The sequence below is a fragment of the Molothrus aeneus genome, chromosome 3, assembly GCF_037042795.1.
Source record: "Molothrus aeneus isolate 106 chromosome 3, BPBGC_Maene_1.0, whole genome shotgun sequence".
NCBI classification, from domain to species: domain Eukaryota; kingdom Metazoa; phylum Chordata; class Aves; order Passeriformes; family Icteridae; genus Molothrus; species Molothrus aeneus.
The window spans coordinates 18,598,944-18,887,301 of record NC_089648.1 but is presented as its reverse complement, the minus strand read 5'-3'; the positions used below and the strand labels follow the sequence as shown (position 1 = coordinate 18,887,301).

The following is a 288,358-nucleotide window of genomic DNA, read 5'->3' as shown; positions in this document are numbered from 1 at the left end:
GCACGTGAATTCTGGACAGCTGGTGAGGTGTTTTCATGGAGAAATAACAAATCAGGACAAATACTTTTGAAACTTCAGCTCAGTCTAGAAGCTATCACAACCTTTGCACAAATCTAAGGGTCTATATTCTATCTAATCTACAGATGAATCAGTGGCTCAGCAGCTTGCTGCTGTCTACTTATTTTACCTGTATGTGGGTTTACAGACAGGTGAGATTGTCACAGCTACTAGGTTGATGTACCCTGGATTCTTGGTCCCAACAACAGACTGGTTTGCACATACAATCCTCCCCCAACACACACTTTTTTCTTTTAGACAATATCCCTCATGACATTTGAGCATCTACTTTTGCAAATTTTGTCTGAATTCCTTTCTGCTGGAAGAAAAATTTTCATGACCATAGGAAGAACTCGGCAAAATAAAGTTTCTGGTCTTCCATGAAAAGATACTTTCTTCCAACATTTCATTTTCCCACCAAAATGTAAATGAGGTTCTTCCACCAGAATATTTCTAGCACTTACAAGAAATTACAAAGTAGTAATTTCTTGATATGATCAAGAGTTTGAACACATGCCTGTCGCCCTGTTTTTTTTCCCATAATATGAATGTTTCCTGCTCTCTGAGATCTTTGTTTTAAGCAGTTTTTCAACTGTATTTTTTGTCTGTTTTACACTCCAGCATACAAATACTGAGCAGAACACAATAAATATTCACAAAAGGGTAGAAAAGTAATCCAGGCTCTGAGTCTCAACTTGTATGGCACTGGATGCACTTGGTAGAGAGGTTGTTATGCTCAGAAAGCTCCTCAGACACCACTTCTAACCCGACAGAGTCTGTGAATCAGAGACCCCAGCCACAGCAGTTCACAGCCAGGGATATCCATGTAAACTGAAATCAATAATGATTTAAACCATGGTACCAGGCCCTCAGCTCTGGCCATGCCACAGAGTCAGTTGCCAGGACAGAGGAGGGATGAATTACTGGGACAGGAACATCTGACCCCACCTCTCCATGAATCATCAGATCTCTGGAGCCTGCAGCCCTTGGACATCTGGTTCCTCCTGAGCTGCTCCAGTGTAAACATTTTTAAATAAAACCTGAAAGAACCTGCACCATACCCAAGTCACAAGTCTGCATCTTTTTAAAAGCAAAAGCTAAACGAACAAAAAAACCCAACCCCAAATTTCTACATATGAAGCTGTAGTTCTAAAGGGACTGCTTCTGTGTACCCAACACTTAGGATTAGGAAGTGTGACTCAAAGTTCTGAAAACACTGTCCTGGAAATACATTAAAAATTCATTCCTCCAACCTATTTTCATGTTTGGAAAATTGTTCCAAATATTTTTTAAAAGGCTCACTTCTACTAAAATGCATCATAATACTATAATTACTCCACATACAAAGTTTAGCAAGAGACCAAAGATAGCAGCATGGAAATCTTGGTGTGTTCATGCTTGTTTCCATTCTCATCCCTGTCAGAAGAATACTTTGCACGCACATATGTGTAAGACCTAGTGCCTCCTGCTAACTTGTCATTGTTAGCAATTACCTTTCTCATTTTGTAGTTGTGAAGGCAGTTGAAAAGCATGTTATTGTTCTAGAAACATTTTTCTCAGAGTTGTAGACCCTAGCCCCCGGGCAAAAATAAAGAAATGTATGATTTGATGAAACCAACCATCTGCAACAGCCCCTGAGCTAAGAAATCCAGAGTGAGATAAAGTGGAAGTTCTAACTTCTATCTGGTTTTGGAAGACAAAATAATTATCTTAGACAAAATGTCAAATTAATCTTTTACTCATGTGTTTGTCAAAGCTCTAATCAGTAGCAACAAAGTCAGATTTAACTTCTCTTTAAGTTTTATTACATTTACCATGGTGTTACTTTCAACACAAATATTTCTGCACAACCCAAAGCTCATAGTAACTATTCCAGACCTGATTCTGAGGTCAGATGGAGGCAATTAATCATTTATTTCACTGGACTTGTTGGAATTACAGCGAGACAAATGGGTTCATCAGAATTACAGCCCCTTAGCTGCAATAAATAAAAGATATATTCAAATCTGTGAGCAATTTTCTATTACTTAATCTTTCATTTTCATTTCCCCACAAACTTTACCCAAATAGAAATTAAAGCACTGTGGCTGAAACTGAGAGCTTCATGAGCCCATAAAAGGCACAAGACTAATGTTCTCTACGTGATGGCAAATTACACTTTTTTGTGTGCATTACAATACTTTTACAAGAGTTGCTACGTAAAAAGAAAATACTGATGATCATTTAACACAGTAAGAATTCACTTAAATGAACTGCCAGAAGAACAGAACTCTTAAAATAATTGATTTTTCCCCACATCAGATGAAAAATGCATAACACTGTACAATGAAGTCCGTTTGAGCAAAAGTCATTTTCTGTCCATTAAAAGAAACATAAAATACATTGGGGTACTTAATTAAAAGTCTTACAACCGATTTGCACATCATAAATTTACCAAACACACACAAATTTAAGAAAAATACCTTAATTAATGATTTTACTAAACCTGTGGGTCCTCCCAAATATTTTATAAGTGTAGAAAATTTACACTCACTACAGTTCGAAGAATAGCACCGTCGCTAAGAAATAAATTCATAACAGTTGCTGCCTCAGTGTTTCTGCCAGCATGCTGATGCCTTACATTTATGGAATGTATGGAGTGATTTGGAAATGACAGCTATCTCATGACAGGCACTACCAGCAGACAGCCTTTGAAAAAAATCTATACTGACCTCACCTCCATCCAACACCTATTGACAGTTGTCACTCAAACTGTGATATCACATAAACACTTTCCGATCTGAGGCTTAAGTTTCCATAGTAGGGCAAAATCCTGTTAACTTCTGACCCACCTCTCAGACACCCTTTCTGTTGTATTCATGTTTGCAAACCGCTGACAGGTTTTTCAAGGCAGAGCATGTATGGCTGGTGCAACACTGCACTCCCTGCCCTCTAAGTTTCTTCCCTTAAAACCCAGTCAGAAACTTGTTGCTAATCAAAGGCAAAGAAATCTGCATCTGAAAAAGACACAGAGCAATCCAGAGGAAGAAATAGAATATTGTTTGAATGTATTCTCTAAAAGACCTGCAGCACTTTTTCTATGTGGTTCCTTCCACCTTCTGTTATAGGTGGATCAGTTTTCCCTGTTACCTATTCCTTTTTATTTCAAAACTTTGGGTAGCTCCAAAATGCTGTGATAAAATAATGACTAACCACAAAACCACACTGTAGATATCACCCAGATTATAGAGAACAGGAAACAAAATCCTCTTCAATTAGAAAACTTGGGACCTCCATAAGAAGGCAGCAGGGAATGAAGTGTTCTCAGTGTTATAAAAAGAATGATTTATAGCTGCAGGAAAGAAATTAATGTCCATCAATCACAGCTGTTGATACAATATTGTAATGAGAGGTTTAGAAACATGGAGCATAGATGAGTGTTTATAACCACATCTATCTGCCCTCTGCAAAATTTCTGGTCATTTACAACAAACCAAGGGATGCTCCAAACTAAGGGATGCTCCAAACACTGTCAAGCAATTAAAGAAAAGAGGATCAGTTTCTCTCCCTCTTCAGCACTTCAGTAAAGTGCTAAAGCACTCCGCAACTGTTAAAGGCTCGATATTCCAGTAAGTCTGGTAATAACACAGCAAGTTTATACTGAAATATTATAATGCCTCAATCTAACCTTTCTTGTACATCTTCTCCACCTTAAAAAAGGACATCTTACTTGAACAAAACACATGGATCTCTTGGGCTACATACAAAACATATCTCTAGATGGGTATTTTCTTTGCCTTTTGCTCTCTGACAAAAATGATGGATATATTTCCAAGTTACATTTTGCATTCTGAAATGAAATACAAAATACAGAGGAATGGCTAGGAACTTCAGCCAGGTTTTTGAAGTAAACAGAAACTTAGTTTTGTAACTGAACTTTTGTAATGCTTGTAATTCACAGGAACTGAGAAATAAGATCTAGTCTTTGTGAAACTGCACTAGATATGGATCTAGAATGAAAGGCTGTCCCAGAAAATTAGAGAGAGTTTGGAGATATGGATTTATTCTTAAGGATATATTCCTTCCTGGATGTCAGGTGCCATTTGTCACACCCTGGATTTTGCTGTCCATCAGGATATAGGTGAAAAAAAAAAAATTAAGCTGCTTCATAGCTCAAGGAATTTAGTCAAGAGACATTTTTATACAATAGAGAAAGAAGTCACTATCCATTAACAAAGAATAAAAGATCCAGGCAAATCTATATTAGTGTGCATGTGGACAGTGGCAGGATGCACAACACCACATTTCTGAAGAAGTACAGTTGCAGAGTATGCTGCAGCCCCGCTAAAAATATCACATCATTTTGGTCTGACTAGTTTGATGCAAGGGTGCAAAAATGCTTTTTGACCGAGGGCTAGAGAGACACACAGCAACTTCTGAATCCCCAGGTACCTTTAGCTGATTAATTCATTTACTCTGCTTTACTTGCAGATTTGAAATTGCATTAAAGATGTAAAAAAATCTCTTTCCAGGCTCTGGTCCTGAAATTATATACTCCATGGCCTGGCTGCTTTGTCCACACTGAGCCCCATGGACTTCTCCATGGCTCCAGGCAGAGCATCATCAGTTTGCCTACACACTGTTGGCTGCAAGAGAAGATCTCACAATCACTGATACTTCCAAGAGGTGCCGCTAAATAACATGCACCTTAAAAAAAAAAAAAAAGCAAGCCTTTTCCCCCTTTTCTCTTTGTATAGATTAGAAAGAGGGAGAGCAGCTGCACAAGAAGACTGTCATAACATCCACCATCCCATTGCTGAGGATCACTCCTGACCTTGGGCCACCACCCACTGCTGGGCCCAGACAGAAATTTCTCTCTTCTCCCTTCACCCTGTGGGCCTCCCACAGCTGGAAGTGAGGAGCTGGTGCCAGTGCACTGCTGTTTTATTGGATACGTTCATGTACAATGGAGGACCAAGGTCATCCAAACTCATTTCACTGGGGAGCTTTTGCATTCACTGTGTCAGACTGGTTTGCACTCCCCTGAATCCAACTGGTCTGAGATGCAAGTACCTGTGTGACTGAAAACACCAACCCATGGAAGTGCAGTGGCCCTTAAAGTTCAGCAAGAAAGATAAGCTTGACATTTTTTCCATTTTCAGGATACTCTGGAGCTCTGTGCTGGTTCATTCGTGCAACCTTCTGGAAATTGAGCCATAAAAAAAATGAAAAAGTATGGCTGTAATGACAATTGTCCTCTGTATGATGTCTGTTGGTCCAACAGGAGCACTTGTGGATTCTCTGGGATGATGTCACTACCACATGGCATGTGCCAAAAATTTACAGGGAAAACAGGGATAGAACTGAGGTTGTCTAGTGCTGTTCAGTCTCTGTGACAGAAAATCATCTAATTCTCATTCATCTACTATGAACTACATGTGGTAAGGTACTGATGCCAGCAAAATAACTTCTAATTCCCTCTATACATATACACACATCTCTTTTATATATATAAAATAAGAAAAATACACACACATATGTAAATAGATATAAAAACTACATAAAATATGGGATGGTCTCCAGAAGTGTCACCACAATCTGAGTGATTAATTACAAGAAAGTAGAAGCCAACTGAAAAGAGACATAGAACATATCCTATTCCTATTTTCCCTTCCCACACAGTCTGGTGCTGTTAATTTAATTTTCTTAATTTAGCGACAATTACAGATGCAAATCTGACAGTGTGTAAAAACCAAAATTAGGAAGCAAATAGTAATGGTTGTGTTGGTACCAACATCAAATGGTGCCTTTAGCATCACATCTGGTTTGTGATCTGAGAGGACTACCTCTGCAGGGAGAGGCATTCACCATCACCTTTGAAAGTAGGATGAAGATTCTCATTATCAGGGAATTTATCTGCTAGCAGTAAATGATGAGCTGAAGGAACGCCTTCCTCAGTACTACAGGAGCCAGACATGAAAGTAGAAGGATGTGGTGATGTTAGGCCAGGTGCTGCATGACTCCACAAACTTCTTACTCAGTTTTATACAGCAGGGACACTTTGTGGGAATTAAAGGTCTTGGTATGTCTATTAGAAAAAGAGAGCAAGGGTGGGAATAAATGATATTTCCTAACATGTCATTTTAGTAGACACCAGGGAGACAAAAGAGTTGCTTAAGCTGGAGGACAGTGTTCATATATTAAGAAATGGGTGATGGGCCAAATAACTTTACTCTGCAAACTGGAGCTAAGTTTCTGAGACTCCGAAATCGAGGAATCCTGAGCTGTCTCCCAGTAAGGGGGCAAACAACCCAATTTTCATTCCACCTTATAATGCAGTTTTATAATATTTTTAAACAGAACAACATGAAATAGATACCTATGATAGTATAGACTGTTTCAAAAGCCAAGAGCTTTCTTCTAGCCCTGTATCCCTACACAGGGGGAAGGAGAAAGAGTGTAAAATAGTGCATGGGTACAATTTACCCTGAGAAAACATGATTCTTGTTAAACAGCCTGACAGGTGTATTGTGGTTTGGGAGACAGAAGGGCAGCAAGGGGCAGGGTTCTTGAGGGTCACATTGCTTTGCAGCCCCGGGCACGTGGTGGCCACAAGCTTTATGAACACTCACTACTCCGGGGTCTATTATCTGCCAGGCGCCACTGATGCCTGAATTATTGTATTTCAATAAAAATTGCAGCTTTGGTACTTAACCCAATAACTAGATTGGAGCATTCCCTTCCCACACTGAATTGGCATCAGCAAAGAAGTGGAAAGCAGGCTAGCTGCCCCCGTGCTCCCCCCTCAGCAGACACACACATGTGGCAGCTCTGGGCTCACACAGGCCAGGGACAGAGGGAGTTCTCTTGGTGACGGACCCTAAGAATGCTCCACCACAAAGCACAGACACATCCCTGCCAGGAACAAAGTATAAAATATAGCCTGACTGGGGGCAGAGTGGAGACATTGTATCACAGGAAAGCAGAGATAAGCTAATGAACACCCAGAAATTTAAAAAAAAACCAAAAAAATATATTTAAAAAAATTCTCTGTAACAGTTTGCTGTAAAAACCCAGAAGAAAAAAAAAGCCACCAAATCATGCAGCTTACAAATGCCACTATGGATGTAAACTCATTACTCATTTATATATGAAGTGAAAAGTATTAAGATAAATGATGCTATTTGCTGCCATGATGCACCTAACATCAAAACAGATGTGTATTTTCAATGTTGGGTGCATTAAACACATTATCCAACTTTCAAAATAGAATAAGTGATTTATGCTAGAGGTTTAATATGCCCAAGCAGCAACTAAATATAATAGAAAAAAACCCCAAACAACCCAGAGCAGATCAGCACAACTAAAACACAAAGTCAGGCAGAAAGCTCAGATTAACCACAAAATTGGAAGGTAAAAATTAAATAAATCCTTGCTTTTGGGTATCTTGGGCAAAATAATTTTTTTTTCTTCTAATAGTTCACAATGTTTTCCAGGATTTAATCCATGGTCCTGCTACTTAGGACAAATACACAAACATGTTTGCCAGTCAAGAAAAAACATTTACATTATTTGTATTTCATCAGAGAATCCAGCACAAAAGTATATTTTCTGATAAAATCATAAGCTAAAACTTCTGGAGTCAAGCATAATGTTTTCCAACCTTGGATTTTCCATATTAAAACCACAGCAAAATATCCATCCCCTCACAACATCTCCCAAAGGGGACACGCATTTCTCCCTTAACAGGGGAAGCAAAGAAAACAACCAAGATTTTTAAATAGGCATCCCAAAATCTGACTACAAAATAAAGAAAAAGAAAAATTTCCAGCCATTCTGCTTACCTTAATAACCTCGTCAAAATACAAACTTGTAACAACTCAGTTAACCAGCCTGAGCACAAGGGGTTGTCTTTGGTGTGGTGGCTTGCTCTGAGGAAGCTGGAAGAACATTTTCAGGAGAGACTTTACCTGCTGGCAGCAGGGGAGTTCCACCCTGGATGGCTCAGCTTAATCAGAAGGGCTTTCCTTTTTCTCGTTAAACAGCACCTGATCAGGATGGAGAAAAGCAGGCTGAAGCTTACATACATTTGCCTCCCAATCAGTGTTGAAACATCTGAAATCATTTTAGCCCTGATTTGCAGCCACTTCTCAGCCAGAGCAGTTAGCTGGTGCTGAGGCTGTATGTAAAAAGTAAAAATGGCCAGAGCAGGCATTTCATATGTGGGCAGCAAGCACCCTCCAGGCTGAGCTCCCTCAGGAGGAGCAGTGGCTCTGCCATGGGGGTTCGCTGGTTGGTGTGGGGACAATGGCTGCAGGGTGGGAGGTCTTCAGGTCTGTTTTTTGAAAACTGGCAAAGAATTACCTTGGAAAGGGCTTAGCCACTGTTTAGATACTTTGTTAAGGGCATTGAGACAAAAAGAAGGGGCTTTAAAGCAAACTAGGGAACTCCAGTATATTGTGGGGATTTGAGAAAAAAATCATTGTGTCATACAGTAGTAGCATGACCATCTTTGACATGCAAGAGTTGTCCTGAGTTTGCAAACTGTGCTCAGTGATATTAAAAATCTGGGTTTGTTTTTAAGTTGCAAAAGAACAAGGCTGCCAATATTCAGGAAATAGTTCCAAGAACAATTTGCTTCATTAGCCACGGGTCTGAGGCCCCCTCTGAGAACATGTCATCGCCTCGGGGGTAAGGCGAGGCCGATGGGGTGAAAGCCCGGGAATGCTCCCCAGCTGGACCACCAAAACGGGCAGCAGGTGGCCAGGAAGCAGCTTGCTGAAGGTGCAGCTGCTTGGCTCTGCCTAACAGGAAGAGCTGTCCTGGGAAGGCACGCTGGAAAAGAGCTCCTGAAGCAGGGAAGTGCTGTGGGAGAGAGTTTAGGGGGACTGGCCAGGCCTGGGCGGTGAGGACAGCTTGTCTGAGCCTTCCCAGAGCCACTGAAGGGCTGTGCAGTCACCCAGGAGGGCACTGCCCACCAGGCAGATGTAGTCCAAGAAAAGCTGCCTGGTCCTGCTTCCAGTAACAAATTACTTTAGAAGGGGCTCCCTATGCAGGAATGTCCTTCCTGCTGAGAGCCCAAGCGCCAGCACCCAGTGGGAGGCAGGGTGTGAGCTAACTCCCCTCACACTCTCGATTTGCCTCACTGGCTCCTGAAGTGTCACAGTCCCCCCGTGCTGCATTACATTGCTGCACTCTCTGGTGCCAGAGGCTGTAGGACATGTATGTTTGTTGGATAGGGCATGAGACGTTTGTTTGCAGTACTGTTTCACTGTTGCTATCCCTGGTCTGGTTTTGAAACTGCATTTATATTTTGCTGATACAGCATAAGAGCTATGATAAACTAGTGCTCAGAAATTCAAATTATCCAGTAGGACCTACTGGCATAGAAAGTCTTGCTTTGTAAAAGTTTTCAAAGTAAGGAAGTTGATGAAAGAAAAACCTGGAAAACCCGAAGATCCAAGTGACCTCTCTCTGGCGTGGTTCAGATACTCACAAGCATTTGCTTCTTGGAAGCAGAAATTCCTCTTCTCCTCATGGTATACCTAATGCTGCAGCACAGAGACCTTTGTTGTCTCACAGAACAAGAAATGGATTCAGTTTTATTTTTTCTTCAGGGAACAAATAAAATCTACATGTAAGCTGGAGAGATCTGCAGCTCCTGAGACTGCTCTTGGCTTAAAGAAAGAGTCTCAGCTGCTGTTTTCATAAACCTGCTGACCAGTTTAGGACCCAGAATCAGAGCTGGACTGGTGAAAGACTGATCAGTAGTTTGGGCACAACATTTTTACAATTTAGCAAAAAAGATTTCTGATCACTTCTTCAAGGCTGTGTTTATGCATGCTCCCAGCTGCCCCTTGCAGCTCATTTCTCACACAAAAGCATGAGGAGAAAAAACAAATCAAAATTATTCTAGCTACTCTCCCTTCAGATTTTTAAAGACAGCTTTATGAGTGTCCTTTCTAACTGTAAACACCTGGAGTGCAATCAGATGGGGGAGTATTGGAGACCATGTGAAATATTTGGTGGTTACACAGCACCAAGGAAGTCTGAGATAAACATACAAGAGCCAAGACTAGCTAAAGACTAGCTGGTGTTATTTGTGGATAGAGTCAGTTGAACAGAACCATAGAATCATTTAGGTTGGACAAGACCTGTAAGAGCGTTGTGCCCAACCATTAACCCAGCACTGCCAAGCCCAGCACTAAACCATGTCCCAAAGTGCCACATCTCTGTGTCTTTTAAATACCTCCAGGGCTGGTGATTCAACCACATCCCTGGGCAGCTTTTCCAGTGCTTGACAACTCTTTCAGTTGAGAAGCTTTTCCAGTCGGCATAGAGGAACATACTCCATCTCTATGGCCAGCTCCTAATAGCAGCCATTCACTCTGCTGGGGTCAGTAGAGACAGTGTGCTATCAAAGTATGTTAACAGCCAGCTGAAACTTTTCTGTCCAAATCTGTATAAAGCTCATTTTTCTCATTTTAAACTCACTGTTTTGTCTTTAAGATCAGGCTAAGGGATATACTGCTTTTGTCAGACCTTGGGGTCAGCCAAGGCGTTATTAGCAGGGTATTCTGAAATCCCATCAATGCAGGGGAGAAAAACTGAACAAATGCTTAAAATTAATTGATGGTGTTCAGAAAACAGTATGTGATGCATCTCTATGAGCACAACTTTCAAAACCTGTCTATTATTCCTTGATATTTGGGCTGGGCCTTGCAGAGCGGGTGAAGCCTTGAAGAATTCACTTTCCATGGAGGAAGATTTGTCAGACTTATGAGTCAGGGCCTTTGCATTGAGAAGCACAGTGATGCAGGTCATGCAGAAACCTGCAATGGATGATAGGTGTAATAGAAGTAACATGTGGTCTATAAAATTTGGTGTACAACTGGCTTTTGACTTGTTCTGTGTTAAGTTCCATTCTCCTGCAATTTTGCAACAGACACGAATAAAATTTTAAAATGGGTTCATTCTTTCATTCTTCTCTATACTGTTCACAAATAAGTTTTCCTCTTTTCAGATTTCACCTCTTATTTTACCCTCAGTCCAACAAAAAAGACTGTAGACACAAGCATAATGGAATAAATCCCAACCCTATCGTTACTAACATTTTAACAGCATTATCTGGGTGTGCAAGTTCACACCTCAGTGAGGAATAGGGTGAAACATGGAGAATTGCCATCTTTGCAGCTGCTGCTAGCTGACATGGCAGCAAGGCAGATTGCTGTGAGGACAGTGCTACATCTGCTGCCCTGTTCATGGCAATGAACCAGACTCTCCACAGCCAGCTTCCTTGTGTTGCTCACATAGTGCAAAGGGATGCTAATAAGGCCACAAATAGCTTATAAAGAATTAAGATCTTGAGGAGAAAAAAGGAAATCACACTCACCTAAGTGTGCCAGACTTGAGTTTCTTTCATGTGGGTCCTTCTCTTATTCACCTTGTGTGATGAAGGGTAAATTGTAGGAATGGTGGTGGACTGCTACTGCCATCCACTAATGGTCTATTCTAAAATTACAGTTCAGCACAACTTGGTAATTACTGCTATCCACGGGAGGAAGCAAAATGCCTTTAAAACAGCCCTTAAGAATATATTGAAGGGAGTCCTCACACAGGAAAGAGTTTAACCCCAGAGCTTTGAAAAGGAAAAAAAAAAAGCAAAACCTTTGATCTTGATCATTTGCTATGGCCTGAGTGCACAGCTCAGGGCAGAAGCATTGGCCTCTGCTATCTTCAGAGCCTGGAGTGGCTGCTTGCCAAGCAAGTGCTCTGCAGTCCAAGCAGAAGGACAGCTCTAAATAACACCGGCTACCAACAGCCCAGAGGGCAGCAGTGCAAGAACTGCACGTGAACTGGGGCAGGCAGCACCACTGCCATGCATCCTGTTTTGGCAGCAAAGTGAGGTGTTGATTTTGAGAATGCCATCTCTAAGTTGTCTCTCAAAATAATATAATCCTCTTATTTCCTGCTTCACCAGTTTTAAGGTCGCTTTGGTCTTCTGGGGCAGTGTAAAGCTGTTGTAGCTCCACCGGGGAAATTCTTGGCTATTCCTCCTACAGCAAAGCTTGACTGTCTGAGATGTTGTGGAGAGGAACATGAATCTCAGTAGCCCTCTGAAAGTACAGTATACACAAATAATCTTTGTGCCTGCAATTCTCTCCTGGCCTGGATGCTAAGGCAGTTTTTAATGAGGATTTGGCTCTGAGTGCATGTTTCCATGAAATGCTTACAATCTTCTTTTCCAGCCTCCACAATAATACCTACATGCACAAAAATAATAAAGTCTCATGTAAAAAATATGCAGAACCACATGCCAGTTCTTCAGCTTTCCAGCTCCTCCAAGGACTCCAACAGAGTGGCATTAGAGAGGGGGCAGGAGGACAGCTAAGATGCTGACACCCAGAACAAGAAGCAAAGAACATATTGAAATGCTTTGTCGGGTCAGATCTTTATTCTGGCACTGAAGACAGAGCTATATAGACTGACAGAAAGTGTTTATGACCTGAGCAGAAAGAAGACAACAGTGAAAGGATCAAGGCCTGTTAAACCAGGATACAGCTGTCCCCAGAGAACTTGATCCTGACCAACGGGCTTTGGCAAGGAACAGTTCACATGCAATAGCTGTGTTTTGCTGTGGATGATTGCCTAAATCCCAGCTTAAAGTGGTTAAGAGGTCTACTCCCCCCCACACGATGATCTCTCAATCTGATAAGTCGAGGAGAAAGGGATGCAAAAATAACTAAAAATTAAGTTTTATATATTTTTTGAAACATCTATTTTCATTATGAAAAGAAATATAGAGGGAATAGATTTACATCACCTTTTTGCTTCTGTGAGGGTAAACAAAATTATGGGAGATGGCAGGAAGACAAAAAACATGCTGGGAAGAGAAAAAGAGGAAAACTGCAAAATCTAGTTCATTCATCATAAAATTAAGAAGTCTAATGATGACAAGAGTACCAAGAGATGCAACACAGAGTCACAGAATATGCTGCACTGGAAGAGACCCATCAGAATCATTGAGTCCAACTCCTGGCCCTGCACAAGACATCCCAGGAGTCACACCATGGGCCTCAGAGCACTGTCCAAATGCTTCTTGAATTCTGTTGGGCTGCCTGGTGCTGTGACCACTGCCCTGGGGAGCGGGCTCCAGTGCTCAACCACCTTTTGGGTGAAGAACATTTTCCTGATATGCAACATAAACCTGCACTGATTCAGCTTCATGCCATTAATAAATAATAAATTAACAAATAAATGCTGTTCACTGACTTCTGAAAAATTGTCCTTATCCTTAAGAAATTAGTAATAACAAATCATTAAAGTAATGCTACAAGGTTTTTCTGTACTTTCAAGAAAAATAAAAAGACTGAATGTTTCTATGCAGGAAAAGACAACCTTAAAAAACTAGTATTTTTGTTTCAGGGATATGCAAAACATGAATGAAGAGGACCAGAAAGTAGAAATGTCCACATCGACAAAATGGACTGTCACAGGGGTAGAGCTACCTGGAAGGGTCCAAAAGGTGGCTGTCTGTGCAGCTCAGTCACTTATTGGTGCAAAGTCTTTGTGACCAGAAAACCCTTTGACATTAGCAATTCTACTGGGCAGTGACAGTGACATCAAGTGGATACATTAGTGAATTAAACAACTGAGTTACTCTGATACATGAGAAGCTGTATTTTAGTAATGATTCATCTGAAAAGTGCTTCTACCATATGACAGATTGAGAAGTGATTTGCCCTTTGAGGGACTCTTTGTGTTCATGTGTACATCATCCCCTCCCTGCATCTTCATATGAAGGGTAACTCCCACTTCATTTATTTGAACAGAAGAAATGGGGAAATTTTCCAAAGAGGCTGAGAAAAGGGTAAAAAATTGGAAGCTTCATCCTTCCAGATACAAATAGCAACAGTTCATGAATGCAGAATTAGTTTGGGAAAACTCAGATGCATAAAATAGGGCTGCCCCAGGCTGTTTTAGCTTCTTCACAACAATGCTGTAGTACCTATTTAGTTATCCAGTAATGCCAAGCAACTGCTGATGACTTCATTATCCACAAAGTATGCATGCACGCATCCCAAGTGAGTCCACTGCAAATGTACTCGCATCATTAAATTTAGAGTAAGGTACCAAAGCACTTTTCAAATACATGGGGACTCTTTAATGAAAAGACTTATTTTCCTCTACCTGGGTGAAAATATTCAAATGCAAAACCTTCATAGTAGCCTTATTCTGAGATGAAAACACACCATTTTCACCATGAGAGTGGTGGCAGTGTCTCTTTTATCTTCATCTGCCAACACCCTTGTTTCAACCGTATACTCCCATGTGACCAATACTCCCATTTCAGCCTAAGTGCCTGCCACTCACTGGAACTTTTCTTTATTAGGACATTTTATTAGAGGGTTTGTATTGCTTGCTCAGCACTGCTGGAGTAGTGCCTTGCAAGTGAAATCAACAACAATGCTCAAGTGCGTAGCGGACTTGGTGGAATACCCATGCCGTCTTTTGGTAGTTAAAAACAGGCTTGCATTTTGTCTTGATTTCTGGTAGCATCTGCCTGCTCACTAAAAGGGAAAACTAAGTGTTTTAAACCTAGATTGGCTGGTGACACAACCTTTGGTGGGGACACAACCTTTGATGCCATGGCCCAATAAAACATAGTCCAGATGTCAGCAAAAGTGTTTTGAACACCTTTGTTGCCTCCAGCTTGCACCACACAGGCAGTGTGTGAATATCTCTTTGATTTATGTGGATGGAAGTCTACAGAAATGCAAACTCTTGCATTAGAGCAAAGCATCCTCATGTTTCTCTCATGGAAGGTGTGGCAATGAGGATCTGCACTGCCGGCCACCAGCATCCTCCAGGTTTTAAGCAAACGTCTCCAGACTTGTCTTGCCCAGGTTGCACAGAGGTGCCAGGGTGATTTCCCACTATCTCCTAGGAGAAGGTTAATTCTATTGCCTGTGAGAAGTTTGGATCTTTTCCATTATGATGAATCTTTCTCCCTGGTCTTCTCCAAGGTACCAGTCTAGGTCCCCTGGGAGACTCACAGGACAAGAGACTTTCTTCACTCTAGGTTGCCCTGTGCAGCTAGGATGGCTCCCAACCTTGCTCCCTTTTGGGATGAGTACACACAAAAGCAGAGGAGAATGCCAACAAAGGTCAGATTTTATGTTTTGACTGGTGCCATGATGGCTCTTTTAGTCAGCTTTTATCCTTAGAAACAGCATTGCCTTAAGACTGCACATCTGCTGCAAAAGAACAAATATCTGTCTTTGCCCACTTCTGTACATACATCCTCTGTCTCCTCAGAGGCTTCTGCTCCTCACCACAGAGGTGCCCAACCTTTGCTGAAGCAAAGTAACTAAACTGAAAATCAATAGTAGAGCTAAGCACACTTATACCCTCTGTGTGCTTCAGTTTCCAAGACCAATCATCTGCTCTTGAGGAAATGCTGAGAGGAAATTAGAAATATTTAAAAAAACCCCACACCTTTATAAATTATTGTGACTGTATCACTGCTGCAGATGTATGAGTGAAAGTAGGAGTTAATATTCTTTGTCACTTCAGAAAAAGCTTTAGACAAGTGCACTGTACGTCTTACATTAGTGTTGGTGAGTACCTTGTAAAGGATTTATTTATGAAAGGGTATGGAGAAAAATAGAATGCAAATCCTGCAGTAAGTAAACCTCAGATTACTTCCTTTATGAACAATTTAGATTTCTGGGGAAAAAAAAATTTAAGAGGAGAAACAATTTTCTATTGTAGAACTGCAAAGCTTTTGCATGAATGCTTTCAAGACCAGTGCTAGCATTCCCTATTCAAACCTGAATGAACAGACTTTCTTCCCTACAAAACCATTGTCATGTGCCTAGGCCAGGAAAACACTGAGAAGCCAAAACATTTGTGTAAGTTTGGTGTAACTGAAGAATAATTAGTACATAGATAAATAATAGAGTGTGCTAATGCAATGTAAACCTGCACGAGATCTGTGTTCTGTGGTACAGATTTCATGTCAATGTCAAAGAAAGAATAATGCCTAACAATTAGAGTTTGTGATGCTGTCACTGGAGGAAAGAATTTCATTGCATGTCTAGAGGGATTGTCTTATCAGGCCATTTGGATGCAAGATCGTGATGGCAAAACTATTCCACTGTATGCCTAGCCCCTCTGACTATTGCATTACAATGCTGTCAGGGTGCTGGGGCATAAAGATTTTACTGCAATCATTCTGAAGCTAATACGTCCAGATACGATGATCTCGGTGTAGCTTGTTTTCCCAATAAATTTAAAAGAAAAAACAGATAAAAAGAACTGAAAAATCCAAAAACAATACTGAAGGTTGTTAAGGTTTGGGAAAGGCAGTCTAATTTAGTGAGGCACATAAGCTCAGAATCTTCCGTATTATTATAGCACCAGTTGGGTCATGAGACTCTGGGATATGATGCATGCAGTTGGAATGGAGAACTCTAATTTATCAGATTAGGGTTTTTGAGATACTGTGGCATTTGAACATAGGTAGCTCTAGTATTCCTAGAGGTCCTGAAGGGAACACCATACATAGTCCTGAAATCTTCCTCAGATGTCAAATGTTTAATTGTTTCTATTAGCCGCTTTAATGCTCTACTCAAACACGGTTAAAGTTGACCGATGGGGTTGCATACCCTTTCGGAATCACCAATACATCTGTATCCCCATTTTTAAAGATAAAAAATGTGAATTTAAAGTATGTACCATTCCTGCCTGAAAGCCTTAGCTCTGCCCCCAGACTCAAGAGCAGTGCAGCTCAGGGGGGTGCATACGCTTGCTGCAGCCACGGCACGTGTCTGACACACCATCCCCTTGGCAACCCCTTGTCTCATTTATCTTCCTGAATGCTCGGCTAACCTTCTCTATCTTATAGGCAGCTGCTCTGATTGGCACAGATGTTAATTAAACTAGGTAGTAACAGAGCACACGCTGGAAAGGCGGCCCTTGGAGCTGAAAGGGATCCTCGTCTGCACCACTGCCCCACTGCCATTCTCAGTTATGTGCAGTGAGGAAGAAGGGAAGAAAAAATACCCTTATCCATGTTCCTGAGGTCTGTAACAGTCTCATGATGGCAGAAGAAGGGACAGGGCAAGCACCAGCTGGTGGCAACAGGCAGCAAATGGTGGTTACTGGTGAGCCGGAGACGTGGACAAAACACTGCTAATCAGCAACACTGACCTAAGTTAAATTTCTGTTTTCTCTGCCCATGGGTAGCAATTTTCTTTTTCTGCATTTGAGCACTGTGATCTTCCATGTTGCCCAGAGTATTCTTTCAGGCTGAAATGTGCCATGAGGATACGAAACAGAGTTAAAATTATAAGAAACAGGCTAATGCATCCTTCAACCCTATTTGCTTTTCTTAAATTTTTCATCCAATATTCTGGAAATTTTCCCCCTAGAAATTTTCACAGTGACTTTCCTAGTTATTATAGAAAATCACACTTATAAGGTGGTCCTAACTGTGAGGAAGACAAATCAGGAAGTTTCCTCTGAAAATCCCCTGAAAAACCACTCTACTGTAACACCCATTCACAGAACACTGCAAAGGGCAAGGTGAACTCCCAGGACATGCTGATACATCAATTTTGTTGGACATAGTACATTTTAAGACCCTATGCTTACTCCAACTTCAATAAATCCCTATCCAATTCTCTGATCTGTAGCAGAGCACTGGTCTTCCTGCACCTGTTTATTTTGCATCACGCTGTGCTGCAGAAACAACCAAAACTTTAAATTTTGAAAGTTTTGACTGCTGCAAAAAGTTGATGAAAATTAGATACTGAATAAGAGTGATTGAAACCAGGTATGTCACACACTCAGCTTGGATCTATCACTGAACATTCATGCAAAGTAAAAAAAATACTTCTTGAATGCCACCTGTTTCTTTGAGGTGTCATGAGAATTCCTCCCTCAAATGGTTGAGTTTTTACTTCAGATCTGAATAATCACAGAGATTTTTCGGAACTGAGAAAATCTGTGGAATGTGCATTTAAATAGAAATGGTTTGCTATGAGAAAGGAAATGTATTTGATACAATTTTTACTAAGTGCTTTAGATTCACTTAGGTTCCAGATAAGATTAAAAGACCAGAAACTAGCCTGTTTAAACAGATACTGCAAGTTTGAGAGTGTCTGGACCCTCTGCAATCAAAGCTGCGAGCAATGAGCAGAGATTCTCTGTACGCCCAGGTAAGAAACTACCTGCTGACAACTCTGCAGCCACTGGTCAGTCCTCCCTCTCATCAGTCCTCCCGCTCCATCCTGTGGGGCACTGCAGCTCCAGAAGTGCTCTCTTTCCCATGGTGTGTAACCTGAATGCTTAAGGCTGTAAAAGGTCTCGGAGGATGTAACCAGGCTCAAGTCATTACCCCTCTCCCCAGCCCATGCTGCTTAAGGACTTTATGCTCTGTTTGCCTTAATCCTCGCCGGTGCTGTTTGATGTGCTGTGCCTCCCCTTGCCTTCTCCTACCAGTTGTGATTTAAAATACACCAGAATATGACCCAGTTTTATAGTCACGGCGGGCTGTTTGCAGCACACAGAGCAGGTAGGAAGCTTCTCTGAGCTCCTTATCTTTCTGAATCAAAAAATCATATGGTTGGTCTCACACATCCTGTGCCAAGCTCATATGAACTGAACTTCAGACAAAGCAGAGAAACACTGCTACCATTACTGTATTAAGAGTACAGTCCTGGCTCTGTGTGCCTGCACTTGAAGTGCAAACATTATATAGGTAGCACTGAATATCAGTTTATTCTATTTCCAAAATTTAATTAAATTAAAAAAAAATTCCCTCTATCTACTTAAACCACTGCTTTTCCAAGACATTCCTAATTAATAGCCATGTTCCTATACTATTCCCCTGTTTGGTGCCATCATCATACAGTTCTTGTAGCTGGTGAAACTGTTCAGTTTAATTCCATGGTTTCATATTTTTCAAGCAGAATGCAGAAGAAAAAAGGAAGACACTACCTAGGACCTGAAACAACACTAATGCCCAGTCAGTATATATCAGAACTTTGTAATTAATAGATTTCAGCTCTCTTGTAAAGGGCTTAAATAATTTATTCTTATATCATTGCCAGAAAAATCTCAATGTTCTTGTATTAAATATAATATATATTCATATATATTTTTTCCTGAGTGTGTTCCAAAAACAGCCCATCAGCTTTAAGAAGCACTTGTTAATGCCTCCACCATATGACAGCATTTGTTTGAAATATTTGCATGCCATATAGTTCAGAGTACCTTCTTTTTTCCAGGCAACAGCTAAAAATTTTACTACAGCATTAAGAAATTTTAATGACTGTTAAAAGGTTCCCTAATGACTATAATAAAGGACAATATTTTATTGATGTCAGCAACTAGCAGTTGACTTATGCAGTACTACTTTTTAATCTTCTGGTTTGCTGTGTTCTTATATATATCTCTGTTCCAATTCTTAGAGCAAAACCTGATGCATCTCAGCTGTGATTTAATGAATTTACTCATAGAGCTAAAGAAGTCAATGCTGAAGTTACTTAATGAAATAAGTGCTGTCTCTCCAGTGCATATTCAATTTTTCATGCTCTTTTCATGCTCATCGTCATTTTCATTTGGACAGTTGTCTGTGAACCTGTACAATGCCTCCCCTAGGCTGGAAATCCAAAGCCTCATTGTTTATACCACAGTTAGTTTGCCAAGACATGAGCAGAAGGTCCAAAATCTAATTCCTGGGTAAAGAAGACATCCAAGACTTGGGTGCCCAGTCCATTTGGTTGCCATCTACTTTGGTAACAGAAATTCAAGCACGAGTGTGTTACCACCTGATGCTCTTTCCTTAGTCTATGGAAGTGCCCGTGTTGGTCTATCAGGACATCCTGGAAACCTACAAAGAGAAAGGTAGAAAGCCTTTGAAAGACTGCAAAAGATCATGGAATCAAGTCAGCTATTTTCTCCTGAACATACCCACACCGTAAGGAAATGAGATGTGGCTGAAGTTATGATATATTTACACTTCTGATTTACTGTATGACCTTGGGCAAGTCACTCATCCCTTTTCTGCCTTTGTTTCTCTATCTGCATTACAGAAATAGTAATTACATTTTCTGCTTCACACGGTTCTTCTGAGGCTTATTTAGTGTTATCAATACACAATGCTTGACAAAATAGAGGAATGATTTTAAGAAATATGTCAATCTGGAATGACTATTGAGAGCAACAAATTCAGAACCAGTTCTCACAGCAGTTCTTAGATCTGCCCTCACGATCCCAGGCATCTATCTGAGGAAAAAAGCTCTTTAAGAGTTGTATTATCAATGAAAGGCAGTAGTATCAAGGCCCCAGGGTTGCTCTGGCCTCTAAATGCTAGTGCAAGAATATAAAGGTAACACAGATGTGTGGCTGGAGCAACCCCTATTAACAGAGTGAGAGGGAGCTAGCAGGAGAAAAGCCTAACATGCTGACTGGCTCCGAGCCCTGGCTGGGCTGGTGGGGGCACAGCAGAGCACAGCCCTCTCTTGTTAATCCTTGCAGAATACTGAAACCATGCTACTTCTGATCACTTCGTTCATTTGATTACTCCAACTGGTCAAAACAGGGTTTGGACATACCTTGCACACAGAAGATGAAGGATGGAAAGGGTGTAGGCACGAAGGTTTCCTGCATAGACGTCTGGCAGTTCCTTACAACTTATCAGCGGACCTCCCTGGTCCTCACAGAGACTAGGAGAGTGCAAATTAACAGAAGAAATTAATTACTCACATGTAAGCTGCTGGACTCAATCCGGGGGAATGGGGAGGACGACAATCCATGAGGTCAGAATGGAGCCTTAATGAGCCCTTCTGGCCCTGGACCCTGCGACTATTCAATTAGGCACGAGACCTAGCTGTGTGCCAAAGGCCTTTCGCCCCAGCCTCCGGAGTGGCAGCACCTCGTGCCAAGCCACAGACCTTGCCCTGGAAGTCTGGGCCAGCGTTAAACGCCGGGTAGTTGGGCTGCTCTGGATCTCAGCCCTGAAACGAGGGCAAGCGAGTGACAGCCCAGCACAACTGCAGCTGCTCTTCACTTCAGCCTTGCCTTTAAGCACATTGTGTTTTGTCGTCTTAAATTACAGTAAAATTGCAGTCAGCTGGGTGAACCCAAAGGCCCATGTTTTTCTTTGCTGGGTTCTGCTGTTCGCAGAGTTTTCTCTCATGCACACCTATAGCTACTCAAACAGTACAATGTCCGTCTGAAGGCAGGGAATTTTCTGTTTAAATAAAAACCCAGCTGATTTTTTAATATCCATTTTATCTTTCACCCACCTCACAAGTCTCCTTCAAAATGATCCCTCTCTAAGTGATTAATTTTCCATGAGAAGATGCTAACACCAGGACAGTGCAAAAATAAATATCAGAAAAGAGCAAGCAAAAGGGAATGTGTCACATACTGACTACGGGGAAACAGTGCAAAACATCTAATCACAGCAGTGCCAGGAAACTTGAACCTGTCCAAAAGGATCCAGTGCTCTCAATGTTTAATTGCTGTTGATGGCTGCTGGTCAGTCATGCATGACAATGTGTGTGTCACGCTGCTTCCTGCCTATGTTCATTCCTGTCAGCCTTCACTCCAGGTGACGAGTACAGCTTCTCTGACCAGGGGAGAGAGAGAGAGAGAGAGAGGGGGAGAGGAAAAAAAGAGCCCTCAGAGACACAAAGCAACATGTACCCAAATAACCCAAGCCACAGAAACAGAGTGCCAAAAATGGACAGCAAAGGCTAGCTTTTATCAACTTCTCTACCCCTCATGCTTAGAACAAGCAAAACAAAGCCAAAACCAACCAACCAAACAACAACAACAACAAAACCCAACAAAAAACAAAAACAACAAAAAAAAGTGTGGCATCTGTGACTGACTATTCCAACTGGCAAGTCTCAGGTCTCCTGTTTGCTTGATTATATGTTTGAACCCATGCTTGGGGCTGCATGAAGCAATTTGAATTACAATTGGGTAGCAATGAACATTATCATTTTTGGGGAACTGGAGCTTTATAAACCTCTTCCTTGAGCTAATAAGAGAAACGTAGGGGGAAATATAGGAGAAGTAACTTAAAAGGTCTAGAAATTGTATAACAGCTTTCCATTGCTTTCTTAAAGTGATTGTTTAATGGTTTATGTATCTGGGCCCAGATTCAGCAAAGCACTTAAGCATACATTTAACTTTAAGTATGTGAATGATCTCATCCTTATTCAGCAAAACCCTTAAATAAATGCTTAATTTTTAGCCTGTGCTTAGCTGCATTGCTGTAGCAGGGCCTCATCACACACTTCTGCATCCTGCTATGTCTGTCATATAATTAGAAAGAGAGCTGCTCTTTTACCTCACCCATTGTTCTCTTCTTTTCAAAACAACAATCATTATTTTGCCATTATCTTACTTTTGCTTTGTGCAAAACTGATGCCTGGGAGTCAATACATTCCTTAAACATCCAGAACGTATCTGCTCATTTCCATTCCACTTTGGATCCATCTGCAGTGGAGTCAGGCCGAGTCCTGCTGTGGTCTCCAGTGGGAGTTGGGTCAGGACCACGCTCCAGATGTGGTGCAGAAGTACAGGGAGTGAGTTGTCTAAGAATGGGAAAGGCAGTGCAGTAGGAAGGTTCTTCTGCAAGAAAAGCACAGTAACAAGGCTTTAGCTGATTCAAAATTGATTCAACTTCAGCTGCAGTTCGGGATACTTTGAGGAAGGAACTAAAACATCATTTCTGGACTACGACATTTTAAGCTATTATGAGATAGCGTATGACGTTAGTTTTGATGATGTAATTGTTTTACAATCATCTTGTTATTCTCTCTGTGTACTGCTTTCATTCATCTCTCCAGTAAGTGGGAAATGAAGGTAGAATACAAAGCAGGGAGAAGAGTTTGTTTCACATGTTTCTGGCTCATTTGAGGATGTTCCTTATTGCAATTGCCACCCTTTCCATATGCACACCCAACCACCAATGAGAGTTAGGAAGGCTGTTCAATTTCATTTCTGTTAAGGATGATGATGAGAATCATGTTTAAGTGCTAATATGCAGATCCAAATTGAGAAATGCTGTGTGGGGAGGACACTCCACTTTATTTTTCTTGAATTGTCTTTTTTTAGCTTTAATTTGGAACAACTTGACTTCCTCTGGCATCACAGAGGAGAGTCTATGGGTTTTTAAATTACTGTTATTATTACTACTACTATTAAAGAGGTGGTATAGACAAAGAGAGCAAGAGGTGCACATCTACTCAATTTATGTTATTTAATGTATGTGCTCATTCTTTTTTTACCACAGATTGAAAAGTGGTAGCAAAATAACTTGCTAAAGAAGTCCTGGGGTACATTCAAGTGTCACAATTTCTATGTCCAGAAGTGCCATGGAAGGAAAATAAAAACATAAATAAGTAGTTTTGCAAGAGCAGAACTAATGAAGCCCTGTTCCTGCAGCTTTGTGCCTCATAATTAATTGTGAGCTACAGTTGAAGCTTTTCCCAGGGGTGGGGCACATATGGTCCATCTCTCACACTCTCTGAGAAATATATAGATAGATATACTGTGTGTATTCTTTATGGTTAATAATGCATGAACTCACTCTGCAGTCTTGTTGTTAGGCAGGCTCCTTAACTGGTGTCTTTTCTTCACCATCCTCTTCCTTCTATCCTTCCACAACAAGTACAGAATTTTATTTTAGTCTTAAAGATTACCTCTCTGCCAAATTTCTCTGAAATCACCAAAGAGATTAAAACCTGAGTAGGTTAAACTATACACATGCTAAAATGTATGTTAAATACACTACATACACAAACATGCAAACTGTGTGACTGACTGAGCCTTACCCCTTTATGAAAGGCGGCTCCCAATTGCATACGACACCAGTAGATATTTATTTTCATGACATGTAAAAGCAAAGGGAAAATACTATCACTTAATCCTTGCCCTTTTTTGGCATCATCTCTTGTAAAGCAGAAGTCACCAACACTCATGAGAACTGCAACAGAGATAAGCCAAATGAACTCAACAAGAAATGACAAACTCATTGCTAGCCTGGGAACAGGCCATGAAGTCAAGTCTGTGAAGTTCAGGTTTGGAATGCATTATGGATTCTGAAGAAAAGCTCAGACTGCACTGAAGTGCATGTTGGCACTGAAGAACTTTGTCATGTATGGCCCTTTCCTTTCTGTTCTGCAGGAATGTTAATGATTTGAAGCATTAAAACACATCGTTCCTACTTGTGGTGATTTTCAGAAAATGGGAACTCTGAAAACAGGATTATCAAACCATTGGAAACTTAGAACCACTTTTGAAGTTCAGGCCACATAATGGCCGTATGTAGGGGAGGATGCAGCAAATCACTTGGAACTTGGCCTTGAATAAGATAGCCAAAAAAGCTCATGTAAAATTAATAAGCAGCCTTCCTTTTCATTTTAAATGCAACCAAAGCCCAAATGCTGGAATAAATACATTCAGTATACAGACAGAATTTTCATAAATCAGCCATGCTTATCCATATCCTTTGTACTTTGTAACCATTAGCCATACACTCTATTGAACATAATGTTTCCTGAGATCCCTGGTGGCTTCAGTAATAATCTGAATTCTGTGATTCTACTGTCAAGTTTAAATTACAGATCTGACCACAAACTCATTAGAAAATATGCTGCTCTATTCTGTGCTTCTCTTGTCTGATTTAATATTTTTTGAAAAAAAAAAAAAAAGAAAAAGTAAAAAAAGAAAAAAGAAATAAAAAAGGAGAAAAATGCCATTGCTCTTGCAAAAAGACTGATCTCTATGATGTGGCAATGAGCCAAATTTATTTTAGGAAATGTTGAAAAAAGAAAAAGGATTCATCTTCATCTAATCCATAACTAACATAAATAGGATATTTGAAGATAGATATTTATAACAATTACGCAGCACATTTATTTATTTATATTTTATGTAAAGGATGAAAGCTTAATTCTCTTAACTACCAGGGGGCAAGTGTAATCTGTCCAGAGGAAAGCACAGTATGGCCAGATGAAATGATAGCTCTCTCACACTGCTCTGTCATTGCAACTAAGCCCTGACATGAAAGCCTTAAGGGTGTGGTAAAAAGGACTGCCCTCCAGTGTGCTGAAAGGAAACTTCAGCATCCTTGCTCATTCGTTTTTTGTATAAAAACTGACAGATGTGTCAAAGGTGTGATAGTTTTGTGAATAAGTAATAAGTCCTGACAAGTTGGACCTTATCATTCCCTTCAGCCTAAGGTGGGGAAGGAGCCTGGGGTTATAGCAGGGGCAACAGAAAAGCCCTGGATGGGACTTGCGGGATGGCTTGCCTCGCTCGTCTGTGCTCCTGCTGGTACAAAATAGATTTGATGACAAATCTGATCAAATTCATGCCTGGTGTAATTTCAGAGAGGTCAGTGGTGTTATACCAGGGGAAGCATCAGTCCTTGGTGTTTATTTAGGGAAGATGGCAGAGGCTTTGGAATAAGAGCAGCGCATTGAGCTATGAGCTCCCTTCCCCTCAGCAGCGTGGTGTGGATGCTTCACTGGAAGGGCAGCTGGTTATCAGAGTCATGTAGAAGTACTTTGTCAAAACCTGTGTTCCAGCATGGCTCACCGAGAAGGGGCAATTACTGCACTCGGCCAGTGTAATCCTGAGATGCCTTTCCCAACACTGCCAGATCCACCTGAAATCTCTTTCCAAACAAAAGCAAACCAAGATTCTTCTCATTGCAATAGCTAGGTCATATTACAGGAGATTTACATTCAAGTGGAAGAAAAAGAAAGGAGATTGTAATATATTTATTTGTGGAGCAAAAGGCTTGCCTTTCTGCAGGGATAGCAAAACTCATATTTACAATGCATAGACTTGCAAAGATCACTAGTGCAATGAGAAACATACATGAGGTAGTTTGAAAAGCAGGAATTCCAGATGGAAGGCAGCATATCCGAATGAGGATGCAAAAATATTTTTACAAGTAAATACTCATGGTCTCAGTATGTAATTTTCATAAGCTTTCATCAGAAGGAAATAAACCAATATGGAAATGACAGCAGCTGAGATACTTAAGAACATGATTAACTCTCCAGCTTGGAAAAAAAAAGAGTTTGGCAAATTGTAATGCTACTTAGATTTCCTTATCTATGTATTTTTTCACTCAGGTGTGTAATAAACCAGGAAAATCTAGTATGACATTTCAGATGATGGGAAAAAGAAAAAAAAATCAGATCAGGTTAACATATTGCTATATAAATACAACAAATATAGGCCAAATACACAAAGAATGAGAGAACAGGATATGGTGTAAGACTGTGCTGTGCAATGGCATTGACTTTGCAGGTGATGGATGGTAGTAAGACACACAACCTCAGGGATAGAGGAAACTGGGACATGTGGAAAGCAAAAATCCCAGAAGCATGAGAGGGCACTGCAGGAATAGCATGGCAGTGAAGGACATTTGTTGAAGAAGTCGGGAGAAGGTCAGAGCCAAGAGCCAGACATTGTAGGGAAGAACATACAGCACAGTTTCCTGCGTAGCAGTAGTGGATGTAGCAATGTAGCAGGAAACTGGTTCTGGAAAGAGTTTGGGGGCACCAAATATATATGATGGACACAGAGATCTGAAATACTGCACAATGAAGCCAGACAAGTGCTGGGAGATGGGTTTGGACTGGGGGTAAGAGTCTGCTCCACATTTCACAGACTTGTTCTAACTACTACAGCACCCCCCTGCTTCTTTATGTTTAAATTGCTTCATTGCTGTCTTCCCTCATTTTTTTTTTTCTCCTAAGGCCTGAAATGCGATGCCTGCTATGAACACTGTCTTCTTTTGACATTTTCACTCCCAGATAATGCTGCAAGCTAGCCTTGAATTTTAAAAAGTGGCACGCATGCACACACTCAAGCACTCCCACTCTGAGGCTGTCATTCTCATCAAACATCTGGAAATCTGTTTGCCAGAGCGCTACTGCCAAATGCTCCTGCCTCATCCAGGCAGAATTGTGCTTCCCCTACAGGGTAAGCAAGAAGTGCTTGAGAGCAGATTTACAGCTGTTGATGTGGCAGCACTGAAGTCTTGTGCGGCAGCTCAGAGCTCCTTATTTATGGTTTTAAACCTCAGAGGAGTTTGGTTAGAGAGCAGATTGGATGTGGACATCCAAAGCCTTCTTGCAGCCTGAAGATTCCTTCCTTTTCCTTTTATTTCCAGCATCTTTCCCATCCAGCCCTTCATAACTCTGGCCAAACACAGATGGTTGTAATTCCCTCAGATTCTGAGGACAGCATCAGCCTCAGTACTGAGACCTCACTGGGCAAAGTACCACAAGATTTCAACTCTTAGCCCAGGGGAAGAAGGAATGGAGGATCAGACTTCAAGGCATCTAAGTGCCTAAGTCCCATCCCCTTTCTAAAGCAGTCCCTGGGCTGAAGAAAATTCTGTTTCAGGCAGGACACATGAAACTGGTAACAAATACTGCCTTGTCTTAGGTCATAGGAATAAGTCCTCTTATCCTGACCTATCCCTGCCAAAAAAATAATTAGGGAAAAGAGAGGGGGGGAAGGCAGGGAAGTGGCATTAAGGCTGTGAGGTAAAAGAGTTGGAAAGATACACACGGAGAAATGAGAGAAAGGGATTGTATCCAGTCCAAAAAGATCCAATTCTGGATAGTGAGTGGAAAAGCAGAGGAAGAGCAATAGGAAATGAACAGAACCGAGACAAGATGACAACAAGCCACGTGCAGAGACATAGCAGAACAGTAAACAAAAGGAAAAAAGCCTTTCTTGTACTTTCCGTAACATCAGGACTAGCATCCAGGATTCCCAATGCAAAGCCTAGACACAGCTGTTTCCTTACTAGCCTAAATAACTTAACAGAAATTTTACATCTTGGCTAAGACATTCAGCATGCTGGTGTGCAGACCAGAAATACTCAATTTCTAAAGGATTTTCCCCAAAAGGAGCAAAGCTTGCACAACAGGACACAGGGAGGCATTTGATAGCACAGCACGGAAGGAGAAACTGACTATTCCATCCCTATTAGGACAGCTGGAAGTTACAGTAAATGGGCTATTGAGAACAATGGGTTGGAGCCAATGGAAAGGCAACTTCCAAACATTTCAATTTAAAGGTCTCTCAGCTATGGAAAATGATTGCCATGGGGCTTTGTTTCAGGTCGAGGCACCAGGGAAAGTGCATTTAGAAAGCATGACAGTCCATTTAGCAGGCATCCCTCAGCCATAGGCACAGATTCCCTCCACAAACGCTCGGTTGTGGGCGCACCTGATCTTTGTCCAACTTGGAGGAAAAACACTACTAAAAGGCAAGGAGTTTTTATTGAAGTTTCAGTGCTAAAGCTGCACACAGGCATCTCCTTGTTAAAAAAAAAAAAAAAAAAAAAACAAACAAAAAAACAAACCCAAAACCAAACCAAACCAAACAAAAATCCCTGAATATGTAAGAGCTGTTAGTTACTGCTGTGCTGTTTAGTGGCTGTCAGGCCAGCCTCAGGAAACATGACTGAGGACTATTGTGCCTTTGGTCCTGATGATGGAAAGAACAAAACGTGTATTTATTAACAGTGTTATTTTAACTGCTGAACAGCTAGAATAAAATTAAGGCATTTAGACCTTTTTTTCTCTAAGCATTTATAAACTGCTTTAGTGCTCCAGCTATGTGTTTATCTTTCAGAAAGAGCATGAACAAAACCAGCCAGACAAATAACCCTAAAGATGTTGAAAAAGCAAAGCGTCAATAAATTGTTTGAATTTGGACAGTCCACTGGTCTGACTTAGAAATGAACATCAGAACTAAAGGAGGCTAAAGCTATGAATTCTATAAGGCCCAAGGAGAGATGTAGCCCTGTTAAGTGGTCACTATGGCCCACTAGAATGGAGGCACCATGTCCAGGAAGGTTGGATGACTCATTGCAGGCACAGAGAACCACTGACAGAAAGAAAAGTTGCCCCTGTGCTCATGACATACATCATGTTTTTGAAAGGGTCCAAAGTAAAACTCTAGAAAAAGAAGCAAAGGGAAATATTGCCACAATTTGCCTTTTCAACCTTATCTACCATTGCTTACTTGTGCTCTTAGAAAGAGGATGAGTGAGGTTGGAAAATACTCTTTAATGGGCAGATTTAGCCCATTCTTGAGTTTACATTTGTTGTCTGGCATCATCCTGCCTTTTATGTCTCTCTTTCTATGGTCACATATCCCATCATGTATGTCAAGTTTCACATGTGTGTCTGCATCTGGAGTTCCAGGGTAGTGGCCCAAGAGTCAAAATGCCAATTCCCTTTAAGGTCTAGAATGAATCACTTTGGATGCTTGATTACCCAAGAGCAGGGAGACTTATATGGGAATTAGTTGCCATCAGTAGATGATCGGCTTATTCTATAAGTCTTATAATTTTATCTTGCTTGGGAAGAATAGGATTTAGAGGGAATCTGAGTAATTCCAATAGAACAGATAATCGTGCCCATTTTATAATTGTGAGAGTGGGCTTGTTACATTCATTAGCTATCTCAGCTGCCAGGAACACTGTTTACAAAGAAGTTTGAAGACTACCTGAGGCAGCTTAACCCTCTGAACACAAAAGAACTGCTGTTTTGAGGCACTACAGAATTAGTGGCTTATTTCCCACTCTTCTTTCCATGTATCAAACACATCCTATTGTAATGCGTGAATGTACCATGTATGAAGTATAGCACTCCTAAGAAGAGAGGGGATGAAAGATTCACCAACACACAGGTTCAGAGGTACAGCAGTCAGGGATGGAAAAGAAAATTTGGCCAAGTGTAAAAAATCAAATCTGCAAATACAGTAAAGAGTCAACAGAGGTTTTGAGCAAAGTAAGTATCATTTATGTCCTCAAATTAGTCTTTGCAGAGTAAATAAAATAGGATGATGCATGGCTTCACTCACAAATTGAAACAATTATGCATTAACCCATCTTTTAGCTCTTCCTTTTAGGCAGAGATCTAATGGGTACAAAGACATGAGTAGTAGATTAAAAAGATTTTTATTGCATCTTTCAGTGGTTCTATTACAAACTATTCAGTTGTTTCACTGTTACCTGGGGTACATAAAAGTCTCATTCATTCCTTATGAAAAAGATTTCCCACAATCTACAGACAGAGGTGATTCGGGTCTATTACACCTTGCTATGGACACCTACCTGCTCTTGTTTGGGAATCCTCCCACGCAATCATAAAACAATTCATGTGCCAAAACTTGAACTGCATTAGCAAGAGAGTGCAGGTTCACATCTTGCAGGTTAGAATCCTTTGTACCTCTTCTCTTTTACAGGTCTGGGTTTTTTTCCCTGGAATAGCATTTTTAAAAAGACCCCACCATTTCTTATCTCTACTTTTTTTCAATCTATCTAGCTTCATTATTTTTAAGTGCTTATGGACTAAGGTGGTGATAGCTGATCTGGTTTTTATTATACTTGCTTTTTTTCTGTTTCACACCCTATGCCTACTTTAATAGAAATAAGACACCAAGGAACAGAATGATCAAAACAGTGACAAAAAGTAGGAAAAGATTGAATGCAACAAAATTTTACTTTTAATCAGCTTTGTTCTAATTTCAGCTTGCCCAACAGTTTTTAATATGCAAAAGAACTGTCCTTCATACTGATTTAATGAAAATGGTCATTTTGCTGAGGGTGTGCTATGCATCATCCAGTCAAGATGTGAATATGCTCAACTGAGGGTTTTTATTTTTGAGCTCAGTATGCCCTCTGGTTTGTTTCTGGTTTGTTTTCACTTAAAAAAATTATAGCAGCTAAATCTGGCGTTTTTGCCAATTCAAACATTTTTCATTCTTTCTCAAAGCCAAGTCATTTGTTTCAGCTCAAAGTTACTTAATTTAAGGCATCTGTCTGAGGTTACTTCTTTTTCTCTCTCCAGCCTGTCCCCACATCTATTCTTTCCATATATCATACAAACTAGTCTGCTTTGAACCTCCCCTTTTGTCCGCCTCAACGCTGTGGAGGGCGGTGATTTGTAGGCTTGGAGCAGCGAAGACAATGTATGCCTGGGTCAGTAGTAATTAAGGAATGTCAGTGGTCAAGAGGGAGAAAATTCAGCTCAAGCCAAACTGGAGCATTTAGATATTTTACTGCTGCATCCTTTTAGGCCTCTCTCAGCTTATAAATATTAATTTAAAGACTACCAACAAGGACAGTAAACGGATTTAGGCATAAAACTTCCTGTCAGCGGTGATTTGTGCCCAATAAAAGGAGAGCTGGATAGAGAAAGCCTGCTTCACTAAGTTTATGATAGACAGTGAAAGGCTGCCATCAAAATAAAAAGGCTTTCACTCTGTCCTGTGCTGTATTGGCATCTCCTACCCTGACGAGCATCGTGCTGGGGCTGTGTTGCTCCTTTCACATCCAGCTCACTGAGGGAAAGGTCTAGGGCAGGACCAGCACTGGCACTGGGCTCTGCACAGTCAGCAGGAGGAAAAGGCAACTTTTACAGCTGTGGTTCCTTGTAGTGAACACTGAGATGGAAAAAGCTGACAAAAGGCCATTCCTTTCCTACTGTTGTCCAACCTGAGAGTAGGAAAGAAGTCAGCAGGCACTGTGAGAATGTGCCTTTAAAATATGACTATGCTAATTATAATAATATATTAATTATCTGCCCCTGACCTCATTTCTGCACAGGAAACAATCACTCTAAACTATAATCTGGTTTATTTTTTGATAGAAAACAGAATAAATTTTATCCCTTTTCTTTGTTTCTCTGAACAGCCTAATTTCTTTTTCTTTGAGTGGTAAGCCATGCTGTTGCTGAGTAGCATGACCATGAGAACCTGAATATCAGCTAAATATCAACTAAAGATTAATTAAAGAATAACTCTTTAATTAATCTTAACACTTTATCCATACTTAGGTAAGCGAGCCTGGATAGAACAGTTCATGTTTCCACATGTTTAAGTCTCTGTAGCACCCACCTGGCTCATGCTCTCTCTCCAGCTAGATCCACAAGCCAACACACACCTTGTGTCTGACCTGTGTACAATGTTTGGCCAATTTATTTATCTATCTCCACTTGGCCAATTTATTTATCTATCTCCACTCTCCACTTACTGCTTGTACTGCAGGGGATGTTGTTACATGGTTCCACAACCTTTCTAGTTTGCCTTGCTCATCTGAGGCTTGCAACTTTATTATTTTAGGGTGGCAAATAAAAAGGTATCAACTCTGTAACCTCTACAAATATCTAGCAGTCTCAGTAGGTCAGGGTGATTGTTTCCCTGCCTGGAGACTGTCCACAGTCATGCACAGGATGGCTGGCTTCATTTTGGAGAAAAGGTTTGTCTACCTCCCTCCTACAGAAGCTGCTCTCTGTGGCTCTTCAGCTCATTGTGAAGGCTTGGCCCATGGAGGATCACTGGGGAAAAAGGGTTGTTTGGGAAAACCTTCTGAGTGGAGGGTAGTGGGAGGAGGAAAAAGGAACATGCATGTGGGGAAATACCCTTGTGAAAAAAGCTGGGAGACAGAGCTACGCTTTGTTGATGGAATTAACATGAACCAGAGGCTCTTAGAGAAGATCATTCTGAAAAGAAATGAAAAATACATAAAACTTTGTTTAATTTATGGAGTTTATAGGCTGCTGACCAGTAAGTATAAAGTTCTGTTCCCATGGTCCTCACTATCACTCATGTATTACTTGTCAGTAAATGTGGTGCACTCAGAACATAACAGCTACTGCAATATTTCTGTTCCCACTGCAGCTTTACTACACCCATGAAACTCTGTAATCTTTAAATTCCCTCACCGTTAACATCTGCTGAAACATTATTGGTCCCAGCATAGCCAAGCTGCTCTGAAATTACATTTAGCAGAGTAGTTAATGCTATGAGTATAATTCTAGAAGCAACCATGTTTTAAAAAGGCTTTACAACCGGTGTGGTATCTCTGCTTCCCTTTGCTTTCACTCCTTCTCCACTTCCCTGCTTTTTGCAATTATCTCATCTGCAGGCCAGAATTCATGTTTAAACAACATTTTCAGTTTTCTTTTGAATAACATTGCCATTTTGTTTCCCAGCCTTTGACTGCCAAGGCAAACTTCTGAAAACACATTTGTCTCACCTAGTTACAGCATCAAAATTTAAGAGTCCAAGGGGCTGATGGAGGAAATTTCTAAAGCTTTAATAAAAAGAATATCTTTTATCACCAATATAGACTGCTTTTTGTTACCCAATATATAAGCAAAATAAACTGGTTGTCATTATTAATGATGATTGCTCAAAATATTAATTTGCAGCTCATAAAGAGCTCAAGAGTTCAGCCTTGCTTTTATAAGGAAATGTCGGATAGAGGGCATTTAACTAAATCAGGCAGCGTTGCAAACATATAATTACTCTTAAAAAAATAAAATGCAAGCACCCTATAGTATTTGAAATTATGCTATGCATTTTTTTTAGTATTATGTAACATAATATATTTTAAAAACCTATGTATGGCTATATAATGCCTTAAAAAAAGCTTTATTCACAGATACTTGGGAAAATAGCTACATTTCTTAGAAAAAAAAAATTACATGAGTTTTTCTAAAAAAATTAAGCCCAAAATTTTCATTTTTAATGCAGTAAATCAAAACCCTGCCTATTCAGCAGTTCCTCCTTCAGCTAGAAATCCTGATAGCTATCTTTCAAAAAGTAGTCTTGAAACACTCACATTCTAGAGGTGAAAGATTAGTGTTAAATGTTTATGTTATGTTGCTGTTAGATTTTGTATGTTGTGTATTTAGAATATTACTCTAAAAACTATTAAAAACTATGTTAATTAAAAAACCTCCAGATTTTCTGTTCACAAAACAATGAACTGTACAATTTGCGATTTCAAAGAATAATTATTGTATTACCCAGTATTGCACAAGGATAGATGGACTGCTAAATCAGTTAAATTTAACTGGTTCCTGATTCATGAACAGCAGTAAATGACATCTGTGCCAGATGGCAGTCAGCATTTGTGCATTGATACTCTGATTTTCCCTTCTCACCACCCATCTCTTCTCCATTAGTATTTGCTGCTTAAGTGGCAGTGTCCATCATGAGATCATTTAATGCAGGTTAAAGCCATGCCAGTGAAGGAATTTCCCAGGAACACCTTACAGGATTTTAATGCTACCACAGCACTTATCTTGAATGTAGCAGTGCTACATTCAAGATAATTAATTAAATACTCTGCAGTCTAGTTTTATACTTCTGCCCCACATCTGTCTTATAGTGATGCATTTTTAAGATGATTTTTATTGGTTATTATCTTGTTTAAAAAGTGATAACCTGTTTTCAGCAAGTGACTAAATTAGTGATTTCTTCATGAAGTCATTTCTATGAAAGCATATATATCACAGTATGATGCTATTTCAAGTAATGTGGAATGATTTCTTTTGAAACTTTGCATCAGAGTGATGTTCAAGGCAATTCTGTTTGAGGTGTGGATCCCTTCCCTTCAGTCTATCATGTCCATGTCTGAAAGCAGCTGCTACTACTGCTTGCCAGGAGGGACTCCAATCGGTATCAGTGACATCGTTCTCCCAGAAAGAGGCAACCACAGAGCTTTTGAGAGAAAAAGTGAGGAGCTGTTCTATGCATCATTACCATCATACCTCAATCTCTGAGCATGTCACGGGAAAAATTTAATATGGCTTTTTGTAATCAGAACTTGAATGTACTTTCCCCCCATCTTCTCCTATCATGACAGAAACTGACACAAAAGTGGGTAGGAAAAACCATTTCAATGCAACCACTTGGAAATTCCTACCCCCTCATCTGGAAATCTGAAAAAGCTGCAGAATTTCTGAGAAGCACCTATGCTGGCTAATTAACTTCTAGCATTCTTGTTTTGATTAAAGCAGGACTTGGGACAAATGTGCTTTGTCTGGAAAGTTGCTTTTGGAATGTTAAAACTCAATTCTAGCTCAGGGTAGGAATCCAAATTATTTTTCAGAACTGCCTTTATATATTAAAAACCCCAACATTATTTTGAACAGTGCCACATTTTAGATATTCCTACTTTTGTAAAACAGACGTTATTTGAATATTAGCCTCAGTCTCAATGCTGTGGTGCAACGAGTGTGGGACCATTTTGGAGGAAGCCATGTGCCTCATGGGTGAAATGCCATCTGAAGTGGTAGCACAGCATCTATAAGGGCAGCTGTATCTTCTGTGTCATACTATACAAAAGGCTTCTCTTTCCTGACATGCCTAGAAAACCGTACAAAAGTAATCCTCAAACAGCTCTAGAGATAACTGGCACTTGCTGAGGGGTGTGGTACCTGCATCATTTATGATACACTAAACCCAGTACTTACTTATCTGTACAGAGCACTTTCATGAGTCTTGATTTTTTCAAACTGCTGAACAAATATTTGTTTATTCCATTACTTACTGATTATAATAATTATGACCTGACTTTATCATGACCAATAAATGCACAATATTCTTCTCATTTATTTTATGTGTAATTCCAAATATCTTAAAAGCTGACACTTGCACAAGCTGCCTTTCAGGAAGGGAACAGTAGTCTCCGAAAAGTCACATATTGGAAGCAGCATTACTGTGCTAGTTATGGTAAAACCACATTGTACATACTTTTCAGGCTGTAAGGAGTAAATTAAGGTTGTATAAGCTATAAATCACTGATGGATCCTGGAGTCCTGACTATAAATAGTAATGACCCTCTTTTAAGTAATGCATGAGATTAAAATAATAATAGAATATGAAATTATACAATAAATATACAATTCAAGATATAACTATATAAAACATAAAAGATATAAGAATATAAAATAAAAGGTAAAAATCCAGGCCTTTGTGGGCAGAGGAGCAAAGCAGGCAGTAATAGATTCATGCTTCTGCATGTCTTCCCTATGCTTGAAAAGTCTCAGCCTGTTCCCTCTTAGACTCTCCGTTTCCCTATCTTGCTCTTCTCTGTTTAGGTTCCTTTTCTCAGTTCCATTCTCCTCACATAATCAGGTTTAGCATTGCATCCTAGTCCTTCTTTCACACTCATGAAGAGCCCTAAAGCAAATGTGTCATAAATTTAGAGACAGCTCTTTGCTTACTGATTAAATCTACTGGATTTTGCACTCCAGGCTCTCACTTTCTGGATTACAGTTTGAGAGCATATGAGCTAAATTATCGAGGAAGATGAGGTGTTTAGCTGCTGAATTAGATTAAATCCTGGCAGCCACAGCCTTCAAAGTTAAAAACTGCAGTGCCTAACCAGGACTGTCTCTAGTTCCTGGTCCAAATCATAGAACTTGCTCTAATTGGATCAAATAATTTAAAGGCATTTGGAGATGACATGTATATATGATTTCAACCTCAAAGAAAACATGCAATATGGTTCATTTCAGCACTTGTGTAGTTTTGAGGGATTCCTTTACAACTGGAAAATCTAATTACAAGAAAGGCTACAAGCAATATTGGAAAGCAATAGTCAACAACAACACTGCCATGGCTGTTGAGCACCACAAGAAGACACTGACCCTATCAGCTCTGGTAAGAACTAAATCATCATCACTGGGCTATGAACATACAGGGTATGGCCACAGGCAGAGATATCAATAGGAGCTTCCTTTCTTTGTATTTGCAGACACAGGAACTTGGCAGTGCATCCAGTCAAATCCCCCTAATCCCCAAAATCCCCAAAACACAAGTGCCCTCTCATCCCTTCTTCCTCCTTTCAAAAAGAGCTTCTTAAAAAAGTCTTTCTGTCTCCAAAGTTGAAATCAGTGTAGTGGACGAAATAAGGAAGAACAGAGGAAAAGCTCTCAAATCCTACTGGTTGTTATGGTGCTCTAAATTATTAAATGAGTCACATTGAGCAGATCCTCCTGCTCTGAGGCTGACAGAGACCACAGCTCTCCTAGAAAAATAGCAGGAAAAGAAGAGTCCCAGATGACTCCACTGTCCTACCAGCCATGTGTCCTTCCAGACCTTCCACCCATGCGCGGATCAGCAGCCGGGACTTACGGCTGAGCACCTGATGGTCTGAGCTGGTGCTGCTGCACCTACACCTGGCATTATTCTGGTGCTCCTCCTGCAGCACTGCAAACGAGAAGTGCAGCTGAAGCAGTGCTTGTATTTACAAATTGCAGCTCACTGTACCGTCTACACTTCAGAGGAGGAGTAATATGTAATAACAGCGGAATGCTGTTATTATGATAATGATGATTAATACACAGCCCTGAGCGATGCTAGTCTGAATGCTGAGCTTCACTGCCGTGTTTTCTATCAGAAAACTAACTCAGAAAGAGGCAAAGAATTTCCTTGAATGGTTTTTAGAAAGAAAGAGAGAAAAATAAGGCTTTGAAACCTAATTACAATCTCTTTTGAACAATGTGCGGCAGTGTTCCATTTCAGAATGACTGCTGCCTTCAGCTATGTAATGGCACAGAGTAATCAATAGATAAATAAATAAAGTCAAAAACAAAATACAGTTTTTTAATTAACCTGAGACAGCATTTTATTTTGGGGCAGATGGTAAGTTTTTTGAAGTGTGGTTTGGGCCTTCTTTCAAAGTACTATTATTAAAGACATCTTCTCTTGTCAGGCTCGAGTACTTCCAAGCTCTTTATGCTGCTCCTGACTTTTAAATGAGAGGCTGACATAGAAGGATAAGTTTTCTTTTACATCTTGCTCTGTGTGCTCACACAGGGTTTAGTATGAAATCATGGATGATTGTTTGCTGTACTAGCATAGCAAAATCTTTTGTATTATTGGTATACAACTGAAATAAATTACAATACTGAATGATAACATTATTTTACAGAGTTAATTAAATTGAGGGTTAGTGGTGACACTGATGTAGTCAGTTACAAAGTTTTACTAAGGGTATAGAGCATAGGACCACCTGTGACAGACCCAGTTTTTCCTTCCCTAGTTCTAGCCTTCCAGCGCAGAACTTACTTGGCAAACTGCTTGGATTTCTAGTTTTGCTTCTTCAACAAAAGTCCAAAGCTGCTCAAATGTCTTACTCACCTGGAAACCTAGAAATGTCTATTGATATTAGCAACCAAGCTAAGTAGTATGGGGGTGTGATTTACATTTATGGCACTCTAAGACTCCTTTACTCTTCCTAGGCAGTGGAAAGGTAGGTCAGGGAAAAAAAGAGAATCAGGCCTTAGGAGTATGCTATTTATAAAACAATATAAAATCAAAAGAGAATGTATTAAAATGGTGGCAAATAAAAAGCTATTTAAATCCATGTCCTCCCGTATTATGTCACAAAATCTTTTTTTTTCTTTCCTTAATAGATTTCACAGTATAGCAAAAAAGGTATTTTGAAAAGAATTAAAATTTGTAGAGCCATGCTGTAATAGCATTAATACACTCCTGGGCATGTTTTAATGGTCCATTGATACTCCCCTCTGGTGACTGGATGCATGAGGCTGCACATCCACAGTATGTATTAGTGGACCTCTGAAACATGTCCTGTCACCTGTTAATACCATATTACAATGGTGCACTACCTGGGAAGCCTCAGAAATCACTTCCAAAAATTGAGAAGAACGTTTTTGAGCTTTGTAAAATATTATGTTTAATTGCCTGTCTGAGCTTATTTATGCTTCAAATATTCAATAAATAACACAATGGTATTAGAGCAAATAAACTCTATAAAACCCATAGAAAATTATCTGGTTTTAAATATTAAATTGCACCCTGAACAACATGAGCAACCTCTCAAGTACCTGCAGAATGATGAATCCTTGCCTTAAAGAGATAATTGGTAAATAGAGTGTAGCTTGGGAAAGGTTATGAAAGAAGTAGTTCAGTAAGAGATGCCTACACATTTCTGCTCTACTATTTCCCACCTCCATTTTTATCTTTCACTCTAACCTGTGCTTATTTTTTCTACTGCAACTCTTTATTCTTTCATAATAAGGACTTTGAAATACAAGACATGACTCTTGATTACCTAGAGCAGAATGCTATAGATCCTCATTAGAAAGAACTTCAGGTATTTTTAACTCAGAAGGGCCTTTCAAGAAGTCTTATGCATAGATAAGCCCCTTGAGAAAAATACTTGAGCATAAACTAAAATGCACTCCCACTCTGCAAAGCATTACAGTTTCTCCATGTGCTTAAGTCCCACTGAGCTCCAGCAGAAGTTACATGTTCCTAAAGATAAGCACATGTGTGGGCTTCTTGCTGGAAGGAAATGCACCAATGCTGCAAAGCCTGTAAAGTCTGTAAAGCTGCCTTCTACATGATGCCAAGGAATGCTACACATTAAAGAGCTGGGAAAAACAAGTTGTTGGCAAGTAAGAAAGAAGATGTTTCTAAAATACAGTTTGCTTACCTTAATAGAAGCAAAAAATAGGAATATTCCATATGCTGTAAGTTGTTTCTTCACTTGGCATCTCATCTAAAAATATAATTGAGGAGAAAGGGAACTTACTGCACAGCTTATGTTCCTCCTCTCCTGCATTTTGTGACTAGGCTATTTTATATCCCTCAGAGGCCTCCTAGACAACTGGACCAAACAAATTGCTTATTAAGAATAAGTAAAATGCATCTTGTAAGAGACACAAGTAACTACTTACTAGGAAGATTTCTTTCTTAGTCCTTTAATGGCTGATCGTACAATTGCAGCATCATGTTCATCCAAAGGTGGCTGGGTCTTGAAACATTTTGTGTCAAACTTATACATTAAAAAAGACTCTTCCAGTGCTACCTGTAATATAGCTATGTCTGTTGGGGTTTCGGATGCTCTGGGAGAGATGATTTTCCAAACACGATTGCCTGCAAAAAATGCCTTTCATGTAGACTCCAAATGTTAGCAAAAAACAAATAGACAAAATTTTCAGGATCCATATTCCGGCATTTATCATACAATTAATTAGATATACAGATGTCCAGACAGAGTCTGAATTTTTCAAGCACCTGATAAGTCAAAATCTGGACTGCATTTCTCCTCTTGCCATATCTGGAAGATGCAGGTCTATGTTCACAAGGACCATGGCAATAAACCTCTACCTTTCCTGCCAGTGGTTTAATGGAAAGGCTCCAACTGCTGAGCAAATTCCTCAGGCCCACAGATTGGCCCCTAGCTGCTTGCTGTGATCCCAGTTTGTAAGAGGGTGTACACTGAACATCCTCTGCTCAAAGCACAGGAGTGCTGACAGCCCCTCTGATCTCCTGGATGGGTGGGTGCACACGAGGTGTGATGTAACCCTTTCAGAATGGGGCCAGGAAAACTTCTATTGCTCCTTGACTACAAAATCTTCACAATCCCCAGGCAGACCACAGATTTCTGTACCAGAGGCCATCACTCACCTGCTTTCTACTGAAAAACCTCTCCCTTTCATCCTTGACCTCTTAATTTTTTTACAATTTTTAATTTTTCTTTACTTCTACAGTTTTGCTCTCCACTATTTTTTTCTCAGTCTACTTGTAATTTTTCTCTTCGGAAGCCCTTTCCTGATTCCAAAACTCATGTTGGCCCCTTACCAAAAATAGCGGGTGTCAGGGTCTTGTGATTTGGTTACCCATTAAATTAAAAGAACAGTGATAGTGAGCCTGGTGATATGATAAACTCTTCTACTGTAAATGCCAAGCAGACATTAAGAAAACTTTACTGATTCATTAAACTCTAAGCCAAGAATGAAAAATAATTGTGGATATGGAATATTTGTTGCAGGGTAATGAAATGGTGATAGCGAAAACACCAAAACAGCACCAACCAGAAGATTCAAAGAATATATGTAATTATAGGGATATCCCAAGACCAATAAGAAGAAATACAGATAAGAAAATCAAAGTTGCCAAGAAAAACTTCCTGACATTGAAATGCACTAAGCTTTCAGCTCATCTCTCAGGGGAACAGGGAGGCCCATCACTTGAAATGCTTAACACCAGACTGGAGGAATCACTAGAAAAATATACTACAGGGAACAACTTGTTATTGGCAGAAAGATGGACTGAATGCTGTAAAAGGGATTTTCTATCTCTAATGTTTACTTTTTATGATAGTCATTTATGTTTTTCCTTCATTACAGGTAGAGAAAAATCTATACAAGTTATTGGCTCTGGCACAGCATACTTAATTTCTGTAGAGCCACATATCTGGGGCACTCAAGCAAGCTCAACACTACTTCTTGCCTCTCCTTGTGCATTTTTCCACATGCACTGTGAGGTTCTTTTTAGTAAAAATGGTAAAATCTTCACAGCATGTTCCCAACACCAATGCAAAACCTGTCTAAGCTCTCCAAGTCTTGATTTAGTTCAAACTAAAGGTGGACTAAAGTGAAGAAGAAAATCATGTCACAGGGAGAAGTAAACCAGCAGAAGCATAAATGAAACACTCATAACATGAGAAAGAGAAGGAGGGGGGTAGGGGAAAGATTTGGAAAAGTGGGAACTGCACATATCCATGACAGAAGATGGCTTGCAGGATTTTGGAAATCACCTAGAGCTATGAGGGCTGGGAGAAGTTTCTGGGAAATGTTGGGTAAGGTGATTCTCTTCCTCAGCAATTCCAGCTCTTGAAGGACATAATTTTCCTTATCCCTAGGTGATGAGCTACAGGGTGCAAACACCATTATTATTAGTACAGGAGAATCAAAGAGGGAAAAGTAAGGGTGAAACTACATCTGGTGATGGCTTCTGTTTGCCCTAGCATGGTGTAGGTGGTCAGAGTTAAAATTATGGGTGTTAATCAAATGAAAGCAAAAAAATAAAAATCCTTCTATTTTTGTATGCAAAACCCAAGTTCTCTCATTAAACCCAAATCCTTTTCCTCACAGCAACAAAGTCAAAACACCAACTTCAAACTTGAAGCAGCAGAACAACATTGAGTATGCTAAAGGTTATTTCTCCCCATCCCTCCCTGTCCTCTCACAGCCCTCCCTGAAGAGCCCCAGGAGCCTGGGCTGGCTTTAGTGCAGCAGGGCTGAGGGATGCCCTGAGGACAGAGGTGATTCCGTGTTGTCCCTCTGGGGACACTGCAACGGCCTGGCCTGGCCAAAAGGCATCTCTTTTCCTCTGGAGAGAGGTGGGACGAGAAGAGGTTTCCAAAGACACAGGCCTCTTGTTCCTGCTAAGCAGCTGAATGTCCTGTCTGGCTGCTGAGCAAAGGGTGTGATTAATGAAAAGATGTCAGAATGATAATCTTTACTATCCGGAAATAGTGGACAGGATTTTTTTTTTTTCTTCACATATTAGGGGGTGATGGGAAGAGTGAGAACAAAATAAGAAAGCAAAAAGGGAAATAAGGAAAAGGGAGGTGTTTTGAAGAGAGAAAACAGTAATATTATATATATACACATATATATAAAATACAGCTTCCCCTCTGCCCACCTCTTTTAATGTTTCTCTGGTGGAGCAATAAGATACCTTCGGCGTTATAAATAGCAGCACAGATGTTGACAGAAAAATGCTCCCTTAATTACCATACAAACTGCTTTACTTGAGTGAACCGTTTAAAGCGGCCTCCAAAGGAAGTTCACTCAAGCAATTCCACAGATTACAGCTAATGAACAATATTTCCTCGCTCCTATTTAGTGCTCATTAAAATGTAAAAGCCTTTCATTTTCAACAGGCACACAGTAAATAATTCCTCTCTCCCTCTGCCGGGGAGCAGCCAGGATGGGAGCGGAGAGGGAGGAGACCGGCAGAGGGAGGCGGGGGGCTGCAGGAGGCAAATAAGTGGATTGGAGAAAAGCGGCCAATTCATTAAAATCCTTGAAATAGTGGTGACTGCTGCTTGTTGGGAAAGGCCATGTGTGTGTCTGGAGCTCAGCAGGCAGGTTGGGAGCTGAGCAGGCATTTCCCACCCATCCTGGACAAGCAACACACCGCTCTGCTCCCAGGAGGCAGCCCCCACTGCCAGGGCAAGTGGGGGCACAAATTGCCCCTGTACTCTCATAAAAATAATGTGGACACTGGGAGGGGACAAAAGATGAAAATGCTGTTATGAAAACTGACACTCCAGCTCTGGTTGATGCTTGTTTGGACCCAGTTTAAAATTTCTCCCTGGCTTCAACCTTGCAACCCACTGCAGACCATTCCTTTTATGCTTTGTTTGAAGCTTACCAAAGCTGAATTGGATATATGCAACATTGGAAATTGGCTGCATTTTTAGTTCCTGAGATGGAACAGGTACAGGGCTGAACTTCAGGGTACTGGCAGGTTGGAGAGCAGAGGGGTGTGTGTGCATTAGGGCGCTTAGTGAGATGAAGGAGCCCGTGGGAGACTTTATAGCACCTTCCAGTGCCTAAAGAGGCTACAACAAAAGTGGAGAGGGACTTTTTGCAAAGTGATAGGACAAGGGGGAATGGCTTTAAAGTGAAGAATGGTAGGAAGAAATTGTTTACTGTGGGGGTGGTGAGGCCCTGGAACAGATTGCCCAAAGAAACTGTAGATGTCCCATCTCTGGACACGTTCAAGGCCAGGCTGGATGGGGCTCTGAGCAACCTGGTCTAGTGGAAGGTGTCCCAGCCCATACCAAGGGGAGCTGGAACAAGATGATTCTTAAGGTCCCTCCCAATTCAAACCATTCAATGCCTCCATGAGTCTATGATTATCTATTCCCTTACTACCAACCTACTTAGGATTTTATATTAATTTACAAACCAAAAAATTTTAGAAGCCAGTTAAACCATGAACCAAAGCCTTAACAAGCACCAATCTTAACCAACCTATCTGAAATTATTATTTTAAGTAGAATTCCAGTTAAGTGGATGAATGGGAAATGCAGAGGTACCAGCTGAATTGAAGTTAGTGTGCTCACAGATAGATGGCACACAGAAACATTCTCCATTAGTTTACATAAGAATTTTTGAAGAAGAAGATATGAAGCAAAAAGTTAGCAAGCCACTGAGATGCTGTGCAGATAATAATTGGAAGGCCTACTTCACCCTCTTTTAAGATGAATGGGTAAACCAAAACCCTAATGCAATATAACACTGGTGTTAAACTGGGATATGCAGCAGAACTCAGCTGAAAGGATACAGAAACAAAGGTTAACAGGCTGCAATTATAGGTGAAAACATGACAGAAACATGACTCCTGCTTCTCTCATCTGCCAAAAACCTCATACACCCCTCCCACTATTTTGGTTTTCTTAATTTACTTTTAACTTTTTTTTTGTTCCTTCACACTTCTTATTGTCTGAGGGGCTTCACAATCCCTTCCTGCAGCCCAGCTTTTTTTCTACCCCTGTTGCTGGTGCTGTGCTCCCTTCTGTCCCCATGAGCCAAGCCACCCCTGCACAGGGAAGTGAATTAGCAGCAGAGGTAGCTGCTCCATCAAAGGCAATGTATTCCTGGGGGGGTTGTGTATCTCAACCTTGGCAGGGACTGCCAGAACAAAATCCCTCATATTAGCCTCCCTGAACGGAGGCTACAATCTGAGTAGGATAAAAACCATCAGAGCTTTGTCCTGTCTTTAAATTCAAGGCTTAAAAAATTGACAAGTGTATTTCCTGTGGTGATGCTAGTATACCCTATACCTGAGCCATAAATAAGACTGTGGTGGTATTCAATCATCAGAAAAGAAAAAAGAAAGCAGAGAACTAAGATCTTATATTGACCTAAGCCTCAGACTTAGATAAACTTCTCAGCAATATCACTTTGTGGTGACTTTATCTTTGTTAAATTTGTGCATGGGGAAGATGCATTCTCATAGCTTGCAGGAACCACTGTGGCCCCACTTGCTGCATTGCCAGTGTGCCACCCTCAGGCAGCAGAATTGAACCTTGGCCCAAGGATGCAGTGACATTTCTACATTAGGATAACTACTACAACAATATATTTTCTCTGAGAAAAATATTTGCAAATAATAATTGCAAGTGGAGTGCAGAAGAACTGGAAACCAGATCCCCATCCTGGCCATGTCCTTTCAGCAGAGGTGATGCCCATTCTTACTGTGGTCCCAATGACCAAAATGTGTCTGGGTTTGTGCAATCTTGAATGGTGCAATTTATAATCTCACCCTGCCATGCCTCCTGTAAGCAGGCAGCTCTGGTAAAGAGGGAACTTTACCAGCAGTGCAGTATTATTGATGCTTTCAACACTCTGTACTTGGTTTTTAACTAAGGTCATTTGAAATCAGTCTTTAACACCCATCTCATTTGCTTTTTTATACTTGCCAATTTAGTGTTGTATTCACAGTGATTAATTAGTTTGTGGTGAAGGTTTATAAGGTAATCTTTCTGTCAATCAAATATCACAGAGGTTTCTGAGCAAAGAAAAACCAGAGATTTTATAAACACAAGGAACTGGTATTGTTACCTTTGTGTATGAGAAGTAGGAGCTTTGTCTTGACAAGTGGCCATGTACAAAAGACTTTAAAGAGTGCTTTTTATTCATGTTCCGCCACAAAAGCCCCTTGATTCCCTCAGAGTTTATTTTTTTAAACAAGAATCTAGAAATACTTTTGCTTTCTCTGTCTGCTTACTGTCTGATGAATTTGTAGGGCTGCTTTAGAAAACCAATCAGTAGACTTCAACAAATTACAAAATGCTGTAGCTCACCATTTGTGAAATCTGCTATGTAGTTCATTCATCTCAATATGACTGAAAGCAAGACCAAATTTAATGAATTTAAAAGCATCTTCACCTGGAAACTCTTTCCAATGTTCATATTTGGGAACACAACTTGTATACATCTATATATAATATAGATATATTATATATTAAAAATTATATGTTTACATATAGATTTTTATATTTTCATATATATATATATATGACAATTTTAAGAGATTTCAGATTTTACGCCTTTCTGTGTGGAATAATAACTGAGATTCTTTTAAGGAAGAGAAGAAAGATTACATGAAATTAACTAATTCTAAAAATGAAGAATCAACAGCACACCATATAGGAAATACAGATTATTGTCCACCTGCCTTCTTTATGCATGTTCTTACTTACTTTTTATATTGTTCTGAGTATTGTGTGAAAATTTACTGCAATCTGTACTACACCATTTTCTACATACAAGTTTCCTTGTTGACAGCCATACTTCAAAAACAAAAGTGGCAAAAAATTGCAAGATTCTTTCCCTTTTAGACAGATGACTTTACTAATCTTCACAAACTTGGTGTTTTCCAGAAGATCTTGAACCTTGCTGTGAAGTAGACACTGAAGGTAAATGGCTGTCTTGACCAGAAAAGGTATTACACTGAAGAGGTTGGGAAGAGCACTTGGAGAGCTTAGCTGATTAAATGACACACTATGTATATGTATGTCACATTCTGATTTTTACAGCACTGAAGAAATAAGTAAAGAGACATAGATTAATGGTAAGAATTCAACTAAGGACTTTTCAGAGCCATTGCTGTTTTAAATTACATCAGTGCTTGTCTAAAAATGTAAAATTGTCTATACCACTGTGAGAATAAGCAGCAAGTTAACTGGAGTCCTTCCTCTATCACCTCCTAGAGCAAGCTGTGGGTTATTTCTATCACTCAGAGGTGATGAACAGGCAGCAGCAAAATCAGATGACGAATTCAGATGAAACTCTACCGATGTAGCAGTTTTTCCCCCCTAGCTAAATTCAGGAGTTCTTTTTGTGGGCTCTGGGATTACAGGTCTGGAGCTGGAACAGGAGAAGGGCACACAGGGCCACAAAATGACATAAGGGCAGATAATATAAAACTATAATCTGTTGAATATATAATCAGCATATTTAAAAGCAGCTTTTCCAAATTAAAAAAGAAAAAGGCAAGTATAGGTCTGTGATAAAATTATTACAGCACATGTTCTACAGCTTTGATAAACACCCCTTCCTCACACCCACTCCTTCACACAAAGCCAATATAGATTAACTTCAACTGATTAACATGAATTGAGAGACAGAAAACAGACAGGTTTTAGCCCAGAGTTCACCCACAGACTAGGCCTGACTGTGAGAATGAAACAGTTCTGGAGTTTGTATTATTTAAGTCTTACAAATCTAGCAGCTGTATGAAAATATGTTAAATATTAGTCTGGAAGCTAGAACAATGAAATTTCAGTGTATCTTTATTAATCACCATTTTCAGTTTTATTATTTCTGGTTTAGTTAGACTGCATTTTATTAAATTGGCTTTTGAAAAAGCTTTCATGGCTTTATCAAAAGTGGGAAGGCTCCATTCAGAGGTTTCCTTTCATGCCTGAGACATGAAATTGGAGCAACCAACAATTTGCACACATAATTCCAGTATACCAAATGAGGGAACAAAGAGAGAGGCAAAAATTGGATCTGCTGCCTTCCTGGCCTTATTGCAGGAGACCACTGCAAGGGAAAAAAAAAAAGAAAAAAGAAAAATAAAAAGGGGTAATTATGTTTTCTTGAGGTTCCCCAGAAAGCTGAATCACCAGCATTTGGTCTGTGGGTATGCGGGAGATGCCAGCGCGCCTCGCACGCCTGTGGTAGATGGATGATACTGATGGCAATCTAACTGGAACATCCTGCCTGAATATGAACAACAGATTTGTCAGTGTGTGACAGGCTGACAGCCCAGCTCCCAGCTGCTTGTCCACTGTTGTTAAATCAGTACCTTGTCTAAGTGTTCAGCAAAGAGGCAATCTGCTTCCTCCATTCGTACAGGCAGGTTGCCAGTTAAAAAACAAGCACTGGCTTTAGGCTGCAGTGCCATAATGCATTGAAAAGATGCAATCTAAACCTTTGTATGCTCCTAAGGCAACAGAGAACAGGACTTGGAAGTACAGGCTCAGACTTGAGACTATCCTTTTCAAAACCACAAGGATAACTCCACAGGGGAATCATGAAAGAAATGCATGAGGATTTGAAAACTGTGGATGACTTAACAGAACTTATTTAAGGAAGAATATGGCTTATTTTAGTACCAGGGAAGCAAGATCATGCTACTGTACTCAAGAATGTGCTAGAAGTTCTTTGTAATCTATTTTAAAGCAGTTTATAATTCATCAACAGTAACAATTAGCTCTAGGCTGAAATTTCATATGCAAAGATGCAATCCAGAAGCACTACAGGGGGAAAAACATACAAAAAAAAAAAAAAAGGAAAAAATAAAGAGGAAAACAAACAAACAAAAAAAGCAGCTTGTGTACACAGAAACTCTAAATTACAGAACACACCTTACTAGTTTCTGAAGCTTTTCTTTTTCCTGTGACAAAAAAATCTCCAGCTGGTTTCAGTTCTTTAATTTGGTAGCTGCTGGTTGACCATATTAAAAAAGAGGTTTAAAAAGTGTGACAATAATGACATGAACTAAGGAAATCACAAACCCTAGCACTAACACTAATGTTTTCAGCTCTTGGGTGTGGTGTGTGAGGCAGTTTCTGAGGTGATGCTCAGCTATCTGAGAACTATGAATTTTCACCACCAACTGCTACATCACTTTGGAAGCAGTTTTAGTCTGTCAGGTGATTCACAGAGTTTAAGGGTCCCCAATTCCAGATCTATACATCAGATCTCTGCTGGCTCAGAAAGAGCCTTTATAGCCCATGGGATCAATAATCTTTGTAGTCTTGTTCGTGTCCCCCGTGCGAGAGAGGCTCCCCAGCAGTGTCCCTGTGCACCCTTGTCCCAGCTCAGCACCCAGGAGCTCTCACCAAGCCTCATGTTTTATTCCCATTCCAGGCTGCCAGCCTTGCCCAGCCCTTCCCAGCACTGCCCTACCTTGGGCAGAAATTGCACGGGTGGTTTCACGGGCAGCCAGCTCCACCTTCCCAGCATGGCACATTCTGAGGCCCTACCTTGGGCCAAGGATTCGTATCCAAGTCCCAGGAATGCAGGTGCATAAACATGTCAGGTTATGTGCCTCTATCTTCTAAAGCATCTTTTCCACACAGTCCTAGGTCAGGTAAGTATTCCTGCTCAGGACAATGTTAATGGGCACACATTTTAGTTGAAGTCGCTGAGATTTAAATATAGGCTTGTTACCAACTCTCCCAATGACAGCCCATCACAGCTTAAAAATTTCTCTAGAAATCAAGATAAGAAGAATTATATTCATATGCACATTTACATATAGTCTTGAGAATTACCCATTCCAAAGTAATCACAGAGACTTCTAAAATACATTAGTTATCAATTTATCTTCTTGAAAATCCATAATATAGCCTTTAGAAAATAAGGCAAACTGGAGTATGAAGAGACATGTAAAAAAAGCCAATGCAACAGAATAATTTGTTTGCAGAATAATATTTTACAACCCGTGTGGCCTACGTGGAATACATAATGGTTCAGAAAAAAAAGACATAGGTGGCAGGTTTAAGTCTGAATTCTCCTCTTGGTAAGAAAACCATGTGTAATGAATGCTGAAAGAAACTTTAGGTCACATCACACTATCAAGCACGCTGGTACTTAATAAAACAACCACATCTTATGAACAAAATGAGAAAAAAAATTAAGCTAATATTCTATTATTGTGCCCTTCTTGATTCCCTTATAATTACCAAGTATCAAATCAATTTGTATGAAATGTTTCCCCCTTCTCTAGCAGATATGTAAGATCTAGCAGAAGAGAAACTACAAGGTTTAAAGTGAGAGCACAATCTGTTTGTGGCTTCCAAGTGTGCTGTAGCAGGAATTATTTTTGCTGTTTGTCACAATCTAAAGGGAAGGGGGGCAAAATATTTATGTAAGAAATGCCTGCTCTGCAGCTCATGTCACTGTTGTTAGGATGTGTCATAAAATTCAAACATAATTCTGTGACAATTAGCTTCATAATTATATATTCAGAAATACAATGCTGCGTCCTATGCCAGAAACTATTTTCTGCTTCAGTGTTTTATTGTGGCTGTATATTTTAAAGGAGCCAACTATTTTAAACCAAAGCTGCTTTTAAAAATTTTCCCCTATGGAAAAGTACAACATCAATGCACTCAGTTGCTATCCACTAGTGTTTTCCCATTTGGGGAAAAATAGTTGTATTGAAAAAACCAAAAATGCCAAAAGCATTGCCAAAATATTCAGTCTTTTCATACATTTCATGTTGGGACATTTATAAAATACTATACTTGTTTGTTTTACCAGCCTCCTCGATGGTAATCTTGAATTAAATCTGTAATTTAATTATCTTTTTTTCTCATTTTGTCCAGCTTTGTAACCTGACTAGTAGCAGTGAACATCAAGACTGCACCTTTATTTACAGCTACTTTCATGTTTCTTTCTCAAGGATAATGAAATGAAGCGCCTTCAGCAGCTCGGCTTGCACAAGAGTTTTTAAAGACGCTTTGTAAAAATGATAATTAATATGATAATTAATATGGAGGCATTATATTACTTCTTTACCATGATCCTGATGCCAATGAAAAAGTTACTGAGATGTTACTCTCTGGGCCAAAAAATAATAATGACAAAAAGTTGTTGACTGAATATTAACCTGATACATTTACACAAATCAAAGGAAACTGTTTCCTGAATCCTCTGGGCTTTAGCTGTATTTTTAGGCAGCCTGTAAGTTAAGAGGATAAAAAATACTTGCATTATTTCATGCATTGTTTTTCCAATTGCTAATCACACACTAAAGCATTAAATACAACAGCCTGAGACAGGATGCCAGTGGCTCTGACCTGCACCTCCACTAAACCCGTGTCTTTGACCCTGGAGTTTCCTCTCTCTTCACTACATCCACTACCAGGAACAGCAATGTACAACCAGAACAAACACTCTGCCCCTACCTCTCATTTTAAAATTCAGAGGGAAGAGGACTTTATATGCGGATAACTTTTTGCCTTCATAGTTCCCACTTCATGATGATTTTCAGTCAGCATGATATTATGAATCCTATTTAACTATGCTTAAGATCTCTCATTTAGAGTTAAGTGGAAGAAGAAAAGGCAAAATTGTCTTTGCAGATGTTAAGAAGAAATTCATTGCAAGCAATCATCATTTAATATCCAGTGCTGACTTTTTGAACAAATGCTTGCTCTAAATAATAAATCAAGTGAGTTGGCACTAACAATAATACCTTCGAATATGAATGAGGAAAACAAGAATATTAAAACAATAGAAACATTAACATACAAGGCCCTGCTATTTACAGGAGAGAATGGCAGAGGACACTATGAAAAATAGCTGTTGCTTACACTCAGTTTTGTGATCTGTCACTAGCAGAGATGACTGCTATTATGGAAAGAGAACTGGGTTCTTCCAGGCACCAGGTCCCTTAAAAATGAGCCTGCAGCATTTATTCTTTAAATAGTATGTGATGCTGCTGAGCTGTCTCCATCAGTGAGTGCTCACCCAGGTGGCAGGTAGGCTGACAGGAGCCCCCCACTGCCAGCACCCTCTTTCCCTCTGCCACAGGAGTCTCCCCGAGCTCTGCCAGGGCTTACCATGAGGACATGCCCCCCAGCTGCACAGCAGTGGAGATAAAAATCTGCAACTGCAGCAGCTCCACAGACCCCAGGAGTGTTGTTTGTTATTTGTCTCTAAGGCATGCCATTGAGATCACCTGGCAAGTTCTGGGATCTCTGAAGGTTTATTTTATCTTTCCTTCTGAGGCTGAAGGGTATTAGGTCTCACATTCAATAGCAGGTCACACTGTTAACCAAAATATTTCACATAAAGAGCAAGAGTAGCATGCAGGGTAACCAAACTAATGCCAGCTATGGATTTGAAGTCCACACCTTGGGGGAAAATAGCTGTCTGTGTTCAAAGCTGGTGACAGTGCTTTTCAAGGCTCTGGGTATTGGTACAAGGCACACAGGACTTGGGAACCAGGCAGCACAATGATCTACTCTAGGTTAACAGCCCTTCTATTTCTTTGGTGTGTTCTGTATTTCACGTGTATATTATTATATATTACATTGGATTAACCACATAATTTATGAAAATGTCTTTGCATTAAAAACTGCTGTATTGACTAACTGTGTAAGTAAAATATCAGAGGAAATGAAGAGCAATTGGCAGGTTGAAGACACAAGTTCCAAACAAAACAAGCTGTGACTTCAGGACTAGCCATTAACCCCTTACCTGGCAGAAGCATCTGCTATGAACAGTGTAGCCAGTTCCTTTAGACCACCATGCTCCTGACTTTTGCAAAGATACATCTTCTCCTAACATCTTGATGTTGACATATATAAAGGAAAATATTAAGGGGAGAATGGACTTCAGGATTGACCTAAACCCATGGATTGCTCTTGTATTCGGGCTGGATTAAGGTTACACCTTGAAGCTGTCACAGAAAATGAGACACAAATGGCTGCATAGACAAATAACACAGAGGAATAATCTGGGTTTTCTCTGGAAGAATAGTATCAGAGACTAAATGCCTTTGCTAAGGTGCCAGGGAAAGCCTGGTGTGATCTCTAACTAAATCTCAAGAACAGTCCCTTAAACACAATGATAGCCATGCAAAAATGAGGTGGCTTTGAGAACAGGAATGCAAATCCTTATATGCTGTGAGCTTGGCTACTCCTTAGGCATTATATAAACTATTCTGCAGACATGTGCCTTTCACCTGTCCATATAGACATATTCCCAACCTGCTCCAAGCATGCTGATGCAGGAGAAGGGCTGGAGGGCATAGCAGCACCCCTGTCCTGCTGCACAGGTTGAGGAGCAGCAGCAGAATCAATGTTTCCCAGCTTTGAGGACTGTGCCAGCCTTGTATTTCCTTCTGCCTACTCCAGACCTCTCTCTGCAGGACCTGGCAGAGGTTGGAAAGCTGACTACTGTCTGTTCTCCTACTAACATGAAGATGGTATAGTTTTAACTCCTGCTGCTGCATCTCATTTTAGTGACCTTACACCAGTTCCCAGTAAAAGAGCTTATTTTTTTTTTAATCAACAAGTGGTTTGAAGTACCCTTGAGATAACTGCACTTCATCTTAATTATAAATGAAGTACATCCACATCCTTACAGTGCTTTATTGGAATTTGGTGTGGCTTTCTCCTTGACTTCTTGGGGTATCACCTGCACAATCCCACCTATTTTGAATATGCCTAAGATATAAAAATCCAGGGTTTTTGAATAAACTGCAACATCCTACATTTGTTTCACATCAGACAATAAGGGAAGATGCTTTTAGCAGCATATTCCTACAGGCTGATGTTCCAGACACTACGATCAAATGTAAGGCTGCATTTGGAAGCAATTGTTCCAGATGGCTGCATATCATGGAAGGTTCAGGCAGAGTACAGAATTCAAGATTATAATAATAATGAAGAAGGATTTCTTCATATTTTTGCTTATGGAACAACTATAGTCTTTTCACAGGTGATGACCAACCATCCAGGCTTTTTATATATTCCCTCTCCCACTATCAGAAAGTCTGACCCACGCTAAAGTTACCTTTTGAAATCTTCCATTGGAACCAGCCTTGTCAGTAGCTATATATAGATAAGGACTTGCCAAGAAAAAGGAAAAGTTATTACAAATACTGTGTGAGATTGAGGAAGACAAGAATACCAGTCATTTAAGTCACATTTACCTGTGATAACATCAGGCTTATTTCAGTCATAAACTGAACTGTAACAACTGATCCCAAACTAGAAACCTTTAAATGATTACATGTTCAGGCAGATAAATTTTAATCATTTGAGACCAGATCCAGTTGAGGTCTCTTTCCTCAGACTGCTAGAACCTACTTACACTTCTGATGTATTTGAATAAAAAGAGCTGAAAAAATTCTGGCTAGATTTTGCTACATGTAAACATTTAGTAGGCACCTAATTACATTCCTTTTGATTAACCATCTTCATTAACTCTCTGCTGCAGAACATAACCTCTAACATGAAGACTGGCCTGGCACCAAATGGCACTGTACTTAGACATGTCCAAACCTGAAGCTTTCAAATATTTACTCTCTTGGAAGCACTTGCAAGCTGTAGTAGCCATTCCTGCAAGGGAGGTCACTGCAGGTGGTTCAGGAAGCCTGTGCCACATCTGTCAGGATGCCCCGAGTCTGGCTGCCGTTCAGGGACAGAGATGTCTTTCGTGGGCAGAAAGAACCCTGGGACCTGCCATCCCTGCTCTTGAAGCAGTAATAAACCCTCCCTAAAGTTGGGAAAACAAAGTCTCATCTCATGAAGATAATTTGGACACCAATGGTCTATGAAGCAGATAGCCTTACAAAGTAGATTCTTTTCTTTAATGATCAGGAATCAATTGCACAGGTTTCCACTAATCTTCGTATGTATTTTCACACCACTCCCTTCCTTGTGCCTTTCCACTGGGGAAAATGGAGCTTCCTGCACTTTATTTCAAGTGTAAAAGCCACTGCCAAAATTGCAGCTGCCTCATGTTTTGTCAAAACTTGCTTTTTAAAATTCATAATTTGCCTGGAAACTTTCTTTAAAACAATTATGAAGGTCTAACAGTTGCCATTCCCTATAAATGCCCAATACTGACCATCTTTTGCTTTGTTGCACTTGATACCTGAGAAGCAAAGCTGCTTCTATTTGTCATAAATGTACAGCTTGCAACAGGGTACAGCTGTGAGATATCTTTCTCAGTAGTATTGGTGGATTGATGTCTTTTTACAAACAAGTACTTCAGAAAAGACTTAGCTGAATAGTCCTAAATTATTATATTTAAAATATAGAAATTATTGAACTATATACTTCATATATTTTAGTGGAAAACCTGCTTATTTAAATACCCTGCACACACTGAATTTCCTGGTTATGAAAAAAGTGAAGAAAAATACTATTTGCTTTTAGGTAATCAGATTCTGTGAGATCTAATCCTATATCCTATTTATGGCTGTGCTAGCTATTCAAAATTAAAATGAACCTTTCATCCGTGTGTATCATAAATGGGCATTTATCAGGATTATATGATTTTGCAATCCATCTGAATATGTAACCAGAATTTGTTTTCTTTCCGTTTCACTATGTAATTACCATGCAACAATAACAAAAGTGACATGTTTGAAGAACAGATAAAATGCTGTAAATTGGCCAGTAATGGTGATATTTCCTCATCTTCTGAAAAACCCATTTATTCTCTCTCTCAACAAATCAAGGCATTGTCAGCCCATACTCATCTTGTGGCCAGAGGGGCCCTACCAATTTCTGGATGTAAGTGAATACTGGAATGCAGATGAGGGCTACTAACTAAGGCTTTCAACCCAGGCAGCTGGTCTTAGCTTGCCTCAATTTCTAAATCATCCATAATGGGGCCAAGACCTCCGAAGCACTAAAAAGAGCGAGCTGACATGCTGGACAAACTGTTAATTTTTTCCTGAAGAAGCTGCTATATTGCACATCTGTCACTGCTGTGCAGACAATTACTTGTGGAGTAGAAAAAAAAACCTGCTGCTTGTTTCTTTCGTGTAGTTGTTAACGGGCATGATGGAGAAACACAAGCGGCATGAGACCCGCTACAGGAAAACCTCTCAGCCTTCCCCCACCTTTTTTATGGAGGTCTTCCAGAAATTAAAGTGTTCAAAAGCATCCAGGCTCTGTGGTGTGCACTCTGAGCTGTTGCAATTAAGCCCACATGTTCAGACATTTGATATCCTATGTCTGCAATAGAGGTGCAGGCTGCAAAGATTTGTGTACTTCAGCTATGAGCTGCCCTGAAAGCCTTCCTCTCTGAACTGCCTCACTGCTCTGTAACACATGGGGGAAGGCTTTCAGACATCGTCATTGAAAGATGATAAACACAACAAGAGACTGATGAGAATAAAACTGCTGAAAGCATTACTTCTCATACTACATTTCTCAAATATCTATTAAAATACGAAAAAATGTTTAATTGTGAAGTACCCACAAATTTTACACCAAGAGGTGCTCAAACTATCATTAATAACTGTTCTGAGGAAAAATGATTACCAGAGGTGTCCAACAAGTCTGTGCTTGGTGCTGGAGGGAAGAAAAAGCAGGATGTGGGATGGCTCAAAATGGATATGGAAACCACCCAGGAAGGACCTCATAATAACATGAATCAAAGTTGGCCACACACCCTGAAAGTCACACCCTTCAACCACACCAGCTATTAAACACTTAATGTGAACTTGTATAAAATACTGTCCAAAGACAGGCTCAGCTAGGGAATGAATTTAGTATATTAATCATTAAAGCAGCATACAGAATGATGAAAACAGCATTGAGTGCTGTTCCAAACATTTCTGATGGCAGGAAAACCTTGGCACAGTAATCTGCTGCTGGCCTACAAGCATTTCCCCCATTTTAAGAGGTTACATGACTGACATGAGAACCAAAGGATGAACCTGGTTCACAGGTTCAATTTTGTCTACACTAAAGTTTTGGAAGTCTTGACTCAGAACCTGTCTTTCATCAATCAATAATTCCAATTTAAAATAATTAAATAAATTAACAAAATAAAACATTACCTTCACCATTCTTTTCCCTTTCCTCCAGTACAGGAGCACCAGACACAATTGGACCATTTTTTCCAGGTAAAAATTTTGCAGTATAATACACAAACAGAAGTGGTGGCTTTCAGCAATACATTTGGTATTACAGGAAATTTCCAGATTATACAGGGCATGACCACAAGGCCTTATCTGAGGTCTAAACCAACACAAAAATTGAAATCCATTTCTAAGGAAGATGGGCTCATACCAGTTCAACATTAAAAAAGCAGTGGTGGACAGTCCTGAAGAAAAAGTTCACAGTGGGGGAACAACAAACATCTGAGAGCAGGATGACAAAAACCACTCTGTGTTTTGTTGGAAAATTTAAGAACTGTCAAGGAATGCTCTCCTGTGGCAATCTGATTGGTGTCTGGAAGAAGACGACTCTAATGTATAGAGAAAAAGTAAAAAATCGTTAAGAATAGGCCACACCGCTGGCAGCTGGTGATATCATCCTGCTGAAGAGAAATCGGGATTCACTGAAAAACACCAGGTGCATAATGTGTGTGTATTTAATAAGACACAATCAGGATCCTCTGTGATTCACTTGCCAGCTGATTATATATAATCCTGCTAAATAAAATAGTATTTATTGCCAGTTGACTCCAAAAAAATCCTACCACCAAAACCTGAACACTTTCAGGAAAACTTGTGATAAAAAGAAAGTTTTTGTTGCATTAAACTGGCATACCAAAACACAGTAAAGTTTACAAAGTTAGGATAAAAATCAGGGCACAGGAAGAGTATATTTCATTTATCAAGATTAGCAATCACAAGAGTGGCCACTTCTGCCACCACAGAACAGATTTTAATGGTGTCTTGGACTGTGAAAAGTGCCACAGAATGGAACAAAACTTAGTGCCTGCAGTGGCTCCTGCCTGATCAGCAGGCAATGCCTGTGGCACCAGGCTGGGCACCTAAAAGGACACTGACAATTCAATGCTTCCTTTGAAAACTCCTGCTTCAAGTAGCATCCTAAGGGATGAAATTTGGGAAGAACCAACATCTTGATATCTGGGGGACTGTGATCTCACATGCCACATGCTGCCACACAAGGTCAGACTCAGTTTTCTATTTGGTTTCTGCATTCCTTTAACACATATATGACCTAAAAGCAGTTGAGAATTTTGTGTTCACTTCTTACCATCTTGTCTTGTGAAGGATCCAAAAGATCTCAGCCCACTGGGGCCACATTTATGGTATCTACATCAGCCAAAGAGAACAATGACTTATTTGGAGCAGCCAGGAGGGTTTCCCCAACACCCACATAATTTCCTCTTCCACCTGACTTTGGAACTCTTAATTTTTCCTTCACTTCATCAGTGCTTACAGGGAGAAATAGCTGCTGAATGCGGCCCCACATGAACCAATGGAGAGCTCTCATTCATTGTGCGCTTCAGAATATGCCTTTTATCCAGGGAAATTTCTTCAGACTATTTATCTCTAAAGGTATTTTTCAGAAACAATTAAGATCACAAAGGTAGTATATAAAATGTCACAGGATTTTTCTATGGCTTGAAAAATAATTATCAGCTTATTTGCATTGTTAAACGTTAATTAGCTATGAATGGTAATTTTTTTTCAACACTGCAATACTTCAATTTCTCATTACAAAATAATTTCAGCTCTATTAATTAGTTCTAACAGTAACTCATAGTAATGGATGACACCTTAAGTGAGCTATTAAATGCACTTTACCACTGATTAGGAAGAAGACAACTAAAAAACCTGGCTAGGTTTACATAAAGGCAGAATATGAAACAATACATTGCAGATTTATCGACTTTTGTGCAAGCAACACACCCCCACTAAGACAGGCAGGCTCAGCAGAACGAGAGGTTTTGTCACACTTCTGTGAGGTTCACGGGGCGGCCACATGCCAAATGGCTCAGTATTTAACCATGGTTTCCATTATTTTATGTATGACATTGTTCTTTGCAGAGAGCTACACCTCTATGCATACACATGTGTTTGTTCGTGTAAACTCATGCAGGCAAATAATTTTCTCAATTACACAGTAAATTCCATTTTTAGTTTTTTTTTTTTTAATTTTGCTTCTTTTTATTTACCTGGTCCAAACACAGCAAAGGGATGTGGTTCTGGCCAAAAATATTCAAAGATCCACTATCTTGGATGATGACAAAAATAATAACAGAATACTTCTCTTGCCAATACTTCTCTTGGAACCTTTTTGTCATGGGCCAGTATAATTAAGTCATGTAGCGATTTCTTTCTCAAACCACTGCCTAAAAATCTGCATGTATAACCAATCCTGCACTGAAGTGCATGAACCTCTCAGATGGCTGGTAAGATGGCAGCCCATGCCTGGAACAAAATCCCACAGCAGTGGCTGCAAACTACACAATCACCACATTTGACCCTTCCGGGAAGTCCAAACCTGTACTTACATTGATTTACCAGGACATTACTGCTAACTCAGAATGCTCTCAGAAACTGAGATGTGCCAGCCCTTCCTTAAACCTGCAGTGAAATTTGCCTTGGATGTTGTTCTTCATAGGACATTTCAACAATTCCAAAAGATGAGGAGTAAGAATGTGTTGATCAAAGCACACTTTATTGAGCTGGTGCTCCTTGCTGTGTACTTGGAGCCTCTAGACCTGCCCAGTTAGAGCTCCCCCGCAGGAAGCCTGGCCATCCCTGCCTCCCCAGCCTCCCAAAACACATCCTCCTGAGCTGGAAGCATGGAAACTGCTGTAAGGGCAGCCTCCAATGATTGACCCACACTAGAACTACAAAAGTCACAAGGTGATTTCAGGTTTTGCAGCTCTTTGCTCTCTGGTAGGGAGCATTCAAGTTTGGAGAGACATTGGGAGACCTTCTCAGCAGGGCCTGAAGCCCGATGATTTCAGGGGCCTCAAACTGTCAAGGCTTCCAGGCTCTTTCATTTTCCAGAAGGGAGGCTGTACCTGAGCCTATGGAGAAGGACTAGTAACCCAGAACTGAACACTGGGGTAATTCAGTTTCTGACTAACCCATGGAATACATTGTGTCTTGGCTGCAGTTTATTAGAAAATTTCACAAACCACTAGATTTTGCTGAATAAACATTATCTGACACAAAAAAGTTTTACTTTTTTGGTGAATATAGATGTAGATCTCATATGAAAATACCCTTATCCTAAGGAGCAGATCTTTTTCCTCTGAAGTCACAGATTTGGCTGACAATAGTGCAAATTCAGGATTTATTCTATTAAAGGAAAGCCCAAGAGGAAGTCAGCACCTGAGGCACCCCACCCACTGCAAACTGCTTCTACCAGCAGCTCTCCTGGAGTGGGGTCCATTCACAGCCCTGGATGTTCAAGAGGGAACCCAGCTGTGGGAGGAACACTTCTAATGCTAGCAATAACAGTGAAACAGGTATCAAATCCTGGGACTCCAGGTTGCAGGTCTGATTCCTGACACCATTTCTCTGTGAACCTTTACTAAGGAAGATCCAATGGTTACTGGGAAAACTGCAGGTAGGTACAACATAGAGGTTGAAAGGTGATCTTCTCTATTCCAACACTTTTGCCAGTGCTATCATTCCTGTCCATATCTCTGTTCTGTAAAATTCCTGGTTAAAAGCTACTGTTTAGCAGCTGACCTATCTTCATGGCAATGGGTAGAAACTGCCCAAATTCAGTTAGTAAGAACTGTAACTCACATGATCACTGACAAAAGAAGATGAAAAATAAATCAGCTTACACACCACAGTAAGTATAAAGGCAACTAGGTAATTGTGTTACTTATTATTTACATCACATTATGAAAACCCTTAAAATCATTACAGGCTCACTCTCAAAATCTCTTATTTCAGTAATAAGGCATATAAAAAAAAGAAATCTGTAAACTGTTCTTCCAGACAGTGGAACTGTTTGAGTTTAATCCAAATTAACATACTGAGTATCACTAGCATTTTCATTCAAGTTTTTTGCATCTTGTATTTACATATGTATGGTTCAGGTTGCAGATCATATTTGATACTAGAGGAAGAGTGAGCCAGCCACATTTACTGAGAATCTGGCATCTAGAAAATTTTAGATAAACATTCCACTTTCTTCACAATAGGTAGAACATCTGGATAACCTGGAACTTTTGGGGAAAAAAAAGCGCAGAATTCAAACTCAGTTCTGAGGGCTTGAAACCAAAGGCATGAAATTGAAAATCTGCACACTTGCAAATGTAATTAGAAAAATTCTTGTACTCTCCACCACAATATTCTGTAAGCAAACAATCAAGTTTGTAGAAGAGAGAAAGCAATGGTGAATAGCAGTAAGGGTCTTCAACAACATCAAAAAAAAAGTAGAAACATTTTATGGGAGGAAAAACTACAACCCCCCATATGTGCTGATTCTTCAAAGAATCTCCTTGAATTACTCAAATCTACCTTGTAGGATAATAAGTTAAAACAACATTATAGGCAACTTCCAAGGAAGTGGATTAAAAAAATCATACCTCATTAAAAAAGAAAACAAAACTCATGGGAATGGACATGCAGGGAGCAATCTGAGGTCCAGCACAAATAATAAAGCGCTTGAGAAGAAGATGGAGAAAGATTGAGTGTGGACAGGTGTAGAATAAGCTGAATTGCAGAGAAAGTTTGTAGGATTCAAAATAGCAGATGCATGAGAAGTTTAGCTTACCTCAGGCATTAAAACCTCCAGCATTCTTCAGTGGTGGGTCAAAATGTTGAGCCTGTTTTGCCAAACACTAACACCTTGTTTGTAAATTAAAGAAAATATTACTTGGAAATTAATGTTTTCTTTCTCTGTGTATCTGATGCATGACTTCCTTTACTCATCTGCCCCCAAATTTAAGAAATTTCAAACTTCTCACTGTATCACAGCTTCAGAAGTGATTTTTGTTCCCTTCCATTACCTTCAACTCTTACTTTTCTGCTATACTCTTTTTGAATTGACAAGATCCCATCCCACCTACAGAATCACCTCCTGAATAATAAACTGACAGCCCTATATGAGTGGCTTGCTGTGCCTTATTTTGAACTCTGCAAAATTAAGATATTCCAGGCTGACATGGCAGCCTGACTCCTCACAATGCTGGAATGTATTGGTGTGGGTACTGCAAGGATAGACAGACTGACATTACCCACCTGCTAACCTGTACATTACCACAGCCAAAGAGCACTCTTCTCTTTAGAAGATCTCAGTGCTGAAGATGGGCCAGCACAATTCTGCAAACAGGCAGCTGGGACCTGAGGGAACTCTGATGCCATGGAAAATTTAGGACCTGTATCTTTTACAAGGAAGAAAGTCACAGCCTCAGTCTAGAAATTCTTCCATGCTGCTTATTTTTTGACAGTACTTCACATTTGGAAGCCAACGGCAGATACGTGCACAAAGTATTACAAATCTCTCACTGACTCGGGGCCACAGGAAGGACAGGGACCCACACAACAGCCTCATCCAAGACAAAGAAATCCCAAGTTCTCAGTGTCAAAATCTCTTACAACTGATGAAGGCAACAGGTGGCCCTTCAGGAAACTGACTTAGGAAGGGGATGGAAAAGCAACTTCTGTAGAGTAGCACAAATGACAGAAAATCTGAGTGGCATCATCTGCCACATACAAGAGATTATGCTTCAAGACAGAAAGCACTGAGTATTATCACTTAAAAACACACACAGAGCTGCAGTTTTTCAGAAAAACAGACAAATATTAAGAAGAAAAGACAACATTATGGACAAGGCACAACTGAAATGAGCATATCTATGATGAAATATTCTGAATGACATTTTAATAAGCTCGTATATTTACAATAACACATACATAGCTCAGAGGCTAGTGACTTATATTCACAGTTTTGGAAGTCAAACTTCCCAATACTTAAATTCATCATAGCAATGTCATTACCAGGCCAAAATAACAACCTTCTATAGATGGAATACCTCATATTAATTTAAACTACTTTTCATAGCTGTTAAAAACCAGTTCTCATTGGCGAGGGAGATCAAGCTTACATAATATATTATTTAATGATTGAATATTCAAATACAAGCAACATGGTCAAAACAGCTCCAATATCTGTTTTGTTGTAGGACAGAGGAGAATCATGAGAAGCCCAAACAACTTATTGTGATCAGTTGCAAGTAAATGTAAAACCCTTTTGCAGCTACTCCACTGCTCTTGAAAACTCTGCTAGGGATGAAGTGTAATTAGAAAGTTTCTTGATTAAAAGTAAGAGGGGAGGGATTCCCATTTCTGATACGCCTTCACTGAAAGTGCCCTGGGAGCAAGGGAAAGGGAAAATAAAACAAAGGTTGGATAAATTTTCCTTGAAGGAACAATTCTGGAGAACTGTTTGAAGAGAAAGCACAAGGCCCTGTCACGCTTATCAAAGTATACACATAAGTAAGGAGTGAGGGGAACTTGTACTTAAAAGTCTTAGAAGAATATGATAACAAAAGTACTGCAAACATCTTAAATGAGGCATTTCCTGATATTGTGGTGTAACCTCTTCAGCAGGATAATAACCTAGGAAAGAAGTACTAGCAAAAAGTACATAAAAGGCAGTGTAATAGCTTAACATAGTATGCATTTACTTGGTACATGGTATAAGACACTTTAATTATGTATTTCCAGAAAGAGCATGTTTTTGTACTCACCTGTGCAATAACAACACTACTCAAAAGGGTAGTTTAAAGAAAAGAACATACAAAGTTCATGAAGAATTGAGTCTATTTATTTTATTCCATCTTGCATTTGTGTTGTTAAAGCAAAGCATTCTATACATAGCATTTAGGTATTTACTGCTGTTCTACACCCATTATTGACCTAATTGCAGAAAGACAATTGCAGGGACAAACTTGTTAAACAAGCATATTGATAATGCTTCTCTGACTTTGACAAATAGTCATTTAGAAATAAGATACTGCTCATGGGTTTCTTTTATTAACAGTTAATGGCTCAATTCACAGAACTTGGAGACACCATGGAACATGTAGCAAAACGCAGTGCTGATAATAGGCAACATCTCTTCTCTTCACTACACATTCTTCAGAGGAAGAATATTATGGTAACAGCTGAGCTACTGATTCAAATATTTAAATGGAAAGAATCTGGCAAGTGATGGATGACAACTTTTAGATACAAGATGATCCCGTATTTATTTATGTAGGCAAAAAACTTCAGTGTCACAGGCATAAAGAATTATTATCTGAAAAAACTTGTATATGTATTTAAAATAATGTGTTCCAGCTTTATAGCAGGTTTCACAGTATGATTGCAGGTTAGACATAGGAAAGATCTGAAGAAAACAAACAGTAAATCCAAGTATTTTGACCTGTTTCAAAGCCAAATAACATTGCAATGGCTTTAAAAAAAAAAAAATCTGCAATTAATTTTTGTTTTGTTTCTTCATTAGTTTTAACTGCATGAAATCACATTGCTTTAAAACCACTCCTGTGAGATGTGGAAAAATGAAAATGAAATCACAGTGTGAGCCAGAATGGGAATTTTACTGCACAAAAAATATCTCAAAACAGTACATGAAAATATTTTAATAAATCATTTTGTTCTACAGCTTCTAACAGATGAAGTGTACTGTGAGCTGAGGCATCTATTGATAATACCTGGGGAAAACAAAGTGCATCTATCTCTATATCAAAGCCAGTTTAACTAACCTTAATGTCTAATAGATTCTCACTAAAAGGCTGATTTGGAACAAAAAAAATTAAGATTTTCAATCTGATTACATAGTTCATCCATTATGACAGTCTACTAGGCTGGCTGCTTCACTGCATCTGTAGGAATGCATGAAAAAAGAGTTGAATGAGCTAAAGATGTTTTTCCTCAATATGTATGCATTATTTCCCTCTTACCTTTTAAAAACAGGAAACAGTTTCAAGAACTTTTGGGGCTCTACACTTATTTCTTGAGAAACTACTGCTATGGTAAATTGCACAGAAATACTTCAAAGAAGTGTTATAGGTGCCATTCTTCCAGTCCAAGACATGCAGGTGTTGGAACTAAAGCAGAACAGTGGAATTTTAACAGACTGAGTATTCTTTCACAGTTTTATAGATAGAGCTACAACAAACAGATTTTAAAAGATTCACCTTTGCAATTCACACGCTGAAAATGATTTTAAGGGATTTCTGATTGCAGTGTACAAAACAAAGAGGTTGTCAGAGTTCACTTGCTCTCAGGAGCACATGGCACTTTCAGAACAGGTGCAGGCCACAGGAGTGCATTATTTGGAATAACACACAAGTGGGCACCTCTGCCAGCTGCAGAATTCCAGGTTCTTGGCCCTTTGCAACTATGTGGCCTTGAAATTCTTTGGATAGGGAATGTATTTAACCAAGTTCAGTTGTGCAAGAGATATTTGAAGTGGCAAACTCACATTATACTGTGCCCCAAAACCTTACAATAAAAAGTATCTTTTGCTGTATAAATCTCAATTCTGTTTAAAATTTCTTATAATTTTAAAAAGTAAAACCACACAATCATACAAAGTATTTAAACAGCAATAAATAGTCTTCCTGAAACTCAAAGAACATGTGCATTCAACTATCATAAAAACAACATCAGGTAGTAATCTGTAATCTCTACACTATGGTGGTATGCTGAAACAACGTTCCCAAACTGACAGTAATTGCACTGGAAAACATGAACATTTCTTTCAAGCAAGTTTAATGCTATAATGCTGCTGGTTTTCCTCTTCCTGCTACTATTTTCCTGGAAAAATGGGTGAAGCTGAGAGAAAAAGGAAAGTAATAAAAACACGTCTTAAAATTAATCACTATATTTCACAGTTGCATGAGCAAAGCTGCGCTCTTTTTATCCTAAAAAAAATATCTTTGCAAGCATCTGGAACTAAGTATTTTTCTCTCCAGCCTGGGAGCTGAGGAAGGGAGATCCTCTTGAAGAAAAAAAAAGACTGCAGAATCAAATCCTGTTCCCTCTGCAATGAGGGTAAGTGTTGCCAGCTACTAGAGGCATGGGTGGTGAGAGGGGCACGATTTTCTCCTTAGTCCGTCTGAAAAACAGTTTCCTTCAGCCCTATCATTTAATTCTAAAGTGGAATTTGTTTTATCCTGCAGACTAATAAGTACCCTAGGAGCTTGATTGGTTGGTGCTTAATGAAATTGCTTCTGCTGACATTAGATACATTAGGATACTGATTAAAACACTTAATGATCCCTCTTGATTTTAAATTGCTAGCTTAGATTTGTGAGATGCCATCAAAGTATCTTTTTCCTTCCTTTCCTCCATCCTAATCCTGCTTCTCCTTGCCCTTTTTCTGTTCATGATCCTTAAAGGTTGTGGCTCATTGGCAACAGCTCGGTCGCAAACCAAACGTTAACACCATGTTGAATACTGCATTGTTTAAAATGTGCCAAACCCCAGAAAAACACTGAAACACAGTCATCCCTGAAATACAATTTCCTGTTTCAAAGCTCAAACTATTCTTAAATGTGGCAACACTGAGGATTATTAATATGAAGGGAAAGCCAAAGTTAGAGTAAACTTTAACTCCGTAAAATATTTGCTGAGGAAAGATAATTTTGTAAACGTAAAAACAAGTATAAAAGCATTACTTTTCAACTTGAATGTGGAAGACAGTATTACATTCCCAGAAAATGGTGTTGGGATTGGATTCCTATGACAACAAAGCTGTTTTTCATGCTCTTAGACAAAATTGCATACAATATCACCTTCCAGTGGGAAACATGTATGTATTATGGCCATAATGACAACTTATATTCAAATATTGTTAAACACTATAAATATCAGGCTTGGAAATTTTGCCTGAAAAGGGGGAAGCCACAATAGCTGTAAAAAGTTCCATTTTCCTCAACAAATCTTATCAAGGCTCTTGAGATGAAATTATATCTACAAAACAAAATTTACTTATATACTAAAACCTGCTGTGCCAGAAGCTTTTACCAGAAAAAGTGAGTATACTGAATTTTATGCTTAATACAAACCTTAAGACCACAGAAAATAAAAAAGTAGAAGTTTTTGTACATTTTAGCACCATTATGAAGTCAGACTCGAATGCCGGTTCTGTCACTGTGGCTGTACCTTGCAGCTGGTGGGAGTTGTGTGAAGCTCGTTGACTTCAGCCATCTTTGAGAGAAGGAAAACTGCATTTGCTGATCACAACAAATAATATGTTTGCCATTTTTTTTCCTTTTTCTTTTTTTTTTTTTTTTTCTTTTAAAATTAATTTTGAGCTTTATTTTTATCTATGTCAGCTAAATCCAAGTCCAAGTCCTTTGGGTCTCTGCATGGCTCGTATGGGCTCTGCTATCCCTTTGCCGTCTGGTCCGAGACCTGTGCCTGGGGTCCAGCCCATACTCTGAAGCATTCTGTTTCCAATGTTGTTTTCTGGGATTGGTTGGGTGTTTTCACCTACAAACCCTGAGATTAAAGAAATACACAGCATTAATCAGCACTGCCTGCCATGTGGAGAAGAGCAGGATAATCTCCCTTAAAGCTTTAAACCTTCTTATTGTTCTAATTCATCTAACAGGTTTCTAGAACAGTCTGTCTTTGCACATGTTGACCTCTTGACTGCATATGATTCTAAATAATACAGTCTAATGCTTTTATTTTTAATGCTTTTGAGGATTCATTCTGTTTTTACATATTACAAATAGTATCATATTATATTCCAATATGGTGGATTCACATCAGCCTCAAAGAATATAAATCACCTGCAGATGTCTACCAGCACATTGTCAAGATCACATGAATTTCTAGTCCTATGCAGTTACTAAGAAGAGACACATCATAGTAACATGACCATCACTCTGTTCTTAGTAATATTTATCAATGACCTCCCTCAAGAAAACCCAATAAAAACGTTCTGATTAAACAATTATAGCTCTTACAGAACCAGTACAGACAGATGGTCAACCGCTCTGTAATTCAGCTATACCTTTACTCAGTTTCTCTTTTATTGAACATTGTGAATTTTGATATGTCCAAGGTTACTTTTGGTGTTTTCAATTTTACAAAGTGTTGTTTACACTCTCTTCTCCTTTAGCATTGAGATCTTTGAGAAATGTTGCATACATACCACAGAAAAAGAGTACCAACATTGCAAGTGTTATCATTATTATTTGTTACAGTAACAGATTAATTTTTTTATAAGAAAGGGTTTTTTTTTCCCATGAATACATCATTAAAAAAAAAAAGAAAAAGTGAAGTCAAAATAATAAAGCTAGTTTTCCCCCTTCATCAACCAGACTCCCCAAACCAGAGTTTAGAGACAATGCATGGATAAGCCTTCTAAATATAAGTATCTTGCACAAGGGATATTTATTTCAGGAATCTGTGTTAAAATTTATCAACTTCCACCATGCAAACAATTTTAAAAAGGACTGAAGGTTTTGAACACCAGCAGTTGCACGTAGACAGCTGGATTTTGTTTTCAGCATTATTCAACATCACCCTGCCCAACAACAAAATAAAAAAACCCCTTAATGTGCCCAGCTTCAAAACTATCTGTTTGATTTTCTACCTATTTATTCTGCCTGCTACTTTTTGAAAAATACTGTAGTAGAAGCCTGTGATTTTGAGTTCTTGAAGACTATAATATTGACAAGCAGCTGGCTTATCATTATATTAACTTACTAAACGAGAACACATAAAAGTTGAACATGAGCTTCTAAAAGGCCTAATTTATCCCCCACACACAAAAAAAGCAAGGTCCCACAGTGGAAACTGCATATACAGAGAGAAATTCAAAATGAGAGGTGCACATTAAAAACCTCATGATGATTGTGATGATGAATTTATAGTACTCCAGCATTATCCACTATAGATCTGTCATATTCAGTAAAACACTGGCTACATAAAAGGCAGACTGCTTTCTAGTATCTCAGTTCCTGAGTCAAAGAAAAAAAGGAGTGCATTGAGGGAAGGCATCCTTTAATACTGGTTTGAAGCTATGCTTAATGCAAGGCTTAAAATAAAAGCTTTTAAGTCAGCAGCCTTCAGTCCCTGAGAGGGTTCTTCTTGAACTGACCAGCACAGAATTCAATGTCCAAGACTTCCTTTCTTTTCAGGCCCCCACAGGCAGAGGCAATTTTCATACAAATGAGTCCCTGGCACTGCCTGGCATACACAACATGGGCTTTGTAACCTTCCCAGTTATACTTTCTAGCTGAAAAAAAAAAAAAAAAAAGAAAAAAAAGAAAAATAAAAGGGAAAGAAGAAAGGGTACTGTTCAACAAAAATTCTGGTAAGCCTCAGAGGTAAAACCCTGGCACTGTGTTTTGGTCCACTCTTTGTAAAAAGTGATGGCAAAAAATGAAGAATCATTCCAGTAAATGTTTGTGGAGCAATTAAGGGGAAAACTTCAAGGGGAAGAGAGATCCAACAGACCTGCCAAGCAGGAAAGAGCAAGCACAAGAGTGTATTTTATGACACCTAAAAACGGGAAACACGAAACCATTCATAATGCTGCCTAGGCAGAGGCAGCAATGCTGCTGGAACATTATGCAAGGCATAGCCTGAGACAACATAAACAGCTTTTTTTGTTTTATTCTATTCAAGGGAAAAACCCACAGAGCTCTTCCTGTAAAAGATGTACCTTTCTATATGAATTTCAATTCCTGAGACAGCCAGAGGAACCTCACAAAGAAGATATAAGGAAGAACACTCTGTACCTTGACATGTTATTAGTAAACTGGTGCTTCTATTTTTGATGCCTTTTGAAGCAATTCAATGTTGTTTTTCCCTGACAAGATAATTGGAATTATTTGTTTTTAAAGACATAAGTACTGCTAGAATGTGTATATGATACCTATTTTTCCCTCCACTGTACATACTTTTATATCTCGTATTAAAACACCAGCTCTCCCTAAGAGTCCTGTTTTAGTCTTGTATATCATCAGGTTAAAAAAAAAAAGGAGAAAAAAGAAAAAGAAAGAAAAGAGAAGCCACCATAGACTTGATTTCACAACCCACTTTTGGGCAAACAATCAAACAACATACACTGTCCAAAGGATAATGTGTTTGAAGGCTTTGTACTAAAGCAAGAATAAAGCAAAACCAAAACCCCACCTACCTTGCCTATATTACTAATTGACTAATTACTCCTTCTCATAAATGACGTGAATACAGGTTGCTTTTATTTGAATCTTGAAAAATATTTAATATACCCTGGCCATTCCATTGTAGTATAGTTAGTTTTTATATGAATACTATCTAGGTCTGCCTTTAACATTCCTGCAATTTTCACCCATCACTTGAAAAATTTATCTGTAATGCAACATATTTTATTTGAATCCAAAGAATGTGGATAGTGGTATTGCCCTCTTCCTCCATTTCATGTGCAATCAGCAGGTTGGAAAAAATCTCAACATTTGCATTGCTGATAGACTGCATGATGGGAGAGAGCTCTTAAAAATCGTGCTACACTGTGTGCTATTCCCCTGACCCCCATTCCTGTGCTTTGGGCTTTTATTTTCTAATTAAAAGCAGTAATTGTCCTTGCAATATTCATCTTCAAGTTCAGTTTTTAATTCATGCCTATGGCACTTCTTGGACTAGCCAGTAGGGCCTGTTAGAGAGAATGGTCCAAGCACACGGCCTTGAAAAGGGCTGTGCTACCTCTGGGACGTGTTCAGTCTTGACCCACCCAGGAGCAAGAGCAAAACCAACCCATTGTGCTGTCCCACAAAAAAATAACTATGCAGAATCAGATTAAAAAAAAAAAAAAGCGGGGATACATTTTTCTAATTTTAATGCTGTATGAGGTTTCCAGAAGTTACAAGGATGTCTCTGCACTAATAATTTATAGGAATCTCCTGTGCAGTACACCTTTTTTTTTTCTACAGACAGAAAATGTTTTTAGCAAGCCCAACAATTGATTCCTGATCTACCAAATGAGTAGTCTGCATGTAGAAGGGGCTGCCATTATATGAGAGAGGAGAAAACATTAAGCTATAGTAACTTGTGTGAAAAGACAGCTCTGTAAAATACCCTCAGCTTATGATGTTCCTTTTCTCTCTGCAAAACTGCCCGGTGAAAGAAAAAAGGACAATTCTCAAATCTTTGTGTATATGAATAGACACACTTCAAGGTCTACATTTTTTATGCATATGACCTTACATACATGGAATATAGAGTCAGTGAGTAGTAAGTGACAAAACTGGGAAGTGGAAAGCAAAAACTCATCACATTTGTTTAATTTTGGTATGATACTTATGGTGGCATTAAAGGCAGGTTTCAGTGAAAAATAAAGGTATGTAATTTTTTCTTAACAGCTGTTGAGACAGGTATGTCCTGGTTAAATAGTACACTAGCATTCAGTGCCATACCCTTGATTTTACAGTGATTGCCATGAATTAATTTAATTCCATCTGTAAGCTAAAATCAGATCAGAGGTCTAATGCTGCTGCAGGCTTCACATCTGTTTAATCATTTTTGGATACAGCAGCTTGCAAAAGTTCAGCTTTTAAATTTGCTTCATATTTAAGAAACAATGTTACACCAGTGTACAACATTGTCAGCAGGAAACAAATGAGCCTATGAACGGTTTTGATCTGACAGACTCATTTTATTTGCAAAATGCTTCTACAAATTCAAAGCTTAACATTGAAGTTATTGTTTATTACAGAAAAATAAAGGAGCTATGACCTCATAAACTACTATTGTCAGAATATTTATTTATATGGTCCAATTGCTGGATAAGACTAGCATCAAGCATGTTTAGCTTATATTGGGCTGAATAAAACCAGAATACAGCTAGGATCAAGCTCTCAGATAACCTTATTTAAGAAAATGTATGGGTTTTTTGTTGTGTTTCTTTTTTTTTCCTCTCAACCCCCCCAAGCTGTAAGAAACAAATGAAGGCATAGTGAAGTAATTTCATCTCTGGCCACCACACTATTTCTGATGTTAAGAAAACGGGGTTTTAAACAGTTCTGAGAAAATGGCACTGTACATAAATATAGTCTTACCCTTTCATCTTTCTTTTGTATGATTAAGACTTGTGAGCAGAACAGCAATGCCTTCACAGAGTATACCACAACTATTATTTCCTCTTCTATCGCTCCCAGCAGCCTTAAATCCTTTAAATCCTTTCCTAGAAGGATCTCTTTTTGCTTGGGTAATTTTTGCAATACATGGCCTGCTAACCCTTACCCCCTACCCTGGATCTCACTTATGTCTATCACAGCAGAGTCAGTCTTTCTACCTCAAATCTTCCAAGGAGCATTGTGGATGGTAATTCACTTGCGTAATTGGCTCAAGAGATGAAAATCTTGTATCTGCCTCTCTTAGCCACTAATCTATCCAGCTGACTGCAAGCCTAATTGGCAGCTTGTTTAGTAATTTGGCTCCTAAAGTGTTGTATTGATGTTGGATAAACAGCCAATGGAAGCAGAAATGATACATGCTGATTCTCTTTAAAAGCTGGTGCACTTTCCCCCTCATTTTCTGAAAGCATTTAATATTTCATCTATTCTTTTTCTTTTCTGACTCCTCACCAGACAGATGAGCTCAGAGCAGTAGGGACTGATCCTGATACACAAGGAAACCAATCAGAAAAAGACATTGCTGTAGTCTGTCTTTTTATGCCAGCTCTCTCTAACTAGCAAAATGGGAATCAGACTGCCTAGATGTTTATGTTCTTAAAATTGTCTTGGGTAATTGCACAAACACAGCTTCAGAAGCACAGCTACCAGCTGCATGGTGATTTTAAAACTCAGTACCTGCAGTGATTTTCAAAATTCAGTACATATGGCTGTGTATCTACTAAAAAACCCACAAAACACCAAACCAAAACTAAAACAACTCAGCTATGAGAATGCTATGCAAATTGTCTAGTTTAATATTTGAGACTGTTTTATTTCACCAGACTTTAACACATCCCTCACACTGAGCTATCTAAGACTATCTAAAGAATAACTAGAATTATTATGTTCAGGTAAGTCTGCTTGCATTGAATTTTATTCTAACAGAGAGATAAGAATAGCAGAGAGGACATAGCTATGACTTCAGCAGGTGCTGGATGCCTCTGTATTTATCCCGTATCCACAGCAGAGTTTTGCTGATGTCTGCATTGCCGTAGTTCATTCCTACTGCTCCATCTCAAGGGCCTGGGTAAACATACCCTATCTTGAAGCACAGACTCTAGATTTCAATCTATTTTCAACTCTCCTGAATATATAAACATAAATTCACACACCAATGAAGATTGTAACACTGAGTTTTAGGTACCACTGGCTATCCAGAAACACAGATCACTAGGAATTGGATTTGCAGGTGCTCTTCTCCTTCTATTCTTTACTGGGTTACACTGTATGTGGAGTAAAACTTCATGCCCATTCAGTCTTTGCTGCTATACAATTGGTTGGAACAGTTGGTATTTTTAGATTGCCATTTATCCCTCTGTAAGGGGAATCTCTTGAATATCCAAGACTGTCTTTTCACTTCAGTCCAAAGCAGCTCTTTGTTTTATGCCTTGTCTTTGATGACAGAAACACTGTCACTGGATGGCACTTTGGAAGAAGCATCCTCAATGGGGGACATGGCAAAGTTCTGTTTAACTCCTCCAAAATTCAGCAAAATGAATCCCATCTGATAAGCATCCCCTCACTTTTAGAGAAAGACTCGCAGCCTTACAATGAAACCCAGTGGAAATCCAAAGCAAAAATTTTCTTTGTGAAACCCAGAGTATGTACAACAGATTTTACTAGGAACTTTTCCACCAATTGCAAGGCTTTTACAAAAAGACAGAAATCTTGCCTGTACTGGAAACCTGATCAATGAATTTTATTTCCTCACATGGTAAACTCCTCTGAAGTGTCAAAACTTTCTGCATAAATCTATCAGATTTATGCACAGACCTCCTTCCTTATTCAGAAAGTGAATCATATGCTGAAAAACCTTTAAGAAAAGTAGTTTTTGCATAATACCAGGGACTGTTTGCAGCAGTGCTCCCTATTCCCTCAGGATAAAGAAAAAGTAGTCACCAACAACTGAGAGGCAGTTGTGGAGTGCTGGGATAAGAAATAATGCTGACTGAGGGAAAACTACATTTTTAACTGCCAAACTGTCTGTGTTTTAACAAAAATCCTTTGCAATTACCAACCTAAAACTGACAGAAATATCAGGTACTTCTTTTATTGGTTGAAATCTAGGAAAACTACAGGACATCCATTTGCCCATCTGAGGAAGGTGATGGTTCTAACAAACTGCACATAAAAAGGAGGTGGCTCCTCTCTGTGGGGAACCACTTTAATATGATATCTGGCAGAGAACGTGCAGAACTTGCAGAGCACATAACTGCCCTTGAGGATGAGTCTCCCTACTGACACCTCTGTTTCACTCAAAGCCAGTCCTCAAGTGTACAACTGTTTAATGAAACTTGAAAATAATGCCTGGTTTAGCCTTTTCCCCCCCCATATTTCCACTATATTAAGGGTACTTTCTTTGGTTATATTCTCCAGTAAGCAGGTTTATGGTTCTTGAAAGTGAAGCCAAAAAATCCATGGAATCACAGAACATCTCAAGGTGGAAGGGACCCATAAGAACCAGAAAGTTCAGCTCCCAGTAGAGGCAATTTGAACCGTTTCCATAACCAGAAACAGCTACCTTATGAAAGACTCCCAGAGTAATTCAGGGAATCATTCTTGAAGCTTCCACATTTCACAAGATAACAGCCCTTAGAAAGACAGGCACAGTCATCTTCTATCAATCTGAATGTTTCTTCTTGACTTTTTAGTGGCTGTGTGTACAGCCTGTAGAATATTGCTTCTCTCTAGATCACAAGAAACCCATCAGTAATTTTGCAGGATAAGCTTGTCCTGGTTGAATTGCAGGTCTTCTGAAGTTTGTTACTGAACTTTCTGAACTCTGGTGCTTGTATGTAAGACGCCTTGTCTGAACCAGCCACCTCAAGCTCAACACAGAAAGCCTTTTGTTCTGAAGGGACTGCAGCTTCCAATACTGGATGGCACTCTGCAATCTTTTAACTTCTAGTTTGGTGAGACAATATGGTAGAAGAAACAAAGAAACAGAAAGAAGTTCCTAAAATTTAACTTGCTGCCAAGTTAGATACCAACCAAAGAAAAACGAGAGTCCATGGGCTGCACAACCAAGCAGGCTTGAAGTATGCATGCCAGGAAGGACTTTGGCAGACTGAGGGTAAGAAATGGTGCAATGCAATAAGGGATAGGATTCACAACATGCCAACATTGTGAATTGCCCTGTGACAATGGATTTCTGCCTATAGAGTTGTACACTTGGAAGACGGAAAAGCGGTGAATCGAGTTAAAAGAAAATAGGCTTATTGTTTAGAGTTTTGGAAATTTATGGTCAGTTCATCCAAGTACCCCAAAGTTTACCTTCCCCTGAAACTACTGCACTAAGTTGACCTTCACCACAAATTCAGCCTCAGCCACCTCTGTTATCACACTGTAATCACAATCTTTTTCAAATCATGGTTTTGGTTCTGCAGATAGTCAGGTCTGATTTTTAATCACTGACATATTAAGCATCAGCAAAATAGTTTGCTTAGCTGTTCCATTGGCAATTTTTAAAAAGGAATGAAAACATGTACCCTTTTGATTACCTTGTTAAAGTGAGTCATGATGGCATTATAGCAGTGCTCAGTATTTCTGCTGCAATTAAGAAACTGTCATATTTTTCATTAAAATACATTCTTTAAAATGATACTTTTAACTTGGTCATTTCAATCAGGACCAGCCTGAAGTGTAGCATGTGCATGCAACATGCCAACTAGATAAAGAATATGACATCTGAAATTTGTTTTTGAAAAAAGGTAATTATTAAAATGCCCATTACATGCATAGTAATTTATCTATTTTATATAAACATTTTCTACATTTTAAATAAAAAACAGCTTTCTGTTCTTGTAATTGGTTTTTGCAGGTTTTTAACCCTGCTCCAAACTGTAAACCACACTGTGCAACACCAGAGAAAAAAGATTATTTTGAAATAAATGACTATTTACAAGGCATACAAATATGAGATGTGAAGCAGAATTTGATGATTTTTTCCCAACATTTAAGACTTAGAGGTTTGTTATTTAAAAAAAAAAATCTAAAATATCTCAGAGATTTAACAAGAGATGATAAAAATCAAAAATCTTGTACATAAGAGTCAATTAGAAATAAACTGGGATAAATGCATATTCAGTGTATGGTATCTAAAATTATGTAGCATCTATTGGTTTGATATGAGACTCAAACTAGATAATCTAAGACTGAAATTGCTGCAAATATTCCCAGTGCAGGTGTTTCAAGTAGTAACACTACCTTGCGAAGAGTGTTCTTTCTCTAGCAAAATTTTTTTTGCTGTTGTTGTTGCTATTTTATTATCACTTTCATTAAACTGGACCCAGTAGTAGAAGGGCTATTTCCATGACAACGGATTAGTTTGTCTAAGAGGTCCTTTTACAAACTTGAGAGTATTGTATTGCTGCAGTGAAATATGTCAGGGTGTCACATGAAATAGCTCTACCACTCAGGTAGTCATAGGGGAGAGAAGGTCATTGAAAATGACCTGTGCTCACATGAGAACAGAATCACTGGAATAATATTGGTTTCATGGAAGAAGTCATCCAAAAGAGTATTTAAAAGGTACCTCATACTTCAGTTGAGGGAAGTAATCAATTTTTACTAGTATCAGTTTTTTGTTGATTAAGTAACTATCTAGGTTCAACAATGTACATATGGGATATATGAAACATCCACAAAAATGAAAAATTCATCCTGGGAAAAAAGACAGAATATGATACTCCTGTATCAGTACTGTCAGTTCCCACCCACCCATGCCAATATTATCTCCCATTTTCTTCACTGCTATTCAACACATCTTTTCTTCACCTTTACAACTGACATTTTTGAAACTATAAAATGCTCTGTGCTGCTCAAACTTTCTTGCTTCAATGCTGTGCAAGTAAAGCTACATCCTTTGTTACTAATATACACAAACCTATTGGTATGTGACTTTGACTGCAGACTGAGAACGGGCTATAAATTTAGAAATCAATATCTAACTCTATCAATATTCATTTTACTTTTTCAATACAAAATACAAAGGTGAAAGAGCAGTAAATAAGCTCGAGTACTGAAATAAATTGGGTGTTCTTGTCACAATTAATAAATGTTTAACCAATCACACTGCTTGCTGCAGAAGCCTGTGGCTTTGTAAGGTGTCTGAAAGTAGCAGGTGCTATCCTTGTGAGACTCAAACCCAGAGAACGTGTTCCAACACCTCGTTAGGATCGTTCTCATCAGTACTACTGGACCTACGGCATAAATTGCCATTTTCAGCACTGTGCAGATTTTCAGAAGAGTTAATTTACCAAAGTAGTTTTTTCCAAATGCAAATGGGAATTTAGGAAACACTCTTACCAACACATTGACTCAGACCAAACTTTGTCAATTTGCAGTCCATGTAAGAAAACACTTGCAGTAAAGGAGTCATTTACAGACAGCCTTTCAGGTTTCACTATGATATCAAATATAAACAATTATGAGGAGAATGTTTTTTTCATTTCTAACTTCTGCTCATCTAAACAACTTCTGAATTTTTTTCTTTCAAGAAAGCAGCTCACAAATTCTTCCACATAAAATCAAACCCTTCTCTTCCCATATCTTAGCTAACTAAAACTACTGAAAGAAGAATAATCAAATAAGCAATCTCTTATTTTAATCCCAATTTCCAAACGTACATTCATTCTAAAAGAAAACCCCGTTTCTTTCATAAAATCTTATGGAACACAGACAAAAAGCAAGGCCTGTGACAGACAAACAATAATTTCGCCGTAGAAAGGTTAGCCTTTGAGAAAACTACAATAATCTGAAGCATGCTATACATAGTTACAAGCTTATTCAATGTTTACCAAAGGTTCTATTTGCTTAAAAACTTACAAGGATGACGTGCTGAAAAACAACAACTTTTCTAAGACCACAAAAAAAAAATTCTCAATCCTCCTGATCACAAGAAAATTGAAAAGATTACCTTGAACTTGAAAAGAAAAGAAGGCACATCAGTTAAAAATTACCTCATATGATACCTTTATCCACCATTATTCTCTGTTGCTCTTCATATAAAGGCAAACTTTGGGGCAAAACAATTTCTAAAACTGGGAGTTCATGGACACATAACATTGAATGACCACATATTTGCCTTAGTATCAAAATATTGGCTTTGTAAAGTTACGCAGAGGACCCAGCTTGTAAAACAAAATTCTGAACACTGAAAGCCCAAAGTAAAGTGAATAATAAAATTAATTTCACGATACTTGATAACCTCTCAGTACAAAGTGACATCCTCTAGTACTTGAAAGTTGTGAAGTGAAAATCACCTTGTAGAAATAATTACATTATTCCCTCTTCAGCCATTAAGTATTTTTCTTTTTCGGTTCACATATGTTCAGAGTCTTAGAAGCTGACCCATAGATTCTCTTTTTTTCATACTGCTGCCACTAAGGTACTTTTATAACATTGTTAATATTATTCCTGGTCTGTTTCTGCCACTGAGGTTTGAAACAAAGACGTTTAAGGAGGGGGAATTCAGTTAGAACACAAGTATTAAGCATGTCTCTAAAGACATCTACTTGAAATATATTTGAAAATTCTATGTATTGCAAATGTTGCTGCTGTAGTTTATGTATGACTAGGACATGCAGTCCAGATTTCTGTATTAGACATTTATATAAAGGCTCACATGGGCTCACATACAACTGAATCTTTCCAGTATGCACATATGTAATTAATACAGCAAACTGATGAGAGTCCTATAAATCACTGCTAAGTATTGAAAAAGTAATTTCACAGCTGTGACATCAGCAAAATGCATCCAATGGTTGTGACCTCGCATCTGTAAAAATCTTTTAGAAATGTGCTTGCATGGGCTTCCTGTTTAATCTACAGCACTAATTTTAAAGCTGTGTTTCACAGCTTTGTCACCATATTTTCGATTGTTTACCCAAGAATTCACATCCTGACTTTATTGTGCAGGGTATTTAGAGCATTCATATGCAGAAAACAAGATGCCTCAGGTCCCTTCCCTTGAAACGTTTGAAGGGACATAAGCAGTAATCTTTGCTGTCTCAGTATATGAAAAAAGATTTATTGTCTTTAAAGAAGCACTGTGCTACAAAGGACTGGAAATTGGCAATGATTGCAGGAGAGTGGAGGGAGCCTATTTATTTCTTAATCTTTATTAATAAATAAGAATAGAATGTATTTGAAGTTATATGGGAAGTTATTGAATTTATCAAGCTTTTCCCCAGGTCACTGACCTACTGCTTTGTGTTTAGAGATTTAACATCTTGTGGTTTGTGCTCTGTCCCAGGGAAATTGGTTACCTGTGGGTCCTGGCAGGGGAGCAGCTTTCCTTCTCCGCTTGATGTCTCCCATGCACAATGATCCTAAATGTACACTGGTTTGCCTGCAAGTAATTATAGGAGAAAACTATTAACAAAGGAAGAAAACTGCCACATAAATACACAGCTTGTATAATCTGAACCTATATCAAAACATTCTCAACCAAGATGAAGCTGCACAGTCAAGCCACCAATCTTGTTTATATCGAAACATAATTATGTTTGTTGACAAGCGCTCAGTATCTAAATGCAGCATCATAAATTGTTACCGGAATGAATAAATATAAATATAAAGGGAATGCTTTTTAATTTTCAAAACTGGCAATCTGTCTAGCTCAACATAAAACAAAAACACTGTTGCTCCTGACAGGAAAATAGCTAAGATTAATTATCTAAAGAGATCACAATGCTGTTTGTAGGTTATCAATTGGCTGGTAATGCTTTACTGTCAGAGCAGCATTTATTACATGGAAAATATTATCAATTTTTTTAAGGTAAGATGAAGAATGAATGAGAAAACATGAAACAGTAAACTCTTCAAAGATGCATGAAATAAACTTGTAGCATAACAATTTATCCCTCCTAATTCACTGGCAAGTTGTGAGGATACCACGGAAGCACAATATCTGTTAGGCTTCTTGAACAATTATGAGCTTGCACTTGGAGGCTGGAAAATTGATGTAGATGCAGAGGATGGCAAACAAACAAATGCTATTGCATTAAACCCAGCTATTAGAAGTCAGTACCACAGGAAATGGTAAATTTGGAATTTTCAAGTGTTGACTTTTGGAATAGAATCTCAAAGGACAATTATAATTATTATTTTCTTAAAGTAATATAGAATGCCTGCAGAATTGAATATATGTAGCTGACTTTTCTTTTTTAAAGAACCAGAACAGAATGGGGGGGGGGCAGGGAATGCAGTAATTTTAATATGTATCTATAAATGTTACTGAGAAACGTGTTTCTTACCACATAAGTGTAGTGAATTTTGATAAAGTTACAAGCTGAAAATTGCATCTGACAATCTACAGCAGTATAGTAACACTGTCACTCATGGGATCTGGTTTCAGTGTGGATATATGACTTACCCTTTACGGCATTTATAAACATTTTAAAGCTGGGCTACTTCTAAATGAATAACAAATCGTCATATACTGTGGAGAGACCTCAGATCTCCTCAATAATGTAAAAGAATGACAACAATGCCTTGATGAGTAAGATGACAGTGTACAATCCTCCTCATATTTCTTCTAAGAAGATACAGTAGATTAACAAGTAGCACAGTGCTTGTATTTAAATAATAAAATATTCCAAGAAACTTATGTTTCACAGAGAAGTGCACTCTAGCTTCACCTAGTGAACCCTTATTTCAACACTTTTCTCCCTTTGTTTTAAGCCACATTTTCCTTGCAATTCCAACATGAAATTTTATCCTAGTTTAATATCAAGAACTCAACACAGCTGGACTAGTAAACTAACAGTATGATAATTTTCAGTTCTGAATTTAGCAAGAAATCAAGAAGTGTAACCCTTTCATAACTGATTGTATGATAAAGAAAATGAATATTTAAATATAATATGGGGCAACATTAACTAAAGAAAATATATTTGTGATGTTTGATCACCAGTGGATCAGTATTTAACAATGGTATCAAACATGCAGAGTAAGTTGTGTGATAGTCGTAAATTATATATTCTACAGTGTGAAACTCTTGTTTTCTGAATGAAAAAGGAAGAAAGTCTGCAGGAATACAAGTAGGATGAAAGATAAAAATTAATAAAGTCAGGCAATTGAACCTGAAGACCTGAGCCACAGCAGTAACAGTGAGCAGCATTTGAGTTATTTTACCAGAATTGATTATCTGTTACACTACATTGAGATATCTAGATTATTGATCTGTAAGATTATGGTACTGGGGTCTCCCCACTTTTCCTCCAGGCACAGGGAATGGAGTTGCAACAAATAACACTAAGTAAGGACTACTTTGTTATTGTTGTCACCCTTCATGTAGAACACAGCAGTTACTTTTTAATATAAAATCAATGAACATCTGAAAGGCAGCCTTGTTCCTTCAGCATAAATGAATCATTTGCCTTTGCCGATCACAACAACCCCATCACACCAGCCAAGGTGAGAGTGGGTATTTCTTTGTTGTTGTCAAAAATTCCCTACACTACTAATAAATAACAATATGCTGGAGCACCAATTAAGCTTTGTCAAACCCGGTCTGATGGCCACTACCGTCCAATGTTCAGCCAGCTTGTGATTGTAAAGCTGCATTTGGCTTCACCAGGGCTTAACATCTGATATGCTCTGCCAGTGTAAATCACAGCAAAACAAAAAGCTCATATTTATTTATTCATTTATTTATTTAGAGAGGATCAGATAAGAACTATTACTGCTCTGGAACTGGCAGGTTAGACAAAAAGAAGCAGAGCTGTGAAGCTGCACAGTACATTTTGAAATGTCTGTAATGGGGGTATTATAAAGTAGGGAGAACTCTGACCCTCAATCAGGCTAGGTTCAGCATTATGTTTCTTAGCATTAAATCAGAAGAGAGTGGATTACAGAAAGGAAGAAAGCTATTTGCCTGCCTTCTTTCTACTTACCCCTAGCTTGCTTCCAGCTATCATTTATAAATAGTGCTCTGGAGGGAAGCTAGGCATTTTATTAGGAAAAAAATAAAACTTGTTAAGACCACCTTGCCTGAAAACCTGGCTTTTGATGTGCTGGTGACAGGGACTGGAGCAAGCAGTGTCAAATGGAATAATTTTTAAGGAAAGATAACAGGAACTTGTCGCCTCATTGTATGCATTTACAAATAGAGGCTTTTCAGAGTATTAGGCCTAGTTAAAGCTGCCCTCTGGATAAAAAGTGTTCCCAAGCAGCCTCAGACAAGCTTGGGAGACAAACAGATGTGACTATGGTCCCTGGCGTTTGGCAAGAACACTCATTGTCAATAGGAAAAATATGAGCATGGACAGGGCATCAGCTGCACCATGGCCGAGCAGGCCTGCAAGTGTCACAGCAGCGGCAAAGTTGTGGCAGAGGGAAATAAGAGGGCTGCAAAAGCCAGGCTCGTGTGAACTTACGCTAGCATGCCAAGAATTTTTGTTGTTGTTGTTGTGTCATGCCTCAACGTATTAAGCAAAACACTGGAAAAGCTGCTGTCAATTTTTATTCATTTTTCATCTTGCACACAGTGCAAGATTATCCTTTCTACATGGTAAATAAGAGTCTCAAAAATGAAGACAGACTGGGAAGGCAGCAATAACAAAAATAATTGAAAAAAGTTATTAATATAGCAAATAAACCCCACAAAGTTTAGTTATTAAATCCCATAAATAAATCCCACAGATTTGATACAGCAAACACTTTTATAGACACGATGACATGCAAAGAAATTCACAAGCATTTATACATTTTTGTGAAACATTCCCTCTGATGGAAATTTTGCTATTTCCTCTTTAAATAGCAGCAGTCTCTTTATCCTTTCTTTTTCTCAAGGTAATTAAGATTATTTCCCTAACGATGGTAACATGTCTAGAATTGTCTCTTTAAGCTCCCCAAACATATCTGTGCCTATACAACACAATCCCTTTTTCCATAATTTTCATAGCTCCACAGGCAAATATTTTTGGTGAATGCCTTTTCAGCAGTTACACACATTCACCTCTCCAAGGCATTTGTAACAGGTCATGTAGATTTTTGCCTACCCTGACCTCTGCAGTCCATGGACCATGTGGTTACATTCTCCAAAGAAACATCTTGTTCTGTGGGGGAGCCAACAGCTAAGGTGCTTTAAATGCAATAAACCTACTGAGCCATTGAGGACCCAATGGGTTCTTCACTCTTTCACTGCTAGTTTTCACCCTTGCCACTATCAGAGTTAAAAGTTCACCAGTCACTAAGAACAGCACAATAAGATGGCTATAGGACAGCAGATACTCCTGAACACGTGTTCTAGTTCTCTGATTTATTACCTTCTTCTGTACTCACTATCATCTCAGGTGTAAAAAAACCAAAATTTACTAATGAAGGCAGGTGTGGAAGAGTGTTTTTTATCTAACAGTATTTATCAGATTTCTGTACACTAACTTGGAAAATCGGATACAGCACATTATTATGGTGTAATAATGAATAATGTTTTCAAGAAGACTGATTTCTATTCCATAATTAGATGAATTGGTAAAGATCAATACATGCCTATCCATTATAATGCTATTAACATCTCCCACCTGAGGAAGAAACTCACAGTAAACACTGACACCCCGTTCTGCCACAGTATCAGTGCATTCCTGCAGATGGCTGTAGAACTCTGCAAGTTTATCACCACTGGATGCTTCAGCTAATGGAGAGACTTGATCAAAGTTTTTAAGCAAACTTTTTCGCAAGACATCACAAAAAGGAAAAAGTTAACTGGTTTGTATTTTAGAAGGGACTTGAGAGAATTATTTTCAAGGGGAAATCTAACTGAAACTCTCAGTTTTCAGGCTTAAAATATAGATAAAAAATAGATATTCATATGGATATGATTGCAGAGAGAATGCGGTAGGGACAACTTAACTCACTTTAACCTTGAAATTACCTGACAAATTCTTACAAGCTGAAACGGGCAGGGAGAGTGTGAAGCAATGTTCGCAGCACCAGTTAAGGATGGAGAAAACAGAATTCAATTCTGTTTCTGTGGAACCCAGAGAAACAAGCTAATAAAATGATTAAAAAATTGAATGTGTGGAATAGCTCAACTTGATGAAAATCCAAAAACACCCTGAGCAAACCTCCTCTTATATAAGTATCTTTTACACAAAAATATCACATAAATGATTCTCCTTACACAGAAGCCTATCTTGTTTTTACATGGCTTAAAATGCAGACACTGCTGTATCTGGTGGCCAGTGGAACACATCCATTAGTGCTGCTTAAATAAGGGAGTCTGGAGGAACTTTAACTCTTACTGATCATTCTTAAATTACCACAAGTGGCAGACAGATGCCTTCAAGAGCACTGGAGTCAACGAAACAGTTTATGGTAAGTTTAGAGGTAAACACCATTAAAACCCTATTATATACGTCTTTCTAAACATCTCATAACACTAATACCTAATTAAATTAAGATGAACATAAAATTCTACATTTCCCTTTGATTGAGTCTCCAGAATTATGGATTAAATTAAAATGTATCACTCCAAATACACGTACTAAGCAACTGGGGCTGTAAATTTGGGAAGACTATTATGTATTATCTAGGTATAATGAATACTTAATCTTTGCCTCTGGCATGAGTATCAATATAGCCACAGAAAAGATGCATGATGATTTCATAATAGTACACTGAAATATGCAAGGCACATTTGTTTCTAAGGAAAATACATTAAAAACAATGGCTAAGCAAATTTGTAAGGAAAGTTATCCTCTTTCCTTTGTGGTACACAGCTTGTCAAAGTGTGAATGCAGCCCCTAGTGTCTACTTGAACATCCAGAGAAGGGTGGCATGTGCAGTAATGCATGTGTCCCATGGACAGTTAGAGAGGGATGGTTCCTTGTTCACCTGCCTTCTTTTACTCTTTTGCTTTCTTTTCAATTTTCTCAGGTGACAACACTCAGGTGAAATCAGTTCCATGCTTGATTCCTCCTCATCTTTTACAAACAGTAAAGCTTTTCCTCAAACTTATCTAAAGGATAACCTCATCTATACAATAGATTGCTTCACCTACTTCTACAAGAGTGAAAACTATTACATTAACCAGAAGAGCTATGCACTTTATTTCCCTTTTATTACATCTTAAAAAGATGTGATAAGCCCATGCAACTCTATCAAACTCCTTTCATACAACCCCAATCTGTTCACAACATAACTTCAAGCATAAGGGTGACATACCTGTATTATTGAGTGTCCTGGTGCAATCCCATTATGACTAGAATACAACCTGGCCCATGAGATTACCTCATTGCTTAATAAATACCAAATCCTAACACACTCCTTGCTGTTATCTTTAGCAGGACTTTTGTCATTCAGACACAGTAGCTGTCCAAAATTTATCTGAACACTACAAATCGACACATTCAACTCCACACTGGCATAATTTTAGTGCACATGATGGAAAATAAAAACCTGCATGACTCCATATGATTTGACACCCATACTCAAGTCACTTAAGCACTCTATTTGTGAAAAGAGACCCTAAAAAATTAGTTCAGTAGTAGAGGCCTACTGCCCTCAGAAAGGATAATGCATTGTTTTTTCTTGGTTCTAATTAGTAATTTAAGCATATGTTCATCATTTAACTCTAAATGTTTGCCTTTTCCCCAAGCTCAAAGACAGCTGTCCAAGATGTGAATGCCAGAAAACATTTAAATATCAACATCTGTTGAATTATGTTAATTTAGTGTAATATAATTGGGCATGAGTTGGAATTGATCAAAAGTATATGAATTACACAAAGGCAAATCCAAACCAATATCTTGGTGTACAAACAAGTCACCAAGGAACACTGAAGGAATAAACCCAAAAAATACACTTCTGTCAAGAATTAGATAGTAAAAACTTTCCGTTTTCTTCAACAAATGACATGATTTCACATTTTCAATACAGGAAATTAATATTTACATTACCTAAGAATATAAATTTCATATTAATTTAGAATATTTCTAAATATTTTGATGACAAGTTCCATTATTGTTTTGTGTGAAGAAATACATTATAACAATAAAGCTCATATTCATGCAATGGTGAAATTTAGTTTGAAAACAGGTTGCAGTAATAGAACATCAACGTGTTACAGGACATTATTTTTTCACAAATTCTAAAGCAAATATTTTTTGGTCTCTTCTTCACCTTGCAAATTGTTGCTATTTGAGAGATATGGGCCTCAGTCCAGCTCTGAAGTGATGCAGAAAATATCTTTATGACTTGAGCAGTAAACAATGGATCTGAACAGATACTTTAGAGGAAGGACTTGCTAATGTACTCAGCTACACTATTTCTTCCAGATATTTCTGAATACATATTTGTTTACCAAGAATGAAATTCACTAAATAAGCTAAAAATGGAACAAATGTATTTTTCTGGAAAGATTTAAAAATACACATTTTAAAGTTCTGGATTACAGCCATATAGCGTTAGGTTAAATCATTGCAAGCATTAGTGTTGTGTTCAACATCTTTTAAAATAGGTAAAGAATTAGAAGCAACACTAAAAATTCAAGTATGTAATACAGTAGCACAAAAATGGAAGACGAAATTGAATTTTTATGTAATTTGAAGCAAGCTATCTAAATTATCTAAATTTTTTTCTAAACTCTTTCTCTCACCACACAAAATCACAGTCTAAATAGAAGTCAGTGTGCTTATGCCTCAGAATTTTAGTTAACATGCATGAGGGGATACTGATTTACACATATGATATTCAAGGATCCTTTTGAGATTAGTAGGAACCTGATGCAAAAATTGCAGAATTTAATGTGCAATAAAACCAGAAAGAGGGAAACCCACCCTTCCTTCATGCATTGCTATTCATCTTCATCCTTATAATAGGCAGCTTCCATGTGCCTTTGTGGAGAAATGCAGAGAGACAAAACCAAATTTCTTGTGGTGGGGGAGACGATGGGACAAATGAGTGGTGGAAAACCAGAGCGCAAAACAACCTCCTTCACTGCAGAGCTGCTCAACTACAGCTTAAACAGTTTGTGGGATGACAGTGCAAGCCCTTGTGCACAGCTCCTCCTCAGACCTTACAGAGCAGGAAGGGTCTTCAGACATCTGAAGTATAAAATAACTTTGTCCTCATGCCATTAATATTTTAACAGGTAAGATGAGACAAACAAAGTTTGAGCTCTGGAACACAAAGTTGTGCAAAAAGAGAACAAGACACAGCATCTAATGCAGCTGAACATGAGAAACAAGCACACCATGTGCTAAAATTTGGTCACTTCAAAGTGAGAGATTTGCTATCAGTTCATTCAGGTGAAAAATTCAATCCAGATAGTACATCAGAAGGATCCAGAGTTACATAATTTCTAGACGTTATCTGATTTTTCTTTTTGATTTGCATGCTTTTAAAATCAGGAAAACATAACTTCCTGTTAGTTAACATAATCATATACCTGGAACTCCATTTTAAATGACAAATTTTCAGTGCCATTTAGCAGCTTGTTTATGTACTTTATTATAAAGTATATTAGATTTTAGTGCAAGAACAACAAAATTCAGCTGGTAGTTTTATGTTAAAGATGGAAAAAATCTGCTCATATCACACAAAAAAACGTATTTGCAAAACAGAGTACAGTTCAAAATTTCTGCTAGTTTTACAAAAGTTCTCATTATGCAAATTAAAAGGTGACACTTTCAGGACATTAGATGACTAATCAGTATTTATTCAATAGATACTTTAAATCTATCCATGAAGCACTACTGAGGCTCTAAGATTTCCATAAAATTAAAGCATCACACACTGGCTACATTTTGAAACAACAATTAAACTGTCATGGCCCTGTCCTCCTCTCCCATGTGAAAATCTTTTCAGCACCCTAAAAATAAGGCCACGGTAGAGAAAACTCAATCTGGAATTGCCCTCTCCCAAAACAGCATCATCTTTTACCCTTTCCAGGGAAGGAGAATACCAAACTGATGGAATAATGTTGTCCCTGAGGGTGACAGCAAGGGAGTGAAGCAAAGTGTCCTCAAACATTCACATAATTTAATCTGGAACTGCAAATATTATTAAGCAGCAATCATAACAGCACAGTTACTGCTTCATGACACTCCAAAGAGGAGATAAAACTGCTTAGTTGTTAATTTCTAATGATGTAAACACATTTGGATTTTAATGTTGTATCTGAATCTCCTGCATTATTAGCTCTGGGGTTATAAGACATTAACTTACTACCTTTAATAATTTTACACTTGAATTAAAAGGCATGTTTAAATATGACTTTATTTTAAAGTATTTTTGTTGAGAATATGATGGCATAATATTCATGTAATGGCAGAAGCAAATCACCTAATAAAACAGCTATGCATTCCTTTGCTTTTCTGCAGTCTAAGTATGTGCACATCTTGGTGTATAATTTCCAAAACCTGGCTGAATTTACCTCCTCTGGTATTGTAATTTCATTCCACAAAAGCCACATCAAACAATTACAGTTCTTGTAATTAACCAGTAGTCTAATGTACAGTTTTCTTATCCCAATCCATTAACAGCTGCTCAAAAAACGTAGTAATTAATAGTTTCATTTATTTTTGGCAAACCTGCACCTCGACAAATAGTTTTGTATCTGTTGCAAATTAGGACTCTTTCCCAAACAACAGATGACACGATGGGAAAGTGGGAGCAGGCAGAATCCTTGCACATCTTTGTCTCTTTAGAAGATCAAATAAAGAGCAGCTGTAATGTTATTTGTCACATCTGTGTAAAAAAGTACCATGTTCCATATCATCAGATGGAGATGAACAAGTGCTGTACAAATGCACAAACAGGGTTTATCCTTTAAAACCAGGAAAGACAGAAAGTTGCAATTTTAACCAAAACAATGACACACTTTTGAAAAGCTCTCCTCAGGTTTGGTGTAATTCTTTCTCTTACAAGCTTTATTTAAATACTACTTCACGGAGAACACAGTTACAAGAAGTGAAATCACGTGAGAGTCATCCTCTTGTATCAGCACAAGGCACAAATTTAAACTGGACTGAGAACAATTAGGGAAAGAAGGGAAAGTGAGGGTAGAAAAAAACATGAAGAATTTCAGGCTGTGCTGTTCACCATGGCAGGAGAAGACTTCAAAGCCTTCTGGCCAGCTCATGTGATCACTGGAGGATTGGCACACATTAATTAAATTCTTAAAAAAGCCACAGTTAGGTAGGTGAAACCTGGCATGTAAAATTCTACTCCACCTTGAAAACTTTCATGAGTATGACTTAGCCTTCTTTCATGCCAGGACTGAACTGCATAGGAACTAAAAGTAGATTTTTTTTTTCCTTTTTCAGAGGTCTTTGGGGGAACATTGGCACGTGGAAAGCCAATACAGAATTATCAAGATTCAACACCAAAAAATTACTAAGTGGTAAGAATTTGCGTGCTATTTTCCTTTCAGTTTCTCAATTCAAGCATGTTTCAAATTATAGTTACAATACAGTAAGAAAAAATAAATATGTAGATGAACTAACTCATGGTACTTAACAGGAGCACACTACAAAAGAAATATGACACAAGACCTCTATGTAAAGGAAATAATTACACGAGAGTAACTTATTCACAGTCCGTGGGTTTCCCAACCTGCAATTCTCTTGCTTCCAGATTTCAGCATAAATTATCTAGTTATCACAGCAACTGTATGACCAAAGGCAAAAGGTGGTTAAGTATTCTGGTTATTCTGTCAAATGAGGACAAAGGTACTTCCCCTCTTCATAATGGTATTGTGAGGAAAAGTACATTATGTATTTAAAGACAGAGACATAGTTGTGTGATGGAGGTCCACCCCCACAGTAAACAATTAAATTACATGTTCAAAATCATGTTACAGCAGTTCAGCAAAATATCCTTCAACACTGTCACCATTGCCGATCAAAGGAATCTCTTAGCCACCGAAAAATCTCCTTTAGGTAAGTTTTTAGGTAATTTTTTTTTTTGTAAAATTTTAAGGAAGTATCTTAAGAAAACATATTTTACCTTATGAGGGAAGCAGGCAAAGAGCCCATGACCAGCTTTGGCAGTTCAGCTGCCAAGCAGAAACTTGTTAACTCCCTGTAACTCAATCATGTGCAATTGTTTGCCCACTGCCTCGGGCTACAGACAGACATTTGGTCTGCTAACAACTGCGCCAGATGAAGACATTACTATCCCAAGCTATTTGTTATCACACATCTGCTGGAGATTATCATCTCCACAGCTCTGCTGGAGGAAAAAATCATGTGAGCAGGCCTTAATATGGTTTGTACAAAACCAGCCAATTTAATTTAAATAGGTGACTTGAGCTAACCAGGCTGGTTTTGCCCAAAGCATATTAAAAAAATCAGAAAAAACCCCTTCTTTACTGGCAAAAGAATAGGGGGTGAAAAAAAGCAGCCAGAAGAATTATCTATCACCTTTAAGCAGTGTAGCTGCTTTGGGGAGGAGACTCTTCCCATCCTAATGTAGAGAGATAATGTAAACAGAGAACTTTTTCAAGGCTCTACAGGAGAAGGAAATGCAGCTTTTAAAAGAGTATTTTTTGGTACTGTTAATAACTTAAAAAATGAATGGGAAAAGTATGTATTCACAGATTAAATACTATCTGTACATAGTATAGATAGTATTTAGAATAGAATAGACAGATATACTGAATTGTATCATCATGTGTAATATAATCTATTCTGGTTCTAAGTTTTGTGGTGCAGGACTGTCCCCCTCCTTAACATCTGTCCATCGGTAGCCATACAACAGTTCTCTACAAACTGATTATCTTGCCACTAGCAACAGTTTGTACAGGATTAGACAATTATCATTAATGTTGACAGAAGAAACCTAAGACATTAAAGCAAGTGCAGTAAAGCTCATCCCAGACAGTAGGATTCCACCACAACGAGACAGCTGCAGACCACTGCCACGCTTAGAGCTCCACACCTTTCTGATGTATTTACAGAGTAAATTATTCCACAAGTCACTGTTCTAATGTAATGTCTACATGCTTAAACAAGAACTGTGTTCAGCAACCCAAAAGGGGTAAGAAAAGTCAAGGCAAGCATAAAAAATTGTGTATATGTACATATCTCAATACACATATGAAAACCAGAAACAAGCTCTTCCAGAAAGGCAAACGAAGAAGAAATACAGATACCTGAAAACCATACAAAGAAGATCCAGAGAAATTCAGTCTTGCTAAAAAACCAGATTAGACTGTATTCTGGATAAGTAAAATAATTTTATAGAATGTCCAAAACTTTTCCACTACTGCTGTTTCTCACTGCATTTAGCAACAAAGAGTAAGGCAATATAAGGTCACAGCCACTGCTTTTCATACGCATCTTTTTAAGGAGATTACTCATCTGAATTAGTTTGAGGTGTCCATATATTTTTATTATCTATCTTGTAAACAAGACTGCATGCTTTGAGGTTCTAAGACAGCATATGGCCTACTAAAAACAAGATTTTGTAGTTTGAAATATTTTTTTAAAGTCACTTCAAGTTTCCATGGCAGACAGAGAGAATTGTGTTTTTCTGAAAGAGCACAAATAATTATTTTGAAATAACTTGACTCATTTGGATGAATCTTTATTTACATTGTAATATTAGTTTCTTATGTAAGCCCTACTTGAACAATACAGATATTTTTTAGAAAATGCTAATCTTCAGTCTTGAATTTACCACCTATTACTTGTACACAAACCCACCACATATTTATTGGGATAAGCGTCTATTAAGGTACTGTTAACTGGATGTGAAGAGTGGTTAAAGATAACTTCAGGTTTTCAAGGCCATTTTACAAGTCTCTATTCTAACTGCTTGTGCAGGTAAACATCAGTTCCCAAGAGCTTCACTGGTCAGGACAACAAACACCTAAGTTATGATTCTGAATTCCTCAAACTCTGTTTTATTTTGCTACAGCATAAAAAAGATCCTGAGAGACTCAGAATATAATCTGTTTCTTACTGCTCAGTTTAAACCCACATTAAACTCTCAGTTTTGTGTAAGCAGTCCGATAGTAAGACTGCATTTATGGTGAAAATTCTATCTAAAGTTAAGTAATTCTAAAATTCAGAGTAAAAATATAATTTAACAAGTAATCTTGCCAGAAAATCTATGCAGAAATTTTCAGAATTTTAATATAAGAGTTTTGATAGAAAAAGATAATCAAAATTTCTATAGATGAATGACTGACACTTCTGTAACCTATGTTTGAGAGCATGTAACCAGAACTAGTATACAATGAAACAAATTCTTATTTAATACATATATTAAAAAAAAATATTGGTATACTTTTCCAGGTAATCATCAAGGTAAGTACCTAAAAATATTAAAAATTGTGGTCTGGGTGACCACATATATAGTGAAATTCAACTGCCTGACAGGAAATTTTCTCAAGTGGCACCACAGAACTACATACTGATATAAATTTATTACAACTTTTTGATAAAAGTGGTTTGTTAACACATTGTCATCTTTACAGGACAACATAAAAATTCTGTAAGGTGTTGTGCATAGCAAGACAAGCATTTCTGTAGGTTCTGTTTTGAGAAAAACTAGAATTATAATAATTATTTGGTAGAATAGATTCAGCAGGTGACTTGTACATAAAAAAACCCTCTAGAAACAGACTCCTAGACCAGTAAGTTCAGTCTTGAATTTTTTGTCTTTTGAGAGGAAGGAAAGAAGATGGAGAATAGAATTAGATTTGTTTTTATTAAGTCTTCACAATGAAATGTTTATTGTCAAAATACAAGAACAATTTAAGTATTATAGCATTTGAGTTATCTTCTTGATTTCAGATATGCATAATAGAATTTTGTATATTTCCAGTGCTTAACTTACATGCCAGAAGCACAAACCTTACTTTGGCATCCATTTAGTTCTGATGTTCTAAATAGATTAAGTTTGATAAAAGTGCAGTTGCATAGTCAACAAAAGAGGTCTAATACTCATATATAAGGCAAAGATTATGCCATGTAAAAAATTCATGAAAGTAAGTCATAAAAAAAACCCAGAAGACCTTTGAAAATACCCCAAAAGAACAGTGTAAATTTTACATAAAGATTTAAGGAATCAATAAATTCCTAAACTGTACTAAAGGCAAATACCACATTAAGTTACCTGCTGGCTGTTTTTACAGAGCTGTTCTTCTTGTGTCCCCTCTCTGAGCGGTTGTCTCGCAAGAGTTGAAGCTGTTAAAAAAAAAAATAATTCAGAAGACTCTCACAAACAATGCCTTTATTTTCTCTTTAGAATTGCTATCTGGACAATGCAGTTATTTCCTCTCTTGAGTAATCTGTCAATAGCTTTCACCCATGACTTTTGAGATGAATATTAATAGAATTTTACAATAATAGCTAATATGTAAATATATATATAAAATATGTAAATATATATATATCCACTAATTTAAAATGCCTAAATAATTGAAAATATAAGAATCAAAGCATTTTCAAAGCGTAATAGAAAGTTATGCAATTCACAATTTCACAATTAACTTATGTGTAAAATTTTATGATTTTCACAATTTCAATTTAAATTTTTGAGGTTGTATAATTAGAAGTGTTGGAGGACACTTAATTTACAAAAAAACTAATCATGTTAGCACTTGTATCTAAGCAGTTATGAAACAGTTATAAATTCTTCTGAGCCCCAGGAGTTTTAGTAATTTGCAAGCTGCAGAATAAACACAAACACAGTATTAAAGTTTCCTGTAATAGTGAGGAAGTAGGAGTAGTGAAGGACTTATTTAACTGAAATGATGACTCAGCTTCTGAAACAAGCTGTCTTTTATTTTTAGACAAGTAAGAATTTTCATTCAGACTATCTCCAACACTCTAAAGTCTATTTCCAGCATTATGATGTTTGTCAGATGAGTCAGGTGCACTAAGTAAAAAACAACCATCAGAATACTATACTAAAAAAATTAAAACCGGACAGTATAAAACCTCCACAAATGTTTGAAATGTCTCATATATTGAAGAACAAATAGAATGAAAGACTGTTGAGAAACAAAGTAGAGATAAATTGACCTAATATTCACAGGAAGACACTTCAAAATCCCATGGAAGTTAGGAAATGATCAACTTCAAGACTCGGCCAACCACACCTTCATGTCGTAAATGAGCACAGACTCCAAAAACTGCTGCCAGTCTGAAAAACTGAACGTTTTCCCCCCACCTTCTACAGCTTCCTTCCTGTACAAGGAATGCTTCCTGTCATTTCAACTATCTCGTTCTCAGATGCAGTAAAATAGTTTATAACATAAATAAAGTTAGTGAGAATTTCATTGGTTGTCAAAATTACATTACACCACCATTACACCATTTCTTTTCTTCTGTCTTATCAAAAAGCTCAAACTCCTTATGCACCGGTAACATCTATAACTCATAACAAAAGCTTTAGTTCACAAGTCCTTATTAATCTGTAAGTTACAAATTCAGTTAACTTCCAACAACCTCTGACAACACAGCTCTTAGGAAAGATGAAAAAATCCATGTAAAATACAAAATTACCTAAAATTTACTATTATCTGAATAAAATTGATTAATTCATTCTATACCAGCTAAGCAGACATTTCTCATCTTCTAGGCTGAAAATCAATGCTGGCATGTATGATATACATGAGAATGTATATGATATATGATATACATTAAGTTACTTCTCATTTGGGAATTTCCTTATTTTTCAGCTCAGAATTTTTTAAGGAAGTAAACAGTACAACTTCAATTAACCCCGTTACATGAGACGATCAAGATTTAAACAATTACTCAAACTCATAGTAATCTAATTCTTTTTTAGATGTTTCTTCAACTAGGAAAATTATTTCAAAATAATGACCATTAAATATGATTTATATAAAGCTGTCTACTTAGAGCTTAAGTGTCAGACAGCTTATTGTAACATGCTGGAATCTCACAATTTACAGCTAAAACTACTATGTTTTATCTACTCTGGCAGTTTTGGGTAAGCAACATTGCTTGCTCTGGAGTTCAAAAGAAAGGAGAGGGAACAGGAAAGTTTTAAACTATGACTTACTGGAGCTAATTCATGATGGATAATCCTAAAATTAACCTTCTAAGGACTCTTCAGATTTTATTTCCTTTTGAAGTTTCAAATCTATTTACATTTGCAAAAGTACCAGCAAATTGAGACAGATCTAAGGAAATCAACTGTTATATAGATTTTTTCCAACTTAAAGAAATTGAATGTTTGTGTTCAATTTCAATGCATTGATGATATATTCAGCTACTTTTACTGAACAGGTGAAGTTAACTATACATTTATGAAATGAAATCAGATTTATTTTCACATTTTATAGTTTTGGACAGTAAGTTCTGTTTAGATCATTCTACCACTCATAAAGGTATTCCTCCATCTCTGAAGACAAGCTAAAGAACTAAGCGCTATGCTACCAATCAAATAATAAATACAGCTTCACATTCCTGCAACTACATCTCTAGGCTTGGATCTCCCAGGGACTGCACTGTGGGGGCTCAGCAGACAAACTAATAAGGTATTTTCACCAATATTTGTACCACGATGGAGATTTAACAGCTCCTGTTTTTCTACTGTAGTCATTGTAACCAAAGAAATGCAGAAAAATGGAACTGAAGATCTTCCTGTAGAAGCCTCTCCACTTGTGTAACTGGTTCTGTGTTTCTTGATTTTCGCAGCAAACTGTTTTGCTTTCCAGCATTTTGAAAAAGGTAACATTTGGAGATACCACAATTGACAAAATTATTAAAAAACAAAATTCAGAATTTCCACTTGAATGTTAAAACCTCAAGAATATTTAAGTGAAATTAAGTGACTAATTAAAGAGTTTTAATTAAGACAATTTTGGAAATACACTCCTGTATGTTTGCTCCCAAGAAGATATGAAATTATACCTCCTTTGTTGAAATTTCTTAAAATATTTGCCCACTAACTCTGGAGTAGAGGTAGTTAAAGTTCTTTATACATCTCAAGTAAACTGTTCTTGATCAAAGCAGTTCTTACCTGGCTATGTTCCTTCCTAGCCCCAGGGCTAAACCAGTGACTGTGGGAGAAAAAGAAAAGACAGTTTTAACAATATAACTAACAAAGCACATGCTATCATATGACCAGTCTGTGCGTGCTTTTGGGTATTTTATTGCCTGCCAGGAAAATACAGCCTTTGGCAATGGTTTATTTTAATGGGCTATTTTTATTGAACTCCCTAAGTTTGTAACAGTTCTGAAAGAATGCATCACCGAGTTCACTTCTGAGTAGCTGCTGGCTTTGTAGGTAATAATATTTTGTCAAACAAGCTAAAATAATACGTAAATGATGGTATTTTAATATCCTACAATGCACATGCCATAAATTAGAGTAATTCCATATTTAGTACTGAAGTGGTACTTATTAATGATTATAGCTGAAAAGACTTTCAAGTAGTTTGGACTACCTGCTACCTGTTAATGTATTATTTCACAAACTGAGCTCTGAGATTGAATCTAAAGCGAAAAGCCAAGTCTGAAGACCCAGTGGCTTCGTATTTCCATACAACTGCAAAACTGTGACTATTGGCAGCCTTATTTCACAGAGATGGAAATTCGGAGTAAGATTTTGACACACAGGGCTGTCAAAATGTGCCTCTTCCCTCAACAGCAGTAAAAGCATAATACTGATTCACATACACACTGTGGTCACAAAGAACTGAATTACCATCTGAATGGAGCTGTAGCAAGCATCATACAAACCTGCACACTTGCAAAATGAAAAGAAGACAGAAAAAAACCCCTACAACAAGGGGGATCTCAAGTTACATGTAGCATCTACATACTATTTGGGTTAAGCAAGCAATAGGTTTTGGTCAAAGGATAAAATAATTCCATCCATCACAATATTGCACAGAAAAGAACATCCCCACTATCTGCTATTATGTTTGCATGTTCCTCTAGAAGTGTAACCAAAGATTACAGCTTAACCTAGCCATGCTTCTTCTGAAACAGTTCCATTCAATATAATTTAGTCCAATTTTCTCCTCTAAGCAGCCATATAATGACACTTAAATTTTTACTTTAATTAGTATACTGAGAAGATTCCAATTCCATGGAATTGTCTGGTTTAAATCTCTTTTATTTTCAAGTCACAAATCTAAAAATTTTGTGGCTTTTTGTCACTCAGGTCTTCAGAGTTTGATAATGAGCAGTCAACCCTCTCATTTCTTGCATAAAAGACCAGCTGTCACCAGAACACCCATACTGCTTTTTCTACTTTTAAGGTGATTAAGGAAAAGGAGTTGGAAATAAAAAAGGAATTACAGCAATAGTCAAAAGTATACCTTGAGACAAAGTAGACATCTATATATTTTGGACACAAAACATTCATCAACTGCATTCAATAGTTCAAAATCTGGTGAAAACTGGGAGATTCTATAAACACACAACTTTGATGTTGGTAGTGGATGGAAAGTAAAAACATCACATTTGCAAGTGATTCAACAAATATGGTCACAATTGTCCAGGGGCTGATGAAAATCAGAATATAATGGGTTAGATTTAAATTCTACATAGATGTTTGTCTTGTCTCTGACCAGTGTGAACAGCAAATGCTCAAGGAGGAGCAGCAAACTGGGGTATCCTCCACATAAACTCTTGTGGATTGTGCCAAACCAGTTTATTACAGACTAAATGATCAGTAAAAACATATTTCTAGTGAAAAAGTACATCAAAGTAATTGGAATACACCTCATAATTAGATATTAAAAACCCTTCAAAAAGAATAAGACCTTTTTTAATGGGAAAGTGATACATCACACTCATTTTAAACTTTTTGCCCATTCCCTTAATTACAATATTATTTGTCTGCTTATTTCTTTTAAAATAAGCAAAAGTAAAGCCCAGCTGAATTACTACTTCGTAATAATAAGTTATGGTAGAAATAACTTATGAAATCAAAACCTCTTGAATTTGCACACACTTTATCAAGTTATGAGATGAAACAGAGGTGGATCAGTGGTGTAAAAGTTGGTACTGAGGAGCTGAGGTCTGTAGTATCTCTGCTTTGGCAAGTTTTGCTTTAATTTGTGGACGATATATTTAGTAGCAGTTAGAACACATAAATGTATCTCCAAGTATACTATTTCCTCATCATGTATGCCTGTGTTTTAGAGTTTTGATTTGAAAAATAAAGGAAAATGTAATCCTCAAAGTATTCAAAAGATGTAACCAATAAGTAATGCTGTTAAGTGCTGTCAGCTGAAGAGAATAAGAGTTTACAATAATGGCACACTAAAGTAACTAAACAAAATTAATTACACTCTCTATTTACAGGTATTTAAACAATGAATTCAATATCTTTTTGTAAAAATTACTATAAACTTCTTCCTCACATGAAAGACTAGAAGATGTGATGCTTATGTATTTTCATACATCCCATTTTTGCTATCCAGCCTTAAACAAGTTTGTATTTTAGGAACGGGTATTTAGAAAGTTAATAAAAACATATTACAAAGCACTGATTTTCATGTTTCCTTAAGAAACACAAAAAAATTAACTAAAAAGGATTGTAAGTACTCATAATAAATAAAGACCATCACATAACTGAGCTGAGGCTCTCATCACAAGAGATATTTATGCAGTTGTAAAATGTGGCTTTGGGGCAGAGGTACCATTGTAAAGCTAATAATAACAAAAAATTGTAATTCCCATCACTGATACTCACTCATGGTGAAGAGAATCCTGGGACAAGTGAACTGTTTTCCTGCTACCTCCTGGTCCTGGAGTTATCTAATGGAAACATGAAGGATAAAAGAAGTCTTTGAATAATGGGGCAGCATATGCACAAAATGACTGCTTATTAAGAAAATACATCAAAAACATTAAACACAAAATAGAGACAGTATATTAGATATGGTAAATGCAATCATCAATATCTGCAATTTTTCAGTAAAGTCTGAGTGCAGAAAGTGCTATATGAGATTAAGGAAAACCCTTTATGAACAATTTTGATTTGATGTCAGACATAAAGACATTTACAGATTTCAACAACCTAAGCTACTTTTCTGTCAAGTCCATGTTTACCTGCAAAAAAGGAAAATTAGATGTTTTGAAAATCATAGCCAACATGGCTCATACAGCAATACATTTATTAAAAAAACAACCCTCCCAACACAAAGCTTTTGAAATTCAAGTGTACACAGGATAGAAAGCAAAGGTAAATTATTTTACCAAACTGTACTGTAGTCCTTGTCTAGTGTTTTATATATACTGTAACCTGAAATATGTGCTATCCTCAACTGAAGAATGATCTTCAGAATGCACAAAAGCACGTGCAGACTTTTGCAGGTGATGACATGTTGATATTGCTCAAGAAAGGATTCAAACAGCTTTGCTTTTATTTTTGCAAAATGCTTAATTCATGTGCATATGTAGATAAATAAAAGCAGAAGAAGAAGAGACAACTCATGATACACATGCTCAAGGAACTAGAGCAGGAGGCAAACTGTTCCTGATGGAAAGAATGAAGCAGCAAACTTTCCATTCCTTGGAGATAATTTTATAGTCAGGAGATAACCAGAGGAGGGAATAAAGTCAGATGTTCTTGCAGGTTTGACAGGAGACCACAAAAACTCAATGGTAATACATTTATATGGCTCAGGCTTGCCAGAAGTACATAAGCTGGAGATTCATGGATAAAAGCAGCCCACTCATTATTATAGGAACCATGAGCTCAACTCTTTAAGTAAAACCTCCCTATTAATCTGGTGTTGTAATGGAGAAAAGGCAGGGCATTCAGAGCTCCAAGTCTGGAAGACTTTCAAAGAATGCTCACTGAATGATCTGAGAGTTCCACGTGGTTTAAGTATTTGACTAAAATCTGCTTCTTTGACCAGAAGAATGATGTCACTCTGGGCTGAATTGAGAAACAATAAAGTGCTGTCACTTTTCTGGCTGAGGGGGATAAAAAAGCATTGGTAATACCTTATCTCTGAAAAATCTATGCAAACATACAAATCATAGTAGAGGAAATCGTGACAGCTACATAGGAGAACAGCACATACTGCTTTATTCCCTTTTGGAATTTACTGTTTTACTAGATTGATCAAGGCCTTACACAGCCATGGGATAATAATAAAACACTGACCAAAAGCTACTGTTCCAATGTCATAGTTCATCTAATTCTAAAACTGAGAAATGGCCATTCACAAAGACAGACCTGGAAATATAAGCCAGTATTTTAATAGGTAATTTCCAAATTTTAAGATTAATAACTAAACTGTTACTTTAAAACTACAGGTAAGCATGCAGCTCAGCTCTTGAGAGTTATAGCCTACATAATCTCAAAATGAGGTTTTCATGCTATTCCAGTGGGTATCCCTGGAATATAGTAATCCATTTTCTACACTGTGGCTATAAGAAAAGCGGACTGTGCCTATGTCATGCTTTGTTAGAGGTTCATGATCACATTATCTCATGGTGGACCTGACACTTTTATTCAGTTTACAGTATGTTCTGTGTACAGGCAACTTATTTCCTTTGCCAGGGCTGCTGACAACCTTTTCCACACCATATTAATCTTGTTTACAGACTTTATCTTGGTACAAATATCAGAAAACTGAACTTTTTATCTCAGGGAGAAAATAAACAACATGTTGACAGAAGCAAAAGCTATTTTCTGGACTAAAATTGGTTGTTTACCTGCAGCCATACTTATGGAAACAAGTTTATGTTTCCAGCTTACTCAAAATACATAATCTGAAATTTAATAAGCATGGAAATTTCAAGAAAATTCACTTGATAAATTGCCAGTTTAAAAATAATACAGAAACCACAGAAGTAGGTTTTTCCACCAATTTATATGAGAATACAAACTTGCTTGGAATACAGTTACAAGTGATCACCAAGTACAGTGTTCAGGTTTCTCCTGCACACCCCAGATGGCGTCATCTACCACACAGCCACAGAATGTTTGTAAAACTAAACTCACAAGGTACACATATACAGACCTTTGCATAAAATTTGCTGCTAATTACTCTAAGATTCCCAATATGTTAATGCAAATTAATTCCTGTTTGCAAAACATACTGAGGGTATAAAAAGCTAAACCAAACATCATTGCCCACCTCCATCTGCTACCTCACCATTACAAAAATCTTCAATATTAATAAAGTTCAGGGTCATTTTTGAAACCTTTATTCTCTTTTGGCTACAAGTCCTTTCACCACTGCTTGAATAGGATGACAAGGTGATGGCTGCATCCTGTTCACAGAATCCCTGAGACACAGGTAATCCAACTCAGAGACAAAGTACTCCTGATTTGCAAAGATTTCTTTGTCTGAGAAATTATGACCTAAACTAATGGATACAGAAAAAAGAAAAAGTATTCAACACTAAGGGGTTCTGCCTCAGAATACACAACACCATCTACTGCTGCCCAAAATCACAGTTAGAAAAGGCCCCCAGGACCATCAAGTCCAACCTTCAACTGAGTACCACCATGCCCACTAAGCCCTTTCAAGAAGTGACACATTTGTGCATTCTTTGAACACCTCCCAGGATGGCAATTCCACCATTTTCCTGGGCAGCCTGCTCTAATTCTTAACCTCACTATCAGTGAGGAAATTTTTTCTAATATCCAACCTGTAAGATACTACACATGACAAACTTCAGAAGTGACGTAAGGAAAGATGGTGGGAATAAACACAAAAAGGACAAGAAAGTCAGAGGACTTCACTCTGGCTAAAATAATATTAAGCACCTCAACTATAATTTTAAAATACCAATAATAGAGAATAGAGCATTTTGGCTAGAAGGAACCTACAGTGAACCTCTTGACCAATTCTCGGCTGACCAATTTAGAGTGCGTTGTTAAGGGCACAAAGGGGCACATTTTTAATTGTCCAAAACCACCAACTGGTTTGCGGCATCAGCCAAGTCTCTCAGAATCCTGCTTTGGTGCTTGAACACACCCTTGGTAAAGAAATGCTTCCTGATGTCCAGTCTGAACCTCCCCTGGAGCAGCTCTGCACCATTCCCACACATGGTATCACTGGGTCCCAGGGATAAGAGACCAGGCCATCAAATACTTGCCCTCAGGAAGCTGTAAGAGGTCACCCCTCAGTCCTCTTTCCAATGCAGACAAGCCTGGAGCCCTCAGCCACAGCTCACAGGACATGCCTTCCAGTGCTGTCAACAGCCTTGTTCTCTACTCTGGACATGTTCAAGGACCTTCATGTGCTCCTTCAGCTGTGGAGCCCAGAACTACACCCAGCACTGGAGGGGAGGCTGCACCAGCACTGGATCCTGTGAGATCATCCCCCATTCTGAATGGCTCACACCACTGAGGGACAGGGAGCAAAGTGCCCACAGCTCAGTCACAGGGTGCGTGAACACCACTACTTACTTTATATGAACAGGCTAAACGGTGTCAAAGATTAGAGAAATAAAAAATAATCAATTTATGCATCTCCTAATTAAATAAGAAAGTGCTATTTTAATTTACATGTGCTGTAGTTTAAAGAAAAGTTACTACCAGGCACCAAGAAAAATCCACAACACATTAATGCACAACAAAAACGTTACCCTGTCACTTAATAATTCTGCTTACTTTTCATTTGAAGTATATTTTAATGTTCAGTTACTGAATAGCCCATGAAAAGTCATGAATTATTTTTAAAGACATCTATGATACAAAGCTCCCAAGTATGGATGTGTTCAAGACCCAATATTTTCTTAGTATTTTAAATAGTATAAACAACCTTAATATGCATGCTCATCCATTCTTGTCCCTTATTTTTTCCCATGTTGCCACACAATCAAGTGAGCAAATATATCCCTGCTCATAATTCATGTTTATCTTAGTGCATAATATTTTTGAAATAACACAGACTATGTCCTATTCATGATTGTTCCTGAGATATATTTTTCATTACTTAAAAAGTAAGTTTATTACACATTAAGTAGTTTTTAAACACTGAAAGTGGTATTTTTGCCTTTTGAATTAGATTTTATGCCAAGCATGCCATAGCATGGGCAATGAAAAGATACTACTGAGCTCTTTTCTTACAGGATGTTATTTCCTTGCCATGATTTGGTGGACTTGGCAGTGCTGGGTTTATGGCTGGACTTGATCTTTCTTACATGTCCTTTCTAATCTAAATGAGTCTATGATGTGCTTTAAAAAGCCACATAAATAATTATGAAAGTACTTGACTTGAAAGCTTATCTTAGTTGTCACAATATGTCACATTCATAGCAGGTAAAACCAGTAAAATTTCAGTAAAATTTTGCTGGACACTAAGCTAGCTGCTGTCCTAAATGAAAGAACAGGTTGCTTTTTCTGCTCTGTAAATTAACTACTATGATCAACAACAGCTTAAGAAGTTCCATAGCAACCCCAATTTTCTCAGGCAGGATTTCTGCAAAGAAGTTGTTTTCCAAAATGAAATGCAACTAAAATCAAATCCCGGAGAATGGGATTTTGCAGGAAATTACAGCATGACAATGTCAAATTCATAATTCACAGATCTGCAACTGTCACTTTATAGGAAATTAAATCAAACTATATCAAGGGAAAAAATAAAGTAAAACCTATTCTCCCCATTTTATTGCACTGATTAAAAGCAATACCTTACTATTTTCGGCACCTATTTATTACTACTCATTTTTTTACCCCTTCTCCACTAGGAACCTTGGAAAGTACACACACTAAACAAGATTCTGGATTTAAAATACATCTTTAAAAAATATAGATGCACATTTGACTTGGAGCAATATATAAAATGATGAAAACAGAAATAGCTTTCACAGTATACATTACTGAACATTGCTATAATCCTTGCTTGACATTACCATTACACTGTTATTCCCTCTGAAGGCACACTCTTGCTGAAGGGCCCAAACTGACCATTCCAGAGAAGCATCTCTTTAATGTACAGATTACCTTTAAGTGATGCTCAGTCAAACTCTACAAAGTCTCCATGAAGAAATGGCTCACTGGCAGAATATTTCTATACCAGTTTCTTGCTACCCTAGTTATATTTCTTTAAAATTAACATCTTACTAGCACAGTGTTGCAAAAATCAATGGATTGTTGCCATTCTGCTTACAAAATACATGCAAGTGATAGGGAAAGAAAAAAAAAAAGAAAAGAAAAAGAAAAATAGTTCAAAAGACATGGATTTTTATCCTAAAGCAAATAGGCACCTCCCTGTATATGTTTTACTGTTTTCTCTTAAGGCATTTTAAAAAAAGAAAAAAAAAGTAAGAATTAATAAGTTTCTTGGCATGACAGAGTATGTCCCAGCTCCCCAGTCTCTCCAGTGATTTCACACACTGTTAAGAGTTTTCGCTACATTTCTTTTCACACAACTGATCAAACTGTCTCTATCTCTTATATATAAGCTTTCAACTAAATGATTAACAGATGGAAAGGAATAACATAAGAATATTAGAGACTAAAAGCAGAAAACTCTACTATTGAACCTAGCTACTTCAGAGAAAAATGGGAAATTTAAATCCCATGTATAAAAGCAAAGAATAGAATTTCTTTGTAAATTTTTGCTATTTCACAGTTTTTGTCTGCTACTTTTAAGACAAAACCTGAATTTGAAGTTAAATAAATGTAAGTTTAAAACAAAAAGAGTAATTTTTTGAAAATAGACTGGCCTGGGTGTAATGTTTTCTGTTTGTTTTAAATTGTAACATTAGGAGAAAATATCACACACCATGTTTCGTCCTGAATCTTTGTCAAATGGACCAGTTTTTACACACTATAGAATAGGCAGAGTAAGTTTAATGATGCATTGTAATAATATATATTAGTGCATTCCTGCTGTCTTTAGGTGTGTAATACAGTAACACTGGAGGAGCTATTAGAGGAAATAATACTAATATATAATGTAACAGAAAAAACTGGTCTATGGGGCAGGCACTGGTAAACTGAGAATTTTAAGACTCCCATCTGCAAGGAAGTCAGTAGGGGAGTTTCTTCTGAGATTCCTAATATTTAATATGAAATATTACTGTGTGGCACTATGCCTCCAATAATAGCTCACAACACTGCAAAAAATGGACTGACAAGTCTCAAGAAGAAAATATAAACCAGAAATTTGTAGTTTTTATATTCAAATTAACTCAACTCCTAAAAAGGCAAATGTAAGATTCTCCTGACTGCAAAAACACAATAGACAGCACCATTATTTCAATATTTTCTATCAGGAAAGGGGAAATATTCAGGGCAGCTGTGAAACAAAACAATGGCCAGAAGTTTGTTACTTCAGTACTCTAAATAAAAATAAATAGCTAGTATTTAACAAATTTAATCTTAAGTAAACCAGATTTACCTTATTTGGGAAATGGAGCCACTAATTAAATGCTGCAATAATATGCTGCATAAATATAGATATATACATATATATATATGTATATATACATATATATATATATATATTATATATATACATATATACATATATATTATATATACTATATATATAAAATCTTTATGGTGATATTCTAGCTGTCTGTTTAGATATAAAACTTATTCTTAGGTGAAATCTTCACTAAATCAACAGGATTTTGATTTCAGTAGTATTGGGACTGTAGCCTTGTTATTTAAGAATAATCTACAATGTTGAAATAATGTTTTACCTTGTAAAATTATAAATAAGTTACCCAAACAGTAATATAGGGAGGAGGAAGTAGCAGAGCAGCAATAGGCAACTAGCCTTGATCTGGGAGATGCTGGCTACATTTGGAAAAAACACTTAAACAAGATCCTCCTTTCCCTTCCTCCAAAAGGGTTCTGTAACAGTATTTCCTTACTTTGTTAAAGTAATATAATGTAATGACAGTAAAGATTGTACCAACAACAAAGGATGTCATCAAAGAATTTGCTTTGAGTCTGCTTGCAGTACAGAAGGTGATTTTTATTCCTGCTGCCGTGGGACTTATTAGAGAAAACAGAAAAACATCAATATTTAATGCATTTCCGTATCTGAGCAGAATTGCTCCTAGCAGAGCCCTTTGCAGGTACCAGTTGTACAAAGCCAGTTCATGGCAGCCTGAGCTGGCTGGGTGTGGATTCAAATCCCAAGCACACAACAAAATCCCCAGCTCCAAGTGGCTGCCTGGCTTCAGTCGCAAGCTGTGAGTGGCCTCTACTGGCTGACCAAAGGCTACAGGAGTCACCAAGCTTCTGCTCCGAGTTACAGCTGAGGTTATCCTTTAGTGTGGGGAGAAATGGAACAGAAGGAACATGCTCATCACTGCTACATCATTCACTTAGGCTGAGGCTAAAAAAGAACGGCAAACACAAGGTGGGTGATACAACAGGCAGCAGGAAAAATGCCTTTAATACCAGTGCTCCCAAATCTGTCCAATACAGGCTGCAAATAGACACATGCAGTAGTCCAGTTTCCAAGATGACAATGGAATTCAGCAGGATGTACTTTGCTAGCTCTTAAGGTGGACACAAACTTGCAACTCAAGTAGTGTATAATCTGTTCATATAAATTACATATTTTGTATGAAGAGCGGATTACTTCAATTGCAGTATCAACTGTTTGATTTAGATGCACAAATAGAAAGCTTACTGCATCATCTGAGACATATGAAACCAGAGACTACATAACCATTCTCTTCATAGATGTAAAACAGATTTGGCCTTTTCCTTATATATAAAATTAAAATCAGTAAAATACAGAGTACTAAAAAAAAATTAAAAATATGAAGGATGAACGTGTGTCTACTGCCACAAAGATGACCTACAATTTCCTCTAAGTACATAAAAGTTATATTTTGTGAAGAAAAAAAGGAGAATAAACTATAACTTTTTTAAAGACCACAGTAATTGTGAGCAACACAGCTTGGAGAAAAGCAGTCCAAAACATGGCAAATATACTTACAGATTATTGTGCAATGTCTGTATCAAAATTAAAAAAAAAAACAAAAAACTTTGACAAATAAAGATAGAGCCAGTAGCAAGGAAGTGTTTTTTTAACTTCACTTTTCTGTTTCCTAGGAATATGTACCTGATTTGCCATTCTCCCACATTTTAATTGCAGGATATCAAGGATTATTGTCAAACACAAGTGACTCCTGATGCCAAAAGATGATTGCCTTCACAAGCAGCCGCACGGTGCTCACACGCAGCCCTGTATTTCCTGATATTTCCAGCTCCTGTTCTGAATTGTGCCCCATCTCAGAGTTTCACCTCATTTCAGAATTCAGTCCCATTATCTCCACTGCTCCAAATTGTTCACAGGGTTATCTAGCTGACATAGAAGATAACCCTCCATTTCACTAGACACCACTGGGATATGACATGCTGACCCACAGTAAGCCCTGATTATTAGCTTGAAACATACACCATATAAATGGAGCTTTGAGCCAAATAATTTGCTTTAAAGTTTTTCCATTCTACTTACACATTAAAACTCAGTTTAAACATGCTGACATGGGTTCCATTAATCTATACACTCATGAACATATTTAGACATAGATGTATTAATGTTACATTCTACCATCAGAAAACAGATGAAAAATACTGGTGGGAATGCAGCCTGCAAGTAATGCCTTTTTATTTACAAAAAGGACAAAGGATTTTAGCTTATGAATGAAATGAAAATCAAATGGCCAATCACTGCAATTAAACAGAATGCCTCACTACCTGTTTCCCACCGAAGCCCACAGTGTTCCAGAAAAAGGACTTGTAGCAAACAGAATTACAGTGAGATCCCATCTTTTCCATACCACTATACTTCCACTGATTGGGAAACAGTGAGGAATACTGACCCCTAACAGGTGTGCTAGCATAATTCTCCTCTTCCCTCAGCCACCAAATGGTTTCCTGTCATAACACCAACAGTCCTGCATGGGTTTAAAAGTCTTGAACTGTAGAAGTTTCATTTGCATGAAAAACTTACTACCCTTTGTTTTTTGCCACAATGAGCTGTATTACAGCCTGGACAACAAAAACCAGGCAGTACCTGAACTATTATCAGGATAAGAAGACTGAGTGCATGAGAATGCTGATAGCAGTGTGAAAAATTTCCCATATGAAGAAAACAGCTCAGAAGATTGTGGATTAAAAGGTGACACTTTGCCAAGATTTGGAATATAACACCTTTCAAAATACATACAGTTTGATCAATAACAGATGTTGTGAAATTTACACATTTGAATTGCAAAAATAAAAGCATGACCTTTTGCCCTTCAGGTTAGATGATATTTAAATAATTAGTGCCCATAAAACTATTTTTCTTCATTTCAAGTGAAATTCTCACCAGAAGGGCTCGCAACAGTGGTAAAACAACAGGAAAAAGGCTGTAGGGGAGCCTCAGTCACAAACTTGGACAGTTTCACTGTTGTATGTGGATGACATTTCTCATTATTTTGAACTGATCTGTACATAAATGTTTCACACTACAAGCTTACATGAAGAACAGATTTTAGAAATCCTTCTGTATTTGCCACTTTTCTGCCATCTGAGCTTCTAACATATAATTATAACTATCGTTTCAGATTGTAAACATCAGTAGAGATGAACAGGAGAAGCACACAGAAGCTCAGAAATCAACTTTTCATTGGGCATTTTTAAGGTCAAGCTAAATTCAGGCTTAAGATATATTTTAAAATTTTCTCCCCAAGCAAAATGACACAGAAATAAAACATATTTTAAAATATGTTACAATAAATATAATTCTTCTTAGCAAGACATTCTCTAGCTTTTCCATTACCTTGTGTTCAAATATAAATATTCATAACTTCTACTATAGAAGAAATGGAAACAAGGACGTTCAAATAGGAAAAAAAAATCAAAAGTGGGAATTCCACTCATACATTTAAAAATAAACTCTCAAGCTTTTTAGGTTTAATAGCAGTGCCATACTAGGATATCAACACTTGAATAAGGTTGCACGGAATTTCTTAATTTCCAACATAATGCAGATCCTAAAGATCTATCCTACTGATTGCTAAACTTATGAATGGATTGTGCAAAGTCATCATCAACTTTGACTTGAAGACTAAATTGTATTATCTTAGTCTCAAATCCCTCCTTATCAGTAAGAGAGCTCTGAAGTTCTCTTTGCATGGTACCAAGCCCTGTATGATGGAAAACAACACAGTATGTTCTTAAGAGAGCCGAGTAAATCCCTTACAGTAATTTAAACTTGTAATGCATTACAGTGGTAACTATTCCAAAATACTATTCACAAAGGAAGGGAAGTCTGTGTTCCAGGAGCAGAGAGCTGCTTCTTTTTGCTATCCTCTCTTCCAGCAAGATGAAGCAGCATCACTGGTTTTGTGCTATCAAAGAAATGGAGTTCTAGAGTGTTTCTGTCAGAAAGTTGTGTTCAGTATGTGAAAAACTTTTGCTCTCCTAGAAAATTTAAAACAATGTACAGAAAACAGAGTTAAGTAGATGTGTGTCTGTGTGAGTGAGGACAGTGGCTGCCTCTGTTGCAGGACAGAAGTCAGGGCACTGTTCTCATTTACAGGCTCTTCTGTTTCTGGAAATTACATGGGGGAATGACAATTCTCTCTCCCCGATAACTCTGGCAGCACCAATTTTACTTTTCTGGCCAGATCTATTAAAATAGGTTTTGGTAACTCTACAACACATTAGTTGCCTTAGGCTTATGAAATTCCTGACTATGTAAAGGAAATATCTTCCAACCAAAACCATATCTTCTACTTACAAAACATCACTGTAGAAACAAGAAAAAAGGAGTACCTGGCTTGTTGGGTCCTGATCATACAGAGGGACCCAACAAATGATCATAAAGAACATTTTTCTCTCTGTTGCAAGTGTTTAATGTGTTGCAGGGCACAGAGAACACTATTTTTCAGACACAAAGCTGTAAAGCACATTTTGCCAAGTCCTGGAGAGAGCTGCCTTTTCACCCACCTCAGGGCAGACATCATACATCATAGAATTCTGGCCTTTGGTTATCAGCAATTCCTAGCAAAACCTAAATTGCTCTTGAGGAGTTAGAAGATTATATTTTCTATTGTTAAGGGATGAAAAAAAAAATCAGAGAAACCAAAGAGAGAGTCTTTACACAGAGAAGATCTTGAACCAAACTCCAGCATTTCATGTTTTTATGGGCATGTTATTACAGAAACACCTTGAGCTAACTTAGTCCCTAATAAAGACCAATTGTCCTTAAAACTTACAACTTGTAAAACAGTATGACATGACTCACCAAAACAACATCCAAGACAGGGAAGTGGAAGTACATTGTGTTCAGCAGCTATTTATGAGAGACAGCCATGCTGCTTAAAATTTATACATGTCCAGAGGCTTTCATAGACTATTCATGGTATAATCTGATTATCTCCATGATGCAAACTTCACTTTCAGTCAAGGGGAAGTATTTTTACCATCAGTACAAAAAAATATGCATTCTCCTATGGGATGCTGGAATACATATTTGATTTTAGTTTGGGAGGGAAGGAATAGGAAAACTAGCCAGAATGAATTTCGTGTGCAAATATTACTACGAAAAATGACAGTATGTGGAAAAGAACCATCCCCAAGATGGCTGAGTAAATAGCACCAACACAAAGCCTTGCTGAATCCACCACTTGCCATTCAAGTAGGTTGTGGTACAAAATTTTTGACGTGAGTTATTAAGTTTTCATTTCATTTGCTGCCAAAGCATACCTGTGATGTTTGCTTACTAAATGCAACTTTCAGCATCAGTAATTTTAATTTAGCTAATGACGCAATACTATGTTGATAGACTATTCCATTTCTTACAAAACACCTAGAAGTTTAAACAGCAGAATAGAGGCTGAATCAAGGCAACTTGGCACATTATTAAGCCTGGTTTAGTTTACAGGCAGACTTAACGCTAGAAAACATGGTATGCTCCCAACTATTGATATGATGCTCAGATTTCTCCAAATAAAAAAAATCAAAATTGATGGTCAAGATAAAGCTCACCTATTCACTCACTAACTGGACACCAACCATAAATACTGCATTCCACAAAGCTAACTGGAAACTGTAACGTTTACAAAGAGTTAGAAGAACTCCAAGTTTAAGAAGAATTTATAAACAGCTCAATGCAAGGAAAAAAAAAAGCCAGGCACATCCACAACTTTGGCTGAATCTCTTATAAAATTACATTTGATGGTAGCATTCAATAAATTGTATATATTGGCAGAAAACTCTGTTGCATGTATCATATGCCCAATAGCATTAAATTGTGTAGGCTGCCAAGAAGAAAAATTTAGGCAAACAGTAATTTGAAGTTGGCATTATGACCCACAAATATTTAAGCAGCACAAAACAAAAACTTTGACATTTTATAAACTATTTTAAAAATAATAAAAATACAGTGTTATATTAATTAGGCAGAATGCTGTTGGCAAGAAATAGATGTTCACTGAAAAGGTGTCATAAGTGCCATGAAGTATTTGGGAACATTTTCAACTTCTTCCGGCATATAGCCATGTATTCAGGAAAATACTGAATGAAAAAAAAAACTTACAGAAAATTCTGGAAAGTTATCAAAGCCATTCATATTCATAAGGAATCAAACATCTTACTACTAAATTAGAGGTCATCTGCCCATCAAAAGATGGTGCATAGTGAGGGAGTGCCTGTTCCGTGGGGTGGGGGAAATATGGCATTAATTACATGGTTCAAGGCACCTTTCTGGAAAAGCAACATTCACACACAACAATCTTCAGGGAAAAAAAATTAAACCATCTTTCCAATTCTTAAACTGAAGGATGCAGATATACATCATTTGCCTAGCTTATCATCCATAACATCAACTAAATGACGTTCAGACATGATGAAATATCCTGAACCCTGAAATTTCATATTCACCTAACTCGGTACACAAAGAAACCCTCTGTTTTCTTTTTAAAGACACCATGAAAAATATATGCCTCATCTCCTTATACAGCTAAATAGTTTATCTCTGGTACAGGGTAAATTACTTTTACCATTCCAGAAATGTATTTGCCTTCAGTCTACTACAGGAATTCAGAGTTATTTCCTGCTTTTACTTGCAGATCTGAGAGACCACCTCTGGAAGCTTCTGCTCTAACCAAATACCTACTTACTTCTATCGTAAGATATGGGGATTGTCCTACTGTTTTCTTTGATTCAAAGTGAAAGCCTATCAGCTACAGAAGCTTTCATATAAAACTATTCAAGAGATATTTTGTGGCTAAGTTAGCAAGCATATATTTTCCATTTTTATCCTATCTTAAAATCTCTGATATTATTTCCTATAATTTTGTATGATCCACCATTATAGCACCATTTTACTATGATGAAACGTTCCTCTTTCTTATACCGGGCTTCTTCCATGCCCCTGGAATTCTTTGAATAGGCTTCATTCATCTTTAGATAAGATTGTAGTTCACTATGTGAAAAACATATCTACTGACAGGCATAATAAATAAACAACACAGTGCAGTGCTCTGGACTGATTCAATAATTCTGTAGCATTGTGGTTTGTTAAACCTGAATATTTGTGCTGTTTCTGCCATTTAAAAATATTTAGGAAGAATTCTATCTTCAAGGTTTAGTGTTTGAAGTCAAATGGCAAACACAGAAACAAGAGAATAGCAGGAGAAAAAACCCTTGATTACATTAAGACTGACACATGACATCCTTCCAGAACATCCTCAGGCAATTGGAGTATGTTTTCTTTACCATGCCAACAGGCTTACCATTTTACAATTTAAAAGACCAAGCGTCAGGAGGACCAAGGGATTCTACTTTGACTCTATAGGTATATTTGTAGTAACACAGTTTTTCAAACTATGCTTGGAAATCACTGCAGTTTAAATGAAGGAGTCACTTTTAAAAGCCAAACATTTTAGCATTCTCCTTCATCTGACAGAGTCAACCAATGAATGCCTTCATGACAAAAGAATACTCTGCTCTGTATGAACAATATTTTCTCCCGGAAGTGCTTTAGGATTCTGATCAATACAGAAATAAACACCCTTTTTTGCATCCTCTCAAAAGGCTTTGGTTTCTATTAAAAGATACTTATTTTTTAAACTAGGTAAAATACTCTAAGAGATCTATGGCTGAGTTACAAAATTCCTACTGATGAAATCAAGTAAAACATTTCAAATACGGGGCCTCAGTAAAGAAATAGACACTTGGGATAAGTTAGTTTCCCATTGCCTCCCAGGTTAACAATTCTGGAAAAGAAGTTCCTAAAAGTTCAAGTTTGCAGAGTTCTTCAGGAATCCTTATTAAATAAATGTCTATCAGCTTTTGAGCAGAATGAAATCGTACCCCTAATACAATGGAGCACTTTCCTTTCAACTTTGGAATACATTTCCTCACATAGCAAAAATGTAAACCTGCAGACCATGGTGCAAATAACACACAGTGCAGTAGACTAAAAAGACCTAGCAAACCCCAAACAAAAAGCCCACTAATTTCCCCAAGGCTGCAGTCATTTCTTTTAATAGAGCACTCAGGTTTTCACTAGGTATCTAAAAGAGAATAAACACTGGAGATGAGACAATACCCCTCACAAATGTTTTTTTAAAGTTTGCTGACTTCAGAAACCATAAAACTCAAGGCTGGTTAGGACAGGATGTACTTACAGCCCTTTGCATGCATTAAAGCAATCCTCATCTATTATTGGATCATCACTCAAATTCAGCTCTTAGAAGTGAAAATCTGAAGTTCAAAACATAAGGTTTTAAAGATGCTATGCAGCAACAGAATTACAGGGTGGGTAAAATTTAAAGTACTTGAAAGTGGAAAGCCCTCAGAACCCTAAGCAGCAGTGTCACTTTTAGTTAACATATGATATACGTATCTTAAATGCTGGATTGTTCCTAATACATAAAAAATGCAATTCCACTAAGTGTATTTCATTTCTCAGCCATATGACTCAGATCCATAAATAAAAATGCCTCAATTGAACAATAATTTCCTAACACAGACTTTGTTAGGTATCTTAAACAGATTTGGATGTATCATTTTAGGAGGGTAACAAATATTAACTTTACTTTCTCAAACCTACCCTTCCTGCTGGCTGTCTGGAGTGACTTTAGTCTAAAGTGTTGCAGTTCACATATCAAGACAAGCCTCTTTTCGTACCAGAAATGGTATTTCATCTCCACTTGTCTCTTCTTTTAACTGAATAGTTCGAGGAGAAAGGTGGGATATCAACATATTCCTTACATACTGAAGTTTCAACTAAAGCATTTGCTGGTGAAATGATTATAATACATATTTCCCTTAAGATTAAACTAAAAAACCCCCAAATAAAACAGTAATAAACATATTGGCATCATCACTGTGGCATCAATGCTTTTACCAGCTTTTGAGTAAAAATGCAAGCATGCAAACAACAAATGTCTTGTTTTACAGACAACCTCGTGCATCATGGCACCCTGTTTGTACACCTGCTGTCACTACCTGCTGAACAGGTAAGGACTTGTATTTTATCAAAATTTAATTACTTTAAGTTTATATTGAATATAACAAGTTTTTTTCCAAACCAGAGGGGAGATATCTTTAAGTAGTAAATTATGTTTCTCACACATGAATACCTCAGACTGAGTCCACAAAACTGACAACTCCAACATTTTAACGTGTAAGTTGCAGTTCTTTGACAAAATCCCCACATTTAGAAGTTCACTTTAGAAAGTGAACACTACTACAGAGAGTCTGAGTTGATACATGATTTCCAGCTTTGTTAGTTCTAATTTCTTTCACTTATTTACTTTTCTGAAGGGACTGGCCTTTCAGCTGATATAGATATGCACACTAAATGAGCTACAATTAATTAATTGATAAAGCTACCATCCTTCTACTAGCTGAGGAGTCGATTCTAAAATGTACACTCATAAATATTTATATTTCCAGGACAGCAAACTTCAAAAGGACTTGAAAAAGGAAAAGCCAAGATCTAGAATGTCACATCCCCTTCCACATTGCTAGACTGTAGTATTTGTATTTAACAGTTAAATCTTTCATGAGGAGAAAAGGCTTACTGGCTTCCTTTTTTTGAAGCAGTTAAATGCATTTAAACTATAAATATCTGTTTGCTGTTCAGTGAAAACAAACTGCTAGATATTTGAAAAGGGCAGCTGCCACATTGTTCCCTGGGTGCAACACAATGGCAGGTCAAACTTTCGTTCCTCTTGTCCTACAGACAATTTTCAAGCCCATGCTCAATAAATAAATTTGGTCTCAGCACCCCCAATCAGGGCTGCACAATCCCCTCAGTAGCAGACCTATGATAAATGGACTTATTTTCCCAAATCAAACACTTGAATTTAAATTCAGATGAGTTAATGCAAAGGTCAACATTGTAATCAGTTCTTTTGATCTTTATAGAATTTCTAGAGTAATACATAATAAATCTGAAACAAGGCAATTTGCAGCTCTGTATGTGTGGCTGGTAATAAAAATCTTAACGATTAGAGCCTTTATGTACTTAGGGAACGTTTTATAGTAATAGCTATAGTGAGAGCCTCAATGCATGGGGAATGATGGCAATAGATAACACTGAAAGATATGATTGCTTGATTCTTTATATAGTTTATACAGTATGTATAGATTATACATTATAAATTAAAGCACAATGTATCTGAAGAGTCTCCCAATGTTTTTCTAACATTCTATTTCAGAATTTGTATCCTCCATAAAACATGGCCTTGGAAAAACTTGTGAATTTAACAACAATCTTATATATTGAGATTTTTATTGTTTCATATAAAGGATTTTACCTCAGTTAACTGTAAAAAAAAAAAAGAAATTAAGATGTTTGTGCATAAAGTTTGTATATATGTCTTTGTAGATTTTCTCTAAAAAGGAAGATTCCTTTTCTGAAAGTATGTATTTAGATGTAAAGTATGCCATATTTCTTATGAACAAAAGATTATTATTAGACAAAAATATTTCAGTTGAAAACTGGAACATGCAATCATAGAAACAAACTAAAATGTCAGCAGTCACAACAGGAAATACTTAAGAAGAAAAGGTTATTTTTTTTCTCAAATCCTTTAACGTTTTCTTGATAATAATCAGATAACTACCTAAACACTCAAAGCTGTAAAAACATCTTCCTTTACCACAAATTGAGGCATTTAAGAACTAGTGTCAGAGAACACCTTCCGTAAACATACACTAATGTAGCAGAGTGAAAATAGGCTCTAGATTAGGAACTGGAGGAAAAATACATTTTCAGAGAATCTAAGAGTAAGCAGCTCTCAGCAATGACTGTACAGGAAGGACCAAGAATTCATCCATGGAAACAGTGACTAAGGATCTCACTATCAGGACATATCACTCGTCTACATCCATTCAGTGAAACTGAGAGATAAATAAAACTGATCATTTGTTTACTTCCCCTACTCAGAAGTCTCCTATTCTCACAGAACACATACACATCTCTCTGGAAAAAAAAACAAAAACCTCTCCTTTATCTGACTCTGAATTCTCTTAGGTGTTAATTAAACAAATGAAGCAAACACACCATCAGACACAGTGTTACTGAAACTAAATGGTGTTTGTGGAAAAAAAAAAGTGAGGCTTAATGTTTGGTTTTGGAGCAAGACCCCATCTCTTAGGCAACAAACAGAGCTGTGACAGTGATCCTCCTGACATGCTTGGACGAATGTCTTAAGTCTCATCAACTGAGATAACACAACTGTTTTAAGGTGACTACACTTGCTGCATCATATAGAGGTTATGAAGTACAGCTAAGCCTAAAGAATTCTCTAAAGAATCTGACTTGATACTCCATGACAGGTCTATTAAAAGTTATCATTAGTCAAAAATCAATACACCACGTAGTATATATAATGGATTAAAATCACAGCTGATCATCTTCAGAAATAATTACAAATGGGAAATCTTTTTCCAATAGACATATTCCTTGCAGTACTCCACAAAGAGCCTGATTAAGATACTGAAGAGCAAAAAGCTAAGAATGCAAAGCTTCGAAAAAAACCCATTAAGTTACAGCAACTAGCACATAGGCAATCTAACTCTGGCAAGTGCAGACAAATCAAGCTTTCACAGCTCTGAAGCTGTCATTTTGGAAGAGGTTGCTGGGTTTTGCCAACTCTGAATTATTTTGTTAAACTCCCATCTCCCCTCCTGAGAGAATACTGGTTTATCAAAACCCTGTTCAGGGTATGGACTGACATTTGTAAAACTACCCCCATGAGGGCTTTCTCCAGCTTTTCACTGTTGGTTCTTATAAAAAGCAGTGGAAGCTGTGTGCTGTGGAACAACTGATAAATTCACCAAGAGGGCATCATTCTAGGATGACCCTCCTTGAGGTTGGACCAGATGATCCACTGTGGTCCCTTCCAGCCTGACTCATCCTGTGCTCTGGGAGCACACTGACTCAACTGTGGTGAAAGGACTTTGGTTCCTCATATCACAACTTCCTCACACAATTTGGTATTGGTGACTCAGAGTGAAAGAAACAGAGGGCAAGAATGACATATAGGCCTTCAAAGTAAGAAACCATGTAAATTTTAATCTTTGACTAATAATGTAATAAATTCAGGATTGTAAGAAGGTAGATTCAGATACATGAAAAACAACTTTCCTAGGATAAGATCATGGACCATGTGGCAAAATGCATAGGGAGACTGCAATGATGGAGGTTTTTCAGCTTTATAGAAAAACACCCAAGAACTGTTTTATTTTGAAACCAAAGGTAAAGTGCAGTACAAGGAAGTATGACTGATACATCATCATATTGGAGAAACTGGTTTTGCTTTTGCTTTAAGGTGGCAGTTGGACTACATTCATTATTAAGGGTGACTGATGAAATAAAATGCAGGAAAATTAAATTATCATCTTAGTACCTTGAATATTGAGCTACATGGCACAATTGATAAGAAAACAACAAAAAAAACAAACCCCGTACAAAAGCCCTAAAAGCAAGGTATGAATCTTAAACTACAATTTAAATTCAGAAACCTTTCTGTACTAGAGTGTTGCCTGCAACAAACCAACCTGAAAGATCTTATGAAAAAGAAAAGCACCTTAAATTTAGAAAAAAAAATTGGGAAAGGGAAAGCAGTGGAAGGATAATACTGGAAAGACATACCTAAGAAAACCATCTTTGTCACCACATTCTAAATGGATATAAACAGGCAAAAATGATTTTGTCAAGGCTAGACAAGAAACTGTAACAGAAAATACAGAAAGATGGGAGCCTGAGCAAAAGATTAAAATTGTGTAGAAAGACAGAAAAAGAAAGGTTGTTTCTTTAGCAAGACAGCCAAATAACGCGATTTAGAAAGAAAGCTAAGTCAAAGCTGACACTCACTATTGACTGATATGACAAAGGCAGGGAGCATTCTCCACAGTGATTAAATGAGCGAGTGCCATATATATTAAGAAAAAATAAAATAAAATAAAGACAGTCCAGATGGCATACTGAAATACTAGAGGTGAGAGTGAAGGACTGTGTGATGTGGGTATCAACAGTAGTTATAGACAACTTGTAAAAACTGGTTTTCTTTATTCTTTGCTATAATAATTAAACACCAAACCAGCATGCTAAATTCTTTCTATTATTCCATCTGCTGGTATATCCCTATTCTGTCTTCAGCTATAGAACTATGAATACTTCTCTCAGACAACCATTTGTTATTTCTGTTCAACCTGAGGACACCACAATAGTATACAATCTTTTTTCCAACATATATTTAATTTTAACAAAACTTTGCTTGCAGAATACAAGCTACAAACTTGTTTTTAGGTGGCACATTAGTCTCCCCCACATGCAACCATAATTTAGTAATTAAACATTTTGGTAGCATAATTAATGCAAATATATATAACTTGTTAAGTAAGAAATATAATAATTAAGATGTGCAATTATACAATTATCCTGTAATTACACAGTTTCTAACAATTTTCCTCAAAATGATGAATGACCATTTTAAGAGATTCCAGAGCCTTTCAGGATTTATCTTGTGGATTACATCCAAATAATCAGCTCATATCACAGATTTAATTGATGGAATGTTTTTTTCTCAAGAATAAACTGTCTGCAAATGCAAACAGTAGAAATGGCAGAGCAATTATGGAATTAAAAATATCAGCAATAATATCTGATTAAGGAGTCTGAGCTTTATAGTAAAACTAGCTCAGATTTACGAGACAGTTCCCAGTGTAGAGATATTACTCTACCATATTAAATAAAAACTAAGGTGAGCTGCAATACATCTGTACAAATTTGGCCAAATCACAACTCTTTCACACATATTCTTTGTTTAGAATTATTAGCTTTCTAAAGACAAACACTACTGGAATAAAGTAAATAAACAAAGCAAGAGTATATCTGTTTGAAGTTTCTTGGATTGGTTTGATGGTTATCACATTTCAAAACCCTGAATGGTTTTTTTTTTGTTTGTTTGTTTTTTACAGTATGATGATCAAGCAGGGAACAGTTGAAAAAAACGGAGGCAATTGCTACAAGCTTTACAGTATTTAAGTGTTTAAGTGTCTATCTTGTACCACCAAGAACAGACTAAAAAGACTTTTGCTTCTACTGCAACTTTTGCTACACAGTAGGTGTCTATGAAATAATTATGAATTCTTAAGCTTTTCTTGTACTAATTCTCTACACAATAAAAGACCTGCTGTGTAAAAAGCCAGGTAACTGCAGCTGCAGAAGAGAGAAAAAATATTGTTCTAGTACAACAGGTGATAAACACATTGCTATAACCATCAGTATTGGGCTGATCCTGAGAACACTGACACTTTACACACAGGTTCTCAAAACCATCACTGCAGTATCTCAACTCCACTGAGTTAACAAAACAATTTCACTACAAACTAAATACACTCACTGATTCAATTAATAAACAGTACTACAGTTCAGTGCTCTGATGACAAATTAATTACAGTATTTTAGAGGTGCTTTCTCTATAGGCTTTTGGGGCTTTTTTGTTTCATTTTTTTAAATTAGAAAACCTAGCCAGATAACAAAAAAGTGCAGGGTTATCAGAGCACTAGCTATAGGAAAGCCTGCAAGTCCTTTAAGGGTATTAATCCAGACTACTTTTATTTCTCAAATTTGATATAAAGTGTGCTCAAAGTCTGGTTGGAAAAGAACTTGGGAATTTCTTCCTATCACAAATTTTCATGCCTTCATTGATCATAAGCCACATCTTTTGCAGCTACACAGACCCTTTCCAGTTCTTGAATTAGTGTGCAAAACTGCAATATTTATACAAACATATTTCTTTCACCAAAGGATAAATTCAATACAAATTTATGTATATAACTGTACAAACAGTCCATGCACATTACAATAAAGAGTGATTGGAAATAAACCCTGAAGTATTCAAAGAAAGGAAATCTAAGAGTTTAAAGTTTACATCCTCCCTTGCTTTGGTTCTTGCTCACAGGTCCTACTTTCCATTCTGCTCAGTGACACATTAACAGCAAGAGAGAGAACTTGCCTACAATCCTGAAATGTCTAAGCTCAGTACAAAAAATTTGGTTTCAGTTATATTTGTAAATTTGGTAATTCTGTATATTTATGTATGTAACTTCTTTTTGACCTATCATTGAAATGCTCAATGACCAACACACACACTGAATATGGCACTAGAAAACAGAAAAAAATTATTTAATAGAAAACAACATCAGTTTTCCTGTGGCAAGCAAAAGCCAGCTAAGTTTTCACTGAAGTGTGAACACTTATAGGTGTTAACATCTTTGGCTTGATATCTGCTGGTAAACGAGTCTGTCTTTGGTTAAAAGAAAAATAAACTCATCTTGTTGAGACACACTGTTGATAAAAACCACCCTTCATCTTCTTCATCTTCTAATTAGCACCATTAAGATTTACTAGATATGGGAAACAAAGACACCAAGAAAAAAAAATTGAATTAAGAGAACTACCCTTCTGTAAATATAAGTTATCTTTAACCTCAGTTCGTCTGTTTGGCTGGACACAGACTTTAAGAAGCACAAGTGTATGGAGAAAGATTTTTAGAAAATTTTAAAAAGACAACTATTAGACAACAATAGTAAGTATTACTTTATTAGTAGTATTTTTATCACTTTACAGTTCCCAGTTTCTGTCAAGTCTCAGTATCAGCCGTATCGGTTCCTACATGCAAGAATAACAAAAGCACTTAAAACCTTCCCTTCTGTCTTTCAATTTATTTGTATTCTGTGACCTGTCTCTAAATTCTTGCCATTCTATTTTACTGTCCTTCCTTTGTTTTCCAATACCAGTCCCTTAGTGTCTTTCCTCTTCCTCTAATTTATGCTCTCCCATCCAAAAAGCAATAGAAAACCCCCCCCACTCATTACAAACACAATATTGTTTCAGTCACAAGGTATCAGTATTTGGAGTTAACATTTTTGCTTCCTGCTTCTACTGTTCTGGGTATTTAAAATAGCAAAGGTCGCTGGGTTTAGGACTGCTTTTGCTTTCTATTTCTGTATTGCCCAACCCAGTAAGACCCTGAAGTTTTGGGGTCTCATGATGCTTATGCTCATCAAGAACTAACTTATTTGCTAAAAATTCCAAATTTAATTGACGATTTGTAGACAAAATACACACAAGAAATTTTCTTACTACTGTTAAAAAGAAAGAGCACAAAACAACCCTGACAGCATGCTAGACACACTGATGAATTCAGCTTACACAAAACTAAATAGTACTCTAAAATACCCACCTTGGGAGCCTGTGTATGGAGTTGCATCTGTGTCCAACAGAGGATTTCAGCTGGACAATGATGAAAAGTCCATATGTTACAGTGCCACCATAAATTATGTTAGAACGTATGGTCAGGCCACAGAGGGGCTCCAAAAATAGGTTAGAAACAGCTCTCTGACTGAAAACAAATTGCCTAAATTCCAATATGAGAAAACAGTGTTCTTGACATATATTTTCATGTGGCTACCGCTGTTTTGAGCTAAGTCTACAGAGATGGAATACAATATGCCGCTACTTCAAATTTGGAAGTTGTTATTCTGTCAAGACACTAAAATGCAGGGAAATCTGCATGGGTCTAATGCCTTCAGGCTTCAAGATTTATTACAAAATAAAGAAAAAATGAATGATAGTATGTCAGTCGGCCTGGACATCAGTTACTGAACCTGCATTATAGACTTTTAATCATCACAGACATTAAAATGTTTGTAAAATAACCACTATCATGCAGCTGAGGCTGTATAAAATTTAACACTTATGAAATATAAACAAAAAACATACAAGCTTGAAAAACACTTTCCCATCACACTTAATACTTTTAAAATTAAAAGAACACCTGATCTACATATCTATAATGCATCACTTCACAACTCTGAATCTTTTAAAGCCAGGAATAAGCTTTGTAAGAACTACCCTGAATGCAAAATAAGACAGCTTTACAGAACAAACTCATGTTAAGCAGCTTGCAATCTAGATACTATAAAAGTCTAATCTCCAGTAAAATCACCTTCATTTTAAAATTATGACATCTGATGATTTTTTTTCCTTGCAACTAAGTATCTTAAAACAAAAAGTAGAAAATAAATGTACAAAGTGCAATTATATTGACTTCATAAATTAATATTCAATAAACTAAGTTGTCTTCTGTTGAAGACGTGTTATACCTCTAAGGCAGGGTGAATCAATCTGGGATTTGCTGATTAACATGTTATGTTGATTAATCCTATGATCTGATTGAAAAGTCTAAAGATCAAATGAATATTAGATAAGCTGCCATGTTAAACTAAGCAGTATTCAGTTTTCACATTTTATTTCTTGTGTACGACATTTTTGGGAATAATCCTTCATGCTTGTCTGATAAATTCATTTGAAAGCTACTCATGTGATGTAAACCCAGCAGAGTTGTACTTAGCAGAGAAAAGTATCAAGTTAAGATGCATTAAGACAATTAGGATTTATAGTAATTACAAGAAACTTGCCAGGGGCTAAGCAACCCTGCTACTTCTGTACAAGCATTCAAGATGATTTTGCATTTCTGCCAGTTTCTATGTTCTATTTTGATATTTTCATGTACTCTAAAGCAAGTGACTGGGAAAACAAAGACAAAAAGGTCCATTGTGCACGTATTTATAAATCTTTTTGCATTATCACCTTAGAGTTTTCAGTAACTTAGCATTGACTGGTCTCACTTGACTTTCTGAATCAAAGAAATAAAAAGCTCTTCTAATGTAAATATCCCTTCTTAGGATCACCTTCGGCTAACATAAAACAAAAGCTTGAAATAAATGAAAAACTTAGTTATTTTAATTGCCATTGCTGTACCAAACAGCACAAAGCCATATTGTCCCACAGCATGAAGTGATCAGATATCTGCCCAATATGATGGACAGCTCTGGCCCAGTGAACAGGCAAAAAAATCCCATTTACTCTCTGCCAGATGGGACCTACTGGACGCTTCAGCGCAAACAACTCATCCTTCTTCAGACCTTCTTGTCCGACTCTTGAGCTAGCTCCAGCTGATAATGATGGATATCAAGGCTACAGTAAAGTGGGTGACAACAGCAGCCTTGTTATAACTGCCAGTCTTTCAGTCTTGTCATTATTACACATTGAAGATTTATTTGAGTTTATTGTTGTGCACTGGGTCTAGCCATTTACAATTCATCACCTACTACAGAAGGTTCAAGATAGTGGCCATAGCTATAATTGCCACCTCCACCTGCTTCTGGAAATTATGAGGTCACCAGGGAGGGCAGCCTCACATCCTCAGAGCTCTGCAAGTCCCCATGAGCACCTGCAGAGAATACCAGCAATGTTACTCCTGGTATATTAGGAACTATCGTGAATGTTTTGCAACATCAGACTTAGTTTGTGGTTATGGAATACTTGTGCCTCAGAGCATCCCTGAAGTTCTAATTCTTTAACAGCATAGCAAAACTATACACCTTCTTCAGAATCCAGTGAGGCAGTGCTGGAACTCGTCTGTATTTGTAAACTAATATTTACTTTATGTATCTGTAAAGAAATAATTTTATCCTAAGTACAGTGGGAGTGTACCTTTCAGACAGGCTACAAAAGAACATGACGAGTAACGTGCTAATGTTAAGCAAATAAAAAATAAGTGGCTTAAGAAAATAAAGCCATGCAAAGAATAATGTACTTTTACCACAGGTTCCTTATTATATAAATATTTTAAAAGGGGAAACTGGTTACTCACTGCTGATGTTTTCTTCAGTACTGGTAAATATTCAAGTAGACAAATGCTGTCTAAAAATATTTCCCAGTTTTATTATAATACTCCTTTTATATTATTAAAACAATTACCTTTATCCAAAGTGAAAATTTAGTGAAGCATATATATATTTTCTATTGGCAATCATGAATAGATCATTAAGAAAACCTGACAATTTGTCTGATGTCCACAGTATTTAAAACCCCCTAGAATTCAATATATGGAAACCAAGAGTAATGCTTCTACTGTACATTACAGGCAGTCATTTAGGGCAGGAGGAAAAAATTCAAGCTTTTAGTCAAGTGGCTTGATGAAGGAAAAAACCAGAAATTCTTTTCAGGCTTAGACTGGGCTGAAGGTCACCAGTAAAGAGAGTTAACCAGAAACTCACAGTAAGTACTACACAAACACAGCAGAAATGTTCCTACCTAAAAGTCATTCAAAAAGTAAAACTTTCAAAAAAATAAAATCAAATGCCATATTGACTTGGTAAATGGTTACATATGTTGCCTACACCCAATAAAAACCTAACTTTTCTGGTATTGTTAGACCAGCAGTATCCTTCAGTTCCTACAATAGCTATACTGGATGAGGGAAAACTGTGCTATATTTATGAAGAATTTAATAAGTATAAATTTACTATACACTCAGATTTATAAAACTATCACATGAACATCGAGGTTATTAAAAAAATAGTTCAGGATTCAAGTCAGTCATTAAAAAGGTATTTTCTGACAAAGTCTCATACAGAAGTGCAAACATACATCAAATGATTAAATTATTCAGAACTCAACATGACCCAGCATTATTAAAATATCACTGATGGATTTGCACATTTCACTTTCAAGTAACTCCTTTCATCCAGGAGAAGCTCTCTGATTTTTTTTCCTCCTCTCCCCTGACGTCAGACAAGCAAGAGACAGCATTGTCTTGGAGTAAATTCTTTTTTTGAGCAGCATCATTTCATTTCCAAATGCAGAATGATCTAATAAAGTAAAATGATTTATGGTCTCATTCATGAGGTTTCCAATAAAGAAGGGTATCTTTCCTACCTGACAAGATACAAATAATCTGGTAAAGTGTCAGTATAAGAAAATATTTTTTGCATGTCAAAGCAAAGTTTTATTCCCTTACTGTCTAATATACAGTAAGATAAGACTTTATATTTAGATAGTTTTGCATAATTATGTCATTTGTTTAAAAGCCAAGTCATGGCTGTACTTCATGTCCAATGAAGAAGTATATCTACTTAAAATATAAACCCACATCTTGAAGTTTAATAAAAGATTTGAGAATCCTGAGTAAGTACAGGGCCTTAGCAAATAAGAGAGTCCCACATTATTAGCCAGTTAGAAGTTATGATGCATTATTTTTGAGATGTATTTAATGCAGCATGAACTGAGCCTATTTTTATATTTTACAAATGAAAATATTTTCCTGTTTTAAATTTGTTCTTAAACACTATTTAGACTACAACCAACCCCCTGTTAAGATTCTGACTACTCTGAAACACAAGATAGTCATAACAAGTATATCAAACTTTCCATGTCCCACTTCAATACAAGTTGTGTGTACAAGGAGAAAATGAGCAAATATAGTAAGATGATTTCAGACTTGCCTATTTTTTAGATATGTCATAAATACTTTATGAATAGCATTCCCAAAAAATGTAAGAAGTTAGTGAAGGGTTGTGAAAATAGTTAATTTTTTAGAACTAGTGCCAGATTTTGGAAGTTTTCTTTTTCCAAGCATGTTCTTTAAGGCTCATTTCACATATTGCTTCTGTAGCTCAGCAGTGCTGGGCACGAACATGGAAATCCAGGCTGGTTCCTTTATATTTGTGGAATGCAAAATTAACTGTTTCTATTTCAGTTCTTGAGAATGTAGCTAGAGTGAAAAAAATTTAAGATCTTGGAAAGAGACTGCACTGCACCTACAGGTAAATCAGAAACTAAACAGACCAAGAAAAAACTGCAGGGCAAATGATGCCAGGCTTTCATTCTGCACTGACAAAGTGAAGACACCTTTTGATCATTATGAAGCTTCACCAATTTGATTGCCTTCCATAATGAAAACTGCACCTACAGTGCAGTTGGATGGATGAGGGAAGAGCAATGGATATTGTCTACCTTGACCTCAAGGCTTTTGACATTGTCTCTCATATCATCCTTAGAGTCCTGCACATGGGGAGGAATAACCCCAGCACCAGGTAGGGCTGACCTGCTGGGAAGCAGCTCTGCAGAGAGGAACCTGGTGGTCCTGGCAGACAACAAGCTATCCCTGACCCAGCAGTGCCCATCTCCAAGAAGGCCAGTGGTGTCCTGGGGTGCATCTGGAAGAGCATTGCCAGGAGGTTAAGGGAGGTGATCCTGCCCCTCTACTAAGCCCTGATGAGGCCTGGAATGCTGTGCCCAGTTCTGGGCTCCTTGGTACATGACGAACATGGAGTGAGTCCAGTGGAGGGCTATGAAGATGATCAAGGGACTGGAGCATCTCTCTTATGAGGAAATGCTAAGGGAGCTAGGCCTGTTCAGCCTTAGGAGGAGATGACTGAGAGGGGATCTCATCAACATCTGTCAGTATCTGAAGGGAGGGCACCAAGAGGACGAAGCCAGGCTCTTGTTGATGGTTCCAAGCAACAGGACAAGAGGCAATGGGCAGAAACTGATGCACAGAAGTTCCACCTGAATAGGAAGAACCTCCTCACAGTGGGTGACTGAGCACTGGAACAGATTGCCCAGAGAGGCTGTGGAGTCTCCTTCATTGAGGATATTCACGAACCATCTGGACACAATCCTGTGCCCTGTGCTCTGGGATGATCCTGCTTAAGCTTGGAGGTTGGACCAGATGACTCACTGTGGCCCCTTCCAGCCTGACCCTCTCTGTGATTTTGTGTCAAGGCAGGTAATGGCGCTGCTACAGTATTGTTTGGCTTCTCTGGTCATAAGGAAAAGATATTTGTTAAGTCTGAAATTTATTAACAAAAATTATTTGGCAGCATTTCCAATGAACAAGAAAACACAACAGAAAAGTTTAGGAAAACTTCATCTATTTGGGATTATGAGGTGCTCTTTCATTCATGATGATGAGGAGGCATGAAAAAGTGACTAGTACATGTCTCTCTGCTTTAAATAAAGGGATTGTGAGTAAATGGATGTCAAGAATCTTGAAAGAAGAACTAAGTAATACTAAAAATAGAAATAAAATGGTGACAGAAATGCATGCGACAAATTACTAAAATAGCTTTAAAAAGTTTTTTTAATGCCTTAATTTGACATGTGATAAAAATCATCACTTAAAAAAGATAACATTATTTGCAAATTGAGCAAGAGGACCTGATGATAGCTATATATAATCAGTTGTCACCTTGCAGCTCAATTAGCCCTCATGTAAAAATGAGGCATGTAAGGAGAAATGAGGTTTTGACATTATCTCTGCCAGCAAGATAATTACACAGCCTTCATTTAACAGTAGGGCAACACTACTGTAGCAACAAATTAACTCAGCTCCATTTGCAATTCATGGTGTGTTTTCTCATTTAATACCATTTGTCTTACCCCAAGTGAATGTTTCCATTAGTTTTCTCCAGCATAGCAAAACAGTCTTTGACTTCATACATTACATCACCAACTACTTTAGTTCCAGTAACTTTCTGAAAGCTGTATAAATTTGATTAAGTGATTTCCTCCCTCCCGTCAGCCTTAACTAAACCATTCTTTTATTGGTTTACAGCCAAATAATAATACAGCAGGTCCTTTTGAATTTAATGAGCAAGGACCTGATTCCTTTGCATGTTCATTTTGTTACTGTAGTTGACACCAGAAGCATGAATTTCCTTTGTTTTATGAAAAATATGTGAATTCACATATATCTGTCAAGTCCAAATGAAACTTCAGCAGCACTGATAGCTAAAATGTTACACATTGCTAAATGGAAGTATTATTAAATGTAACAAGTTTGTGCACAAAACTGAGACCCAAACACTTCAATCCAGATTGTCATGTCTATCTTTGGTTACTATTCAGAAAATACGTACACACAATAATTTTTTTGTAATGCATGCAGCTTCTTAATTGGCTTCTTAATTTAAGAAGGCACTGTGGGCCAGAACTAACTTCCCACAAAGTTGAATATGCACTAACTTAATTTCTAGACTTACCTTAATTACTGCCAACCTATAGGAAGAAATAACATTTGAATATAGCTCTGAAGAGCTCCTTAGTGTGACAGTGTTCACAGGGGTTCTTGGATGAGGGAAGAGATGAGAATGTTGACTTTATGTTCAGAAGGCTTGATTTATTATTTTATGCTATATATATTACATTAAAACTATACTAAAAAGAATAGAAGGAAAAGCTTCATCTCAGAAGGCTAACTAAGCTAAGAATAGAATAGAAAAGAATGATAACAAAAGGCAGCTGGCTCGGACAGAGAGAGAGAGCCAGCTCTGCCGTGACTGGTCACTAAATCCAAACATCCACACAAGACCAATCATGGATCCACCTGCTGCATTCCACAGCAGCAGATAACCATTGGTTACATTTTGTTCCTGGAGCCTCTCAGCTTCTCAGGAAGAAAAAATCCTAAGAAAGGATTTTCATAAAAAGATGCCTGTGACACCTTAGCACACATAGTAAACCCTCATGTGCAAAATCTAAGAACACCCTTCCTGGCAGCAATCAGTTAGCTCTACACATGGCTTCTGTAAGTCTGGAGAATAATCAACAATCACCTGCTGGTGTCTTCACTGCCAACTAAGCAGAAGGTAGCATAAATGTCTGAAAATTGCCATACTTCATGGCCTAGGAAGGTGTTTACATACTACTACATGCCATTTTGTAAATACTTCAATTGCTAATCATCTTTATAAGCGACACAATTGCTAAACTCTTTTCTGAAAGAAACATGAGTAGTTTGAAGCCTTTTCTAAATCTTCTTAAAAAAAAGGTCTAATCTGCATCAGAATGTCAATTACACTGGAACTAGAAAATGCACAAAGGACTGTCTGTCCTGTTACTCAGAAGCAAATGAATAAATTAATTACACATTTCTAAGGCAAATTTCTCAGCATATTCATTTTCTTCCTCATAACCATGCCTTCATTGCAACAAAAGAAGCTTTTTCATTAGTTATGCAAAACTCTAAGATGATTTGTAACTTCTTGATCTTCCCAAGAATTCTTACTATAAAAGCCTAAAACCTACTACAACTGTACTGACAAATACATAGAGGAGGTAGTAGAGGATCGTCTATCACAGTGACAATCCATCACAAAAATAACCCACCCAGAACATACAGGCCTAAAAACTTGAAATGGTCACTGCAGCCAGTACAAACTGGGGCAGCTTGGAATGACCATGCTTCTCAAAAGTAAGGCCCTTCCTTGTCTACTATTCCCCTCTGCATCAATAAACAAATTTTGAGAAGATATGCACTGGCTTTAATCACGTACTGTAAAAGATTAGCTGGTTTTTGCACTAGTCTTAGGTCTGTTATCATTCCCATCATATTGGAAGCTTATCCAACAGATGCCCTCCTCTTATCCTCCGGTGGTTCTTTGTGCACTCAAGATTAACACACCAACACAATGTTTTCTTCTGTATTAACCAGCACGAGATATTTGGAGGAGTCTTTGTTGCCATAAAATAAGGGAAGTTGCATTAAAGGCATCCAAATTGTATTCACTTATAGGGGACAAGAGTAAAGGATGATGCCAGCACTTCAGGCAACGCATTCCATGCAAAAACTAATTAAAGGGGTTGAAAAACTGTATTATATGTAGTCTTTTGAAACTTCATTTAAAATTGGCTACCAATGATATGCTGAATGTCACCTTTTTCTAGTAAGAATGAACAACCTCTCTGATAATAATCTAAACCAATACAAAAAGCATAGCCATTTTTTTAAAGTATTTAACAAACATGAACTTTCTGCTTGTCAAAGGAAAGTAACAACTACTTTCCAAATTAATTAAATAGAATAACAAATAGAACTGACACACAGATGATTTATCTAACTAAAGTTCACAAGATATATTTAGCCTATAGTAAAAGAAAGGGTGTCACTTTTTGTTACATGATTCCAAGGTGACTGCTTATATTTTGAACTGCTAGGCTAATGCTAGCCTGAGCACAAATCTGTCTTTTATTTCATAATTAATTCTCAGTGTCAAAACCAGTAGATGTCTTTTTTTGTATCAACATACTCTGTCTGTTAATTATACCACCATAAAAATCAGGCTTGAAATCAGAATAATGTTGTGACAGTATGAAAACTCATAAAGAGATTTCTGAAGGAAATGCCAAATTCAGGCTCAAGCAGGCAAATAAGTGAGCTCCTAAACTCACTTGATTGTAAGACTCAGCTTCACAGAAATATAAGTTTCTTTTAACAGAATAACTGAAAAATACATGCAAAGTGAAACTGCTCATGCTGGTATCTTATTATCGTAAACCAAACAGCATTGCTTCAAAAACACAAGGGTTGTATTTTATATCATGACTATCTACTTGTGTAGAGAATGTAGAGCCCCTGCCAACAGAGAGAGGTAAGTTTGTTTGGGATAGAATGGTGACACAGAAAGGAAATTGCTGAAACATACAGTGCTGTAGGTCACTCTCAGAATCCCACTGCCTACCCAGTGCTTAAGGATTGAGGCTTCAGAGTTGAATTCTTAAGAGTTAGACCCTATGAAACAGCTTCCCCAGATCCAGCTCCTCCACTACTGTTGGACACCATCTCTGATGCAGTTAAAGCTTGACTGTGCACATCATACAATAACCTCAACTTCACCGTGACAGAGAGCTCCAAACACCCACTGTCTTTGAACTTCTTCAAAGGCAGAAAGTCTTGGAGAAACACTGTCTTCCCATGACTGGTCCTGTGCTCTGCCTGATTGAAATGGGAGGTAGTTTCAACAACGCACTCAAAGTTCTCTCCAAACAGTGTTCAGCTACTTTCTGTTGCAGTGTAATAAAATGGAGAAGTACTCCAAATACCTGCTGGCTTTACATCAAGCTAGGCCTGCACGCTGGAGGATGTTTAGCTCTGCAGCCTGAAAAACAGAGGCAGCTGAGGTTCTGCAGCACAGGGCATCTAGGTTGATGGTCCTCAAGTGTGCTCATCTTCCAGCTGTCAGCTTTCATCTAACGCAGATCCCAACTCCTTTCCTGAAGCCTCACACTGGTGTCTGTGTCAGTCTAACGCTAACAGAGTTCTAAAAGAACAACCTAAACCCCAAATCACCTGCTTCTTGTTCCTGTTTCAGACAGCTTTGAATAACCCTACAAAACTGTGACTAGCAGCAATACTGATGGTCCAGCCTTGCTTCCTTGCCTGCTATTCTCATCTCAGTCAAAAGATTGCAGATGTGAAGATTACACTATTAGTTGAATTCTACCACCAGTATCAAGGAATCTAATTCAAGCCTTCCATTATTTTTCATGCCCCTCAGACATTTTTATCCATTTTATTTCATGCCATCTCCTCCTCCCTTGTTAGAGAAAGCAGATTCCACATTTTTAAACTATTTTTAAAAATGTTTATATCATTAGCAGTTCTCTGACTTCTTCCTGTCTCTTATGCACAGAACATTTTTCACAAACTCATCTGTACAGCTTTCACCCTTCCTCCAGTTAATTCCCTTTGGAAGACCCTCATCTGCTGTGCTGCCCATGGGAAATCCAGCTGATTTATACTGACAAGTTAATTAAAAACCCCAACAGAACAGCTTATTCTTATTTACCAGCCAACAGTCACATATCCTGCCATACTACTTCCCTCAATCTCCTTTGCATGTATGTTTTTATCTCCTTGTAGCAGGAACAGTGTTTTTTACATTGGGAAAGTACCTATTACTTTGTGAGAATAACAGAAAACAAGTATAAGTATGTGAGACTTAAGTCCACAAGGAACAAAAATCCCCAGTTGTTTATAATGACTTATAAACACAAACTGAAATCGTAAAAATTAAATCTGCTAATGTCTTGGCTATGTTTTATAGACAGTGCTTGGTCTAGCTTTGCAATTTTCAATTCTTTTGTTTTAGTGAAACGATTCAACGCACCCAAATGCTGAGAAGTGGGATGGGATGGTGCAAGCAAGTGGACAAATTCAAGCTGAGAAATTTTGGTGAAATGCTCAACTAATTCATTAGGTGGAAAAGGCCAGGATCAACCAAGGATGTGCATCCTCTTACCCTCCCCTCCTTTAGGGGCTGCAAGCTGTTTTAAGCCAGTTTGGCTGTTCAATTTAACTTAGGTCACTGAATAAATTGTTAACCCTCAGGGTGCTGGTAAGGGGGAGATTACAATATAAGAATGTTTCAAATTCTTTAATGAAACAAATCCTATGCTGCTAACTTTACCTACTATTCCACCTTGAACAAAAAAAGATGGAAATAAAATCTAAAAGCCAACAAGCTTAACCACAAGAAAACCTAATATATACTAGGGAAAATAATCCAACAAAACATTTCCCTTAAGAATGACATTATAGATCAGTGAATTAGTGAAAGTTTTAAATTATTTTACATTATTGGCATTTTTAATTTGAAACTGTATTTCAAAATAAATTTTTAAATAACCTCATGCACATAAAGTAGTTTTAGAGAATATACTGACAGAAAGATGATAATTTTAAGGGAAAACAAAGCTAAACTTTTAAAAATATTAATTTTTGACTTACTTGCAATGAGGAAATACAAATAAATGATATGGGTGAAAGATATGTTTGGTCACTTTATTGAAGCCCCAGTTACATTCTCTTGTCCATCTCACAACTGGCTGGATGAAATTAATTTAACAAGGGAGCCAATGTACATTAAAAAGAGAACAGAGCAAGGATGTGGCACTTGCCAGTACTTCCAAAAAATTTTGAAGCTTCACCTGCTCATACATTAAGAATATATGTTATTACACAATACGACATTATGAAATGAAAATATTTCAGTACACAAATTTAGCATAACACGGTACCACTGTTATTATGAGTTTAGATATTGATGCAATTCATGTTCTATAACTACAGATTAACATCCTAAACTACTGGGTTTTGCTTCAGTTACACATCAGGGGAAAACTTAATAAAACAGGGAGTTAAGTGTAGATTACTACTTTTATGCTTTCTGGGCTTTTTTTCCAGAAGCAGTAAATTGATATAATCAAGAATTCAAAAAATAATATGCATTTTATCTACAGAAAAGCAGTCTCTTGTTTTTTAGACTAAAGGAATATTTCCATAAGCACATTTAATATACTAGACCAAGTTCTTAGAAAGTGTTATCATTTTGGGACCTTCCCTTACTTTAAAGTGGAAGTGAAACTCCTGCATGGCTTGGCAACAAGAAGCGTTATACTGAAGATAACTTCCCCACTAAACAGGAAATGCTCTGTTTGGGGGTATTTCTTCTCATCTTTGTTCCTTCCTGCTTTCTACCTATCATTCATACAGAAATATTAAGAGGCCAAACTAATACACTAGACATAGACACTGTTAGTAGATGAGCTCTCTGTAATTGGTCAACAGCTTCATAGAATAAAGATTTTGGACAGAGGATAAAAAGAGGAGCTTTGATAAGGCAGTCAAGCCAGGCTGTAGACTGTGGTTAATATTCCTTGCTGATTTAATAATAGTGGTAATTCCCAAGATAGGCATTGCTTCTGATGTAGGACTACCAAAGCACTTGAATTTAAATGTTTCCCTGTAAAATTTAAGCACTTGGTCAAGTGCATAAATCTCTATCAAGAGACTGCATGCACCCTTTCAATATTGAGTACTATTCAGTTAGCCAAAAGACTAAGTGAGATTAAGTCTCTGCCAAAACCGGTTCTTAACCACTCAATTAAGTCTGACATGCTTTAAGAGACAAAAGGTGTTTAATCAGTTGTTACGGATTTTTCTGACAGCTTGAGTGTATGCACTCTACTCTGGTCTTACTCAAGTCAGTCCCAAAACTTCTGCAGTATTACTTCAAGTTCAAGAAAGACAACACAGCATACTTCCCATTTCCAGACTGGATACACACTAGTGCCAAAAAAAAAAAATAGGATGGTTCAGATAAATAGGAAAGACAAAGTAAAGTTGGATGGTGATGTGAAAGATGGTCATTAGTCCATCAAACCTAGAGAGGTTTCCAAACAACTTGATAGTCTTATTTCTCAATTTTAACTTAATCAAAAACTAAAGGTAAAATCCCACCAGGACACAGTTTGTCCTAAGTAAGTCATTACTGCTAAAATGGGCTGTCCTGCGTACCCTCTTCCACATTCATGTGTCAAAGGTTAAGTTTCTCCCATTCTCCAGATCACTTCTCCATCTCACAAAGATGATGGTAAAATTAACCTCAAAAGAGAAGTCTGTGGTTTTTTACTGTTTTCTATGATGGATTGAGGCAACTCAGAAGCCAGTTATAATTCAGAACTCTGGTAAAATGTAGGACAGGAATCACAGGGCCTAGAGCAGGTAGGTTATGAGCTAGATTAGAATTAAAGAAAGCAAGAAACTAAGCAAGCCTTTGCCTTCCAGTGGCAGGAGACCACTAGATCAACTCAGCTACCCAGCGACCTGACATTTCAAATTCTCAGACATGTTTTCCTTAAATATTAGAAAGCCACAGTATCCATTTCAATTCTCATTAACTGAAAGACTGAAATAACTTTGAAAACAAACAAGCAATATTTTGTTTCCTTCAAGCTTCCCGCATAATTCAGATAATGCATCACATCTGGAAGAAGCTTACTGAGTTTTTGTGACCTACTACCATTCAGAAAACAATTCACATGCAGAACTGCCTCCCTTTGCTTCAAACAAACTGTGTTATAATGGAATGAGTGTGATACTTGAAAGAATTGCTTACAATTGCACATACAAGAGAAAAAAGATAGCTAAGTCTAAATTAAGATGTTGGCTATGAAGTTTCCAATAGGACCTTGACATGACTGTTGACCTACTCATGACATGATCACACCAGTAAGGATTTGGAATTCTATTAGTATTACCAGAGGAAAAAAGTCAAGGAGTCATCAGGAAAATAAATCTATATCTGCTACTCCATCAGCCAATTACTGTTGTTAAAGTGGAATTAGATGAGTATTGACAATGTGAAGGGGATAAGGATTAAGCAGATGACAGAGCATACAGCTAGCATTGCTCTTCTGCCTTCTTTTTTTCCCCTACAGAAAGCCTTAAAAAAACCCCAGACGGGAAAGGAATATAGTATACAGAATCCAGTGTTGTAGCTCTGATCATGTCCTGAAGTAGCAGTTATAAACATCAGCCTTCCAGCCAATCACAAAACCAGGCCAAACCCAGTATTGGAGTCCACTAAGGCAAGAGTTTGACATGACATTAACTTGACAACTCACTTCAACCTCAATTATCTGAATACCACGTAGTAATGCAATTAAATTATGTTAGAGGTATTTTTCTTAGTTCTTAAGAACTGTTTCAGTGTAATAAATGAAACCATAAAAATTTCTCACTTAAATGAAGCAGTCTTCATGAAGTCAGTGGACTTCTGACATTTAAGAAGCTAACTTCACAGCTGTTTTGCAAATCTTTTTAAATACTCCTAGTAATGGGAGAAAGGGCAGACTTGAAATTCTTACTGATTACTCATTTTGGCTCATACACCTATCAGCCTGCAGTTTGGCTTCAGTATTGGCTACAATCCCCATTAATTTCTTTTTAAACACAGACACACATGCAAAGAGTGTATTTCTACATGGAACAAACATTACACAAAAACTTGGCAAAATATTTGCTCCTGTGGTCCAGGTTGCCCAAACACTCAATTTTTTTAATGTAATATAAAGGACATAAGTCAATCAGTGTGAATGAACAAACCTGTGTGAAGGGAATAAAAATTTTAACTGTTTGCGATTCTTACTGAGGATGCTAGAAACACTGAAAAATATAGGGGAAAAAACCCTCAGATTGTGTCAAATTTTCTTTTGAGTAAACACCTCATTATCTCAGGATGTCATTATTTTTAAATAATGAAAAGCCTTTATTTCCAGAGTTAAATTCCTGCAGCATTACACTGCTATAACATAGTTTCCCTTCACGATCAGAAGCACTGAACCATGAACTCTATGCAAACCAAAGGAAGAAACTTAGCATATTCAAGCAACTTTTTAGCGTTTTAATAATTAGTTTGCTTATTTGGTCCACATAAACATCAAGATTGCCAGTTGACATAGTATAAGGGCAGAAAAAATTGGAAGGAATGAAATCACCAAATTTCTGAAGATTAAAATTCCAAGTGACACCTAAACATAGGTAGCATGGAGATGCATGCACAGCGTTTATTTTATTAGTTATTAGTGCTCTTGGATGCAAATGTGCTTTATATACAGTACAAATTCAAAGAATCAGACTGCTATCATTTCTGTTCATGCTTCACATGACTAAACCTAGCAGAGACCCAATTCTTATTCTGGGCTACCAGAAAGCAAATGTCTGCTTCCACCTTGACCCATCATTCTTGGAACTCAAGGGACTTAGCCTTCCTGAAAATTTGCCATGAATTTTCTTGGCATTATCTTTTATCAGTACCTCAGAGAAATTTAACCTTAGACACTATTAAAACAGGAAAACAACATTTTTAGAATATTCAGACAAAAGTTAAAGTTAGTCTTAGAGGTCACTACAGCCATAGCTCAAGACATTAAAAAAAAAAAAAACAACCAAAAAACCAGCATGGTTTCTGTTTGGAGCAAAGCTTTGAGTTTAATTAACTGAGATATAAATAACATTGTCTAAAATAATTAAGGATAACAGAGGATACTAATTACTAAACATAAATGACCTGGCCAACAAATCAATAAAATCGGTGCTTTTGAGTTTCTATTCTAACTGTCTCTACCTGTTCATGATGCATTCTGAAGGGAGATAAAGCAAACGGGGGGGGGAATAAAAAAAATCAAGCAACTCTGCCTGGTTTCTTATAGCTTTAGACCTGACATTTAAGTGACTTTGAGGGCTAACAAAGGCACAAACACTGATCAAATGTTGAAGCATTTATAAGGTTACTCCCATATGGGTTTCTCTCATGCTAATAACTAAGTTTATGCCAAAAGCCTTTCCTCAAGGGAGTTAATAAATTTAGGTTTGTCACTTAAGCTGGCTACATCTTTTCACAAAACTTGAGGTATTTAATAATCATTTACATCTGAACGACTGTCACATTTAAGTGGATTGTCAAATTAACTTGGAATTTCCTGAAGGTATTAGAATGAGGCAAGAAGGAAGAAAGAAAAGTGATGACAGCTCACATCAGTTCCATAGAAAACCCAGGTAAAAAAATGCAATAAAAAATTGGCTTTCCACTAGAGAATGACAACGGATAACACACCTCTCTCCCTCTTCTTGACAAAACAGATTTATTACAGTGGATAAAACAGAGGTACCAACTCCACAGAATGTATCATCAACAATAGAGGTTATACAAATCAAGATGTACATTTCAATTATTAGAGAAAATATAGGATAAGATGCCTAGAAGTTCAAAGTAATGTCATTTAGGGAGACAAAGAAAGTTGTTGGGTTTTTTTTTTTTTTTGTTTTGAAGTTATATTAGTTCTACTGATATACAGCAGCTCCGGACAAACATTTTTTTTGCCTGTGTACAGCGCAAGCACTACAGACCGCACAGCATGGACCTCACATGTTCCACTGCTATGAGGCTCTGGCAATCACTCTCAACTTAGTCCTAAACACAGAAATTATACACCACATTTTCCTAAGTGTCTCTACAATGTAGCTGCCCAATGTCACTCAAATCAAGATTTTCTTAACAGTACATGAAAACGTTTCTACAACTTTCCTTTTCTTCCTTAACCTACCATTTCCACTACTAAACCATCTGCTATCATAATCCATTCTTTCAACTTGCTGCAAGTATTCAAATTAAAATTTAGTACTGTATTTAAATAGGTATTTACTTCCTGAATTACATGTATGTTTAATACCAATAGGTACACGCCAGCCAGATCACACAGAGAGAATTTTGACCTTTTATAAGTGAGAAGAAAATTACCTCTGATTTCTTTTTCAGCACCCATCATCCCTAAAAATAATCTCTTGGTGACTTTCTAGAGATCAAGCAACTGGAATGGCAGTACTTAAAACCAAAAAACATCACAACAGTTTTTAGGAAACTGGGCAGTTTCCAGGTGGATCTACCTGGCATTGGGAAAGAATTTTATGAACTTAAGTGTGACCTCAGTCTACAGGCAAACAGCCAGGCAAATTTACAATGTTTCCTAAATCTGCACCAGACCCATGTTCCACTAGCAAGCTTATGCCCACTAGATGTTACTGCCCATCTTTACATCTCAGCTGCTTTTCAGATCAGCAATCAGCAGGATAGGCTGAGCAGACAGAAAAATGGACAAAAGTTTTAATAAAGTCAGTCAGAGAATGCTCCTATAGCCTATGAACTACTACACACTTGTTGATTTGCTTACTTAGAACAAATGAATAGCTTCACATTTAGGTGCAAGAGAATTGAGATGGGAGAGTAGCAGCAAGATTGTTTGCATTGGCAACTTGTACACATATTCTAAAAATAAATGACTATTGCACAAGCAGCTGGCTGATGACTAGAAGTGGACAAAAAAGGTGATTACACAGCCTTCTCAAAAATGATACAACTGAAACATTGCACTGAAGAGCACTTACAGTAAAAACAAGCATTCTGACAATTGACTACTATTACACCACCATTAAGCTTAAGAACTTTGATCCTGTTAGGATCTTTACGCATTTAAAAAACCCCAACCTCAGGTAGAACCTTCATATTTAAGCACTTGTTAGGAGTTGAAAACTTAAGGAGGGTCACATTTAAATGACTGCAACTTTGTATGAATTCAGAGAGCAACTGGCAGCATCTCTTCTCAGTTAAGGGACATTACAGATATCTGTAACAGTGATTGAGAATAAAGGGCAAAAGAGCAAGAACACACAAACAAGTAAAATGCAGAAATATAAACTTCAACCAATCCACTAAATGTAACCCATCTTGCCAGACTTTTTTTTAACTTATTGGAGAAGTTGTTCTACTTAATATTGACAAAGAGATGTGTAAATCAATACATTTGGAACAAGCAATATATTTTAATTTAAAAATGTTCAAACTGCAGCAGTAAATCTATGCACTTAGCACATACAAATCAGAGGGGTTTGCTTGTTGGGTACTTTTGACAAGATAAGACAAGATGGTATGCACAGCTCAGATGCAAGTAACATCACAAACATTTTGAAAAATATACTAGCTAAAAGTAGGAATATGTTGAACTCTATTACCATTGGCTTGAATTTACCTAATGAAGTCAAGGAAAAGACCATGGAAAAATTCTCAATTTTCTGTTTTGCAATAGATTCCAACTATTTGTTACTGTCATAAAGTTCAGACTCAAAGTTGTAGTCTTTGTAGTCTTTCTCAGCAAAATAAGTATCAGAATGAGAAAAGAAGAAGAGTTATAAAAAAAATCTAGAAGTCTCAAATGTAAATAAAGACGCCTTATCTCTTTCTTGTGGTATAATACTGCCCCCATACATTCTCCTCATGCTACTTCAAAATTGCTTCACCACCTTTCCTAATCATTGTCTCTTAGATGTACTAAGTTTAAAAAACTTTCAATAAAAATATGCAAATCTAAAACCCATTACTCAATTTCACATTTTAGCATGGACCTAAGTATGCCATACCATGAAAAAATATCCAGGTATTATTATAATAATTATTACTATTAAAAAATATACTACAGAAAATATGAGTTTGTTTTCAAGTTTGCAAAATATACTTTTAGCAAATTTCAAAATAAAAGTTTGGTAGGAAATCCTTACTAAAAGGGGAAGAGGTAGGATTCTATTAGCTATGTATTGACAGAATAATTATTTCAAAAGGAACAGGCAAGCTGGGACAGTCTCAAGTTTCCCAAGTTAAAGAAGTGTTAATTAATTTCTTCCATAATACTTCTTTATGATTCTCATTTTATGTTCATCATGATGTAAAGGTATTAGTGATAAAGGATAAAGCCAGACAAAACAGTCTTAAAAAAAGGAAAAAACTGTAGAGATTATTTCAGAATAGTCTTAAATTTATAAAGGTATAATAGCATATATTAGAAACAATGATGTCACCTTCACTGCATACGCTGGGATAGACCAAAAATTTCTTGGCAGTGCTACTGCTCTTCTTTGTGTTTGCCCTACTTGCTATAGCCTAGAATATAATCAAAGTTTCAGCTGTTTCTGTAAATGAATTCATCAAGTTGCTAGTAATTTGAAATTGGACTACAACTTTGATCATAACAAATTAGTGCTAATAAGGCCAACTGTTCATTCACCATGGTGATATGCTAGATTTGTGATGAATGGTAAAAGACTGATTATTATTTTACTTATGACTACAGTCAGAGAACATTAGAAGCAAGAGCCAACACAAATCATTGAAAGTGGATTTCAACAATTAGGATCTTAAAAAGAATGAGAAAATATTTCTCATTTCTCTTCCTTCCCATTTCCTATAAACAGCAACCAGAAATACATTAATGTCTAACAGCTCACCCCTATCAAAAGGTAAAATATAAATTCATAAATGGCTTCTGGGAAATGGTTGTGGATAACAAAATGAAAAGGTGTTTTTAGAATACCTCTTAATTCCATTGGAATATGAGAACCCCCAAATATACTTGTCAAGTAATAGAAATTCAGATTGTTATAACTCCCCAGCAAGCCAGTTTGATATCCCTGAGCAAGACAGTGAGAAGGTTATTTAATATATCATGATTGTTCTTTAAAAAGGTTTCTCATGACATTTTAAGTTGAATAGAGGATTAAATAATTCAGAAAGAACATTTATCTTTTTCTTATCACTTGAAGTGAAAAGTACAAAATATCAGAAGTATATTGAAAATAACAGCACTGTTTTCCTGATTATTTGGGTTCTATCTTCAAAACCACATTCCTCTCTCAGCCTACATAGCCATCCCATAACAAAGTTTTTGAAGTAATTTGAGTAGTGGGGGAAAAAAAATCTACCTTTTCCTGGAAAACTGCCAAGGATTTTGATCAAAGTATTAAGAATTTTCCCCTTTGAATGAGAGAGGGTTGGTGGTTACAATATTCTATCCCTTGCAATCCAAGTAAATTCCTTCTGCTGGGACGACTGCCTTGAATCACTCTCTGGAAGGCCAGAGTTCACAATGCTCCTAAGCAGCTGTGGTGCTGTTTTCAGCATTGATGCACTGCCAAGCAAGGCCTGTTACTGTTTTTCAGTCTCTGCTGTCACCACTCTCCAATGACAATGCAGAAGTAAGCATTAGGCTTACTGTGACAAATAAATTTATTTAAAATGACTACCAAAACCAGTACAAACAATGTGGTAAGGAAGGAAATGATGAATAAAGAATACTGTCAAAAAGACCCAAAGAGAAAATGCCATGAAAATGCCAAAGGAAAAAAAACACAAAAAGAAAATGCCATGAAACATTTCTGGGAAATGAGAGTCCAGGAAACAATATATACAACAATACAGCAGGTGGTTTTCCCTGTATCCTCTTCCAGACCTGCCCTTGCAGTGACACTAAGTGGCAGTCCCAGACAGGACTGATACAAGAGAGAAGGGAGGCTCTGGTTTATTTTTTGCCTTAAATAAGACAACTACACAAGACATATTTAGCTTATATTTGGACAACACAGAACTCTTAACATTCTCATTAAATATATGAAGCTTAGTGGTCTGAGGTGATCAATGCATGCAGTGAGTTACAGGACAGGAACCAGACAGAGCATGATGTAGCCAGCAAGCTGCCACTTTGTGCAGTGCCTCTGACAACACCTGCTTCTCACACCTGTGTCCCCTGAGTCTTAAGGAATACTACACAGATTTCCTGAGGTACCTGGAATTCATACATCTAAGTCAGATAGAGAGAGGCCTAACTGGCCAAGTCTGGCAATTTGGACAGAATGCCAAGGATGGCAAGAAAGCGTCACAGCACATGTCACAGTTGAGACAGCCACAATACACAGAGAATCACCATAAAATTTCAGAAGACTTTAAGCATTCCCAAACAGAGTAACACCAAACTACATCAGAAGGCTTCAGGCATCTGCCCATACAGAGCAACATCACTTCAGAAGGCTGCAAGCATCTACCCTTCTTGTTCTTTAGCCCAGCCTTTTACACCCCTCATGTTCATGCATTGCACCTGGGTGCCCTCTGTTCCCTTTGGTGACTGGTCAGTGCACCTGGGCACTCCAGGTCTCATTGCTTTCAATGCTCTTTACCTGCTTCTCACAGATGTAGGGATGAGGCTTGGCCACAGCCCCACTCCCAATGACCACAAACTGTGCGCCTAAAAGAAAAGCATGGCACCTTGCTAGAAACACAGGGGATACTGACAGCACAGCACAAAGAACCAGACTCCTAGAAATCAGAGTCTCGGGCATAAAGATTTGAAAAGGCTCTTTCTCATTGTTTTATAAAAAAATATTTTACAATTTTAATTTTTTAAATAAATCTACATAGTAGTTATTTAATAAATACTTAAGCACAGAGAAACACTTAGCATTTATCTTTGGCAATGAATACTGTCATCTGACTAGCATATTGGCAAGAACAACATTTTCTTTTACCATACCCCCATTTAAAAATTCCTTTATTTAATAAATATGCATCTTTCTGCTACATGCTCTACATCAAAGATCCTTCCTTGTTCTTCTTAAAGACCATGCACTATAAACCCTATTCTGCGCCACCGATTTTAAATTTCGTCTATAAAAGTCATTTTACATATACTACAAATAACAATACATGCCCCAGTTTGAATATTAAAGCTGTAATTCAATTTCAAGGTTCTTCTGACAGTATCATACTTTTTTTTTCCAAGATGCTACTTGAATCCATTTTAGTAAATTCACAAACTACTGCAAATCAAAGCTTAAAATCTGATACATCTAATCAAGAACTTCAGAGCTTGTTGCTATCCATGCAAACAGTACTAAGAAGTTGGTCCTATAGTGTATTACTAGAAATTAACAGATATAGTTGAAATTAATAAAAGAAGCTACATGATTCCATATTTATAATCTATACCCTAATACACATTAATTTCAACCTGCATTGCACATTATTTTCTTCTTGCATTCCTATCAAACAAAAGAGAGGGTGTTACTCGCTATTAAGACAGATATATGAAAAACCCACATAGAGAGAAATCCAGATTTAATGAGTGTAAACTCACCCAAATCTCTGTTCCTTGGACTTCATTAGCACTAACTACTCAGAGATACCTAACTATTAGACAATACTAGGCTTTGACTGGATGAAAAATATTAGCTTCTATGAATCTTGTTAACAGTGTCAATAGAGCGTAGGTGGTGGTCAGGGACTGGCCCATGCCAGTCACATTTGGTACAAGTTGGCTCTGGGATGGACAAAATCAACTCACTGTACACCTGAGTCCCTGCTGCTTCTGTGAAAAGAGTATTAGGAATGGGAGGCAAAAGCCAAAAGGAGACACACACAAGAGGATGCAGAAAGGAGATACCAGAAAAGGGACAAATGCTGAACAGAGGAGATGCAAGAGTGAGACCCACTGGTCTTTAGTTCCCCAGATCCTCCTTTCTTCCCTTTTTAAAAATGGGAGCAATGTTTCCCTTTTCCCAGTCATTAGGGACTTTGCCTGACAGTCATGACTTTTCAAATATGATGGAGAGTGCCTTGGCAACAATATCTGTCAGTTCCCCCATCCCTGGGATGTGTGTCATCAGGTCACTTGTGGCTGTTCAGCTTCATCAAGCGATCCTGAATCTACTCTTTGCTTAGAGTGGAAGGGATTTTATTCCCTCCACATCCACACAGAATCAGGCACTTGAAGTTGTGTTTGGGGAGACATCAGCACAAACTCAGATAACTCACATGTGGAGCCTGGAACAATTCACGTCACACACCGCCCCTCTTCAAATAGGCAGTTCAGTTATGATGTATGCATGTATGCAGGTTTAAATAGCTATGAAAAGACAACTGTGGGTATCATCAAAAACAGAAAAAAGACTTGAGTTAGGTAAAAATGGGAAGGGGGAGTAAAAGTTCCTGCAGCTAAAAATTTTGTCAAAAGGCAGCAAAAACATCCTTAAGAAACGAAAACTCTTTGAGATGGTAAAGAATAGTTGTATTTGCTAACTGCGTTTTGTATATTGCCAACAAGCAAACATGGCACTCAATTCAATCTTCAACCTGTTGAAAATGTATGATCAAAGTCTGCCATGTGAAATTTAGCACAGTAAACACTCCTACCCACAAAAACAAGCCAGTGCTTCCAAATAGAAACAAAAATACATACGAAATTCAGAGACATCCACAGCCAGGAGAGCACACAATACCTAGCCAGAACATCTCTTGGAAGACAAAGAAACAAACATAACAAGCCAAGGATTGGTATAATCCATAGTTCTTAGGTCAGCTTGCTCCACTTGAAAGAGGCTGAACAAATTATAAAGAAAGCACATGGCAAGACACAGGAAAATCTCAAATGGGTTCTCCCCAGTCTCAGCCTTCCACAATCTACCATCCTGCTGCACAAGACAAAAACTCATGGCAATGCCTGCCAAAACCCCCTCCTTATCTCACCTCTTTTGTTTGACACCTTTCAGATCAGCCATTGCTGCACAGTAGGTGAGACCCTGCCAAACATTAGGAGACCCTTGATCAGGAATAATCAGAACTGGGAGAATTGATGAGGATTCCTGTTTTGGGTTAATTAATGAGGATTGCTGCTTTGGGTTATCACTTTCATGAGAGAAAACTCCAAGTGCCTGGGGTTAGCCAGCCTTCTCCAAATTGCTCGTCAGACAAGTTCTGAAGTGTATAGGTGCTGCTGATCAAACAACAAGCAATTCAGTTTTCCAGGCCACACAACATCTAGATCATACTAAACAACACTGGACACATGGATCAAGAAGACTGATCTCTATAAAGCATACAACCATAAAAACTTTAATAAGATTGATGCACAAACCTGGACAAGTACCACCAGCTTCCTCAGAATGCTCAGTTAGAAGATGTATGCTAAGAAAAGCACACAAAGCTTTAAAAAGTCTGCTCTGAGAGAATTTGTGCCAGGCATTTTGCCAAAGGACAGATCATTAATGGTTTTGATGATCTCCCCTTGGAGAGGGGGCTGCCAAGACAAATCCTCTTAGTTATACTAGAGAGGTTAAGTGAGGTCAAAAAGTCCCACCTCTCCCCAGCTGTGGGCACTTCACCAGTTTGATAATTTTGATAATGAAATAAATGAATGCTTTAGGTGCTTACATTTAATTAGTCTGATACCAGCAGAGTTTCTAATAACCAGTATTATACTTGGGTTTGTGTCTGCTTTGATTAGCTCTCTTAACAGCCGACCAGCTCTGTCACCCTAGTGGAACAATCTATTTTGCGCAAGTCAAGGCCATTTGAGACCTCTGGGCTATGTGGAGGCTGACAGCACGGCTGGCCACTTCCAGCTCCTCCAGCAAGACAGCAGGAATAAAAGGGACACCAGATGTACCTGAATCTCCAGGCACTTTTCTGTCTCCCTTTAGGTTAAGGTAGACACAAGAGCCTGTTTTATTTTCTTCTGAAGGCGAAAGAAATAGTTGTGCTTGGTAACACATTTTGAAAGCTGTGGTGTACAATACCTCAAGGATATTATTTACCTTCCAAAGCAAGAATGTCTAAACATTCACCTGTTCCCTAAACACTTCTATGCACAGGAGGCAAGAATTAATCTCCTTTCAAGAATAATACTTGTACAGTTGATCTCCATGGCAACAAAGGCGAAACTTAAAAGCAGTTGGTGTAAAAACATTCAGTATCCCATCAAAACAGTTAGCTACCACAAATACTGTTTGTGGCTATTCATTCAAGTACATTCTCTACATTGCTATGTTCCTGTTTCAATTATTTTGAGATTAAGTTTCTTTTCATTACTAATGTAATGGAAAAAAACTGTAGAAGAAACACATCCAAAAGAAATCCAAATATTTTGAACATAAAAAACCACACAATAACACTAACTGAAGGGTCACCAATTACTCTCAAAGAACCAGCAACAAAGAATGTATCAATTGTCAGCAACAATATTGGGTAATTTTACTGAAAGCTCTCTTGGAAAATATTTTCTATTCCCTCATCACTACACAGTAAACTAGCAGACTATAGATACAATGGATGCAATTGACCAAAATTTGTGAACAGCAGTCTCATATCTATGAACCTAGAATTAAAAGATCACCAAATAATTAAGGACCTACTTCCCCATGATCCCACAACCACACAATACATCACTACAACTAGACACAGGTAGTCATAATGAAATTTTCCATGCTCATGACAGATTTTGGGCCTGCTGCCCTCTAAGACTGCTGAAGAGCTCTGATCATACCACCTCCAGCAGTAACTCCCCTGAAATAAGCAAGCGAGGTACAAACCTCCCTCCATAGAAAAATAATAAAAAACCCCAAAAATAATCCCCTGGACGAAAATCTTGAAAGTACACCCAAGCAGACTGCTTTTTAAAAAGTACCTTTCCCCACTGCATAACATCTAAAAGGAAGAGAAAATTGTCCTGGAACATCTGGACAACCACTGGAGTTTGCTACTAATGGGTTATTATTGATACTGCTTACGTTTTGTTATTTTGTGTTGCTTTACAGTACACACACCTCAATACTTCTTTATTTTTTAGAAGTTGCGCTCACTGTTCTAATCCAGAAGAAAACACATTTCTTCTGAAAGGACACGGCAATTCTCACGCACTTTCTGAAATAACTAAAGCAACTATAAACCCTGAGAAATGACAGTATGAATGTAGTTCTGAGAAAATAATGTTTTGAAGCTTGATAGAGTTTACACAAAGTTAAAATGATCACATGATTCTAATTTTACAATTGTTACATATCAGAGTTCGTTTACAACCTTGCATCAGTTTACATTATTAAATATTCATTCTACCAGTTACACTTACTGATGCTTGTTTGCTCATGTGCTTCTTCCAAACACAGAAAAATGTGGCACAAGAAGAATTATTGTAATAGATCATGCATCTTCAGCTGCAAATGTTCTTTTCAAAGACCATGTCTTTCTGGATCTTGCCAATTATTAGCACTAGTTAAGTAATTTCCACTTCCCCAAGGCAGTGACAAATACACATTTAAAGCCATTTAAACAGACAACATTTATAGTGATTGGCTAAAGCGCAAAACAAGCATACATAAACCCTTTGTTGTTTCTCTAATTGCATGGCAGCTTTCTTTGCCTTTCTCTTGTAGACTGCAGTCCTACCCACTACATAGCTCAGAATAAAAAGTCCTAAGGGGAGGTCACAGAGATTTATATCACTGCTGGAAACTCTGCTCTGTTGCAAACGTTTTTGACTCTTTTTGTAACACATTATTACAATTAGAAATAGAGTAGCACTAGGTGATTCTGATTTTGACAATTTAAAGGGGCATTTTTCACCCAGTTTACTCTTGAAGAACGTTAATACATGATTATGACATATGTATCCCTCAAACAGTACTCTAAGTATTAGATTTGTATTTGTACATATAGTAAGGCTTAAAATGGGCAAAAAATCATATTTCCATATAAAAATAAGAAATTAACGTTGAGAGAAAGAGATGAACATATTGACACTATTTTTAGATAAGCAGGTAAGATCTGTAATTAAAGCCTGATCTTTGCCTAAGAAAACATCTGCTTTCTTCACTATGTAATTAGTAAAATTAATGAATTCAAATCCATCCATAAAAATGATTTTTTAAAGTTTGAAATCAATCACTTTAAAACCCAAGATACTTTCAGCTACACAAATTTGCCAAAAAGTGATACTGTAGATCAAGTTCAAATTACAACTGTAATTTTCTTATAGTTATGTTTCAAACATTTTCTAGCCTTCCCCCTCTATTCTGCCAATGTTCACATTTCTATTATAAACAAAACATATTTGTGCCTGTAAGAGATTTGAGATAATTACATACTAAATTAACCTTCTCATCCATAATTCTTGTCAGAAATCTGATTAAGATCACTTTTTTTAACTGGATTCTAAGAGGAAATATGCTTATTGGGAGATTTGTAAAAAAATAAGACTATCCTCCTCTGACATATTTTATTATATACAGAGCAGGAAACTGCTGAACAGTGAACACAATTTCACAGATTAGAATATCAAACATTAAAGAAATTTCTTTTAAAATATATTCTTAAAAAAGTGTTACTTCTATAAACATCACATGGCAGGTGACCACACTTGAAGAGGTTAGATGGATAATTACAGATACCCCAAATGATGATGCACAGAGCATGCTTTAGCAATCACCACTTTTGCTATTGCATTGCTGCCATAAAGGGACAACAAAAGGAGCTTCTATCACACCATCTTTGGTTTCTCACTCACAAGGGCAATTCTGACTGCCTATATTAAAAAACCTTTGACCAAAACCTATGTATGTATCTGTTCATCTGCTATAATTGTTTCAATTTTCCTCTTTGACTCAGAGATATGTGCAGGAAAAACCCAGCTAACAATCTCATAAGTACTTGTTTTACGAATCTGGCCCTCAGTCAAGAAGTTGCAGTGAAAAGTCTTTTAATCACCTTCTGATCAGAATTTACTGGATTGGATCTAAGTTCAAGGGTATTAAAATGTGCAAAGGAGACTATGAAAAAATGTCTGGGTTATAGATTTTAACTTCTTAACTAGAAAATTGACTCAAAATAGATTTTCTAATTTACAATGAATCAAAAGAAAAAACATTAGACCATAGCAAAAGTGGCACAAATGTATCAAAAAGCAAATGAATAAACATTTGAAAAGATTTATTATTAGAAATCGTAATAAATTTTGGAAAGATGAATCGATTTTAGTTAAAAGGTATAACTGACAATTTATTGGGCGGGAAGATGCATTATTTTCCAATTGTTATCCACCTACAGTAAAACTGATTTGTGTCCTATTGTATTTTATGGAAAAGGAGAGAGCAACTTTCAGTGATTTAGATTAAATGTATTAATCATAACCAGACACTGTGAACTATATATCTACTATTAAAGAAGATTTTTGACATTTAATTCTGTAGCAATATTTTGGCTCTGTACCACTCTTCCTAAATCCAATTCCTGCTACAGTTGGCAGATTTCTCCCTTTTAATTTTATGGGGCTTAAAGTAGCATTTAACCATCCATGCGGTAAATAATGCAGGATTAGAAATATTTAGTGTTTTGTTTCCCTTTGAAGAGAACTAATCCATCAACCTCCAAATATTTTAAAAATATTTTCCACATTCTAGTAATATTTAATATAAGATTCAGTAAAACATCCTACATAAATGAAGTTGTTTTCCTGAAACAAAAAATACCCCACATTAAATACTAAAGAAAATATGCATCTGCATCACTGATATAGGGGAAGAAATTTTATAATGATACTGCTTTGGGTACAAAGAAAAGTTTAAAAACTTAGAAGGTTTTATTAAAGTTAACAGTCACATAATATCTAATACATGATTTTTTTCAATCAGAAAAAATACAGTTTAATGTTCCCCTGAACAAGGTATAACAATATATTTTATAATATTTACGCCCAACTTAACACTGAAATGGTAGCTTCTATTTATACAAACCCCCTCCCCCACTTTTTTTTATGGAGTCATTGCTTACATTTTGCTTTAATGTTATATTTTGCTGCATGGAAAAGTGAGTTTAGAATAAATTTTAAGAAGCAATATTCTTAGAATTCTTTTAGGTAGTACAAATAGTCTTAAAATGCCTTATAGCTGCACCAAAATGTAGATCCCAGGTTTAAAAAAAACCACAAACAAGAGGTGCAGTATGGCAACAAAAACTCAATTGTGACATGTACAATGCTTTCTTTCCCATAGCATAACAGTGTGACAGAAAACAGGAAAAAGGGTTTTCTCCAGTTTGACCATATTCTTCAGGGAATAAAAATGCAACCTACTGTGAACATACTCTACGAATCTGTTTAGGTCTTTGTAAAAAAAGGCTTTTAGAAGCCTTGTCCAAAGCAAACAGGTCAGGGCAAAGGGAAAATGGGGCACATTGTCTCTAAAAAGCTCTTTAAAGTGAACTACATGAGTGTTTAAAGAAATACACATCTAAAGCAAGACAGTTGAAACAGAGTTTGTCCATCAGCTAACAGTATGGAAAGATGACTCCCTAAATAAACAACTTTTAGTTCTCTGAATTGTGAAGTTTCTTCCTTGACCTTTAAAACCAAGATCTGCAGGAATACTAAGTCAGAGCTGAGAAGTAACAGAATGAGAAAGTTAGTCTCCTACTTGTGAATGCAGGTGTTCAAAACCACCTGTCAAATCACCCATCCAAAATCAGTAGTGAGAAAAACTATCCACAGCAAAAATCAGATCAGAAGTAGGTATAAAAGTCTGCTGAGTCTAATTGCAAGGGGCTGAGTGGAACAGATTTTGAGCTGTTATCAAAACTGTTGGACTGAAGTGTTCACTTGTTCAGTTACAAGCATTGACACTTCACTTCAAAAAGAAGCTAAAAAAGCACCTGCTATGTTGCAGCTGAAGGGACAGTAATTAACAGGCAAGGACTAATACACTCTTAAGCCACTCCATCTGCAAGTGCTAATAAACCTTTTCTTTTTGTCTTTTTTATTCCTAGATACTCTATGTCAATCAGCAATTGGACAAATGGTGTAAGTACATAAAAAACAATAATTATTATGCTTTTGAAAACATCATACCAGTGTTTTATGTAGGGCTTTCCCACAAAATCAAGAGCCCACAAAACTTAGGCACTTGGAGTTTTTCTGTGGCTCACCTCACAACTCAGCTTTTTTAAAGTACTGACTATCTATGGAAAATGACCTTTCCAATCTAGGATTGCTTACCACCATTTTATTTAAAGTTAGCACTGCTGTCTCTGATTTTGGATAAACATGTTTTATAAAGTGCTCACTTCCAACAGGTCTTTGAATTGAACATGTTGAAACATAAACAAAGCCAACATTTCTGTAAAGAAAAGGTTCTGCATTCAGTTATGTGCTTACTTGCTGTAAATACCATGTGGTAACTGTTGGAAGAGTTTTGAGTAGTTTTCAGTAATTTTTGCCTTCTCAAAACTACACTCTCAATATACACATTTGATTTTCTTATTTCATGAAACCATACTAAGTGTAATAACAATTAAAGGATTTATTTTTTCCATTAGAATTGCACAAAAACACGAAACATCAAAGAACCCATAGGCACTTGGGAAGTCAAAATAAGCAAATTCCAAATGTCTAGAGAAGAAACATTTTATGCAGTCACACACCAGACAGTGGGATTTCTTTTAAAGCTGCAGAAAACAAGAGGAATAATCATGTTGCTTCGTATTTTGAGGTCAGAGGTTTTAAAAATCATTATTATCTGTAAAGACTGCTGTAAAACTGTATTAAATGTGTTTTCAAGACAGACACTAACTGAAGAATGAAAGGGATATCATAATGCTATTTGTCCTCCTTGAAAATAAACTTAAGTGAAATTGCAGATGACAATCACTGGAGCGTTGGGTTGAGGTGAATTACAAGAAATACTGCTTAGCCTAACAGTTCATAGCACTTGTCACCATGAATAAACCACAGAACACATCTAAAAAACTAAGCAGCACATTTGGCATTTCTGAGACTGATGCTGGAGGGCAACTGCTTTGCTGAAGTGGGATGCTGGTTTTGACACTATACTTGAGAGTCCAAGAAGAGACTAAGTCACCACATTCACTTCAGCTAGACAGAAGTTAATCTTTGATTGTTTAAGGGTATGCTTTGTTTGTCACTGTAGGTCAACTATACCAATAAAAAACCATTGTGAGCTTTTTGACACAAAGTATCTCTTTTCATGGTTATACCTAAGAGATACTTACATTTTGTTGATAAAGCACAATTGTTATCTCCACAAGCTATTAATTGGCTGATGCATCTAAACTATGTTTTTTTTCCTTGATAGTCATAGGTTTCGTAAGAATCAAGTTAAGACACAACTCAAGACTCTACACTCTAATTTACAAGGTAAGTGGCACAGAAGAATGAATAAAAACCACATGGCTCACCTTCACCAGTAACTCTGCTCTGGCTAATGAACAACAGCTTCAAGTGAGACAAATGCTGTGGTATTATTTGTGTCTCTTTACTGATTTGATGACACCATGATAATTGAAGATTTTCATAAGACAATTTCAGGTGACACAAAAATCACTGTCACTTAATGCAAACAGCTTGTGAGGCAGACTTTATTTAACCACAAATCTCATAAGTAGAAATCACAACCCTTCATAACAATGACATCAACACTGACAAACCTGACCTATTAATTGCAGTGCTCTGCCTTGAACAATCACATACAAACCAACTGTGCCTTACATACAGATACCACTGCTGGTGCTATTAGTGATGAGAACCACTTTGAGAATTGACCTACCATGAAAAATGATACATGTGTAATTAGGATCCTTTCAATGAGGAAGTACACTAAGCCATTATGAAAGTCACTAAGCAGCTTTAGTCCTCCATCAGGTGCTTCCCATAGCAGATGGAAGTTACATTAGGCTTGCACTGGTGTAAGTGGAAACTTTAGAAAAAATGCACTGGAAAATTAATTTGTGGAAAAAAGAAGCTCTTGCTATGTGGAATACATGGTGAGAATTAAAACGTGTAAGAACAATGAGCAGCTCCTCCAAAAATGTACAGATACATGAAGTTAAAAACATCACAGATACCTCAGCATTTTCCACAATATTTACATTTCATTTTGAAACCTACATTGTTTATGATGAAGTTTTGAAATTTGACTGGATCTTTTTTTCCCTTTGGTTCACAGATTTGGGTTGGAAGTGAAAGATCATCTAGTCCAACCCCCCTCCGCCATGAGAAGGGACACTTGCTAAATTGGAAACTATTGTTTTCTCATAAAATAATGCTATTTCAATGTGACTATGCTTTGAAGTCTAGAAGTGTGCCACCTGACTCATTCCTCAGAAAAACTGTAGTATTTTTGCCAATAGTTACTGAACACTAGAAGACTCGAAGATGGGGCTTACAGTGACATCACAGCAGCAATTCCTCTCCTAACAATCTGAATTTTTCTGCCTGAAAAAAACATATCTGCAGGAAGCACATAGGTGCAGGAAGCCACCCACTCCTTAAGGAAGTTTTATCCCTCTACACTGTAAAACTAAGGTATTGAGTTAAAGAGAGGAATAAAAGAGCATGACATTGACTAGATTTTTGCATAAATAGGTATCAATTTAAGGTAATTACAAATAAAAAAAAGGGAGAAGCATACTAAGAAAGGCTTTCAGTAGCTGAGAGTATTTTTGATGACAGGAAATCTTAATAAAACCATTACAAAACCAAAAATACACTACTCTCCTACTTGTTTAAAGGTAAATTCACTTGGAGTTTTAGCAGCATAAGGTTTCAAAATGTTACTCTCAGGCAGAGGCTTAATATTCCTCATCATAAATGAATCAAAGTGTGAAATTCAACAAGAGTTTAGTTTTGTTATAATCTAATACCATCACATTTCCACAGAATTTGATATAGAGACTATCGCTCCAAATGACAGAAAATCATTAACTGAAGAAAATAATTAATACACCACAGATAAATTCTTCCATGCACCTCACTGATACTGTATTTTACTATATTATCTGACTATACCGCTCATCCAACATAAACAAATACTCCCAAAAGTTGCGGAGTATCCACAAAGAGACTTATGACCAATACAGTAAAAACAGTGCCCAAATTATTCTTTAAGGAAATATTCTTTGGATCTATAGCAAGGATTCATACCCAGTAATATTTCACTTTATTTCCAAAATATTTTGACAAGAAAAAAGCTCCTGAAAACACCTGGCTGTTTCTTCAGCTAAAAAGAACTTAGAAGCAGAAATGTTTGATTTGATTTTACATTTTGAAAGCCATTTAAAACAGCACAAGTGCTCAATGCATCTTTTCTCCTAATGTCAATAGACTGTTAATCTGTCAACAATTTTTTTGAGAAAAGCTTTTACCTTTGAACTTTTAAAATAGAAGTCACAGGATTTGACAGAAATACCCAGACACCTTCAGATAACGGGTCCTGGAAATGTAGCTTTCATCCTTTAAACACATTTTGAATAATTACAACTGTGTATAGTCAAGCTCAGTAGCACAGCTGTGCAAAAAAATAAATCAATCCAGGAGTGCAAGACTTAATACAATCTGTCTTTAATATAATGAAACCAATCCCCACGACACAAAGGTGATGGATGGAAAAATTGGCAGAGTCAAAAGAAAGCATCTTTTTTTATTGGTCATGTTTTTTGCACTTGAGCTCAGTGAAATCACTTACCAGCTTCCAGCCCAGACAGGGAATATAGGCAGGGAGAGGTGACACAGAAGAGTTCTTAAACAAAACCCTGCAATGTTTCTCTCTGTCTCAGAGAAGAAACAGTGCCTAGAACCACAGAAGGAGTAGCTAAAATAGCAGCACTCATTTTAAAAACTTATTAAAATTTCCACATTTGTACAGAGGAGTTGCGAATTCAAGTCAAAATTTTCAGTTGAATACTAAGTTGGGCAAAACATTTTGAAGAAAATGAGAAAATAGTCATGTTTTTGCTATCTATAATTAACTCTTCTTTTCTTTAAAAAGGGTTTTATGCTGTCCCCAGGAATCTGAGAAAAAAATTACAACCTTAATAATTTTAGGTAAAGAGGTAATTTAGTATTCTACATCATAGAAACAAATCTTTACACTTCCAACACATCTAAAGGGTTAGATTTCAGATTTTATTCTATGAAATACCAAAGCTTCACATGCAATTTGCTAGAATGAACACAGATATAGTACTAGAAAAGCGACATGTATATCAACTATATGTCACTAGATGACTGCCAAGTCTATAAACATACATAAAGACCAGAAGAAAAAAGCATTCCTTCTAAGAAATCAGTGTTTCATTCATGGAACACTACCTCTAAATGTCAGGATTTCTGCGTTTTCCTCACATAAAGCAATGTGAGGCTTGGGACTACTTCATCAGGTCGTCTGTAACTTCAGAATTCAACCAATTCAACTCAACCACAATAAGATTTGATACACCTTATTAAAAGAATACATTAAACATGAAAGCAAATGTATCATTTTCCTAATTTTAACTACAAAGTTACTACTATCAACTTGGCATGGTATTAGAGAAACCACATCCTTTTCTATTTCTTTTCAAGTATAGCTACAGTTGATGCTATCACAAAATCAAGCAATGAAGACAGAAAAAGCCACCATTATAGTTGCAACCCAAAATATATACATGACTAACTACTTAATTACAGATTCCATTAAAAACTCGTCTGTCTATGAACTGGACAATTGAAAGGCTGTAAGCCAGTTGTATTGAAGATTTTCTATATTTTTTTCATTTTCTTGCTCAGCCTTTTCAGTTGTCATCTGCTGTATAACTCATTCAACCTGGACATTGGAGTAGGTAAGGATTTTCAAAGTACGTGCATGCTAGGTTTTCTATTTCTCTCTTTCTTGTCCAGTGTTGTGTGATTATTAAAAAAGTGTTTTGACTCAAAGGCAATACACATAATAAAAGAAAGACCCATGAGTTTGCTCAAATTAAGCAACTCATCCATGAAAAACAGGAAGAGCTTTTGGAGAGAGACTAAGCACTAGCTGTGGCTACCTCAAATTCAAGTTTGCTGCCTGGTTCGTGAAGAGCATTTGTGCTCTGATCCTCAGCTCCCACCGTGCTGTGAACGTGATGTGAGCAGGCAGGTTCCTTGGTCCTCAGCAAGCAGTACTCCCACTCTTAGCCTGTCATTCCTCTTACAAGAAAACACCCAAACAGTTGGGCATTAAACACTTTCTGAGAGAGGATGAGGGTATCCAGCCATTATCACAGCCTTCTCCAAACCTGTGATCTCACCCAGGCTTTGCTGGCTGCTATAATTGTGAACCTTCAACCAAGCTTTTCAAAAAACCTTAAGCCTTGACTGCATGCAAAAGGCGAACTGTACGCTCACATTCTGTGGATACAAATTACAAACCCTAAGACTGAACAGAAGATATAATGTGTATCTTTTAGGTACTGTATCTATTTTTTTAACATTGTTTCCCTTTCAGGTCTGTCTAAAAGCAGTGATACAGACATCAGACTCCTTGCTGCTAGAAGAGAATTCATTCACACCACAATTCTGTTCAACAACTTGAGTCTGCAGTGTTCCTTCCTCAGGATATTAATCTTTCTTAAAGCATTCTTGCTCTTCTTCACTGTTACCATCTAATAGCAGTAATTACTTCTTGTTCTGTGTTATCAGATGTCACAGGTATTAAATGACTTTTTTTGTCATTGAATTTAAGTATCTAAAGAAGATTTTCTTTAAGAAGCAATCACTGCCAAAAGGAAGCACAAGCTCTGGTTTATATTTGTAAAGACAGATGCAGCAGATGTGCTCACAAACATAAATAGTCATTAAGGAGGTCAGAAAGCTGCATCTGCAGAGCTAACAGCACATCCCCTCAATTTGTGACTCCTGCCTAAACATAGTGACTCAGAAGCTACACTCACATGCCAACCTTCTTCCACAACATCATGCAAATGACATATTTAATAACTGGAGGTAACTGAATTATCAGTCTTTAGTAGATTGGCTTGGATTTTTGTTATAAAGGGAGCTACAATACCATCATTATATATGGGATACCATGAGTGGAAGACAAAATGGACTCCTAAGGACAATCCAGAAAGTGTAGCAGAAAATAAACATTAGGATTTTTTATTATATATATGCATTCACAGTATATCTTCATCAATTGAAATTTAATCACCTTTTTACAATTTAGAGGAAAAGGAAGGTTTTAGGGTAGTTAAGCCATGTATCATCAGTACCATGAAGCTAACCTATCAGTTATAATAGCTCCTATAAAATACCAGAGTGAAATTGCAATAAGCCTAGAAAATGGGCTACAAATCCCAGATATGCTCAAGCAGGCACTGAACCAAAAATAAAAATAGGTAGATAGGAAACCAAGAACTAGATAGCATTCATCTAATTCACGACCACTAACAGCAGAGATCACAGGCCAAGGTTTTAAAGCATCTTATTCAGCTCCAAATGGCAATTATTGGACAGGAACTTCAATTACAAAAACCTTGCCTCTTCAAAATGAATTAAATTTCTAGCAGGTCCTTTCTATTCTCTCCACATATAATAACTCTGACATTTCTCAGAAGCAACTTATGTTGTTTAGGCAACTTAAATCTGAAAACATTTAATGTTGTCAAACAATAAAGAATATCCATGTTGCAGTATTTATTGTCCTGGCCTATGTTTATTACACCTGTTAAAAGATCTCAAACATGCTCTTCCAAACATTTTTCTTCGAAGAAAGAAATAGACTGGGCTATAATTAATACATTTTAGCATTTAAATTTAAAAAGTCAAATTTCTCTTCTCATCATGCCCTTCTCTAAAGAAAAATTAAAAGAAATTATTAGAAACATATTTTAGACAAAAGCTGTAGGAAAATCCAAGTATTAGATTGCAATGAAATGCAAAGACAGGTGAATTTTTTCCTCCACTTATAAACACTGCTCCTAGGGCTGAAGATACTAAAAAACCCCAAACATCCCATTTGTAGTGCCAGCTTTAGAACAGGCTCAGTACAAAGAAATGCATGATCTCTATGGCAGGCACTTGGATAACCTGTTTTAATTTTCTTTTGTGTATACCCTTTTCACCTGACCAGACAGGTGTAAACCAAACAAAAGAAAACAGGGACATATTTTTCAAAACAGATTTCTGGGATAAAATATGACCTGAATTGTACCACAATGCATCCTGCAAGCTTTTTTATTATCAGAAAAGAAATTTATTTGATTTTCATCATAAAAGTGAAACACGTTTTCATATAGACATAAGATATATACTGAAAATAGTAACTTATACACACAACTGCACTGAAAACTTGTTCCTTTGCTTAGTTCAAAACAAGTACTGAGAAACAGTATCAGATTTTTTCTTCTGCAATGGGATGTCAGAATATTTAAGAAGAGTAAACATACACTCAGGGAGCAGTGGCACCAAGTCTTCCAGTTCCATTATCCATCCATAATGTCAGGGAACAAGCATAAGAACAATACGCTTTTCCAAAATCCTCTCAGAACAGTGCACATGAGCTTACAAAAATGAGAACACCTACCAGTGCATTCTGGTTTCCTGAAGCCTTTTTTATGTTTCTTGCTGGCATTCCATGAAGATGACTACATCTACTCTGGAAACCTACAAAAAATACAAGTTTGTTTAAGAATATTTTCTCGACCATAGAACCAATAAAATTCAACAATACACACCAATCTATCAATATGAACTCTGTTAAACAAAACCATTTTATTGGAAAACATTTTACTGGTGGAAACACAGAGCACAGAATGGGAAAAGTAAGGGAAAAAAAAATTGTCATGAAAATTGAAAATTCTGCAGCTATTCTTACTGCCATCCTGGATCTATGCACCATTGGGAGCACAAGCAGAGCACAGCAGAACTATAGTAGAAAGTGATTTTTGCATCACTTACAACTTCCTTATCACTAGGAAACATTAAATCTGGCCAATCTGCAGAGACCAAGTCCTCCAAAGCAATCCAAGTGTCTAGAGAATAATCCTTACAGAAGGATTCAATACATTCAGTGTAGTAGTTTAAAAGTGATTTGACCACTGGTCAGATTTGTATTTGAATGGGAAAGAAGATGCTTGTGGCAGAGGAAGGTACAACAAAATTCTCTGGCAGCAAGCTGAGGTTTGACAGCTTCAATCTGTGGACAAGAGTGTGTTCCTAGCTGTAAATGCAATCCAACACTGGCAGAGTTTACCATTGGTTACACTGGATCCACAGTGGTGGGAAGTACTTTAGAAATAAAGAAAAAGGGTATTTTCTAAGTTACAATCTCAATCCATATTCCGGAAGAACCCTTCCCTCTTCTGTACAAACAACATGGCCATAAAGCAAGGCAGATGGTCACATTAGTCTTTCCAGCCTTTAAATTAATGAACTTCAATAGAATTCTATACATTACAGCAGAGGCCAGGAGCAAAACGGAACATCAGGTTTCATTTAAAATAACGTTGAAAAATTCTCAAGGCAAACATTGAGAGAAATAAAAACAGCAGGTCATCAAAATGAGCCATTTTGCATCTTCTGACTTTCCTAATAATTGACTTTGAGTTATTTCTCTCGAATGATATCTTAAAAATCTAACAGTTCAAGGAAACAAACAGGTAACTCCAAGACTTGTACACATTTTACATATTTAATATAATCCACAGATATCTTTCTACTGTACCCAAGTGATTCTACAGCTTGCATTTGCTTGATTGGCTACTTACCTCTCCTCCCTGAGCGGGACATAAGAGGGAAAGTACCAGTTAAAATACTTTCAAAGACTGGGTCAGGCAATTCTCTCTCCAGTTCTGTGGAGTCTTCTTGTTCCCACCATGGAATGACCCCTGTAATTCCACATGCTCCACCTGATTCGTTTTCATGAAACCAATCACTCTGCTCATCATCACCTGTGTGAGGGCAGGGTCCCCCAAATCCCCAAAAAAGAGGGAGGAGCAGAGAAAATAAAAATCAGATGTTACCATCAATAAATACTCTGACAGGATTATTATTTCTTTCACTTTATAGCTGTATAACAATTACTCCTATATAGCAGTTTTATTTGGAAAATGTTTCTCAATAGCATGACAAACATTGCCATCAATGAAACATCATAAAATGTAATGCTTTAAAACCAATTTACAATAGTGAAAACAATAATAAACTAGTTAATCCTTTTGGCAATAACTGTGGGGAAATCCATTTAAGTTACTGCACTTTACATATTAACAAAAAAACAAGCCTTAATCTCCTGCAGGGAATTAAAAGGTATAAAACTGAAACTGGTTCTTTGCAGCTGATAATGTTATATAATTAGCTTAATTTCATGATTTGTATGGCTAGTAAAAAGGGAAAACAATCATGAACAGATGTGACTAAATGAAGTTAATCTGATTAAGTTCATTTAGAAATAAGTTTTGAAAAAGTTGATTTTAAATGAAAACTGACAGTATCACATGATTGAGAATTATACTGCATTATAACACAAAGTTGGTATTTTTTACTGACAATATTTATCTATGTAGAATTTAAATACCTGGATTTAAATTAAGAAATAAGGACTGAAAATTTGATCTTAAAATTAGCTCACAACCACACTGGCAACTAAAAATAAATTTTTATGTTTGTTTTAAAACATGTTCTTTCATACACACCATCTAGTTTCAGGAGAACAGAAAACAGCTTCAAAAGACATAGGAAATTTTCTTTCCTCTACCCAAAACTTAGATTAGGTATGTGCTATCCATTTTATTCTACTTTAAACTATCCAACCATGTTTCATTATTTCTGCACATAAATTATTTGTTTGACATTTCCATTTTTATTTGGAAATAAGTTAAGCAAGATACAAATGTAAGATTTGTGAGACACAGATTTCAAGAATAAAAATGCATTTGTGCAAAGTTTCACTGTCACTCAGTGTCATAGTGGAGAAACACAAATGATGAAAACCAAAGCCAAAATTTCATGAAAAATAAAATCCAACACACTTTCTCCAAACAAACTGTTGCAATGTAAATAATATTTGAAATCAAACACAAGAGAAAATGTCTGCAAACATTCAATCAGAACAAGTACTTCTAGAAAATACAGAATAATTAAAGCCTTTCAATGGTCACTTGCAGGTGAAATGGGATCCTTACACCTTTAATGATCACTACTAAAAGCAAAATTAGCAGAGGCTACAGAACAGGAACTTTTAGATGGAGGAAGGGGAAAACAAAGGTGAGAAGAGATACATAGGTCAAAAAAAGATTTAAATTTCTTTGCATTCCTGAAGCATTTCTGCCTGCTCTCCCTATTCACTCTAATCCTCATTTATAGCTGTGACATTTCACAGAGGCATTCACCGTTAATTCTATCCTCATTTTGTTACAGCAGGTATAGGTTTTTTGGAGGAACTCTAAGAATACTTAATAGGGACACTGGTGGTGGTGGAAGGAGAACCACACCTTTTAATTAGATTGGTCTGTGGTTCAGAGCTAAGGTGTAAAATCCTTTTATTTGATTTTCCAAAGCTTTATGTTTGGAAGCACTTTCCAAATTTTTGTTTGTTAAGCTTCATCTCTATATTTGTAATGAGAGCTCCAGATGCCTTCACTAACAAGAAATACTATCAGGAGCTCAAAAGTTGTCTTCCTACTCATAATTCATCCATGGAGATAAGCACAGAATTCTGAAATGGGGGTTCCATGATGAGTTCAGGGACAGAAGCTGTAAGAGGCAGGCAGTGCAGTCTTGGAAGAAAGCTACAATTTCAGACTGGGTTGGTGGAATGTGCAATAAGACTAACAGCAGCTTTGGAAGGAAACGGATATCTTTGCTATATACCCAATAGCAGTTCTTGGGGAAAAAAAAAAGAAATTACTTTTTCTTTTTGTGCAACAGGAATATTAGTATGTCAAACAATCTGCTGTTAAGATACCTTAAAAATTTTTTATACTATTATACACTTCCCTAAGCACTTCTGTTGCTTACAGCCAAAGGCAGACTTTAGATCTGAACCTCTTAGCCTTTTTCCACATGACAGCAGCATCCAGATATACTTGATTTTAGCTTCCTTGTCTGTGAAATTAAACAACTCTGAATCCTCTGAATATTTTAAATCGTATTATCACCTTGAGGCAAGTGTAAGCCCATTACTCCTATTCTTATCCAAGTGACACCACTCACAGGTATTTTGCTTACCAGTTGTTTTACCTTGAAGGGATGCCACTGCAGAGCCAGGGAAGACCACTGCATTTAATTCATTCCCTACCTCATACATATAGGCAATAAAACACAGAGGCCTCCCCACTCAAAGAGTTTGGTAACCAAACACTTGGATTTTATCCTACTTTAATTTGCAGCTCTCAAAAGGCAGCACAGTATTTATAGCAAATGTGATCTTAGGAATACTAAAAGCTGAAAACAATATTTTTGACTTCCAAAGATTCACTACACTGTCCTTTCCTCCTAGGATGCTGATTCAGCACAGGACTACAGCAAATTATGATATTTTTCCAAGGTACAGGAAAGGTAGAAAAAACACCAGATATCCAAAAATAAAACCCATGCATCCTCCTAAACACATTTTTAAAATACATCAAACTTGTTTATGTGTAAGGTGAATGCTTCAAGGAATTACTTCAAAGTAATTTACATTGAATTATAACTGTGCTGATCAGTACAATAAAGTCAATTTGAGGCTCAGAAATGTCAACTTCAATCCTAAAATTTCCAGGCCAGTTTCTGGCTTAACACACTTTTTTTAGTTATTTTTAGGCCATCCCCTCCCTCCAATTACTGTTTCCCTAAAGTTCACTCCATATTATAATGTCTACATATTTATCTAACTACTGCTCCCATGTTAAATTCCTTGCCTTCTTCTTTCAGAAGTTTAGAAAATTATTTTATATGAGCTTTTGGTGGTTTTTCTATGGATGAAGACACCTTCTGCATCACTATCATTTTCATGTTCAGAAAAACTATACCTGAATCTTACTTTAGCTAAAGCAGTGCAGTTTTACAACAAACTTTCCACCGCACATTAAGAGAGAGTCTTACCTCTCTTTCTGTTTTATTACAAAATGGCCATGTGCTTGCCTAGAACAATCACAACATACTTTGAGAGGTTACTGTGAAACCTCTCATTGGCATCAATGTCCTACAAACACCATGTGATGCTGTGCTGCACCCACACACAGAGAACAAGAGCACAGGGTCTGTGAATACCCTGGGATTTCAGTGTCATTTCCAGGACCAGTGCATCTCTTTCTAGGTAAAAAAAACTCCACTGCTAACAGCTGTAATAATAATTTGGAAATATCAGGATATTCACTATAACACATCCCAGGAGTTTCAGGAAAATAGAAATTGAAGTTAGCCCTTCACAGAGGAACACTGCATCTTGCTCTTTGTGCTTTACAGAACTACCTTGACAGAAGATATACATATAAAAAGTATGCTATAGAAATATTTAGGATTTCAACTACTCAGGTCATGTGCAACAACTTCATCTTATTTCTTTTCCATCTGTGAAGACTATAAACTTATTTGCCACAACAGTTCAAACCTGGTGTGATTTCACTTTGCATTGCACACTCCAATTTTTTCTATATGGAGAAACACACCCTGTCACCTGCAGCTACATGCAGTACAAGGTCCAAATTAGTTCCTCACTAGAATTCTTCTACTGAATCAGTACTGGGTCATCTTCATAAAGGACACAGTAATTAATATAAGTTTAATGGTAAAATAATGAACAGCTATCTTTAAACGCTTAGCCACATCCACAGTGGAACTCTGACATTCTCTGACCTTCTCCAATTTTAACTGTTTAACACTTTATTAACATAATATTCCTTCCTACTTGCTTAAATCTTAAAGGACATTTCAAGTGCTGCATGCCATGATTTAAGAAGTCTTAAGTCAACTTTGAATTTCCCCAAGTGTACAAGTATAGATGAACCAGGAACACACAGTATGTTTTCTTTGCTATACCCAAGCTATAAAGCTAATTAAAGAACATCCTTGCAATTTAACTATTTCTTCGCCCAAAACAGGGTATCATCCACTAGTGTCTAAATAACAATAGTTTTGTTAACATTGTGTTGAAAGCTTAACTTGTAAAGTGTCTTTGACCTGTGCAGTGCCTTGAAACTGCAGGAGATCCTACTAGTTAGGCCTATCACAGAGTTGCTATTTTATGCTGCAATGCATAACTAGACATTTTGGTTCAAGATTCTTTTAAAATTTTCCTACACCAGGCATGACACTGCTTATTGTTAAAGTTTTTAATAATTGCAAAACAGCCAAGAAAATACAACCTGGAACAAAAGGAAAAAAGAGGAAAAAAAAGGAAAGTCATGAGGATTTCTCATACATAAGCTTCAGGTCCTGCTTAGGTCTTTCAATTACTTTGTTGGCAGATACTTCTACCTCCATACTTAAGAGCTTGATAGAAAAAATACTGTGATTCTATCTATTAAATCTTACCCCTAAAATGCCCAATTTGAAAGCCTCTAAAGAAAATAAAACCCTTAAAAAGTCACTTGATGTTTGTTAATAGTTCAGCAGCTACCTTCTTCCCTGACAGTACCATCACAAAACATTATCTTTAAGCTTTTGCTGACTAACTCTTCAGGGTTTGCAATGTTTCACAGAATAAAAACATTTGCAACACTGGGCCTGCCAAAACTGAGCATCAGTTAGTTCTGTCAGAAGGAATTACCACAGTGGACAGAGCACAACAAGAGAGCTGCTTGTGCCCTCTCACGTGACCTAATGTAAGCACTTGGGTAACTTGGAAAAGAAGGGCAAACAAGGCTGGGCTCAGATGAGGACTTCATGGGAACCGAACAAATCAAACAAAGCTGGAAGACTGGAACAGAGAAAGGAAAAGAGTACAGAAGTCTTAAAAAATTTTAGATGGTACAGCAAAAATTAGGAGTTGAAGAGAGGATTTAAGTCTCAACAATTTTCTCTTATCATAGCAATTGATGAGAATTAAAATGTATCTAGAACTACCCCAATTAAAGCTACACCTGGTTTTCTTTAATCAAATTATCAAAATTGAAACTCTTCTAAGACTCTGTCCACAGAAGATTAGATACTTTAAAAAATTCATTTCTATATCCTTTCTGAAAAATTTTGGAAAATATTAAAGGTCACAAGATCAGGCACTCCAAAGTTCATAATTAAATACTCAACTATTTATTTAACTGGTCAAATGCTCCAAGAAATTGCTGCTTTAGTCACTTTCCTAGAATGTGCCCCAAAGGATGAATTTGGGAATTAATTAAAGTTTTATAGATATTATTTGTCTGCAATAAATGAGATGTGGTTCTTGATCTCAGAAACACAAAACAAACAAATGTTGCCCAGAAAAAAAGGAACCTCTTATCCTTTGCTACCCAAACTTGCAAGTGATGGCAGGCACATCATTTAAACCAAGTATTTCACCAGGCAACATTAAGCAATCTCTGGTTCTCCACTTGACTTAGCAGAAACCTGAAGTCAGAAGTGCAGAAAACTTGAACTACAAATGAGGTCAAGATGCTGATGCTCTGAACATAGATATAGATATACATAGAGATGTTAAAGATTAGATATAGATATAGATATTAGATATAGATATCCCGGAGGAGGGACACTGGTTAGACAGAAATTAAGAGTCTAGCTTTAAAACTACAAAATAAAACCAGCAATTTCTTCCCTTAACACATTTTCATCCTGTCCTCTTCCAGCTTTGTTTATCATACCTAGGCCTTTCCTTTGCTTCTATTAGACTGACTTTCTCCTTTCTTCATTCTTGTCAATTTAGTATGTGTATCAGTTCAGCTATAAATTAACTCACAGAGATAAAATAACCTCATCTCAATTAAGGAGAGTACAAATTACTAGTATTCACTACTGGGGGGAATAAGCATTATTAGAAAATCAACAATTTTGGTTTTGAAGTAGGATCTCTGATGGCACTTTCATAGAAAAATCTCACAAAACCAAAGCTATAATGCAGATTTAAGTGTCTGAGTTCCACTGTGAAGCTAACAGTCTTCTGATCATACCCACAAAATTATTAGTTCAAAGGAGAGATTGAAAAAATGTTTTGTCATAACAATATCCTTTTAAGGTTTATTTTTATTTGTGTTTCAGAATACATTTTCAGGTCTAATGCTTTCTGCTTGAAAATTGAAAACTGAAACAAGATTCAAATATCAGACAGAAACTAAGGACTACAACTTTAATGAACCAAAGCTAAAAAAAGGAACACAATACCACTGAAAACACACTGTTGGTCACTGATCCCTCCTGTTTTCTCTTCCCACAAAATATATAAGAAAACTAGAAAACAATATGTTTTCAGTCATATTATTCAAATATTTAAATAACATAGTTCAGGATTTAAGGATAAAAATATTTATAGAAATATATCAGAAAGGTACTGGAAAAAAATGTGCAATTGGGAAGTGTGATAGGTCATCTTACATATAAATGTAGAGAACAAATGCTTTAAAAATTCCAAGTGAGAGGAGAAATTCAAATAGGGAAGTAAAAGCAAATCTGTTTGACTCATTCTTAAAGACTTAATGCATTATAGCACTGAACATAAATCAACCTAAATCAATCTAAATTTTCAAAGAGAACCTAAACTCTTAAAAAAACATGTGTTAGCACAACTGAAATCAGATACTCAGGCTGGGAGGTACAGTTTGTGTAGCACAAGTTACCATTGAACAAGGAAGGTAACACTTCTGTTTTAAGTAGGAAAAATCCTCTCCCTACTGAAGATAACCCCAACCCCCAAAAAACCAGATGGAATTAGAAATTAAAAAAAAAGAAAAAGCCCCAAATGTTCCTGTAAACTAGTTTGGTGGAATGGGTCAGGATTTTATTCCTTGCACACACTCAAGTAGTCTTTGGCAAACTGTGTAAGAAAATACCCTCTGTTACCACTAACTTAAAATTTCCAACAGAAAAGCAAGTCTTAAATACTTGAGAGACTATTTTCTGTCTCATTTTTGTATCCTGTCAAAGATAGCAAGTTTCTACTCCAACATAGCATAATATAGGTAAATGTGTTGCAATAAAGACTAAAGCTGATAAAAAACACCAAAATTTTACTTCCATCCTCAATAGTTTTATCACAGAAAAACATGTGATACATTTAGTACATTACATGTACTAAAACAAAAGTTTCAATCTCCACTGCATTTCAGATTAAAGAAATTTTTTTCAGAGGGAAGATGTTAAACAGTTCAAATCTCAGTCTTAGACTGCAGAAAAAGCAGTTTGTTTGAAATTACTTTGAAATTACTTTTCAAACAAATTAATTAATGAAAAAGAACTATTAAAAAACCCTACCAGTTTGGAGGAAAAGAAAGAAAAAAGCCATCTCAAGATAGCATGAGAAGCAGTACTACAATCAGAGTCCTGTCAGAAAATTGGAGGAACTAAGCAATTAATATAGATGATTTTTAGGAGATGCTCAAGTTTTTAGTAACTTTATCGTATTATAGGGGCTGTTTCTCAAATAGCTTGTGACTAAGTCATATAGTAAAGACACCTTCTGTTAACATTAAAAAAAAAAAACAAAACAGAAAGCAAACTATACTTCCACTCAGTAAATCAGTAATAGAAACTGAAATACAATAACCTATGAAATAACTTGTAACGCTTACAGAATTTCAACTGATGTGGTTTGAGGGGTGGAGAAGGGAAAGATTGTTTCAATACCTTGTCTTCCCTCATCATTGGTAAACAAACCAGCATCACTGCTGCTCAGACTGCTGGATTCACTGTAATAAGAGAAAGAGAGAAACAGATCAAAAGAACAATTGATCTTTCCGTTGTAAAATTTTAAGGAGAGAAGGCTGTGCTCAGATTGAACTTAAGCCCAACAGAGATCAGAGAGAAAATGGGATGATTTTTTTTAATCAAACTGCAAATATCCCAGTTCCATTAAGTACAAAGCGTATTATTTTTGGCACATAAAACCATAGGAATCTAATGGTACCCTGACAGTAAGCCAGATGTGACTGCAACGAGGTGCTGACACAATTGATGCATTTTATTATCTCCTTCCATCAAATGCTCACTGCTCCCTTCTTATACTGTGCAATTCAGCTTGATCCTGGAACACCACTGCTCAATAAAATAGGAAAAGTCTCAATCAAAAGCAGCCTAAGCCTTCCTTCAGCACATGAAATATAAGAGTCTGAAAATCAAATTACCTTTCTGAACATCATTTGCAAATATTCTGGAAAAGATACTGCTTAAGATTTCATGACGCTCCACTCAGGGAGAACAGAAAAAGTTTCTAACAAAGGTAACCAATTAAATCAAAACAAAGGTCACCCTGAAGAAAGTGAGTATGATTCAGGATCATCAACAACAACAAAAAATACAAGGCACAGTTTACTTTGCTATGACTTCCAGCATGGCCTTAAAATTAGAATGTGTGTATACAACATGCACACACATCTCTAAATGAAAAGACATGAGCAGGTATCTACTTTTTTTGCTGTATGAACCTTGTTATATACAATAACCCATGTATCCCTAAACAGTAAATCAGACTGGTCTTTTAATAACACAGTAACACAGATAGCACTTTGTTGAGTTTCACAAGAAAGGACTTTTCTGTAAACCCTTTATTTCACTTTTTATCAAGAGAGTAGCTATGTTATGGAGGTAATATTCTCATCAAAATTTTTATCCCATTTTACTTAGTTTGAGATGTAGAACAACTTGAAAAAAAAAACCTCAAACACTTCAGCACAAAAATTCAAGTACATTTTATAAATACTACAGCTACTCTTGATGTGCCCATACAAGTCACTCACAAGAACTTTGTGTTTACCTTTGTATACTCATTCATATTACAATTTGCATGCTCTCCTATACTTGAAATCAACTATTTCCAATTATTTTTATTTTTTAATACTAAATTATTTTTATCTTTACACCAAATAACTAGTACACTTGAGGAAATGATTTCCTTTTAAATTCTAATTTCTTACAAAAGCAAGTCTCAGGTTTTTTAATATATTAATTATTCATATGAATATATGAACTATATAAAATTAATCTAATTCATATTTAATTATAAGCATATATATTTGGTTTTAGTATCTTCCTTTGGGAGGCATCCCAACAAGATTTGAAACACAATATGGTAGCAGGTGACACAAAGCAGTGTTTGGGTTTTTTAAAGCATATATATAGAGAGAGAGAGACATAGCTCTGTGTTTGAAGATTGATCTTTGCTCTATCTTATCTATCTTAGGCTTATCCAAATTCTTGATGCATAAGCAACACTCACACTATATCTTATACATAATAGAATCAGAACAGACTTAAGCACTTGCACAATTGCCCTAAGCAGAAGTAAAGCGATATGCATGCAAGGAGAATGGAACCATTTTTTGTGAGGGACACCAAGACTTGAACTTTCTAATATTGCAAGTCCTAGTAATTGCCTTTTAGCAAACATCACATCCTCACTTTATTTATAACACAGATGGCTTTACTGTCCCTAGATTTCATTGTGCATAATTTTACATCATCCATTTAAAAGGAAACAACATCCCTTCTTCATAGATTCTTCTTGTGCACTTATTGTTTAATTGCATGTTTTAAAATAAAGTCAGGAAATCCTTTCAACCATGATATTTCAGCCAATTTCCCAACCAAAATTTCCAATTTTGAGAACAGCCTCCAACCCTTTTTTAAGTAAGATACTTAAATTGTGAAAAAATTCTCACTGAAGGATTGGTCAGCACATAAAAACATAACCACTTGAAATTTTTGAAAAAATTCTAAAAAAATGTAAGAATTCAAACTAACACTGGCTTGTACATGGCAGCCACAGTGTTCACTCTCCTCAGACCACAGTCACATTGGGCAGGGATTACAGCTGAGATAATTGCTAGATGGCAGTCATTTCACTGTATAATTTCAAAACCTCTGGAATTAATACATTTATAGATAAGTACATGAAACTGCTATGAAGGAATATATTTCCAGTTTTAATTTTGCAGAGTATACTGCTTATTCCTTTGCTTTATAATGAGAATTCCACTCCCAGTAAGACTTCAATGAAAACAGAAAAACCCACAAACTCTTTTTAGTCCTATAGAATAGTGTGTGCAAGCAAAAATTTGGAAGAACAACTAAGTTATCCAAAAAGCTTTCACATCCTTATTTCTGTATTTCTGGAAATAAAGAAGAAATACTTGTAATTTGGAGTTCCTATGACTGACGAGCTGCCTGGTGCCTTGGTTTTAGATGAGACATGGGAGCTTTGTGCTGTCCTCAGGACCTGACTAGCTCCTGTTTTCCCCCTAGCCACAGTGGGTGGTGCCTCCGAGATTCACTGCTGCTTCTCTTTCAAAACAGGCAATTGAGATTTCACCTCTCTTTAGTCACTTCAAACACAAACAAGTGCCAAAGCCTGTGGGAATTAAATAGCACCCAGAACATCACACACTGCTGAATTTGGCTGAAACTGACCAAAAGCTGTACACTGAGGATAAGGATGGATAAGCTCTGATCACAAAAATCTGATTTCCAGTGCTTAAAACATTCCTCCCAGGAATTCATCTTTGGGATCATTTAGATGCTGACATTTCAAGAGTTTGAAAACTCCTCTTCCAACTTCAGAATCCTGCACTTAAAATCTGGTTTTTGGTGTTTGGTGTTTGAACACACACATACAGAGATAAAAGACTGCCAAAGAAGTGCCATTTAACATTTTTAATGCGCACTTCCAAAACGAGTTATTTTCTAATAATGTCATGTATGCACTGAAAACTTTTGACTGGTTTTAGAGCCAACCAATTTAACTCCCATTAAAAATTATCAGCTTTGTTTTGTTTCTAAAAAACAAACTTCTAAAAAATTAGTCCTATTTTTAAGAATTACTGAACTATTGTACTGAATACTACTGCACACATTACTGCATACAAAATAAAAGCAACTTTGTGTACTTTTTATTCTTCCTCTTCCAGCAAGCGCTGCTGAAGTGCAAGTGTTATCCAAGATGCTTTGTTAGCGCTCTTTGTATCTCGTACAATCCCATATTACCTTTTAAAATCTAAGCTTTCACTTTCAGAACAGACTTATCTTAAGAGTTTGTTGGTTCTTTCAAATTCTTCTAGCTAAATGATCTCTAATAAAGGCACCACTGCATCTAAGTAAGGTTAGATTAAAACAAGTTAAAATTATGCATATATGAAATATTCTGATACTGTATCACCTGAGAGCTTTAGATAGGCAGATTTCTAGCCACAATATGAAATGCAAGTTTTCTAATTCAGTGATTTCAAAGCTTTCTGGTACAGCTGACCATTGAAAGAAATTCAGTAGAATGACAGACCATCTCAACTGTGTGCATAAGCAGAAATCCCTATGAAGATGAGAACGGTTTTAAAGACTATTTACTGGGGCCATATAGAAGCATTTGGAATATGACTTGAACAAAAGTAGCATTTAGGGTAACAAACATCAACTATTTTGAAGAGAAGATCAACTTTTAAAACAATAACGTTTCTTTTGAGAAAGAAGATTCAGACTGACCTGATTAGTTTGGTTCTTGGAGTCTAAAAGAGAATATCCTTACTGAACACTCTTCTCTCCATCCAAAAATTAGCTATAGAACTTTTGAGTTGAAGAACTGTTACCCTTGTAGCATAACAGAAAGTCTTTCATAAATGAGAAATGCGACAAGACTAAGGACATATGAAAAGCTATGCAATGGTTCCTCGTGTGAGGGAAATTTTTAAACATCTGTCCCAGACATGGAGGAACAGACTCCAAATATTGTCAAAGAAAAGACAAGTTTTCTAAAGACTTCCTAACAGCACAGACTCCAATTTGTATGTCAAAGGGAGATGTCTACACTGGCTACCCTGAAGGATGAGTTCTGCTCTAGTAATTAACATGTAAGGAAAAATGTTTAAGGTTTGGGATTTATTCAGCTCTTCCAGTTGCTTCTTGTTCACAGGTGAGGGACAGAGCTAGAACATAACAGAAAGACTTAGGACTTTTCTGACCATAACTGGAGTTAGTCACTTACCAAAGCTGCTGTTATTACAGTAACCAATCTGACTGCTCTGGTCAAAACCACACTCTGCACCTCAATTCTATCTGTCCAGTAAGGAAAAGGCTTAACAGTTTATAGATAAATTCCTACAAAGAAAACAGGGACACCAGTGCCGTCAAGGAACTGATCAAAATAATATCTTTGAAGACGTGTCTGTCTTGCTGACACTTCTGCATTCAGAACCTGGCACATGGAATAAACAAAACCAGCCTTACTAGGCCCTGCAGTTAACATCCCCTGTTTACAGTGGAAAAATGACTTACACCTTACTGTGTTGTCAAAATAGTACTTTGGAAACAATTACCACTGTAGTATGACTGTTGTCTGGAATGGATGGATGAGGTGTACTGCCAAAGGGTCATCATTCCTCCATTTTTCTAATGGTAAGCTCAGGTGTTTCTGAACTGTAAATTGGTTTTTGCATTTCGTAAATGATGTATATCCTTGGCAACCTGCAGACTTTTTATGCACATGACACACCAGAACATACTGTCTAAATGGTGACTCTAAACACTGACAACCCTTCTGACAAATAGAGATAATGATCAAAGCACCAATGTCTAGAAATTGCAAAAACACTAAATTCTTATCTGACAACTGTTACCAGCTGAAATATCCAGAAAAACCTGTGTCATTGATACGTGTATTTTGTCACTTTTGATCTTGAAACAATTAGAATGTATTATTTCACTAAACTGTTTTCTTGGTTATTCCTCTGCTACATCACTATTTTATGCAGAATTCCTTAACCTGATCAACTAATACATAAAAAATAGTAGATGTAAAAAAAATAAGAGTAACTTGTTAAAACAGATACTATTGATGCTAGCATTTAAACTCTGGAATCAACAAAAAATCTAAAGATTCTCAATACAAGGAACAGTAATAAATGCAAACAAATATTATCCAAAGTTTCTGTAAAAAGAAAAAGGAAGGATAACCTGTCACTCATGTTCTCATCTGAGCCTTTTTGCTCCTCATATTCCATTTTGTCCTTATTTGCTTGATTCACTTCTTCATTTTCTATAACTACTCCTTCATCCAAGATTTCCGGACCTTGTCGAGCTGCAGATACTTTTCTTTTTTTCACTTTGCTCTTGGAAAACTCCTGGTGCTGGTATGATTTATTGTTATTGTCCATTTCTTGATCTCTGCTGTTATCCTGCTGTTGAGTTATTGTCAGTGCATTAGAGACTTCTGATGGCAGATCTATCGCCATGCGTTTTACCTTTCTCCTCCTGCGCAAAGTCCTGTTTCCCAAACTGTCCACAGCCAAATCTGGTTCATGCCACAGAGGCCTTTTGCCTCTAATGTTATTTAAGTTTGAGGAGGGCCTACGTTTAGCAACCAACAGCTGGTCATCAGAATCACTGTGGTCTTTCTTGGTAGCATGATTCTCCCTGTAGTCTTTGTTTGACTCCTCCAAACTGGAATCGGAGCCTTCACTCAGGCAGTGACCAGTCTCCCAGGGGTGATGGGTGGTAAATGAACGTCTTTTCCGTCCTCTCCTTTTCCTTGCTTGTCTCTTTAGAAGACAAGACACGCTTCGAGAATGATCTCCAGTATCAGCAAAACCTCCTCTGGCTTGCTCTGAACTTTCTTCCAGTGCTGAGACCAGATCATGAACCAGCTCCTCCATAGTCCTACTGAAATGCCTATAGATTTCAAAGGAAAAAAACCACACAAGAAAACAACAAATTAATTAAAAGTGCTAAACATAAACTACAACAACTTCATAGGGCAAAATCATTTTAGACACTTTAGGCAAAGTAGAATAATCTTTATAGGATGGCTATTGATCTTTCTGCCAAGAGACAAAACCTTGCCAACCAGTCCTACAAAATATGAAGCACACCAGCATAAGTTCCTTTTAAAAGGTATATTCCCAAACTTCTGTCTTGGAAAGAAAAGGCAGCCAGAGGCTTCCCCCATTGGTTTGTGGCCTCGCTGTAATTGTTTGGTTTTAACTAATTTCATCACACTTATATGACTGTTAGGGATTCCACATGGCAAAAGCATCAACAGCGATCATTCACTCTAACTGCAGGTAAGGAACACATTTTAAATTTAAGAATGGGAAATGAAATACATGATATTCTCCTTGATGTATAATAACGACTTCTGCTTAAGACTTTCATTATGACAAAATATTTTTAAGGATGATTATCTCTTAATGTTGCCTAAATGCTAAAATGAAGTTAAGACAGCAATTCTTGGATAATATGACTTTTTTCCTACTAGCAAATAAGTCTGTCTTTCCAAATGGCTGACATCTGTCCGATTTTTAAAAAATAGCGATTCAATGAAGTTATATATGGTTGAGAGAATACCCAACTACAGGTAATTCTAAAGTATTGAATGTAAAGTTTCCTACCACATGTAGGCACTTGCATCCATAGAATCCCATCTTGCATAAGGAAAAAAATTCCTAAAGACACAGTGTCAAATTAAGGCCTTAATGTTTTGCTTCTTCCTCTTCAAATTTTACTAGCATTTAGCATGTCTTTAACTCAGTATGCTTCAGTAACTTCACCCATGCATTACATGAATGTAATTACAAAAACATTAAATGATTGCTGCTGAACTCTAATCCTTCTCTGAAGGCTGAGAACCTTCTCCATATACACAGCAATCAGACTCTCATATCAAAACATCAGAAGGTCCCTTTCCTTGAGGTAAAGCAAAGAATAATTTTCATGCTTTCATGAACTACATTGCACAAACTGATACATACAGAAGACCTTGTACATTCAGTAAATTATGCAGAGGACATTTACAAGCAAGACTCTTCACTTCGTTTTACAATATAAATGGCTGGAGGAACCTATAATAACAAGTTTTCTACACATACTCAGTGGTGCTGTGGAGAAAACCTAGACAGATCATAGACAGCTTCCCTTTGCCACTTAGCACAAACTCCAACATCAAAGGTACTAATGGTGATGGCTGAATGGGCAGTCTTAAATATTAATGGAGGAAATGAAGAACATGTTTAAGAAGAAATCCAAATGCTCATGAAATATCTTATCTAAAGAAATTATATATTCTCCTTTTAAACCATTCCCAGAAATACTTACTTTAAACATTTCAATTGCAGGAACAATAAGAGCACAGAAAGTGGTAGAAATACAAGTTTATTTTGAATTCTCAAAACTGCTGTGTCACTTCCATTATTTCTAATACCTCTTTTCCTGTCCTCATGTAACCTCTAGTCATATTACTCCCTCTTAATGTTTTCTTTGGCTCTTGGTACAGCAGAATTATATTGTCTTGTAAATGATGAGACAGCTCTGGAAAAGTGTGACACTTTCTCCTTAATCCATTTGGTTCCCAAGATGCTTAAACAGAGGCACTATTCCATGTTTCCTCATGGCTGTGGCTGCAGTGGGAGGGCCTCCACCCCTTCAGCCCTCCTGTTATATCCCCATGAGGACAGGCAATCCCCAGAGGTGCACGTATCAGAAGTGACATGCCCTAGAGATGTAAGGGGCTTCTCAGCACTCATTTTACAGAAGCCGTAAACACCGCAACAGACAAATGGCAGCACATTTGCGTTAATTTGAGACCAATTCCCTCAAACACCTGCCCAGCCCCTCCTGCCACACACTTTTGCATCAATGGCAAAAGTGATAGAAGTGGAGGTGCACTAAAACATGAACTTGTAGGCTTAAACCCAGATTTAGCTCTCCAAACGAACATATTCCTGCTAACCTGCCAGAATATGAACTAGCTTATATAAATCTCTTGCAGCCCATTATCTTAGTGATCTTGCAGCACAAAGCAAAAGGGAAAGAGAAGACAGGGACACTAATGCCTTGCACCATAATTTATGATTAATTCCTTCAATTCAGTATCCCTAATCTGTATGGATAACTATGTCACTAAAATCAATGTAGCTCCTAGAGTGGACATACCAATTTACTCCAGATAATGGCACGAGTAGGGTGGTAAAATTGCCTTAGTTCCAAAATGCTTCAAGATCAAATACAATATATCCAGTTCTGAGTTTTATACCTGAATTAAATTTGCCCTGAATTCCTCCCAAAATACTGCAATATAGATGGTTTCAGATCAAAAGATGAAACTCAAGAAAAGTGAACATCCTCAACTGTTTTGAAGTAAAGGAATAACAAGATTCTTAAATGACTCTGAGCAGTAAAGGGACTTAACTTCCAGCAAACTATGACTTTGAATATTATGCATTCCTGCAATTGATCTTTTCTACTGAATATCAAGTCTCTTCATTGAAACTCCTGAATTAAGATTTGTACAGAGCAGTGACCTTATTTGCCCTAAAAACTGCAGCCATGGTCCAGTGTATAATATAAATGTATCATAACTGCATCACCTCATACACAGATCAGACAAATTAATATTTTAATTATTTCAACATGCTTCCTTAGGATGATTACAATAATTACTTGATCAATTTGGGACAATGCAAGCTTCTTTGCAATACATTGAGAATGCAAATACAAACCACTTCAACTTTCTATTCACATTCCACTTTCAACATGCCAGTGGTCCACATTAAAACTCCTTCTCCTGAAAACGCAAAAAAATCTCTTTTGCTTAATTTTATTGGTGTGCTCATTTCTCCTGCTATAATTGAAGGAAAAAAACCCACAAAGGTAGCAGCAGCCAGATAGATTTCAGATTAACTGTTCTATCTCCAAAAATTCAGGAGCACATTTCTATCATAGCATTATTTATCAGACAAACTCAGTTTTGAAACCAGCTGTCAAGCCTAAGAAGCAATTTTAATCACTGCTACAGATGGGACTGCAACAAAAATATTTGCATTTGAAACAAGTTGAAAAATAACTACAAAAATATTGAGGACATTACCAGTGAGTATCAGCAGTGTTCAGTAAGATAAGAAATTTCAAAGGTTGTAACAATGAATGTAGAACAACATATTGAGGTACATAAAATATTAAGATGAGCCACAGTTTAGCACGACTCACATAAGGCTATAAAAATGCTGTTACAGCAACAGCCCACAGCTAGCAATAAACTGTAATGTTCTCACTAGGAGAGGATCCTACTTTACTACAAGAAAATCTAGTTTGCCTACACTGACCTTTACATTTATCTGAAGCAATTTTAATGTAGTTCACCAAAGGCTGACCCATTTCCTCTCTAACCCTTACCAGAACAGACCATATAAGTCCTGTTTGCAGGGAACAGCATGACTGCTTTCACCTGCTCCAAAACAGATCACACAGCTTCTGTTCAGTATAAATACTCAAACTGCAAATCATAAAGGAAATAATGGGCACTCACTTCTTCAGTGAAAATTAAGAATCATTTGTGTTCACCTCACACCTAAAGCACATAACAATGGAGAGCTCTGATTGCTTACATAATATTTAACAAACACACACTGATGGAAAAGTTAATTTAGTCGCACAACTCTTAAAAGGCATTACATCTTGCCAAACCCACAGATGAATTTACATTTACTTTCTAGTTCTATACCTTTTCCTGTTAAACAGGACTGGGGCTTCTTGCGGCTAAATTCGTGCTGCATCTGTGCTTCATCAATTCCAAAAAGAACCATGAGTTTTGCTTCCTTCATAAACCACCTTGGTCACAAGCTAAAAGCACAAGAGAAATCAAATAGTTCCTTCAACCTCGGGATTAAAAAAACTGACTTCCAATAATCTTTTCCCATACAGATTCTCTGATGTCTCAGCTGTACCCACAGAGTACCTTTATCTTCAGTAGGTACTAATTTGAATCCCATTTCTCCACCTCAGAAGTTATTTTCACAAAGTCCTAGAAGCACTGATTTTGAGAGCTCTGCTTTATTAATGAGCGTGACTGAAATTTGTATTGAAGAGGTGCAAGTATTTGGGAGAGAGCAGCACATGATAAATATCACTGCTTTACTTGAAGAATTTACAGATTCCAAAAAGAGAGCTATCATGGTTCTTGGGACACACAAAGGGGGAAGCAAAACAAAGCAACACAATTAAGTAAAATTTATTAAAAAGCTGGCAAGAGACTATGGTAGATTATGCAATCACTGATAAACCTCTGTTACACACAAGTTTATGTTTCCCTTCTTCCTAGGCAACAAGATGAGGAAATGGCCTCAAGCTGCACCAGGGAAAGTTTAGGAAAATTTTATATTAGGAAAAAGTTATTCATTACAAAGAAAAAAATTAGGAAAGAATGGTCAGGTATTGAACCAAACTGCCCAGAGAAGTGGTGCAAGCACTGGTGAAAGTGGTCAAACACCGTGTGGATGTGGCACCTGGAGACAGGGTTTAGTGGTGAATGTGGCAGTGCTGCAGTAACAGACTCTGCCTCAGAGGTCTTTCCAAACTTAATGATTCTATGAACAGAAACTGAAGCTGTGCCAAGACTATTTAAACTCCCTGTCATTAAAAAGCCATCACAAAGCATCCAGTTCACATCCACACATCCTAGTTATATCCTTTGGCACTATCTGCTGGACACCAGGTATGTAAAGCCATCTTTTCCATCCTATATCAACCAGCACTGCAGGGCATAAGAGCTACCTGAATTTACTTGCCACACCTGGTGCAGAAAACAGACCTGGAAAAGTTGGGAGGGTGTGTTTCAAATGTTCCTGGTTGTTAGAAAGGGTTACGTTAATAATAGCTAGAGTTTGTGAAGACAAACTGAGAAATAAGAAGAGGAGGGATTGAGAGGAAAGCTGATGTCTTTACAAACAATTTTATGGGTGAAGGTGTGGGTGTTAACATCTTTGAAAAGGGGCTTAATAGCTCTACTAACTGCGGGCAGCAGGTTCCTTGCAGAGCCCAGGCAGCTTGGCTCCTGAACCAGACAAGTGGGGTCTGCACAAGCCTGAGTTTCTGAACTTTGAGGTAAAATAGTATTTTCAAGGGGGATTATGTGGTTGGCAGCTCGGGAAGGCTGTACCTTCCTAGTGCCTCAAACAATGGGGAAAGGATGGGGGCAACGGAGTTAAGGACAAAAGGCTGCACCCTCCAACAGGGTTGGAGGTTTTCCTCCAGAAAACGCCAGGGATGTGTGCCTCGGTGGACACATTTTTTTCCTCTCCCTTTATTCGAATGAAGTTGCAGGACTCCTCTGTCTCCTTTGTGGACATAAGCCTCTGGCATTTGTGGATTTTCCTGACACAAGGAAGAACCTCCTTACTGTGCAGGGCAGCAAGCACTGGAACAGGCTGACCAGAAAGAGTGTGGAGTCTCCCTCACCGGGGATATTGAAGAACCATCTGGACACAATCCTGTGCCCCGTGCTCTGGATGACCCAGCTTGAGCAGGGAGGTTGGACCAGATGACCACTTCTGTAATTCTGTCCTATACAATATATTTCAGGAATGATGGAATTTTATCACCTATTATACTGCTGATCCCCCTAAAAATTAAGACCAGGCAAACTTGCAGTAATTACATCTGACTCTTCTGAAACTGCTGCTTATCTCAGAAGGCACAACAATAAATACTATCAGTCTACCCATATTAAACAGTGAAAAAGTGTTCAGTACAGAGCAATAGCATACAGTCAGAAAGATGCTGACATGAACTACATTTAACAAGGCTCTAACACAAATGAATTGGTCAGCCAGAAATGAGATTTGGAGCAATTTATCATGAGAGGGAGCAATTCTTGCAATCCCATTGCTGCCATTTACTGATATGCTTGCCCTTTTCAGAAGTATGACTTCATTAATTAATTGCCAAGGTGCCAAACCACATGACCTGTCAAATCATGGCAATACGCTAAAGCACCACGGTTATTATCAAAAGAATCAGAGTGCCCAGCAAGTATCAAACTGCAAACTATTCTTAAATTGCTATGTGAACTCACAATCAAAAAAACCATTCTGCTTTGAAGGAGCTTTACCACCCAAAGTGAAAAATTTTACTCTGTGGCTGTTCTGAACCTACTCACCTCTTTAGGATCTTAATGTTTTTAGAAAGCACAAGTTCTAAATTTTCTACATCAAGTATTAGACACTGTAAAAAGTATTTTCCTGCATCCCACTCAAACAGGCCTCCCTTAACAGGCAGCTTCTGAAATAACTTGTGTAGAAAAATAAGAGAGCAGCTCTGAGGAGTGGTCAGATTTTTAATGGACAAAATTTCAATATTTTCCTCTATATTGAATTCCTCTGAGCAGTGTACTAGGATAAGTAATATCATTACTGTATGATGACAATTACAGAAAAATATGCCAACACCTCATGCTGCTGAGGGCTAGTCTAGAAGCCTCTGGAACTAAATTACTTTATGTAGACATAAAACAATAACATTTGAAGACAAATGACAGGTCAAAAAATAGTGAAGGCTTTGACAGAACACAGATATGTGTTTGGAATGTCTTGGGCAATGTTTCCACTGTATGCAGCATTAATACTCAAATAAAAATACTTGTGCCACTGGAGTATACCTCGTTCTCTGAAACATTCTGAATTACACCAACAGAAGTTGTTATATTTACACCAGGCAAATTTGGATGCTTAGCAACACCAGAAAACTTGTTCTAGCAAATAATTAGCAGCTGGGCCAATAAAATCTCTCTTTGAAAGTTTTCTCACTTAGAAAAACATAGAAAAAATACCCACAGGGGAAAAAAATGGTGGTTTCAGCAAAAGTGGAGGAGAAATGAAGCACTAAACCTTTCCCTCCCTCCTTCCTCCCGATCCCCAGAAAAGAACAAAGAAAAAGATGAAAGGAAATCTATTTCAAGTCTATTTCAGCTGGGAAATCTACCAGCAGGTATCTGTACAGGTAACATCGCCTCTAAAAGATGTTATCAACCTTTGGAAAAAAAACCCCAAATAAAACCTCATCACAATCCTCCTTGCTTCCACTAATAAATGAAACAAAAGAGAAGCTACATACACCAGTTGATACCAAATATATCACAAGATACTAAAGATTTCAGGAAAAAAATGAAATGTTCCCAGCTGGTTGCTTGGAACATCTTGCTTCCATCAAGTCTCTCCACTACCAGTCTTTATATCTGCACAGCCCAACAGAATGGAGCTTTTCGTTTAGTTACTCAGCCTTCCTTCTTTACAGTGCTACAAAAAAAAAAAAAAAAACCCAAAAATATGGCTTTTGAGGTCACTATGCTAGCATAAGGAATTACATAAAACAGTAAATCTATGAACTTCTTTTGCAGGAGAACTACCCATACCTTCCCTGCTCGATGGCTATAGCAGCACTTGTTGATTCCTGGTTTGCAGCAGAAAAGCTTTAGAGGAGGAAACACACACAGTCCTGGATGCTCAGCTACACGCGCTGCGAGGGCTTCGGGCCTTAGGAGAGTCTACCACTACTGGAAAAGCACTAACAGACAGGAAAACCTAACTAAGCTTGGGACAAAAGTTTTGATTTATCTTTCTCCCACTGTCCCTTTTTCAACAAGGCGTGGAAGTTTCTTCCTGCAGCCCACTGCTCGCTCACAAACACGTCCAGCCGCTGCGACACGGCAGTGGCACTCCTCGGAGCCCCAGCGCCTCGTCCCCCGGGGGCCCGGGGCGGGCTCCATCACCCTCCCCCCGCGAGAGGGGCCGCAACGGGGAGGGGAGGCCCGGCCGGAGCGGGCCACCCCTCGGCCCCTCGCCCCCACGGCCCTCCCGTGGCGCGGAGGCGGTGTCGGGACCCCGTCCCGCAGAGAGCGGCCCCGCGGCCGGGCAGGGGCGGCGGGCGCGTCTGTCCCCCCGGGCTTACCAGCTCTTCCTCGCCGCCTGAGCTCGGGTCGGGGTAGGTTCAGCGACCCGGAACATGAACCCGGCGCCTCCCCTGGCCGCTCCCCGAGGAGGCTGGCGCCGCTTCGCAGAGACTGGGCGAGGGGAGGCAGGCGGGGGCCGAGGGCGGGAGGGCTCGGGCCGGGCGGGGAGGGCGCGGGCGGCCGGCGCGACTCCTCAGTCCCCCATGATGAGAGCCCGGAAGCAGCCGCAGCACCGGAGGAAGCCGGACGCGACCACCTCGCCTCTTCCCTTCCCTGGGCCGGCCGTTGCCCAGGGGCGCCGCGTGCCCTCCAGCACCCCCACCCCGGGTTGGGTGCAGCCCGGCGGAGCGCCCGCTGCCCCCGGAGCCCTGTCCGTGCCGCCCTGCGGGGCCGCCGGGAGCAGCGACACCCCCGCGCTCGAGCGCACTGGGACGGTCCCGTTGCCATGGCGGCAGCGTCTTGCGGGCGGGAGGAGCGAGCCAGCATGGCCGCCCTGGCCCGGCTTCAGGAGAGGCTGGCGGGACTCCGGGAGGAGTATTTCCTTACGAACAGGTACTTGGGCCGTGCCGGTGGTGGGGCGGGATGCACCGCCTTATGCTGGGCTGGGGCGGACGGGCCCCGCTCTCCGCCGGCAACGCGATGGAGGCCGCCCCCCTGGAAACTGTCCGGTTCTGGGCTCCTCATTACGAGGGAGACACGGAGCTCCTGCAGAAGGTCCAGTGGAAGGCTATGAAGATTATTAAGGAACTGGAGCACCCCTCTTACGAGGAAAGGCTGAAGGAGCTGGGCCTGTTGAGCCTCGAAAAGAGACGAGTGAAAGAGAACCTCGTCCGTGTCTCTAAGTATTTGAAGGGAGAGTGTGACGACGATGGACCAGGCTCTTCTCGGTGGTGCCAAGCAATAGGACAAATGGCAATGGGCAGAAACTGGATGCACTGCAAGTTCAATCTAAATATGAGTAACAACTGTATTGTGCAGGTGACCAAGCACTGGGACAGGTTGACCACAGAGAGTGTTGAGTCTTCCTCACTGGAAATACTGAAGAACGGTCTGGACACAATCCTGTGCCCTGTGCTCTGGGATGACCCTGTCTGAGCAGGGGGGTTGGACCAGATGACCCACTGGGGTCCCTCCCAGCCTGACCCACTCTGTAATTATACGATTCTGTGAAACTATTTCGCTTTAAAATCCCTCCCGAGAGCACCAACCCATCGCCTTTTCCCCAATATTTCCACAGCGATCTGATGAGACCTGGCGCAGCGTCTTTAAGGGTCCCGTTTATACACAGAAAACACTGAGTGTCCCGGTCTTCCCCGCCCCACGATAATTTTGAGGGAAAAGGAGCCTCTGTAAAATCCTGAAACGCGCCGAGCCTCGCGAGTTCCTCCCTCTCCCTCCTCGGGAGCCGACCTCCTTCCCCCGGTCCCGCCTCTGGAGCCCCCCGCCTCTGTCCCGCCCTAGAGGTGCTGCCCTTCCCTGAGCATCCCTCGACATGCGGACCCAGCACTGAGTCCCTGCTCTCTTGGTTCACATCTGTGACTGTGCCTGGATGTTTGTCCTCTTGCAAAGACACTACTTATTTTTTAATATTAAAAAAAATATATATATTTTTAAAGTTAATTGAAAGAGATCAGATCAGATCTGTTACCCTTGTAGTCACCAACTGGGATGATTTGTGCTGAGTTTTCTGACTCCCAGAATGGTGGTGGCCAACTTTTCCCAGACCAGGTTTTTGGAAATTGAAAGTTGTAAGACTTCAATATTGCAGAGATTTGTCCCATAAATCCTTTTATTCAGCTGCACTGTTCCTGTATCTGTAATGAAAAAGCTCAAACATAAAAAACCACCAAACATGTTTAGCACAGTTGTGGTTTTTTTCCTTCACTAATTAATGAATCATTTATTTTTGAATCTAATTACAACATCATTAGCATGAATAACAAAGCTCCTGAACATCACTGAAAGTTACAGAGATCAAGTCCTGCTTGCATGTACAGTGTTGTGTTTTTCTGCTCTTTGCCTGAACTTTCACTCATACTCTAGTGGCTGTACGCACAGCAGTTCACTAAACAAATGTCAGTTGCAGGAGGCTATGCTTGTATTTCACATATTTCAGGTTAGAAAGAGCAGTCTGAGCCAGACTTGGAAATCCATTGGAGGGCAGCATGCTTGTTGTTTGGGGATTTCTTTTTTGGCAGAGCTCTTCAAAAATGAATTGTTTCCCTTTTAAGAATGGGCTATGATCTGTTAGTTTCAGAAAATTCAGATTTGCAGCTGGGAATGCAAATTAGAGCATTCAAAGGGTCCAGCAGAGCAACAAATCTTAGTAATGTTTTTCTGATCTTAATAACATTCCTGTTGTGCTTTATGCATAGCTCTGTTTATGTGAGACATATAAGATGTCCTGAGCTGGCTATTTAGGGAAAGCACCTTTCTAGAGAAGAACTTGCCCAATGATGCCACAGTGCAAGAATACCATGAGCCTGCATTTTGAGAAATACCCTTAGCATAAGGATAAGATTATACAAGTTCCATTAATTCATTCTTTTAAGTGTTCCACAATTTTATCACTCTACTCATTCAAGAACCTACTTTTATTTACTGTAGTGTCTGTATGTCAGGTGCTTGAGTAGGCCTTTTAAACTTTCAGTACAGCCTTTGTGAAGTATCTGTGACTCTCAAGAGCTTAATTCAAGCAGTATGACAACTGGGCAATCTGATCAAAAGGGCAGATATCTGCTTGAGAAACTTCCACCTTGAAACACTTTTGCTGGCAAGGCAGCTGGGAGTGTTTGTTGAACTATCCTGTGAGAAAAACAACTCTATTGTTGGTTTGCTTCAATAAACTTTACAAGGACATCTCTCTCGTCCTGGACAGGCAAGACGGAATGGCAACTAGGAAAAATCTATCAGGGAGTAAGAGAGGAGAAGGCTTCTGCTCTTCTAGAAGACTCTTGTCACTGCCAAGTGCGTAGGACTGGGTTTGGAGCTGGCACCTCTGACGTGGCCAGTCCCAAATCCCCCTCATTTCCAAGCTGTAATTGTGGCTGCCTGTTCAGGGCCAAATCGCTCATAGCCTTTTGATCAAAATAATTTTCCTCTGAGGAAAAGTATTCTGCAGGTGTCTGCTTCCTGTTGAAGACTAGGAAGCTGCGTGGGAAAGGAACAAGAAAACTCTCTAGCCAGTTTTGGAAACTATTCATTTTTAGATAAAAAAGCTTCTTTCCCAGAGTTTTGAGGCACTGAGAATGTCTGATGCAGATCAGACAGTGAAAATTTGTGCCCATTTAATGTGATTTGAGAGCACATGCTGCACCAGATGATATAAAATGAGTGGAGCTAATGTTTCTTGATCTCTGGTAGTAAATCTGCAATTAATTTCATTTTCAGACATATAATGAGGATAATCCTAATTTATCAGATAAACAATAATCTTGTTGGTATTTACTGAGGCAATTAATGTTGACATGAAACTGTTAGGAGAGCTAATTAAAAAAACCAACTAATAGTAACCTAAACGTCATTTTTTGTCAGGTAACAAATTAAAGAATTTGGTGACTATGTTCCTAATAAAAATGGGAAAGAATAAAAATCAATGAAAATTAAAATTTAATTTTAAGTTCAAAGACTTGTCAGTTACTGACATTTTGAAACAAACAAAAGAAGAATAAAAGCGAGAGGAGATCTCATAGCTGAGTTCTACCCCTCAGCATTGAAACTCATAATAGTAAGAATTTCTTCCTGAAATCTGTGAAAAGTCTCCTCCAGACTGACAATATGTTTCTTTAATCTCCTTTAGTTTCATGGTCTTCCTTACATGACTTTTAGCTTTGTCACAAACACTGTAGATTCGCAATTTTATACAGTTATGTGATTTTTATTGTAACTCAGGCCTAATTATCATTAAAGCATTATCCACATATTTCACGTACAATGGAAGAAGTCCATGTGACATGCTGACGTGTATCTAAGTATTGTATGGGAATAAGAAATACCCACTCCCAAAACTTACAAGCTGCAATATTCTTTGTTACCTGCATACTATGCAACTAATGTAAATTAAATTTTTCTGTACTAGCACTGATGCAGAATTAAAAGTGAAAAACCTGGTGAAAAGGATCCCAAGCTGCAACAATAAAACATATTTAGAATAATATTTTTGCTTTGGTTCTACATTACCATGCTGAGAAATATTACTACTTTTATATTTTTTCAGAGCTATAGATGAAGACAGGAAAACAAAGTACAAAGCTGCTGTCAGGATCCAGCGCTGGTTTCGAGCATGCCGTGTCCGAGCCTATCTGAGGTAGTATATCAAGCCTATTGTAATCCATGTTTCAGCATTGAATTTCTCCTCAAAATTTCTCATGGTATTACTTGATTTTAATAGAATTGGAGCATTTTGGAAAAAAAAGGCAATAACTGTTACCCAGTTTTTCAATAGAACTAAATATATGCTGTGTCATTGTAAGAAATAACAATTTTTTTACTTTTAGAACTGAACACAATTAAACAGTCATGATGCTAGAAAGCACGGAATAGATACACAGTATTGTTAAAGAAATCTTGTTATGAGTGGGAGAAAAAGAAATAACTAGATGTCCCCTGGATATGCTGTTTCAGAGACTTTTCATGTAGAAACATGGAATATCCTGAGTTGTAAGGTAGTGTCTTCAAAGTCCAACTCATGGCCCTGCACAGGACTCCTAAGAGTCATACCATGTGCATGAGAGCAGTGTCCAAATGCTTTTTGAACTTGGGCAGAATTGGGCTGTGACTGGTTCTCTGGGAAGCCTGTTCCAGTGCCCAACCACCCTCTGAGTGAAAAACTTTTTCTAATATCCAACGTAAATCTTCCCAACACAGCTGCAGCCCTCCCTCCTTGTCACTGGTCACCAGAGAGCAATCAGTGCCTGCCTCTCTGCTTCCACTTGTTGGGAAGGTGTGGACTGCACTGGTCTCTCCTCAGTCTCCTTCAGGCTGAACAGAAGTGACCTCAGCCACTCCCCTTCAAGGCCCTTCACCAGCTTTGTTCTGGGAAATGATGTATCAACACCAGACTTGATCTTGGAGGTAGTTTCCAACTTTAGTGATTCCATGATTTTATAACATTGTTACAAATTTCCTGGAAACTCTGGTTGGTCCATTTTCGCAGAAAGCCTTCTTCCATTTTTTATGTCATAAACCCCGCTGGCCAAACTCATCTGCTCAAACTTCTGTATTTTCATAAAACAGGGCAGTTGAGGGAGAGGGATTGTTACACCTTCTAGTTTGACCTCTTGCCTGTTTGAATTAAATGTACATCATCCAGACCTACTGTATGAAACCTAAAGAATTATTAGCTTAAATAACATTTGCTACTTAATGGCCAATATTTCCCCCGTAGGAAGATAGGCAGCAGTCATTATGTGCACTTAGAAGAAATGTACTTAAGCTGCATCAGAGGAGGTTCAGATGAGATATTAGAAAAAAATTTCAATAAAAGAATTATTAGGCATTGGAATGAGTTGCCTGGGAAGATGGCAGAGTCACCATTTCCTGAAGTTCAAGATGTGTCTGTATGTGGCACTTGGGAATATGATTTAGGGGTGATTATGGTGCTGTTGGGTGGATAATTGGACAAGATCATCTTGAAGATTTCTTCCAACCTTGATTGATTCTATAATTCTTTGATTGTCTCTGGCTTACTTAGGACCGCAGGCTCAATGTTGCCAATTCTCAGTGTTCTGAATTATCCAAAGACTGCCTTCACTGAGTGCAGTGCAAGCTTATAAGTTTGATGTCCATAGTTAGGTGGTATGAATGATCCTTTGTACAGCTTTTTCCATTTCCCAAAGTAATGATTCAATAATTTTCTGCAAAAGTTTATGTGACATCAATTATGAAATTTTTAGTAGCAACATATATGTCTATAGAAAAATTAATTCATTAAGGACAAAGTAAACATTCACAATTAAGCTAGGTGTAATTTTATAAGAGCAAAAAGGTGTCTAAAAGTGAAAAAGTATCTAAAAATTCAAGTGTCAGTAGGTTTTGTCAAATAGTTAAAAATGGTATAATGAAATAGTATAATGGTATAATGGTATGTGAAAATGTTGCATGTGACAGAAAAAATTCTGAACTGGTCAGATTTGTTGGTTAAAACCATGAAAATGAAACAATTTATTATGCAAATTAAATTTGTAAGACTTTTTCATTAAACTTTTCTAATAGTATACAGGTAAGTTTACAGTAACCCATGTTTTCCAAAACCAAAAGTATGTATGTATGAATAAATATATGTATATAAGGGTGTGTTTGTGTGTGTGTGTGTGTGTGTATGTGTGTGTGTGTGTGCATATGTATATGTATATATTCATGTGTATGCATAAAGTATGCTTGTAGTGGTCATTTGTATGATGCATAGTACACTGTATGTTATTTTTATTATCATTAGAAGTTAATAAGTCTGAAGTCTGAAAAACATATTACTTTGTTAATATGTCTCATTTTAGATATCTGAGCAAAATGGCGACTTTGATACAGAAGTGGTGGAGAGGTTATCTAAGAAGAAAAAACTTCATAGAAGTAGTGGAGGTAGAAAAGTACTTTTTAAAATTTTGTTTGGTTTTTTGTAGAATATGTATGAATAATTTCTTCACTCATCATGAAATTAAAAAGCTGAAACTCCATCTTTTATACACACAGACACACTCTTAACTGTACTGCAATAAAAACCACTATTAATTTCAGCAAGCCTACACTTAACAGTCAAGATAAGTCAGTGTTTAAGTGTTTGCAGCCCTGGAGTGTTGGTCCCCAAACCAGCAATGAGATCTGCTCATGCAGAAGTCTGCCCACATGATACTAATTGCAGGATTGGAGTTTTACAAGATTCTGCTTCTTTTTTTTTTCTTTTTTTTTTCCTTTTTTTTCTTTTTTCTGGCAGAACTTTTAATTTTGAAAATAAAATAAGCCAATGTGTCTACACATTGCTATTTTATGTTTTAGTAGTTTAAATTTCTTACTTAATGAACCTAGAAGTATTTGAGGTCTTGCCTTAAGGCACAAAGCAGATTGTAGTTGATCTAATTCCTGTGATGGACCTGAAGAGAGCGAATGTGTGTGATAGCACACAAGCTAAAACCTCTGCTATCAGGTCTAGGGGACTAAGAAGAAAATAATTTAACATAAAATATGTGATTTACTTCACTAATTTATCAATTTATATTAATGTTTTACAATACTGTTAAACTTGTTAGTCATTTATTCTTGATTTTGTTAAATTGCTGCTTTTAAGTCAAAACATATGATTAAAGAAGTAAAAAAGGAGCTAAAATAAACCATATAATACCAACCAAAGTTCATACACCCTACTAAATTATGTTTTCAAGTATCAAGACTCGCATACCTGAAAGATCATTTATTTTTTCCCCAAGTCTATCAATAATCTGTGTAAAGATTTTCTCTCTTCCAACTTACTAACTGGCTTAACTGATAAATGATGAACCATCCTTTCAGTCTGTGGTTTTCACTCATCTTCTAAAAGTAATTCTTGAATACAGAGCAGATAGCTGCATGGTTGCATTGGGATCTGTTTTGAAAAAAATAGGACTTCAGCTGAATATTATTCTGAGTATAAGGAAGGTTTGTTTAATCTAGGAAAGCTTCTGTAGAAGAGAGACATGATAATCTATATTAAAATTTGTTAATGAAAAGAAAGGATCTGTGCAGTCACTGGGACAAGGGAAGGAAGAAATCAACGTGATCAAACAGATTGCCTGTAATCACAGACCTGAGAGAGCTAACAGCATAAAGCTCTCCTCAGCTTTTTGTTCTTGAATACAATTCTGAAAAGTAAAATAAATATGTCTTTAATCAATAAAGCCTTATGAATATTTAGTTCTTCAAACAGACATAACTGAAATTCTTGCCAAATCTGAAGTCCATGGAACAATGTAGGACAAAAAATTCTGCAACTTAATACACACATTCTAAATGAGATGATGAATTCATCCAGTTTCTGGATTCCAGTACTTATCCAGTGCTAGCCAGGGCTCTAGAGGAAGAGAATCTCATTAGAAAGCTTACAAATTTTACAGCAATCAGCACAGGAAATGATCTTTTCCTCTCAAACACTACATTTTGTTTTGTTTTGCCATCACTTTGATTGGAGAAGACTAAATAGAACAGCTTGATTGGAAGCCAACCTGAGTACCACACAAATATGAGATAAAAAGGCACATTCTACTCCCTTTGGACTGCTGTATTCAGTGTATTTTGGGGTGGACTTAAAGTGTGAGTTAATACCTTATATTTGTTATTTTACTATCTTTATTCAATTAACAGAATATGTAAAAAGCAAAATCTCAGCAGCATAATATAATTTTCAAGTTAAAGGATCAGGCAATGAACTCTTGCTAGTAACTGTTGTAATGACTCCTGACTATGAAAGACAATGATGCATTTGGCATGATAGTTCCTTAAATACACTGGTCACTTTAAAATTTGTCTGCTGATAATGATTGGATTGGTATCTGCTGCCAGCAAACAAGGCAAAGCATATGCACAAAATACCCATGATTGCTTGATAATAAATCATTTTAATGATTATATTCAAAATTGTGAAATGTGAATGGTACTGATGCGGAAAATAACAAAGGCTGAGGCTCATCAGATTGGCTGTCCATATGTGCATCACCACTAGTATTTCATTTGCTTCTCCTCCAGAGCCTCTTCCTTTGATTGTTAAGAGATATATTTGGTAAAAAAACCTAAAAAAAACTTGCAACTACTGATGGCATTTATATGATTAAAGTTATGTGCCTTTCTATTGTAAATAAAAGTGATTTGATATAAAGCTTTGTTTCCTAATTAATCTCAAGCTAAAATTAAGAACTGCCCTCCTACAGTTTTCTTAACAACTTGGTTACATTGATTGTGTTGGATTCTGAAAGTTTGCGTGACCTGCAGGAAGGTACAAATTTTAGAACCAGGCAAACACCAGAACATGAAAGAAACTATGCATCATTGTTTCTTTAATACTATTTTCTCAATTCCAAGGAATCATTTGCTAAAGCAAGGGGAATTGTAACATTTCATTATTATATGAGGTTGGTATGCATGATGGCCATATTTTCAGTTTACTTTGGAAGGAGATGCAGTTGAGAAAAGTGAATATTTTATGTTATGTAGTTTGGCACCACCCTAAGTGATTTAGCTTCAAGTCAATAACCAGTTTTAAATAGTTCCAGTCCAATAGGAATTAGGCAAATACCTATTTGCTCTACAAAACCCCCCAAAGTACACCATGATCACATTCACAATTTAGACCACGTGTTGCTTCCTTCTCTCAACCTCGATCTCATTCTCAAACTCAGTCAGATCCCTGATTCTTCAAATTCTTTGAATTTGTCATTTTGTATTAACTCTTTAAAACTAAAAAGACACCAGTCAGAGCACATTTGTAGATGATCCCCAAGCATGTTTTTAAATGCAAAATGAGAAAGTATACAAAAGTTTGTGTATACAAGGCTTCAAATATATTTTGAAAACCTATGCTTAAGGTAAGCTGGTAGGAAGGCCTGTATACTAATGTCAGAATTCATGACAAAGACATCCTGGCTCAGAAGTAGAGATGTCACATGGATGAGATGGGAAAGTAATTCTTTCCAGAGAGTCAACGAGGCAGTGTCACGTTTGAATTGGCACTTAGTGAAAAATGAGGGGCAATCCATAGGGCATGGGCTGAACTGCATGAAATTCCACTTAAACATAAGAAAAGTGTCTTCTGGACAAGCAGGCCCCAGTTCTGGAAAGAATCTTTTGCTTATTAGGAGAGCACATAAATGTAGACTTGTGTTGAAGCACTAAATTATGACACATTGTTTTTGTGAATAGCAATGAACACCTTCTCTATCATTTGTAATAGTGGAATTTTCGAATCAGGATTAGAAAACAGAGGGCAAATACATTTGTAAAAGAACCTAGATGGTGACACAGCCTTTGGCTTTTGGTGCAAGAATAAAGTTGAAGGGCAGTTGCATGAGAAGTTCTGCATTGGAGAGACTTGTGATTTAGAGCAAGAGTTGAGTAAAAGCAGGAATGTGTAACTTCCTTCTTGTTTTGGGTGACCCTCTTAAGTGGTGGTAGGGTAAGGCCTGGATTCCTCACACCTTACTGTGAGGAATGTGGGGTGTGCAAGATCAGACCTTAGTTGCCATTGACTGTTTTTGTAAGTACTAGGGGGCGTTCTTCAATACCTGGCCAAGCTCAGAGTCAAAGTGGTCCCACATTGTCCCTCAGTATGGATGATATAAAGAGCATTAATGATGTAAGGTGTCCGATTTATTATGTTCTTCAGTGAAATGGGATGCATTCAGACCTAGGTGCTCACAGCTTTCAAATATGAGAAGAATAAACAAAAAGGTGTAAAATTGTTTCGTTTAATCACTGATGGACAGAAGTCTGATGAATGTTTTTAAGCTTAGGAACGTTTTAAGCTTCCATTAAAATGTATTTTATCTATTTGGTAGTGTGGTAACTCTTACGTTCCCTTCCAAAGAAAGAAAAGATGAGCTGCAACCCAAAATTGTATCAATTTAACCAAGCAGTTGAGGGATATACTTAAGTCAGGCAACCATTTTTTCAGTCCATTATTAGCTATCTACAGTTAGTATCACTCAGTAAGTACCTATGGAGAATAAAGGGAAGGAAGACAGTCCATTATTTATTCTAATTTGTACATTTGGGGTAGATTTTCCCTTGAATGCATACTATATATATATGTATATATCTATGTGTATGTATGCACATCCACACGTACGTGTGAAACTTCTTCGAACTTTAACAATTCTGCAGTTTTCTTTCATAGAAGAAATATCTTTTGTACTGTTTCAATTATTAGTAGATTGGTATGATATTAAAGTGAGCATTTAAAATGCACCTTAATTAAACTGCAGGAATTATGCCTTGCTTAATGTAATGAAGAAAGAGAATTTAAAATGAAGTAGCATCATTGTGTTCATTTGTAAATAACATATTGCAGCCAACTGTTTCTTAATTGCCCAGACTGTTGATAAATAATCCAGTCCTGCTGCTCTCCACAGACAATTTGCTTTGGATCAGACTAGGCAATTCAAATAACACTAATTACAGTGAAACCCTTTTATAGTGAATTCCTGTTTGCCATGGGGGAGAAAATCACTATATCAGGGGAAAGCACTTTTGCCTTTGATTTGTGTCTAAAACATGAGAAACACATAAAAGCTGCATGTTGTGCTAAATAAAGGACATACTCTTGCATTCAAAGTACTTATATTTTACTTTTTATGATACAATTGTGAATTATGTTCATTTTGCATTTGTAATTAGAGGGCGGAACAGATGTGAAAGCTTAGTTTAAAGTGATGTATCCATTAAAATAACCTATGCTGCCAAGTGATTGCTTAGTATAATAGGGGATTCGTTCACTATGAGAGGAATTCTACTTTATTGGAAGGAAACCAGGACTTCAGGAAATGTTTTCTATATCAGGGGATTCACTGTAACATGGTATCATTGTATTTATGATTTTATGATGTTAAAATGCATATTAAATGAAACAAAATTCCCAACGATTACTCAGGAGGCAGCTAAGTACATAACATTTAGTACAGATGGTTGGAAGGCACAATTTTGCTCCATCACTGCATCCGTATCCTTGAACGATTTCGACTGAAGACAGCATTTCTCTGAATTTTTCATTAAACCAGACATCTTGAAATATGAATTCCTTTTATGTTTCTGTGAGTTTTGGCTAAAAGAACCCCAGTGAATAAATCATACAATACTACATGTCACCAGCACTTGTGAATATTTCTGCTTTGTTATTCTACTCTCAGTAGAGCACCATTGATTATCAAACTCAGCGGAGAGCATTTTATGATCATATATCTCCATTAGCTCCTAGTTTGACTACCATAGATTTTTCTGGTTAAGCCTGCATTATGTATTAGGAAGCCTATCTCTTCAATACAAAGTTTGATTTTATTCTCTCTTAGCCTAGAACTCTTATTATGTATTATGTATAAAGATTCTTATCTTTTATATGTAAAAATAGCAGGACTGTCTTTGTGTAACTGAAATATGTGCCATATTTTTTTTTTTATTCACAGAGAGCATATTTTATTAAGAAGGAGAAATTCTACAATGAAATGGCTGTCAGGGTAAATATTTCTTCACTTGTTAAACAAATGAAAAGTCAATTGTGCTCCGAATTTGCTTTTAATAAAATGAGCAAAGCAGAATAATATACACTTGATTGATATGCTGATGGCAACAGCAGGAAATAGTACATAGTTAAAAATTAAAGTTTCACTAAGTCGTCAGGGTTGTATTTGAAAACTGCAGCTGAATTTGAGGTATATCAATGTGTCTTGCCCCATTTAAATGTCCATTGGACCTTATCATGTGTGATACTGATAAAACCCCCCAACATTCTATCTGCCAGTGTTCTTACAAATGTAAGAACATTTGTTCTGCAAAAGTAGACATATATTTGCAATTCTGACAAACTACAGGGCTTTTAAGCTTGTTTAAGTGGCTGTGCTTTTTCTCTTGTTAGTGTATGACATTTGCTGTATTGGATCTCAAGAGTTAGAGAGCACAGGACAATTTCATTGCTTAAACACAGAGGTGGAACTGAACTCATTGGTGATATTAAGAGTGAATTTTGCTAGATGAAGAAATGTATAAACAGACCTTGAACTTCAATGAATCGACAGCCAGTGAAGTTTGTTGTGGGTGAAACTGCAAAACATATATAACTAGAAAGTAGCTTTTTTTCCTGAACTTTGAAACTGCACTTGAACAAATATGTAAAACAAATATGGGGAAAACATAAAATAATTTTTGTGATTAGGTCTCTTTATGTTGCTTCTTTTTTTCATTTTGTGATATAAAACTGCTTTACATTAGAAGCCTGTATCTTTTAAGCCGGGCACCTTACCTTTTGAATTCTACCAAATGTAGGAATATGGTGACAATGGAGATTAACCCAGGGATTAACACAGGGAAACTCATATAGAGTAAGAAGATTCTCGGGATGGATTTTAATTTTGTGGCCTCTCTGAGTCCAGAATGACTCAGAGTCAAGAGACCTGTACTCGTCAGGTGTTTTGCTTAGTTCTAGTTCTCTCAAATGCACAAAGTAGAATCTTATATTTGGTGCGTGTTAAAGAGCTGAAGGTATTTAACAGCAGTTTAATACCTCACAAATGTACCTTTTTGTTGTTGTTATAGTTCATTCCTTACTTAGCTAGTTTGAAAGTATTCCGCAGTAGATAAATGCTATTTACTCACGCAGCTGAGATCAGTGAGAAAACGTAAGATGTAAGCCAGCTCTTAAAAGTTGCCTCTGTACTTCCAGAAGATATTTGAAGACCAAATTTCAGAGGTAATTATGTATTCTAGTCAAGTGGAGTTTTGCATTTGGACTTTCATTTTTAAAAGAAATTGAATGTGTTCCCATTCATTTGTAATGGAAATATAATGTTGAATCATTAGGTGATATAAATCTTCAAAGTACCATTTTTTCAGTCATGTCCTTTTCTTTAATGGAAATTTAAATCAGTAGAAAACAATAGAACAGATCTTTATTTAGTTGCAAATGTCAGAATCTGATTTTCCTCTATCTAAATCTAGTGCAGCCATATCTGCAGAGGAGACTTTAAATGCTACCAGTCTGAAGCACTGAATGCTTTTGTGGTTTTTTTCTGTCCTGTATTTCTTGAAGAGCTAATCAAGGTCCAATAGCAAATCAGGCCTGTTGCATTTCTGCACAGATGATGTGTGCTCAAACTTCAGGCTTCCTAAGCCAACAGTTCCTTATATTCACTCATCATGAGCTTGATTCATTATTAATATAACTCAGTGTTCTAAAAATATAACTGTGTATGTTCTTCTATTTAAGCACTTTGTTTTGTCTTATGGTGTTATTGACTATTTATTTCAGTTTATAGTCACTCTTTAGAAAGGCAGTTTCAATTTTGGTATTTGAAGTATCGAGGGCATACACATGCTCATAGTTTTGAAGCCAGTCTACATATCTTGTCCTTCTGGATTGCATTTGGTTGTAATCAGAGCTATCAGTTTAACCTTTTAAAATTAGATCAGAGATCTTGTTTAAATTGGTTTCAGTTTTGAGGCAAAATATGATTCTCTCACTTAGAAGATTTAAGGTTCCTGTAAATTTTCAGCAACAGAAGTAATCCTATGGCAAAAAAAAATTCCACGAGCAGATGGCTTTTGATATATCAAGGTTTTGCCATTTGTTTTAGTGCTTAAAATAAACATTATTTATAAGACCACTTACATTTTGATGTTACTTAATGAGGAATATGCATCATTGATTTGACTAGCTTAAGAGGTCATTTAGAACTTGCCCGTTAACAAGCTGTAATCTGCTGAGCACACAATGACTTTGTTTAAAATTATCTGTTCAGTGCTGATCAATGACAATAATTGTTTTGTACCAATCACTGTTGAAACTTGCTAATTACTTTGAAGGGCATACACACACTTGTCTCTTCTTTTTCAAGAATTTTTTAAATGTTCACCTTGGAATTAAAAAGAAATGCAGTCATAACATTATACTTCTTTATAAAAGCAAAAATTTAGGACTCTCAAATTGAAAATATGAGCATCATCGGAAGGCTTTTTAAAAATGGTCTTTTCTAAAAAGATTAATCTTCAGTTTTGGGGTTACTCGCAAACAGTATTAGGGAAACAGAAGTCAGGCATAAAATAATCTGAGACACAATGCAGTTTTTCTTACTTAGGTTTCATTCAGTTGAAATCAGTGAGTTCATTCTAAACAGAGAATGGTGTAAATAAAGGTAGAGTGCAGCATTTAATTGGTAAATGGAGCCCATTGGAGGTAATTATAGCTTTATACTATTTGAGCCTTTTGTCTTTCAGTTTGAGTTTTGATCCTTTAACCCAGAAATATCCAGTTCTGCATTTATAACTGTGAGGTGAAGACTGTCAGAAAGAGTTTCAAAGGGACCATAATCCTGCATTAATGAGCACATGGCTATATGGGAGCCAAGTTGCTCTTGTTGAGAAATTTTGAAGCCAAACAAAAAAATAAAGCTAAGATCCTTATTCGCATGCAAAGGATTTTGCTTAATCCCAGATCTCTGAAGGCATACTCATTCTCTGCTCTTTCTCTATTCCTTTTTAACCCAATAAGCTTGTGTATGAGAAAGTAGTGTTGCAAAGAATATGAAATTTACTATCACCTAGTGCAAAGCAGCATGTCCAGAACCTTTCTTGTTCCCAGAACTCTTATTTGTTCATATTATAAGAATATGTAGAGGTCCAAACCCTTTTCACTTAAAAAAAAATCCCAAAAAAGCCCAAAAACCAAAACCATAAAAACCCAAAAGCAAAGCAAAGCAAAGCAAACCAAAACAACAACAACAAAAAGCAACCAAAAAAAACCCCAAACCGAACAAAGCCAATCATAAACAAATAACACATAGGTAAAAAAAATACAACTTTTGAAATTCGTTTTAAGTCTTATTTGGGAAGGGAGGAAATTCCATGCTGATGCACAAAGGGGAAATAGAAGAACATTTTAACACTGGAAGTTAATATTTTGTTATTCTTAATAACTAACACATAAAGAATTACTGAGAGCTTTTCTGTGATTCTTATTCTCTTGTTAAATCTTGCATAAAAGGATAATTATAACTGTACCCCAAGGTGCCATCAGTTGAGGCCAAATGTTGTTTTTTACTTTGAAGAATAGTGTTTGGGGGTTTGAGAATGCAAAATGGTGCCTAAGTATGAAATTTTCAGCCCTGCCTTAGTTGGTGTCATTTTAGATGGCTCCGGTAAAAGTCTGGAGGTGGAAAAATTGCATACTTTTGTCTGTTGTCACAGTGGTACAGAATTAGACTGTGCTGGAACTCCTAGGAGCAGAGAGAGTTTTGCCTGTTACTGAAGAGCACTCCCAAGACTTGATGATAAATATTCTGAAATTACTGAGTGTAATGGTTACTGATAATCTGGGCAATTGGCAGCTTTTTTAAATTTACCTTCTTCCTGAATCAAACACAAAAGCCATGACATGGTTTTCCTTCCCCTTTTTATTTTTTTTTTTTTTTAGGTACTTATTTAGAAAGAGGTAGGCTAAGAAAAAAAGCCAAATAGCACAAACACGGGTTTCACTCCACTTAAAAAGTCATCCCTTGGTTCTGGAAAGAGAAAGGTTGATTTAAAAAAAAAAAAGTTCCTTATAGATACAATGAAGTGTATAATTTCTTGAAAAGTCTGGTAGCTAGGGGCTGACAGGAAAAGGAGAGCTCTTAGTACATTGCAACATTTTACTTTTCTATTCATTTAGATAAGGAGATAGAGATGATACTTGCTTCTGGATAGTAAAGCCTCCAACTTCTTGCTTTTTAAATGTAGATTCTGCCTTACAGCTGTTATGTCTTTTAAGATTTCAAAGCTGTAAAGGTCAAAGAGATGGATATTGTAGCAAATGAAGCTACTGCAGACTAGAAGATAGAAATTGGGATATTAAAGTAGAAAAATATTGAGAAAAAAGGAGACAAAATGCAATGAAGTAAAGACTATTTTGCAGGAAAATTAATAATAAGTTCAAGGATGGAAGGATTTAAATATGGAGGAGCTAGACCCTGAGAAGAGAGGAAAAGATGGTTAGTCTGTTTTTCAGATGTAGACATCCAGAGTACACTGACCTCTTATGGCGAGGAGAATCAGGAGCAAGAGCAGCCTACACCTTTCAGCTCTACATGTCGTGGCACAGGGATAAATATAACTCAACAAATGGCAGTCCTGCTAGCTTTTTACCTAATTCACAGAATCACAGAATTTCTAGGTTGGAAGAGACCTTTAAGATCATCGAGTCCAACCCATGTTCTAACACCTTAACTAGATCATGGCACCATCCAGTCTTTTTTTAAACACATCGAGGGATGGTGACTCCACCACCTCCCTGGGTAGATGATTCCAGTATTTGACCACTCTTTCTGTGAAAAACTTCCTCCTTAATTCTAGCCTGTATCTCCCTTGGCGCAGCTTGAGACTGTGTCCTCTTGTTCTGTCTGTTCTTGCCCAGAGAAAGAGACCGACCCCCAGCTCACCACAGTCACCCTTCAGGAAATTGAAGAGAGTGATAAGGTCACCTCTGAGTCTCCTTTTCTCCAGGCTGAACAACCCCAGCTCCCTCAGTCGTTCTTCATACGGCTTGTGTTCCAAGCCCCTCACCAGCCTCGTTGCTCTCCTCTGGACACGCTCAAGCATCTCAATGTCCCTCCTAAACTGAGGGGCCCAGAACTGGACACAATACTCCAGGTGTGACCTCACCAGTGCCGAGTACAGGGGAAGAATGACCTCCTTGCTCCTGCTGGCCACACTATTCCTGATACTAGCCAGGATGCCATTGGCCTTCTTGGCCACCTGAGCACTCTGCTGGCTCATGTTCAGCAGACTGTCACCAGCACGCCCAGGTCCCTTTCCTCCTGAGCACTGTCCAGCCACACCATCCCCAGCCTATAATGCTGCAGGGGGTTATTGTGGCCAAAGTGCAGGACTCGGCACTTGGACTTACTGAACTTCATCCCATTAGATTCTGCCCATCCATCCAACCGTTCCAAGTCCCTCTGCAAAGCCCTCTGTCCCTCTAACAGATCGACTCACGCTCCCAGCTTAGTGTCATCTGCAAATTTGCTAATGAAAGACTCTAAACCCTCATCCATGTCATCAATAAAAATATTAAACAGAACTGGCCCCAGCACAGACCCCTGAGGGCCACCACTGGTGACTGGCTGCCAGCTGGATGCAGCACCATTCACCACCACTCTCTGGGCCCGGCCATCCAGCCAGTTCCTAACCCAGCAAAGAGTGCTCCTGTCCAAGCCACGGGCTGCCAGCTTGTCTAGGAGTATGCTGTGGGAGACAGTGTCAAAGGCCTTGCTGAAATCCAAATAAACAACATCTACAGCCTTCCCTGCATCCACTAGGCGGGTTACCTGGTCATAAAAGGTGACCAGGTTGGTCAAACATGACCTACCCCTCCTAAACCCATGATGACTGGGTCTGATACCCTGGCCATCCTGTAAATTCTGTGTGATGGCACTTAATATAAACTGTTCCATTATCTTGCCAGGTACTGAGGTCAGCCTGACTGGTCTATAATTACCAGGATTATCCTTTGCACCCTTTTTGTGAATGGGTGTCACACTGGCCAGCTTCCAGTCATCTGGAACCTCACCTCACAGTGAGCCAGGACTGTTGGTAAATGATGGAGAGTGGCTTTGCAAGCTCATTTGACAGCTCTCTCAATACCCTGGGGTGGATCCCGTCTGGTCCTATAGATTTATGAACATCCAAGCATTTCAGTAGTTCTTTGACTGCCTCTTCTTGGATAATGGGGGGACCATTCTGCTCCCTGACACCATCAACCATTCCAGGCAGGCAGGTGTCTTGAGGGCAAGTCATCTTCCCACTAAAAACTGAGGCAAAGTAGGCATTAAGCACTTCTGCCTTCTCCTCATCTGCAGATGCTAACTTCCCTCCCTTGTCCAATAAAGAACAAAGGCTGGTCTTACCCTTCCTTCTAGCATTAAGGTATTTGTAAAAACATTTTTTATTATCCTTTGCAGAAGTCACCATTCTAAGTTCAAAATGAGCTTTGGTCTCCCTAATTTTTTTTCTGCATGCTCCAGCAGCCTTCTTGAATACTTCCTTAGAGACCTGACCCTCCTTCCAACGCTGATACATCCTCTTTTTATTCCTAAGTACCTCCAAAACCTCCTTGCCCAGCCAGGCTGGACATTTACCCCAATGACTGATCTTTCAGCACTCAGGGACAGTCTGTTCCTGTGCCCTCAAGATCTCTGTTTTGAGGCATGCCCACCTGTCCTGAACTCCTTTGTTTTTTTACAGAATAACAGAATCATTTAGGTTGTGAAAGGCCTCTAAAGTCATTGAGTCCAACCTTTGACGGATCACCACCTTGTCAGCTAGACCATGGCACTAAGTGCCATGTTCATTTGTTTCTCAAACTCTTTCAGGGATGGTGGCTCCAGCACCTCCCTGGGCAGCCCATTCCAATGCTTAATTGTCCATTCTTAATGCTCACTTTGCCATGCCAAAAAGCAGATAGCTGGTAAACAGGTAATGATTTCAGAAACATCATGATTAGAATTTTCAAGTATCAGAAGGTTTAAAAACATTTAAACCTTCAGTTTAAATCTGTTCTTGGGGAAAGTTGGGTAGACTAAGTATTTTTTTTCTCCTCTTTTATTTTTTCTTTGTCTTTTTTTTTTTTTTTTTTTCCAAATGACACTTTTCAAAATGCACCAAAATATTAACCCTTTTTGTTGGACGATGCTGCCTAATTTCTATTCATACTACAACTTTATAACTAGCTACAGATAAAGAGCTTTTCTTCTCCAGGTTAGGCTTTCTCTAGGTTAGGCTTTTTCTGTTATGCAAGAGAATAGTATTTCTTGAGAAGAATGAAACTAATGTGGAACAAATAGACATGAATCATTTTACATTGGAGATGAAAGAACTGCAATTTGTAAATTAACTTTCCAGGAAGTCTGATTCATTGAGTTCCTGGGAAGGCCTTTATTCAGTTTAGACCTTTGCAGAGCACAAAGGTGAAAATGTAGCAGTAGATGTTGGTAGAGGGGTGACTCAGTGCTACAATATGTTACAACCTACACTAATTTCTTCATTGAAATTTATCAGTATTTCTACTTGGTATCACTTTTAAGGAAAGAGGTACTTGGGATCTAGTACATATATCTAATATGCATGCAAAATTTTGATTTGAAATATACTAAGAAAGTATTTCTTTCCTCCAGATCCAGAAAACGTGGCGAGGCTATTACGTTCGCAAGTATATCCATAATTTTTATGCACTGAAGAAATACCTGAATGCTGTTTCTGTGAATAACGAGCTTGTCAGGTAAAGATAAAAGCTCCATGTGGTAAAGCATTCATTTACTATTCTTTTATTTGCAGAAAGTTTGTGGCACTAATTAAACTATTTCTTTGAGTGTAGGTTCCCCTCCATTATCAAATATATTTATCAGTTATCATTCTCTTTATCCTATGCCTATTCATGTTGCACCACATTCTGTTCTCATTTACACTGTTATGAATTCAGAATAATTTCTTTGAATTCATTAGGTGTGTTCTGGGTTTGTACTAGTTTAAGAAAAATAGATTTGGCTCTTCACCTATGCTCAGAACTTGTAAATTATTATGCCTTAAATAGGGTTTGTTGAACTAGATTATTTTTCCTTAGTATACACAAGCTAACCAAAATTTTCTTTTTATAATTTGTTTTGAATATGGATTATTGACAATGAATGCAAGGGCAAATCTGGATTTAAGTTTCATGAGCCATACTATGAATATTAATTGGGAAAGATACTGGTGTGGATACAATAAAGCAGATCCTTTTCATAGTTACAGAAGAGAACCAATAGCTTGTCAGGTTTCTGTCTAGAACTTTTCTTACTCTATGTTCTCACTCTATTTCTCCTATACATCTGTTGTCTTTCCCTGTACTTAAGCTGAAACCTCTCTAAAATAGCGGTAATTATTTCCCTCTAGTGGATTTGATATCCTGATCCATGACCATTACTCAGATAACAGTGGAAACAAACAGATGAAATGCTGGGTGACCAAGATCATTACTCTCTCAGTGTAAATGAAAGCTATTGGACAAAATCCATGCAGGGTTTGCCATTCAGAACATCTCAGACAAATCTTTGCTTTCTCAAGCACAGAAATATAAGGGAGTCTCGTAAACCAGTATTTCTAGAAATCTTGTCTAAATCACATGGCAAAGACTGCTACATAGAGCAGCATATGCAAGTTATACATGAAAAAAAAACAGGATTATCCAGCTTCTTTTATGCTGGTTAATAAGTATATTATTCTTCCACAGTACAGCTGGTACTATATCCTCTTTTTCATAACATTATTTCTTGTGCATTACATTGTTACCTATAATGAACCATACTGATAGTCATCTATCTCTGATCTCTCATTATTATTCATTTAAGTGTATTCTGTGCAGAAAGTTAGGTCACAACTCAGCAAAGCCAGACTTAAACATTCTGTTATAGCTTCAATGGTGTCTTGATCTGAAATCCTTGAAATATTCTCTCTTCTTGAAAAGGTAGAATCCTAGGAAGACTAGACTAAATCTTGGAAAATAAGTGAAGCCATAATTTCTCTGGTTTAAAATCCGTATCACTGGATGAACTGCAAAATCAGAACTTGCTTCTCTGTCCATAATTGTTCTATCACTCTTCATTCCTTGCCTGAACCTAGACCATGTCTCATAACTTGTTACTTAGATGGACCTTTGATGTGTGCCAACAAAACAAGATAGCAAGTGGTATTCCTCCTTCACTGTGAGCATGGATTGGTTGGAGCTTTGTATTTTATTTCTCCACACCCACTATAGATCTCTTCTGGGTATACCTTACTTTGGAAGACTACAAAAATATTTGGTTTTTAGTAATTTGACATGTTGATCAAATTCTCTAGTATTTAGTTTAGGTTAAAAACTATTGAAAACCATAAAGCTTGCGTACTGCATAGATATTTGAATCAAGAAATACTTTTGTGCTCTTTAACAGGTAAGATGAGCAGTACGACTTCAGGTACATCAAAATATGTCAAAGTTGGTCTGTGTGAGCTCTTATCTGGCAACTGATATATTGATATTTTGCTAATTTCAGTCCTGTATTCCAGAGTTCACAGAAATACATGTCTTTCAGGTAAAAAAATCCATCTTTTCAGTTTAAAAAAGTTAAAAATTAATTGTTGAGCTAATTTGGACAAATGGATCTTATTATTGTTTCAATTTTTAAAATGCATGAGTTGCCAAGTGCAATCAAGAATCACTGCAGTAATCCCTTTACTGGGGTACATTTGAAAACTAATATGTATATCACCTTCAACATTCTTCTTATGAAATCTAACAGATGTTTAGTGAGGATTAGGTGTAGGCCCTCAGCCAAACAGATTTTTCCTGTCATTGGGCTAAGTTGCTGCCAACTACTTTGGCTCCAAGGTGGCCCACTGTGTTTCTTATGTGGAATATTGAGCCAGGTGAAAGAAAGATTCTCCTCATATTTTCATTAGCCATCACATTGGCTCTGGACAAGTATAACCTCACTGTTCATAAACATTTTTGCATATAAAAATTATTACAACTGTGCATTGTAAAAAACATGAGGAATTGTCAGAAATAGAAGGAATGCATTTATGAAATGGCTGGGTTTTATTACAACATCAACATTATGGAAATTTACTTGTTGATGGACAGAGAGATTGATACACTTGTGCACTCAGATTAGACTGCCTTTGAGGTTTTCACATCTCTAGAACTCCATAAAGCAGCATAACGTGGAACATAACATAATGCACATGAATACATGAAACTGGCCCTGCCTCTCGCACAAAGAAAGCATAAGATATTTTTAATTTCAAAAATTTGTTTACAATTTGTTCTTTCTAGAATTATAATGTAATTTTGAGTTGAACTACACTGTACAGTTCTCTGTCTTATCTATTCTAGAGTAACACTGGCAGAATTTTTATTTGTCAACACTTATCTAAAATCATATTGCAAGTCCTTCCATCTTTTGGACTCCAGAGCCAGGATTTGTACCTATTTTTCTCCTTTTTCATTAAGGAGGAGCCTATATCAAATCATCCCTCACTCATTTCTAGGAGAAACTTCAGAGGAAGTTCTCATGAAACTATGGACATTCTGTTAAGTTTCTTGTAAGAATACGAGTTACTGACCAAAGTTTATTTTCTTCTCATTCCTTCTTTACGCTATTTTTTTTTTAAATAAAGGACACTTGTTGTACTAAGTGGTTTTCTCAACCAGTAGCCACATCTTTACCATTCAGCTTTAATACAAACTGTCCTTATTTAATAGCTGCCCTCATTTAGTAGCCAGACCTTTATCATTTGTCTTTAGTGTGAAAACCCCAGGAGAAAGTAAACTTAATAGAAGCTGCCCCAGTTTAAAGCCATAGAGGGATGTAATTAAGTTTAACAGAAATTGGTTTAACAGAAATTGACCTAAAATATAATTAAATAATAATAGTCATATTATGTGTGAGTTTCCACTCACTTAACAGACTGGTTATGGCTCTGTTAGACTTAACAGACTTAAGGCACTGCCTTTGTACAAACTGAAGATTACTCTCAGCTTTAGCTCCCAGATTGGCTAAATTCCTGCAGCATTCCTATTACTTCCCACTGCTACAGAACCACTAGGTCTGATGGGTGCTGTGTCCCCAGTAAAGTTTCTAGGAGTTATGTTGAGAGGTGCTTGAAAGAATCCCTTCAGAGATGAAAAAGAGCAAATTTGAACCCTAAACTCTGTCTACACAAGGCTCAGACTTTTAACACTTGTACAGTTTAGCTTCAGTGTAGTGATGAAATGGGTTCATTAGTCCTGAGTTCTCTTTTGCCTAAAAGATATAGGAAGTTCTTAATGAAGCAAGTAAGAACCTTGCTCTTAAATATTTATTTGACTATATTTTGTTATTTAGATTTTAGTAATAAATCCTCATCTGTAGCATCCATTTTTATTTAAGTACCAATATATACTGTATTCCATCTCAATATAGATTAGTTGGATGGTTTAATTTATACATATATGCATGAGAGTAAATTTCATTACTTCTCAGGGCAGTTAGTGTATTTAATTTTAAGGGAAAATTCTTTCTTTTGAAACATTCTTAAAGCTGCATTTACCATCTCCAAGAGCTGGCTAAATGGTTACAAGGGGAAATACGCCAGAAGCAATTAGCATAGGCTATAACTCCATATGATGCATTAGAATTTTGTTTTATGTGAAACAGTTTCTAGTCCATGATAAGCAAATGGACATCAGTTCACATAAATTAGCATGCTGGTGCCATTACACCTGAAGAATTTATGGATGATGTCAGTCGCCCAACTGTGTGATTAACTTGCAGTTCTTTGCCTGAGGTTATCTACACACTGGCCTTTAAAAACTATAGTACAGGAACTTTGCTACATGTCAGGTGTGCAAGTAGAGATAAGATTTTGGGATGTATTGGTCCATTTACTGATGAATGGCACCACTTAAATTTTTTTCCCTAGGCACAGAACTGAGTAAAGAAAGCAGTATCACAAAACTAACAAAGCAATGGCGAAGTACTGGCATTGGGGTTCTTATGTAATCAAGGCAGTTAGTTCAGCTTTTTTGGCTACTGAATAAACACTGACTTAAAGGTAGCAAACTAAGGCCTGAGTCTACCTTTAATAAGCATCATAGTTTACGTAAACATTGTTGAGTTTATAAATCAGGAATTTCACACACTGGCAGGATCAACACCAAATTATTCTTTCCATTGTTGGCATTAGTAGTGAGTGGCCCTGCAGAGTATGGCTTTGATCCAAGTTTGACTAGCTGTTCTATCAGCAGATTTAATTTCACAGTCATCATTAAAACCTCCAGGTCTTCAAGACACGTCAGGAAATAGAGAACACAAAGCGATAAAAATCACTTCTTTGGCAATATGTGCATTCACGAATCATTTGTGCAGCTTGATTTTTTATAACCCTAATGAAGAGTGAAATGAAAGAGTACTTACATGTTGCTGGTGATCTAATCCAATGTTTAGCTATTCTGTAAATATGCCTGAGAAGGCAGTATGGGAAAAAGTAAGATTGTCTATCTTATTCTAGATTACAGTACCATTTCTGGAGTGTGTTTTCTAACATGGCAAGTACTTGGCTTCTTAAAAGTTTTGAGGTGTACCTATTTCCATGGAGTGGGCTTGAAATAAATTGTTCTTTGTCACAGTAATATCAGGAGAAATCTCTCAGCCTCCACCTGTTAATTCCTTTTTGATAATGTTAAGTCCAGGTGCTGACCATTTTCTCAAGTGTCAAAGTGTTTTGAAGAATGTATATATTGTCTTATAATTCAATTAAAGTGTTCCTCATCATTGACTGCAGAAGCAATTGATTCTGTAGTCTATTTTCAATTAGTGCCAAAGCCTTTCAGACAGCTCCTTAGAATTCTTGTAACAATAAAGCCCTCATTTTTGTAATGTTGTCTCTCACCTGATGTTTAATTTACTATGTTGTCTTCAACCCATCTTTTTTTACTTGTCTTCAAAGATATGGAGAGGAAACTTTTTAACTTACTTACCTGTAATTTGAATTTTCTGGATGTAAACTTACCCTGTCAGCTTTCTCTGTGAGTCTCAGAAAGAGAGACAAGTGCCAAGTATACTTTCTCATATTTAAATAATAATTTGGTACCATGGATTGGTAGGTCACATAATTTAAAACACCTATGCCTTTTCCAGAGGATTTTAGGCAGAACTGCTAGATTTCTAGGAATCTTAAAACTGCACTTTATTGAGGATCCTGGAGTACTTCTGTAGCCAAAAACCTGTTGCTGTTAGGATAGGTAAGATATAAAAAAATGAGCTTTTGGAGTTGGTAATTAAATTGAAATGAAGTGTCTAAAGTTATAGAGCAGTCAATGGCCTGTTTTAACTCCATGGGAAAGCACTTCTTGAGTACTGAGAGGTTAAGGTATGAACCATTATGTTTACACAGGAAGCTGAATTTCCAACACAGATTCAGCTCACATCCCTCATGAGATTTATTCTGTCCATGTCTTTTTTGAGCAAGGAGTGGAAGCAGCCTTTACCATGTTTTTAGCTAGTTCTGTGTAAATAGTTGAAATTTTGCAGTAAACATGAATACTGTAAGTAACGTAAGTAGCTGCTTAGACTGAAGTCTTCAATGACGTGAGGCAGAATTTTCTCTGTATTTTTATATAGCCCTAAATACACCATTAGGATCAACAGATTAAACATGAAACTTTGTTTCATTGCTATCCAAAGAAATTTTGGTTTTGAATCTGAATATGTAGAAAGAAATCTGAGATCACTGTGTGCACTCATCGGACCAAATAGTCTGTGGTGTAGATGATTAGTTTTGATAAATAAAACAGGTGTGACAACACAGTATTGAAGGACAGATATTGAAGTTCTGTACCTGTGAGCTTTGAAGGTGCTGTAGATATTTTATTTTGTAAGAGGTCTGTTAGAATTACTGACAGCTCATAAAAAATTTTCTGTGGAGAAAGACTGACTAATCATGGCCTTTTAAACTGTCTCACAGAGACAGACTTCACAGTCTTCTGTTTTGTCTGAAGAAGAATCTTCACTGTAAAATAAGTAGAAAAGGGGAAGAGGTACAGTTTCATTAAGCTCTAACATATCATTGACTGTCAGGTAGGTCTTGTTATGCTGTCCATCCTCATTTAACTATCCCACAAGATCTCTTAATGAAGTTAAGCCCCAAGTTCACTCCAGTAATTCTGTGGCAAGAGTTTGTGCAATGTAACAATTCATCACTTGTCAGGAAGGCACTTTTAGTTTATACATTTAATAAGGGCATCCTCTAGCTTGGTTAATTAGAAATGAACAGTTTGCATATTTACTAAACGCGGAGTGTCATTGCCACCACGGCCTATTGCCTACATGAATTATTTCTCTATCTGCAATAAACAGCTGGGTAATTATTACTGCCATAATCAGATAAATTCCCTCTGTAAGGCTTTTCTTACATGGCAATTCTTTGAACTCATCCAAAGCTGAACAAAATTTATGAACTCCAGCAGCTAGACCACTTTTTCATAGTGTAGTGTCCCTGTTCCCTGTTTCAAGGACATGTAGACTATCATAAATATTGTGTAAATTAGGAGGATAAATATGATTACCTAAAGATTACATATTAATAAACTTGATTTTCAAAATATAATTTTCAGGTTGTAACTGATTACGTTATAGCAGTTCTGGTTTATCTAATTGTAGCGACATGACAGGCCATCTATATACAGGCTATACGAGGTTATCAGGCAAGGGCTCTACCACTTGAAGACTAAAGACTCCTGAAGAAGTATATAAATATTTTTCATGTGCCATAGTCACTTCAGCTATTTAGGTCATTAGAAGTATGACAGATATTATGTGCCATGAGCTCAACTCACTTAAGCATTTCTATTGTTATTAAAATAAGGTGATGGTTCTTTTTGTTGTGCTATTTTCAGTTTAATAATGAAGCATAAAATTTAAATGTATTAATTTAGGTGTTACATAAGAAAATTGGATATTTAATTTATTTGTAGAAGCACTTTATATACAATTATATAACTAAGTTTGCTCTATGCTATCCAAGTATTCCAGCTCATATGTGAGTTTATCTGTAGGTACATCACTGAGTACTTAATTTATACATGTGTATTTTCCAGAGCATGCTATAATGTAGCTTATTTTTGAGGTCTCCAAAGAAACAAAGACCAAACCAAACCAAAACAAAAAAACCCCACCAAAAACCAAAAAAACCAAAACCAAAATCAAAATCAAAAGACAGGAATGTTTTTTCCTTAGTTGGCACACAACAGCCTATTTGATCTAACATCATTATTTTGGTTTTTAATCATAATGTAAAATCCTGTGTCTGAGTGCTGCTCGAAAGTTGCCAGTTACTGTTCCCATACTTCATGACTCTTTATCAAATAAGTAGCATTACTCACAATTCAGCAAAATGCTCAGAGATATCAGAATGTTAAGGAAGGCCAAACAAAATAGTGTTCTTTGGCACTGCTGTACCCAGTGAAAGGCTTTTGAGATTAGACTCACTTTATCATTTCCCATTTATGTCAGAGAGATAGAAACTACAGCAATGAAGACCTTTAAAATGAGCCACATCTCAGTGGTTTTTGTTATTGGAAGTGTGGTGACTATGCACTGCTTTTTTCCAAGTTCATGGTTTAGTTTTTGTCTGAGGATGTGAAGGCTTATTGATCTTTCTTTGGCATTTCAGTTTTTTTTTTTTTTTTCCAGTGGAAAATTACAGTCCTTTGCTTTATATTGGTGTATCCTATAATGTCCCATGAGATATTATAGAATTGCATGAGATAAAAAGCAGTATCTTCTGAGCACATTTTTGTTTTGTTTTAAAAGAAAAAGTGTCCAAAATGGGGAAAAAAGGGGATTAAAAAATTGTCTTAGTTGTTTTTTGATTCTCGAAATCATTATAGACTTTTCTGTTATCTAAGGAGAGTTAACTCTCTGAAGTGGTCACTCAGAGAAGAAAACAGAAAGACTATTTGTATTCTATTTTTACAGTCTACAGTAAAAATTTTTACAGTACAGTAGCGAGTAATTACAAAAAAGTGGGTTTTTTTCCTAGTAATAATGAAAACAATATTATTTGGAATCAGATGATCTTGTCTGACTTCAGGTCTACCACCAATATGATGTCTTTCAATATCCAATTTATAGCAGTATCTATAAAAAGTCCATTAAGCTTTGACTGAACAATCTACTCTTGATTTAGTAACATCAAAATATATCAAAATTTAGTAAGTACCCTTTTAATTCTAATCTAGGAGTTAATTACCCTTGGTGTTCAATATATATCCCATAGTTCCCCACTGAAACAGTTTCATTTTATCTTTGAACCATTACTTCTTGTTATATTCAGCTCTACTAGACTGAAAAGTGTGCTAGACATAAACAACGGAGATCATTGAAAGCTGTTGTCTCCGCTTAAAATAATTTTTATTACCATTTTGCACAGACCTTCAAGTGTCTTTTAAAATACTAAGCATCAGAACTCAGTTATGATGACTAGGAAATTAAAAAAAAAATTTTGCTTCTGTCAGTTTATGCATTCATTTGTATGAATGCTTTCTATCACGTGAAAGAGCTTCTTCATATCTATGACTCCTGATTGAAATACCTCCTTTAAAAGCCATAATTCTTCACATGGTTAGCATGACTTTCCTTAAACTGTGAGAAAATTTTACTTATTATTATACCCCTTTCAAATTCCTTAGACTCTTCACCTTGTAGGGATAATTGCAGGAGTCCATTAACTGGTTTATCCTTGACTCTGAAGCTAAATCCCAATGCTTTACCTTGAACTTCACAATTCCTGCTACCTTCAAACCAAATCAAGAAACAAAGGATTTCAAGAAAGCAGAATTTTCCACCTCTTTTCTCCAAGTAGGCTATTCTATTTTTGTCCAATTAATGAACTGTTTGCTAACAAAGTGATTTGTTCTTTCAGCTTGCATGGCACCCAAAGCATGCAGCACTCATTTGCCTGCTTGTACTTGGTGGGGAGGCTTCACGAGCATCTACAGCATAGTGTTTGGCCCCTCAGGAAAGATTTAGTACTCTCACCAGAAGTTTATGTGCTTGAGTCTAGACTACAGAATATTCGGATGTACTCTTTAGACATGTATAATTGGAAGTTGAAATCTAAAATTAAGTATAATCTCATTTTATTAGGTAGAATCAAAATTTCAGAGAACAGACTTCAATTCTGAGTGTAATTTCTTGCATGGCATACTAAAAATGCCTGATTTTTTTTTTTTTTCTGGTGTTGATTAATTTGAAGTTTTCAAGACAGTAAGAGATAAGATTTCCTAACACTTCTGCAAATTGGGATCTAGTTGATATTTTCAGTTTGGCAATGAGCGGTTGCTGTGAAATCACATACTAACAAGTAGTACTGCTGTATTAAAAAAAATGTGTCATATCTCTCCCAAAATGATTACAATTGCTATGTAATAAAACTATTAATTTACTGTGTCTTTCATAATGTTTTATGCTTCAGTAAAAATGACATCATAGATGCTTAAGTGGTAACACCATTCCATGAATATGAAATGGAGAAAACCATGAGGTACCACAAAAATCACTATGAAGTTGCGAGTCTTGGCATTGCTCTCTGCCATATGTAATAGGTCATTACATAAAAGCTCTCCATGTCTCGCTGTTGTAAAACCTTTTTAATATAGACAAAGTGTACCATTTTATTTATCAATGTATGGAGACTTCTATGTGAAAGTAAGTGAGGGATGTGAGTTAGTGAGTAGACCTCAGTCAAATTGTTTCATAATACTCTGAGAAGGAAAATCAACTTAGCTGATGACCTTTAGAAGCTATAACGTCATGTTTGCTTTCTAAATCACATAATGTTGAATATTGTAAATGTTGCCAAGTACCATATATTAAAGTAAAAGAAGTACAGATATGTCTACATTGTACTGCACTGCAGCAGAGAGATAACAGCTAGCTTAAATGAGTTCATTCCAGTACTGGGAACAGCTTAACTGTAGCAAAACATAGCAGTGAGCTTTCCTCTAGTTATTACTGTGCAGATGGTAGCATATATAGTCTTCTGGGAATTGCAGTGCCAAAAGATAACAGATACTTTCACATGACATTGACTAGAAAACTTCCAATGGTATTTGGCTGTGGTTAGACATCCTCTTTTATATGTTGCAGGAAAAATTGGGAGCATGACTGCTCTCTTAGCAGCTTAGCACTGACACTGTGCTAGAAATGACCACTGCTGCTAAACTGCTGTCAGAATAAATTGTGTTGGGGCTTTGTTATCCATTCTGGGCCAGATCGGCTTTGTTATCCTCAAATACTAATTTCACTGTTTAAGCTAATCACCAAATACTAATTTCACTATTAAAACTAATCAATCAGGCTGATTTTTCATGAAGAGGTCAATAGCAAACAGACATTGAGTGAAAACATTTTTCCTGTTAGGTTTTTCAGTACAGACCTGGGCATAAATAAAGTTGAACCAGTATACTTGGATCTGGTTTATCTGCCAACAGAGGCTTTGGTGATTAGTTACTCTTATGCCACATCCATAATAGGTGGGGTTTGCAGTTTAATTAAATCAAAATAATTAAGCTGAAAAAGCATTGTTTAGATTGGACCTTTTACAAAAATTTTTTTAACTTCACAGCATTTTCTGCTGCCAATGAGGATAAAATAAATTTGCCTTAAGGATATATATACACAAGGGAAAAGCATTTAAACCTAGAAGTTTACACATTTTGAGGAAATAGAATAATCTCAAGAGACTACATATGAAACAATTTAGGTTTTTAGTATATGTGAGGAAAAAACTCTGTAGTTATTGAAACCTTAATTAGAATATTCTGCATAGTGGGTTAGGAAAATACTCTGGTTTTAGTTCTAAGCTGCCTGTGCAATCAGTAGCTTGAAAGGCTGTTGCACTCACTTGAGTAACTGTGCAGCAGTGGAAATTGGAGGGATAAGAAGGATGCATCCGTCTGTTCTTCCCTATCTCCTGGTACATGCTGTGCCCTGATCTCCTGATCTGCACAAGGTATTCATTCACTCTGTGCCCTTCACCACCACGTTCATCACATTTCCAACATCGTATATTGATCACTGTGGACCTTGACAGTGGAACTGCTGTGTCACTTAATTCCATTGGCACTGTACACTATGTGACTAGGGGAGATGGACAGATGATGTGCTAGTATGCACTAATTATAATGGCATTTTAAGGTGTTATGAATTTCTTTCTGTAAAATAAATACTAATAGGAGATACAGGGTGTTTTCATACATCTACACATTGGCTTTATTTATTTTAATTTTTTCATATTAAGGAGTCTTATTTCCTGTTCACTGCACTGCAGGGACATCCACTGCAGAGCAATAATATTCATCCAGATCTTGAAAAGAGTGTCAGGAATAATTTGTTGAATGAATTCATGTAAACATTCAGATTTAAAATTAGTAAGAATTTTGGACATCTATTTGTGGTAGATCTCATAGGCAGCAAGATCCTTGTACCACTAATAATTGACTGCTGCTTTGAGCATCTATCAAACTGCAACTTGAGATCAAATATTTTGGTCAAGGAATTCTGTCAGGATACACACAGGACTATATGTCATGGTAGAGAGGAAAAGAGAGTTACCTGTTTTGCTTGCTAAATCTGAAGGGGTTCATTTAAAACATGAGAAAAATGTTGAGGATGAGCAAGCTGACTGATGGTATATAGCTAACCTATGTATGTAGTATGTGTATTATGTTAAAATTTTGCCTTCAAGGTACAGGGTTCTCTAAACTATTTTTACATCCTAGGCAGTTCTATAAGTATATTTCATTGTTTTCCTAAATTTAATCGATTAAGTCAAACAATATTATCATGGCAGGTTATATTCCATTCTCACCTACACCAATATGACATTAAATCCAGTGTCATGCAGTGGTATACTAAAAATTATTGTCTCACTAATTTTATTTTACCTTCCATATTCTGTATTTGAGCAGGGAGAATTATATATAGTCAGGAAGATTAAATACATTTAGGTTATCTCCTCGTATGCTAAGGTTGCCTACTGCTTCTGTTGCAGGAATTTTATGATTTGGTGTCTGAACTATTTAAAATCACAATAACTTAATACTTTTTCTGGATACTCTAGGCAACTATAATGATTATTGGTTTTTATGGGATGCCCTTTCCTTTAGTTAATATAATAATTTTGTAATATTATTTGGCCAAAGGACTACAGAATGCCAATGGAAATGCAAACAGAATGCAATAGTTTGATAAATTTAATAAATATAGGTGGGTGTGAATTTGTAAACTGATGAAGTTCCATGCAGAATTATTAAAATCTGTATATTACTGAAACCATCACTTGAAGACCTTTCCAAAAGTGCCAGGAACAATATTATATGTGTATTCTTAACCTTTATGCAGACAGCAGGAGCACTGTCAACTGAATTTGCATCTCATAGCAGGAACCAACACCATTGCCTACTGCATAATGAAGAATCAGAATAACAATAAGTTACCTTGTCAGATGAATTTTTTTTATTTTCGAACTATATAGAGCAAGTAATTTTATCATTAACAATTCAGTAGGTACTTAACAGATTTGTTACACAAGATCATTTTTAATTGTGGGTTTTGAGCACATCTGTTGATAATCCTATCCCTATTTTCAAAAGCATGAAACATTCCCTATGACAGGACAACACACTTTGTGTTAGCCACTATATTCATGGTTTTGGTAAAAAAATGCATCCTCAACTTGCTGTAGTAAACATTGATATTCTTTTGATTTCTTTAATAAGTTTCAGACCATGATAAAAAAACATTACATTTGTTAAACTATCCACATAATTCTCCTACAAAGCTATTCCATAAAAATATGTGTGGAAGAAAGTCTGATTGGACCAAACTTAAATGGAAAGCCAGGTTTGTAAGAAGATGCAATAGATGCTGTTAATATATTGAGATAGGTTTTACGATAAAGAAAAGATTATGTGCTAAAATAATTACCCAATTTTTGAGTTTTTTAATAAGCAGTACTTTTTCAGTACTGCTGGAAAAGTATGCAACTATGAACTATGCAACAGATCGATTGCTTGCAAAAATAGAACAAGATTATCAAATACCCTAAAACATGTTTTGCAGTTACACAACTCTTTTTCTGGTGCAAAATTTATTGAAGCTTTAAAAAAGCAGGTCAAACAATTTGCCTTCTCCCTCACTGTGAACCAGGAAAGGTTCATCCTGGTGCAAAATTGGTCCAGAATCCACAGAGTGTCATGCATCACAGCTAGTATTCATAATGTCCCAGAGATGATACCCATACATCTCAAGAAAAGATTGCTCAATGAACACATCATATTTGCAAACAAAGAGAAGACTGGCAGGAAATGTACTGATTTAATCCAAAAATCATTTAATTTCCACTGATTTCCTATTGACTTTAATAGAACTTGGATTTATTTTCTCTGGGGAGGTGCATGTGTAGAAGAGCCCAAGCATGAAACTTCCCAATGAACACATTTCCATGTAAGCTATGTGGAAGTCTAGCTGTATTTGGAAGGTTAAGTTTATGTTAGTATCACTTATCCTTCTACACATTTTCTATATGGCAACAGTGAAACCCCTGCACAGTGCATGACATGTTAGTATTAATCTGCTAATGTGTGAAATAGTATATTCATATCTAACTGCTTTAGATTCTTTGCTTTTGTTGCTCCTTTTCAAATGCTTGAAAGCATGATAAAAGAATTGAAAGTTTCAGGTTCAAATAGCTTGAAACTATATTTATGCTAAAATATCTATGTTTCTAGTCAAGCAATGTTTGAACTGCTACATACCACTTATTTTGTACTGCCTCTCAGGAGGGAATCATCCTGGGAGCTTTTATCCCTGTGACAGAATTGTCTGCATGTTCTGTACAACTGTACAGGGCAGTATAGTGCCTGATAGAGATATTTTAGAATTTGCAACTGACAAAATGTGTCTGCTGCAAAAGTATGCTGAAAATTATTTGTAACTCCTTAAAAAATCTCAAACTTTTACATGGATTATGGTACAAATATTACTGAGGATATGTGATATTCAGGAATGATCATCATGAAAGCACTGTCTAAAAAGATCATGAATTACATGGAACTTCAACAGGTATTTTAGACTTCATTTAATTACAGCAAGTAATGATTATTAATAATTCATTCAAAGCAATCTGATAAATTCCCACTGATGACAACGGGAAACATTTTGCATCCCATTATCATTATTTCTGCAATACAAATCTATATCTTTGACATTATTTGTGGGTTTTTATCACCAGTTGTGTTCTAAATCAAAAAGCTTCCATATTCACTGTTAGGAAGAAGTACCTCAGTATATAACAATGTTGATTATTATTTCACCAGTTGTAGATAGGGGTACTAAAGCTGAATAGAATGCTCTTTAATCAAAAAGAAATAGCATTAAATATGTAAACCACAGATCATACACTCTGACATTGAAGGTAAAGAGGCATAAAATAAAAGAACAAAGTTGATACTATATGTATTGTCTATTTATTCATTTGTTTGGGATTGATGGATATAGAACAAAGAGTTTCCTAGTAAAAAATGCTTATGTACCTCCATGTAGTGACTCTGAAATCTGTACCTCGAGGACAAAGAAAGGTCACCAATCTCTCCAACACCTAGTTCTTTGTCAAAAATGGACACAGTTAATGAGGTTTGTTTGGTACAGCACAAATTCTCAGACACAGATAGAGATCCTTTCAATGGAAACAAATTTGTTTGGCTTTACCAGGTTACTTAGCGATTAATAATAGCCTTGAGATGCAGGTCAGAAAGGTCATCATCCCTGCTTGCCAACACAATCTAAAATGTGCAGCTACTCCGGCTCTGCAGGCTTTGAGGCCCCAGAACGCTATGCATAAAGTAAAACAGGCTATTTTCCAAATTCTTTTTTCATATTAATAAGCAATTTTCAAGAGAAGGGTGGCAAAATGGGGGCCATGCCACTCTAAGTAATTCATTTATTTTGCAATTTAATCTTATGTTGGAAAAAAATTACACTGCTGCAAAAGCATAGCATGGTGATTTTTAAACGTCAATGTGCTTCATAAGTAACCTTGTATGAAATATTGTATTAGCAGCCTTTAACAGTAAACTGCTACAAAAAATATTTTCAGAGATTCACCTGTGCATCTTTTCTGATTTGTATTTCCATTTAATTCTATTTTTCTTTTACAATTGAAATAAAATGTTTAATTACTTAATATTTGACTTATTTTAATTGATAAAATCTTGAAAGGTAGCATGAAACAAATATAAGTTCTACACTGAAACTTTTATTTAAAAATGTGATTTCAAAGTGTTCATATTCATAAACCAATTGTTGCTCTTTCATATATTTTGATGAACTAATTTAAAGATAATTAAAATATTAAGAGTAAGTCTGAGTAACAATCTTAAAAAAAGACTTTTGGGAGCAATATTACTTTTACATGGGATCATTCATATCAGCAAATTTGCCCATGTGCATATTTTGACATGATTTGACCCATGTCCTCACCGTGTCTTATTTGGTACTCATTGGCTTTGAGACTATTAATATGGACCTCTCTAAATAATCTGTTTTGCAGGAATATTTTAATTATGACTATTTAGTTATGTGAATAATATTTTTTCTTTTTATTTTATTGTATATACACACACTAGAAAACATAAAGACTAGAATTTACTCACCTAATTAAACTTTTTAGCAATCTAAATGCTTGACTGAATATGCTTGGTTTCTTTGGCACACAGGTTAATTTGAACTAGCCATTTTGTAATAACAAAATTAACAAATGTTAATCAAACTAACCTTTTTTAACTGGGTCAAAAATTCTATACATGTGCACTGTGCACAATAGCACAGGATTTTGTTTCTTATAGAATATTAATTCACTCTTACTGTTTGCATAATTTATGGCAAGCCTGGCTCTGTGAAAAAAAAAAGCACCACCCATTTGGAAATCTATGCCCATTCTCTGTTCAAGTTTTCTTGTAAACATTCAGTTGAAATAATGAATTTTCTCCATTCTTTGAAACCTGGTGTTAGGTATAGTTCCATATTTCTTTTATGATGAACGGGTTTTTGGCACAGACTCACACATTTAGATGGCCCTGTGCATTTGCACCTCTGTTGTGCAGGGCTTCATGAAGCAGTTCAGTTCCTGGCTCTTGTGGTGGCCTATACAGCTCCCATCAAACCAGTGCAGAAATGACCTGTGCAAGGAGCCCAATGCCATGGAAACTCCTCCTAAGGACATTGTGTGCATGAAAGGTTCCCATCCCGTTTTCCTTTGTGCCTATTTTCTCAGCCTTACTCAAGGATCCAGGAGTGAATATCATCTCCTATCCCATGTCTGTTATCCTCTCTCATTCCATAAAATCTCCCCTGTCTGCAGATCAGGAAGTGTTGCAAGGCACTAGCTGAAACATAAGTGAACAACCCATATTCGTATTATAATAGCTTCCACATAGAGAAATTCAAAGTAAAATGACACTTAAAAGCAAATAAAAGGAGTTACATGAATAATATTTTATCAAGCTGTAAGCAATGTGAACCGAGATACTGCTCCTAATTTTGATCCTTTTAATCCTGTTTCTTCTTAGTTATATCCATGTAATATCCTACTGCTGTGGAACTGAAAGAACAGTAATTTTACATTCCAGTGGTGCCAGTATACTGCCAATATATAAGAACAAAACACTGTGAAGCTATGAAAGGGTTAAAGTAAAATAAAAGACTAGCATGTCTTTTGTTGTTATAATATAGTTAGCAGACTTATTTTATTACAGGTATGAACTTCAAGAATATGCAGATATGAAGGAAAATGAAGAGAAAATGAAAGACCTGGAAAAGAAAGAAAAGGAAAAGAAATACCAAGCTCGAAAGATGCATTACCTCCTTAGCACTGAGCAGGTTGGTAGACCTGTCCCTGACAGCTCATGCAAACCACTTGGGCCCCCAGCCTGACAGAGATAAACTAGCAGGCTGAATGGGACATGACTTGTTGAAAAGATATCACAAAGACACTACTTCGAGTTCAATTTAGTGCTTTTCTATAGGCAAGAGCAGGTACCATGACTATTCTGTGACAGTAGCTCATAGAGGCAGCATCAGCACTGCTGGCAGAAAGAGTCCAAGTCAGCAGTTTGATCTGCCACTGTGATAACACAACATGAAGGGCATAACCTCGCTTTAAAAACTCATTTTGACTGGCTTATTGTTGTGTTGTTGCACTTGTCAAGAACTAACAAGTTATTAAGCTGAGAAGGGATTTCATTTTTTCCCCCCTTTTTTAATTGAGATAATGCTTAGGTTGGTGCAGTGTTCTGCTTGTTTTTAGGAGAGATTGTAAATGTGGGTTTTCAGTTAAAGCTTTTCTTATTACTTCCTGAATCAGCTTATTTAGCATGATTGTTTTCACTCAAAAATGCCTAATACATCTTAAATATTATTATTAATTCATTTTGTATCAGTATTACTGGTATATTATTCCAAACTTTCTTATGGAAGCTGCTTTAAACAGAGAGGTAAACATATCAGTAGATGTATCTAATATAAATTTGATATGATTGGTAAAGCTTGTGGGTTTGCCTTTTTTTTAGTCCCCTCTTGTAAACTTTCATAAAAAATAAAAGGATTTTGTCTCCATAAGTGTTTGGCAGCTGATTGTTCTTTGTACAGATATGAAATTAACATGAAATATTAGTATGAATTTAATGCTTGCTTTTTTAAAGTTGTTAATCATAATCTGTGTTTAAGAACTGCTAATCCTAAAGAATGTAGGAAAAATACTATTACACTTAATGACAAAATATTTAATCTTCCCTTCTGTTTGGGAATTATTTGTGATACATTCTGTAGATAGAAATGTGGTTTGATTAACTAGATCTCAGTTATGAAAACTTGATGTGTAAATTATGTTTAAGTTTTGTTTGTTTTTAATGCATATTATAATATAATTAAAAAATAGCATAAAAAAATTTCTCAATGGCTATTAGACAAGGAAGCTAGTTAATGACTGAAATTAGCTCACTATAATTTATTTTTCCACATGTAGATCTAGGATATTAAGAATAATCTGCACAGTGTTTTATATTGTTTTAAACTGTAGAAAATTGAGAATTCTTGTTTTGAACAGTGCAATTTATATAAACACATGCATTTAATATGCTTACCCAGAGTACAAAAATTGTCAGATTGGAGACATGGAATGACTTGTGATCTAGTAAGATTTTAGTAAGCTCAGTTCACCTCCAATGATATAGGCTTAGCAGGCTGTAACACTTTTTAAGGAATGACAAGTAGTTCCTCATTTCAGCTGTGGAGGACTGCTGGTAGAGGGCACCAGTAACTCTTATGGTCTGATGAATTTTGGTTACTAATTTGACAGAATTAGAATTCAGCTAGCAGAACAAAAAAATTCTTGGTTTTGGTTGCTGAGAATGGTTTGTGCATACTGAGACTCAGAGAACACAGAAGCTTTTCTTTATGAGAGAACTGAGCTCCAAGAGCTGTCTTCTTTTGCAGGTAGTATTTAAAAACACTAGTAAATGTAAATCAATGCAAAACCTACAGAAAACTTGAAAATCATCAAAGATATATTTGAAGTTAACTACTTACTGTGAAGTCTGTATTCCACAAGTCCACATAGTTGTAGAATTTGATATCTTGATAAGATACAGGGTGAATTATTTTCATGCAGAATTTACTGTTTTGTTGCTCTGTGCCTGACATTTTGCTCTCTAAATGTCTGGTCTTCTGACCTAGCTATAGCTACATCTTGCTGCTTTTAAAGAACAATTAATTGGATTGCTGAGCAAGGACCATTCACATCTCAGTAGAAACAGGCAGCAAAAGTCAACACTTTTGAGTGAGTTAAGAAAACATATCATTTGTAAGCAGGATACATAGCAAATGAAAAGAGGACATTGATAAGCTGGATTTATTGTAGAGTCATGCATTACCTAAAGCCCAGTAAGCTATAGAGATGACCTGCCAAAGTTTGGTTCTCCTCCCCTTCCTGCCATATGCACTGAGATTCAGTGGTGGAGCTGAACCACCTCATGCATCAAGGCTGCAGGTTATATGGACAGCATTGAAAAATCTTTATTTGCAATAATTGTTTCAAATATGTCTTATAGTTTGGAATATTCTTGTTTTAATACAGGCAAAAAGGGTGAGAAAAGGGTGTTTACTTATTGACAGAAAATAATTAAGAAGTTGTTGCTCCTCAATATTTGTTAAGAAAGGCATGTCAATTTTCATTCTTCTCTCTGAAGCCCACAATAACATCTCAGAAGTGTGTTTATATATCTATATATCTATATCTTTATCTATATCTATGTCTATATCTGTATACAAGGTCTGCCCCATTCCTAATTGCTAACATTGTTTTACTTTCAAGAAGTAAATCTGAAGAATGTGAATGTCAGGAATCTACAGGGGTGTCTGGTATGGATGCAATAGCATGACCTATGATTAATTTAGTGTTTTGTCCTTTTCATGAGTTAAATTGTTATTCAATTTATTTATTTCATAAACTGTTACTTTTTAAAGAAAAACCACTTTCGGGTTGCTTAGTGCAAGACATTCCTATGTAAAATAGAGCAAGGAATAATTCTATGTGGTGACAACTTTGTGACTTCCAAACCAAATTCAATTTTAAAAATAGGATTCTCTGTATTTCTGGTTTTAAATTTTTTATATAACACAATCATTTTCTTACGTGTTTTTTACCTTATCAGGCTGATAAATTTTGACTTTATGATGAGCATAATAAAAAATGTCTTTGTCTTTGTTAAGAGTATATCTCATAATTTCCTACCAGTAAAAAAAATTGTTTTCATCATTTTTACCTGTTTTATCATGAACTGAATTGTGATTTCTTATTGACACATGAAAACTAAAATAATTAATTTTTTCTTATTAGTCCAGAATCACAGTATGCTATTTCCACTACAGTGGTAATGATCCCTTTTTTTCCAAACTGTCATTAATAAATAAACTACTTATTAAATGTGGTTTTCCATTATAAACATGTTTACCTATGCAGATTATTATTATATATCCCTGTAGTTCCTTTTTCTGTATTAACAACCTTCACTATAATTAACAGGTTCTTACTTCTGCTCTTTGTCATATTTTCAAGGCCAACATTTGTAGTGAGGGCCATCCCCTGCCAAGTGCTGACAAATGACCTTTAAAGTCAACGACGGAGAAAAGCACTGAATACATTCATAGCACTTTGCAGAAATGGGGATGAAGAGCCCACTTGTGTTGAAATATGTGGTTGCATGATTCTTGTCATTGGTATTTTCAGCCTTTCAAGAAATTTTGTAGTTGGTTTTTGTCTTACAATGGTGATGAGAGTCAGGTGTATGACAGTCTAAATCCAGAGATCCAGTATCAAGCTAGAATGCAGACCTGTGTTGTTTTTAGTATCTGCTGACAGAGCAAGCAGCAATGCTGAGGTGATTCTGTGAGTGGGAGCAGGTGCATCAGCACCTGCAAGTCCACAGTGGGACAGGGAGCAGAAGCCAGCGGTAACTGAAATACAGAGCAGAAGTGGTGTCCTGTGAAGTATTGAGTTCAGGAGAAGAGCCCTGTGGAAACTGTGTTCCAAGTGCCACAGCTGAAAAGGCCTTCTGCTATTACATTTTCTCCTGTCACTGAGGAGAGGATTCGAGGATCAGCAGAGCAACAGATTTTTCCCCTTTATAGATTTTTACTGTATAGCAAACACTACTTGTAAGGTAAAAGAGTTTTAATTATCTTTTCTCTTTTCTTTTGTTTCTAAACAGATAAACACAATTAGTTTTTGTCACACAAAATAAATGTACAATTACTCCAGGAAGCCAAATTTCTTTTGATCTGCAAAATCTTGACAGCTTTGTCACACAACTGAAGAACATACTTGTACATTGTTCATAGTGGGATGTTACACATGCATTGCTTAAGCTTATCATTGCTGTGGCTGGTAGACTGAGTCACAGCCTCTCTTCTAAAGCTGCACCTCCTGCTCTGTGATAAATCATGCTGAGAGTAGATGAGCTAATGCTGCTCCTCCATTCTCTGGGAGCTTCTGTTCTATCTGAATGCTTTAACTATTGAGACCTTAGAAAATTAATCATGCTGTTATGTGTGTATGTCTACTCTTGACTTTTGTATAGCATTTTCTTTCTGTTGGCCCCCAATTAGAAGACCTGGCTGAATCAGACTTAAGGCTTTTCTGCCAAGCATCCTGTTTTTGACAGTGGCCAACAGCACGGCCTAGGGTAGAGGAATAAGATGGAGCAATGGGGCAATATTATTACTGTCAAGAATACTCAGTTTCCAGGTAACAGTAGTTGAACGACTTGTAGTTCTTAGCTGTGCAACCTTCTATTTTTGTAATATTTAGCTGGGGTTTTTTTTGCCTCCATATTCCTTCAATTCCTGCCTCTCCTAATACCAAGAGAAGGAATAACCTAGACAGGGAGAGTGGGTTAAGAAATCTGGCACTAACACTAGCTCCCAAGTTGTTCTTCCTTGGAAGATCAGGTTCACTCATTCTGCTTGCAGTGTTGTTTTGCTCATGTATGTTCATTTCACAGCTTTGCTGTCTCTGATATTCTGCCACAGGAGAATATGCAACTGTGAAGTGCTTTATTCTTTCTCCACCAATTCATCTGGTTCTGGGGACTGCCTCTGCCACTCTGAGCAACACTGAAGTCCATCACTTTTCTTTAGCAAGGTGATAGTTTTTCCTGGTGTCCTTGGCCAGTTTGTGAACAGATACTGCTCATAAGAACCTGGTAATTTAGACCTGCAAGGGAAGAACAAAGTCCATGTGTAATACTAGGCCCTTTTCATTGTAGAAGTTTTAGAAACCATGGCATTCCTTTTAGGAGCAAGACACGAGTTCTCTTTTTGGATCACAGTAGTTTGGTTTTCAGTGCCTGCTTGAGTGTGTCACCATCTGTGTGTTGAGTCAGGGTAGTATGTGGCTGATATTGGCCCACATTTATTGCCATTGTAATAATGCTTTGTAAAGAATTACTTGTAAGGATATTATAGCTGATGCTGTAAAATAAGAAAGTATTTTGAATGGAACTAGTCTTGACTAAGATGATCCTTTCCAGGGAGATATAAATATGTGAGAAAGTACCCCTTTAATAGATTAGCACTATAGAAAACATTAAAAAAAGCCCCAAAACCCCACCTTAAGAATAATGTTCTGTGAGGAAGAAGGAAATGTTTGCTGTGAGTTACTTCCAAGGGAGTAACAGTGAAAAGTTCTAATATCAGCAATGAGAACCAAAATTTTCCATTTTTACTCTCTCTGTGTACCTCCATAAGCAATTCCATTTTAGCTTAATGGGAACCATTCAGCAAGCTTCTCTGGATTCTGTATTAGGGATTTTGAATATAAAGGAAGTAAAAACCTCCTTTGTTTTTAAGAACAGTTTCATTTTGATTTTCTGTATTTATTATAGATCTCAAAATATCACTTTTATCAATTGTTTCCATATTTATTTATAATTTTTCCATATTTATTTAGCATTTGTCAGTTCCTAGAGTAAAATATTTTAAATGCAAATTCTATTCAATGCTAAAGTAGTCATGTATTGAATTTTTCCTGTCAACAGAGATGGCAATTCATAAACATTATGCTGACTGCCTTTGTCCTCTTTTCACATTACTGGAAATCAGGAGTTAATTCTGCTGAAGTTACTGCACTTATTCAGGTCTAAATGTCTAATGTTCTAAGTGAGAAAGAAAAAAGGCCACAAAATCCTTCATGGAGTAGGTTAATGAATATTCAGGAGACACAACTGATTAATATGCCTCTAACCTAATGTGCTGTCCTGTAAGAACTTGAAAAACAATTGGTCTAAAATGACACTGTTTGACATCCACTCTGTCTCTGGACAGCTGGCAGTTTTATTCTTATAAAGGTGAGGACTCAGTGGATAAAGCCCTAGCCTTTGATCTCCAGATCCACAGTTTAAGAGACAAGGCTGCAAGTTTGGTCATTTGAGCTTAGTCCCAAGTGAACAGTCCACATCACAAAATGATTATACATAATTTGTTACTATTGGCAGTGTCTGTTCAGGAAAGGCCAAGGACTGAGCTAGCATGAAGAATAAATTAGCTCTTACCTTTTACATTTTATTTCCTCCCTCTTTACTGTTGTAATTTTATTATCCTGTCTCTAAAACATTCAGGGGATGAAATTATCATTCATTATAATACTAATACTTCTTGAAGATGAACTAAAATAGTCAATTTTTTTTTTATTCTAGGTGCCCCAATCAATGAACATCCCTACCTATCCATGGGTGTTTAATATCCACTCATCATTTCTCTGCCAAGTAGTCAGATGTTTCTGAGTACTTTCCAAAGCTTGTACCATGAAAAATCCGATTTAAATTAAAGAGGGTGAGCTTTCTTAGTTCTCAGGCAGGCTTGCAGCTACATTTAAATTGGACTTGTATGTGAGGCACTTCATGCTGCAGTATTCTGTTTTTATAAAATATGATTTCCAAAGGGTTCACAATTTGCATTATATCCTTCTGACAGTACTTGTGACAGGTATGTTCAATTAACAAGCTTTCCTCGTGTATTCACTTCCCACTGGAAGCCAGATGTATCAGTCTATTCACAGGCATTCACTCCAGGAAAATCATTCCAATCTTGTGCCTCATGGGGCACTGTCCACACCATCTCAGTTCACTTGGAAGGTATCTCAGTTCGTGTTGTTTAACGTTTCTGTCATAAAAAAGGACGAAGTAAGGTAAACTGAAAGAAGACAGTAACTGAGCTGTTTGTGATTCTGAAAGACGTTGTATTTTGAATGCCAGCTCAAAATTCCAAAAATGACCTTTAAGTGATATGCACACACAATCAAAAATCTCTAGTTCTCTTAGAATCTGAGTCCAGCTCTTGCCCTTTGGGATAACTAATCTTGAGAACACAGAACTGTAATTCTGCTACTCAACACACTATCATGGTGATGTAAAAAAGAGGGAAAGAGCTGAAAGCCAAAATACACTTTCAGAATCTATTTGGTCCACCTACAGGCAAAATAATTTAGTGACAAACTTTTCAGCTTCCATAGATTTTCCAGTTTTGCTCATATTCTTTTCAATCAGACAATTTTGTTCTCCAGGAAATAGTGGTTATCTCTCTAGGGAGGACAAGTACCGTCAAAGCCAAAACTAAGATTGTAAGTGTGGTGATCTTCTTGCCCAGAAATGGGTAACTATGGTTAGAGGATGGAAGAAGTGCTGTCTGGTGATACCATAACCAGTTTCCTATGCAAAATGCATGGATGTGAACTATTTCAGATGTGTTTCTTCCCAGTGTCAGTGAAAAGTACTTCCCTCCCATTCACTCTTCTCTGAAGTCTCAGCCTAGCACAAGTGGTAAGTGAAAGTATTTCCAACAGAAATCAATAATTTCTCCTTTTGTCCCACTACCTAGAAAACAAGATACTCACTTCTCATTCTTTAAAGATAGTCAGTGAATGAACTTTTAAACATTATCTGTGACAGTATTGTAAACTCTATTTTTCCTAAAGGCTTCCTGCTATAAAATAATTTCAGTTTTTTTGATAACTGGTTAACTGTTCCAAGAAATGAGAGTTTACACAAAAAATTAATCTCTCGTTAGAAAGAGCTTAATACACGATAAAATGTAAAATTTGAGTGTTGTTTTCTGATTGATCCTATGCAAACTTAATTTTAAAGATTTGTCCCAGTAGATATGGCAATATTTCTCAGAGATTCTTCTGAAGAGCTTCTTACTAGCCATATCACACAAAGCTTGATATTTTAACAGAGTGACATGTCTGTATCTACCATGTATTATAGCATTGAGCATTTCAGCCTTAGTAATTTAAAAATCCAGTAGCTAGAAGGTCCCTGCATTCAAACAGTCTTTTTCGGCATCTGAATTGCATAATCCCTATTTGTGTGGATTTTTTCTAGACAACAAACTTTGTACTCAATTCCTGTGGGTAGGATTAATGGCAGAGTTTAAAGGACAAGCTGTGTGATCTATCAAAAAGTGTACATGCTGAGATCTTAGAAAAACATGACCACATTTTGTGTATTACTGTCAATTGGGGTGGCAAAAGGGTTGGATTGCTCCAGGGTCAGAAAGCCGGTAAGAATGAGTTATATATTGAATGATGGCTGTTTGTAGGATATGGTAAAAACATTTAAGAAAGAATCTATACTGTAAGGAAATCACAGTGCAGCACAACATCAGCTAAATAGTTCACAAAGCTACATTCAGAAATGATGGAACTCCACTGACATTCTTGAAATAGTTACTGGTGTAAATTTGGTTAATGCGTAGTAGTTCATCTGGTATTTAACCAAGTTGGTGTGAGCTATGGTCTTGCTCAGGTAATTTTTTTCTCCTTTTTCTCCTATATTAGGAGAAGTACATGCTAAGTAAGACATAATTGCATAAGAGAGAGGTTAGGAATGGCGTGGGAGAAGTCATGAAGATAAAATACCATGCATGTCTCAACAGCAAACCTTCCTGTTGATTAAGAAGTGGCACTGATGGTATCCTTGCTATAATGAGACTTCAAGATGAGTGATGCACACACCAGTTCTTTTGTTTTTCAGCTCTTAGGCAACAGAATAGCATAATGGTAAAGTTCTTTCATTACTTCCATTGTTTATTCCATATTCCGTGCTTTTGTTTAGTATCTAATATATACTGTTAATTTGGGAATTGTGTCTGTCCTGCAAGGGACATTACAAACACTGTGCATCTCCCTCTATCTGTTGTTTACTTTGTTTTCAGTTTTTCCATTTCAACAATCTTTTAATAAAGTCCTCGTCTTTGGGGTTTTTTTTCTGATTATTTCACTCTTTTCTACTAATTTCTGACTACCTTTAGTAATCAGACTAACATGCTTCTGTTCCCTGATTTTTCTTTCCCTATACAATACTACAACTGTTCATTAAACCTTCCCCTCATTGTTTATTGGTCTAGGCTGCTTTGTTAAACATTCTGCCACATTCTGAGTTTTTACTCATTGCTTAATCCCATAGGTTTACTGTTTAATAAATCTGTCAGCATATATGTCTGTGAGGGAATACTCACATGTAAGCACAATGCAAAAGACATAAGGCACAAGGAAAAGAATGTTACATTGTTTTGGTTGCACCTATGCAGTTTTGAGGAGTAAAACAATTCTCTATTTAGCAATTATGTCCTTGACAAAGGAAATCTCCATATGATTTCCATCTTTACCTGATACAAAGAGCTTCTCCTCTCTTCTGATATGTTGCAGGTAACTTCTGATGTTACAAATTAGAAGAGTCTAAGTGGTACAATTAGAAGGATTTTTCTCAATCTAGTTATAAAAGGAGTGAATTGCAAGTAGATTTTTTTGTAGAAAAAAAATCCATTGTGACAATGGATGGAATTATAATTTTAAAGATGTAAGTAATATCACATTTGTAGGTATGTGTTTTAAGGCTCTGAAAACTTCTCACAAGATACATTATTGTAGCCTCAATACTGTTTGTGTGTTTACAGGCAGTTATTGAGACACAGAAAAATAAATTCACCTTCAGAGATTATTTTTCAGACTAAGGTCTTTAATTCCCACTTACTCAAGGTGGTTATAGAAGCAGCTTTCTTTCAGAGATTCTTATAATTTGTATGTTATCCCATACTCAGCCTAGCACTTCTTAAATAGAAAATTTTAACAATAAATGAAATTTCCTGTTCCTGCTTTTAAAATAAAGCCATTCAGCAATAATTTGTATTTTTCTGCTTGTTTTGAAATCAGAAGTCAAATGAGAAGAGAGTAAGAGAACTTTGAATGTGCTGTCCCTGTATTGTGTCTTTATCATAAGAGTATTGTTTCCCATGCCATCACTCACTCATTCAAGTTATTATCCCTGATCTAGTCAAGTCATCAAGAGCCTGCGTTAGAATTAGATTTGACAGAGTAAGCCTCAGTCAGAGAGACAATCAATGAAAGGTGGATGCATTTTTGGGATGCCTCTGCATCTGCTGGGCTACTGTGTTTTGGATATTGTGCCACAATATTTCATGCAGTGAACGAAGATTATGTTTCTCTTTTGTCTTGATGCCTAAATGACCAAGCAGTTGGTACCTGTTTGGATACTCAATTGCGGTGTTGTTTCCTGCAATTGAACTTAGTGCCTTGCATGTTTAGAGGTTGGTTTTATGGTCTGTGGCCAGGATACTGGACTTGAATATTTCCTTAACACCTCATTGTACAGTCCATAAAATTGCTGCTTGGTTTACTTATACAAGTGCATTTAAACTGTGACTGCACTATTATTTTAATATCAAGCAAACATTTCACAGATGAAAAGGACTGAACCAAGCTTTTCTGAAGGCAGAATAACAATAATTAATGTTTCTATTACTCTGTTTAAACAGAATATATATTAAGCAGAAGACAGGTAATTAATCCCACTTGAAAGAAAATACGCTACTCATCACTCATTTATGAATTCTTCAGTCTCTTCTTAAAAGCAGTGTCTCAAAGAAAGGTAAAATACCTTAGGAGCAATAACAGGCTAGGTCCTCTGGTTCTTATTTAGATGAAATTCCTGAGAGTATATTTTTCAGGGATTAGAGGATCAGGCCTGAGGAGTAGCATTAGCTCAGTGAGAACTCAACCTACATTTATAAAGCTGGGTGAAATTCTTCCTATTGTCAGGCATGGTAAAGAAGTTTTATCTCAAACCAGAATGTTAAACCATACTATGGTATTTTTCCAACAGCTGCATAAACTTTACAATGTATTTATTAATTGTTAATGCAAAACTCTGTTCACATTAGTTAAAAAATTGCAGATTGTTGCTAGTAGAATATATTGTATTGAAGCTTAAATATTTTGATGTTTCAAATTTGAATTCATGGACATAGTCTTATACTTGTTGCTAGAACAGTGTTTACAGATTTTTTATAGATATTCTTTCTAAAACAAATCTCATATAAAGTCTTGGCATTTTATTTTCACTAAATATGAAATATTCTGAAAGTCTGTAAAAAGCTAGTTATTTAGAAATTCAAAATTCCTTCTCTTTTACAGACATCTTTGCAGCATTATATAAACATTTATTTCCTTGTGAATCATTAATGTTTTAAGGTATTTCTTTTCCCTGCTAGAGAAACTATATCTGGGGATTAACAGGATTGTTCACTGGAATTCATGTGGAAGCATAACTGCAGTAGCTGAGAAATGATCATGTTTCCTTTTAGTTCTCAGCAAGAGTAATTGAATGTTGAATATCTTACTAAACGCTGGACTGTGACAGTGTGTTAACACTCCAACTATCTCCTAACAGCAGGGCAATTATTTGCTGAGTGGGATTTTTATAAATCCCCTGGCAGTAGTATGTCCTGATAATTATGATGAAGTGCACTGGTCAGTGTTGATTCAGCAATCCCATCTCTAGCAAATATTTCATTCACAGCTCTCCTTCATGCTTTTACTTTTATGGCTTTTAAAGATCTCTTACCTCTCCTCTCAGCTTGCTTAGGTTTTTTTACAAAATACAATCGAGCAAGAAAGGATTTTCAAGTTAAGTGCCTATTTTGTTGAAGTCTTTTCTTTCTCATTTAACTCCTATTTAAAAGACCAGAGTGAGAAAGTAGCACTTTATTTAGGTTCTTACTGTGAAAACCACTTGCACAAGCTTCCTCCCTCAAAGCCGTTTTTTTCAAGATTAAATGACTGTTAAATTAAACATTTATATTCATGATATATGTTGATTATTTCAGTCATTCAGAGTTGATATGAAAAAAGTAATTAAAACAGAGCATGTCTTTATTATTGCTTAGTTAAGTTACAGTAAAAATATGTAAATATATCAGAACACACTTTCTATTGATTTAATCCTTGCAATTTATCTTCAGCTCAACTTTGTCAATTTTTAATTTTGCATGTGTATTATCATTTGCAATACAGTAGCTATGCTGTATCTTAGAACATATTTGGTTTGCAATTTTTTACATAGACTTCAAAAGCTCAGCCAAGAAGTACGAAAGAAGACTAATAAATAAATAATTAATAAATTGAAGTTGCAGAATCTAAACTGCTCAGGATTTATTATACCATTTGGGATCACCTGTCTTTCCGATGTACTGTCCAGCATGGTCAACACAGCCTTGTTTTTCCCCTTCTACCTGCACCTTTTTCTTTCCTTTCTTTGTTACTTCCTTCTTTCAATTTCTTTTGCTGCTGCCATAATTCATAGTTAGCTTTCAAGGAAACTCCTTAATAATTTTCTTCTTTTATTCTGGGAAAAAAAAAAAGATTAGATAGAAAGAGTAAACTCTTGCTCTCTGTATCGAAATGATAAACAGGAAAAGACAAAAATGGATCTTCTTTAGCACTGAGTAAATACAGCATCAGTAGTGGAAGCAATTCAGACTATAAAATCCTAAATCTTTTCCTTGCTAATGTTTATTAAATCAATATTTGTTTCCTTATGATTTTTTCTTCCTTTATATTTGAGCATTAATTATAAAGATAAGAAAATGATTGGGAGGAAACTAAATGATAGAGTGTTAGAAATGCAGAAGAATTAAAAATATTAATGTAATACTAAGGATGACTGCGTAACAAATGGTACATTTGCCAGTATGCTTGACCTGATGCAATTAATATTCCAGGTCACGCTTGGGTTTCCATGATGGAAGGTCTGAGGCAGAGAATTCTAGGGGAAAATACATCTATTGTATAACTCATTTCTCTTTCTCACTCTTTCTTTTTTTCTTTTTTTTTATTTTCCCTGATGAGTCAGAACCATCATCTTAAAAAAAAAATATCTCTGCTTTCACACCTCATTTGCCATATTCACCACTGGGCCACCATTTACCAGAAGGGCCTGATGTAAGGAGGTCAGTAAGAAGCTATTAGCAGAATCCCCTCCTGAGATTTCTTTGGTCTTATTGAGGTGGAAGTTAGCATGACAGTACTGCAAATAACTCAGCTTAAGTTTTTTTAACAGTTAGCACAGATTTCCCCATAGTGTTTGTCACTTTAGAAAATTGTTCCCGGAAATGAAGTCCTGAAATCTGGCTTTGACAGAGGTCCTTCTTAGTGTTGAAGAGCATGGGTACAGAAAAATATATTATTCTCCCTGCAGACAAGAGGTACTTTTTTGTAATCTATGGTAATTTGGAGTGTTACATATTTTCTTCTGGACTAAAGGTGGGGAAAATATTGAAATCACAGTATGGGGTAATATCCAAGACAGATACTTTTCTACCATTGAAAAAGCAGTATTAAGTACAATGGTTTTGTGGTTGAGAGAATATTTTATTAAAGTAGGGAAAGAAAATGAAGTAATGCTTTTAGTACATTGTATTTGTCTCAAGAAGATATTCAAATATATTAAGTACCAAAGGCTTTGATTCCTGAAATTCTTAGATTTCTGTAGACTGCCAGCTCCCTGCAGAGGACAGAATGAATAGGGTATTCATCACCACATTGCACAACACAAGAAATTCCAAAAACAAGACTAAAACTTGCAGAGATATTTTTAAAAAAGAATGGAAGCAATTTTTCCAGTGATTGATCTAAACTGGAAAGTAGAATCAAACTCATCCTCTTGTCTCTCCTACCATACTTTACCAATTTTAAATCTAGGGCTAACCTTACCACAAACCTTGGGGAATTTAGAATAAATTAGTATTAATTTTATCTGTCTAGATACTATCTCTGTTGATTGCTTTGTTATGTGTCTTGTTGAATACTTCAACATATATAGTTAAAATGTAAAGTAATTAACAAGGATTGCTTGAAAAATCATTATTGAAATACGCACTTTGTAATCAATTTTGACCCATATCATACAAAGAGTTTCACCTGTAGAAGAAGCAAAAACTTTTTAAGTGTCTGGTTGGCCTCTCTAAACTACAAATCCATTTTCACAGTTGATATAGTATCTGTATGCATTTAACATGAAAGTATGTAAAAAAAGGGTAACAAAAGATGATTCTTTGTTAAGACACCTGTTCAGCAATAATAATTCCAAAGACACTGAATCAATAGATTTCCACATTTATTATGGCTAATTTTGGTTTCATTAAAAATGCTAAAAGCCAATTTTATTAGAGCTCTTGGTGATACTCAGTAGCATTTCACAGTGTTTGAACTCTTTATGAACTATAGCTTTTTATTACTACCAAACATTTAATGAAAGAAGCACAAAATAGAATATACACAGTATTTTAATAGAGATTGCAAAATGCAGTTTCAGAAAGCCATTTTACTCATGGAGACACACTATCTCTCAGTGTGACTAAAAGAAGTAACCTAGACAGAACATCGATTTAAAGTTATTCTTGCATTTTATTCTCCAGAGGAAGAACATTTAAATTATTTCAGATACTGTATTTTTAGACTTTGGAGTAACAAACCCAAACCCCAAACCTGTGTTCTGTAGATTGGAATAATAGAACAATTAATTTTTTTTTCAGTTAAAAAAAATTAAATATTTCCTTTTCAATTTGCTCTTCGGCATATTTTAATTTTTTTTTTTTTTTAAGAAAAGGCTTAAAAAGAGGTGTAAATTTTGGGAAGACTCAGCCCTGATCAGGATATGTTACCAATCAACAAATCCATGCCTGCCAACTTTGGAGAGATGTTATGCCTTAGTGTTTTCTTCCAGATCACCCTGATTCTCAGTGATGAGCATGGAGATGTTTCTCTTCTGGATAATATTTAAATTTTCAGTGCCACTGTCACTTTCTATAAAATATGTTTCACAGACATACCATGAGAGCAGGGTCTCTCCCCATGGCTGGGAATCTCTGCACACTCGTGGCATGTCTAGAAAACAGTCTCCACAGCTGAGTATGGATGGTGTAGGAAGGGGTGGAAAAATGAAGCAACAACGCAGTGAACAGTTCAGTGAAATATGTGAAAAAGCTTATTATTTTTCTATTTACTGTCATCAACATAATGAAGGCAAAACTTAATTTTTCATAATGTAGGCAGATTCAAAGGCTTTGGTAGGACTAATGAGTGAAGTGGTGTAATGACCATGGCATAGAGATGGTTTGTGTATCTCCAGCGAGGGATCTTATTTGTTTGATTCTAATGCATTCCATTTGTATGGAATTTGTATTGACTGTGGCATTTTATATTTGAGAAAACTTGTGTAGGAAGTATATGGTGTAACTGCATTCAACAATTGTGGGAGAGTGCAATAAATTTCAAGACAGCCCATGGAACTTCTCTTTATGTAGCACTTACAGATCACCGAGTGGTCACAGGCAAAACTACTGGGCTGATAAGAAAATTGCAATATAACAATGCATGAAGTACTATGAAAATAATAACAGCATGAGGAGAATCTGTGACTTTATGAGATGTTTATGTGAGAACAAGCCAGATCTGCAGAACAAAAGATTAAGTTGCAGCTGGACTTTACAGATCAGAGAGACAGACCTAGAATTTCCCCTACACTCCAGTGATTCTCTTGCCTGCTGTTTGAAGCATGGATCCCCACCATTCTAATTTGGCATCCTGAGGAGCTGAAGGAACAGCCAGTGGTTTTTTGGCATACTTATGTTTCTACCACTTACCTCTATTCAAGTCATCTTTCCCACTGTACATTTTACCCATTAATGAAACAGTTTGTAGGGTATGCTCTAAGAGGGGAACAAATAACAGAGAAGCAAAATAAATTGTCATTAGACTTGTACAATTTAGAGATGAAGAATGTAGCTTTTAAAATTTTAAATAGCCCAACACTATTTTGAAGAAGCTGAATAGTTTTTTAAAAAAAGTATCTGTTAGACCATATGTTTTATATGTACCTTATTTAATTTTTTGACACAAGAAACTGGAACTTTCCAGTAGGATATGTTAATGAAAAATGTATTAGAGCTCATTGGGGACAGTTCTGTCCTCTCAGCCCCAAGAGTTTAATACTTTGTGAAGAGGCTGATGCCCTACACAGTTTTCTCATGGGTCCTCAATAGTGCTCCAAAAGAGCAATACAAGATTTTAAATATTTACTCTTTTCTTTAACTTTCCACGCATCTCGAAACCAATTTCTTTCCCTACTATTTTTATTCAAGATTTATTCTAGTAAGTAGAATTATGATAAATGCAAAGGAAAATATATTTTAACTGAGCAAGTCTGCTTTAAAAGTTTTAGTATACCTTTATAGAAAATATTATTATCTTTAAACAACCCTGTATCTTTAAATTAATTTTTGTATATTTTAATCATTTGTCATCTGTTTTATGGGAAATTTAGTGGCATTGTGCAATATGGAAAAGTAATTCTCATATATAACAGTTCATAATTAATTCAGTAAACTCACATATGTCTATTTGGGAATTGTTTATATAAAACTGATAAAATGCCTGCATATATAGGTATGATTTGGGAACAGTTGTCACATAATTTTGACTTGCCAGATATTCACAGATTGTTAAAGATGCAGATTGCTAAAACAGAATTTGAAATATGTGTTTTATAGCGGTAATTGTTATATTATATCACACTAGTCATACAATTAGTGATGTAAAAAAAATCAAATTCAGTGGCAAATGAACCTTTCTATTTTAGTCACAATTTAGAAATCATTGTGCTAAATTTTTGTTTTTCATGTGTTTTCTCCTGTTAAGTCTAAACACGTTGTGATAGCTGTTCAGGAATTTATTGTGGACATTTTGTTGGGAAAAAAGCAATTATTGGTTTTGATATTCCAAAAATTCTCTTCTATTTCTCCTTAACTATTTCTCCTAACTTGACTGATTTACTTTTAAAAGTGCAGCAGGTGCCACTGTCTGATTTTGATCATAGTTTATGTAGAAATTTAAATGAGTTGAAGCCAAAGATGATCCCATTTTCTGCTCAGATTCCAGGCGTCTACAATTCACCATTCAGGAAATCCCCAGATCCAATGGAACTGCTGCTACGGCAGTCAAAGCCACTGACCCACCGGAAGCAGCAAGTGAAGAGTCCCTTTGCTGATGAGCTCTATTGCTGGCCAACCTGTAAAGAGCCTCCAGCTTTTGTCACATCACTGCCTGTGCTACCTGCTGACAGACAGAAACCTCAGGTAACACGTTCCAGTGACTCTGCGGCAGCTTTTGCTCACATCTTTTATCAGAGATTATCACAGAATATCTTGAGTTGGATCATCAAGTCTGAAAATCCCTTTTGTGAATGTTTTTTTAAAATATAAATCTAGTGCTTGCATTGAAGATATAAAGTCTTTGACACAGATTTGACTTAAAGAAAAAAGAAATCTACGTGTTACGTAGAAACAGGGAAATATTAATTCTTTATATGTTGTTTTTGTCCTTTGGGAAAAAAAGTGTAATTTATGATATTTCAAAGGTATGACCTGATATTATTGAATATCAATATTATGATTAATTAGAGCTAGAATTCTTAATTTCTAATCTTAAATCAGTAAAAAAAGGAGAAATTAAAGGTGATAGGAAAAATTAAACAGTTGTTAATAACTTTGTCCTCAGTTTGCAATTTTTTTCCATATGAAGACTGAGGCATCCTCTCAGTTCAGAATAGTTCCTACTCTCTTGTGTCCACTAGATGTGTGAGAGCTTTAATAACAAAGATTTCTACATGTTCTGCTCCATCACAACTAATTTGCCCAGCTTCCATTATTAACTGTCATAGTCTCAATTTTAACTTCAGTTAATGTCACCGTATCTGGCAGGTAGATTTTTTCCTTTCCTGTAGAGTTATGGACATCTGTGGGATAATGCGTCAAAGCAAATGTCTCACAAGATAGTAAAACAGCTTTTGCTCCCTTATTATCAAAACCTGCTGGGAATGTGACCAATAATATATACAGCAGAAAAAAATTTTGAGAAATTTGTGTTCCACACTTGATCATAATACAATGAAATGTAGCTTTTGCCAGTAGGTGCCTATACAAGTACTTCAGGGATAGAAATATTTTGAGTTTCCCTCTGTTCTGAAGAATTTTTCAGTTTGCCCAGTCTACTGAATCTTCTACTTAGCTCACACATACACTTTCCTTGCTGGTTTCACTTTGAGTGAAACAACATCTTTAGAACCTCTGACACTTTTCCATTTAGTACTCCATTCTATATTTAAATTTCCTTATTTGTATCTTGTTTAGAAAGACAATACTTCTAAATGAGTCCTTCTTAGCAACTTTCAGTGGAACTATCACCTATCTGCAGAAATGTAACAACTTGAGCAATAAGCAATGTATATATACATATATCTCTAATGGTGTTTTACTCCTCTGAATCAATATTGCTCTCTACAACTCTCTGAAAGGAGGCTGTAAGCCAGGTGAGGGCTGGTCTCTTTTCCCAGGCAACAGGACAAGAGGACATAACATCAAACTGTACCAGGGGAGGTTCAGGCTGGATATCAGGAAGAATTTTTTCACTTTAAGGTAGTCAGGCATTAGAACAGGCAGACCAAGGAGCCGGTGGAGTCACCATCCCCAGAAGTGTTCAAGAAATGAGTGCACATGGCACTTAGTGCTATGGTTTAGTTTGACAAGGTGGTGTTTGGTCAAAGATTGGACTCAATGATTTTGGAGGTCTTTTCCAACCTTTATGATCCTATGATTCTAAGAAGGTCTGTGATTCTGTGATTCTAAGAATGAATCTGGAGAAGCAGAGGTGAGCCCACTGCTTATAACAGTAGGAATCAACTTCAGGGCAGTTCTCCACCTTTGTCCTTCCTTCCTTGTGTTGTCCCTATCCTGACTGCTTTGAGATTCCTCATAGAACGACCTCATTGACTCACATTAGAATTGAGACAAAGTGTGAGCCAACAGGCAGTTTGGGTGATCAGGGAGTTTGGAGTTGACATAAACATGACATTATAGCTTTACCTTCTGAGACCAAGGGGCTATGACAGTCCTTGAGCAGGATGTGACTGGCTGCATTGTATCTCAGGAAAGAGGAAAGCTTTTGCCTTGTGAACATGGTGAGGAATCAGGCTTTTAAATAAATAGGGAATTCACAGTTCTTCCATTGTTAAGGTGCTCTTGCAAAATTGCTTTACTGTATACAAAGTATCTTACAAGCTTTTGCTTGGATTTGGAATATTTTATAGACCTTTCTAAGTTCAGATGCACACACAGCAGTCATGCACAGATAGCCTTTTAGAACAAACCAGAAGAGTTCTGTTTATTTTCTGCACCTCAAAGAGGGAATTTACTATATAATACTTTAATCCTTTCAGCACCCTGGGATGTACACTGTGGGGTAAATTTTCAAAGCACAGTGCGTGGATTTAGCTGCCCGACTCTTATTGATGTTAATGGGAGTCACACGGCTAAATCCCTGCACAACACTTTGACAATTTAGGCTTGTATGTCTAAGAAAAGGACACTGGTTTGAGCTGATGAAACAGCTGGAAATGAAAACCCACCAGAACACATCCTGAAAGTTGTCTGGTGTGACCATAAGAAATTTAATTACTAGATATACTTGTGTCCTCGTTCTTTGTGGTAACACTTCTTGGCACCAAGCTTCCTTTCCTAATATCTGCCTGGCTCACTTGTTACTTTTTTTCAGGTATCTAAAATTTTTATTGCCCCTAGGTTTAGATGTTTTACATGAGGATGTCAATTATATATGTTTAAAAGAAAAAAAAATTGACTATCTTTCAGTTTTCTCTTAGGGAAATGGGTATTTAGCATTTAATAGGTAAGGTCTGTGTATGTAAGATAGTGTATTTAATAGAAAGGTTTTAATGGTGCTTCTCCATCAGTTAGATCTATCATTTTTATTACTGAGTTAACTAGAATCATAGTTTGATAGAAACACAGATAATGCTAAAATTAGTCATCTATTCATTAAAAGGCATTAATAACAGAATGCACATTACCATTTAGATCTTTTGCATGCTGTTATCTGTTGTGGAATGGGGACAGTGAGGAATGCGTAATTTAATGCAGATTGTATTTTTTATTATGAGTTTCTGATGTTATGATAAAGTAGTAAGAATGCCGATCTGCTAACCTTTATTTGGCAAACCAGTTGGTATTAAGTAGACTTATGCTACTCAGTACAAAGTCCAAACATAGAGCATAGAGCTCTGTGAGTTTCCTTCAGGACAAACATTGTTGGTCAACTCCTACCATTCTTTTCCAAGCCTGACCTCCCCATAAAGATTTCCATTTTGAAGAGGATGCCTGGAACATTTACAAACATTGTCAATTTGAAAACTTTTTTTAAGCACCAATCTACCAGAGTTTCCACAAGTCTTAATCTTGTAAAATGGAAATAGACACATGGACTTTGTAGAGGTCTTTGTTTAAGATACATTCCTGAGGTCCCTATTACTAACTAAATTTCTTCAAATACATGATTCAGAGGAACACAAAAATCTTCAGGGAATGTTTAGAATTATCTCAGTATTCTAATATATATACTCTGCTTTCATTAGTGATGTCATAGCCTTATTTGGAGTGACCTTTACTTAGTTACATCCTTTCTCCCTCTCCTTCTATTAGTAGTCTCAGAAATTAAAGATGGAGAAAACCCCTTGCTTGGATATTTGATTATAACCTGGAGGTTATATGAGTCAGTATGTTTCAGTGAAGAAATAATACAATATTCTGAAAGACTACTTTTAAAATTAAACATATTTTTCTTGGTATTATTTGGTAATAGTACTTGTCTTTCTTCCTTCCTCTATATATCCACTTAATGCAAACATCTTGTAACAGAATATTCAATTTTATTATAAATTTTAAACTTTTTTTTAACTTGATCATCAGGTTATGTATTACTAAACACTGTTGACTAGTTTCAATGACCTATTCTAATAGTAAGTAGTCTCTCATAGGCGGTAGCACTTTTCATTCTGTTTTAAGACTTTTGTGTTCTTTTAAAATGAACATATTTTTCATGCAGACCATGAAAACAGAAGCAAGAAAATATCTGCAAGAAGTGTAAATATTATGCTCATTTGCTTACTGGGACTTTTAAAAAGATCTCAAAATCTTGGTGCTGTGCCTTTAAAAAGTAAAGTTCCAATAAAAATCCATTAACTACTTTTAAATATAGCAATCCTCCTGTCCAGCTGTGAAAAGTACTAGATGATACTTATTTGCCATTTGTGTTATTTACGGTCCATGACTTTTATGGTAACTGGTTCCTATTATTGGTTTCTATTAATGTAAAACATAAGTGAACATAAATGAGGCGTGAATCATTTCTTTTTATTAGCCCCACAGTTTTCACTCAGTGCTTGCAGTAACTCCAGCTGTGACTTGTTAGTGATAACCTATTCAAAGAAGGATATCTTTAAGAATAAAGGCTGTGATTAGGTTTCTTTGTCTGTTCATAGTTTCAAAAGGTTCCACTAGTTCATTGCAAGATCAACAATGATGAAAATAAAAATTAATTTTAATACTTCTAAGTTCAGGCTTGTTATTAAACTGCCATGAGTGACATGAGCACTAATTATATTCCAGGTAAGTTCTTAAGGGTTAATACTAGAAGTGAGACATATAGGATATGTCACTTCAGCAGCACAGGAGAGGACTTCCTCCTATTTATCCATGTTTTTAAATGGTAGATACTGATATAATCAGTTATTAAACAATATAATCTGGTAAAAAAAGACGTGTATGTGTATTTTTTTTAAGAATTAAAAAGTTAATGTGAAATTAGATCTTTTAGAAATTGACTATGTGCCTATAGTACTGAAGTCATGTGTTTGAATTCTGTTAGAAGAATTATGTCTTAAGCCATGCATTAAGTTCCCTTCAAGGTAGGTTTATAGTTACATTGAAAAGAGCATGCTCTTTGAAGTTTGTTCCATGCAAAGTAAAATATTTAAGTTTTCTGCTTAAGCAGAATTTAGATATAGTTAATGATTGTTTTTTATTTCACCAATACTTTTTTCTAAGTAAAAACAAAGTTTTCCTAATCAGTTCTAACAATACATTTATTTAAAATTTAAAGTATTTACTAGTAGGTAAATAAATTTGGAGTGCACTCTCTTTGACGCTTTAGAGTATGTTATCAACCTTATGTTATTTGTAAGTCTCTATCAAAAGGAACAGCTTTAATTATTTTGGGAGAAGAGTCTTGCTACACTTCCCAAACATTCTGTGTCCTGTTTTGTCAGCGATATGCCATGAACAAAAGAGGGGAAAGAGAAGAACTGTAAGCCCAAACAGAGCACTTGTATTCTCCTGCACTTTTCAGGGGCCGTTCCGCGATCCCGCTGAGGTGTTGCAGCAGCGCTACAAGCCTGTGGAACCAACCCTGCGAGTGAGGGAGTCCATGTATGCATCACCAGCCAAGGCCAGAGACCCAACACGAGGGGAGGAATGGAGAAATCCCATCCATGACAATCAGTGAGTTCTTTGGCTCTTCTTATATTGTTGTGAGAATGTTTTCTTTATTCCATTGCTTTCAGAAACCTTTCATGCCTGACAAAATGAAATGTCAAACCTGACAGCTTACTAGAAAACATTTTATGTGTATACTTCTAAATTCTGTGTCCTCAGATTATAAACTGCTCAGGGCAGAGACCCTATCTTGTAATTGTATGACATGTGCCATCCGTATCTATGAGTGTCTAAAAGAACTTGTAATAGTAATAATATGTGATGCAACAGATGGCTTTAATGGGGAATAAGAAAACAAATGCAAATTCTGTCCTGCCACATGCACCTTGCCAAGGAAAAAACACTGTTTCAGTCTTCATATTCTGGAAACTTACTGGTTATGGGAAGAAAAAATGGTGTTGCATGCCAATAAGACTTGTTTTCTCTACCACAGCTCATTTGGAAGGGGAAGGAGCATATGTTGCATGTTAGAACATGACATAGAAACTAGAATAATCTTTGAAGCAGTTTGATTTCCTAAGCCATGGCAGCTGTAATAGTGCCAGACAGGCCAGTTCTTTTCCATAAAATCTCAAATACAGGCATAATCCATTACAAAAGATTAAGGCTTCTGTCCCAAAAGATTTAAGGCTGTTGCCAAAATATTTCCTTTTTAAATTTTTTTTTTAGCATGATGACTGTTAAACACTGTTTTATCCAATCATAATAAAAGCCTACTAAGTCATTTTCTCTGCCTTTGTAGTTACCTAGAAAAAGAATTATGTTTTGCCAAACTTTTCATTGAATTCACTGCTCTTGGCAATCCTTTGGCCCTTCAATACAAAATGCAGGACAGAAGGGAATCACTTTTCCTCATGAGCAGCCTGTGATCACTGGCACATGATGTTTTGCTATCTTTGATCTGTTTCATGCCTTTTTATCAGCTCCATATTGCTATGTGTCAGATTCAGGACTGGGACTTAAGAGTGCCAGAATCAATTGTGTTTACATGGTTTAACTTCTATGTTTTTATTTTTGGACCATTTCCCCCAATTTAAAATTAATAGTAACCTCGAAAGAAAATTCTATTCAGAAACAGTTTTGAAATTCAAAAAATATTTTATTTAGACTACTTTTTCACTTCTGGACAACATTTTTGGTGGGTTTTTTTTGTTTGGTTTTTTTTTGTGGGTTTTTCTGTTTGTTTGTTTAGTGAGAGATAGCACCCTTTATTTATTTCATACTAAAATCATAAGTGAGTTCAGTTCCAAGTACAAATATACTCCCCTTTTCTATTTCTCTCTGTATTCTTTCATGTACTGGTGTGCGGAGGAGGAAACAGCTTAATTTTCACATCTCAGCATAAATTTCTGTTTTTTTTCATTTTCATTTTTATATAAAATTTCTGCTGGTGAAATTTAAAAGAACCCGTATTACTAGGTAGTAATTAATATGCTACCTCTCATTTAAAGTGTTTTCTTCACTGAATTAGTTGTGATTGATGCATTCAAACTGAGGTTAGATGATGTCCTTCATTTATAGACATGACTACATTGCCCAGTCTTTATTTGATGTTTACCCCAGACATTACTGTGTCAACACTTTCAGAAGGTCAGACCTTGCAATAAATGTTTCACTGACTCTTCAGTGAGGGAATTGTGAAGATTTGGTCTTGTACAGTTTAAATTTGAAGCCTCCAATTTTGGTAGATATTATTTCATGTGGGTCTTTATTTACCTTATGGGTAAGGAAGCATTTAATGCCATCCTTAATGCACAGAAGCAATGTCCCAACAATCAATGATTCCCAGCTTCATGCACACTAAAAGCAGAGTGTATTATACATTTTCAGGCTGTGATCATTCCATTTGTGCTTCTTATTCAACCAGCCATGCAAGGGTCACATCTGTAACCTTGAAAAGGTGATGACAGAGCTGCAGGTCATCACCAGGACTAACGCTCACTGGTAATGCTGCAGCTGCTGCATGGGATGTTGGTCTCCAGGGAGGAGCCAGCAAAGAGTTACTCAGATTCTACAGTAGTTTTTTCTCAGCAGTGTCTATTATGAATTGACAAATTTCTGTTTCTTGCTATGTAATTGTGTACTTTGGGACTTTATTTCTTCCTGGTAGTGCTTCCTATGCTGATTATTTTTCTGTTTTAGAAAATAAAGAGAGAATGAGCAGCAGAAGTCTGTGGCATTTATTGAGAAAGCTTGTGTTTGCATGAATGACATTTGCATTGATATGTATATTTCCAGAGTAGGTATTGTGTTGAGTCTCTTAAGACAAAAAGATTGTTGGCATGTACCTGAAATTTTCAGCAACATTCAGAATTCTCACAAACCTCTAATTATCAGTGGTTGTTTACAGGATAATAGGATGAGTGTTGCAAGCTCTGAGAAAGTTCTTGCTTTTGATAAAATGCACAAAAGATTTGGAAAAGTTGTGAGATTTTGAGGCAGGCAGAAGCAGTAAAAATGAAACCAAAAGAGAATATACTGTCCTCACTTAAAACAACTGTTGGAATTTCCTTTTCTGTAATGGAAAAGCAACTGGGTTATCCAGCCTAACAAAAATGATTCCTTTTTCTCATGTAATTGAAGCTGTTACTACCTTATTGGGCTATTTTTCATATAAATGAAGTGATTTCCCCCTCCACTTGTATAAGAATGACAATTGCATTCCTTTGGGATGGCTACTTAATATAGTGTCTAGTTTGAGACAACTGCTGGATCCAGCAGATTTAGATGAAGCATAAAAAGTTTCCTCAGTTGTGTGCAGGCGCATGCTGGCCTAATTTTCCAGAGAACAAAAATGTAAATTATTTTCATTAACTTAGATGAAATTTGTCTCATATAATATGCCTCATGCTTCAAAGTATACTATTAAACATCTTTTTGAAGTCAGCAAACATCAGAACAAGATGCAGTGTGGTGATAGCAAGAGTGTAAGGCTTAGGTTTCCTAATTTATTCTGGCATGACATCAGAAACATTACCTCAGCTTCTGGCTGTGTCTGTGCTCAGTGCTGTGCTGAAGATGCACAGCCTGGTCCTGGTCACACTGGTTCACTGGTGTGCAGCAATGTTTGCACATCCTGCCTCTCCTGTGCTGTGTGAATACAGCAGCACCCAGCTCCTCATGGACTTATTTCCAGCAAAATTGTGGTTTTCTTTGGAGCAGCTGAGGTGCTGTTGTGCTGCCCTGTGCTGGGCAGAACAGATACACTTGCAGAGAAATTAGTGACCTAAATAAGCTCTGTACTGGGAGAGCACCAATGTTATGAGCTGCCTGGTATTAATTGTAAGAAAACTTAAAATGCAAGTCACTTTCAGGTTTAGAGTTTTTAAAAAATCTTTTAATTTCTAGAGTTATAAAATCTTTTACTGTGTCTCTGACTTAGCTGCAGTGAAAATGGCTACTACATTTTTTGTCATACAAACACAGCACATCTGAAAACTTTTTTCAACTTATACTTAGTTTGTCATATGCTTTGCAACTTCAGCAATTTGCATATTTTCCGGACTGTTATTGTATTATGATAAACAGGGATTATCATATATTTTCAGATAATGTTTTCTTAACAATTCAACTTCTATTTGTAACTCTTCCATTTATTTTAATTACTAGCACAGTGTGCAACATTTATTAATCAGCAGAGTCTTTTTAAGTTAAAATACTAAATTAGCTAACCCCATTAACACAGAATACTCCAAACAAGCAGTAATAGGAGAGGTAGTTACTGTGCAAATCGTATTATACATGCGGGTGCTCTAGGGCACAGTTAAGCATGATTACCCTCTTTTGATCCAGTATTCCTCTGCTTCTTCCAGCTAATTTCCACTGGAAATTTACAAAGTAGAGCCTTCATTTTTCCATCTTAATTTTTCTAATGAAGTTCTGGTACTTTATAACACTGGGAATGCAGATAATAAGTCTGTGTATAATTAAGAAGTTCCGGAATTTGCTGCAGAAGAGATCTCTTTTACTTCCTACAGGAACTAGGCTGTGCTTTTATTTGCCACATTACATTATTGCAGACAGGGGTTAAATAAAAATAGCCAGAGAATTTTTAGATTTACTGATGATACAATCAAAGTGATTGATACTTTTTCAATAAACCGTGTATTTAGTATATTTCCAGAAACAATATTTGTACTAAGACACCCAAATGGGCTTCTTGTGGCAAAACCAGTGCACTAAAGATAATGTCACTAGATATGCTAAATAAAATATTCCATCTTTATTCTTGTATCTAACACTTTGATTTTAATATACATGCATTGTAAAGTAAATAATGTCTGCCTTGCTGCAGTTGTTTGGCTATGGGAAAACCATTATGCTTCCTTCTTTGTTCCCCAAGTGAAAAGATTGGATTTGATGAAAAAATTGCTTCAGGTATAATACAAATTTGAAAGCTTAAAATTAACGTCGTGTTTTATTAAAGAAAAAGAAGAAGATAAAATATTCACAGATTTCTGACAGAGAAGCATGGCTTGTTTGGAGCTAATTGTTCATGGAATTCTTCAAAGCGAGATGAATTTGAATTAAATCAAGACAACAAAGAATTGAATTGGTATTGTATAAAAACACTTTAGATAAAAAATTAGCAATGTCATAGAGCTAATACTTTGCTGGCATTTTTCCTACTAAATTAAAAAAATGTACAGTACATACAAATGTAAAAGTTTGAAAAGCCATGTAACAATGCTCTGTTTTATATTTCTAACTGTGCCCTGGCAGGGCAGCATGTGTGGCAGTCCAGCAGTAGATCTGGTAGATCTTTCTCAGAACACTGGGAATGTTTTGAAGCTTTTCTGGGATCAGGATTACCTGCTTGCTCCACTAGACTGCTGGGATTTTGCCTCTTGGGTAGATTCAGAGAACAGGCTGAGGACCACTCCAGTTTATTGTGGCCATTTAAATTTCAATAAAAAGTCACTGCCTCTGTCCTGTGTCCTATTGGTAGGTTCCATATAGCATTGGGACACTGTTGCCCAGCAGTCAGTGATGGACCTGGGAAATTCTCCTTCCTGCTTGCGCTGCTGTGCTCCTCTCACACTGCCATAGACACCAGAAACCAGTTTCTGCTGCTGCTCCTGTCATCTCTGTCAACCCAGTTCAAAAACCTTCAGCATGTAAAAAGCCTTTTCCATCTTCTGTCAAAGTAGTAAGAGAGATTGCAATAAAAGAGGCAGACTAAAGGGAAGAAATGGTAGGTGAGGAATGTAGGAATAAAAATTGTGGAGGGGGAGTGTAAACGTGTGAGGGGAAAAAAGGTTTAGAAAGATGAAATTACTAGTAGAAGGAAGGTCCAGGACAGGATGAGAGATAAAAACATTTTTATTTTTGTTAGCAACAAATATCTGTAGCGTCTTTGAAATTTAAATACTTCTAGCAGCTGTCAGGTCCTGGTTTGGCTACTAAGAGAAGCCTTCTAAGTCTTCTTAGGCTAATTAGTTTGGGGTCCCGGCAGCAGTGCAGCTGGCCTTCATCACCAGTGACACAGCCAGCCTTGGTCCTGATCCTTTTCAGGTTATGTATGAGTAATACTGCCATTTGTAGTTTCTCATTTCTGGTTCCAACCCTTTCCTCATTTTGATTGTATCCTTTGACATATTTCTCATTCAGGCTGATATTAAATAATTTTTCATTTTTCAATATATTTATTTAGAGAAAGTTCACCTTCCATTAAGTCATCTTTTGGGAAGTCTCAGCTTATACTGACTTTTTCTTGTAGCCCAATAAAACATCAATACAGAATTTAATTATTTTTTGATTGGTACTTCTGTCTCTGTCATGTTAACTGAAAACATTTAAGAATTTCTGAATTTACACTTAAATCACAAGGAAAAGCTGAAAACTAGATGTAGGAATAATGAGTGAATGTTTTGAAATCTAAACTATTGAAATCTAAACTTGTGCAGTTGATAATGGTATCCTGGTCTGAATTTAATGTTCTTCTTCCACCACTCTCTTCTGTCACTTTTGGAGAACATACTGTTGTTAATTTTGGGACAAGCTGTATCAGGTGTATACAAAGAAGTACAGAACATAATAACATTACTGAAGTGTTTTGCAGTGCTATTACTTCTTGTTATTATTATGGTTTGGGGGGATATAACGACTTTGGTATTACTCCCATTAATTTGGTTACCCTACTTAGGACAAAAAATTGTTGCAATTCTTTTAATTACTTATTCACATAAGGTAAATTCTCACTTAATTTAAGCAAACACTGAATTTACAAGCATGTTGTTAGAGAATCATCACTTTAAGGATTTGCCCCCTGACTCTGAGAGCAGAACTGTAAACAGAAGAAAAAGCTTCTATTTGATACCATTATCCTCTATTATATTTTTTTTTTTCATTTAAAAGAAAATACTGCTTGTTATGTCTCAAAGTGTTAATTTTGGGGTGTTTTTTTTGAATCATAGAACCTACATTACTCTGAGAATTTTTTTGCCAAAAGACAAAGATTAAATGATCCACAGTAAAATCAAAACCTCTATGTAGAATTTTTTATTTTGGGAAAATGATAATAATTTACTTCTACTTTTCTCAAGATTTTTAATTATTTTGTCTGTAATGCATTTTACAGAAATTCATATTAAATTATGAATGCTCTGGCTCAACTAAATTCTGTGCATATATGGGTAAATCCCAAAACTGCAAGAATTGTCTTCTCAGCTATCCAATCCCCTGAGAAAGCCAATTTTCTTTCATGTCTGAACAAAAGAAAAATGTACTATTAAAATGCAATTCAGAAGTGATAAAAACTGCAAGTGGAGCAGCCGGCTCACAGCACCTTCGATGTATTCTCTGGGACACTGGGGCCACATTAATTTTTGTGTGTGTGTGATGTCCATCCCATGTGCAAATTAGCATTACAAGTACCCTAATCTGTCTTGTGTGAGGGTGTTCTTTCCCATGGGTATACACATGCTACTATAGCTTTTTATTATTTTAAAGTCTGCTAACTCAGGGTTTTCCTTTCACTAACTTTACATGGCATTTGTTTGTGGCACGTGATAGAAGAAGTTGATACAGCTGGTAAGATTCTCAAACCATTTCTTTTTATGAGGTGGAAAGAAAGAAAAATAATTTTCAAAACCACTCAAACAGTTGTTGATAAATCAGTTAATCAAAATAATTAGTTTTCTGCATCTGTATCAGCTGAGAGACAAAGAAGAGTATTTTAATCCTCATTTTTATACAACTTTCTTTGCCTAACTCTTATGGACACTCTGGATTCTGAAAAGGTTTCAGCTGAGGAAGGGTTCTAATTAGCTACACTTCTTGTCATAGGATTTAAAAGTGATATTTTTGACTTCTGAAGCATATAATTCTAATTTTACCGAGATTTTTTTCCTGCACTTCTAGAATTAAGAACACATGTTGATTTTTTTCAGAATATCAGCAATGATAAACCTAATTTCCAGTGTTTTGCTTTATAGTAAAATGTACTTGTTTGCTCTCATGACTCTCCTGGAAACTGGAATAGATGGAACTAAGATGTGTTTGTAGGGTCTCTTGCAGATCTTCTATATACAAGATGTTTTTCACTTTCCTTGATACAGTTTGCTGTGGAACCTACCCAAAAAACCTCTGGTTGTCCCTGGCAGTTAGGGACATCCATCTGAAAACCCCTTCCAGCAGGTAGCTGGAGCTGCACTGCTCGCTGGCACTATCTAAGCAGCAAGTCCATCATCATTATCACCGAAAATGAAAGAACCTGGCTCAAAAAGATTGCTAATTAGGACATAATTATAACCTAAGAGTAAAGTACACAGTCTGTGAATTTTGAAGAAACAATTTCTCTGTTTTGTGGTTTATAAATATGAGCAAGTTTCTGTTCTGCTAATGAGAATATGGTTTATTTAGCTTTGGCTGTGACAAAGCAAGGATGCCTATCTCCAGAGGTGATGTCTGTCCCCGTGCATGGAGAGTGCCTGCCACTGGCAGCTGGCACAGGCTGCACTCTCTGCTAGGACCTGAGGCATCAGCAGGCACCTGCCAGCAAAGGGGCCCCTGATCGTCCTGCACACATCCCACCAGTTGTCAGTACAGATACACACAAAGTAATAATCTACTCATGCAAGTGAACCAAGTTAGATCCTTGTGCATAAAGTCTTCATTTTATCCTGTTGAAACTCACTGTCTCTTTGCTCCAATTTTATTCTGAAAAAGGCTACAGGAGAAATTGCAGTAATCCTCTCACAATACTGAGAGGAAACATTAAGAGGATAGTGAAAAATATCAGGAGCATGTGTACACTTCATCTCCTGCAGCATGGATTTACACCAATCCTGTGGCATCTAGAGAAGACCATAAATGATTCTAAAATATTCTTTAATTTCAGGTTTCTGCCATTTTCTTCATATCATAAAAATTATGAGAAGTATGAGCCATCACTTTTTAAGTCAGGCAAATATGGCAAAGAAGCTTATGGAACTAAATATTTCAGAGAAGTATATCCTAAGAAGTGGATAGCAGACAAGGTAAGTCACTGCAAAGTCAAGAATTTATTTACTTTTTTTAGATTGATGTTTTATTAGAACTAAGTGAATTTCAGTATGATCCAACTATCATGGAATCCAATAGGATTCTTTCTAGCATGTTATAAAATCATGTAGTTAGAGCTGTGATGGGATGTGAAATTTCCTTGACTCTCTGGTAAATTCAATTTGAGGGAATTCAACACCTGTTGGTCCTACAAGATCAGGATTTAAGACTGTGATTAAGTAAACCTTCAGTTATATGCATTTTCCTAAGTTTCATTCTGTTTGAATTGCCTTTTCTGATTTAAGAGAGGTTGTATATTTACTCTTACACATTAGGATAAACTTCAGGAAATTATAGGAAAACCTGATTAAAACAGCACAATATTCTTTGGAAAAATCTTAAAACTAGTGAATAGCTGTTTTTTATTTTAAGAAGGCCTCGTTAAATTGCCTGCTTTGTCAGGAGCATCTCATATATGTCTGGTTTTGTAGTGCTGTAAGAGGTAATTTTTCTAAGAACATGAGTTTGTGTAGTGTTTGCATTACTCCTATTTGTATTAGGTATCTTAATCACTTGAAAATTTCTGAGTACAAAAAAGGTAATGGACTTTGGCTCTGTGCTGCACTCTCTACCCGTACAGTTAGGGGACTGGAGCATCTTTTGTAGGAGCAGAGGCTGAGACAGCTGGAACACTTCAGTCTGGAAAAGAGAAGGCACAGGGGAGATCTTATTGAAGTGCATAAGCACCTGATTAGAGCAAAAGAAGAACAGGACCCCAGATTTCTCTCAGACTCCATAGTGTCCAGTGACAAGAGTCAATGAACACAAGCGAAGTGCATGAAATTCCATCTGAACACAAGAAAACACTATTTTTTTTATTCTTCTTTTTCTTTTTCTGTGTGGGTGACAGAGCACTGGCACAAGTTGCCCAAAGAGGTTGGATAATCTTTATCTTTGGATAAATCCATGGTCTAGGCAACCTGCTCTAGCTGAGTAGGGGGGCTATAGAGGGTGATCTCGAGAGATCTCTTCCTACCTAAACAATTATGGAATGTTGTAAGATATAATTAATTATTTCCTTGAGAGCAGTTTAACCTTTGTAAATATACAGCAAGCTCCAAGGAATCTTAGTTTGAGAAGGAATATTTTTAAAAGATTTTTCCTCAAAACTTTAAGGTTTAAAAATGAGCTCAGAGTAAAGTTTTGGTATTTCAACATGCATTAACTGTATCTCCTTGCAAATAAAACATCAAAAATCAAACAAAAATATTTCTGAATTTCAAAGGCAAGGAGTGGAAGATATGACTGGCTGTAGTCCTACAGTATAAGTATGATATATAAAAACTACCTAAATGTCTTATTTCTGTTGCTTGTATGTCCTGTAAAGACTTTCTTTTCCAGTTCTTAGCAGTTCTTGCTCAGGCTCAGATGATGATATAAAAAACCTAAAGATATTCATACTGTATATCATATCACACATATATAAACCATGGGCTTAGCTAAAAACTCTACTTGTGATCTTGGATAGATACCAACCTAAATCTCTGGTGGTCAATGGCTGTATACATTAACCCAACATGACACAGAGCATTCCAACCCCAATTCTAAATCAATATGAAGCTTCCATTAGGAGCCCCTTGCCCCAGCAGAGAGATAAGAGGAGAAAAGGGCTATTTATGACATACCTAATGCTTTAAAGGGTCATTATTATCAGGAAAAAATCCAAAAATGAACCTCAAAACCTCAAACTCCTCATGGCAGTTTAATGGAAAAAGGCCTATAAGCAGGTGTGAGGTCATACTTTCCTAACTGTTAAATTTGATAGAACTCTGTGTCACTTATTTCTAAACTCTATGAAAACTTTGCATATATCAATGCAATGAACAAAATTATCTGTTCTAATGAATCACAAGACTGACTGGCATGTAAAAAAATAGTAGAAAACAAAAAGGGTTTTTGCTTAATAGCTTGTCTGCTGAACATAACCCTCTTTTGAGTTTACCACAAGGTTATATCTTTGTGGATGCAGCCTCTATTACAACCTAAATAACTGATAACACTGCCATGATCTCTGTTCAGTTTCTAACAGTCTTATGCTACACAAGTTTCTTGTGTTGTTGCTGATAAGGCTGTGTAAGTTCTTCCAAGGAGTCAAGTCAGTGGTCAGTTCATCAGTGACCTGTCTGAGCTGCTGAGGAATTATTTAATGTTAGTTGATAGTAGGTGGCTTTTTTTAATATTAAGTACAGAAAGTTTCTTTGAGAGTGTGTGTGTATGTGTGTGTGTGTGTGTGTGTGCGCACGAGCACATCCTAGTTGTATTTTCTGGAGGTTTTCATGTGTTTATTACTATGCAATTTAATTCAAGTCACAAAAAGATTAGTATGTAAATTATATAATTACTTTAGAAGCAAAATGAGCAACAATGAAAAATATTACCTTGTTACATTTCTTCCAGAAAATGAAAGGATATTAGCATAGGCTTCCTCTAAACATAATAACTACCATATCTATGTGAGGAAAAGTTAGTAGTTCTTTTTTCATCTAGTTATAATCCGGATATTTTTATCTCACTCTGTTTACATTTCAAAGAAGTTTGAGTTAAGGGAAAAAGTGTTCTGTTCCAATTCTTCATTATAAACAAGGAAGGAATGGAAATACTAGACCTTTAGTAAAACTGAATCTAGTTAGTTTACTCAGTAAATCAGTTTAAAACATAAAACTGCTTATATATTTTAAGTTTTACACCATCTATCTCAATACATGGGAATGCCTTTGATAGGATTAATGTAAGAAGCTTCAATATAAAAAATTTGCTAGTCGCTAGGAATTTAATCTACAATGATAGGTTCCAGTGTAGATGGATAGCCAAGGGATCAAATACACTAACTATAGTCTTTCAGCTATCAAAACACTCACATATGTTCATATTTGGTGAGGCAGAAATAATAGCTTACAGTCTTTAATCGCTATTGGAATTAGTTTGCATATGCATTTTAGAAAACTGACTTTAATGGCAGCATTTAATTTTTTCTTATTTGTAAAATTCAGGAAGTGATAGTTTAAGATGTTCCATTCTGATAGATTCTTCCCTCTGATGCCTTATTATAGGTGAATTACAGTACAACTGAATCACAGTTTCATTATTTGCACAGGCATTTTGGCCCGAAACAGAATTTTATTATCTACAAAGCATAAAAATACCCAGGACTGCAAAGAATTAATTTAGAGAACCTAAGCATATTGCACAGAACATAAAGTTGACCTTTACCGTCTACAGCTTTTGGAATGGAGTGGGATGTGGAACACATCGTAGATTTAATGTGGCACAACGCTGTCTGCAGAAACTTGGGTGGGACTGTGACTGCCTGCCCATTGCAGCCGGTGATTGAATCTGCTGTCACCAGCATCCTGATAATAATGAACATTCAGCTTAACGACCGTGATTATGATTATCATAATTGATGTGCAAGTGCAGTGTGTGGGGATCATTACGGCTGAACTGTACAGCAGAGAAACATGCCTTAGTTATAGATAATTTTACTTTTATGCATTGATTGGGATAAAATACGCCTTTCAAGTTCAACAGGCCAGCTTGATATAATTTTAGTAAGATTTCTACATGTATGAATTGATGTTTATGAGCTTCCTGCAAAACATTCATTCTAGCTGTTTGTTTTGAATGGCTTCATTCCATTAATAATGGGAAATAATTAAATAATTAGATGTTGTCTAATGGAAATCACTTCTACAATATTGCCAGCATTAATCAAATATCAACTTCAAATAATTCTGATAATCATGGCCTTGCCTGGGCTAGGAAACACAGCTCTTGTAATTCACCACCAACACAATTCTACTTCTGGGGTGGAGCAATGGAAGCAGGGGTGTGGTCAACGCTGCTGGCATTTTCACACTGTACTGTGTAGCCATTAGAGCAGGCAATAGTTGCTCCATGTGTAAATTATATCACTTCCATCTTTGTCACCAGAGGCAGAGAATTACAGGCTCAGATTCAGCCAGGGTAGATAAAGGCACAATCAACAGCTTCAGTCAATTTTGTTGAACAGTGATTGCCTTCAACTGTGATTGCATGAAGTTGCAGAAGTATTTAATTAAATCATGACACATATAACAGATAAAAATGACTATATATTTCAAGCCAGAATTTATATAAAGAATGTTACAACATATGTATAATGAAAAGTATAGTTTCATTGCTTTACACTAGGCATAAATTTGGCTCTTTGTCCAAGAACTGACAGGTTTTCAATCTGGGTTAATAGAGAAAACAGAAAAAATTCTTGTAGTGGGGGAAAGAGATTCTGTCTGTTTGAAAATTAGTTTTATCTCTTGTAAGGCCAACACATAAAACAGTCATGTCTAGTGGATGATGTCATTATGAGGCAGAATTTTTGATACACTATTTGTGCTTTTCCATCCCTGTCTATATTGAAATTTACTTAAACCCCACCTTAATTCCATTTTTCTAACCTTCCAGTGATTTGACTTGAGATCATAGGTATGATCTGTGTGAAATCTTGAATTCTTTCTTGCTGAGACTGTGGCTTCGTTTTATCAAAGAAATTTGCTTGTTTTCACTTTAATTAGAAAAAAAGATTATCCAATAAAATTTTCTAGTACAGTGTGATACTGGCTAATGAATGTGCATCTGAACTGTCAGCTTTATTACCTTTTAAAAATTTAAAGGCCATATTTACCAGTGTGCTTTGTGACAGGAGTTACTAATGTACATGAGAAGTGCTAGCACATATTTGGAATATCAGATTCATAGTTCTCCAACCAACCTCAGTGTGTTTTCCTAGGCAATACAGATCTCACACAATGTGGCAGCCAGAAGGGAATTATTAGATGGGCTGTAAGAGTTTGCTTGTCCCAATCCTGGTTTCCTTATGAGCCATGTCAGGGATAATAAGGGTTGTTGCCAAAGTGGGATGCACTCCAGTGACCCCCAGCCCATGACGTGGCTCCCGTATTGCTGTTACTGCTGGCATGACTTGATGTATCTATACAGATACTCCAAGTGGACCCTTAGTTTGAGTTATCAATTATCTGCTTCCAACAAAACACTGCTTTCTCTCTTTTTTCTTTGGTATCCTGAGTTCTGAACCAAAACAAATAATTTAAATCCAAGGATCTGGTCCAATAACAATATGTACTGTACTATCCATGAAAAGTCTGTTTGTTCTACCTGTAACATGTATTTTCTGCTCTCAGAAGAACCACTTGGAGCCAGAATGCTGCTGTAAATAGTGATTACTTTCCTCCACATAGGTTGATTCCCTCAACAGTATTACTCTTCAGAGCTGTGAGCTCCATGGAGCATAGGTGTTTGGCTCCCTGATTAGATAGTACAGAAAAAGAGCAGTGTTGCCCAATTTAATATCACAGAAGAACTTAATAAGCAGGTGGTCTTTTAAACTGGGTAACAAAAGGTATCTTAAAGTCAGTTTTGCAACTTCTACTTCTGATCTCTTTTTCTATTTTTTTGGTAAATGTCATAATGTACTGATGAGAAGGAAAGGTATTGAGGAAAGCAGGAGTGTGCCATGTTCAAAAATGGGAACACCAGACATTACCTCTCATTCACAGGCTAGAATGAAGTCTCTTTTATAAGATGCACCCATTTAGTTTTCCAGGAAAGCAAACGACAATTCCTACTTCTGACAGCTTACATAATGATCTTTCCAGGTTCCTTGTGACTCTGACTTATTCACAGAATTACATTTTGTTATGAAGATTACTTTCAGAGCTCTCACTGGAAAGGTTCTGAGTTGTAGATTGTTTTCTTTGAGAAAATCCTTAAGATCACCACTGTTGGGTTGCTTTTGAAAAATGCTATTCTTGATATACAATTAATAATTATTACTCAAATTACATTCTTGGTTGTAGAAAGATGGTTAACACTCTGAAGTAAATAAAAACATGCAAACTGTACCCTTGGCTAATGTTCAACTAAATGCAGAAAAGAATCTGTGCATAACTGGAAGGCTGAAAAAAGTTTCTAGTGGTTACTGATGAGTCACAGGGTCTGATGTATATAATTTTGTAATAATAAAAAATAATAAATAATAATAAAAACCTTGCATATTAACAGACCCAGGTCTGATTTTGAAATAATGCTACAAAGTAGTATCTGAGAAGAGTCAAACCATTCAATTATTTGCATAAGAAGAGATACTGTCACCACTAGTCTAATCAAATCCTTTCTAGTGGTTATTTGTAAGGGTTTGTGGGCAACTAGTTGAATATTTTATAAAACCTGATTTTCAGTTCTGTAATTTCTCAGCGGGAAAATGCAGTCCCTTGATGATGATCCAAGGCTTTGAAGAATAAATTGATTCGAAGGAGAAAATTAGATGGCACTTATTAGACTGTCTAACTAGCAATCCTCTGTCATTTGTCTGTTGGACAATAAATGTCTTGCTTTGCCTACCTTCCTCATTTAATAATGTAACTTGCATTTAGTGGTATAAAAGAAAACCTTGCATTTTTAGTAAGAGTTTAGCCAGTATTTCTGTGAGTGAGATGTATGTATATTTAAGCTTTATAAATAATTTCCATTTTACACATTGCTTAAACATTTTAAAGCCTCTTATTTAATCAGAAACACTTTAGAAATAGAGTATCTTGCCCAATTCCTTCAATATATGCTTAGTGTGCATTACAATAATTTGTGGCACAGCTTTAAATTGCAAAAAAATCAGTTAATCTAGAAACAGTAGATACTAGTGTTACACCTAATTTGTTTATATTGGTTTTAGGTGTTGACTATTTGGATATGATTTTGTTTGTTGGAATTCAAAATCTGTATACTAAACTGGGAAATCCATGGCCTTGCCTTTTCATATCAGTTTTGCATAGACTGTTCAGTATTCTTGGAATTAAGTAGATTTTTTTATATGTATGTCAAACATAATGTATTTCAACTCAATTCAATTTACCACAATATTGAATTAAAAAGGCTATATTTTGAAGTCACTTAAAATTCTTTATGGAACTTATCTGCAAAAGCAAGCTACTTATTATTTGATAATACTCACCGAGACCTTGTTTGTGCTTGTTAAATGGAGTTGAAATTAAAGTAACCAAAAGCTTTTGGTTACTTTATCTCAGAGGTTACAATCCTCTGAGAATTATGTGGGCCATACAACTGTTGAAAGCTTCAGGTTTGAGAGCTGGTCCTCAGCCCTAGCATAACTGGGATACATCCATGGAGCTGGGCCAATTGGCACAAGATAAGAATCTGACCCATAATGAACATAATATGTAAATTCATGCCATTCAGACAGAATGTTCTAGGAAAAATGGTGTCACCTATTTTCTCAGAAAAGTAGACTTGTAAAATCTCATCTTTAAACATACATTGCTGGTGAGTTTGAAAAATTGAGGTCTAAGATGAGAGACACATATTTTGATGACTTTCTTGCAACAGGTTCACATAGGACTTCAGACTGTTGCATCTTGAAATGATGTCTGAATTAGAGATTTTGCTACACTGACTCATTATGATTGTAGAGTTTTATAATTTAAACGCTAATAACACCTACAGGTGTTCTAAGATATTATGCCAGGTATGAGCCCAGGTTGAAAGAAAGGCTGTAAGTTTGTGCGTTTTTTGTTTGTTTTGATGCTCTCTCCAGGGAGCAAAGTACATTATTCTCAGAGCAGTAGGACTTCAGCGCATAAAAATGGATTTTAGAGTAACCTGCATTTCTTGTATAGGAAAAACCACAGTAACAGCTTTGTGCAGTTATGTTGGAATGAATGAGACATGGGAAGTAGTACAGACTGCTTGTTGTCTTAATGGTTTGACGTAACAGTCTACTGCTTCTTTCTTCAAAATTTATATTATGAATCAATTCTGGACTAATTTGCCCCATTTTAAATCATGGAATGATATCCACTTTGGAATACACTTCTGTGCTTATTCATGTAATGCAATGAAGAGCTGGGTCCAACGTGCCCTTTACCAACTCAGATTAAAAGGATATTCTACCATGATAAGCTCTATTATTTCTTCTCTTACAGTTTTTGTTGATAATACTTGTAGGGAAAGTGAAAGGCATATCCACATCAGGAGTGTTTTTATGAGTAGGTGATTTGCCATGTGTTAATGTTCTAGAATGGAAGTTATGGAATTATTCAGGACTAACCTTTCCACTTCAAATTCAAACTTCACGTCCATATAAACAACCTTACAAGCTTTGATGAGTTAATGTATAGAGGTAACCACACCTGAGGTAGAGGGGTAAGGTACAAAGGCTGAAACACACAGTACCACTTTCACAACTGTCCTGGGTTTTCTTCTCATAATGAGATTATTTGAGAAGGTATTTACATTCTGATTGTGATAATAAAAAGTAATAATATTCCTGGCTTGTAGCTTTGAGATGTGTCAGGATTTCTCACCTGTAGTCATGTGAAGAAATGGCAGCATGTGCCAACCAAACACCCTGCTCTTTTAAAGAATAACTTGTTAGGTGTGAGAGCCGTAAACTTAGGGAGGGGAAAGGAAAAAGAGAAATAATAAAAACATTGCATATTAACAGACTTTGTGCACTAATGCAAAGCTGCTTGATTGAGCAGTGTAGTGTCAACCATGTCTATCTTCTAATGCTAAAAGTAATGCACATAGACAGAGTGACAATCAGAATACAGCCTCCCATCAGCTGTAATTAATCTTTTAGTTAACAAAGACTAGAAAACCTTCTCATCAGCCTCTTCTGAAGTCTGAGGCACCCTGTTTTTTGATGTTTGCATTCTGAGTAAAATTGTCCCCACCAGTTCTAACAAATTGAAACACCAGGCTAATTATGGCAGCTAATGAAGTGTGTGGAATGATCGCAGCTTGTCGTGAAACTGTTCCTTCAGCTCAGATTAGAGTTTCATCAATCACTTTTTTAAACTGATCCAGAATTGCTTCTGCCCAGTGCTTGGCATTTTTAATGCTGTTTCTGTAATTGGTTTTTTCCCCAAAGCTTAGGCTCTTTTTTGAAATATTACATTCTCAGGACAGGACTTACAAACTCCAGTTTATAAAAAAACATTTCATTATTGCCTCTATCAGCTGATCAAGTGCTAGAAAGGTAATAAAAGAAGCAGAAATATAAAATTTGATATATTGCTTTTAATCCAGCTAAAGGTAGCAATAAAGCATATACACATATATGTATATGAATCATTATTACTGTGGGCTGGATGTACACTGCAATCTCCTGAGACATGGTTTGTGGGCTGGATGGTTCAAATCCCACTGAAAGACCTAAATGAAATGAATGACTTCGTCTTAGCTTATTTCCTAGTGGATTGTGGTCCTCCATATATCACTCAAAGGGTTTGGCATGATTTGTAGTTTTTGCAGATGCCCAAGCCTTTGGCAAAAGGAAGGCCAAAATGTGTTGCTATTTAAAGAATTTTCACACTTCAGTTCAAATCTGAAGTCCTCAGAGAAGTATGGGAAACTTCACAGTATAACTTACATTGCTACTACATTGTCAATGAATAAATTAGCATATAAAACATTGTAAAAATTCCCAGTTCCTCTTCATTTATAAGATATAGTCCTACTCAGCTATACATTGAAAGTTCTGTATAGACATTAAAGGCATAGATGTTAAAGTCTCAGGCTAAATTCTTTCCTCAGCATGGCCAGCAAAATGTTGAGTCTAGTTCAGAAGTTATCCAGCTGAAAAATGAAACAAACTTTTGCTTATGCACGACCACAGACTTGCTGCACAAGTTGTTGCATTTAATATATACATAGCATGTATTCATATCAGAACCAATGCAGCAGGGTTTTAGTTTTTTAATTGCTCAGCAAACTATTTTTAAAATTTGTGCCAATAAGTGTAATCCATATATTTTTTTCTGAATAATGTTGAATCTGTAACAATGTTTGGCTATAAATACTAGATGTTCTTCTCCCCAAAGCTTTTAATCAGCAAGTTTGTCAGAACTAACTTCATGCCAATGCCAAAACAAGTCTGTGGCACCGGAGTGAGTAATCGCTGTAGCTGATGCTGTTTCTGAACTGTATCAAAGAACTGGTGGATTTACACAGAAGAAAAAGTGCCACTGAAAACATGACACATAAAGAAGATATGTTATCATATAAAAGAGTAAATACAGACAGAAAAAATAGCAATAGGTATTAGTCTAAAAGCTTTTGTTCCTATTTTATTGATTAATGAGAGCATGTGTAAACACTGGATGAGAGATGAGTAGTTTCTCTAGTGTTAGCCCATCTGCAAAGTAAGCTTCCTGCAAAATGAGGAAATATTCATGTTTGATCATTTCTATCTCTTCTGAAGGTAGCTTGTATTTCTGGAGGAGAAAAGCTGGTTTTCTCTTTAGCTTTCATCAGTGCTAGGACACAATGCTGACTTGTGTTTAGCCATTCGCCCACAAGGATCAGCAGCTCCTCTTCTGCAGAGCTGCTGCCCAGGCTGTCAGCCTCCAGCCTGCTTTCCTCTAGGATGAGTCTGTGCCAGGTGAATTTGTCCATCCTGTGTTTTGTAAGGTTCTGTCAGGCCATTTCTCCAGCCTGTCTGCATCACTCTGAGTGACAGCCCTCCAGTGTCTCCATGGCACCCATTAGTTTGGTGTGATCCAGGAACCTGAGGAGAGTGCATTCCATCTCCTCCTCCAGGCCACTGAGAGAGATATTAAGATAGGCCCCAAGATAGCACCTGAGGAAATATGTTGGTACCCAGGTCCAGTTGAGGAGAAGCCATTCATTGCTACCCTTTGAACCTGAGACTCCAGGCAGCAATTACATCTATTAGTCTGCAAATCTAGACTATAATTTACCAGCTTGGTTAAAAGGATTCACTGGGAGGTTGTGTTGAAAGCCTTGTTAAAGCTCAGACAGCATCATCCACTGTTCTCCTTTGATCTGCATATCTAGTAAGTTAATCACAGAAAATAATCAGGTTAGAAAGTGTCATCCAGAACCATGGGAAACCAGATGAAGTCTAGATGAAGTACTGGTTTTGCTGCATATCAGAAGCTAAATAAGATAAAAAATACTTTCATTTGAGGATTTCAACTCAGAATTTTTCTTCCTTAACTCCTAGTGGCATGATTTTGGTAAGTTACAGAGAGTTGCAACTTGATCTTGGCAGGTTAAATATTTTCTGGCTTTAGCCTAGCAGGTTAAAAGTGGTTCTGAGTTTTCTTGGCAGTGAACACTTGGCACTGGCTTATTTTCAGCTGAAAAGAGAATGTGGTAGTTGAACAGATTTGACAATGAAGGGGGCAGCTTACAAATGGCCTAAGTCAAGATATTTGTCCCTAAGTGCAGTAGTTTCTAATGCAAGGCCTGTTGCTAGTGGAGTGTGTGTGATGGACAGGACAAGAAGCTGCTTTAAAAATACTGTTGTAAGAATACATCCTTTACTTTTTTCATCAGATGCTTTTTAAGTCTGTGGGTTTTTGTACTCAGGAATGTGTGTTGGGCTCCACCTCAGATTTAACAACTTCTTTAAAGGCCTATATATTTCTCATTAGAGTGTTTTTGTTCTTGCCAATGTTATTTATGAATCTTAAATAGATTAAGATGAACTTCTACTCCCCTCTTCAGAGATACTTTGTTAAAATACACTGTAAGAGCTAGATACTTGCATGACAATAGCAAATAAACACCTCTTGGGATTCTGAATACTTACTGAACTATTTCAACTGCACATTTGTTTTTTAGCCCAGATTCAGTAAAGTTCAAGGGTATCCAAGTATGAAATAGCTTGCAGAGAAATTCACATTGGTTTCCTAATTTAATTTACTTGTAAAAAAAGGCTACATCGTGAAAAAATAGAGTATTATCTTTGGCAATTTTGGTTCACATACAGACATGCAGAATAGAATTTGGGTGATGTTGTTTCATAACATTGCCTAAAGTATGGTAGAGTGTGCACTGTAACTTTGTGCAGGAAACCATACTTGTAATGTTGAAACTGACTCTGAACAGGTTTCAAGGTACCTGGAAAGTGTCTACATCAAGGTGACTTCTTCTTTAGGTTAGCCTTATACACTTAAAGAAATTAATTAACTGAACAGTTATTTATAAGAGAGACTGCATTTCTTTCTAAAGCATTGCAAAGCTAGTCCATGTTTGAGAGGAAGGACCAGACAGTGACTTGGCTTGCAGATCATTAATAAATGGAATAAATGAACGTAGAGGGTACAGCTGGGAATTCCACCCTTCCTTCCCCTTGGGCAACCACAATGACTGCAGGGTACCAAGTAAATGTAACAAATGCAAATTTGGACCACAAATCTTCATTGCTAGTTAAATTACACATGACAAAAAGGACAGCCTAGTTTCAGATCCCAGGTTAATTTTACAGAGGCAATACTTACAGGAAAAAATAATTTACTGGACCAAGTCCTTCCTCTCTTTTCCTTTGTCCTTCCTTGCACAGAACTTCTATTGAAACCCAGAGATAATTTGCTTGTGAGAAAGGACATTAAGGGTTGACACATTTGTAATCCTTAATGAACATGGCTATCACAGAATATCTTACTTGTTTAGGAATAGTTGTGCTTTCCTTGTACAGTGACTTAAACTATTGCATTTTGAAGAGCATCATTATTTTCTGTCATGTCATAGCTTAATTTGTGCAGCTATGAAAGGGGATACACTTTTCTTCCTTTCTCTGAACTGCTTCTAACCATGCAGGAGCTAAAATAGGCTCTTTTCAAGCCTAGAACACATCCTCTCCTACCTTGCACAGATGAGGACAAGAAGTTTTAGAGCTTGATTGTCAGTTGCCTCCAACTATCTCCAAAGCACAAATTAGCACAATTTAGATGCAGAGCAATGAAAGGAAACTTCAGTGAGCACAGATGAGCAGCAGAACACTCCTTTCTCCAATACTCCAGAAACATAGGAATGGAGTTATAATTCCCATGTTTGGCTGTCCCAAGGGAGCACACGTGGCTGTGCTGCTCGTACTTGACACATCAGACAAAAAAACATTTAAATCCACGTGATTATCAAGTCAGTGGTTTTTCAAACTCATGAGCCATCATTAGAAATCTTTCACAATTTCTAGCAAGCACTGTTTGAGTTTGGCCTTCTCATTTTTAATTCATAAAATAAAAACATGTAAGAGTCAGTGATAGTTATAAATATCCATGAAAAATTAAGGGTAAAAATAATGAAATGTTTGTTACATAAATTAAATAGCAATTAATGTTTTCTTTTTCTGTTTGGAAGATAGGATATTAAAATAGTGTTTTTAAATTTCCTACTGTGAACATAATTTCCTGATTCTTTTTTACAACACATTATCATAATAAAAGACTAAAACTAACAAATAGAAAGAAACTTGCCTGATGTAAGTGTAACACAGAAGGTTATAAAGTTGCCTTTTTATGACGGCTATACAATATCATTTTATTTTAAGATCTAATAGCAAGTTGATTCAAAGGGTAAGACTTACAAAGTCATTAAAGCAAGTAGAAAATTGCCTTTTACCATAGTCACCCAGTCTTTTTAAATCAAAGAGTTTTATTGTTGGTGGTGATGTTTGCATTTGCAGGAGGTAATTAGGGAATGAGTTAGACATCACACTCAGAGCCCTCAAGCTTGTCAACAAGGACCATAAAACTTCACTTGAAAAAAGAAAAGTCAGTTTAGAAGACAAATTATAGAGACTAGAGGGAAACAGGATCATAGCATTTTGAGTCAGTTTGACCTCTGCTGTGTCTATCCACAAAATGGAGAAACTCATGTATGCTTCCATGAAAACTTTATTGCTCCTACCAGAAAGAACAAAATGTAGAGATTTTCATACTGGTAGCAGTAGTGGACAGTTGAAGGAGGAGGCAGAGGTTAGTTCCTCCTTCTCCTCCTCTGCATTGTATTGGTAAGCTGAATAGGGAAAGGTGCAGTTCTACTCCCTTCATCACAGCAGTGGTCACTTGTCAACTGTGGGGCAGGGAGCTCTGATGAGGCTCTTCCCTGGGAGTCAATACCCCTGTGCTGACACAATGAGATCCAGTCCCTAAGGCATGATCCAGGCTTTTGTTATTATCTCTTATATGAAGGGGCTGGTTGACCCAATTGGTTAGCACATTAGCTTTTCAATTTTATGGCCTCAAGTCATGGAAGACCTCTTCCTAGATTTTGGTTTTTTTTTTCTTCACAGCAGAAAGTAACATTGGCAGTCTGTGCCCACCAGCCAGAGAAACAGAGTTATGCCAAACAACTGTGTCCTGAACTTAATGGCTAATTAGCTGTTTAAGCTGTGCCCAAGAAATAGGTTCTGTTGCCCATGGGAAGTAGTGTGAAGCTGTTATTAATGTCCCAGCTCATATCTCTTAGTAAGTCTTATGAGCAGTGCTGCTTAAAGAGACTAAATGTACAACAGGGAATTAAAAATTATAGTACCCCTTTCACTGACTGAAATATTGTAAACTTGTTACACTGGGGCCAGGATTGGTGTCAATGTACTTTGTGTGAAAAGTGCAATAGAAGCATTAGTATTTGACAGCCCTGGTTGAAATAAGTGAAATTAATGGAGCTCTTTTCATATACGACAAGGCCATGGCACCCCTTTCATGCTGCTTACAGACAGAGAAAAGTCAATACTTTTTTATTACTTGATGCTGACCTACATTTTGCACTACAAGTGCCAGGCCCACTAATTGGTTTCAGTTGTGAGAAAAGTTTGCCCCAAAGAAACACTGGAGCAGATAAATCAATCTTTTTTAGGATAGCTTAGTAGGTTTTGAGTACTTGAAATGACATTTGTGTTGTATTGACAGAATGGGTTGTTACATTCATTTTGTCATGTCAGAAGGCCCTGTACTAGTTGGAACTATTGTTAACCAGTATTGATAAATTTGCTGAGACTGAAAGTTAGCTGGATCAACATTTTACTTGTCTAACAGCTTGCTGTTTCTGTTTTGCTTCCTTGTTAGAGACCTCTGTGGATATTAGCAGATCAGGAGGCTTACTATGACAGCTCCATTTAAAACTTTATTTTACTATTACAAGCATTAGGATCATAGGAAACTCTTAGATATGAGCACTTAGTGTTTAGCAGGTGGGGTTGTGGACGAGAGCTGAGCAGTGACACTAGGCAGTACTGCCTGGTGTCCAAAGGAGCTGTGCACATGGGATGTCTCCTGACTTTGTGGGAAAGCAGGATTGCTCAGTGTCTTACCCTACACTAAGAAAATTCCTGCTGCAGGGACATTTGTACAGAATTTTCCACTGCATCCTTTAAGATCTTGGTGTGTACCTGTGGATATTAATTTCAAAGTATTGTTTCCTGGTTTTGCTACTCAGTAGCATGAAGATAGAATTATTATTCCAGCAGCTGTGCCCGTTTTTCAGTTATTCCTTCTGCCATTAATTCCTAATAGAATTTACATTCAGAATAGGTATTCTATAAAGAGAAGAACAGAAGAGACCTAATGTCTCTATAGGAGCAACAGATACAATTCCAGCACTACAAAAAAGTTTTTCTCAGATGCAAACTTTTCATGGATTGGTTTGCCTTTTACCCAGCACACGGTGCCATGGTTGACATAAATGCATTTATACACTGTCTCTTTAGTATTTTTTGACTCAGAAGAGGAATCACTACTCTGAATATCTGTTATTGATGGAATGATATACATTTCAGAGAATGCTTGTCATTATGCAATTTATATTTGGAACTTCTGCACAAGTTGCTTCTACTAACCCATGAAAGAGTTCTATATTTGTACAGCCTAACACAAATTTAATCTCAATTCATGCAACCAAATCTTTACTTGTTCAGCAAACGCAAGTTTTGTAATTACAGAGAAAGGAAAGACTATCCTATCCTGTAAATCAGATAATATGAGTTTATTGTATGCTTATTGTTCCAAGTTTATCACATGCTTAACAGTTTCATAATTATTATGGACTTGAGAGATTTGATAAGTGAAATTACCCTGAAGTGTGTATGCAGGAGCTCAGAATAAATGGTAATAAGAGTGCTCTCTGGCCTTAGAATCTGAGAGTCAATCCACTACTGCTGTTTGTCTGTTCTTGCTTTTGTCTGAGGCAGCTACTTTCTACTTCATTAAATTTCCAAGAAGATACTCAATGGTAATTCCTATCTCATTTTTAACTGCATTTTTGTATTACGGGATATTGTACAGTACTCTCAAAATTGCTTGGAAAGAAACACTCTTAGTACAAATTTGTTTCTAGAATATCACAGAAGTCATTTTCAAGGGCCTCCAAACCAATCTGAAGGTCTGCAAGGTCTTGTTCTTTTGCCAGCATTTGTACGTGATCTGTATTTATGTAAGTCTGCATAGTCAGATGAAAAATGTCTTTGGAATTTGCTTTAATAACATTCCAAATATAGACTATGTAACCATTTGGCAAGTCTAATCTATGACATCAGAGTGCTGATTGAAACAAATCTTTGGTGGCTTTATGCCACCTTTTCTGACTCCATTGTTTCGAACTGATGAGCTCACAAGCTCAAGTATACAATACATTGAAAGGGTCTTGTGAAGCTCTGTCAGCTGAACTTGAGTCACTTACAATTTACTAGAGTGAAAACAGTCAAAGCTGGACAAATTTAAAAAGGAAGTGTTATATCAACTTTGTTTGGGAATTTCAAAGTAGTTCTCAGTGTTGAGAATTTCAGCTCTCTGATCCTGAGAGTTATATGGGAAGATTTAAGAATGCATTGTGGAAAAATTCCATAAAGCTCAGCTCTATGCTCCTGTGCTCCCAAGAGCAAAACTATAGACTGGGCTTACCAATATGTGTAAATTCATATTTGTAAGTCTATTCATTCCAGCTACCAAGAGAGAGGAACTGATGGTGAAAATAATTTTGATGAAGCCTATTTTTCTCCATTCACAACCTATGTTCTTCAAAAGGATTATTTACCTAACTTCATAACTTCTATGCTATGTACCAAACAGCCTAAATTCAAGATGATTCCCATCACAATCAATGAGCAGTCCATCACTATGCTTCTCTTCATGTTTTGAGTGGTCATTTCACCATTCCATTAGATGAATGTAAGAACCTGGCCTCCAATTCCTTTCCCTTTGTGCTGTGAGGTAGATCCTGCAAGGCCAGGTGGTGATTTCAGGCCTTATTTTATTTCTCTGTTGAAACCTGATTAAAATCTTTATCTTCAAATACAGAAAAAATAGAAACAAGATCTGTTTCCCAAAATATATTTATATTTTAAATGCATGCTATGCAATTTTTACCTAGTATACTTCCTAAGTTTCTTTAATTAACGTAACTCTAAAGCCAAGAATGCTTTTATTTATCCATCAGACTCTGTAATGTTCCCTAAATATGGTCAAACATAACCGCTGTCATCATAATCAGAGCCAGTTGTTTAAATGCTCAGTTGTGAGTATCTAGTGGAATAGTTTTCAATAACAAAATAAACAGTACAGCTGCCAAACCAAAGTAATCTTACACTGAGGGGGTGTGTGGCACAAAAAATTTCCTCTTTGTCATTTTGATTTGAGTTTGAAGCTGGACCTGGGCTTAGTTCCAGTTCAAAAACACTGTTCACTTCAAAGGCTCCTAAATCGTCCCAAGGAGCTAATTTTGGCAGCCAATTGTTTTTGTTTGGCTAGGAATCCTAATAGCAAAAACCGTCTGCTCCAGCAAATAAAGATCTCTGCATCGCTCAGCCTTCCCATTCCTGATTTTATCCTGATAGTGGCTGCACAGGTTTCACTGATTTCCCTGTCTCACCCAAAGTTCACCACTTGCTAAGCTGTTCACAATTTGTTAAACTGTACGTAACTGTCCTGCATGTAAATTAATGAGATACTTTCTGTTTTAAAAATAATAGATACCATGTTCTGCTCTGAATTACTGCTTAATCCTAAATTATTGCTGGATTATCTGCTTGCTTTCTCAGCAACTAGAGCTGGTTTGTTGATTTTTCCATTCCCATGAACAGAATTAGTCTGGTTAATTTACTGAATTAAATATAACTAGCTTTGCTTTAGAAGGAAACCATTTGCAGTTGTATTGGAGATACTATAATATTTATTAGAATAATTATATGGACAAAGTTTCCTATGGTAAGAAGGTGCTTCTGATGCTGAATAGACACTGAAAATTAGAATATTGTGCCATTCTAAAAGTTTAATATCAAAATATGCAAATAGGCTATTTCTGTTGAATAAAAAATTGGCCAGTATAAGGCATAGAGAAACATTAAAAAGTAAACTTGTGAATCCTTTAGGAATGGGATAGTATTCACTTTCACACCACACATGGATTATTTAATTATTTAATTTTGAATGTAGGTCTACCTTGCTATTTTAAGATTTATGCACCAGAAATTTGGAGGAATGATAGTAAACAAATTTAAGTGTGAGATGTAAGAAATCATATGTTCTCAGTTTGACAAAGTGCAATGAAGATGAAAGACAGGTGGGCCCAGTCAGTGTTTGCATGAATCTTACTTGAAGTCAGAGGTGCTTTATTGATAGATGATTGATACAGCTGAACTGTGCTCTGTGAAGTAACTAAATCCAAATTGTCCAGGGAATGATAATTCTGCTTCATGTCCTTAAAAAAAAAAGTTTTTATTCTCTTTTAAAGATGAAATCTGAAACCTTTCAGATTGGGAAATGTGTTGAAAAGATAAAACTTTTCCCTTTCTTTAACTCATGGCCTCAGACATTCCATGATGTTTCAATTTCTTCCACTTTCACAGAGCTACATGTTGGCAATAAAAAACAGTACAAAGTATTCAGAACAACTCCTTAAAAATTAATCATCAGATCCTAGAAAGCTGAGAGTTCATCTGTGGCATGTTACTTTCTAAAAGTAAAAGCCATTTTAAAGCAAACCAAGTATTTTCTATTGTTATACTATCCTCAGTACTTCAGGTTCAAGGAAATAATTTTATTAAGAAGGTTTTAAAACCTTAATCTTAAATACCATGGACTTGCTAATCATTTACCATGAGTATTTTTTACTAAGTAGACAAATCAAAATATGGTTTAGAACACTTTGTTTTACTATCTTGTGTGTTGGCTGAATTTATGTTGTATTCTTAAGGCACAGCTTCGCTTGTGTTTCCCTTATTCAATTTAGATTTTTAAGCATTTGCACTAAAAAATTGAATGTAATAAGCAAAAAATTTACCTTGGGGAAAAAACATGTTCAGGAATCACCCTGCTTCTAATCAATTTATTGCCACTAGTGCTTAATTAATAGATATTAATTTTTTAAAACTATTTCCTATGTAGCTGTTTTAATACCGCTATTTCAATGTTAACCAGGGTAGAAAAGTTTAAATATAGCAAGACTATTGTGCTTTCTTTAACCTGCCTGGTTTCCAGGGAGGAGAATAAACTTTTGTATACCATGATTTGCAAAATATAATTTCTAAAGCAGGAAATTTCTGCAGTTCTTCTAGTTGCTGAGAGTTTGAAATACATATTTGCTTTCAATTAAATCCATTATTTTGCTCCTCTTCAAGGGAATATTCATATAATGTAAAAATGTATATTTAATATTCACTATTTTGCATAATTTGCATTCTATCTATATAATGAATGTAACTAGAAGACAATATTTAGAACTCTAAAATCCCTTAAAAAAAAGCCAAACCCACTTAAGCCTAACATAATTTTTTTTCTTTCTTTTCTTTAGGACTTTGAAACACTGTTTTCATCCATTGCTCTCTTTGAAAAGTTTGGAAAAACTTACTCCAGCACTGGGCAAATACTGTAATTGTCCTGGAGACACATGAAAAGTAGCCAATAAATGTATTTCAGCAAATATACAGCAGTATGTTGACTAAATGTTCCATAAAATACTCTTTTTGTGATGGATACTGTGTCTGAAGTAGTTTTAATTGATTTTGCTTGAACTTTAGGCAATGTGGCTTCCAAGAATTATCAAAAATGAATTAAAAAAAAATTTATCTTAAAGTAAAAATTTCTGAAAAAACTGTATTTTATTTAGTATAAATAATTTAGAATACAAAATCAGAGTCATCAAGTAAAATACTCAGAATCACATTTATTTATTACACATTTGTAAGTGAGGTTAACACTAAAAAAGGAAAAAAGTGTAAAATTTATCTCTCTTTATCCCCTCACAACTATAAATGTATCTGGTTCATTACTGTTGTTCATCATCTTCAGTGTTAGGTATCCTTGACTGATCCATGACTTCAGAAGTGCAGGATAGGCATTAAATGGAAGATAACATATTTTCAATTCTGTTAGCATTTCTGTGGGTGAAAGAACTTCAGTTTTAAAAAAATAAAGTTCTGATAACATATATACCTTATTACTAGGTCAGGTTTTCTATTTCCATTTAATTGTCTTTATCAGTACCTGTGCATTAACTCCTTGTCCTGTATGCCGTGAGTACAAAATTGTGTGATGCTTGGTCAGAAGAACACATTTGAGCACACAAAACTTATGCTTGTTTCCTCTGTTCATTAGCAAACAGTCCTGCAAAATATTGAGTATCCTCAGAGCCCATCCACTTCAAAAGGCTCAAAGAATTCAGCATCACGAGAAGCTCTCAGCATATCTAAAGATCAAATTACAAGCTGATTCTTAAAATCATGTGAGTGGATTTTTACAGGAATTTTATGCTGAATTTTCTATGATACCATATTTGCTTTTCATATCATTTGACTATATTTGAATCAAATATTGATTGTTTATCTGTTACTCAATGGTAGGCTTTTTAGTACTATTTTTAAAATGTGATTCTTATGGCCCCTATAAATGTGAATAAAACTTCCATGTCTGTTTGTATGAATACTTTCTGAACCTAGTCTAGTGGAAGTTGTGCCTGCTCATGGCATGGACGTTGGATCTGGATGATCTTAAAGGTCCCTTGCAACCCCAGCCATTCTCTGATTCTATAAACTAGGAGTCACAAATTTCCTTTCTCTAGGTTTTCACCTGTCAGGCTATGTGAAAAAGTTTTACTGCTACCACACACCAGAGTAAAAGCCCTTCCAATTCCATTCCAGCAGGTTGCAAGAGCAGGCAATGTGCTGTACTGGTATTACTTTTTGGAGTTTGTTATTCTCAAGCTTTAAAAGGTTTATTTCTGTTATGAGAAATTAAGTCTGGGAAGCAGGAAGCACAACCCCAGTGGCTGAGTTTCCCAGATAAGATTTAATCTGATCCAATGTATCAGAGTGCTTTAGTTGTTCCTGGAAGGGATTGAACATGAGACACTTGTGCAAAACTGTTGATGAATAAAGATGGCACAGTAATTTTTATATGTGAGAGCTATCTATTTGATTGCTTCAGCTTTAAGGTAGTTCATCAAAGTAATTCACCCTGCGTTGCCTCTTTAACTTCATACCACAGTTTCCCATCAGTCCGATTAGAAATGGCAATGCCTTTATCAGATTAATCTTTCTTTTCCTTTCTTCCTTGCAGTGTCTCTGCCCCCAGGACAAAGCACAGCCTCCCATGCAGCCTGTACTGCAGGGTGGTAGTGCTCATGGCTGAGGGGCCAGAGCACAGAGGGAGATTAAACCCAATGCTTCCAATGGGAATTGTTTGATACATACACACTTTTCCTCCTCTTGCCAAAAAAAAAAGCCCAAAACTTTTCTGTTTCTAAGCAGATAACCAGAAATGTTCTTACACAAAACCAGATCTGTTTACTTTATTAGACAAATAAACCTCTACAAAATGAGGTTTGGATTTTGGGTGTCTTTTTCAAGTTTCATTTCACAGGGAATCCAATATTCTGTATCTGGAGTTCAAACAGAATTTAGGTCATTCATGGGCATATAGCATCCAAACTATTTTGTGTAGCCACAGTATAATCCCAGAATCCTTTCATTTCTCATTAAGTACATCAAACATTTATTTACATTTACACAAACCATTTGATAATTATTCTAGAGGGACCATTTTTTTTTCTGCTGTCTTGCTTAAATCAAAATGTTTACAAGTGGCAAACTTACAGTTTCAGCCAAAGCCCATTAAAGCTGAAATTTTGATATTTCTATTCACTGCAGTAATATAATGAACAAGACAGGAAGAATTTTGATGCTATCATTGTGTAACCAACTGTCAGTAAAAATACTGATTGTGTAAGTGGTTTTACTTTACTCCTGTATAACTTTCTTCCTGATATAGTTTACCCTTCTGTTTTAATTATCAAATTGTTTTTTCTAGTATATTTAACTATTATATTTTTAACATTTTATGTACTCTGAGTTTTCCTTATTGTTAAAATTGTTGTTTTATAGCATGCTATGTGTTTCAGAGAAGACGTTTCTGCCTTTTAAGGGATGTTAATAACTATTCTCACTGTACAAAATCTTAACACACAGAATGGCACCAGGAAATAAGGCACCAGGAAATGAGCTGAGCACTCTGAAAATTTGTAAGGGACTCCTGGACCTTTAAGAGTCTGCAAGACTTGTAGCCTCTTAGGAATGTTGTTCGCTATGACATTTAGCAAAACTCTCACAGTGGTACCTAAAAATCAAAAAGAATCACTGTCACGGTAGGGAAAATAGACAAATATCAGTCTTCAGAAAAAGAAGAATGTATTGAATGTATTTCAGTTAATTGTAGTTGAACAAATATCAATAGTTAAACATCCATAGCCAAACTATAGCAAAGGACTTGATTGCTGTTCTCTGCAATGACAAAATATTGCCTTCATCATGCAGCAAGACAAGAATGTTCCTTGGTTTCCTGTAGCAGAAAAGTAGTTTTTGTCATTTGAACTGATTTAGTTCACATGTACAGAGGAGAAAAAAAAAGTTTGGATTTTTCCTACTGCATGTCTGCAGAGGCTCAATAAGTCCTTTAGAAAACAGCCCATACTGGGAAGAGCCCATCCTACCAGCTCCCTACCATCTCATGATGTGTCACTTAGATATTTTTGTCTTACATACAAAAAGCCTACATAATGCTTTGATGTCACTTATACCAGCAATTTTTACAGATCATAGATCTTGAGAGAGTCAAATAATAATGTTATTTGGTTTGTATCAGATGCACTGGCCTACATTCCACGCGCTAAGTATTCAAAGCATCTTTGCACCTCCTTGCTAATGACCAGTGAATGATCTTTGGATTCAGCCACCTGTGGGGATGGCATCACTCGTACAAGGATGAAAGCAAAGTCATTAAAAGGGAACAGTTAAGTGCAAAAATTAGCTCACAGCCTCTCTTGTCCTGAGAGGCTTCAGGTATATTAGAAAATGTCTGGTAACATCTATTCTTACCAAAAATATTTTCTATTGCTCAGTGAATTGAAGATCCTTCAGTGTTTCTGCCCAATAGTTTTTTTGACTGCTACATAGCTGATGTTGTAAACACAGGAAAATATCTTAATTTAGGCAATTTAAGGACTGCCTACCGGGCTGATCCATGTTCTCAACACTTGTCAGGGAAAACATTTGGCTTGCAATGCCCTCTAGAGGCAGATTTGCCGTAGCAGTGGTGGTGCCTGCAGACCCGCTCTTTACTTTTTTTTTTTTCTTTTTTTTTTTTTTTCTTTTTTTATCCACATGTCGCATTTCTATAGGAGAAAAGATCTAAGTGATCTACATACCTCATTCTGGACTTGTACTGAAGGTGCTTCCAACTGAGATGGGGCCATATTTAAATTGCAAAGCAACATGGTGATGCTTGCGAACAATAATGGATTTTTATACATCAGTGCTTGACATTGAATAAGACTCTGAAAATATCCAAATTAAAAGTATTTCTAACAGATTATTGTTATTGCAGAGGATGTGTTTGCCACATGCCTTCCATAAATCTGTGTCGCTCAGTTTAATGAATTTAGAAGCTCTGCTTAGTTGAATGAGGTTGTCTGTCTTTTCCTAGCAGCCATGGGCTATACACAAATAGCAGAGGCTGAAAACCAAAGGAGGAGTGTAATTCCTTAATATCAAAATCTGGGTTGTCCCATACTAAAACAGAAACACTGCAACTAAAAGGGAGTCACATCCATGTAATCCGAAACAGAATTTGAGCCTTGAAGCTTTTATTTGTCTTCATTCATAAAAGATTTTTTGGGATGAATTTTTCCTTCACTGGTTGGCAAAGCTTTCTGGTAGGCCTGGAAAAATGTCAGCAAAGAGGCTCAGGCAATGCTGGCTTGGCTTCATATTCTTCCATCTTTTAATAGTTCAGCTCATTAATGAGAAAATCATCTGGCTGCTGGCACAATCAGATGCAGTCACTTATCAGTACATTGAGTTCAGTTTATAGTACTCCGATTCATATTCATGATCAGAGGATGCAGTGGAGCAATTCATTTGTGCACTGCTGCATTAAGCAATCACTGCCAAAATGTGACATATTGAGAGTTTGCATTAAACTGCTTCCTTTGAGCATCTTTGAGTAAAGAAAATCCCAAGTGCAGAAATCTGTTGAGATAAATCACTCAGCCACTTCAAGAAAAATGTTGAGATTCCATGTATACATCATTTAGTTAAAAAAAATCCACTTACTGGTGCTATTGTACATGTGACATGGCCACATTCTCAAATGCAAGTTTATATTATTTTAACAGCTAAAACATGTACAAACTAGATCAGAATTACCCCAAACTGAACCCTGTTTCTTACACTCAATTTGTTTTTGCTGTCTAATGAAAATTATAGTTGTTCTTGTTTTGGCTGAAGATACTCAGCAATCTTGAAACCCCAACCTTTTACCTTCTCTATGTCATGGCACAAATAAGGGGTACTTGCAGTCTGGACATGCTCACAATGACCCAGTTTTTATGAAGGGACAGTGATTATAAATTTGAGAGAGATACATCTTGTATACTGTTGTGAGAAGAAGGTGAGGCCAAGTTTAGTCACCTTTTCACTTATTCAAACTTTATAGGATGCTATAGTGGTGATTCCCCATCCACATGCTTCACTTGATTCCATCAGATCATTTTCTACTGTCAACTTCTATTAACTTTTCTTCAGATTTAAAAAGTCGGAGCTACTCGGTGGTAAGAAAGAGAGATAGAGAGAGAGAAAGAAAGAGTGAGAGAGAAAGAAAGAAAAAGAAGGAAAGAAAAGAAAACAAACTGGGATCACTCAGACATAAGCAGAGCAGGAGCTAAATTTCTTTTGAATGTGCCTTTAATGTAGTTTCTCTTGCTCAAGTAGGATTGTTCTTGGTTTTTCTCATTGGTATTTTTACCAAAATCTGGGCCAGTGAGTCACTGATAAAAGGAGAAAATAAGCACAGCATGTAAAAAAAAAAAAAAAAAGTTTTTGCAGCAGTAATAATTTCACTCATGCCTAGTAGTCACCTGTGTTTTGGTGCTGACCAAACAGTTGCTGACGTGGGTCTCTCTTTCGTTCAGAAGGCATTTGCTGAATTCATTTCTCTTATTTTTCAAATCCATGTAAGATAGGTAAGATTCTTGTGCACCTGCTAGGGATCAGTCACCCCCATGGTTTTCTTTCTTTGTTTGAGCTTTGCTTTTATCTTCCCACTGGATCAATTTCCCATGCATCATAGGATACTTCTACTATATGCTAATACAGCATTAAAAATGTTCTACAGAAATTAATTAAAATCAATTGGGAGTAAAAAGCTCAATTTTTTGAAATATTTGTGTTTGCAATATTTCTCTCCCTCTTAAGATCCTGTATCTCCTCCACCACCAAGTGTTGCCATCTGTGGATGAGAGGAGAATTGGTTTGCCATCAATCTTTTGCTCTAGACAGCAGAGCAAATGGAATATTCTGAAGCAGTCTGTGTGGCTCTTAAACAAAACCTAGGCATTTATTTTGAGCAGAAGGGGCTTCCTGACTTCCCCCAGACTCCTGAAAAAACCTTTAACTGTGCCATAAACATAATCATTATGGAACCTTAGTCTAAGTTTATATCTTAATCCCACTCAGAATATATCAACGTATGTTATGATATATTTTCTAAAAATTAGAATAACCCTAAATCCAATTTATTCCAGATGATTACTTTTATTTTTCAAGTACCTTAATTATCTAAGTAAGTTAGGCCTGCGGGTAATGCTTTTAAGGGTTGTTCATTTGCTAAACTGTTAAATTTAAGTTATAAGTCAAGTTTAAGTACTTTTGAGTGCCATTAAGCCTTTAGGCCGTATTCCTTTTTGTCCTTGCCCTTTCTATCTTTTTGTCACATGCATCTAAACACACCCATACCCACACCCACACCAAGTTCTCAGTTTATTTCTGTTTTGACTGACTGGATTTTCTTTGCTGCTTTTTTTCCCTCCAAGTGCCTAAACCATCTCACAAGTAGCAGAGCGAACCTTTGCCAACGAGATCCATCGTGCTGTTGCATAATATTAAATCAGGTTTTTACCAATCCCCTCATTGGTGATTCTTTAAATAAGATCAAACACTCTTTTGTAACGCAGGGACCATACTGGGGGCTACTGGGAGCAGCTGGGAATGGTGGGTGTGTGCTGGAGGCAACTGGGATATACTGGGAGTGAAAGAGATCATACTGGGAGCAACTGGAACCATGCTGGGGCAACTGGGATGATTGGGACTGAGCATGCTGAGAGCACCTGGGATATACTGGGAGTTAGGGCTAGGGTTATGGTTTGGTTTAGTGTTACATATATGTCTGCATATGTATTTATAGCCATACACTCTTGTCCAGTTCTCGACCCATTACATTTTTGCAGGGGTCTGTTATAGGGATAGACATTGCTACAGTCTCACAAATGTTCATATGTCTTATTCAGAATAGAGTCTCTTGTTTGCTGTTTATGATATTAAAAGAAAAAGGAAAGTAATTCAAAGGGAAAAGAGAGTAGAAATTTGAGAGCCACTGCAAAGGAGCAAAGCAAGTAGTGACTGGAAGAACTGTAGAAACCATCCTGCTCATGTAGACCCAGCTAGTGACATTTATTGGAAATACTGGGAACACTTTATCCAGGCTTTAAACTGGAAAATGGAAGAGAAAGGACTGCTCTGGGCAATGGTGTGAGTCACTGAATGCTTGGTGCAAGGCAGTAATGCCTTTATAAGAATAGAGTTCTTATTCTATGCACAGTCACTCAAAGCCAGATCTCTGGAGTAAGGAATTCACTGTAAAGTCATGCTGCCCATGAGAAGGCAGAAATTCTGACTGAGACCACTTTCCATTGCCTGGTGCCACAGCTCCTGCAAGTTGTTAGTTTGTCACTGGCAGTCTAATGACAGTTGAGGAGGATGACCGTGACAGACAGCTGTGTCTGTGAGCATCGAGAGAGAGCTTATGTCTGACCTACTTCTGGCAATGATTAACACATGATTTAGCTCTCATTCATTTCTATTCATGGTCATATATCTCACAGCTGTTGCTGAACACCAAGTATCAGGAAAGGCTTTTGATGACTCTATACAAATGCATCATCAAATGGCGAGATCTGGTCATTTACAATAACAAGTTATGATTCTTGTAAAAAAATAGGAATACTTTCTCCTGTTGCTCTGAAGTTTTTATTTCTTTTTAACCAGCACATTCTAGAAATGTTAAAACATAAATATGTTTTTAAAAAAAAGTTTTTATTTCTTTTTAACCACCAGCACATTCTAGAAATGTTAAAACAGAGATGGTGTATTTATAATGGTGTATTTAATTTCTCATAAAAACTGTCGATATGCTTATTTAATTTCTCACAGCTCCTATGTTTTGAGAAGAAATTGATGCCTAAAGAGGCTCCCTGGAACAGAGGCTAGACAGTGGTAAAATAATAAAGTAGGTATTAATTAAAAGGCCTTCAAAGGACACATCCTGGGCAGTACAAGAGCCTGGCTGTAGCTCTACCCAAGATGGACCCAAGACGGATGCAAGGTGAACAACCAGTGAGGAGTTTTCACACTTTTATAAGTTTTGTTCCATTTACATATTGGGATTAATTGTCCAATTACTGCTTCAGGTTATGAATTCCCATCCTCCCAGATTGCTCTCCTCAATTCTCCATTGTTTATACTTTTTGAGCCCAAAGCTGCAACAGTGCCTCTTGTTCTTGGGCTGGAAAAGGATTGTTTTGTCTAACTAAACTGTGAAGAGAACTTGTTAACAGTTTATATGAAGTTCAGAGTTACATACTAATGCAGTACAGAATCTGCAATATATGAAAGCTAAAACTTAAGGCATGAAAATCACCTAATAATAATCAGTCTAATAATTATTTTTGAGATGCTTGAAAGATTTCCAATTTTACATATTCTTGTTCAGCATTTTATTTTTACAGTGGAAACCGCATGATCCCTTCTCCAGTATAATTGTACCAAAAGGGACAAGGTACTTTTGCTGCACCAAAATTTAACATATTTACATCTCTGCAATGATAACAAAGAAAAGGTTATAAATCTGTGGCCAACTAGGAGCTAGCAGTGCTGCAATAGTTCCACATGCATGGACTTAAAAATTCATGGTTTTGTTAGGGATAGCATGTGGAAGTTCATCTGATGTTCAGTAGCAGCCTGGTAGCTCACCACATCTGGACTGGGAGAGTATCTCTACTGACTGAAAATGTTTCTGGCAGGTTTTCTTATCTACTTATCTATTATCTAAAAATGCAAAGAAGCACATTGTGCAAGCACAGACATTTTGTGGGAGGTTTTAGAAGCTCTGAGTACGGGCAGGTATATGTGAGGAGGGTTTGAACATCAACAATTTGCTTGAATTCAGACAGTATTACAATTTTTGAAAAATCTCTCCCTTGATACCACCTTGAAATCCCCACAAATGACAAGTGTAAAATCTTGCTCTTTTGAGTAGCTTTATTTCAGTTCCCTATAATTTTCTTTCACTTGTTTAGTTCTTCTTCAATAATGATTTCTCCAAATATCAAAAGATTCCAACAGTATCTGCTCACCTCTCACATGTGTTTGCTTCTGCTCTGCAGAAATCTGACTGATATAGATGAACTTGTAAAGGTGGTCAGATACAAAGATTTTCACAGCTCTTCTTGTTGAGAGCATTCAAGCTGAAAAAATGTGTTCTTACATTATAGGGTTTTTTTAAGAGCAGATGCAGAGTTGGCAAAGGATATACAAGTATTTATTTACAAAGCTGATTACATTAACAGGTGAAAAAAATTGTTCTGATAATTTAAGAAATTAGAACAATGTGAAACTTGTGTTTCAGTCTTGTGAATGTTTGATATAGCTTTGTTATTCGTAGATTTTTCTCAAAGTCCAGGCAGAAATAATAATTTACTTTTTTTTTTTTTTAAATATAATTGTAGGTTTATGTCCACTTGGGAAGAAAATAACAATGTCTGTGGCAATGATTCTTGAGAATTCTTTCTTCTGGGCAATCTCAGATTCTATTATAAATATGAAGAGCTCATATAAACAGCTGAAATTTGGAAGACTCACATTTTGTCCTCATTATATGTACATAAAGATAGATGGAGAGAAGATTCACCTTGAACAAGTCACTACTAACCTTCTGCTGAGCTTGAGAACTAGTAGGCTGCCCCAGTTTTTACACTGATAAAAGGAGTCTGGCCATGCTGTTTTCTCAAAATATGTTGATAAACTGTCTCTTCACAGCAAGAACACATTTAGCTGATACATCTGTTACTCAGATTGTCACATAGAATTAGCAAATCAATTCAAATATTAAGAATTTTATTGCTATCTAGGAGTTAGAAGCAAGGACTAGAGGGATCAGTCTTGGCACTTGCTATGCAGAATTTTTAAATGAATATTCTTAGAAACAACCGAGTAATATTCACTAACAAGAGAAAGTAGTTAAAGATTGCAAAAGCATTTTGCTCAAAATTTATTTTTATTCTACTCAGAATTTTATAGTAGAAAAATCTTGTCTTTACAAGAGAGATTCAAAATCCATCTAAGAAGGGATGTCAGAGTGATGGGGCTAACCCTGGTCAGGGTCCTGTCTGTGGCCCCAATCTAGTGGTTGCCCTGGCTTACTGGGCTGTTCAGGCACTGTTTGCCATCCCTTGCTATGAAGAACACCTTGGACCTCAGAGGGAGCAGGTGTGTGTTTTACAGCTCTCCATAATAATGCTTTGATGGGTTGCTGAAAGTGTTTGTAAAATTAGATATTCTTAACACTTTGCAATTTTTGACAGAGCAAACTTTAAAAAAAGTGCACCTATGCCCCAGCATTATAGAAACGAAAAAGTTATTTCTATGTCAATTGTAATCAGAAGCTGAAAATACTTTATTTATCCTTTAGATCCCAGTGATGCCCCTTCTGATCATGAAGCCTGCTTGTATTTGTTAGTCAGTGATGGATTCTAAGACAGATAGCCTCTCTGTTTTTATGCATCAAAGATAATAATCTTGTGATTTTTTCCAAAATACAAAATACCAGTATCGATGCCCAAATAATCCAAATCTTTACTTGGGGACCTGAAGTGGAACCTATCAGAAAAGAGTTACATCTAGAGTAGAGCAAATTTTTGTGTGGATCTCTGTCTGTTCCATGGAAAAACTATAGCAGGGATCCTCAAGAATCCTCAAGAAAAAATCTAGTGTTCCCTTGGCCACAATTTATATCTTTTCTCAAAAAAAAAAAAAAAGAGAACCGGCAGGAAAAGTAGTGATGCATGTCTGATATTGATGGAAAGCAAGTCTGTACCTCATCCATTGAAAACATTGATCAAGGCCACTTTGCTCTTTTTTAATGATGGCCCCATAAATCTGCCAGTATCAATGAAAGTCACTGCTACCTGCTGAGGTTCTAAATGGCCGTGCTAAGGAAGGTAAGCCATAGCCAATGGTTCTTTGCATCCAGTAGCTAGATTGGCATACTCTCCCCTTTCAAAACTCTTCTGCTTCTTGTTTAGTTTTTGTTTGCTTCTGTGGCTGTGTATTTCAGTAAACTGCACATGAAAAAAACCAGGACATGGTAAAAAAGAGGAAGAAATTCCACATCCTGACAGCAATTTTTAATGAAGTGGTTTTATTTTAAAAAGCTCTTCTCTCGGTGGGTTTCAGTCAAGAAGGATGACAATCCAACAACATGGGCATTTTTCTGACAATACAGGCTATAGAATGCGGCAAACAAATTTGAATTAAGAGATCTGGAAAAGTGATATTCCTGTTGCATATCAATGTATAGTCTGTGGTTCAATACCAAATCAGATATAGGATTAGTAGACCAAGTAGTTTAGTAGACGAAGGCATTTGATTTGGTTGTTTAAAAACACCAGACACTATATATGGGTGCTAAGATCTGAATGAATGAAGAAGGATGTGGGATCAGGCTCATCCTAGCTCACAAACTGTGTTTAAATATATAGGCTTTAAATATATGGGCTTGATCTGCACTGCAGTACTGCTGGCCAGGAGAACAGTTCTGCAGCTCTCAGTATGTCAGGGACTCCTCAGTGACACCAGGGTAGGCTGAGGAATCTTTCCTGGGACCCCCAGTGATTACTAAACAGGGTTTACCATTTCAGTATTTTGTGCTACATATGTTCAGGTTTGAAGCATATCCTCAGTGGAGGACTTCACTCACACAATGGGAAGCAATAATAATCCTTCTCTGAAGAGATGCTGAGAACATTTTGAAAAGGAAGTTTGCTGATTTTTTGCATCAAGAGTATCAAAGAGACTCTCTAGACAGATCTGACTGTATCTTGGTTATCTTTGCAATGAAATCCCTCCTTAGCCTTGTCCCAACACACATTCCTGTGTAGTATGTATGTGAATCTCAGAAACAGATGGAGTATGCCTTACCCAGAATCTAATCCTAGTGAGGTAGAGAGGCCAGATGGTCTCACTTTCCAAATGAAAACTTTCAGAGAATCTTTAAACTAAGCAAAGATTTTATTAACATCGATGGCTGGATATAGTGTAATACACAGAGAAGATTAATTAGAAACCCTAATTAAATGTAACAGTGTAAAAGAACCAGAGCACTATTTGGCATCAAACAGCCTTTTAAGATTCTTGTTGGAACCTGGAGTCCTCAGCGTGGCTGAGCTGCAAAGCGAACAACAGAAAAGCAGAAACAATGAGATTTACTAAAAGGTGCCAAACTCAATTCTACATGCAATCATTTCCTATATTTTTTTATAGAATCATAAGAGGGCTGAAAGGAACCTTTAGAGGTCGTCTAGTTCAACCCCCTACCCCAAGGCAAGATCAACTATACCTAAATCATTCCTGACAGATGTTTGTCTAACCTGTTCTTATAAAGCTCCAATCACAGAGATTCCAAAACATCCCTAGGCAATCTATTCTGGTGTTTAACCATCGTTGTTGTTTGAAAGTTTTTCCTAATGCTTAACTCTGAATCAACACTGCTCCAATCTAATCTTGCTATTTTTTTTTTTTTCTATAGACCAAGGACATGGAGAAAAGTTTATTCCTTTTTCTTTTTTCCAACCAGGTACCTTTTACAAATGGAAAGATGACTCCTATGTATCCTTGCAATTTTAAAAAAATTGTTAGACCAATGAACCTCAGTTCTTTCATTTTGTTGCCATTTAGACTTCTGACCCTTTGGTTTCCCTTTGTTAGGACAACATCTCTCTCAAACATGGCATTGGAAAATGAACAGTGCAGCTGCACCCTTAGCACCTGCAGAATGAAAGGCCTGTTATCACATGTGTTAAGGACAGCATATCTTGTTTTGTGCTAAATTCACATTTTTTTCTACACAGCTCGTTTCCAGTTTGCTTTTAATAAAAGTTGACTGACTATATGGAAGAAAGGATTTCTTTGCTGTTTTTTACTGCAGACGACTGCAGAAAAAGAGTATTTATTCGCATGAAGATGTGATCATGTCCCCCAAGCAAATGAGGTGAAAGAGTCAGTTTTCTTCAGCCTGTTAGAGGAACGCACATCTGGAAAGAGTATTTTAATTCTCAGACATATGGAATGAGGAGCTTGAGGATACGAGCGTCACACATCACTTCTCCCTTTAAATTCTGTGCTCATATCTCTGGTGCACAGCAGGAATTCTTGCGGATCGTGGACAGTAACCAAGGAAGTGTTGCCATGTTTTTACAACATCCTGACCTCTAGGCTGTTACTTAGTTGATTAGTTGGCAACACAACCCTACAAGGTTGTACCATCTTACTGAAACCACTTTGGATCTTAGAGGTGAACAGCATACTTAGGAAAAGCAACTGCAGGTGCCCAATGGCACAGTGAATGACTTCCAGGAGCCTCCTCCTGATCCCACGCATCAAGTGTGCTCCCATTCCAGGTCCCTTGGAAAATGCTGTAGTGAAGTGTTGTAGAGAAGCACAGGAAGAGGCATCTGGACCCCGACTGTTGTGAAGGTTTGCTGAGACAAACACACACATGCTTATGGCTCATGGAAAGGGGAACAGATGTGCAGATTCAAGGAATTTTATCCCCCCCAAATGCTGCAGTCACAGCTAAAGAAGAAGTAAAAATAGATGCAGTTGTGGGAGCAGCAGTGATGGCAAGGACTAATGCTGAGAGGGTGCAGAGAGAGAGAGGAAAGGACAACTTATCACAGAAACAAGGATAAGCGAGGAGGGCATTAATTATGGACTGCCCTGAATAGTGACAGCACCCAAACTGCCTCCCTTAACAAGTTTCCTCTTTTGTAGTTTCCCAGCATCAGCTGCATACCACCCCTTCCCACTACCAGTGTGCAGCACATATGGCTGCCTTGCAAGAATCACACAAATCATCCAGGAAGTTCATTTTTATTAGTAGCTTCTGCTTAATTAAGGGATGCATCATGCTTCATCAATCAGCTTCTGTGCATGCGAGTTGGTCTCAGCCACTCTGCTGATGCAAACTCCAAGCAGACACAGTTCTTGCGCTGTAGGCAAGAGGCTGGTTAGCCTAAATTTGGGCAGCCAGGGGCAGAGCTCTATCCCTGATCATGAGAGGGAAATTTCATACCACAGCTAAGGCAGTGGGAGATCCACAGTGACTTTCTGCTGTTCTGCACTGACAGATTGAAGCACAAAGCTAATGGGAAGTAAAATATTAGAGCTAAGACAGTGAAAAGCATAATTAGAGATTGAAAGCTTTGGTTTGTTAACATATATGAAACATTTTTAGCCTTCTGTTTTTTAAGAAACCAGGTAAAGCAGTTTCTGGAGTCACCACTGATTTATGCTGGTGCATTTTAGCACTGTAGAAGAAATTCCTGAAGATGAACAAATCAGGAAGATGTGTCCAAGAAAGCACAGTGCAGTGCAGTGCCAAACAGAGATGGCATGGACAGAGTATGGCTTTGCTTCCCAGATTAGACGCATGAACCTACACTAGAGTATCCTACACTAGAGTATATGTACCTAAAAGTGCTAGACTAGCCTGGGGTTGGCTTGGGACCTCTTCCTTGAGCTGCACAGTGAGATGTGTGTGTAATTACAGATAATCACATTCTCCAGTCTCTCAGTTATGCTAAAAAGGGCTGCCTGTTATCACCAGGACATTAGTGGCTCTGGGATAATGCTCATAGCAGCAACTCAGTGAATTATTTTTTATTTGCTTAATAACATTAAAGGCGTAATTGGTCAGATTGCAGTTCAGCTTTTCCGCTGCAACCACTTTCATGGCCTCAGGTACACCTGCTCTGGATTTCTCCTGTGCAGGAAAGATTAATTCTGATGAATTATACCAAACTCCATCATAGTTTTGCTGCTTGAAAGACTCATTAAGAAGTGGAACCTACCAAAACCCAAATCACTTACAGCCAAAATAAAATTTGGCTTCAGTCTTCTGATGTGAAAGCCTGTGCATTAACCCACCAGGTTACCTAACTCTCAAATGCATCCTTTCAATAAACTGTTTAGTGAATGTAAGTAATACCATAACATACATGTAAGATACTTCATCTCAAAATACATGGGTCATCATTTTCCTCTGCAATTTTCATGGTAGCTTATCCTTTACATATTTTATTATTATTTTATGATAGCTATTAAAAGCCCTCAGATGCTCTATGGATTGCTAGTGAAATAGTGTATGTACAGTATATATGTTTTTTAATAGTGCAATTAAGGTAGATCAGACAGCTCCACTATATTATTATATACATCTCTGCAATTAGCATATTGTAAGTGCCTACAAAAGGTTTACGTGATTTTTATGCCTGCAATGTCCCACTACACACCTCTGTAAGTAGATTTTCCAGGGGCTATGAATTTTAGGCTGTTCCTAGCTGCCTGATAAAAGCAAACCTGTGTGAAACATACTATCTTATCTCATACTATTCCACGCCCTGAAGCTCAAGTGAAAGAGCTTTTAAAGCTATATTAAAGAAAATAAAAGAGAAAGATCAATAAGCACATGATTCTTTCATCATCTGTAAGTTACAAAACTGGGACCATTCAACAACCTTTAGGAATAACTTGGCACTACACAGACTTGACCTGAACATATTTCCTAAATGTGTGATTACAAGGGACCCTTCACACACGCTTGTCCCAGTCAAAAGCGAAGATACTCTTTCCACCTTACTTCACTTCCTTAAATTTCCTAACCTGTGAAGTGGAGGAAAAGAAGAGAAATGACGTTACAGACTGGGGAAGACAGCCCAAAAATACTTCATGTAAGTTCCTTCCATCTGCTTGATTCACTTATCACAGTGGGCCTGGGAAAACAACCAAGGGATTTATAAGCAATCCTGCCCGAGTTCAGTCAGGATGCTGGGAAGTAGCTGAAGTTTCAATGGCATCAAAAGACTTTCCCAAAGAGTATTCTGACCTTGCAGAAATTTTTGGGAGTTTTGGGAGTGGATTGGTACTGTGGCAAACATACAGAACAGAAATTTCAGGAAGATTTTTTTTTCTCCTTACACCTCTCCTATACATTTCTCCTTGAATCCCCTATAAGTCACCTTACTGATTTTGTTACAAATGCATGTTCAGGAGAAAACTAAAACTCTCAGAGGAGGTCCCCCAAAATATGTGTGAATTCTGATTTCGACCAAGTACTGTACCTGAAATGCATCTCCCCCTTATCAATAAACAGATCATTAGGTAAATCCAGCAAAGGAATCATTCACAACTACATGATGTCAGTGCACATTGAGGACTTTGCTTTCACATGGTTTTTCATTATTAGGCCTTTCTGCTGAAACATGACTAATCTAATGCAGGGAAAAGAGGAAACCTCTGGCATCAAATCTATGTGACTGATGCGTTTTGCCAGGGAATCATGCTCGACATGTAGGGATGGAGAACAAGTCCCTGTAATCTATGACTTACTAGCTGTTTCTAAGTGATTCTGGCTGTGTCGATAGATTTGTTCACAGCTCTAATTGTGTTAATGAATTGAACATAATTAAACTTACAGCATGTCACAGGCTTCCTCTGGCAACTCTAGTACGTTTCTTAAGTACCAGTTCATCAGCAACCATACTGCAACTGAATAGGTAACTACAGAACCAGCCAGAACGGCTTAGGAACAAAACAGGAAATAAATATAGGACCAGACCTAAATATCACTATTCATCCAATTTATTGTATGAGGGGCAAGGAACTTGGATTGTAAAGGTAGAATTGCCCAGGTTTTTTTTTTTTTTTTTTTTTGGGGGGGGGGGGGGGTACCTCTTAAGAAGCACCCGACTCAAGCTGTACCACTATTAACAAAAATTACTTTCATAAAGGAATCTATCTTTTGGCTTATGCAGAAATCTGAAGTGGAATCCAGTTATGGTGACTGGTATATATCGTTTTCATAACATTCCACAAAGCAAAACTCATCTGAAATCTGAAATTTTCTCTTAAAATCCAACTTTCCCATGGTTTGCAAAATTGAATATGAGCATTATGTGAAATGTACTTCCTTCAAAATAGAACAAGGTCCAGCAATTTAGCTAGGATGATAAATAACTTATGGCTCATGTACACACAGGAAGGAGTAACAAATCCTGTTGTCGGCCTCCACTGAGGTTTTGGGAGTCATCCTCTTTTTTGCTATTGTATTTCTAAGTATTTAAAGAGCTGTAATAATTCATGCATTTTTCAAGCTATTTTGTTTTGATCTGTCTTGGGTATTAGCCCTTTAGTCAAACCTCAGACAATAAAAATATTTTATATTTTTCATCCTAGAACTTGTAGTTCCTCCTTGCTGCACATAAAAACATTTACAATTAATAATTGGGCAATGTTAACAAATAGCAAAATGTTATTAATCCTCTTCTAAATTGTGTCATCACTAAAAATCTATCTTTAAACTTGTATCTTATTGTCATGTTTTTCTTTTTGTGAACACTGATGTCTTAGCATGTAGAGAATGTATTTTTCACTTAAAATGTAAGCAAGAAGCAGTGACTACTCACAATTTACTGGTAGTATTCTCATTGTTGAAGGAGTTATATGGGATCTATAATCCTAGTAGAAAAAAAGAGCATATATGTGTTATTTTTTTAAACAATAGGCTCTTTCTATGAAAGAATTTATTCCAGTTCAGTGTTTTTATAAAAAGACAAAGTGTTGTAGGAATTACTGATGGTGCAGAACATTATCAGGTGCACACAGCATGATGCCTGCACTGTTTTCACGACGTAATTTTTGAAGAAACTCCAGCAAACTAAACCCTTTTGATGCAGCACTAGATAACAATATGGAACAAATAAAATGATCGAGGAGAAATGTTGCCTCTAGCACAAATGACTGAATCTCATTAATATCCATGCAGTTATCTGCAGACCACGAAAAATACATCTCTATGCATTAGCAAGCACAGATACCTCTATGCAGTACTGCCTTTAGGTTGTGTAGGCATACACAGAGTATTTCTGATTAAATTAACCTATGTCAGGTTCTTAAGGTTATGTTTTCTTTCTTGTGCTTTTGTATTTAACCTGAGGGAGAGCTTTATTTTTAGCATCTGTCTTAATATAAATTTTGTGGTGACCCTCAGCACAAAGAATTTCTGCTTTAAATATTTTTTTAATTACACTGTGCTTTGTAGACCAAATAGTAGCCAACTTCCAGTGCAACTTAGCCTTTTTTCCAGGACTGGGAGAAAGCTGGCTAACATCTTAAGTAAGTAGATAAGCACGACACAATCAAACTTGTAGGATACACACGTACCATGTATGTGTCAGAGACGTTTGTGTGATAAATTACACAGACCATGTGGTAAATTGCAGTTTGTGCTTTTGACTGCCTCATCTACCCTCTGCTTACTAATCCATCTCCACTGGGACCACTTCTATCATTTAAAAAATCTGATCAACATCAAATAGCTCCCTTAAAAAAAACCCACAAAACAACTTGCCACTATACATAAAGCAGGTTTATCTAACCATAGTAAATGCTGGATATGTCAGCAACCTTCAGCTAACCTATTTCATTTCATTTTAAAGGGCCATAAATGACAAAAAAGAGTGGAACAATACAAGAAAATCTCTTCCCATAGCTCTTAACAGGGATCTTACTGGAAAAATCCCTGGAAAAATCTGTATGGTGGGACTGAGAGGAGAGGTAAGGCCTGAAGCATAATCCAAAAATAGTACTCTGTACTAAAAAACGAAAATCCAAAGCCTAAACATAAAAGAATGACAACAAAACCAGAAAAAAGGTGGAAAAAACCCTTCCCTACTCACCAGAACAATTCTATGAACTGTCCAAGCTCTAAGCCAGAAAAAGAATCTGACATCTGATGCAATATTGAGACTAATACACTAATTCCATATGGTTAGATTAATCCATTAATCACTGCTAAAGATAATTGTGTAGGTACCTAAATTAGCTGAATCTTTTTTTATGAGAAGCAAAGAAGAATAAAAGGCTTTATAACACTAAAAGTAATTCCTGTGGCTGATAATTAGCATTGTGTTTAAACACTCATCCTTAGGCTGCTGCTTTCCCTTGAAAAAAGCAGAGCAATGTCCTCGTCTTCACTGAACACGGTATTAGCACCTCGGAATTGCACCGCTCCAGAGCCCAGACTTAATTAAATAACAAGGTTAGGATCAGACAATATATCAAGGTTATAAACTGGAGCACTAACCTTCTGTAGGGGAGATATTCTCAGCTTTCCAAAGGAAGCAGGGGCTCATGTCTATATTTGGAAGATCCTGAGAGAACAAACTTTAGCATCAGCATAAATTAAGTACAGAGAAGGTAATTTAGGTACAGTTAGTCTCTTTCTGCCTGTGCCTTGGTCCAGGACTGGAGTTCCTCTGCTGCCACAGATAATAACAGCATCAAAAAGGAAAGCAGGCTGATTTCCAGAAGGGTCGGGCCCTGAACACCATAGGTTCCTTAGGACGGAACTTCACCTGAGCTTCAGCTTCTGCTCAGAGTCCTTTCTTCCTTCTCTCTGCTCAGCACTAGATTTCATTGAGTTCAGTGGAGCTGACAGCATCTGGCTCCAGAGACCATGGACTTCTCTTA

The 288,358-nt window shown here is 36.9% G+C and overlaps 2 protein-coding genes across 2 annotated transcripts; one reads left to right on the top strand and one right to left on the bottom strand.

The window, feature by feature from the left end:
- Window positions 1-62,988: 62,988 nt before the first annotated feature.
- On the bottom strand, window positions 62,989-181,094 carry GPATCH2 (G-patch domain containing 2). Its single transcript, XM_066546413.1, has 10 exons — window positions 180,967-181,094; window positions 172,207-172,920; window positions 166,897-166,958; window positions 158,907-159,089; window positions 157,724-157,803; window positions 98,007-98,071; window positions 95,319-95,358; window positions 92,439-92,509; window positions 78,635-78,717; window positions 62,989-66,696 (listed from the first exon to the last, which is right to left on the bottom strand). Exons 1-10 carry the CDS (start codon window positions 181,020-181,022, stop codon window positions 66,527-66,529), a joined length of 1,524 nt encoding a protein of 507 aa, XP_066402510.1. The 5' UTR covers window positions 181,023-181,094; the 3' UTR covers window positions 62,989-66,526.
- Window positions 181,095-181,420: 326 nt separating this feature from the next.
- Window positions 181,421-268,878, top strand: SPATA17 (spermatogenesis associated 17). The gene is made up of 10 exons (XM_066547839.1): window positions 181,421-181,519; window positions 185,184-185,273; window positions 187,462-187,543; window positions 193,102-193,152; window positions 200,836-200,939; window positions 218,037-218,160; window positions 235,123-235,326; window positions 240,446-240,597; window positions 248,933-249,071; window positions 268,741-268,878. Exons 1-10 carry the CDS (start codon window positions 181,452-181,454, stop codon window positions 268,819-268,821), a joined length of 1,095 nt encoding a protein of 364 aa, XP_066403936.1. The 5' UTR covers window positions 181,421-181,451; the 3' UTR covers window positions 268,822-268,878.
- Window positions 268,879-288,358: the final 19,480 nt, after the last annotated feature.

Coding starts and splice junctions, on each gene's coding strand:
- SPATA17 (XM_066547839.1), top strand. CDS start 181,452: ATGGCCGCCCTGGCCCGGCTTCAGGAGAGGCTGGCGGGACTCCGGGAG. Junction 185,274..187,461: donor CGTGTCCGAGCCTATCTGAG/GTAGTATATCAA, acceptor GTCTCATTTTAG/ATATCTGAGCAAAATGGCGA. Junction 218,161..235,122: donor ACCTCCTTAGCACTGAGCAG/GTTGGTAGACCT, acceptor TTTTCTGCTCAG/ATTCCAGGCGTCTACAATTC.
- GPATCH2 (XM_066546413.1), bottom strand. CDS start 181,022: ATGTTCCGGGTCGCTGAACCTACCCCGACCCGAGCTCAGGCGGCGAGG. Junction 172,921..180,966: donor CAGGCGGCGAGGAAGAGCTG/GTAAGCCCGGGG, acceptor TGAAATCTATAG/GCATTTCAGTAGGACTATGG. Junction 66,697..78,634: donor TCCCCTGCCAGGACCCACAG/GTAACCAATTTC, acceptor CTTTAATCTCAG/GGTTTGTAGGTGAAAACACC.